The following is a 288,358-nucleotide window of genomic DNA, read 5'->3' as shown; positions in this document are numbered from 1 at the left end:
ATGTTACTTACTCGAGTAACATTTTGAACACAGGCCTTTTACTTATAACGTAACAGAGTATTTTTTATATTGTGGTATTGTGTGTGTGTGTGTGTGTGTGTGTGTGTGTGTGTGTGTGTGCGTGTGTGCGTGTGTGCGTGTGTGCGTGTGTGCGTGTGTGCGTGTGTGTGTGTGTGTGTGTGTGCGTGTGTGTGTGTGTGTGTGTGTGCGTGTGTGCGTGTGTGCGTGCGTGCGTGCGTGCGCGCGTGCGCGCGCGTGTGTGTGCGTGCATATAGGTGAAGATTTTCAAATTTAAAACAAATTTCCAAAAGAAGTGAAAACAGACATTTATAATATGTTTTCACTGTCATCCAGTAGAAGACAGGGCTTACTGTATAGTAAGTGTTTAACTTGATTGTCACATATAAGCATGTTTAGGGTTAACCCATTAATACCTGGAACGCGTCTGTGTCACGTTAGATTTCTTTGGCTATTCAAAAATAGCAGATATACAAGCTCATAGCGCGGCACCGAGTGCCGCGCTATGAGCTTGTAGATCTGCTATTTTTGAAAAAATCTTGAAAAATATTTTTTTTAGATTTTTTTTAAAAAACTTTAAAAAATTAAGAATCGCCTCAGGTCTTAATGGGTTTTAAGATAGATTAACCTAATTACCACAGTCTGGTTGAGTCAGGTCAAAGAAGGTCCTCTTTGCTCCGGTATCGTCTGTACATTTCAGCTCCTGACTCTCACTCTCATCCTGGGGTCTCAGTTTGATCCACAAGTTTTCACACACGCAGTCCAGAGGGTTACCGGACAGGAGAAGCCTAGAACATACACACACACACACACACACACACACACACACACACACACACACACACACACACACACACACACACACACACACACACACACACATATAATATATATATTATACAACAGGTAGTTCCGACCAGGCAATCTGATTGGTTGAAATCTAGCCGTGCTTCAAACCAGCATGATAGCACGGGCCTAATCACATTAATAAATCACTCCGCACTGCAGTCCGCAGCTGATTAGACCAGTGGTTCTCAAACTTTTTCATGTCAAGGACTCCCAAATTGACACTTATTAGCCCGCGGACCCCCATTTGAATAGATATGCCAGGGACCCCCATAAGAGAAGATTTTTACGGCTCTATAGCAGTGATTCTCAACCATTTTAATTTCAAGGACCCCCAGTTTGACATGCATTTAGGCTACGGACCCCCATTTAATGGCATTCATACCTCTGGGACCCCAATTCATATTGTAAAATCAATGTTAATTTAACTCTGAGATAGTTACAGACTCATAAGGGTCCATTTGGTCCCTGTCCATCATTTAGCTGGGGACCCCCTGGAACCCCCTCAGGTACCCCGGGGGTCCCCGGACCCCACTTTGAGAACCAACGGATCAGACCATATATGGCACAGCTGTGCTGTGACGTCACGCTGTCCCACGGTAGGAAAACAAACAGACAGTAGCCTGACCCACCGCCGCCAACGCCGCCAAAGCGACGCGTTGTCAGCTTGTAGATCAGTTATTTTGGCCACGTGACACGGTCGTACGACGGAGCATATAGCCTACTGGAATCAGCTGTGTTGATGAGACGGTGCCTCAGAGCGCTGCTACAGGGACTATTTAATGTCTCAGTCAAATAAACTCTTCTCTTTACAGGGAAACGGATAATAGCGAAACATTTTTATTATGAATTGCCCCACAATATGAATACATTTGGATGTGTTTTGTTGGTAACTGTTGTATAATCGCAATATTACACTCGAGGGTGTGCTTTACCTACATTATTGGCACTTCAGTGATGCTTGTGGAACTCGGCTCCGCCTCGTTCCTGACCGCATCACTGGCGTGCCAATAATGACGGTAAAGCTCGTGTAATATTGCTTAAATATTATATATAATATTATAATATCACAACGCCTCGCAATGCAAGGCGTTGTGAGCTTGTAGATCTGCTATTTTCACAATATTTGCTTTCTTATATTGTTTGACATTTTGGCCAATGTTTGACCAGTTTTCATATAGTTTGTTGATTACTTTTGATGTAGTAATGGTATTAAAAATGTCTTAAAAGTCCTTCAATTTGGGGTACCCCCCCCCCCCCCTAAAATATGACACTTACGAGTAAGTTGTGTCCAGGTTTTGAAATGTTCTCCAAGACAATGTCGACAGGTTATTGTCTCTGAGATTTCTGAAAGTTGAAACAAACACATTTATCTCCATGAACATTATTGTTAACGTGAACAATACTCCTCAATCTAAATACAAAAAATATTATTGTAATAATATTTATAATCTTTATAATACTGAAAGGATTACTAAGGCTGTCACGATCATTACATTCTTGTTGACGATTAATTGTCATACAAATAATTGCGATTGTGCTTTTGGCATTGAACATTGGAACATATCAATACAAATTAGATTTCTGATTGTAAATAAACATAGCACAGGGCAGACATGACAAATATCCTAACTGAAATATATAGGCCTACAAAGAAATGACTGACAATGACCGGTACCGTGTTGATTTTGACAGCAAATTTTTATTTAGTTTTAGTCATAGTCTTTTGAATAACATTCCATCTAGTTTTTTTTGTCATATTTTAGTCATCTGAAATGTTTTACTGTTAGTCTAGTTTTAGTCGACTAAATATCATAAGATTATAGTCGACTAAATCTACAGTTGATTTAGTCGACTAAAATGTATTTTGGCGGTGCCTTGATGGCGTCTTAATAATGGCTGATTTTACACTTGGTTGCATGCTGAAAATAGTAGATCGTTTTTATTTAGTTTTCATCAGTGGAAAAAAAGTAGTCGACGAACAGTTTCAGTCGACGAAATCAACACTGGACCGGTAACTAAAATCTAAATAAATCATGTATTTATTTTTTTAAATGTATGAACATCTTTCAAAAGATAACTGTGTACAGATGAATGGAACATTTGGCCTTACACGTATTGGAGTCTTGTGTTGTTGAAAAAGGCATCTGAGGATATTGACGTTAATCTTGTCTTTGTCACCGTGCTGTTGGATGTGGAGACAGTTTATCAGATCATTTTTCATGTTGGCATAATTCCACTATTACATGAATAACAGCAAATAAATTATACTTACAGGTTTCTGAGATTAATGTAGTACTTCAAGCTGGTGTCCTTTATGTCGACTAGTCTGTTCTGATTGGCAATGTATCTGTAAAATAAATATTGTAATATTAATAATACTCATCATAATTCATAGTTCTTATAGAAAGCATGCTACATACAGTCTTAAACTTTTTAACAAACAGTTTTGCAGCATGGCTGATGTTCTCAACAGATCAATGTGGTTTATTATGAAATGTCATTGTACTCTGAATTAATACTGTACCTCACAATCCCAATCAAATGAAAAACAAACAATAACCGATTAACCCAGGGGTCTTCAACAGGGGGTCCGGGACCCCTAGGGGGTCCTCAGAGCTACTATAGGCCGGGGGTCCGCCAAATCTTTGTGTGATAGGATTTAGTTTTTTTTACATTAACCACTTGAACCCTAGAATTCCTTTTCTGAGGGGAACATTAGCCGAAAATAGCAGATCTACAAGAGGCTATGGGTGTAGAGGGAAAAAAGAGCAGACTAAGTAAAAAAAAAACTTTAATCTGAAAGACAATTTTATACAATATAGAGTAGGGGGTCCCTGCTTCATCTCTCTCTCAGCTAGGGGGTCCTTGGCCTGAAAACGTTGAAGACCCCTGGATTAACCTATGTATACAGTATTTCAATGGAACACAAAATTAAGTAAAATCACACATTTGAAAGTATTTGAAATCAAGCATTGTTGTGGAATCTCATTTGCATGTTTTGTGTACGAAGCATAATTTCTCTTTGAATTCTTTGAATAATATAGACCGGGAACGCATCTGTGTCATTTTAAGATTTATTTGGCTATTAAAATAATTGCAGATCTGCTTTTTTTTTTTTTTTAACTCATGAAAATGTGTGTAAATCTTTGAATATATATTTTTTAAAGCAAACATTTGTAAAATATTTTGTTCCAGGGACCTCCAGAAGCAAAGATTTGAGTTACAAATGTTCGCTTGATTTGCGCACATTTTCACGTTCTTTCAAAAAATAGCAGATCTACAAGCTCATAGCTTGTAGATTTGCTATTTTTCATTAGCCAAAGAAATCTTAAAATGACACGCATGCGTTCCCGGATTAAATGGGTTAAATATATATATATATATATACATATATATCTTCATTTTCCCTGCAAATGAATGAGAAACATAAAGAACATAGAGGATTGAATGAGCATGCAATTCAATTCAGCCACTGTCTGCATTCTCATGTTTCTTTCTTCATAGACTTTAGGTCTCCAAGACATCTGGATGTCAAGCTAATGCAGAGTAACACAACATGATCTAGAAGAGCAGTTAACCACTTAAGACCTGTTTTATACTTCATCGTATGATGGTGTTGGGTGAAAATAGCCAATCTATGAGCTCACAACGCATTGTGAGCTTGTAGATCTACTATTTTTGCTCTCTCTCTCTCTCTCTCTCTCTCTCTCTCTCTCTCTCTCTCTCTCTATACAGTATAAGATATGAGGTTTGCATTACGTTACATCAGAGTCTGAGACTAGTTGTCACAGGACCAATAACTAAGACATAATAAATAACTAAGACATCTACACACAAATTCTGACCCCAAGATCACCTACACTCTCAAGAGGGTTTGAAAAATGTAGGATGACATTTCTTCCTTGGCCTAGTTGGAATGTGTGTGCAAAGTTTCACGGCAAACGGATTCATGTTTCGATTCAAGATTTGAGGTATTTTGAGGCATTACGTTCAAACCGGGCCATTCCTGCAAACCTTTGGCAGCCAATCTTAGCCAATCAGGATTGAATATGAAGAATGGGACAGATCAGTGTTGATCACATGACTATAGCGATAATGTGTACCGATTGGCGTGATGTTAGGACAAAATCTGAATGCGAAAACGGAAACATAGTCTCGACCTGGCGAAGACAATAATGATGTATTTAGCACATTTTTTAAAGTTGGATTATGTGATATATGAAGGGTTAACTATTGAGTGACACTAAACTTGGCAGTGGGTTCATGCGAGGACATGCCCCCCCCCTTTTCTAACTGGTGCATCTTTCCACATTGGGGATTTATTTTTCTTGTGGTATATTGTCTTGTATATACTGTAGGCCTACAGTACAATGGTGTGCGCGTGTGCGTGTTTACAAGGAAATGACACAACACAAGCCTTTTCTGAATATTATTTCTTGCTTTAGACACTGGACGCTTCCGATGGATATACTGTATCCAGTTCACTGGTACAGACGGCACAATGTAACTAAATTATAAGGTCATGGCCTTCTCTAATGGCACGCTGGATACTTTGTGACGAGATATTAACCCATTGATACCTGAAGCCGATTCTACATGTCTCTCTCAACAGTATTCTGAAAAACGTATGTTTCTGTATCAGTGGTGCTCTAACTTTTTCATGTCAAGGACCCCCAAAATGATATGTATTTGGCCACGGACCCCCATCAAAATATTTTGTTCCAGGGACCCCCCAGAAGCAAAGATTTGAGTTAAAAACGGTTCGCTTTAAAAATATATATATTCAAAGATTTGCACATATTTTCACGATTTTTCAAAAATAGCAGATCTACAAGCTCGTAGCGCGGCACTCGGTGCCGCGCTATGAGCTTGTAGATCTGCTATTTTTGAATAGCCAAAGTGTAAAATAATGCTTTTTAGCACAAATCTAAAAATGACACAGTTCCAGGTCTTAATGGGTTAATATCTATGAAGGTGCTGTGGTGTTGTGTGTGGCATGGCTTCTAAACATCATGTACGTACCTGCTACTATGCTCTGTATATCGTTACTGTCAGGTAGAAACCTCTTTTATCCATATTTTAACGTTTTATGTGTCACACAAAGGCAGCAGGAAGATAGTAACCGTTTTGGACATTACACCTGACAGCAATGATATTAGCCTAAGTATTTTAATTTCAAGGACCCCCAGTTTGACATGCATTAGGGCCACGGACCCCCATTTAATGGCATTTCTATCTCTGGGACCCCAATTCAGATTGTAAAATCAATGTTAATTTAACTCTGAGAGTGTACAAATGGAACCAAATGGACCCTAACGGGTTCATTTGGTTCCATTTTTACACTCTCAGAGTTACAGACACATAAGGGTCCATTTGGTTCCTATAACTATCCATCATTTAGCTGGGGACCCCCTCAAGGACCCCTGGGGGTCCCCGGACCCCACTTTCAGAACCAATGCTATAGGGGTCCATTCTGTTTTCACTATAGAAAAGCCATCTCAAAAGACAAGACAATACATATATATTTACATTATGAGCATGATGTGTGACAACAAGTCTGTCTCCTACTATGTTCTTTCCTTCCAATATACCCATGTGCTGCATATTATACTCCAATATGCCTACATAGTAGCTCACATAATGCTACAAATACACAGACAATGTTGCTTTAATTAATGTGTGATGCTGCTGCTATTTTGTTTGACGTGCACACTCTCATATTTCTGAGTTCCAGCATGTTATGGCATGTATTCTGTTGCTTAATAATGATCCCAGACAGTATATAGGCTATACCATGCATGATGGCGGAATCACAATACATAACATACATGCAGAAATCATTTTTACATCATCATCACTGCACTGGACATGCATGGTTTGTTAAAGGAGTATTGGTTCACCCATCCAGACAGACAGTCTAACGTGCACCAATACTTTTAGACTATACATACACAACACGCACGCACGCGCATGCGCGCACACACACACACACACACACACACACACACACACACACACACACACACACACACACACACACACACACACACACACACACACACACACACACACACACACACACACACACACACACACCAGACAATCGAACACACCTACAGCATGCATTATCTGACCAACGATCCCACGTCTGTGTTTTGACATCATAGCTTTATCTTATCTTTATGTGTTGAGACAGCTCTATAGGTGGCTTTGAATCAAATCATCATGCTGTTGTTGTTGATGTTGTTGTTATCATTAATTATCATGATCAACCACTTAAACCCCCATATGGGTAAACGGAGTTCCTCAGGGCTCAATACTAGTGTATTTTCTGTTTTTTGTTATTGTGGTCGAAAGCGTTCGCTGAAAATAGCAGATCGACAAGCTCACAACGCCACGCATCGCGTGGCGTTGTGAGCTTGTCGATCTGCTATTTTCAGCCAAAGCTTTCCCCCATGATACCAATGCTGGGGGGGGGGGGGGGGGGGGTTAAGTGATTAATATTATCATTATTATTACACATTGTTGACACTGTACAATAATTATGCAATAATAGGGCTGATATAGTAAGTTCACAAGCTTATTATTATTATTATATCTGCACACATCACATGCACATTGATTGCACACTTACATTTCGGTGATGTTTTCCATGTCATCCAACGAGAGCACGGGGAACTCCTCGATCCCGGGCATCAGCGGATCGATGCACGCGATCCTGGAGATGCTGCAGGCGCAGGACGCGGGGCACGCGTCGGCGGCGTCGCTCAGCCTCCTGCACAGCAGCCCCAGCATCAGCACCACCACCAGACCCAGGCGAGCGAGCAGCGTCGCTCCGTGGTGATGAAGATGATGATCCCCCGCGCTGGAGTCCATCGCAGCAGCGGCAGCAGCAGCCAGGTTCTTCCAAGGCTATATATTCCAAACCGACCACGACCCCCCCCCCCCCGGCCCCCTCCAACCACACACTCACACACACAGAAGCAAGAATTTTCCAGTCAAATTGAATTATTATACAAGATTCCCTCACTCGTCGTATATAGCCTGATCAGGCTTCTATATCTCGCCAAGTTATATCATTTGGACTCTTCTCCTCCACCAGGGAAAAAATAAAATAAAAAAAAATCCTCGGTCACGAATGCGCAGAGCCCCACACGTTTTTTTTTTAAATATCAAGATGCCATGGAATGGCCTTCCTCCCAGTCTGCGCAGAATTGGTACCAACCACACTATAACAGCACTATAAGGCTATACTGCATATCGATGCCCGTTGATGATGGAAGAAGCAAGCAGGCAGGCAGGCAGGGGCGTCAAGTGGTCCCTAGCTCGATCTTTCCTCCTGCCTGGCCCAAAGAGTCTGTCTCCTCTCTCTCTCTCTCCTCTGTACGATCCTCTCCTCGGTAATCCTGTGTTTAAAAAAAATAACACACAAATAAAGGGGAGCTGTTCACCAGATATAGTGCTGATCAATACAATACGGCTATGCTGGGCCCCTATGTGGCCGCTCCGTGCATGTGTGCAGTGTGTAGTGATGATGTGTGGTGAGAGAGAGAGAGAGAGAGAAAAATAAGACACGCACGCACGCACACACACACACGCACGCGCGCGTGCACACACACGCGCGCACACAGGCACTCGCGTGCATGCACAGTTGCACGCACGCACGCACGCATGCACGCGCGCGCACACGCACACACACACACACACACACACACACACACACACTTGCTCAGTGGAGTAAAGCTTCAGGTTCATACTTCGTCAACGCTGGGGTGTCGCTCGCTCGCCCCCCAGGCCCCCTAGAAGAACTGAACAGCAGATCTACAAGCTCACAGCGCCGTCGCTCCTTACGGGTCCGCTGTTTCACGCTTGTAGGTCTGCGATTATTATTTTTTTCGTCGTCGCGCGACACCGTCGTGCTAGGGAAGCATAAATCAGGCTTAAGAATGCGTGGTTGGTGGTGATGTTTGGGGGTTGCCATGTCTGCGTATTATAGGCGACTTCAATGTGGGCTTGTTTTTCTGTAAAAGTTGCTTGTAAATATTATTGGCAGTTGCGGGTTGCTTTTTTTTGTGGCTTGTTTCTAAATTGTAGTTGCTTATTTGGGCTCGTTTTATCCTATAATGTTGTTTAAACCAGCTGGTCCTTGACATGTCAAGGACCCCCTTTTGGGCTTGTTTTCAAAGACCTGGTGGCTTATTTCTCTCACAGGACCTGGCAACACTGGAGGCAGGGACCAGGGTACCTGCATTCGTCTATCGATTCTCGCTGAGGATGATGACTGATCAACACATATAATCTAACACATCATCATCACACATTATAATTTATTATTTCTGGAATTTGGTTTATAATAAGAGCCGAGAGGCGTCACTAAACATGTTAATAATGTCATTATTTTAAAGTAAATCCACTAATTAAACCATATATGTTTTAATGTTTTCCTTCTCTCTTTTTTTTCGTCCTGTAATTGTTCAACAAATAGCCTATTTGTTGAACAATATTTTTCAAAAATAGCAGATCTACAAGCTCATAGCGCGGCACCGAGTGCCGCGCTATGAGCTTGTAGATCTGCTATTTTTGAATAGCCAAAATATAAATGATATATGAAGGCATCCATTGGGTGAGAGCTCGAGACTGATAGCAATGCTTTTTCAACATCGCCGCTGTTCTACGGATGGCCATTAGGTCTATAGTATGACGTACGCTTGACGCACAAGACGGTTGCATCTATGAAAAATAATGACCTGTAGGCCACTATTTCTGCAAGCTTAATATGGACCCTATACTTACATTTTTTTACTTGAGTAAAAGTATCAACACCCTATTGTAGAAATAGTGTGTTACATGTTAAGTACAAGTTCGGAATTCAAAATCTACTTGAGTAAAAGCACAAAAGTAAAATGATGCAGAAGGTCCCATTTCACAAGTTTTAAAATGTATAAAAATCCTTTGAAAATAATAATAATCTACAAGCTCATAGATCGGCTATTTTCAAAGTAGCCTAAAGGTCTGAAGTGGTTTTGTAATTATACATCAAAAATCTACAAAGTAACTAATAACTACAGTTTTCAAATAATTATGGTGAAAAGTACAATACTAAACTGTTCTTGTGTGTGTGTGTGTGTGTGTGTGTGTGTGTGTGTGTGTGTGTGTGTGTGTGTGTGTGTGTGTGTGTGTGTGTGTGTGTGCGTGCGTGCGTGCGTGCGCGCGTGCGCGCGTGCGCGCGTGCGTGGGTTGCTATAGAAAATAGAAAGGGAACATTGTAAACCGACTCAGTAGCCACCTAAAATATCTAGTTTATTGCCTATAATAGGCAAATAATAATATGTTCTGAAGCTAGTCGGTATTAACTATTGGAGCACAGTTCTATATTATAGGCTACTGTAACTGTTTTCCAATAGTTAACACTGCTTCATAAGTGGACTAGAGTCTAGACTAGAGGGATTCAATAGAGCCATCTGGTGGATTTAACAGTGTAGTACAATCTTTACCCAATGTCATTGCACACCAGTTGCCAAAAGGCCCTTTAGGCCTTTGGTGGGAGGGGGTTACCAGGGGGTCCCCAGCAAAATTAGTTATAAAAGCTTCACAATCATTTTGACCCCTTTATCCTTGTTTTATGCTTTTATGCTTTGGCTATTAAAAAATAGCAGATCTACAAGCTCATAGCGCGGCACTCTGTGCCGCGCTATGAGCTTTTAGATCTGCTATTTTTGAAAAATCTGGAACATTTCTGCAAATCTTATACATATATTCTTTAAAGCGAACATTTGTAACTCAAATCTTTGCCTCTCGGGGTCCCTGGAACAAAATATTTTGAGATGGGGGGTCCGTGGCCAAATACACATCCTTTTGGGGGTCCAGGTCCTTGACATGAAAAAGTTTGAGAACCACTGCTTGCTTTAGGCTAAATTAAAGGGTTAGTTCAGAATTGAAAAAATACTAAAATTAAGTTGCCCACTCTTCTGGATGCCTAGAATTGACGTTTATAGGCGTATTCGTAAGACTCCACAATTATAGTTGATGAGTGAAAATAGTCAGCATACTTTCTCATCAATTCTCAAAAATTATTGGCTTAGGAATGGGTCCAAAAAAAAAAAAAATCGCTGTGAATTCAAGGTTTCATGGGGCGTGTAATTGATAGAAAATACGTTTTGTTTTTGGGTGAACTATTCCTTTAACTAAACAAATAACATTGTATAGCATACAATGATGTGCCAATTTGACTTGGAAGGATTTCTCAGCATGCTTCAGAGCGTGCTCACACTTATTGTTTTATTTCTGTTAATTGCGCTTCAGCATTGAGTTAGAGCGGTTTTGCATGTTTATTGTGTTTTCTGTCGAGTGTTTGTTTTCCATTCAGTCGTTTATTTTCACAATGTGTATTGGTTTGGTTGTGATTTGTGAAAAAAGTTTTAAACTTCACTCATTACATTTCCTATAATGAAGACAATGGATAATGATGTTATCTTGCTATAATAGACTAATATTAGAACACACTTTACAAACTCACTTCCAAAAAAAATTGAGGACATGTTTCTCTCACTCTCAAACATGTAAACATTGAATATTGACAATTTGGGGGGATTGAGCCACACTTCTCTGCCACAGTTGTCACTTATTTGTATAGAGACCATCAGAATGATCTAAAATGGTGGTAATTAATTTAGTTGCGTTAAAATAGCTGTTTCTGAGGATATCCTGAAGCCTTGTTCCAATAAAGAAATGAAAAGGGTACTTTTTACCTATTTAAAGGGCAAGACCACTTTGGTAGAGGTTTGGGTTGTGTAGTTACCTTGCCGTAGAAAACCTGGACTGGATCCGCGGATCCGGATCCAGATCTTCAAATAGTAAAATCAGCAGGAAGTTGACATTTTTATTAAAAAAACAAACAGTACTGGGTTTGGTGGTGCTCTATATTGTCTGAATCAGCTATGTTTGGGTTCATGTATGTGCTAAAAGAGTGACTTTGAGAGCTGTTTTATCGTACAATGTAAGTCAATGAGGAGCATATTTTGAATTAACAATTTCTAATCAATGGAGCAATTATTTTTGATTTCTTGCCCACCTTTGGGGTTACATCATGGCAAGGTAACTACACAACCCAAACCTCTACCAAAGTGGTCTTACCCTTTAAACTTGAAAACGGGTCGAAAACTCTCCTAACGCAATGGAAGGGTTAATGAACTGAAGGGGGCTCACTCGCAGGCCAATCACGGATCTGCCAATCTCCGTCACCTGTGTGACCCTGCAGACCTGACCTTTGTACCTAAGGCAGTAGCAGGCTCCTGACAGAGGGCACCTCTCTACGGGAGAACCACGGTACAGGGGGACAAACGAGGCAGCACACAGGTCAAATGGATTGTCGGGCTCATAGTTCAGCTGGTGGGCGTCCGTCGGGTTTTTCTCGCAGGCTGCCAAAAGCTTGCGCGTCTTCAACGCAACTTCTGGTTTAGGCCCGAGCTCAAGCAGGCGCCGGGCAAAGCCGGCAGCGGTCGTGAAGTTTCCGAGACTATAGAAGAGGGTGAGAGCAGTGTGCAGCACGATGACCATGTGCACCGGCTGGAGACCGCAGTGGGTGATGTAAGCGGCCATCTCACACAGCCTCTTCTTGTCACACTGATCTTTGGTCAGCTTCCTCCTCTCTGTCTCCATGGTCAGGCCCACGATGTACTCTCTGCAGATTGTGATCAGCTGCCGTGCCTCTGCAATCTCTTGTTTGTTGTCCAGCACTAGTAGAGGCACAGAGAGCAGGATGGCTCTGAAACACTCCACGGCTTCGCTGAAACGCGCCGCCGTGGTCATCTGGTAGCCCTGCTGCAGGCGGTCAATGAGGTCCGAGAGATGCAGACCCACTGCGGGCAGGCCCTGCATGGGTCCACACTCCTTCCAGTTTCTTTGCGGATGGCCTCGCAGACAGGGCATGGAGGGCAGGCCCAGGTAGCAGGTGTGACCTCGGGACAATGTCTGCATGAAGATGGACTTATAGGGGTCAAATTTAACCACTCCTACTTGGTCATGGAGCAATCTCATGGCGGTCTCAAAGGAGCCAGCCAAGATATGGTCCACTGGCAGCTGGGAGTTGTTGCACCACATCTGGGTTGGGCTCATGCCCTTGGTGGTGGGTGACACAAAGCCATCCTCAGCCCCGCCTCTGGCACTAGCTGGCATTTCCAGCTCTGCAGGAAGGTTCAGATCCTCCACCACCTCCCAGCCTCCTCCCTCCTCCTTCACCACTCCCACTTCACCTCCATCCTTGGCATCCGTGTAGTTATCTTCATCTTGAAGTTCTCCCCAGCCTTCTCCAGGAGCATCTATGTTCAGGTCAGCTGCCATTTGTCCTGCCTTGCCCTTGACTGTGATGTCTCCTCCAAAGAAGCCCTTGGAGACATTAAGAAGAGGCCAGTTGGTGTTCATAGGGTTGATGGGAGGAGGGGGCTGCAGCAGCTGAGCGTTAGGATCCACATCTGGCAGTGTCTCCTTCTCTAGGTCAAAGGTCTCTTTCAGGGCCTCGGCCTCTTCATCCATTCCATGAGTCGCTGCAGTCAGGTAGGCCAGAGACTTCTGTCCACAATCCTTGAGGATGCGGACTCTCTCACTGACATCTCCCAAATACAGAGCTGCCTGGTAGTGACCACTCATGTCCGTCCTGATGTTGCTGTCCTTCATAATCTTGCGCAACTTGGCCAGGTTGCCGGTGATGAGGTAGAGGAAGGTGAGCTTGTCGTAGTTCTTGGTCTTCTTGTAGCACTTTTCCACCACCTGGTAGTGTCCCTGGAGTAGAGCCGCCTCGCCCAGACGCTCCCAGCAGCCACACTCGCTCAGGGCCGTGGCTGCCTCCAGTGCCACCTCGATGTTGCCACACTCCAGAGCGAGGCTGAAGCGGGTCTTCTCGTCCTTGACAAAGTGAAGCGCCACCTCGGGGTAGCCCTTCTTCTGCAGATAGGATATGATGGACTGGCCCACCAGCTTGGCGTTACGCACCATGTGGAGCACCTCCTCGTATTTGTGGTTGACCAGGGCCAGTTTGAAGCGGTACTCTGTGGGATCAATTGTCAGGATGCATGGGCGGCAGTCCCGGTCCAGGCAGTGCACGCTGTTCCCCCTTACACGGGTCACATAGATGGTCAAGTCAAGAGTCTTGATGATGCCATGGTCACCAGAGGTGAGTGCGTATTTGATGTGGTTGGAGGTGTTGTAGATGAAGACTGCACTTTCATCCCAAGCTCCACTTTTCACCCGGATTTTCTCATGGATGTTACATAGACTCTCCAGTTTACTGTTACAGATCATGATGGTGTGTTCGGCCAGCAGGGCCACGTGGCTGGTGTCTGCACTCCACACCACGTACTTGACATTGGCAATCTTGACGCTGGCCAGCGAGCGTTTCTGTTGCACATCAAACAGCTTGATGCCATCTCCGTCACGCAGTAATAACAAAGAGCCCATGCCGGCGTAGAAAATCTCATCGCAGCCCGGAACCGGAACCTCCTTCACCGTCTCGTTTTTCAGGTTCTTAATCTGCAGTGAATGCGTGTGGTCCAGGACAGCAAATCTGTTCCCGGTGACCCAGACAGCTGTTAGACCAGAGGATTTCTGCCCTTGAGGGGTGTTGGGCTTCTGAGAGTCACTCTCTTTGGGAATGGAGTACAGATCATAGATGCTGCCCTCCCGGGTGGAGCACAGATCATAGATGCTGCCCTTCCGGGTGGTCGTCCTGGTGCAGAGCAGTACAGCGTTCTCAGCAGGGTTGTAAGACATGTTAAAGATGGGGAACTTCGATCCACTGCGTAACTGCATGATGGCCGTATCCTTGCTGCCGCTGAAGTTGAGCCGGCGGAGGAAGTGATCCTTGACATAATACAACATGTTATCGTGGACAGCATAGGCCGGCCGCTCCCGCTCCAGCTTAAACACCAGCATGCCATTGTCATGGCCAACAGCAAACAGGTTGAGGTTGGGGTGGGCCGCAATGACCCAGAAGCGGCCATGGTGGTCGTTGCGGAATGTCTTGACAGCCGCCCTCTTGGCCATGTCCCACACCCTAATACTCTTGTCTTCGGAGACAGACAGGATGAGCTCCTGGCGCGGGTAGAAGACTACAGAGGACACGTTGTTGTAGTGACCACGGCACGTGTCCAGCTCCCATGCCGTGGACCCGCTCATCCTCCAGATTTTTACCTGCCGGTCATCGGCTCCGGACACAATGAGAGGCAGGCTGGGATGGAAGGTTGCCCAGTTGACCCCACGGTCGTGACCCTCAAGAATATACTTGACGACTGGACCTGAGGGTACAAACAAATCAGTGCCAGAGTTGCCACGCACCTCGTACTCCGCTGCACTGGGAGACGGGTACCTCTTCCTCAGACTGGAGATATCCCACACGCGCACGGTCTGGTCCAGACTGGCGGATACCACCAGGTCCTCAGAAGGATGAAACTGGGCACACATCACATAGTGGTTATGGCCGTTCAGCAGGGAGACCTGGGTTCTGGATTGCCAATTCCAGATACGAATGGTCCAGTCATCTGAGGCACTCAGGATCCAGGGGCACTCGTGGTGAAAGAAGGTGGTTCTGATGTAGTCGAGGTGTCCCAGTAGAGTGAAGAGGCAACGTTTCAGGTTGTAGTTCCAAACCTTAATTTTGTAGTCATCTCCTCCAGACACAAAGAGAGGCTGCTGCTTGTGAAAATCAATTCCTCTGACAGGACCGTCATGCTCGTTTACAAACTTGTCAATCAATGTGCCCATCTGATAGTCCCACAGCTGGATGTCACCATTGTGCAAACTTGCAAGAATCCAAGGCCTCTTGGGGTGGAAACTTAATCCTTTGACCCGGGGCGACTTCTTTTCAAACTTGGTGAACATTGTGACTGATCAATGATACAGGTATTCTTAAATCGATTAATAAAAAGTCCACACACCCTTTGTGTCTCCGTCTATCTCTCTGTCTCTGTGTCTCAGTGCCTCTGCCTCTCGATCTCTCAGCATATCTATGGGCCTTTCTATCTCTGTAATTGTCTGCTACACCTTATACAGAGCTCTGTTCTGACACAACACAAACTGTTGCCATGCATGCTTAACCGCCGATTTGCATAGGCATTCTGATCTGCACATATTTATGGCACTGAATCCACTGAATCCCTGGAACAGTTCTAATGCTAAGGGCAAGCTAACCGTAATTGGTAACTGAAAACACGCAACCAACACAAAATTGAAAAAAAACAAACGTATAGGCTATTCATAAGGTGCAACGTGACTGCACTGACATGAGTTACAGCAGCCAATTTACATAAGGATACCAAAAGTTAAGTAAAGGTAAAGAAAAAAGACAGAATAATCGGTCTGTGTATGTCGTATTGTATGTTGTTGCGTTATAATTTGCGGGAGATTCATGTTTTTAGTTTTTTATGTAGCTACTAGTTGGGAACCGGTCGAATGATGCAAGTTGGGAAGATGCAAGTTGGAAATGCATGCCTGTTGTACCTGTCTGTGTCCCTTTTATGCCCATATATGGAGTTCCGTGTTAGGCATGCCCAAATATGCAGTCTAGGCCAGTCTATGATGTCATATTGATGACATCAGGGTACTCCATATATGGGGATGTGCTGTTTTCAATATTTACTATAGTCATTAAACGAAAAGGGAATATGAAAGCCTCAAATCATGAACACAGCGTGCAATTGCTGTGCATTTCTGTGAATTTCTGTGAAGCACTATGTAACATCGTTTTGAAAGGTGCTCTGGTCTACAAATAAAGCTTATTATTATTATTGTTTATTGACTGAGCTTTGACAGGCCATTAACATCAAAGGATGTTGCTCTTAACTGACTTCCAGTAGCATTGGTCTGAATGGTATTTGGTTTGATTGATTGATTGGTAGCCTTACATGACATTTCGACTTTACTCGACAGGCAATCTATCCAATAAAAACGACTTTCTCGGGTGCGTCCTCCCCGATCACCAAGCTAGGATCAATTCACTTTGAAATCAGCCTATCCGTTCGAGGACGGATACGGAAACGCCATGTGTGTGCGCTTGTTGCATGTATGAGTTGAAAACAAAAAAACGGATACAGTAGGCGGGCTCTGGACCGGATCTAAGCACGGAATAGCAAATAGAAACCAGGCTCTTTTTTTTTTAAACGTATCAACGGTATCAACCATTGAAGTAGGGTGGACGGTGTTTATGGTGTGTTCGTTTTTCACAACAACTCAACGCTGATACACACTGACATCATAGACCTGGGGGTCGGGACCCCCCCACATGATTTTTATTTATTAATGGGGGGGCAGATGGTAAAAAAAAATACCATTCCTGCATCTAATCAACACAATATACAATAAAAACTGGTCAAACTTGGCAAATATGATTATTTGGGGGGTCCCCAGTTCAAATATGGTTATTTTGGGGGGTGCCCAGTTCCAAATTTTATTATTCAAGGGGGTTCCCAGTTCAAGTATGATTATTTTAGGGGGTCCCCATTTCAAATATAATTATTTTAGGGGGTCCCCCAGTTCAAGTAGCCTATGATTAATTTAGGGGGTCCCCAGACTGGGCCGTGCTTAGGGATCAGGAGGCCCTAATAATCATATTTGAACTGGGGACCCCAGTTCAAATATGATTATTTAGGTTGAGAACCACGGTGTTTTTTTTTCATTGCACCGGCCGTCGGTGCTGTTTGTACAAACAAAACAAACAACCCGCCGGGTGATCGAACTGAACGACCCCCCTCCCACTCGCCCCCGCCCCCCACCACACACACACACAGCAGACCGTCCGTCTCGTCTAGTCTCTGAGCTGTGGTTGGTTTTAGGGTTTGTAGAACTTGTTAAGGTTTTCATAGTGGAGGAGAACGCGGTCTGGCTGCAGGTTTGTCTGGCATTATATATTATACTATAAACCATGTGTTGTGTTGTTCATAGTATGTGTGTTTCATTCCCCGCATGCATAATAAACGTGTAATGGTTTACATGTCTTTATATTATATCATGTTAACGCTGTGTATCTTTTCATGCGCCGTCGCAACGTGTACAGTAACAGTAGAACACACGCAGACAGACAGAGACACGCCTCGTGAAGACACAACTTCACGTATAACGCTGTCTGTCGTCCCCCTGGGCACGTCGTTACAAAAAACAAACACAATACATTTTCTAAAAAAAGAAAATAGCTAAAATATCAGAGCCACGACGCGCTGTGAGCTTGTGCATCGGCTAATTTCGCTGGCTAGCTAGCTGTGTGCATTAGCAAGTTGTTGCAGCTAGCATAGCATAGCATAGCATAGCTAACACAGTGTGAAGTCAGGCGTCACATTGGGGCTTGATTGTATGCACACAGTATGATTTATGTTTAATGATATGTATGTATATATATATATATATATATATATATATATATATATATATATATATATGCTGTAAATATTTATCAAACAGTATGATTTATGTTTAATGATGTTGTGTGTGTGTCTATCTATCTATCTATTAGTAGTAGATTAGTAGTAGTAGTAGTAGTAGATTTTATTTGGTGTGTAAGGCAGTTATATACATACACTCTTCTTTTCACTCTCTTTTTTTCCCCCATCAATAATAATTACAATAATAGTAGTAATACATAATAAATAATAATGATGGTAATACACAGACCAAAAGGTGTAGGCTGAAGCCTAAGCTTATTATGCCTACCCTTTGCACATGTTAATAAACATCATGCTAAAAGGAGATGCTAGCATACTGGAGTAATACAAACACAAAACAACCAAAACAAAACAAGGATCAAAACATACAAGATGTTTTGACAGAAACGAGTACAAAAAAATAAATAATCAAAGTACAATCACTTGAATTTGCAAACATCTATCTATCTATCTCACACACACACACACACACACACACACACACACACACACACACACACACACACATATATATTTATCTATTTATATGTGTTTTGATTGTATGCACACAGTAGGATTCATGCTTAATGATGTTAAACATCTTCCCTGGTATGCACTGTTGCTCCTGCTTTAACTTGCATGATGTACAGTAACAGTAGCACCTCCTGGACGAAGCCACCAAACGTGTTAAATGTCTGATATAAAATAAAATAAAATGACGTTAATCTGCACACCAGTCAGTGAGCGACGCCTGCGGTTGTTCTTTACTGCTGCTGGTCAGTTACAATAGGCGTGCACATGAATAGTAAACTCTTAAATGTTGAGGGAGTCATTTTGGAACATCTTGTGTGGTGCTGCTGTTAACACAGGGTGTAGCAGCTCAAATATTTGGCAACGCCATTGACCAAGCATCACACTGGAGGGCCTGCTCTTCAGATTGCTGCTTATTGTGACTGTGTGAGCCTGGAATTGTCAGAATGTCCACTTATAGGCAGTGGTGGAAAAAGTACTCAAATTCTTTACTCAAGTAAAAGTACCAATAATGCAATATAAAAATACTCTGTTACAGGTAAAAGTCCAGAATTCAAAATTTACTTGAGTAAAAGTACATAAGTATTGGCATAAAAATGTACTTAAAGTACCAAAAGTAAAAGTACTAAATATTTGAAAATAGCCGATCTACAAGCTCACAACGCGTCTTGTGAGCTTGTAGATCTGCTATTTTCAAATAGCCTATGTATAAAATAGTTTTAAAGTGGTTAATTAGTGGTACGTATGTTTCATTATATCATCATTTATATCTGAAAAGTAACTAGTGACTAAAGTTTTCAAGTAAATGTAGTGGAGTAAAAGTACAATATTTGCCTCTGAGATGCCTCTGAAATTTGCCTCTGAAAGTACAAATACCTCAAAATTGTACTTAAGTACAGTACTTAAGTAAATGTACTTAATTACTTTCCACCACTGCTTATAGGCCTGTGTTAGGCAAATCAGACTCTTACATCTGACTTGCCTAAACCTGCCAGAATCCTTGTATTATACCATTAGGTGGTGTGTTTGAACTTTAGTCCATTGCCCTCACCTACCAGCCAACATATCTAGTTTGCTTTGTGCATCATCAGGTGTGTTCTGTATGTATGCCAGTTGTACTCTTAAGTTAAACATTTCAAGGACCCACCCCTTAACTCTGACAGTGTACAAATGGAACATTTGTATACATTTTATACATTTCATTTGTATACCGTCAGAGTTACAGACATGTAAGGGTCAATTTAGACCCCTCTCAAGGAAGGTATGAGACTTGTCTGGGGGGACCCCACTTTGAGAACCACTGATGTATATGCTATATACCCTGTCCATGCTGACTCCCAAATGTTACCCCTCCTCATACACTACCACATCCAGGGAGAGGCGTGTGTTTGCATTCCATTGCTGGTGCAAGACGATGGAGACAGAACTTGAGCAGCAAGAAGAGGAGACCACATTCAGCAACACTGACGCTAATGGTAAGGTGACGATGATGATGATGAATTTATTTGTATAGAGTACCTGACTGACCGAAGTGTAACGTAATTAAAGCATCCTACCTGGGTCACGCCCCCCCCCCCCCCCCCCCCACCCCATTCTGAATTCCAGGGTCCCCACGGTCATGAAATTTCTGGAAATATTTTGAAATTATAAAAAACTTTTTCCAGTCCTGGAAAAGGTTTGGAATTCATCAAGGGTCCTGGAATATACTGGAAAAATATTTGGCTATGCATTGTTTTTGGCTATTGATTTTCTTTATCCAAAACATGTATATAACACAAAATATGTAACATTTTTCGCCGAACGGGCTGCGTGATTGCAGCCTAATGTATACCGGACGTGACAAAAAAGAACAGATCTACAAGCTTACAACATGCTGCAGAGTGTTGCGTAGTTAGTTAGTAAATTTGGTACGAAATTTGGAATGGAATTATACCATTCTATATTCTATGCTTTATTTTTGCTACACTGCCTGTCTTTAGGCATTGCACATAGGAGTAAGAGACTCCTTTATTGCGCTGAATGATTGTTATTTAGGCCTGGAAATTTGGTTAAATATTCTGGAAAAGTTTTGGAGAAGTTTTGGAAAATCATTTGGTAAAAATGTGTGAGAACCCTGGAATTCCCATAGATCGCATCATATAAGAACTGTGTTCCAAAAATAAACACCTGAGCACGGCGGTTTGACTCATATGGATATGACAGCGAGAAAACGCTAACGTTATCTGCCGCCGAATTAACAACATTTTCGCCAGAAACTGACTGCATCAAATATGAGTGTCTTAACTATCGTAAACGATACAGAGCCCACCTCCCTGACAATAGCGCCGGGGAAATTTGTTTATTTTTGGCCCACAGCTCTTATGTGAGACGATTCTAAGATGACCCAATAAAGAAATGACTTCCGTGGCCCAGAGGATGAACTAGCGCTTTTCCAAACATACCGTAGTTACAAAGTGCTTTACAGACATTTTAAAAACAACAAACCAACAGTCGGAAAAAAAATGAAATAAAAACAGAATTTGTAGTCTGCAGATAAAACAAGTTACGCAATCAGAGCTTACATAAGCACATACACTTAGGAAAAACACTCGACGTACAGATGTGTTTTCAGAAGTGATTTAAAAGACGACACTGACTCTGCTTGCCTAACCCATTAAGACCTGAGGCGATTCTTAAAAATGTTTTCTAAATCCTAACAGTTTTTTGAAAAAATAGCAGATCTACAAGCTCATAGCGCGGCACTCGGTGCCGCGCTATGAGCTTGTATATCTGCTATTTTTGAATAGTCAAAGAAATCTAAAGTGACACAGATGCGTTCCAGGTCTTAATGGGCTAAGATCCACGGGCAGGGCATTCCAAGGTTGGCGTTGTTATTATCCTCAGACCATTTCCATGAGATGACTTGAGACTTGATTGGCAATGTCAGCCGATCATGATAATTCGGTGGGAAGTCATGCATTTCTTTTTTTTTCAAGGTTTGATAATATAATTTGGGGCGTAAAAAATCGCCATGGAATCACATCAAGCAAACTCATCTATTCACATTGAATACCGCTAAAGGCCAATTACAGCAGTTCCACTTCCACCCATCTGGAGTGAATAGTGAGAAAAAGGTCCACTGGCAGCAGACAGAACGAATGGAGCTGCAAAGAAATCCAATGAAATCACTGAGACTAATAATAACTACAATATCTGGCAAAATAATTTGACCCAGAATCACGGAGCCCTAATCTCTCCTCTCTCTCTCCTATTTGACATTTATTCAAGTGTTAAAGAAATGTTGGAGCCTTGTTATCACAATGTATGAGGAGTTGGAATGGCATTCTTTTTGTCTTTTATAATTCAGTGCCATATAGATAGGCCTGTCACAATTATCACAAATATTTGAGATAATCGCAATTGTTTTTGCATAATAGTCATAATCGTTTTCACTTTTCAAATGCTAAAAAAAAGCAGAAATAGCAGATCTACAAGCTCACAACGCGTCACTTTGTGACGCGTTGTGAGCTTGTAGATCAGCCATTTCTGCTTCTTTTTTTACATGTATAAAAATTATGAAATACTAGACCATACCCGGTCGACGCATCCGTGGGGGGATATGCGCACATGATCTGGCAACCCGGGAGGCGGTTCGTCCCATAGCTAGGCAGCCCCGTAACCATGGCGACATTCTTTGACACAAAAGCGCTAATAAGAAGCTGAGATTTGATGAAATTGAAAAACGGGCTTCACAGTTAAGTTCAGATGGTAATGGTCAATGGCTGTGTGCAAAATCAGAGCAATTGGTCCAGCCACTGAGGAGAACCGGGTAGCTTCACCTACTCACTCACCACTACAAACGGACGGACAGAGGTTACTAGAATTATAGTAGGATGTCACTAATATTTCATATTTCAGTTATTTGTCATATCTGCCCTGTGCAAAAAGCCTAAAACGCTTCATATGTTCCAATGTTCAATGGCCAAACACACAATTAAATCTTTAATCTTAATTATTTGAGTGACAATAAGTCGTCAAGTTAAATTTGTAATCATGACAGCCCTACATATAGACTAATATCGCAGTACATTCTCTCTCAGACTAGAAATGCAGGTTAAAGTGAATATGCTCTTGTCATTACTGTACATGAAAATGACATGGAAATCTGTGTCTGGCGTCATGTGGCCATGTCAGATGGTCGTGCGTGTCTCGTGTCCAAGACACCGCTGTTCCGGGGTCTGTGACCAGATCTGCCCGTGTTATGTGGTAGGATAGCCTGGATACCGGCCCAGATAAAACTGGCTTCCGATTAAAACCGATCTGGGGGGGTGGGGAAGGGGGGCATAATCAGCTGTTGGGTGCCATTTGTTTTAGTTCATATTGTGAATTTACCTGCAGTATGTTTTTTACAAATTGAATTATAACCGTTTATAATACAGCAGCTTCCCTTGAAGCCCACTTAACTGACTTGATAGGGGCGATATAAATTTGGCTCGATGACATTTCTAAATGTCAATCTTCGTGCCGCCGTGAGGTCATATGGGGCGACACTCGTAAAAGCACTGACGGTTGACGTTTGTTAACGTGTTTTGGAAGGAGCTTGGTTTGCATAGTTGTATAGTTTTTTGCAACTTCTACATTTGTTTTTGTTTTCATTAAGGCATTGGTTCTCAAAGTGGGGTACGGGGACCCCCAGGGGTACTTGAGGCGGTTCCAGGGGGTCCCCAGCTAAATGATGGATAGGAACCAAATGGACCCTTATGGTTCTGTAACTCTGAGAGTGTGCAAATGGAACCAAATGGACCTGTTAGGGTCCATTTGGTTCTATTTGTACACTCTCAGAGTTAAATTAACATTGATTTTATAATATAAATTCGGGTCCCAGAGGTATAAATGCCTTTAAATGGGGGTCCGTAGCCTAATACATGTCAAAATGGGGGTCCTTGACATTAAAATGGTTGAGAATCACTGCTAGAAAGCTGTATAAACCTTCTCTTATTGGGGTCCCTGGCTTATCTTTTCAAATGGGGGTCCGCGGGCTAATAAGTGTCAATTTGGGGGTCCTTGACATGAAAAAGTTTGAGAACCACTGCATTAAGGAATGCTTATTTGTTGTACAGGGCTGCTGTTGTGGCCAGTCCGTCTTTGCAAGATGTTTGTCTGCTTTGTCTGATGGATATTATAAATGTTTTTTGTCTGTCAGGTAAAAGGCCAGCGGAGGACATGGACGAGGAGCAGGCCTTCAAGCGCTCTCGCAACACAGACGAGATGGTAGAGCTGCGGGTGCTGCTTCAGAGCAAAGTAAAGTTCCCGTCATTCAGTAGACCATGTAATTGCATCGACCTGACAATCTGGTACTTCTCCAGATCCCAGAAAAATCAGGGTCATGGATTTGCGCCCAAAAATGTAAACATTTTTTAAAACCTTCCAAAATAGTGACGATAGCTGCTATCGTCACTATTTTTGGAAGGTTTTGAAAAATAGCACATCTATGAATATATTAGATCTACTATTTTCGCTATTCATCGTACACAGGGACGTGCACAGATAGACTCTAGGTGGTGCTTGAGCACCTGCCCTCTTGACCAGACGTGCCCTTTTTTTCAGTTTACGGCAGGGGTCTTCAACAGGGGGTCCGGGACCCCTAGGGGGTCCTCAGAGTTACTACAGGGGGTCCGCCAAATCTTTATGTGATATGATTTTTCTTTTTACCGTAACCACTCGAAACCTAGCATCCCTTTTTCTGGGGAGAACTTTAGCCAAAAATAGCAGATCTACAAGCCCACAACGCCTCGCACTGTGAGGCGTTGTGGGCTTGTAGATCGGCTATTTTTGGCAAAGAGGTATAGGTGTAGAGGGAAAAAAGAGCAGACCAAGTAAACAAAAAAAGTATAATTTACTTGAGCACCTGCCCCTCAAAATGTCTGTGCACGCCACTGATCGTACAACAAAGTATAGAGTGGCCACTTAGGAATCGGAAGGCTCCCTGGGGTTAGTGTTGGATGTGTCCTTGAGCAAGACTCTGAACCCCAAACTGCTCTCGACGAGCAGGTTGGTGCCTTGCATGGTTTCCTTCCCTGTTTGTTGGTGTGTGATTGTGTGTGTGTGTGAATGGGTGAATGTAACGCACATTTGTAAAGCACTTTGGATAAAGGCGCTGTATAAATGGACCATTTTACCATTTTATATAGGGCTTTAGTGGCTAGGGCCTGTAAACTCACTGGATGCAGGGTGTTCAAAGAATGCACCCTGCCTAACTTTGGCATCCATGGTAACCCACGGAGAGTGAACGCGCCAGCTGCACGCACTGCGGACGCTCGCTAGAGTTTCGGTGTCCGTTCTATTTTCTCTGTGGGTGGAGAAAAGGGAATACAAGGACAATATGCCGCGGATGTTGTTAATAAATAAGACTTTTTGATATTACATTTTAACCCATTAAGACCTGAAGCCGATTCTACATGTCTCCTAAATCCCAACAGTTTTCTGAAAAACGTTTGTTTTTTTATATCAGTGGTGCTCAATCTTTTTCATGTCAAGGACCCCCACAATTATATGTATTTGGCCGCGGACCCCCATCAAAATATTTTGTTCCAGGGACGGACCCCCCAGAAGCAAAGAATAGAGTTAAAAATGTTCGCTTTAACAATATAAATATTCAAAGATTTGCACACATTTTCACGATTTTTCAAAAATAGCAGATCTACAACCTCGTAGAGCGGCACTCGGTGCCGCGCTATGAGCTTGTAGATCTGCTATTTTTGAATAGCCAAAGTGTAAAATAATGCTTTTTTAGCTCAAATCTAAAAATGACACAGTTCCAGGTCTTAATCGGTTAAAAGGAAGTGGGATATAAATATCATTGTTGTGTTCATTAGAAAGGATATCCTAGTGTCACAATATTGACTAGAGCAGGGGTCTTCAATGTTTTCAGGCCAAGGACCCCCTAGCTGAGGGAGGTCCCGAAGCAGGGACCCCCTCTATATTGTATAAAATTGTGTTTCAGATTATACTTCTTTTGTTTACTTGGTCTGCTCTTTTTTCCCCCTCTACACCTACACCTCTTTGCCAAAAATAGCCGATCTACAAGTCCACAACGCCTCGCAGCGCGAGGCGTTGTGAGCTTGTAGATCTGCTATTTTTGGCTAAAGTTCTCCTCAGAGAAGGGATGCTAGGGTTCAAGTGGTTAAGGTAAAAAAAAAATCATATCACACAAAGATTTTGCAGACCCCCTGTAGTAACTCTGAGGACCCCCTAGGGGGCCCGGACCCCATGTTGAAGACCCCTGGACTAGAGTTTGCTAAACACGCAATAAAAGGAATTGATAAAAAGTATTGGGGCATTTCAGAAGTAGGTCATAATGACATTACGTTCGTGGGTGGTGCTTTGAGCGTAATAGCCGATACTGTGTAAATTGTAAAATGTATTCCGACGTCAATAAATGTAATACAAATGCCCTTTTGTATTATGTTAAAATATTGTAACAAAAGCTCTGTTTTCTCCACAGAATGCAGGTGCTGTGATTGGAAAGGGTGGCAAGAACATAAAATCTCTACGCACAGACGTGAGTAAACGCATACCCATGCTTCTGGTACTCTGAAACCTGAAGGAAGGAAGGAGGTGGCTAAACCCCTCTCTGTTAACATAAGGGCTTAAACAAACCAAAACATTATTACTTTGTTTAATTTCCAAAAAATATGTGCCTTGAATTTCTTTAAACGTAGATATTTAATGTTCTTTCTAATGGTCTGATAAAGTACCCCAGACACATTTTGGAATGATGATGATTTCCAAGGGCCACTGATTTCATTACAGTGGAAATTGGGAGTTTTTGTTCCCAATTATTTCATTGTCCGACTAAAGAATTGCCACTTGTCAGTCTAATAATACATCACTTATACTTGGGCTCACATGAACAGACAACACTTTGTCTGTTCTTTGTTGTTATGTCTGTTTGTACAAGACCAAGGGCCACAATGGAAATGAGCCTCTGACTTTATTGTGTTTTCGTATCCTTGACGTGTTATTTCAGTGAATGCATTGCATTGTTCTCTCTTTTTTTTATATGCCGTTCAAATAAATCAATCACACATGGCTTAGGCTAGTTTGGACAGAAGTGGGTATGAAGGAAAGGAAAGGAGTGTTTCACAGAGAGTCTTGGTTTTTGTAGTTCATTTCAGTACCCTCAACCAGTATTGACGCTATAGTGCAGGGGTTCTCAACTCTTTAAATTCAAGGACCCCCATAACTCTGAGAGGGTACAAACGGAACCAAATGGAACCATTTGGTTCCATGTGTACACTCTCAGTGTTACAGACATGTAAGGGTCAAGGAACCCAGACAGTCCCTGGACTCTTCACTAACATTTCCATGCCAAGGACCCAAATAATCATAGCCTCTGGCTGTGGCCCCCATATTGCAAAATGGCCCAGCGTTGTGAGCTTGTAGATCTGCATTTTTTGGATTTTTTTGAATTTCCTTTTAGAATATTGATGTCCAAAATAGGCAAAACATGCCCAAAAACCTGGGTTGAAAGTGGTTGATCTGGCACAATAATATAAGGATTTGACTTGAAATATATGATTTTTTAAATATATATTAATGAATTATATTATTATTATTATTATTACATGTTCCTCTCCTTTCCGATTGGCCCCCCATGGCCCTCACTATGAAAACCTGTGCTATAGTGCAGTGGTTCTCAAACTTTTTCGTGCCAAGGACCCCCAATAGACACTTATTAGCCCGCGGACCCCCATTTGAGAAGATAAGCCAGTGAATTGCCACAGACACCCATAAGAGAAGGTTTTTTACGGCTCTCTAGCAGTGATTTTCAACCATTTTAATTTCAAGGACCCCCAGTTTGACATGCATTAGGCTACGGACCCCCATTTAATGGCATGTATGTGTCTGGGACCCCAATTCATATTGTAAAAATGTTAATTTAACTCTGAGAGTGTACAAATGTAACCAAATGGACCCGTTAGGGTCCATTTGGTTCCATTTGTACACTCTCAGAGTTACAGACCCATAAGGGTCCATTTGGTCCCTGTCCATCATTTAGCTGGGGACCCCCTGGAACACCCTCAAGTACCCCAGGGGGTCCCCGGACCCCACTTTGAGAACCAATGCTATAGCGGACCATTCAGAAGTGACAACCAAACCCCTCTACAGGTGTTTTAAAGACCTATTAGTCTGGTAGAGTCAGCACTGCTATTAACCTTTTTATCTCGACAGACTTCATTGGTGCTTGTTCTTAAAAGCGCTCAACCAACATTTTCAGTGCTTTTCTTTTTTTTTTTGGGAACAAAGTACAAGTGATGCAGTACACAGAGCGTTTGCATTCAATTAAAATGTATTCCTTCTCCCCCCTCTTCCCCTTCTCCTTTACTTTTGTTTTTACTTTTGGCCAACCTCTCCTCCGTTGCCCATCCATGTACCCGGATCGTCATGCCCCTCCTCCTCCTGCGTTGCCCACCTTGACGTTGGCCCACAACCATCCGACCCACCCCTGAACGCCCAACGCCCGCCCAACGCCCAACGCCCGACCCACCACCTGACACTACCCACGGTTGGCCCAACCCACGCCCATAATCTGTGCCCCACCGCGTCCTTAAACGGGCACCGTAACTTGATCATCTTGTGATTGAATGAATGCCCCTTCTGCCCAATGCCAACCTCCACCACCACCACCACCACCACGCCACCACCACCACCACCACCGCAGTACAATGCCAGTGTATCAGTCCCTGACAGCAGTGGCCCAGAGCGGTATGTCCCACCAAGTTATTGACCTCACTGCCTGATTAGATACAGTGAAAACAAACGTGTCTTTATGATATAACCTGCCTTCTGTTTTCATTTCAACTTTTTTTATATATATATATACATGATAATATAATACCCCAACCCCTCCCCCAGCCCCACCCCCCCAACCCCACCCCCACCCCCCCCCAACCCCCCCAACCACTTCTTAAGAGACATGTATTGTTCCATTTGATTTCTCTTGTCTTCTTTACTCCCCTCGTCGTCACATTGTGAAGCATTTCCATTAATTTGGACATGATGTTATTTCCGCTACGAATCCAGTCAATTATCCCATTCAGAGAATGATACAAATAATCAAAACCATGTTTTTTTTTTTTCATGGTTACAAATGGCACTAAAAATGGTTCTTTGGCTTGTAATCAGGGGAACCTCTTCTGATGCTATATAGCACCTATCTCAACTCTTTGACTGCCAGAAATAAAACATAATTTTGCCACGCCACTGCCAGCGATTTTTTTCACTCACCTTTTGAAAAATCATAGAATATTTATCTCCAGTATGATCGACCGCCGGATCGCTTTAAAAGAAGAAAAAGCGAGCCGCCGCGACCATCCGTTGCATAGTTGTTGCCAGTTGTTGCTTGCTTGTTTTCGCCAAAAGGCCACAGAAACCCCTGAAAAGCCATTCTTCCAGATCGAATTACAAGGGAGAGAACAGCTTTTTACATTTTTGCGACGACGTCACTCGCTCTCCTTCACAGAGAGCCAAACAGTGACCATTGGCCAGCGAACAGCGCCATCTAGTGGAAAAGCACTGAAATCACAAAATCTCGTCATTCAATATGACGAGAAATCTCGTTATTGTCAGCCAAAGAGTTAAAGGTGATCTATATTATATAGCACCTTTTGTCAAATGGTGCTATAGGGAACCATTTGAGGTGCCTAAACTAAGCTGAAGAACCAGTAGAGAACCATACCAGGGGCTTAACAAGGTTGTTTGTATGTCAGCAGTGCCACCCCAAAGAGCCCACTGAAGAACCAATCATGGTCTGTGTGCGTAGGAGCACAGCTGTTGGATGTTATTTTTGTTTTCCTTGCTGTGATGATATTTAATCTTAATGTAATCATCAAAGTTATGGGAAAGCAGATCTTTATTTTCTCTCTCGCTCTCTCCAATGTGCCAAGCCCCCCCCCCCCCCCCCCTCCATGCCCCCCCCCCCCCCCCCCACTGTTCTCCACATCTCCGCAATCGCTGGCTGAATGCTGGAGGCTCTGTCCTCTGCCCCCCCCCACTCTGTCACTCATTATACTGTTGTCGTCTTTATTTCCTTTATGTGCTGCATCTCTTCTGTTTAGTTCCTCTCAGCCCCCCCCCCCCCCCCCTCCCCCCACATCAGATAAGATCTGCCTGTTAAACCTTTCATGCCCCCCCCCCCCTTACCCCCACTGCTCCTGTCCTCTCCTGTGCCCACCAAGTAGTTGGCTACCACTCGCATTTCCTCTCAGTCTTTTCCGCCCCCCCCCCCCCTCTCCCCAAATCCCCTGCTCTGTTAACCACTTAAGCCCTATACGTATTATTTAGGCATATAGTGGAAATTGCCGCTATTTTTCTCACACATGTTTTTTTAAAGCTTGTGAAGGTCTTTACACACTGGGGGGGGGGGGGGGGCGTGGCGAATGAAACGATCCGAAACGTTTCATATAGTCGATGCATCATTCATACAGGTTTGATGCCTTTTATTTGCGGTTACGGAAGCTTCCCCCAAGAAAGGTACTGTTCCAATTAAAAACTGTGATTGCTTTATCGCGCATAATATTCACTTTCTGTGTGGATGTACTCAACACGAAAAACTGTCAGGAAATAATATGTACTTTTTTTTTGTATAAACGGCCCCCCTGGTGTGTAAGATTTAATGACCTTCCCAAAATAGGAAAGGCAGGTTGAAAGTGGTTAATTTGATCTCTTCTACCCCCTCACCCCCACCCCTGTCCCCCGTACCCCCCACCCCCAACCCCATCCCGACCCCACCCACCCCTTTGTCACAATGAGAAGGGGAAACCGGTGACGCGATTGTCATGGCAATATGTTTTGTTTTTAGTTTTCTCCCCTTTCCCCAATCAGTGCTGGTGGTGGGATGGTTTCTAGAATTCTCTCTCTCTCTCTCTCTCTGCACTCTGTGTCGGCCAGTCTTTGTGCAACACGTTAATTTTGAAGTCTTTTTCAAGTTGCCCATTCCTCCTGTCGTCAGGCCTCTCTCTCTTTTCTTTGTTGAGTGTTGAGATCAGATCAGATCAAAGTGCATGTCAGCTGCTCGTTTTTTTAAAATCAGCCCAGTATTGGGAAGACGTCCAGAAAGTTGTGTACTTATATGCTGCAGTCAAATCAGTGTTTTCTTTATAACTTCTGTTGTTTTTTGTTGAACTGCCTCTCACTCATGTTGTAGCCAAGCTTTTGTTTTTGTATGTGTTTTGTCCTTCCTTCTTTTTATGCCTTAATTCCTTTTTTGGCCCAAATATTCCCGACAGGATCCTTAGTGTGAGTGCCAACATTGACACTATCGGAGACATTCTGCTGAAGATCATCCCTACTCTGGAGGAGGTAGTGCACTTCACTACATTCATGCATGTGTGAACTAACTTAGCAATTAACACAAACCTACACCTCCTATAGTTGGGTTTATATCCAAATGTATCTAGGGCTGTCACCATTACAAATTTAAGTTGACGATTAATTTGTCACTCAAGTAATTGCGATTAACGATTTAATTGTGTGTTTGGCCATTGAACATTAGAACATATGAATAACATTTTTATGTCTGTTTGCCTTTTAGGCTTCGTAACAAAAAATGGCAAATAACTGGAAAAAAAAGAAATTATTGACATATTTAACAATTTCATACAAATAGCAGAAATAGCTGATCTACAAGCTCATGACGCGTTGTAAGCTTGTAGATCTGCTATTTTTGCTTTTTTTCATATTTGTCAACATGGAAACGATTACGATGATTATGCAAAGATAATTGCTATTATCTCAAATAATTGCGATAAGACGATTATGTTATAATTGTGACAGGCCTAAATATATCACAAATTTTAACAGAATTTCCGGAAATGTTAACGTGAATTTATGCATGTTTTCCATCCACGACTCACTTATTTCTCCAGTCAGGTGAGAGGTATATTATTAGACGCTCTTTTGTCCTAAAAATATTTTATACGGCCTGCCTGCCTGCTCGCTGATTGGGCTTCACACTGAATGAGGCTGGGAAACGTCTCTTTCAATAAGGCTGTCTGGAAATTGGACTATTCATGAACGACATTAACTTACAGACATGTTTTGAATCGGGTCGGTACTCACCGGTACAGAGTTCTAGTTCCGCTGCCTTTTGCCCACCTGCCTTTTTATAACTTCTAATTACACTTGTGGGTAAACTGTGTGCACTGTCGTTATGCTTTCCCTCGGCTGCCCACGGTCACCGTGAACGAGATTATCCCACATAATTATGGCTTTTTATTTGGACCAAATCAGCACCTGAGTACAACAGTACTACTACAGAATACAGGGGCAATGTTAATGAACGGAGCAGCAGTACACACACACACACACATTCAAACGCATTCATGTGTTATGATAAAAGTTTGGTTAATCTTAAAGTGTAGGCTATAGAACATAAACACACATTTTTTTTAAATAAACAAATGATGGCATTCATTATTTGTTTTATCATCCGAATTTATTCTTTAGTATAAACGTATTATACTGATGTGGCTAATACTTATAATTGTGCAGAATCAATAGCCATGTGATTTAAATGCTCAGAACATATTCGGCAAAGGTGTTAACATCTCTCATTTAGCCCATTTAACTCTTCTTCAAGAAAGGCAAAAACAACAGATTGATGGAAACCGAACTACTGTTTTATTGTTTATAATCCCAAAGCTTCCTATGACCTCACTAATTAACCACTCTTTGTGAAGTACCAGCATTACAATGGGATGGAGTTCGACTGCGAGCTGCGACTGCTGGTCCACCAGAGCTTGGCCGGGGGCATCATCGGGGTCAAAGGTGCCAAGATAAAGGAGCTGAGAGAGGTAAGACCACTCTGCTTCCAGGTCAAGTTGCTGTTCCCCACGAGTTGGCTTGTAATTGGGCGAATTAGCCCATTTTTTGACAATTACGGATAATAAATGCTTACCAATAGCTTTCTTCACTCAATTGTGTTCATAAAGGTGTCTACTATCACCTCTGAATTAGTTCCAACCCAACTCCCTTGGGGAAACTTTGTGGGAGCCAATCAAAGTTTGGGTACCCGGAGGGCCTCGGCAAACAACTGGAACATTTTTAATTGGCCAATATGAACTTGTGGAATGTCTAATTATGGGTTTTCGGGGGTGCTGAATCTATTCCAACCATTAGTTTTTAGTGAAAAATTACTCCTGGCCATAAAATCGGCCACGCCTACTTTTCAGGGGGCCTATCGATCTAATTGTGGTGGCCGTAATTGTCACTTATTTATCTTTGTTGAGTGGTATATTTTGATTCTTGGGGTTCTTAGAAAGTCAAATAAAGATATCTCCATTTTCTTCTGTTGCGTTTAGTTTGCATAATTTGCATATTTAGCTAAATATTGGCCAAAAACTGGAAATAGCTATAATTTAGATTCTAATTAACTTAGAAAGTTACGTCAAGAGTCTTAAGTCCATGTTTGTGTTGTCTAGAAATGTATCTATTACCAGGGGTGCACATAACTTTTTGGGTCTGGTACGCAGAAGAGCACCTGGACATGTGACTTGGTGCGCATGGCGCCCGTCCCGTTTTGTCAACGGGGGGGGGGGGGGGGGGGGGGTTCAGCACGGTGCCCACCGGACAGTTTTGTCAACGAGAAAAAAAGGACGCTCTGCTTCTAAATTCCGCCGATTTTCGCCGTTTTTTTCTCTCACGCTGTTAGGTAAAGCCCCCAAGGTTGGTGCCCTGTGCTGCTGCGCTGATTTTATCCGCCAGATTGGGACGTTCACGGCATATTTTGCACCATTACGGTGCGTTCATCATCGGTGACGAGTGCCTCTAACAGCCGCTGGCGCTGCTGGCTGCGTGCACGCAGCGAGGCAATGCGAGGCGATGCGAGGCGACGCGAGTCATATCTCTACCCCTGTGCCTAATGGCTGTACATGGGGCCGACGGGTGCTTTAGAGTGATTGTGTGAGTGTGGCTTCAGGAAGTAAATTCCTAGCCTCGATCTCCAGGCTTTTATTTTTTAGTTTTGCTAAAAAATAAAAGCTTGGAAATTCCTGTCCCAGCTGTTGGTGCGCAAAAGCGCCTCGCGTCGCCTGATGTGGTGCGCATTTTTTATTTTGGGTGCGCATGCGCACCTGCGCACCAGTTATGTGCACCCCTGTCTATTACCATAGATTCATTTCTATAAGCATTTTCTCCCTAACTAAATGCTGTGTTTTCTCCCTGTAGAACACCCAGACCACCATCAAGCTGTTCCAGGAGTGCTGTCCTCACTCCACAGACAGAGTGGTGTTGGTAGGAGGCAAACCAGAGCGAGTGGTCGAGTGTATTAAAGTCATCCTGGAGCTGGTGTCAGAGGTAACATTTCAACCCTTAGGTCTGCTGAAAACAAGAGCGTAACTGACACTGACCTATTGTTGACATTTACAACCAATATGCTGCCATATTGTTAACATTTGGAACCAATAACAGAACTTTCTTTCTTCTTAAATATCATTCTAATAGAATTTTTGGAATCGACTAAATCGATTTAGTCTGATTAACTACGTGACTCTGTATTGTACTTAGTGGTACAATTTTGGCCTACAAAAATAGTAAAAATAGCTGAAGTTCTCAACGCGTTGCATCGCGACGCATTGATAACTTATTGTGAAAACAAAAAAAAAAGTTTATTAACCCATTTAGACCGGGAAATAATCTGTGTCATTTTTAGATTTCTTTGGCTATTTTAGAAAAATCGTGAAGATGTGTGCAAATCTTTGAATATATATATATATATATATTTTTTAAAGCAAACATTTGTAACTCAAATCTTTCCTTTTGGAGATTCTACAAATGTCTTCTAAACAGTTTTCTGAAAATGTATTTTCCTTGACCCAGAAGAAAAGATTTGAGTTACAAATGTACAAATGTGTATATATATATATATATTTGCAAGTGCCACGCCATGAGCTTGTAGATCTGCTATTTTTGAATAGCCAAAGTATAAAATATGGATAAAGTGGTTACACAGACGCGTTCCCGGTTTGAATGGGTTAATCGTAATTGAAATAACCGTGTTATTGATTTGAAGTCGTATCGCCCAGCCCTACTATGTTGTTATTTTAGATGCCATTTTGTTCTGCTGTGTGTTTGCTGTGGATCAGTGCTTAACCCATTAAGACCTGGAACTGTGTCATTTTTAGATTTGAGCTAAAACGCTTTATTTTACACTTTGGGCTATTCAAAAACAGCAGATCTACAAGCTCATAGCGCGGCACCGAGTGCCGCGCTACGAGCTCGTAGATCTGCTATTTTTGAAAAATCGTGAAAATGTGTGCAAATCTATGAATATATATATTTTTAAAGTGAACATTTGTAACTCAAATCTTTGCTTCTGGGGGGGTCCCTGGAACAAAATATTTTGATGGGGGTCCGCGGCCAAATACATATCGTTTTGGGGGTCCTTGACATGAAAAAGATTGAGCACCACTGATACAGAAACTTTACGTTTTTGAGAATACTGTTGAGATTTAGGAGACATGTAGAATCGGCTTCAGGTCTCAATGGGTTAAAGACCTTCAACAAAGCTCGCACTTTTCTTTTGAAGTTGCATCATTTTTTTCCCTCTCTCTCCACAACCCCCTATAGGCTCCAATCAAAGGCCGCGCCCAGCCGTACGACCCCAACTTCTACGACGAGACGTACGACTACGGCGGCTTCACCATGATGTTCGAGGAGAGGGGCCGGCGGCCCATCGGGGGCTTCCCCATGCGCGGGGGGGGCCGCGGCGGCTTCGAGCGCCTGCCCCCCAGCCGCGGCGGCGGCAGACCCATGCCGCCCTCCAGGAGGGAGTACGACGACATGAGCCCCCGCCGCGGGCCCCCACCCCCGCCGCTGAGCAGAGGCGTCCGAGGGGGCAGCAGAGCACGCAACCTGCCTCTCCCCCCGCCGCCGCCACCTAGGGGAGGGTGAGCGGCACTGCACTGTCCTTTATGCTTCATTATTTTTTATACACTTTCATCATCATCATCATCATAACCTTTATTTCAACTCGGAATACAGTTGAGGCCCTCATTTTCAATGTAGCCGAGATACAACAATAAGATCAACAGAGATACATTTATATACATCAATATTAACCCATTGAGACCTGAAGCCGATTCTACATGTCTCCTAAATCTCAACAGAATTCTGAAAAACGTATGTTTCTATATCAGTGGTGCTCAATCTTTTTCATGTCAAGGACCCCCAAAATTATATGTATTTGGCTGCCGACCCCCATCAAAATATTTTGTTCCAGGGACCCCCAGAAGCAAAGATTTGAGTTAAAAATGTTCACTTTAAAAATATATATATTCAAAGATTTGCACATATTTCCACGATTTTTCAAAAATAGCAGATCTACAAGCTCATAGCGCGGCACTCGGTGCCGCGCTATGAGCTTGTATATCTGCTATTTTTGAATAGCCCAAAGTGTAAAATAATGCTTTTCAGCTCAAATCTAAAAATGACACAGTTCCAGGTCTTAAAGGGTTAACACATCCACCGCCAAGGGCTAATCTCAGAATGTACTCACCAGTGCCAAGGTTTTTTTGTTGTTGTTTTTTGTTTTTTTCACGTCGCCATAGACCTTGTTAAAATCCATAAAAGTGATCTCTGCTTTGTTTACATTCATCGCCGACATCTGCATGCGTCTCCCACTCCAAGACGGCGTGTCAAACGGGGCAGCCCTGTTTGAGTTCTGACCGTTTATGTTAACATGGGAAATGCCAGGAGAAAAAACTACAAGCCTAAAATGGAGTTTTGGTGTGCGCCTTAGAATGGAGGCCGACGGGAAACGAAAAACGGGATCGCAAATAGTCCCGACTTCCGGTGGTGTTACACTGAAAATGGTCCGTGTAGAAAATTGAAAAAAAATATTTTTTTGCGAAAAAAAGGAACAAGCACCCGGACCGTAGCACTACGGTCTCGGCGCTTAACAGTTGGATTTAACGGACCGTAGGACTACGTTCTTGGCGGTTAATGTGTTAATATATTAAATAATCAGAAGACAGGGAATACTCAAAAATGTTTTCGAGAACTAAAAAGATACATCAGAAAATGAATTGAAGCAGTTACAGTCTGGAACAAAAGTGTTGGAAACCATTGCCCTAAATTGGCCCAAGGAAGGCAGTGATCTAATTTTTAGGGACTTCTGGAGCTCATTCCAAGCAGATGGAGCACTAATAGAAAATGCTGCTTTGCCTAGCTCTGTATGAGCGAATGGAACCTTGAGCGTCAGGAAGTCACTAGAGCGGGTCTGGTAGGAGCTGGGGTTCTGATCCAACATAGCACAAATATAAAGGGGGAGTATACCTGAGATGGCTTTAAAAATGAGCGGATACCAGTGCTTATCCCGCCTCTCCGAGAGAGAGGATAAACCTGCGTTCCCATAAAGTGTACAGTGACAGTACAGTACTTTCAACCTGACATCCCTATTTTGGGCATATCATCATAGGCAAAATATTTCAAAACATTTCAGAAATGTTTAAAAAGTTGAAAATAATTGTGAAGAAGAACCAATACATTGTAACATTTTCACATGAATTAGTATTGGACATTTTCTGATTGTTGTCATTTTCCTTTTGTCTTTCAGAGGGGATCGCTTCTCCCACAGCAGTTATCATGGCAGCATGGATGACAGACCAAAGTGAGTACAGAGGATTATTATGCATAGAGATCTCTGAATAACCACACATGCACAAAACAAGAGTCACAGATGTGCAGTTGAAACTGAAAAATACATATTTGTGGGATTTCTTTGTGTGCAACACAATAATAATCACAAATATACAGTATGACCAGAATGGAACACAACCTTAATTAGCATCATTGGTAAAACCTTTTGAAGGAAGTAAGGCCCAATTTCTTAACAATAATGTGGCTGCTGTGGGTTTAGCCTATTGGTGGTGTAAGTGGGTGGGAAGCCGGGCGGAGACGGTGATCTCTGTCACTGTACCGGCACGTCTTACAGGTTGGTTGGTTGGTTGGTAGGGCCTGGTGAACTGGCTCCATGAGTGAAATGAAGTGACGGGTGACCGGTCACATGTATCGGAGGAGACGTGGTTGTCCGCCCAAGACGAGTCGGTGGGGGTCAGCAGAGTGACAGGGACAGGGGTTGACACTAACGGTTGCCCGACTGCCCGTGGCAAGTAAATAAAATGTTCGGGCAAGTGGAGTTTACTTTCAGGTTGCCCGACGGGCAAGTGTATTTAAGTGGGGAAGCAACAGTTTGCTACAAACACAACACGAGAAATGAACACTTGGCCAGAGCGCGCTCTCTCTCACACACACACACGCACACACAGCGTGCAATGGCTACTTGGGTTGAATATGTTAATTAATTTTATAATGGACAATTTATTTTTCGGGCAAGTGGGCATGACCTGTGGGCAAGTAGAACATGACCTGTACTTGCCCGATGGGCAAGTGCCTCTGAGACTTTAGTGTCAACCCCTGCAGGGATTATATCTGGGATTTAAAATGGGAATTGCCGTAACGACTAAATTGGGAGGAAAACGGAAAGGCACGATTAAAGACAAAAATAAAGTGTGTTCACCAGCGGTGGGAAAAGTACTCACATTTTTTACTTAAGTAAAAGTATCAGACAAAAGATTGTCAATTGGTTGGCTTACAGTATGTTGGTTGTTGCTGCTGCCATATTTAGTGTTTTCAAGTTTTCCCATTCATCCGTCTCCTCTCCTTTATTTTGTACTGTCATCTCTACATCTGTATTCTAGCCCTATGATTCTAGAACATCAGATGGCACCAAACCTGCACAGTGTTTTTCATGCAGCAGCATTTTTCGCAGCGTGCCAGTCACAAACCATAAGAGTTATATAACCATAAAGTTTTTTTATTTACCCAGGGGAGGCTCGCTGAGAACAAATTCTCTTTTTTTCAGGAACACCCTGCTTCACATTCACACAGACACACGCACGTTAAAAGCTGGGAGCTTGTCTAGACCATTGAGGCCTGAGCTTCCGATTCTGCAAAATGTCTTCTAAATCCTAAATGTTTTTTTCTGAAAAACGTCTGTTTCTATATCAGTTGGTTTTCAAACTTTTTCATGTCAAGGACCCCCAAAATGATATGAATTTGGCCGCGGAAATATCAAAATATTTTGTTCCAGGGACGCCCAGAAGCAAAGATTTGAGTTAATGTTTGCTTTAAAAGAATATATGTATTCAAAGATTTGAGTTAATGTTTGCTTAAAAAGAATATATGTATTCAAAGATTTGCACAAATTTTCACGATTTAAAAAAAATAGCAGATATACAAGCTCCTATGAGCTTGTATATCTGATATTTTTGAATAGCCCAAAGTGTAAAATAATGCTTTTTTAGCTCAAATGAAAAAGTGACACAGATGCCTTCCAGGTCTTAATGGGCTAGTATAGTACAACCACAGTCTTATACCGTTTGCCACTGAGCAGCGCCACTGGAGCAGTTTGGGGGGTTCAGTGCCTTGCTCAAGGGCACTTCAGCCGTGTTGGGGGGAGGGGTAAGTGCCGTGGTGGCCATTCACTTCCCCCACCCAGATTTTCCGGGGGAATCGAACTGGGAACCTTTTCGGGTTACAAACTCGCTCCTCTAACCTTTTTTTAGGCCACTGGGTGTGCCTCCCTGAGGGGGGCAACCAGGAAGCCCCCGAACCGCCTCAACTGGCTCCTTTCTAGGCAAAGAAGCAGTGGCTCTATACTCTGCTTCTCACCTTATCCCTATAAGGGAGATGTCAGCCACCCCTCTGAGAAAACCTGCTTGTAACTTCAATTCTTTTTGCTTAACTGCACTGATATGCTTGAAGGCCAAGTTGTTGCAGACAACATTTATGGTTATCAAGACTCTGATTAAGTACCCGAAAATCACTTGGTGGTAATTTACTTCCCCCATAAGCCTAATGTATGGTTTGGCAAAATAATGTTTTGCGACCCCCCCCCCTCCTGCAATAAAATATGTATATCTGAAAATGCATCTTTTTGTCTCATGACACCTTTTCTCTGAAGCATAAATGATCCTTTATCCTTCCATAGTGACAGAAGAGGCCGGCCAGGTGACCGTTATGACAGCATGGTGAGTGTATTCTGTATTCATCTACTGTATAATCTACTGTACTGTTTCCCAAACGGTGGGTCAGGAGTGGACCCATTTGTCGTTCGCGGATCCATTTTCGTGGGTCGCGAGTGAATATCCCTTTATTTTTCCTGTATTTTTTCATGAATATTATTTTAGAATGTTCTAAAGATTTCCACAAAAATAATATAATAATAATACAAAATAATACAATAAAAATAGCCAACGTATACAATATGGATAAAGAGGTGAAAATGTGTTAACACCTTTAGCTGGGGACCCCCTGGAACCCCCTCAAGGACCACTGGTGGTCCCCGGACCACTGATTGTGAACCACTGATATATATATATATCTTTTTTTTTAAATTGACAAACGTTCACAATTCCACTCCTATGGGGGTCCCTGGCACAAAATCTTTTCCGATGGGGGTCTGCAGCCCAAATACATGATCAATTTGGGCATCCTTGATTGAGAAACCACAGATCTACAACTGTATATTCTCCCAGGCATCAAAAACAACTCATTTGTAGCTTGATAGCCGTTCGTAACGTCACACGTCTCGCAAATAATGGCGTGGAATTATTTTGATGGCGTAGCAGCTGAAGCCCAGTGGCTTTGGACACTAGTCCTTTTCATCAGGCAAAACGTAGCGGTCTAGAGGCCTGTCGTTGCCTTGGCAACAGTTGTCTCCTTGGTTACCAAGGAGCAGCAGCGTACGCAGTCTGGAGAGCCGCTGGATTTGCAAATGAATTTGAGGTGAAACCAAAACAATCCCTGAATAGAGACCTTTCAGCTCCTCTGTCTACAAATGAGTGTTTGTCCAGGCCCCCCCCCCCCCCCCAACACCTATTGTAGTAACACACTGTCAAGTAGGGATGCATCTATTGATCATTGGTGATTGTTCTGTGGATTATTGTTCGAATAATCGAGAATCACTCGAGAATTCTTTATTGTCTCCGCCAGGCCGAAAGGAGAGAGTATGTTTTACCCCCTGTCCGTCCGTCTGTCTTTTTTTTAACTTTTCAGCTGTAATGATGGGGACTAATTATTAATTGATTATTTTATTATTGATTAGCAATATTCTTTTTATAATCAATTAACGATTAGTATGAGTCGCACCCCTATTCAAGTGAATGTTTAAAAGGACTTCTGTGGCGCATTGTCAAGTAAATTATACATCACTAGTCCCCGACGCATGCGCAGTTTGATCATTCATCCCATCGCTCGCGGGGCCATCCCACAGCTGGGCAGCCGTAACCATGGCGACAGTCTTTTATACATAAAAACGCTAATAAACAGCTGACGTTTGGTGAAATCGAAAAACGGGCTCCGCAGTTCCGTGGGCATGGTAATGGTGAATGTGTGTGTGTGTGCAAATGCAGAGCAATTGCTCCAGCCAGTGAGGAGAACCGGGCAGACGGTTTTGGCCTCACCCTCACCACCACCACAGAGGTTTCTGCAATTATAGGAGGATATAAGATTACTATTAATAGTTTGGTTTGACATATAATGTCATGTTTTGTTTTCTTTTGTCTCTCATGGCTTCTGAAATATAGAGCGGCGGCAGTGGATATGGTGAGTATTTATATTCTAAAGTAATTTAATATTTAGTTTTTTTGGAGGGAAGGCATTTTTATCCAAGGGCAGAGAAAGAGGCCACATTGTGAGCTTGTAGATCTACTATGTTCTCCAAATATTGGCCCCATAACAGGGATGCTAGGTTTCATTCAAGTGGTTTAAGATATGGACCTGAGGCCGATTCTAAAAATGCCTTCTAAAACCTAAACCTACGTTTTCTGAAAACGTTCAAATCCTTACAAAAAAATAAAAAAAAAATGATGTTGCTATATGTATAGCAACAACTATTTAGACACAAATGTGGCTCCCGGACTGAAAGGTATAGCAACGTATAGGTTACAACAGGTCTAAATGGGTAAAATAGAGGCACGGTGTATTCTTCTGGTTGTCTGGTACTGTATATGCTTGAAATTGTCTTATCTTTATTATTTTCTTGTTTGTCCCCTCTTGTTTTGAAAGACAACAACTCTTCCTGGGACCATTTTCAGTCTGGTGAGTATTATCAGGTTGATATGGTGTCCATTCGTTAATTCTTTATTTCTGTAATCATGTCTTTTAAAGGTCATATTGGTGTTATGTCACTTAACAGCCTCATGGATTTCTCTCCTTCCAGGTGGCAGAGGCTCATACAGTGACATAGGAGGCCCCGTCATTACAACACAAGTCACCATACCTAAAGATGTAAGTTGGGCTAATTAACATCTGTTCATATTTTTCTGAAAATTATTGCTTTTATGCACTGGTGTAACACATCGGAAATAGCCAATCTACAAGCTAGTGTTGATTTTTTTTTTTTACAGCAAATCTTTATTCAGTTTTAGTCATAGTCTTTTGAATCAAATTCCATTTAGTTTTAGTCATCTTTTAGTCATCTGAAATGTTTTCAACTAAATACCACAAGATTTTAGTCGACAAAATCTACAGTTGATTTAGTCGACTAAAATGTATTTTGGCGGTGCCTTGATGGCGTCACAATGTGAGCTTGTAGATCTGCTATTTTCAGAGTGCAACACAACATAAAATGACTTGTCTTTTAGTTCTACTGGATCTCTTCTCCACTAGTCCCTCACTAACATTTTAGTCTAGTTTTTATTTGTTGACGAAATTGTCAATATATTTAGTCTTAGTTTCAGTCATCAGAGCTTAGTTTTTATTTAGTTTTCATCAGTGAAAAAATGTAGTCGACGAATTTTTTTTATCATAGTTTTAGTCGACGAAATCAACACAAGCCGATCTACAAGGCTTGTAGATCGGCTATTTTCGATGTGCGATGTGACGTACAACCAAGTATATGAGGTACGGTCACACATGCATGTGTGAAGGGTAACATGTCAGTCACACAGATTATGTGTTTGTCTTGCTGAATGTGTGCAGCGACAGAAGTGACGCGCACGGAAATCGATTTGCTGGTATAGGCTTGTTCAATATAATGGCATTATGGTCACGGTACGAGTTACTGTGACACTTGGCGTTGTTATACTACTGAATACAAAAAAGTCAACAAAGCACACGCATCCAAAGACAACGTGCCAGGTGCTAGACAGAAGCGAAGACTAGAAGAGAACAATTGAGTCCACACCAGTGTTGATTTTGTGAACTAAAACTATGACGAAAAATACTAAATACAAACTAAGCTACGACGAGTAAAACTATATATTTATACTATATAAATATATTGACAATTTCGTCAACAAATAAAAACGACTAAAATGTTAGTGAGGGACTAGTGGAGAAGAGATTTTGTGTTTGGTTGCGCTCGGGTGCTGCACTCTGAAAATAGCAGATCTACAAGCTCACAACGCGTTGCAGCGCGACACGTTGTGAGCTATTCGAAAGTTATAGCTCACAGGCAATTCTGACAGCTCTATCCCTGTGTGCTTGGATCACCATCTTCTGCTGTTGGTTTGCGAGGCGCTGCGCCGCTGTGAATCTCTGCTTGTGTTGTTGACGGAAGCAGCTTAGGATCAGGCATGGGCTCAGGTTACAGTGTTATCTTATAGGGTGACTCTAGACCAGAGGTTGCTTATTTTTGCATAACCACAGACTAGTTTTTGAATAGTTTTAGTTTTTTGCATGGTGCACTATTGGAGCACACATTTCAGTGTTGTGGTATGTCCTTTTTTTCCCGATCAAGACTGCATTTATTTTCATAACGCTGCACACACACACACACACACACACACACACACACACACACACACACACACACTTAGGCCTGTTACAATTATTACATAATCGTCTAATCCATTGGTTCTCAAAGTGGGGTTCCGGGGACCCCCAGCGGTCCTTGAGGGAGTTCCAGGGGGTCCCCAGCTAAATGATAGATTAGGCACCAAATGGACCCTTATGGGTCTGTAACTCTGAGAGTGTACAAATGGAACCAAATGGACCCTAACAGGTCCATTTGGTTCCATTTGTACACTCTCAGAGTTACATTGACATAGATTTTACATTATAAATTGCGGTCCAAGTGATAGAAATGCCATTAAATGGGGGTCCGTAGCCCTAATGCATGTCAAACTGGGGGTCCTTGAAATTAAAATGGTTGAGAATCACTGGTCTAATCGCAATTATTTGAGATAATCGCGATTATTTTTGCATAATCGTTTCCACAATGAAAACTTTAGACACATTTTCAAATATAAAAAAAGCAGAAATGGCATAGTTTGTGTCCAGGATAGATACACTAGGGTTGATTTGGTTTAAAGCAACTCAAGTGCGCCACTCAGTGGCTGTGGTCTTTGTCATTATTCTTGGGATAACAAATCTCTTTATTAATTGCAGTGAAATTTGGAACGCTAATATCAACACAGTATACCTGTGTTTATGCTGTAAATAGATATGGAACACGCCTATTCACTGGTATGTCATTTGTTTGACTTCTGTGGTTGGTTCATTGAAAAAAAAAACTACAAGTGAAATGCCTGTTCAAAATTACACCAATTATGGCCTGGGCCACAGCGTGGCAGTCCAGGTACCCTAGGCCAGTGGTTCTCAAACTTTGTCATGTCAGGGACCCCCTAATTGACACTTATTACCCCGCGGACCCCCATTTGAAAAGATAAGCCAGGGACCCCAATAAGAGAAGGGTTTACGGCTCTCTAGCAGTGATTCTCAACCATTTTAATTTCAAGGACCCCCAGTTTGACATGCATTAGGCTACGGACCCCCATTTAATGGCATTTATACCTCTGGGACCCCAATTCGCATTGTAAAACCAATGTTAATTCAACTCTGAGAGTGTACAAATGGAACCAAATGGACCCTAACGGGTCCATTTGGTTCCATTTGTACACTCTCAGAGTTACAGACCCATAAGGGTCCATTTGGTTCCTGTCCATCATCTAGCTGGGGACCCCCTGGAACCCCCTCAAGTACCCCTGGGGGTCCCCGGACCCCACTTTGAGAACCAATGCCCTAGGCTGCAATGCCAGCCTGACAGCGTGTCGCGGGTTCGAATCCCGTTCCCGACGACTTTTGCTGCGTGTCACTCCCCAGCTCTCTCCAAATTTCCTGCCAGTCTATTGTCCTATCTATAATGGCAAAACATTTTTGAAAAATCACCAATTATGTTTAACTCCATGCATTAAATGGTGTATTTATATAGCGCTTTTATCCAATGCGCTTTACATAGATTGTGCATTACATTCACTCATTCTCACACACATTCTCACACACATTCACACACACACATTCTCACACACATTCTCACACACATTCACACACACATTCACACACACATTCACACACACATTCTCACATACATTCACACACACATTCTCACACACATTCACACACACATTCTCACACACATTCACACACACATTCTCACACACATTCTCACACACATTCACACACACATTCACACGCCGAGATGGCTGAGGAAACCATGCAAGGCACCAACCTGCTCATCGGGAGCAATTAAGGGGTTCAGCGTCTTGCTCAAGGACACTTCCCCACTAACTCTGGGGGAGCCCGGGATCGAACTGGGAACCTCACGGCTTCCATCCGGCCCGCTCTACCCCTGAGCCACTGCCACCCCTTGAGCGCAATGCCTCAGCGCTCTGCCTGCCGCGGGAAGCTCCACCCCTTTTGTTTCCATAGAGGCGGGGCGTGTATGTGTGACTGTGCCCTAACTCGGGCATTAACCCATTAAGACCTGGAACTGTGTCATTTTTTAGATTTGAGCTAAAAAACATTATTTTACACTTTTGGCTATTCAAAAATAGCAGATCTACAAGCTCATAGCGCGGCACCGAGTGCCGCGCTATGAGCTTGTAGATCTGCTATTTTTGAAAAATCGTGAAAATGTGTGCAAATCTTTGAAATTTAAAGCGAACATTTTTAACTCAAATCGTTGCTTCTGGGGGGTCCCTGGAATAAAATATTTTGATGGGGGTCCGCGGCCAAATACATATCATTTTGGGGGTCCTTGACATGAAAAAGATGGAACACCACTGATATAGAAACATACGTTTTTTCAGAAAACTGTTGAGATTTAGGAGACATGTAGAATCGGCTTCAGGTCTCAATGTGTTAAAGATGTCACTTGAATGTAATTGCAGCCTTTTCTTTCTAACTGTATTTTGTCCCTCTTCTCAGCTGGCAGGCTCTATCATCGGTAAGGGAGGACAGAGGATCAAGCAGATCCGCCACGAGTCCGGGGCGTCCATCAAGATCGACGAGCCACTAGAGGGCTCTGAGGACCGCATCATCACCATCACAGGAACACAGGACCAGATCCAGAACGCCCAGTATCTGCTACAGAACAGGTGTGTGTGCAGGGTTGGGGGAAAAGTATACTCAAATGTGTTACTTTAGGTAAAAGTATCAATACTGCTGTTAACTTAGGAAAAAACAGAAAAGTACGTTTTCAAAAAGGATTACCGTAAAAAGAAGTAACACGGAGTCGGTCTTAAATAATAATCAGGTTTACTGGATTATTTGCACAGGAGAGACAAGGTGGTACAGCAACAAAAATATTCTCTACTGGTAATACAAAATGTTAATCAATATAACAGACAGTTTATCTTTCATTAAGCCCACCCCACAATATAATATCAACATGAACAGGGGCGAAGGCTCAGTTTGGTGGCAAGGTTGTCTGTGCTAAGGCATCATGGATAAACTGTAGCCACAACTTTCATGGGTAAGAAAGAGCAAGGACATCTTATCTTAGCAATTACAGAACTGTCCCTTCTGAGCAAATACATCATACTTTATGCAATTATCCAAAGTGATACAATAATCATAATCTAATCTTTTTTACAAAATTACAAAAAAAAAATATGTTGCTATATACTCTACATAGCAACAACTACCCCACAAGGGGTTCCTGGATTGAAAGGTATAGTTACTTATAGGGCTCCCGTTCTAAATTAGTAAATTTTCAGTGCTGTGTTGTTACTACTCTCATATCTTTCTATATATTTTCGCCATTGCCAAAAAACATGCATGCGCTTATAATCAGTGACATGAAAACGGGCATCAAAATGAACTTCATGAATAATGATGTGACTTATCATGTGTGTGACTTATCACGTGACATTAGTAGAAAGAATACCATGTAAAGCCTGCATCGTGGTCATCCTGCTTGGTAATCAGGCCACAGACTTGTGTGCTATTGTTCATCTAACTGCAGGTCATGTTTCTAGTGAAGTACACTTAAGGTTGAGTTCACACTGTCCTCCTTTTGAAAGAAATAGCCTCTATCTTTTTACATTTAAACCTGTGAAAACTTACCACAGGGTGACTATCCGTATAGCGCAAAAGACGGCCTCTTTTTAAAAGGCGCTTGTCAGTGTGCTTTTTATTGGCCCAGCGGAGCACTCTCAAAAGTTGAGAATAGTTCGCATATTTGAAAGAATTGCATAAAATGACGTAAAATGCAGAGAATGTCGGCTCAAACCTCCACAAACAGGTCTTCAAATTGCCCCTGTGCTTATAGCCTGAAGTATACGCTTTAAAACGAGGATGAGGCTGTAATATGTCCCGTGCCGCTGTTGAGTCTTTCATTTTCAGCAGAAAAGGCAGAGCTTTATCTTAATAACGGGCGGACAGTGTGAACCAACATCGGTGGGCACGTAAATAATTCCTCCATCGACTAGAAATTGATCATTCAAAATATGCTCCTCATTGACTTACATTGTACCGCAAGACCATTTTACTTATCATTTGAAGATCCAGATCCACGGATCCAGTCTGGGGTTTTCTTCCTAATAAAAAATAGTGAAATCAACAGGAAGTTGACATTTTTTATGAAAAGAAAAAAAAAAACAGTACTACTGGGTTTGGTGATGTTTTATACTGTCAGAATCAGCTTTGTTTGCATTCGTTTACAGGCTGAAAAAGAGCCAGCAGAGTGGTCTTGCCGCACAATGTAAGTCAATGAGGAGCATATTTTTAATTATCCATTTCTAGTCAATGGAGAAATTCATTTTTTTTTTCTTTCTAGCCCACCTTTATTGTTACATCATGGCAAGGTTACTACACAACCCAGACCTCTATCAAAGTGGTCTTGCCATTTAACCTTCTAACAAAAAAAAACATTTTGTTTTAACCAAAACATATCACTTACCCTACCTTTTTTTAATATATCATTATTTTTTCAAAAATATCAGTAATCTGTGGACTCTCCAACATCAGGAACAGAATCGGACCCAAATATCTGTACTTGGATAGGCTCTAACCCATTGATTCCTGGAACGCATCTGTGTCACTTTAGATGTCTTTGGCTATTCAAAAATAGCAGATATACAAGCTCATAGCGCGGCACCGAGTGCCGCGCTATGAGCTTGTAGATCTGCTATTTTTGAACATTTTTGAAAAAATATTTCTTAGATTTTTTTCAAAAAACTGTTAGGATTTCGATTTTTTTTAAAGAATCGCCTCAGGTCTTAATGGGCTAATGTAAAGCATACTTGTTCTGACTTTTCGTTTTCAGTGTGAAGCAATACTCTGGTCGATTCTTCTAGAGGAGGAGGAGGAGAGTGAAGCCATACTGCCATACCTGTTTGCTCCTTCTATTCAGAGCCAACATTCCTCTGCTTTGGGTAGATGTGTCCCCACACACACACACACACACACACACACACACACACACACACACACACACACACACACACACACACACACACACACACACACACACACACACACACACGCACACACGAGCATAAACCTTCATGTAATACGTTATTTTATTTAGAGACGTTTTGGAAAATGAACAAAACCATGACTGAATAGCATTTTGTTTCTGTGCTGGTGATTATTTTTATGAATCCTTGTACTGTAATTAGAGTAAACAAATCTGTGTGATAACTTCAGTCTTGTGAGTTTTCCCCCTTTTCAGTACAGCATGCAGAATGTAATCATGTTTTGTAAGGAACATTTTATGAATTTTACAGTTTTCTCAAAATGCCTTTTGGCGCACTTCTCCAAAATGAGATGCATTCTCTAAAACAGTGGTTCTCAAACCTTTTTTCATGCCAAGGACCCCTAAATTGATATACATTTGAACATGTTTTGTGCCAGGGACCCCCCCAGAAGCAAAGATTTGAGTTAAAAATGCTCGCTGTAAAAATGATATATGTTGTAAGATATGCACACATTTTCAAGCTTTTAAAAAAAATTGCAGATCTACAAGCTCATAGCACGGCACTCGGTGCCGGGCTATGAGCTTGTATATCTGCTGTTTTTGAATAGCCAAAGCTAAGTGGTTAAAATGATAGTGACACTATGTTAACTAATTGTGCTGGGGACCCCCTGGTACCCGCCCAAGGACCACTGGTGGTCCCCGGACCACTGGTTGAAAGCCACTGCTCTAAAAAAAAAAAGGAAGCCATCGGAAGCCATCATAATTTAATTTAGCCAAACACCCTATACATCCACTGTTGCTGAAGACTGTTGTGCGAGGTTGGGCCTCACTTTGGAGAAATGCAGCGAAAAGGGATAAAAGGAGAAACTAAGAAATTAAGAATTTCTTGGGTGTTTTTGGTTTTTCTTTGAAAGACGAGCTGTCTAAAAATGTATATATACAGGTTGTCCATGGGCCAGAGCCGAAACATTTCACTTTTTTTGGTTCCATCCAAGGTGATCAAATCTAGTACGAACATTTTGAAAAGTTAAAACATCTGCAGATGGTATTTTTGTATGATGAGCCATTTGCCGAGTTATAGTTTTGTCTCATTAAGTTATCAATCCTCCATAATAAAGTACTATTTTAGACTCTGTGCTTATACATTTTGTACATCATTGTACGCACTTTTATTAACTTTTCAAAAGCAAGTCTTACCATCTAATGTTTAGATTCTTATCTTTACATTTAAGGCAAAATTTGAGTCCGTCAGACAAACGCGGTGGTGTCTAGAGCTATTCAAATGTACGAAAGCTAAGAAACAAAACCTTTAAAATGATACCAAATCTATGCGTTTCAGGTTTTAGTGACGATTCTGGAAATGTGCCTAAAAGAGCATAAAGCACCAGTATTTAAAATGACTTTGAGGGTAGGTAACTTCATGGGCTATAAACCAAAATATAACAAATAGAAATGTACTGTTAAAAAAGACCCTTAGGCTCCCCCATTAAACAAAAAGATACAATGGTATGTACTGTATTATTGATGTGGGTACATATTTCATTTACAATGTATTCGTGCATGTTTTCATTTGTTTCCACAATCTGTTTTGCCACTTATTTCTAAAATCTATGTATCTTTATTTATTAGGTTTTTCTTATTTTTTTATATGGATTGCCATCAATGAAATTTGGTCTCCTCTGGTGGTACTGTCTGGCCCATGGACTCAATTATTTTCTGAATTTTAACATTGGCTCAGATTGATTTTACTTTGGGGGGAAAAAGAGACGGACGGGGCCAAAAAAAAAAGTCGAGCTCTGTCAATATTTCTGTTCTCTGGATTTTTCTTGTTTCCACTCTTCCACTCAGTGAGATAGACTTGCTTTAATGTATGCATAATTAAATCATTTATATATTGAATCCATTATTGCAGAGATTTGTTTTTATTTTTGACACCTTTAAAAAAAAAAAGGTTTGATCAGTTAGATTTTTATGTATGCTGACCAGCGTTGCCAGATTCTGCGAGAGAAACAAGCAACCAGGTCTAGGAAAACCAACCCAAAAGAAGCTACTATGGGCCACATGAGCACTGTAACATATACATCAGCTATTTTAAAATAGATCTACAAGCTTGTAGATCGGCTATTTTCAAATAAAATCTTGCGGGGAAATTATAATAAGCAGATCTGGCAACCCGGATGCTGACCACACCAAGCGGAAGGGACGATGGTTGGACATGGCGGTGAGAAAGTACATTCATTGGTTGTCTTTGCCCCAGGGGTCTTCAACGTTTTCAGGTCAAGTACCCCCTAGCTGAGAGAGAGAGATGAAGCAGGGACCCCCTCCTCTATATTGTATAAAATTGTGTTTCAGATTCAACTTTTTTTGTTTGTACCTGGTCTGCTCTTTTTTCCCTCTACACCTTATACCTCTTTGCCAAAAATAGCCGATCTACAAGCTCACAACGCCTCGCAGCGCGAGGCGTTGTGAGCTTGTAGATCTGCCATTTTTGAAATGATCAAATGTCCCTCTAACCTGATAGCCAAGTGGTTAGGACATAAACCACATGGGAACAATGCTCTGATCAACCAGACCCCGGTTTGATCCTCAGGTAGCCGGAACATTATGTTGAATGACATCCCCCTACTCTCCACGTTTCCTGTCTCTCTCCACTGTTGCTGTTGATAAAGGCAAAAAAAATAAAATAAACGATCCTCCTGCTATCAGTAGCCCTATTAAGAAAATATAGCCTATTTCTATTCATTGTCTCCGCCAGGAGACTATGTTTTCGTTCTCGTCCTTCCGTGTGTCCACCAAGCTAACATTGGTCAAGCTTCACGTGACACGTGACAATATGTTGAAAAGGTGTGCTTTGATTGGCTAGCGAGACGCATGATGAAATAGAGGCCTATAAATAGGTGTGTCACTTCAAAAGATCATTTATATCTTTTGAAGTGAGGTAAGACAGGATTAATCAGGAACAGTACTGGCGGAGACCTGTGCTCCGAGGAGCACATTTTCTAGTTGCTTCTGTATTTGGGCCCTCTTGATATCTCTCCTCTCCATATCTCTATAATAATAATAAACCTTATTTATATAGCACCTTTCATGACATGAATGCAGCTCAAATTGCTTTACAGATCAAACAAATTATAATAAAAAGAATAAAGCAGAAATACTTTACAGAAAAGCAATAATAATTTAACAAAGTAAAAAAAAGAGCAAAAACATCATTAAAACCATTTAAAATGGCATTAAAATAATGGCAAAAAGTAATGGCATTCAAATAATGTCCAAAATCAAAAGGCAGTGAATCAAGCAAAAACAGTGAAGACATGAATAACAACAGATTTTGGAAAGAATCTACTAAAAGCAAGAGTGAAGAAGTAAGTCTTGAGCCGTGCTTTAGAGCTGATCACAGAGGCTGCCTGTCTTAGGTGTACTGGGAGTTTATTCCAAGCCGTCGGCCCGTAGAAGAAGAATGCTGCTTTACCGTGTTTTTTATGACATTTCAGGCATTTCTTGGAGCAGGTCAGCACTAGAAGACCTGAGGGGGCGGTTTGGAACATATCTAGGAAGGAGGTCATAGAGGTAGGAAGGTGCCAGACCCATTGAGAGCTTTATAAACAAGTAAAATCATTTTTTAAATCGATCCTAAAAACAACCGGGAGCCAATGTAGTGTTGCTAAAACTGGAGTAATATGTTCTCTCTTAAAATCTCTGTTAAAACTCTGGCTGCCGCATTTTGAACGAGTTGTAATCTGTCGGTTGTTTTCTTTGGTAGGCCAGAGAAAAGTGCATATAAGTGCAATAAAGGCAAAAAATACCTAAAAGTGTATTTAAATCTTTATATATATATTTTCTTAAAGCGAACATTCGTCAAAATATTTTTTTCCAGGGGACCCCCCCCCAGAAGCAAAGATTTGAGTTACAAATGTTCGCTTTAAAAACTAATATATTCAAAGATTTGCACAAACTTTCACGATTAAAAATAAATTGCAGATCTACAATCTCATAGTGCGGCACTCGGTGCCGCACTATGAGCTTGTATATCTGCTATTTTTGAATAGCAGATCTGATCAGATCATTATCTGGAGATCACAATGATTTCCAGAGCTTGTAGATCTGCTATTTTTGAATGGGCAAAGAAATCATAGAAATGCGTCCCCGGATTGAATGGTTTAACCCAGTGAGCTGCAATGGACTTGCCCATGATGATTATGCAACGTACTGCACGTTTTATCAAGATGATGGGGATCAGATAGTGGGGGAAAAAAGTACAAAGTATTTACTGTAAGTCCACACTTCCCTGATAAATGATAAACTATTGACCTCTAACAGACCTGTTGGAAAGTATGTCTGCTGTCATGCAGGCAGCCAGGCAGCCTTCCTCACTTAAAATGTATTCATTTATTACTTATTAATTAAAAATATATGAATGTTAAAGGTAGGGTACAGTAAGTGATTTACTTTGGTTAAATAGCTCTATATTCTGATAGTACTCATTGCTATAGAGTGTTTGTTCAGTAAAAGCAGTCTCCCATGTCTCTCCAGCTCTTTATTAAAGCTCTGTCCTGATTGGCTTAAATTTTGTCACCTACCTGAAAATGTACTATATTCTGTTTACTAAAGAGCTGGAGAGTAGCAATGATTACTACCAGAATATAGTACTAATATAGTACAGCGTCCCCGGCGGGAATCGAACCCAGGGCCTTCTAGCTGTGAGCCAACAGCGCTACCGACTGCGCCACCGTGCCCCCTAACGGTAACCCTTTTAACCAAGAAAAATTGTCAATATAATCGTTGTGTTTTGCCACTTATTTGGGGGCCCAGTTGCAATATCCTCACCGCCCACCAAGTGGGCCCCAGACCGCAGGTTGAGGATCACTGTTTTTTTTTTTTAAAGAGGGTTTTACAGTCAAAACGGTGCCATAAGCTATAATTAATTCAGGAACAATCTTTGATTGGATTAGCCTAAGTAAGTCACTCTCTGGATTAGTGCGTTTGACAAGGAGCTGGCACTTTGACAAACGGTTCAGTAATAATGTCCTCATACTCCTCTTCTCTACAGTAAGCACTACATCATCATGGTCCTGCAAATTGAATCATGAAGGCCCCCCCCCCCCCAACTGCTGAAAAGAAGAATCTTGTGCCTAATGACCTCTTGCCTATTTAACCCATTAAGACCTGAGTCCGATTCTTAAAAATGATTTCTAAATCATAACAGTTTTTTTTGAAAAAAAATCCCAATTTCTTTTTTTCAAAAATAGCAGATCTACAAGCTCATAGCGCGGCACCGAGTGCCGCGCTATGAGCTTGTATATCTGCTATTTTTGAATAGCCCAAAGAAATCTAAAATGACACAGATGCTTCTCCCCGGTCGTAAAGGGTTAATTAGCCAGGCCCTATCTTTCTCTCAGTGCTGAAATGAATGAATATAGGCTTGAGGTAATAATAAATGTTCTTGGCGCTAATGTTTTAATATCCATTAACACGCCGTGTTGTGTGTGTATGCTATTGTGTTTTAACCCATTAAGACCGGGAAAGCATCTCCGTGTCAGTTTTTAGATTTTTTTTTGGGCTATTCAGTTGCTAATTTAGAAAACATTTGAGCAAATCTTTGCGTATCTTTTTTTTAAAGCGAACATTCTTACCTCCAAGCTTTGCTTCTGGGGGATTCTACAAAATGTCCTCTAAATCCTATTTTTTTTTTTTTTTTTAACGTGTTATAATATTAGTGGTGCTCAAACTTTCTCATGTCAAGGACCCCCAAAATGATATGTATTTGGCCCCCATTTTGACCCCCATCTGAAAATATTTTGTTCCAGGGACCCCCCAGAAGCAAAGATTTGAATTAAAAATCTTCTCTTTAAAAATATATATATGTATTCAAAAGATTTTCACAAATTTTCACGATTTTTCCAAAATACACAAACTCATAACTGCTGCTATTTTTGAATGGCCAGAGTATAAGATAATGGTTAAAGTGGTTATACAGATGCGTTCCAGGTCTTCATGGGTTAAAGTAATTGCAGTCTGAGTGTTATTGTTCACTCGACTCAATAAATTGTCAGCATTATTTATTTTTTTACATTCATTCTGCTGTTGTTGCCAAGAGAGCGCCTGGATGAATTCCTTCCATATCCATTTGATCAGAGACCGCACGGCGACAAGCAAGTACAGTGCATACAGTGGTGGAAAAAAGTACTCAATATTGCTTTACTTGAGAAAAAGTATCAATACTGCAAAGTAGAAATACTCTATTGCAAGTAAAAGTCTGGAAATAAAACATTTACTTGAGTAAAAGTACAAAAGAATTGTCATAAAAATGTACCAACAGTAAAAGTACTCATTATGTAGAATGTCCCATTTCAAGTTTTCAAATGTGTAAAAATCTTTAGAAAATTGCCGATCTACAAGCTCAATGTGTCGCGATGCGACACATTGTGGGCTTGTAGATCGGCTATTTTCAAATTGCCAAAATGTATTCAAAGCTGAAGTGGTTTTGTAATAATAATCAAAATCTACAAAGTAACTAGAAACTAAAGTGTTAAAAAAAATTCAGTCGAGTAAAAGTACAATATTTGGATCCGATATGTAGTGGAGTAGAAGTAAAAGTACTGGAAATTGGAAATTCTTAAGTAAAAGTACAAATACCTCAAAAAGTACAGTACGTAGTTACTTTCCACCAATGAGTACATGGCTATCACACATTTACTGCACACACATGAACCTGCCTATACATCTAAAACCTCCCATGAATCAGCGTTTTTAATTTGATACACGCTGCTGCAGCATGTCAAGAAAGCAGGTTTCAAACCCGTTTTGGGAAAGTCACCATTGACCTCCCTATAGGTTTAAGTGACCTGCATTACTGTAGTGTGGGCCTGCAGCCAAAGCAGGTGACACATGCACAGAGAGGAATGTGAAATGCACCTAGACGGGTTCTGTTTGGGACCGGAGGAGGACTGTCCCTGACATGGTCAGAGAGCCGAGGCCGTCTATATCCATTCATTGGTCTGACAGGTCATCTATCTGGCAGCACTGTTAGTGTTGCTCTGAACGCGTCCAGCCATGGATCTGTGCTGGTGCTGCATGACTCCGCTAGAACAGGAGAGTCGCAGAATAAACCTGGAAATAGAGAAACAACTTCGTCGTGATAGGCACTCCACTCGAGAACTGAAGTTGCTTCTTTTAGGTGAGTCTAACCTGAATTCGTTCAACAACGATCGCTCCCACACTTTGCAGTGGTGGAAGAAGTACTCCACCACCACTCCACAGTAGATATTTTACTTACAGTAGGGTAGGGTAAGTGATTTTTTTGTTGTCATTCTTTTTTGTTTTGTTAAAAAGGTTAAAGTAGTATATTCTGATAGTAATCATTGCTACAGAGCGTTTGTTCGGTCACAGGGGTCTCTCCAGCTCTCTAGTGAACAGAATATAGTACTAATATTTCAGGTAGGTGACAACATTTAAGCCAATCAGGAGAGAGCACTGAAAATGCATTTTCTGTTTAATAACGAGCTGGAGAGACATGGGAGACTCCTTTTACTGAACAAACACTCTATAGCAATGAGTACTATCAGCATATAGAGCTATTTAACACTTATTTCAACCGAAGTAAATCACTTATACCCTACCTTTTAGAGCACAGTTTTTCTAGGAGGCGCTAATCACCTCACCTGAGTACACGCTCAGGTGAGTTTCAGTGACGTTTACAGTGTCTTTAAGTAAGATATCTGAGTACCATTTGTCCACCACTGCTTATTTTCCCAATTTCCCCACGCATGCAGGGACTGGTGAGAGTGGGAAGAGCACGTTCATCAAACAGATCCGTCACCTCCATGGTTCTGGGTACTCTGAAGCTGACAGGAAAGGCTACATCAAGCTGGTGCATCAAAACATCATCACGAACATTCAGGCACTAATCGATGCTATGAAGGACCTTCACATCGACTACAATGATGAAGAGAACCGCGTAAGACACTGAACCCTATATCTAAATATAAATGAACCCACACGTGCTATTTTGACATGTCAGTCTACTATTATTATCAGATGTGGAAAGTGGAAAGTAACTAAGTACATTTACTTAAGTACTGTAATTATAAGTACAATTTTGAGGTACTTTTACTTTACTGGAGTAATTCCAATTTTCAGTACTTGTACTCCACCACATCTCAGAGGCAAATGTTGTACTTTTGCTCCACTACAATTATTTGAAAACACTAGTTACTTTGTAGATTTTGATTATTATTACAAAACATACATTAACCACATACATTAACCACATACATTAGCCCCATATACATTTCGGCCATTTGAACATAGCCGAACTGCAAGCTCACAATGCGTCGCGATGCAACGCATTGTGAGCTTGTAGATGTGCTATTTTCAAGAGATTTGTATACATTAGAAAACCTGAAATTAGACATTCTGCATAATGAGTACTTTCTACTTTTGGTACTTTAAGTAACTTTTTCATACCAATACTCTTTGAGTAGTATGCAAATGCGTGGATTCATGGAAAAAATCCCCAAGACCATGAATCCACGCATTTGCATTGACAAAGCATTGGCAGATTCCGCCCCAGAGGTAAAATAAAAGTGCGGTGGGAGCGCACCCTAACGGAAGTATTTCTACATTGCAGAATTGATGCTTTTTAAGTAAAAGATGTGTACTTTTTCCTCCACTATATATATTTCAGAGCTATGCGGCCATGCTAAAACTGGTGGACGTGGTTCAGGTGACCTTTCTGAAACCGTTGGAGGTGGTTGCAATCAGACGGGTGTGGAACGACCAGGGGATTCAAACGTGTTACGACCGCAGAAGGGAATTCCAGTTGTCTGATTCAGCCAAATAGTAAGACTATTCATACATCTCAAATATAACCATGTGCATGAACTCACAACGTGTTCATCTGGCAAACACTTTTTTTTTTACATAAGATTAACCACCTATTTCTCATTTTTTTTAACCCATTAAGATCGGGAAAGCATTTAGATTTTTTACCACTTACAGTAAACCATACAAGCTCATAGCGCTGCCATTTTTTTATGTTAAAATGTTTGCAAATCTTTGAAAATATATATATATAATTTGTTAAAGCGAACACTTAACTTATATGTTGCCATTTATCAGTGGTTCTTAAACTTTTTCATGTCAAGGACCTCCCAAAATTATACGTATTTTGCCACGGACCCCCATCTGAAAATATTTTGTTCCAGGGACCCCCAGAAGCAAAGATTCGAGTTAAAAATATATATATATTCAAAGATTTGCACACATTTTCACGATTAAACAAAATAATTGCAGATCTACAAGCTCATAGCTATATCTGCAATTTTCGAATTGCAGATATAGCTTCAAACCAACTTCAAACTTCAAACTAACTTCAAACTCTTAACCGTGTTAGATTCATCGAAAACACCCGTCCTTGGTTCTGGTGACCCATACTGCCCCCCTAATATGTGAGGGGGCCGTGTTTTTTCGATTACTTTTTTCTTTTATTTAATTGTTTTTTAATTGTATTTTTATTTATTTTTTCATTTTCCAAAAATACTATTGAACTAGAAAAAGTGCTCCTCGGAGCACAGGTCTCCGCCAGGTCAGGTAGGTTATTGTGGCCTCCTGGTGGCGCTATAATAGGCCAATGTGAAAAGGGTGGCATTTCTTCTTAGGCCTTTCAATGGGATGACACTGCATTCATGATTTGAGGCATTTTGTTCCAAAAATGTGTTTTGCTAAATTAGACCTGCTGGTGGCGCTATAAAGGCCAATGTGAATGTGAAAAGGGGGGCATTTCTTCCTCGGCCTAGTGGGAATCTGCATGCAAACTTTCACGGAAATTGCACACTGCATTCATGTTTTGAGGCATTTTGTTTAAAACTGACCAATCCTGCAAACTTTGGAAGCCACTGTAAGCCAAATAGGATGGAATATGAAATATCGGACAGATCCATCAGAATCACATGACTGTGGAGATGCAGTGTACCAATTTGCGTGTTTTTTGGACATAATCTGAAGGAATAATCTCCAAAAATGTATTTTACATAAATCGGCCTCCTGGTGGCGCTGTAAAAAGCAGATGTGAAAAATGCAGTCCAATGTTTTTCCTTGGCCTCTAGGGAGTGTGCGTGCAAAGTTTCACGCAGATCGGTGCAGTTATAGTTAAAAATGCAAATCGGCCAGTTATAGCGCCACCATGAGGCTGATTTGAAAATGTTCAAGTGGCATTTCTTCCTCGGCCTAGTGGGAATGTGCGTGTGCAATTTTATGGAAATGGCAAGCTGCGTTCATGATTGGAGGCAGTTTGTTCAAAACGGACCAATCCTGCAAACTTTGGAAGCCAACCTTAGCCAATGAGGATGCAATATGGGAAATCGGACAGATCCGGGTTGATCACATGACTATAGAGATACTGTGTACCGATTTGCATGACGTTTGGTTAAAAGCTGTAGGTGTAATGAGAAAAAATGGGTTTTGCAGAAATTGGCCTCCTGGTGGCGCTATAACAGGCCCATGTGAAAAATGTGGGGCAGAGGTTCTGAATTGGCATCCAGGGAGTGGGTGTGCACAGTTTCGCAGCGACCGGGCCAACGGTGCCGGAGATTAGCTGTTAACACACAGAGAGGACACACACACACACACACACACACACGGACGGACGGACGGACGGAGGGTAAAACATACTCTCTCGCCATGCCTTTCGGCCTGGCGGAGACAATAACACATTTGGGATTGTGCTATCAGCTAGGTATTAAGATTGCTGTTTTTTGTTCTTAACTTTTCAGCTACTTGAGTGCCTTGGACAGAATCACGTCCGCATTCTACCTTCCCACCTTGCAGGACGTCCTGAGAGTTAGGGTTCCCACCACAGCCATCGTAGAGTACCCCTTTAACATGGATGGTGTCGTCTTTCAGTAAGCGGCGTCTCTATTCCAATCATTTTTTACACCTACCCTTTGTCTATGTTCCAAATTATCAACCAAAAAAAAGGTGCATCCGGCTTTGTCGAGCGTCTGCACGATCACAATTGGCCCGTGTTCGGGGCAGGGAAACCGGGCGGGGAAGTACATTTTAAATTCCAGACTCTTACTTGTAACAGAGTATTTCTACATAACAGTATCGTATTGATACTTTTACTTAAAGGTAGGGTAAGTGATATTTTTTGGTTAAAACAAAAAGTATTTTGTTAAAAGGTTAAAGCACTATATTCTGATAGTAATCATGGTTATAGAGTGTTTGTTCGGTAACAGGAGTCTCCATGTCTCTCCAGCTCTTTAATAAACAGAAAATACATTTTCCGGTAGGTGTCAAAATCTCAGCCAATGAGGAGAAAGTACCCATTTTTAAGCTTAATTTGTATAGTGTTCCAGTTCCAATTTTGTCTGCTAATTTCTTAGTGTCATCACTTCCAATTTCACTTGTTTAATCTGTATCCTGACTGAGTTCTCTATCCTGATTGGATAACATTGGAAATGGAACTGAAACTGAAACGAAAATGCATTTTCTGTTTTATAAAGAGGTGGAGAGACAAGGAGACTCCTTTTACTAGCAATGAGTACTATCAGAATATAGAGCTATTTAACACTTATTTTAACCATAGAAAATCACTTACCCTACCTTTAAGTAAAAACTGTGAGTACCCCTTTCAAAAAACAACACAGAACATGATGCTGGTGTGTGTTGGTTCATCCATGTGTTCATGTTGTTGGTTGGGTGCAGGATGGTGGATGTGGGTGGTCAGCGCAGTGAGAGAAGAAAGTGGATCAACTGCTTTGCGAACATCACCACCATCATCTTCCTGGTGGCCATCAGCGAGTATGACCAGGTCCTTTCTGAGGCCAGTGAGCACGTAAGTGAAGGTCACAACGTCTCTTTGACTTGATATAGGTTTCCGTCGATGTGTCACATCATCACATGACTGCAGTCATTGGTGGAAAGTAACTAAGTACATTTACTTAAGTACTGTACTTAAAGTAATACTAGGTATCAAAAAACAACTCTCAACTCAACTCAAATTTTATTTATGCAGCACACTCATACGTATTTGTCTGCGGACCCCCATCTCAAAATATTTTGTTCCAGTGTCTTAATAGATAATGGAGATCTTCAACTCTCTCTTAACAGAATCGACTGGATGAGAGCAAAGCCTTGTTCCAGGTCATCATCAACCACGAGGTTTTCGAGCAATCCTCCTTCATCCTCTTCCTCAACAAAACAGACTTGCTGGAAGAGAAGATCCTTAAGTCCCACTTGGCAGACTACTTTCCAGCATTTACTGGTAAAACACACGCTATGCTTTGTATTAAGGATGCAAATTATCCATTCATTCATTAGTTGATAACCTTGTCGGTCGATTAATTGATTAATTGCTGCGTTCTTTTTGGACCAAAAGGAAATTTCTCGTCCAAAACCGAAAATGAGAGCAGAAACATAATTGCCTTGATGTATAACATTAACGAGCATCAGCTGGACCTTTTTTTTTTTATTAATTGAAAATTGATACATTTAATCGAGTAAATTCTTATCGGCAATTAATCGATAATAGATTAATTGTTAACATCCCTACTTTGTATGTGTAAACACAGTATTTTTAACCACTTGAACCCCAGCATCCATATTCTGGGGGAGATCATTAGACAAAAATAGCATCTTTGAAATGCCTTGTTTGGGCATTTCCTGCTGAGAGCAGTTTTTTTTGAGAGGCGATAATCACCTCACCTGTGTACACGCACAGGTGAGTTTCAGTGATGTCATCAGAATCACTGATGGCAGAAGACTGGTGTAGTTAGGAATTATGCCATGGTACACCGAAGGTATACCAGTCTTCTGATGCTATACCCTGGAGTGCATCGCCATCTTCTGGCTAAAATAATCATTTCACTGCCTTCAGTATTTTTGAATAGCCCAAAGAAATCTTAAAATGACACAGATACTTTCCCAGACTTAACACATTGAGACCTGGAACTGTCTCAGTTTTAGATTTGAGCTAAAAAGCATTATTTTACACTTTGGGCTATTCAAAAATAGCAGATATACAAGCTCATAGCGAAAAATCGTGAAAATGTGTGCAAATCTTTGAATATATATATATTTTTAAAGTGAACATTTTTAACTCTATTTTTTGCTTCTGGGGGTCCCTGGGACAAAATATTTTGATGGGGGTCTGCGGCCAAATACATATAATTTTGGGGGTCCTTGACATGAAAAAGTTTGAGCACCACTGATATAACATACGTTTTTCAGAATACTGTTGGGATTTAGGAGACATGTAGAATCGGCTTCAGGTCTTAATGAAACACAGATACTTTCCCAGACTTAATGGGTCCACTGAAAACACTGTGATCAAACGTATTATTGTCTGATTCCGTTCATTTTACAGGACCCCCGAGAAACGCCGAAGCCGCAAAGAAGTTCATCTCGAAACTGTACGAAGACCTCCACCACGGACACCCCAAAGACCTTTACAGACACTACACCTGTGCCACGGACACTGAGAACATTCGCCTCGTCTTCAACGACGTCAAAAACACCATCTTAAAAGAGAACTATAGCAATTTCAACCTCATATAAGTGCTTTGTAAACGACGGACGTCTGCTTGTATATATAGGGTTAGGGTTACAGTGTTTTACGGGTCGTAGTTTGTTTTAACTTAATGACTTCCTGCTTTACGTGTGTTGTCGCCTGAGGCTTGTTCTAGAGGGAAACCAAAGCAGGTTATGATAGGTAGCAGTGGCAGGTTTGAGATTCCAGTCGATGCAGTACGTGCTCCATAGACACAGCTAACCAGTGGTGGAGAAAGTACTCAAATTGTTTACTTAAAGTAAAAGTATCAATACTGCAAAGTAGAAATGCTCTGTTACAAATAAAAGTCCGGAATTCAAAATGTTTCTCGAGTAAAAGTACAAAAGAATTGTCATAGAAATGTACTTAAAGTACCAAAAGTAAAAGTACTACTAAATTGTGTAGAATGTCCCACTTCACAAAAAAAATTGCAGAAAATAGCCGATCTACAAGCTCACAATGAGTCGCATCGCAACACATTTTGAGCTTGTAGATCGGCTATTTTCAAATGGCCGAAATGTATGTAGGGCTGAAGTGGTTAATGCATCTATTGTAATAATAATTAGTTTTTTTTTTTACTTATGTTGATATAATATCAGTGGTTCTCAAACTTTCTCATGTCAAGGACCCCCAAAATGATATGTATTTGGATATTTTAAATATTTAGTTACAGGGACCCCCAGAATCAAAGATTTGAATTAAAAATGTTCTCGTTAAAAAAAAAAATATATATATTCAAAGATTTGCACAAATGTTAAAGTTTTTTTCAAAATAGCAGATCAACAAGCTCATGCAAGCTATGAGCTTGTAGATCTGCTATTTTTGAAAGGCCAAAGTATAAGATAATGGTTACACAGATAAGGTAATTGTTTACACAGATGCGTTCCAGGTCTTCATGGGTTAAAGTAATTGCAGTCTGAGTGTTATTGTTCACTCGACTCAATACATTGTCAGCATTATTTATTTTTTTACATTCATTCTGCTGTTGTTGCCAAGAGAGCGCCTGGATGAATTCCTTCCATATCCATTTGATCAGAGACCGCACGGCGACAAGCTCTGGTGCGTGCACGTTCGTGCACGCTGCATACTGTAAGTACAGTGCCTACGGTGGTGGGAAAAGTACTCAATTGCTTTACTTAAGTAAAAGTATCAATACTGCAATCAATGTAGAAATACTCTGTTACAAGTAAAAGTCCGTAATAAAACGTTTACTTTAGTAAATGTACAAATGTATATTGGTATCAAAATGTACTTAAAGAACCAAAAGTAGAAGGTACTCATTGTGCAGAATGTCCCATTTCATCTTATCTCTTCTTATATCTTTTGAAAATAGCAGATCTACAAGCTCTTAAATGCGTCGCGTCGCGACGCATTGTGGGCTTGTAGGTATGCTATTTTCAAATTGCCGAAATGTATACAAAGCTGAAGTGGTTAATGTAGGTTTTGTAATAATAATCAAAATCTACAAAGTAACTAGTAACAAAAGTTTTCAAATAATTGTAGTGGAGTAAAAGTACAATATTTGCCTCTAAGATGTAGTGGAGTAAAAGTACTGAAAATTGGAAATAATCCAGTAAAGTAAAAGTATCTCAACATTGTACTTAAGTACAGTACTTAAGTAAATGTACTTAGTTACTTTCCACCACTGAGTACATACAGTAGGTATATAAAACCTCTCATGAATCAGCGTTTTTTTATTTGACATACGCTGCTGCAGCAGAGTCAAGAAAGCGTGTTTCAAACCCGTTTTGGGGAAAGTCACCATTGACCTCCCTGGGTTAACATAAAGTGGCCAGGCCTGCTTATTACCATGCCCATAGATACTGCATGCATTACTGTAGTGGCGTGGGCCTGCAGCCAAAGCAGCAGGCAGGGTGACACATGCACAGAGAAAGGAATGTGAAATGCACCTGGAGGACGGGTTCTATGAGGAAGGATGACTGCTCAAAGCTGCCAATCCACCTGTTCCTGTTTGGGACACGGCGGAGGACTGTCCCTGCGTGGTCCCAGCGGAGGAAGTCAAGAAGAAGAAGAAAACATTAGAGCCGAGGCCGTCTATATCCATTCATTGGTCTGACAGGTCAGTCATCTATCCGGCAGCACTGTTTAGTGTTGCTCTGAACGCGTCCAGCCATGGATCTGTGCTGCATGTCTAGTGACGACCGAGAGAGACACAGAATACACCTGGAAATAGAGAGACAACTTCGTCGCGATAAAAGAAGCTTAACTAAAGAATTGAAGTTGCTTCTTTTAGGTGAGTCTTAACCAGAATTAATTCAACAATGATTACTCCTACACCTTTGATAGAACGCGACTCGGGTATGAAGTGGAGATTTCCTTTTGTTGACGGGCTGAATTACTAGAATAAATTGGATTTCCAGCAGGATTCAGATTTTTTTGGCCACACAGAAATAGGCCTCTGACACTGTCAAGTTTTGGCCAGTAGTGGAAAAAGTACTTAAGTAAAAGTATCAATACTGCAATGCAAAAGTACTCTGTTACAAGTAAAAGGTCGGAAATCAGAATTCACTTGAGTAAAATTACAAAAGTGTTGGTATCAAAATGTACTTAAAGTACCAAAAGTAGAAAGTACTGCAAATGTATAAAATGTAAAAAAAAAATATTTTGAAAATAGCAGATCTACAAGCTCACAATGCGACGCATTGTGAGCTTGTAGATCTGCTATTTTCAAATGGCTGAAATGTATATAGGGCTATAAGTGGTTAATGTATGTTTGTAATAATAATCAAAATCTACAAAGTAACTAGTAACTAAAGTCTTCAAATCATTTTAGTGGAGTAAAAGTACAATATTTGCCTCTGAGATGTAGTGGAGTAGAAGCAAAAGTATTGGAAATTGGAAATACTCAAAGTAAAAATACCTAAAAATTGCACTTAAGTACGGTACTTGAGTAAATGTACCACCACTGGTTTTGGCTGTCAAAGACCATTGTCAAATGTTAAACAACCTAATTACAGTCATTTTAAAACCAGTGTTATTAGATGTATATGGCATTTAAAAGACCTTTCACGGTTCTATTTAAATGATTACACTTTAATGAATTATCATTGTTGACCTGTGTGTCACCACAAGACGAGTCGCTGCATTCTTCACATACCTGATAAAGACTTGCAAAACCTGCTGCCACTCGTAGCCTGTTGGTTTAAAAGGCTGTCCACACAGTCCATGCACTTTAAATCACAGTCTATAACAGGGGTCTTCAACAGGGGGTCCGGGACCGCTAGGGGGTCCTCAGAGTTACTGCGGGGGGGGGGGCCACCAAATATTTGTGTGATAGGATTTTTTTTTTTTTTTTTACATTAAAGGAGTAGTTCACTCAAAACATTACTTATTTTCTATCAATTGCTCACCCCATGAAGCCTTGAATTCATGGAGATTTCTTTGTTTTTGACGCATTCCTGAGCCAATAATTTGATGAACGGGTGTATTTCCGGTAGGAGACTCAAAGAGACTCTTTTGAGTCATCTACCGGATACATTAGCATCTTTCCACCGGTCATCATCAAATTATTGACTTAGGAATGCGAAACTAAAACATCTCCATGAATTCAAGGCTTCATGGGGTGTGTTGCACCCCATGAAGAGTGGTTACGGTAAAAAGAAAAATCATATCACATAAAGATTTGGCGGACCCCCTGTAGTAACTCTGAGGACCCCCTAGGGGTCCCGGACCCCCTGTTGAAGACCCCTGCTGTAAACTGAAAAAAAAAAAAATCAAAATTCAAAAGGGCACTTATGGTCAAGAGGGCAAAAAGGGCAGGTGCTCTAGCACCACCTAGAGTCTATCTGTGCACGTCCCTGCAGCTGATTGACGTTCAGATAATTTTCAGTTGCATGTCACAGATGTCCTATTTCTGCAGTTTGGCTTTGATCTCATTGGTCTATATATTTTCCCCAATTTCCCCACGCATGCAGGGACCGGTGAGAGTGGGAAGAGCACGTTCATCAAACAGATGAGGATCCTCCATGGCAACGGGTACACTGAAGCAGACAGGAGAGGATTCATCAAGCTGGTGCATCAAAACATCATCACGGCCATTCAGGCACTAATGGAGGCGATGAAGGACCTTCACATCGACTACGTAGACAAAGAGAACATCGTAAGACACTGAGCCATATTATCTAAATACAAATGAACCCACGTGACATTTTGACATGTCAGTCTGTTATTGTTATCAGTGGTGGAAAGTAACTAAGTACATTTACTTAAAGGACGACTTCACCGATTTTCAACCTATCTTCATATAATTGGTCCTCACTAATACTCATGATAAAATGGTACCATTTTTTTCAACTTGGTCTGTGTCCAAGTAGCTAGTAGTAGTAGGAGGGCTGTGGACAGTCCAGAAACCAGTGACATCATCGTTAAGCAGGATTTTTTTCCCAACAAGATTAAACATTTTTTATTTAGATTTTTATTAACACGATAACAATGGCTTCTTTTATTGCATTGCAACTTTCCAGGAATAGAAAGCCTGCAGTTTCTATTAGCTTGGATTCCCCATCGATGATGTCACTGGTAGACGGGACTCTGAACTGTCCACAGCCCTCCTCTGAGACAGACCGAGTAGAAAAAAATGGTACATTTTTATCATGAGTATTGGTGAGGATCAATTATATGAAGATCGGTTGAAAATCGGTGAAGTCGTCCTTTAAGTACTGAGGTACTTTTACTTTACTGGAGTATTTCCAATTTTCGGTACTTGTACTCCACTACATCTCAGAGGCAAATATTGTACTTTTACTCCACTGCAATTATTTGAAAACTTTGGTTACTAGTTACTTTGTAGATTTTGATTATTATTACAAAACATACATTAACCTCTTCAACCCTATACATTTCTATCTTTCTATCAATATTGAAAATATCGTTATTTGGTGTTCCAACATCATGATTAAAGGAGAACTTCGGACATTTTCAGCCTTATTATCTTCATTTGATTGGTCCTTACTTAATGCTCATTATAAGAAAGATAATGGCTACTCACTCTGTGTCTCATTGGTGGGCCATGGAAAGTTTAGAAACCTGCCTACCAATGACATCATCGATGGGGATTGCTACAGCGTTTCTCTTCCTGGAAAGTTTGAAATGACCAAACCTGCCTATACAGATGATGTCACTGGTAGACGGGTTTCTGAACCGTCCACAGCCCTCGACACAGACTGAGTTGACAGTAATGCAGTGTTTATTTTGACGGCAAATTTTGTTTTAGTCTAGTTTTAGTCGACTAAATATCATACGATTTTAGTCTACTAAATCTACTGTTTTAGTAGACTACTGTTGGTACTATTACTCGAGTACATTTTTGAATTCCGTGACTTTTACTTGTAACTTGGTGTATTAATACATTGCAGTATTGATGCTATTACTTAACCCATTGAGACCTGAAGCCGATTCTACATGTCTCCTAAATCTCAACAGTATTCTTAAAAAAATATGTTTCTATATCACTGGTGCTCAATCTTTTTCATGTCAAGGATCCCCAAAATTATATGTATTTGGCAGCGGACCCCCATCAAAATGTTTTGTTCCAGGGACCCCCAGAAGCAGAGATTTGAGTTAAAAATGTTCGCTTAAAAAATATATATATATTCAAAGATTTGCAGATATACAAGCTCATAGCGCTATGAGCTTGTATATCTGCTATTTTTGAATAGCCCAAAGTGTAAAAGAATGCTTTTTAGCTCAAATCTAAAAATGACACAGTTCCAGGTCTTAATGTATTAATATTGCAGTATTGATGTTATTACTTTAAGCAAAAGGTGTGAGTACTTTTTCCACCACTTGTATATGTTTCAGAGCTATGCAGAGACGCTAAAACGGGTGGATGAGGTGAAGGTGACCGTTCTGGAACCGCTGCAGGTCGACGCAGTCAGACGGGTGTGGAAAGACCAGGGGATTCAAAAGTGTTACGAGCGCAGAAGGGAATTCCAGTTGTCTGATTCAGCCAAATAGTAAGACTATTCATACATCTCAAATAAATCTAACCATTTGCATGAACTCACAGCGTGTTCATCTGGCAAACACATTTTTTTATATATAAAATTAACCACCAATTGCATTTTTTTCAAAATTTCATATGTTGTGAGCTTAAAGATATGCTTCTTCTTCTTTTTTGCTTTTCGTTGTTCGATAAAGTTTGTAGTCATTACAGTAATTCAGCTGTTTTCTAAAGTGGTTCTCAAACTTTTTCATGTCAAGGACCCCCAAATTGACACGTATTAGCCCGCGGACCCCCATTTGAAACGATATGCCAAGGACCCCCATAAGAGAAGATTTTTACGGCTCTATAGCACTGATTTTCAAGCATTTTAATTTCTTGGACCCCCAGTTTGACATGCATTAGGCTACGGACCCCCATCTAATGGCATTTCTATCTCTTGGACCCCAATTTATATCGTAAAATCAATGTTAATTTAACTCTTAGTTACAGACCCATAAGGGTCCATTTGGTTCCCAACTACCATTTAGCTGGGGACCCCCTGGAACTCCCTCAAGGACCCCCGGGGGTCCCCGGACCCCACTTTGAGAACCAACGTAAAGCACTGTACTGATATGACATTTAAACCCTTTCTTTGATTTAGATGTTTAGAAGTAAAATGGTTTCGATGGCACTCCCCTTTAAACCATAACAAATGTGGCATTGTGCTATCAGCCAGGTATTAAACCTGCTCTTTTTGTTCTTAACTTCTCAGCTACCTGAGTGACTTGGACAGAATCACGTCCGCGTTCTACCTTCCCACCTTGCAGGACGTCCTGAGAGTTAGGACTGCTACGTCAGGCATCATAGAGTACACCTTTGACATGAATGTTGTCCTCTTTCGGTAAGTGGCTTCTCCATAGAGCAGGGGTCTTCAACCTTTTCAGCCCACGGACCCCCTAACTGAGAGGGAGATGAAGCAGGGACCCCCACTATAAATTACATAAAATTGTGTTGCAGACTAAAGCTTTTTATAGATGTGGGATTCATGTTCATGTGTATTTTCAGACATTTAACGACTTAAACCGTCAATACTTACACTCTGTATTTGGTCTGCTCTTTTTTTCCCCCTCTTTGCCGAAAATAGCCGATCTACAAGCTCACAACGCCTCGCAGCGCGAGGCGTTGTGAGCTTGTAGATCTGCTATTTTCGGCTAAAGTTGTCCTTAGAATAGGGATGCTAGGGTTCAAGTGGTTAATGTAAAAAACAATGAGCTTATCACACAGAGATTTGGCGGACCCCCTGTAGCAACTCTGAGGACCCCCTGTTGAAGACCCCTGCCATAGAGTACAGAGGTCCTGACGTCAGTCGTTCATCCCCTGGGTCGCGGAAGTAATTTCTCTATGGAGAATAACATTGGGTCATCTTAGAATCGTCTCATATAAGAATTGTGTTACAAAAATAAACAAACCGTCTCGGCGATATTGTCAGGGAGGTGGCTCTGTATCGTTTATGATAGTCAGTCACTTATATTTGATAGGCCTACTTGTCTGTTTCTGGCGAAAATGTAACTAATTTGGCGGAAGTAACATTAGCGTTTTCTCGATGCTTCATATCCATAAGAGTCAAACCGCCGTGATCATTTGTTTATTTTTGGAAGACAGTTCTTATTTGACGTGATATTAAACATGTCTATGATAATTAAGAATGGGGAAAAAACGCGACCCAGGTAGGATGCGTAAAGTACGTCAGACTTCGGTGCTCTACTCCAATCATTTTTACACCTACCCTTCGTTTATGTTCCAAATTATCTTAAAAATGGGCTTGGCTGAGCTTGGGACAATGTGACCTACGCAACACAGCCATAGCTAATAAAATGAACAATGCATTTCGTCTAGATTTAGGTATGCAAATGTAGATCTACTATACACAAGTTTGTCAACAAATAAAAACTACACTAAAATGTTAGTGAGGGACTAGTGGAGAAGAGATCCAGTAGAACTAAAAGACAAGTCATTTTATGTTTGGTTGCGCTCGGGTGTCGCGCTCTGAAAATAGCAGATCTACAAGCTCACAACGCGACGCAGCACGGCACGTTGTGGGCTTGTAGATCTGCTATTTTCAGCATGCAACCAAGTGTAAAATCGGCCATTACGACGCCATCAAGGCACCGCCAAAATACATCGATTAAATCTTATGGTATTTAGTCGAATAAAACTAGACTAACAGTAAAACATTTCAAATGACTGAAATATGGCTAAAACTAAATGGGATTTTAGTCAAAATCAACACTGGTTTGTTCATCCATTTGTTCATGTTGTTGATGGGTTAGGGTCTGGGTTAGGGTATGGGTTAGGGTCTGGCTTAGGGTATGGGTTAGGGTATAGGTTAGGGCAGAACATGATGCTGGTGTGTGTTGGTTCATCCATGTGTTCATGTTGTTGGTTGGGTGCAGGATGGTGGATGTGGGTGGTCAGCGCGGTCAGAGGAAAAAGTGGATCCACAGCTTTGAGAACGTCACCACCATCATCTTCCTGGTGGCCATCAGCGAGTATGACCAGGTCCTGGCTGAGGCTAGTGAGAGCGTCGTAAGTGAAGGTCTTTTTCACTCGATATAGGTTTCCATCGATGTGTCGCATGACTGCAGTCAGTGGTGGAAAGTAACTGAGTACATTTACTTAAGTACTGTACTTAAGTACAATTTTACTTGAGTATTTCCAATTTCCAAGCTTTTAAAGCAAACAATTGTAAAAAAGTTTAGTTCCAGGGACCTCCTCAGAAGCAAAGATTTGAGTTACAAATGTTCGCTTTAAAAAATATAAATATTCAAAGATTTGCACAAATGTTCACGATTTTTCAAAAATAGCAGATCTACAAGCTCGTGCCACGCTATTAGCTTGTAGATCTGCTATTTTTGAATAGCCAAAGACATCTAAAAATGACACACGTGCTGCGTTCCCGGTCTTAATGGGTTAAGTAAGATCTTCACTCTCTCTCTTCAACAGAATCGAATGGAGGAGAGCAAAGCCTTGTTCAAGACCATCATCAGCAGCCAATGGTTCCAGACTTCCTCCCTCATCCTCTTCCTCAACAAAACAGACTTGCTGGAGGAGAAGATCCTAAAGTCCAACTTGGCGGACTACTTTCCAGCATTTACTGGTAAAACACACACTATGCTTTGTACTAGGGATGCAAATTGTCAATTAATGAATTGATAGTTGATAACCTTGTCGATCGATTAATTGATAAGCAGTTTTTTTTTTAGGACCAAAAGGAAAATTCTTGTCCTAAATCGAAAATGAGAGCAGAAACATAATTGCCTTGATGTATATAACATTAACTCATTCACTGCCAGATTTATATTCTGGCTCAAAAAAAAAAAAATCATTATGATCACATCGTTTGTAAACACACACGCTATCAACCGGGTCAGCCCCTTTTCATGCAGCTCCATGTAAACACGCCATTTCTCGTCAAAGATGCACGGTTTCCTTACTTTTTCAGCTCGCCACAGAAAATGTACATCCCTTATGACCGCGTGTCCGACTGTTGGTAAACACACGGCGTACGTGTGTGTCTCCCAGAGAAAACATATTCCATCGCCGATATTCCCTTCTCAGTGGCGTGCACAGACATTTTGAGGGGCAGTTGCTCAAGTAAAAAAAAAGGGCACCTTACGGCCTTAGTAGTGTGAGATTTATAGAAGAAAATTGCAACGCACATTTTGGGGAATTGTTAATATATTAGAAGCTTTTAATCCAGAATTGATCGTTGTCACCATGGGCTACATACTGTAAACCAGGGGTCTTCAACATTTTCAGGCCAAGGACCCCCTAGCTGATAGGGGGTGAGGGACCCCCTCTACTTTGTATAAAATTGTGTTTCAGATAAACTTTTGCTGCTCTTTTTCCCCTCTACACCTATAACTCTTTGCCAAAAATAGCCGATCTACAAGCCCACAACGCCTCGCAGCGCGAGGCGTTGTGAGCTTGTAGATCGGCTATTTTTGCCTAAAGTTCTCCTCAGAAAAGGGATGCTAGGTTTCGAGTGGTTATGGTAAAAAGAAAAATCATATCACATAAAGATTTGGCGGACCCCCTGTAGTAACTCTGAGGACCCCCTAGGGGTCCCGGACCCCCTGTTGAAGACCCCTGCTGTAAACTGAAAAAACAACAACTTTTTTCCCCTTTTTTTCAAAAGGGCACTTCTGGTCACGAGGGCAAAGGGCAGGTGCTCTAGCACCACCTAGAGTCTATCTTTGCACGTCCCTGTCCCTTCTCCCGTGGCAGCAGTTTCAAGACAGTGCATCTGGCGCAACAAAAAACTCCGTATTGATACTTGTAAAATGAAAAATGTTTCCACCACTGGAAATCACCATCTCTATTGTGCTCATCAGCTGTAGTTGGCTGGATGAATCAACGTGTCAGTCAGGCTCCTTGTATTCCCAGGGAAACGGAGATAACAACCTTGTATAATAACAATATTACACTCAAGGGTGTGCCATTTATTGGCACTGTTCAGTGATGCTTTTCGGAACTTGGCGCAAGCACCTTGTTCCTTACCGCATCGCTGTCATTTATTTAACGTTTTATTGGAAGTTAAACCCCTTGAGATGCATCATCTCGTACTTCCAGGGGGTCCTTAGGCACAACGCACAAACAATGACAAGAAACAATCACATTAAATACCAGTAAATCATACCATTAATGACGGTGAAGCATGCTGTCATATTTCTTAACACTTTAAGACCGGGAAAGCATCTGTGTCATTTTAGATTTCTTTAGCTATTCAAAAATAGCAGATAAGCTATGAGCTTGTAGATCTGCTATTTTTTTTTTAAATCCGTGAACATTTTGTCCAAATCTTTGAATGTATATATTTTTTAAAGTGAACAGTTGTAACTCAAATCTTTGCTTCATGGGATTATACAAATGTCTTCTAAATGTTGCTATAATATCAGTGGTTCTCAAACTTTTTTCATGTCAAAGACCCCCAAAATTATATGTATTTGGCCGCGGACCCCCATCTTAAAATATGATGTTCCAGGGACCCCCCAGAAGCAAATATTTGAGTAAAAAATGTTCGCTTTAAAATATATATATATTCAAAGATTTTCCCCAAAAATTTAATTTTTTCGAAAGTAGCAGATCTTCAAGCTCATAGCGCGGCACTCGGTGCCGCACTATGAGCTTGTAGATCTGCTATTTTTGAATAGCCCAAATGACATTTTCAAATGACACACAGATGCGTTCCCGGTCTTAATGTGTTCCACTGAAAACATGTGATTAAACGTATTATTGTGTGATTCCCGTCCATTTTACAGGGCCCCCGAGAGACGCAGAGGCCGCAAAGAAGTTCATCTTGAAAATGTACGAGGACCACCATGTCGGACACCCCAAAGACCTTTACAGACACTATACCTGTGCCACGGACACTGAGAACATTCGCGTCGTCTTCAAAGACGTCAAACACGCCATCTTAAAAGAGAACTTTGACAATTTCAACCTCGTATAAGTGCTTTCCCACTGAGCATTTTTCGGGCTATTAAACGTCTAAAATACGTCTAAGGGCTACGGGGTTATAATTGGTCTAACAGTGACATTTTTTAGCGGTCTAGGCTTAGCCTAGACGTTGATTAGCTGTTTTTTTAAGCGTCTATTTATAGACCGTCTATATTATACCCGTTGAAATGATTTCTATAATATAGACGTCTATATACAGACGCTTAAAAGACAGCTAATCAACATCTAGGCTAAGCCTAGACCGCTAAAAAACTTCCACTGTTAGACCAATTATAATCCGGTTTTAGACGGAGGTCTAATAGCCGACTATGGCTCAGTGGGGTTGCAACGACGGACGTCTGCTTGTATATATAGGCTATTACAGTGTTTTACGGGTCGTTGTTTGTTTTAACTTAATGACTTCCTGCTTTACGTTTATTGCTGCCTGAGGCTTGTTTCTGGGGGAAAGACCAAAGCAGGTTATGATAGGTAGCAGTGTCAGGTTTGAGATTCCAGTCGATGCAGTGCGTGCTCCTCTGTGACACAGCTAATACAACTCAGTGGTGTAAAGTAACTAGGTACATTTACTCAAGTACTGTACTTAAGCACAATGTTGAGGTACTTTTACTTTACTGGAGTATCTCCAATTTCCCAATACTTTTACTTCTACTCCACTACATCTCAGAGGCAAATATTGTACTTTTACAAAACATTTGAGTACTATTTTCCACCACTGATACAACTACATTTTCTACATGCTTGGAAAACAAACTAGTGAAATTACATTAATTTGCATAACTTCTTTCATAAATCTCTTCCTGTTAGGGAGAGTTAGGGAGTATAACTTCCCTTATGGGTTTGTTGTTGTGATATCAGCACATCAGTGTCAAACTGCTGAGACATGCCATGCTGGAGAATGTGATCCACCTCGTATTTCTGAAGAGGAAGTGAAAATGATAAGTTTTACAGTTTAAACATTCTTCCGGTTTGTGTGGTAATTATTTATGCAAGAGCCGAGCAGCACATTAAGCAATTAACCGTTTCTCCTTTTTGATTGTCTTCCTTTCCCCACCACCTCCACAATAAATTAATGTTACTTGACGTAATCGTGTCTGTATGAGCAACAATGGAACTATAAATCGTGCATAAATCAGTGGTGTAAAGTAACTAAGTACATTTACCCAAGTACTGTACTTAAGTCAAATGTTGAGGTATCGTTTACTTTAGTGGAGTATTGCCAATTTTCAATACTTTTACTTTTACTACTCCACTACATCTCTGAGGATAATGTTGTACTTTTACTCCACTACAATTATTTGAAAACTTTTGTTATTAGCTTTGCAGATATAAATGATTATATTATAAAACATGCATTAACCACTTTAGCCCTATTTTATACATTTGAAAATAGCCAATCTACAAGCTCACAACGCGTCATATCGCGACGCGCCGTGAGCTTGTAGATCTACTATTTAAAAAGTTTAGATTAAAAGTTTAGATTAAACGTTTTAGTACTTTTACTTATGGTACTTTAAGTAGGCCTATATTTTGATGCCACTACTTTTGTACTTTTACTCAAGTAACATTTTGAACACAGGCCTTTTAGTAGTAACATTGCGTATTTCTACATTGCGATATTGATACTTTTACTCAAGTAAAACATGTGAATACCTTTTCTACCACTGGCAAACATATGTGATCTGTAATCATTTTCTTGTGTTTAAATGCTAATTGTATAGGGGTCCTTGCAGGGGTTCGAGGGAGTCCACAGCTAAATGTTTGAAAGTTAGGAACCAAATGGACCTTTACGGAACTGTGACTCTGTCTGAGAGTGTTTACGATTGGAACCAAATAGACCCGTAATGGATTTGGTGTTATTTGTACACTCTCAGAGTTAAATTAACTCTGAGGATTTTATATTGTAGATTGGGGTCCCAGAGATTAGAAATATATCGGCCTGTATTCAAACGTGGGGTACATGGAGGGGGTCCTGAACTGAACAACTTTATGTTATGATACATGACAGATTAATGAGACCGTAGGCAGCAGGATCAGGTGTGGCCATGCAGGATGAATGATTGAGTTGCTATGGTAAAGAAAGACCTTTGTACCAAACAGTCTGTGTGTGTGTGTGTGTGTGTGTGTGTGTGTGTGCGTGTGCGTGTGCGTGTGCGTGCGTGCGCGTGTGTGTGTGTGTGTGTGTGTGTGTGTGTGTGTGTGTGTGTGTGTGTGTGTGTGTGTGTGTGTGTGTGTGTGTGTGTGTGAGAAAGTGAAGTGTGATACTCTGATACTCTTGTCCAACAGGGCGGACTTATAGGTAAGTGAGAACAACAAATGCTTTGGACACTCGTCCTCATCTCTGAAAGAATGCATCCTGTCAGAACATGACACTTATGTTTGGTTCTGTTGTAGTTGTGGAAAAAAGTACTACATTCTGTTTACTTGAGTAAAAGTATCAATACTGTGATACTGTGAGGGTAAAGTTGTTGCTTTTATTGTAGCCTCATATGCCTCATTGCCTTCTGTTGAAGGGGTTCGGGTTCCCAAACCTTTTCAGCATGAGACCCAAAAGATAGGCTACATTTGGTGTCTAAATACACACTAAATACACAAATCAAATGTTCTATGAGTTAATAACTTAAGTCTTAAGCCATTGCTGTAAAAAAACAAAGTGGAAATAGCCTACAAGCTCACAATGTTGCAATGCATGGTGAGGCATTGTGAACTTGTAGATCTGCTATTTTCACTATTTTTAAAACGTTTTATATGGATTTATTTTCCTAAAATTCTTTTGTAAATGGTTAGATATTTTAAATGTTATTTCTGAGATTAAAAATAGTCTTTTGACATGTTTTTTTTTTACGTAGAAAGGGGGGGAATTTACTCGCGACCCATAGAAATGGTTTTGTGACCAAAAATGGCTCCCGACCCACTGTTTGGGAAACACTCGTCTAGCCAACAGCGTGACGTCAGATGTGCCGGGGTGCGGTCGGGGAACATTTCCATGGTAACATCGATCTCCGCCAATCAGTGACATGATCGCTTCCACCTGTTAAACGCTCAGGATTGTGGGTAGTGTAGTGCATCTTCCATGGCATCGCGAATAAAAGCAAGTTGTTTTCACCCATTCAATCCATTATTTTATACTTTGGCTGTTAAAAAAAAGCAGATCTAAGCTCATATCTGCTATTTTTTGAAAAATCTTGGGAATTTGTGCAAATCTTAACTATATATATATTTTTAAAGCTAACATTTGTAACTCAAATCTTTGCTTCTGGGGGTCCCTGAAATATTTTAAAATGGGGTCCGCGGCCAAATAGATATAATTTTGGGGGGTCCTTGAGATGAAAAAGTTAAAACAGGCATAACGCTAGTCTTGGATCAAGACTATCATAGATGTATTTCATCGAGTCTTGACTTTTACTTTCGTATCTACGATAGTCTAGTCTAGCACCCCACATTGCGTCCTGCACTTTAACCAGTAAAGCCCGTACTTCTCCGTACATGTACACAAAAGCTATGTAAGGTGCTTTACCCGGTTGCCCCGAATGTTATCTGGCGCTGCGGAATCGTTTTGCAATGTATTAGTCCGTATTTTTCAATAAAGAAGTGTTTTAATCCCGTCTGTGTCGGATTCTGTCGGAAATTCCCTGTATTCCTCAATGGGCGGTAGTGACGGGGCGCATCCGGTGAAAGCCAGAATTACACTCAATACAAACGGGGAGTGAACGAGAGAGAAAAAATGGCGTTTGGCCACAGACGGGATTAAAACACTTATTTATTGAAAAATATGGACTAAAACATTGCAAAAAAGATTCCGCAGCGCTAGTTACCATTTGGGGCAACGGGGTAAGCACCATATATGTGTGTGTTTTGTACATGTACGGAGAAGTACGGGCTTCACTGGTGAAAGTGCAGGACAAGACTATCGTATAGATATAGACGAAAGTAAAAGTCATTCATTGAATACTTTATTAGCAGTTTGCAAAAAATATAAGCCGGGTCCATTTGGTTACCAATACCAACTCTCCATCATTTAGCAGTGGGGGACCACCTGGAACCGCCTCATGGACCACTAAGGTGGTCCCCTGGACCACTGGTTGAGAACCACTGTGACGTAGCAGATGACGATCGCCCCTTATTTGGTCACAACATTGGTCACGTGACCACAAAATGGTGGATGCTGTGTGAAGCTGTTTATAGCATCACTATCTTTATTCTGACCGGCCGGGGAGAGCAAAGACAAAAATAAGGCTTTATATTAGGGCAAAGGAGGCTGATAAATACATCCATGCTTTGAGAAACAGGAGGACAGATTCCTTGTGCCCCAGCCGTGGTGAGTAGATGGCTTTTATTCAGTGTGGAAATAGAAAAGAAAGTGTTTAATTTCTTTCCCAGGCAAAGGATGAGAGGGAAAGAGGGAGGAGCTGTTTCATCAGCACCACTGTGCTGTCTCCAGCTCACAGCTCAGCATCATCCATGGAGAGAGAGAGAGCACAGCTGATCGCTTTATCTCTCTCTCTCTCTCTTTTACACCATAATATGTAGGCCTGGCTGTCACAATTATTACACTATCGCCTATTAAACGCAATTGTTTTTTGATAATATTTTTTTGTCATTATAATCGTTATCATCATCGTTTCTGTGTTGTTGAAAAATGTTCTTACGTTTTCAAACATTTTCCAAAAATAGCAGAAACAGCTGATCTTCAAGCTTACAACGCGTCACTCAAGCTTGTTGATCAGCTATTTCTGCTAGTTTGCTATTTCTGCTATTTCTGCTATTTCTGCTATTTCTGCTATTTCTGCTATTTTTGCTATCAGATATTTTTACTATCAGCTATTTCTGTTATTTTCCAAAAATAGCAGAAACAGCTGATCTACACTGATTGTTGATCAGCTATTTCTGCAATGTTTTTGGATTTTTTGAAACTTTTGCATTTTTGGATTACGAAGCCTAAAAGGCAAACAGAAATTCTGTGTATATATATCTTCAGAGTATATATATATATATATATATATATATATATATATATATATATATATATATATATATATATATATATATATATATATTGCTGTACATAATTATGAGCTTGGTGTTCAGCTCACAATTAACAAGCCATTCAAATTCAAATGAGCAGCTTTCTATTGCAGGGGCTAAAAATAGCAGTCAGTCATATTTTCTTTTCTTTATCCACATGTGTGAGCTGAGCACACGTGACGTGACAGCCTGTGGATTTGTGTCAGTGTGCTCCGAGGCGAACGTCAGTGACAGCTATGCCTTTTTATAATTCATTCTCTGTCGTTCGTACGACAGCACAAAAACACCTGATCTGTAAGCTCACAGCGCGTCACGGATGCGGCCCGTTGTGAGCTTGTAGATCGGCTCTATTCTGCGAGTGACGTTGGTTTTATGGCCAAGTACAACATCAGGCTTTTGCAGAGGCAGAGAGGAGATGAATGCTCTCCTGTGCTGGTGGAAAGTAACTAAGTACATTTACTCAAGTACTGTACTTAGTAGTTTTACTTACTTGAGTATTTCCAATTTTCAGTACTTTTACTTCTACTCCACTACATCTCAGAGGCAAATATTGTACTTTTACTCCACTACAATTATTTGAAAACTTTAGTTACTAGTTACTTTGTAGATTTTGATTATTATTACAAAACATACATTAACCACTAATAGCCTATTTAAGCTTTGAAAATAGCCGATCTACAAGCTTGTAGATCACACCGCGAGGCGTTGTGGAGTAAAGTAGTAGAGCAAAGTAGAAGTAAGTGTTAACAAAGAATTTCTTGAGTAAGATTTAAAAAGTAGTGAAAAGTGAAAAGTACTGGGTTACTTCATACGATCTGATTTAATGTTAATCAGAATGTAAATTGAAATGTCTAAAATATAATACAATTGGAAATACTCCAGTAAAGTAAAAGTATCTCAATTGTACTACAGTACTTGTGTAAATGCACTCAGTTACTTAACACCACTGCCTACTGGCATGGAGTTATTGTGTGTGTGGTGATTGGCTATGATTTGATTGGTTAAACAGAGTCATGTGACAGAGCCAATGCAAATAGCAGTCAGTCTCTCTGGCTGAAGTCACTGAGGAGAGAATGAAACAAACAACATGTGCAATTCATAGTAAATGGGTAAGCAGAATGCAGCCAAATCATTAGAACTATTTTCCCTACTGTTACTCTTTTACACAAGGGAGTAAAGAAAAATATACTTGAGTAACAATGCAAAGTATGCTGCATTAAAACTAATCTTTAAGTATGTAAATGTAACTCTATTCTCTGATCTGTGCTCTGACTCTGGCACAAGCAGTTGGTGTTACTTCAGGTCACCTGCACACCTAGGACAACAAAAGAGCGCATAGGCATTAACTATACATGCCTTTTATATATAAACATACATGTAATATGTTTAGCGATCTGATCTGATCTGGGAGATGGCGGTGACACTGGCAATTGTGTTTCATCCAAATGTATGTGATGATGATACATCTGGAATAATGTGATTTATTGTGTGTGTTTGATCTTTTGTAAGGTCTACTGGGTGATGAGGGGATGGACCTGACATCTGAGAGGAAGATGAGCTCTGACGGGGCTGAAGGCAGACCAGGTGAGAACATGCGTACAGTCATTCAACCTAACTCTGTGGTTCTCAAACCGCTTTAATTTCAAAGCAGCCCCATAACTCTGAGAGTGTACAAATGGAACCAAATGGACCCTTACGGGTCCATTTGGTTCCATTTGTACACTCTCAGAGTTACAGACCTGCAAGAGTCCATTTGGAACCCTGTAAAAGAACACTGAGGGACCCCACTCTGAGAACCACTGACCAACGTTGTTCATATGTGCCACTTCACATTTATGTCTAATATTAGATGCAAACCATAACTTTCATGACCTACCCTGGAGTCGAACCCGGGGGCACCGGACGAGCGCTAAAACGTCTACTGTTGACCTACTGTGTAAGGGGCCATGTACACAGAGAACTACTGTTGACCTACTGTATAAGGGGCCATGTACACAGAGAACTACTGTTGACCTACTGTATAGAGTACAGAAGTCCTGACGTCACTCGTTCATCCCCTGGGTCGTAAAGTCATTTCTCTATGGAGAATAACATTGGGTCATCTTAGAATCGTCTCATATAAGAATTGTGGTCCAAAAATAAACAAACTGTCTCGGCGATATTGTCAGGGAGGAGGTTCTGTATCGTTTATGATAGTCAGTCACTCATATTTGATACAGTCTGTTTCTGCCGAAGATTTTACTAATTCGGCGGATGTAACATTATCGTTTTCTCATCGTCAAGTTGATGCTTCATATCCATAAGAGTCAAACCTCCGGGATTATTTGTTTATTTTTGGAACACAGTTCTTATTTGACGCAATATTAAACACGTCTATGGGAATTCAGAATGGGGGGGGGGGAAATGCGACCCAGGACGATGTAAATTACGTCAGACTTTGGTGCTCTATAAGGGGCCATGTACACAGAGAACGCCTTTTGAGTTGGTAGCGCCAGTCTTCCATGTATTTGGATTTGTAAAAACGCGCTGGTGGGCGCTTTCATGCCGTAAACAGTTCCACTTCTTGAAAGGAGCGCCTTGATGGCGTCGTAATGGCTGATTTTACACTTGGTTGCATGCTGAGAATAGCCGATCTACAAGCTCACAACGCGTTGTCCCTCACTAACATTTTAGTCTAGTTTTTATTTTGTTGACAAAATTGTCAATATATTTAGTCTTAGTTTTAGTCATCGTTTAATTTAGTTTTATTTAGTTTTAGTCGACAACATCAATACTGCATGATATCCAAAGCGCTCCTCAGCTCAAAAGGCGTTCTTTGTGGACACGGCCCCTAAGGGACAGCTCGTTTGAGCAGAGGATAAATTGCGTTTTGACTTTGATGCAATGTTTTATTATCATTTCATAATTTGTTTTGTTCTTTGTGCACACGGCCCCTAAGGGACAGCTCATTTGAGCAGAGGATAAATTGCGTTTTGACTTTGGGGGTTGCAATGTTTTATTATCATTTCAAAATGTTTTATTCAAGTCAAATTTTAATGTGCCGTTTTCGTAGCTCCTCCCACCTCTCTACCCCTGCAAGGAGGCCCCACCCAGAGGAAGAAACTCTCCGCCCCTCGCATCAGCCTGTCATTGGACCAAAGCGAGGACGACCTCGGGGAGACTCCGGATGACCTCGACATCAACGTGGATGACCTCGACACTCCGGACGAGGGAGATTACCTGGATTACACTGACCATGAAATGGACTGGGAAGGTTAGTCTGCCCGGAAACAAACCCATACGACCAGTGTTTCTCAAACATAGCCCCTCCTCCATACATTTCTGATCTGATAGAAGAGCCTCCTGCCACTAGGGCAGGGGTCTTCAACGTTTTCAGGCCAAGGACCCCCTAGCTGAGAGAGAGGCTGAGAGAGAGATGAAGCAGGGACCCCCTACTCTATATTGTATAAAATTGTCTTTCAGATTAAAGTTGTTTTTTTTTACTTAGTCTGCAATTTTTTCCCTCTACACCTATAGCCTCTTTACCAAAAATAGCCGATCTACAAGCTCTCAACGCCTCGCGCTGCGAGGCGTTGAGAGCTTGTAGATCGGCTATTTTCGGCTAATGTTCCCCTCAGAAAAGGAATTCTAGGGTTCAAGTGGTTAATGTAAAAATAGAAATCCTACCACACAAAGATTTGGCGGACCCCCTATAGTAGCTCTGAGGACCCCCTAGGGGTCCCGGTCTCCGGACCCCCTGTTGAAGACCCCTGCCACGAGGGTACTTAGATCATCCACTCAGAAACTCCTTTCAGTTCCCTCAACAAACCTCATTACCAAAGGTGACTGGGCTTTCTTCATGGCCGCACCTATACTCTGGAATAATCTCCTGTTTCACATTAAGATAAGCCCCAAACACTGAGATTTTCAAATCCAAACTGAAGACCCACCTTTATACTCTTGCTTTTAACACAGTTCGAGGTTATTGCTTTGTGTCTATTTGTTTGTTTTGTTGTTGTTGTTTGCGACTGCTTTTTTACATGCCTTTATTTTGCTTTGTGTATAAAAGTAAAGTACATTTTTTGCTCTTGTTCTGGAAAGCACTTTGGGTCAGCTGCTGTTTTTAAATGTGCTATATCAGGGGTCTTCAACAGGCGGTCAGGGACCCCAGAGGTACTACAGGTGGGGCCGCCAAATCCTTGTGTGATTTAGTTTTTACATTAAATTAAGAAAAAGAAGTAGAGCTGCACACTCGTAGCTGCCGATGCCAACTTTTTTAATAATAATAATCACAGGGAAACCAACGTTTCGGACCGACAAGCGGCCTTCTTCAGGGTATCTGAGATATTATTAAAAAAGTTGGCATCGGCAGCTACGAGTGTGCAGCTCTACTTCTTTTTCTTCATTCAGTGTTTTTGCCGTGAGCTGGCACCTCATGAGGACTGGTGTGCTGTGCACCCTCTGAAAAACGTATTAGTTTTTACATTAACCACTTCAATCCTAGAATCCATATTCTGAGAGGAACATTTGCCGAAAATAGCAGATCTACAAGCACACAACGTCTCGCGCTGCGAGGCGTTGTGTGCTTGTACATCTGCTATTTTCAGCAGCGTGTAGATCTGCTATTTTCAGCAAAGAGGTTTTGGTGTAGAAGGAAAAAAGAGCAGATCAAGTACAGAGCAAACGATCAAGATTACTAAGTATTGAGGGTTTGAAGTGAAATAATCAAAAAACATTAGTTCACACAACACTGATGAAATCTATGAAAAGGTTTAATCTGCAGCACAATTTTATACAATATATAGAGGGGGGTGCCCCTTTGCCGTAATAAATAATGATGAATTCAGTGAGGGAGGATTTCAGTCTCCCTGTGAAATCCCACAGTGATATATATAAAGGTGTTTGTGAAAACGTTCTTGTCAATCCAGAGCCACCGGCGGCAGCCAATAAGAGCGCGGCGAGGGAGCCCTGTGAACCAATCCCAACGTATTCCACCGAGGAGGAGCGCCAGGACAGCAAGCTGTGGAGGACGGTGGTCATTGGAGAGCAGGAGCACCGCATCAACATGAAGAGCATAGAGCCCTACCAGAAAGTCATCTCCCATGGAGGTAGAGCTAGCCTCCTATCTTATCTACCATCTGCTGCTGCTCTCTATCCAAGTACAAATCTGCCTTTTTAGCCCTGCATAGATTCCATTGAAGTAAACCTCTCTCTCATACGGAAATAACTACAAAAATAAAGCTCTTCTTTTTTTTTTGTTTGCATGGAAATCTGTTCTTTCAGCTAGGCGTAAAATCAGGAGACCAGTGGTTCTCAACCCATTCAATCCGGGGACGCATCTGTGTCATTTTTATGATTTCTTTGGTTATTCAAAAATAGCAGATAATTATACAAGCTCATATGAGCTTGTAGATCTGCTATTTTTTTTTTTTATCGTGAAAACCTTTGCAAATCTTTGAATATATATTTTTTAAAGTGAGCATTTGTAACTCAAATCTTTGCTTCTGGGGTCCCTGGAACAACATATTTTATAAATGTTGATACACTTTAAAAATATATATATTTAAAGATTTGCACAGATTTTCACGATCAAAATAAATAAATAGCACATATACAAGCTTATAGATATGAGCTTGTACATCTGCTATTTTTGAATAGCTCACATACGTGCGTATCAAGATTGGGGTATACTTGACATGAAAATGTTTGAGACACTCAACAAGGTCACATGATCAGACTGACTGTTTTGCATTCTTGTTTTACATAACCCAGGCTACTATGGAAACGGGGTCAACGCCATCATCGTGTTCGCTGCCTGTTTCCTGCCAGACAGTGACAGAGAGGACTACCATGAAGTGATGGAGAACCTCTTCCTGTAAGACACATACTGTACTGTACCACACATTCTGTAACACACTGGTTTGATTGATTGAATACTTTATTTAGAAAGTACATGGAAGTACAAATCACAATACAAGGTCCTCTAAACTGGATCGCTCATAAAAGCACTTGGCTTATTGTCTCCGCCAGGCCGAAGGCATGGCGAGAGAGTATGTTTTACCCTCCGTCCGTCCGTCCGTCCGTGTGTGTGTCCGTCCTTCTGTCTGTAAACAGCTAATCTCCGCCACCGTTGCCCCGGTCGCTGTGAAACTGCACACACACACTCCCTCGATGCCACAGCAGAACCTCTGCCCCAAATGTTTCACATGGGCCTGTTATAGCGCCACCAGGAGGCCGATTTGTGCAAAACACATTTTTGGATATTACTCCTACAGATTTTATCCAAACATCACGCAAATCGGTACACAGTATCTCTATAGTCATGTTTTCATATTCCATCCTGATTGGCTACGGTTGGCTTCCAAAGTTGGCAGGATTGGTCCGTTTTGAACAAAATGTCTCAAATCATGAACGCAGCGTGTGATTTCCGTGAAAATTTGCACGCACATTCCCACTAGGCCAAGGAAGAAATGCCACCCTTTTCACATTGGCCTGTTATAGCGCCACCAGTAGGTCTAATTTAGCAAAACACATTTTTGCAACAAAATGCCTCAAATCATGAATGCACGCTCATTCCCACTAGGCCGAGGAAGAAACAAAGGGCAGACCCAGGACCAGATGGGGGGATTTATATTATATCCACACTGGCCTTTGGAATGCCTCAGGATCCCCCCAGGATGAACTAATGCTAATGTAGCCTGGGACCAGACGAATCTGCCAGTGCAAAAAAAAAAAAATTGCCCTCTGCGATTTGGGTCTGGCACCGCTCCATTGTGTGAATTCATTCCCTGCTCCAGAAGTCTGGGGTGACCAATCAGGGCCCAGTATTCAAATATGGAAGACTGTGATTGGTAGTTGGTTGTAGGTCTAACCAATTGCATCCAGAGCCATTGTTTTGATCACGTAATCATAGAAGCACCAGACTCATATGCACGCAGTGATATAGTCTGGCTAGCTACGCGAGGCTAATGCTAATGTGGCCCCGGGGAAAAGGGATGTCTGGAACTATCTCTGCTGGAACTGTTGTTGGCCCCCTGTGACCCGACTCAGAATAAGCTGTTGAATATGGATGGACCTGAACATTTATTTTCTGTTTATTAAAGAGCTGGAGAGTTGGGGGAGGGGGAGACCCCTAATATTGAACAAACACTCTATTAGCAATGATTATTACTATCAGAATTTAGAGCTTTAACCTTTTTAACAAAAACATTTTTTGCATCATCAGTTTTAACCCGTTAAGACCTGGAACGCGTCTGTGTCACTTTTTGATTTGAGCTAAAAAAAAACATTATTTTACACTTTGGCTATTCAAAAATAGCAGATATACAAGCTCGTAGCGCGGCACCGAGTGCCGCGCTACGAGCTTGTAGATCAGCTATTTTTGAAAAATCGTGAAAATATGTGCAAATCTTTGAATATATATTGTTTTAAAGCGAACATTTTAACTCAAATCTTTGTATCTGGGGGTCCCTGGAACAATGTTTTTTCAGATGGGGGAGAACCACTGATATACCGTATATCAACTTTATTATCTGCTCTATATGTTACAATGTAGAATACGTGTGTGTGTGTGTGTGTGTGTGTGTGTGTGTGTGTGTGTGTGTGTGTGTGTGTGTGTGTGTGTGTGTGTGTGTGTGTGTGTGTGTGTGTGTGTGTGTGTGTGTGTGTGTGTGTGTGTGTGTGTGCGTAGCTTTGTGATCAGCACACTGGAGCTGATGGTAGCAGAAGACTACATGATCGTCTATCTGAACGGAGCCACGCCCCACAGGAGAATGCCTGGCCTCGGTTGGCTGAAAAAATGCTATCAGATGATTGACAGAAGGTTGGTCCTTTTGGTCAAGTCTTTCTAGTTATGATTATTATATTTGTTTTATTGATTTAGTGTAGATGAATGTTCAATGTGGAACGTTAAGAAAAACAAACAGCTTTTAACATAGACTCATGCATGAATGTAGTCCCAGATTTCCCATATACCCATTTCCTGTTCCTGTTTTCCATAGTAAATGGTGCATTTATATAGCGCTTTTATCCAAAGCGCTTTACATAGACTGTGCATTACATTCACCCACACATTCATACACCGATGGGATGGCGGATGAAACCATGCAAGGCACCAACCTGCAATTAGGGGTTCAGCGTCTTGCTCAAGGACACTTCCACACTAACTCTGGGGGAGCTCGGGATCGAACTGGAAACCTTGCGGATTCCAGTTCACTCTACCCGGCCACTCTACCCCTGAGCCACTTCCGCCCCCCATAGCTTTGTTTGATTGGCACAGCAGCAGATTTTAACAGAAAACACACATATGACACCTTTATGTGTTTCCTGTTGTGTAAAATGAATAGCCGCCAAAATAGCCAATCTACAAGTTCACAGCATAATGCATTCTGTGAGCTGAAGGTTGTAGATCTGCTATTTTCTCTTTTAAATTTATTTTGTAAAATTGTGTAATTATTTTTATTTTTAAGCCTGAACTGATAGTACCTCTGATAATAATAAAACAATACCTCTGATCTATTATTATTAATTACATCTAGGCTCAGGAAGAATTTGAAATCGTTCATCATCGTCCATCCATCATGGTTCATCAGGACCATCCTCGCCATCACCAGACCCTTCATCAGGTAAGAAGAACATTTACTATACTATAACACACGTTGTTTCTAAACTAATAACACCTGTGTGCATTCATTGTTAATACAAAATAATACAATAACAACAATATAAGGTTATTATATTTCATCTTGACTTTTAGTTTTAAAATGTCACTTTAGTTTCAATTTGTTTTGTTTTTTGTTGAGGTTTCTAATTTATTATTATTCTTTTTATTGAAAAGGCTTCATTTTAGTTTATGGTGGTAATAGCATGTTTATGTTTTCTGGGGCAAGATTCAAAAATAATCTTGAAGATAGATTTTGTTAGTTTTAGTTAGCTATGATAATAACCTTAGAAAGCAGGAACATGGAGGTAATTTCACCAGAGAGAAGTAAATATTAAAAACAGGAGAATGTGAACCCATTCTAGGGGGAGGTGGGGAAATAGTCTGTATAATTCTATATATCCCACAAACCAGCGATTCCCAACCAGTGTGTGCCGGGGCCCACTGGTGGTCTGTGAGGATATTGCAAGTTTTGCCCCTAATTATTGGAAAAACACTAAGCTTGCAATATATTGTGTGAGGATCGTACAGCGTAGAAGGGGGTGCCAGAGATACAAATCCTATCAAATGTGAGTCGTAGCGTAATGCAATGCATATCAAACCTTGACATTAACAAGGTTTAGGATCACTGCCGTACACTAGACAACTGTGTGTGTGTGTGTGTGTGTGTGTGTGTGTGTGTGTGTGTGTGTGTGTGTGTGTGTGTGTGTGTGTGTGTGTGTGTGTGTGTGTGTGTGTGTGTGTGTGTGTGTGTGTGTGTGTGTGTGTGTGTGTTACAGCACCAAGTTCAGCAATAAGATAAAATATGTGAACAGTCTGGACGAGCTGCAGGAACTCATCCCCATGGAGTTCATCCATATCCCAGAATGCATCATTAGGTGAGCTGCATCCTGTCTACTCTCTCACACACACACACACACACACACACACACACACACACACACACACACACACACACACACACTCCCAATGCCCGAGTCCCATATCGTTGCTGTCGGGTGGAAACCTTAGATGTCCAAAACCGTTACTTTTCAGGAGATGGAAAACAATGATCTGTGTTCCAATGGATCCATTGGAGTTCTTATTTAGTCACAAGCTATTGTTAATACTTTTAATTGGTTCAATATTCATAAAACCCACTGACAGACGTAACCGTTTTCGAACTGGCATCCCCTCCAAAAAAAATCACTTTCTTTCAAAATAGCGAAAACAAGCTTTTACATCGGCTATTTTAGCTGGTTTTGTGATCATAAGATGATAAAAAATAAAAAAAAGTTTCTGCCTGATACTGACAATATGTCGTATTTGTTTTCTATGTAGTACAGCACGTTTATATCTGCTCATGAGGCACCGGTAATTGTTTATCCACAAGATCATGAAGGATGATTTGACCTCAATGTCTCCAAAAACATAGTTACTGCACACTTTGGCTTTTTTAGGGCACTACAGGACTAAATAGAACACAAGTATGTACTGTACTACTACATTTTTTTTTATCAGTGTGATTCTTTGCGTAGCTACTGCACTCTGCAGGGACGTGCACAGATAGACTCTAGGTGGCGCTAGAGCACCTGCCCTTTGCCCTCTTGACCAGAAGTGCCCTTTTGAAAAAAAGGGAAAAAAAATGTTTGTTTTTTTTCAGTTTACAGCAGTGGTCTTCAACAGGGGGTCCGGGACCCCTAGGGGGTCCTCAGAGTTACTACAGGGGGTCCGCCAAATCTTTATGTGATATGATTTTTCTCTTTACCATAACCACTCGAAACCTAGCATCCCTTTTTCTGAGGAGAACTTTAGCCAAAAATAGCAGATCTACAAGCCCACAACGCCTCGCGCTGCGAGGCGTTGTGAGCTTGTAGATCGGCTATTTTTGGCAAAGAGGTATAGGTGTAGAGGGAAAAAAGATCAGACCAAGTAAAAAAAAAAAAAGTATAATTTACTTGAGCACCTGCCCCTCAAAATGTCTGTGCACGCCACTGGCACTGTACATGTGTTCTATGTAGAATCGTACATAATTAGTTTTCTCCCTGCACGTCGTAAGTCACTCTGACTGAGAGAGAGCATGATCTGCTAAATGCCTAAAGTAGTCAATTATGTATTCATCATGTTGCGTCACCTCTCTCTCTCTCTCCTATAGACTGGACGAGGAGCTGAAGGAAGCCGCGGAGAGCTCAAAGTAAGAGTCCACTCTTTCTCTTCATTACCGCTGTCTCTGGAGACACAACGCCCACCCCCCCCCCCCCTGCCCCAGTTTAATTCCTGTCCAGAGCCTCCATTTATCACCCACTGTTAGCCCACTTTAAGATCATAAGGTTACTTCTGTTGGATGGGGGCCAGTCGGATTTGGCTGTGTTACAATTACAGAGATAGGAGGGATAGCGTCTCTATTCTGGGGGGGGGGGGGGGGGGGGGGGGCGAACATTAATTTTGGTGAAAATAGCCGATCTGCAAGATCACAATGCGTCGCAGTGAGAAGCGTTGTTGTGAGCTTGTAGATCGGCTATTTTAGACTATGAGATATTTAGACCTTGTTCAGACTGGTAGCCCAAAATCCAGTCCAAATCTGATTTCCTTTACAGATTTGAGTCGGGTTGGTTTTCTGCAGTCTGAACAATGCTAAGAAATGTGATGAGATAATAATTGTAGCCTATACAGTTTAGGGCTGGTAACGTTACGCAGAAATGATATTCGAATATTGGTCTTAAAAATGTGCAGATATTCGAATATATTCGAATATTATTATAAAGATATATTTAAAAAAAGGTTTATTTGACAGGTACAATACAAAAAACAATGTATCAAGTGCTCGGATCCAATAAAACATATTGTGTTTGTTTCTATAACTTGATACATTGTTTTTTTGTATTGTTCCTGTCAAATACATATAAAAAAATATAATATATATATATATATATTTTTTTTTTTTCAAATAGAATGTTAATTTTCATATTCGAATGTACATATTTCCCCCATGTTCGAGGAATATTTGAATATCTAATATTAATTTACCAGCCCTACTACAGTTATTATCTTCATTGCTACTAGGGATGAAGATTTACACAGACGACACGTACTTCATCTTAAGTTGTCCGCTGCATATCTCTCTGCTTGTTTACTTGCTCTGTTTGGTCAGATTGGTCAGAATTGGTCGATCCCAAACCCTTCAAAAGTGAGTGATTATAATTTAACCGTCACAATTAAATTGCAAATGTGGTTTCAAGCTTCCAATAGAAAGTTTTGACAGATTCCTGGCTTGAATCTTACATGTGGCATGGCTTAAATGTCCTCTTTAACCTATTAAGACCGGGAACACATCTGTGTAACCACTTCAACCATTATTTTATACTTTGGCTATTCAAAAATAGCAGATGTACAAGCTCATAGCGCGGCACTCAGTGCCGCGCTATGAGCTTGTATATCTGCTATTTTTGAACAGCCAAAGTATAAAATAATGGTTTAAGTGGTTACACAGATGCGTTAAAAATAGAATAGCATCTTTGTAGCTTTGCTTGTAAATGGCCATTTGAAAGTATGTAGCAATAACGTGGCATTATAGTGCTTACAGTAAAGTAACTTTTGACGCTGGTACTGTACACTGAATGCACTCCTGAATCAATTGTCACTTTGGGTCAGTGGCAAAAATAATGCATTTTCTAAGTTGGGTTGAACTCTGGCAATTCATAGTGCATTAAAGTTACCGTATCTCAGTCTAACTAATAGATTCTTCACTGACACTAACCCCCCCATCTCTTTGTTTTAAAGAATCAATAGTTTCCTGCTGGGACCAGAGCCAACAGCGGCCAGGAAAGAGTAAGTATTTAAGCCATTTTCTTTAACCCATATAGACCGGGAACGAATCTGTGTCATTTTTAGATCATTTGTAACTCAAGTCTTTGCTTCATTCTACAAATGTCTTCTAAATCCTAACAGTGTTTTGAAAAAACATATGTTGCTATAATATCAGTGGCTCTCAAACTTTTTTTCATGTCAAGGAACCCAGAAATTATATGTATTTGGCCGTGGACCCCCATCTCAAAATATTTTGTTCCAGGGACCCCCGCCAGAAGCAAAGATTTGAGTAAAAAATGTATATATATTCGAAGATTTGCACACATTTTCACTATTCTTTCCCAAAAATAGCAGATCTACAAGCTCATAGCGCGGCACTCGGTGCCGCGCTATGAGCTTGTATATCTGCTATTTTTGAATAGATTTTAAAAAATGACACACACAGAGATGCGTTCCCGGTCTCAACGGGTTAAGTTCACACACATGGAAGAGGAATGGCTTTGTCTCGCTAGCCTGTCATCCATATAATTTATAAAACAGCCCTTTAAATGTCTGTTTTGTTTCTCCCTTTGTCCTCGTCCTCCCCACAGACCAGACCAAGCCAGCGCCAGCAGCTCTTGAAGACAAATGTCCCCCTAGAAAAGCAGTCGGTGTGAAGAAGAAGTACCCGGATTTCTTTTTTTACTTTAGGTAAAAACTAGCAATACCACCACCATGTAGAAATTACTCTGTTACAAGTAAATGTCCTGTATTAAAAAAAAACTTTACTTGAGTAAAAGTACAAAAGTGTTGTTGGCAATCAAAATATACTTATAAAGGACCAAAAAGTACTCGTTATGAGGAATGTTTTTACAAAAGTTTTCCAAATTTGTCGGTCTTTCAAAAATGGCAGATCTACAAGCCTGCAACGCTTGTAGATCTGCTATTTTTGAACAGACGTATATATAATGAAGTATGAAATAGGGCTTAATTGGTTAATGCAATGATAATCTAAGTCTACAAAGTAGCTCGTAACTAAAGTTTTTGAATAATTCTAGTGGGGTAAAAAGTAAAACATCTGCCTCTGAGATACTCCGGTAAAGTAAAAGTACCTCAAAGTTTTACTTAAAGTACACAGTACTTGAGTAAATGTCCTTAGTTACTTTCCACCACTGCCTAAACTAGTATAAATGTGTGGTTCATCTCGATGCTCTCAGTCTTGTTTCGGTACTTTATTGTTTTGTAAAGACGGGGATGGAAAGCTACTGTTAGCTGTTTTCTGTCATGTCACTGTTTAGCTGATGAGACACAGGCTGCTAATTAATTAGCACTAAGAATTAGCTCTTATACCAGTGGTTCCCAACCTAAATAATTGGTCAAAACAATACGATTTGAATGAAAATATACATGATATAGCATAAAAAGAATGTAAAAATAAAAAAGTACAATGTATTTTTTCTTTAACCGATTCATACTGGGAACGCATCTCTGTCATTTTAGATTTCTTTGGCTATTCAAAAATAGCAGATCTATAGTAGGCACTCGGTGCTACACTACAAGCTTGTATATCTGCTATTTTTGAAAAATCGTGAAAAGTTGTGCAAATCTTTGTACTACTGTCTTAGTTCCATTGATTGAAGCCGGAAAACACAATTGATTGTTTGGTCGATTTAAATTAAAAATGAACGCGGGGTTAAACGATCAGGTGGGTGGACGTCACCCAGCGAGAATGCTTTCCAGTTATAGGTTGGTTAAACCACTGGCTTAATTAGTTATTAAGAATTAGCTCTTATACTGTAAAGACTACTGCAGCATCTGCTGTTTTACAACTCTATCAGATCTTGTTTAGGTGAAGTTAGTACGACGCTTGTCCACACATCTACTATGTCTCATCCTTTTTCACCATAGAAATACTTACATATATAACATATACATATGTCACGATTATGACATTTTACTTGACGATTAATTGTCGAATTAAATCAAAGTTATATTATTTATAATGTGACGTTGAACACTGGAACATCATGAATACTAATTAACATTTCTGTTTGGCTTTTAGGGCTTCGTAAACAAAAGGTGCATGTGGGGGCAGACATGACAAATAACTGACTATAATTTAATAACTATACATAAGAAAAATCATGAATAATAGTGGGAATAGCCGATCTACTAGCTCAAAACGCGTCACGCGTTTTGAGCTAGTAGATCTGCTATTCCCACTATTTTTTTTAATCGTTCGAAAAGATATCAACATGTTTCAACATGGAAACGATTATGGCGATTATGCAAAAAAGAATTGTCTCAATTCTCAAATAATTGTCTCAAATAATTGCAATTATGTAATAATTGTGACAGCCCTAACCGTGGAGTACAGTGAGTGGAATACTGTATGCAAGTACACGCTTGCTACAAACTCACGTGTTGTGAGCTTGTAGATCTGCTATTTTCTCGTGCGTGACCCCGGTGCAGCACAACCAAACATAACAGGCCCTTTATAGAATCCAAGTTATAGTGTTGCATTTGTATGCATGAGTAGCAAGCAGTGCAAGCAGCAATAATATCACTCTATACTGTTAGGTAGCATTTTGCGGTATTTCAAATGAATCAGAGCTATTGTACCGTATGATAAATCGGTAACGAAGACAGAGATGATAGCTTACAGTATGGCCACGGAAAACCTGACCCTGAGACGATGAACCAGCTGTTTGTTTCTTCAATCCCCCATCTCATCATTTGTATGTTTTTGGAAGCATGAACACAGATCTACAACATAAACATTTTCACTTTGATTGAGTCAGTCTGAAACCCAAGGTGGAATAGGTCATCGCATATTACAGTCGTGCTCTCGAACGTTTGTGAACCTTTCAGAATTTGTCTTTATTTCTGCACCCAAAACATCAGAAGTCCTAAAAGTAGATAAAGGGATTTATTGAGTGAAATGATCCAATATTTCATATCTGTGAGGGGCCAAATGTATTTTGAACCTTGACGTGGAAATCCTTGCTTACAATTTATGGACTTCAAAGTCTAGCAGAACTCTCAAAAGATCAGATAAACCTTGACTCAAGATGCAATATCAAATGGTAATAGAAAGATTTATTTACAGCGCTGTAACATTCACACATCAGACAGTGTTGTTCCAGTTAAGGCACAAAGATAGACTGACTTGCTCTTCTCTGACGGTCAGCTCATAATTGGCTACAGGAAAACAATAATTCATTTGATTTCATCTTGAGCTTGTTTGTGCTAAAACATATCTCCCCTGCACAGCCATAAAACAAAGGGGCCACTGACTTACTGGCAGCTGTGACCTGTCGACCTGAACTCCCTTTTCCGGGCCTTATCTGTTTTAGGCCATGCATGTTCTCAGCTCTCAAACTCAAGCTAGCAATACAGACTAATAAATGCTAAGCAATGTAATATAATATGATGATATACATTTGCTTCATCAACCTCTAGGTTGGATTAGCAGTTAACTTGAAGGTGAAATTAAAAAGTGTTTTCAGACACATAAATAAACAACCCAGTTGGTTTGACAAATAGACTATACGGACCAACGAATGAGCTCAACGTTCAGAACTGATCAACAATTACCGGCAAACGTTTAGTTGCAGCTCGTGCTGCATAAGTGGGTCACACCACACACTGAAAGCAGAGATTCACATACTTTTGCCCCTCACAGATCTGTGTAATATTGTATCCTTTTTGACCCACTAAATAAATGACCCAAGTATAATAATCTTTGTCTCGTTTGTTTAATTAGTTTTGCTTTATCTACCATCCACACAGAAAGGGTTCACAAACCTTCACGCACTACTCTGTATGAGAGGCCTGTTCCTTCAGATGTCTGTTCTGTAAATGGAATAGTGTCTGTGTGTGTGTGTGTGAGTGCGTGTCTGTCTGCGTGCGTGTCTGTGTGTGTGCGTGCGTGACTGCATGCGTGTCTGTGTGTGTGTGTGTGTGTGTGTGCAGTATGTTTGTGTGTGTGTGTGCGTGTGTATACATGTATGTGTGTACGTGTACAGTATGTGTGCATGCATGTGTGTTGTGTATGTGGTTTTGTCAACCAGTCTAGACTTCCAACTCCTCAGCCTCCCCTAGTGGGGGCTTCTCTGTAAAGCACAATGTCTACTGTATTATCTGTGCCTGTATTTGGGTGTGTGTGTGTGTGTGTGTGTGTGTGTGCGTGCGTGCGCGTGTGCGTGTGCGTGTGCGTGTGTGTGTGTGTGTCTGTCAGTGTTGATTTTGTCGACTAAAACTATGACGAAAAATGTTCGTCGACTACCTTTTTTTACTGACGAAAACAAAATAAAAACTAAGTTTCGATGACTAAAACTACGACTAAATGTTAGTGAGTAGTGGTAGTGGAGAAGAGATCCAGTAGAACTAAAAGACAAGTCATTTTGTGTTTGGTTGCGCTCGGGTGTTGCACTCTGAAAATAGCCGATCTACAAGCTCACAACGCGTCGCAGGGCGACGCGTTGTGAGCTTGTAGATCGGCTATTTTCAGCATGCAACCAAGTGTAAAATCAGCCATTACGACGCCACCAAGGCACCGCCAACATACATTTTAGTCGACTAAATCAACTGTAGTGCGCGTGTGTGTGTGTGCGTGTGCGTGCGTGCGTGTGTGTGTATTTATGTGTTTGTGCAACGGTATATTTCCCCTCAGAAAATGAACGGTAGAACTGTCTACTACTGTGTATACTGTAGATGTGGAATGGAGTTATGGTTCACTATCAAATAAATAAATAAATAAATAACACTTCGGCTTTGAATATCGCTTTGTTTCAATCTCCACACATGTTTCTACAGCTATAGTTAATCCACTGATAAACACGGAGTGGTGCGGTTGTTTCTGGTAAAGTCATGAACTCACTGTTCCAGTAGTAAAATGTTATTATTACATTTTATTTTGATAGAAGAAACACATTCTCAAATTACATTAACATCTCAAATTACACTAACATCTCAAATTACATTAACATCTCAAATTACATTAACATCTCAAATACATTTGTCAAATCTAAGGGGGTTCAAATGCCAACAAACAAATGGACATGTTTTTTTTAGTTTTTTTTTTAGAAAAGCCAGGGAATTTAAAGTGCAACTTCAACACCACAACAATATAAGATGAGTAATATAACATAGGGCTTAAGGCAAATGACAGGAGGAGAGTTTTCATAATTGGTGGAAATTACAAAATACACCCTTTAGTGACCGTGACCAGTTTTTTTTTAAGCCATGTTGTTTAACCCATTAAGACCGGGAATGCATCTGTGTCATTTTAAGATTTATTTAGTTCTTTTTGAAAAATCGTGAAAATGTGTGCATTTTAAGCGAACATTTTTAACTCATATCTTTGCTTCTGGGGTCCCTGGAAAAACATATTTGAGATGGGGGTCTGCGGCCAAATACATATCATTTTGGGTGGTCCTTGACAGGAAAAAAGTTTGAGAACCACTGATATTATAGCAAAATAGTTTTTTTCAAAAAACTGTTAGGATTTAGAAGACATTTGTAGAATCCCCCAGAAGCAAAGGTTTGAGTAAAAAAAGAAATTGCTTTGAAAAATATACATTCAAAGATTTGCACATACAGTATTTTCATGATTTTTCAAAAAAATAGCAGATCTACAAGCTTGTATACTATTTTTGAATAGCCAAAGAAATCTAAAAATGACACACAGATACATTCCCGGTCTTAAGGGTTAAGAAGACTGTGGCTCAAAATGGAGACTTTCTCCAACAAATCCAGGATTTTGTCAATGAATAACTTTAGTAAAACACAAGTCATTATAAATAGCTTCTCATGTCACGTCTGATTCACCTCACAATCAGTGGAGGATAAATAATCACGGAGGCCTCGAGGCGAGGCACCGAGCCAGAGATGATAAGAAAGAGCACAGAGGAGGGATTGTGTGTGTGCGTGTGCGTGTGCGTGTGTGTGTGTGTGTGTGTGTGTGTGTGTGTGTGTGTGTGTGAGTGTGTGTGCGTGCGCGCGCGCTTGAGAGTGAGAGAGAGAGAGAGAGAAACAGAAATAGACGACAGAGAAAACAGAAAAGATAAATCTCACTTAATCCATTCAATCCGGTGACGCATCTTTGTCATTTTTAGATTTCTTTGGCTATTCAAAAATAGCAGATCTACAAGCTCATAGCGCGGCACCGAGTGACGCGCTATGAGCTTGTAGCTCAGCTATTATTTTTTTTTAATCGTGAAAATGTGTGCAAATCTTTAATTATATAAATTTTTTAAAGCCAACATTTGTAAAACATTTTGTTCCAGGGGCCCTCCAGCAAGCAAAGATTTGAGTTACAAATGTTCGCTTTAAAAAAAAATATATATATTCAAAGATTTCCACACATTATCTAGATTTTTTGAATAGCCCAAATAAATGTTAAAACGACAGAGAATGCGTTCCCCCGGATCGAATGCGTTAAAAGGATTACGTCGCGCTTCACCGGAACGTGTAGCTCTCGTCGTCGTACTCCAGCTCGTCCTCGTTCTCCTCCTGTCCGTAGCGGAACTTCCTGTACACGGTGCCGTCCTGGCCCATGTACACAATGTCCTCGTCTTCGTCGTCGTCCTCCTCCTCGTCCTTCCCGCCCTTGCCCTGCCTCGCCTTGTCGCCGAGCTCGACCAACTGCGACTCTCGGTAACCGCCGTGGCTGCTGCCGGACGCCGCTCCTCCGCCGCCGCCGCCGCCACGCCCCCCGTAAGAGGACGAAGAGGAGTTGAAGCCTCCTCCTCCTCCTCCGAAGCGCCCGCCCGAGCCCAGCTTCTCGTAGCCGCGGGGCGTGATGTCCGGCGGCTCACGCTTGGAGCGCGAGCGCTTGACGAGGACCACGCCGGCCCCCAGGCCCAGGACCAGCAGGATGGCGCTGGTGATGAAGATGGCTAGGTTGCCCCGCGGCACCAGCTCCTCGTTGATGAAGGCGAAGTTGGTGCTGAGGATGCACTCGCCTGTATGGGGGGGGGGTCAGAGATAGAGACGTTTTTACTAGACAACGTGGTAGTTTAGAGGCAGTGGTTCTCAAACGTTTTCATGTGAATGACCCCCAAAATGATACATATTTGGCTGCGGACCCCCATCTCATATTTTGTGACAGTGACCCCCAAGAAGCAAAGATTTGAGTTAAACATGTTCGCTTTAAAAAAAAAATATATATATTCAACATCGGTACACACACATCGGTGCGTGACACGTTGTGAGCTTGTAGATCTGCTATTTTCAGAGCGCAACACCCGAGCGCAACAAAACATAAAATGACTTGTCTTTTAGTTCTACTGGATCTCTTCTCCACTTGTCCCTCACTAACATTTTAGTCTAGTTTTTATTTGTTGACGAAATTGTCAATACATTTAGTCTAACTTTTAGTCATCATAGCTTCGTTTTTATTTAGTTTTGTCAGTGAAAAAAGGTAGTCGACAAACATTTTTCGTCATAGTTTCAGTCGACAAAATCTCAACACTAGATCCGAGTTTTTCAACGTTTTTGAAAGATTTCGCCTAGATACACTGTCAATGACATGTGTCCAAACTAGGGACGACAGGTTTGAACGCGCCGGTTTCTTCTTCTGCTTCATCAGAACAGGATGATGAAAACAAACGAAATGCCAGTCAGTGATGTAAAACATTGGCAATTGAATTGCAGACCAAGTGACTCAGTGCTTAGTATTCAAGCGTGTGAGCGTCGTACCCCTGGTCTCAGTGCAATTACAGCAGTCTTGTTGCTGCGCTGCATCCTCCGCATAAGACACAATCCTCTCTGCCGCTCCCTCCTCCTCCTCCTCCTCCCCCTCTTCCGCCGGGCCCCCCTGGTGGTGGTGGTGGGGGCAGCAGTGCAGACAGCGCCCCCCGGCTGCCAGGATGGCCTGGTCGGGACACATGGTGCAGTTGGCCGGGCCGAATCCTCGACACTCCAGACAGGAGCCGTCGCAGTGCTCACAGGCGTGTCCCGCACCCTGGTGGAGGGAGAGAGAACAGGCTGAGTCACTGAATCACTAAGTAAGTAAGTAAGTAAGTAAGTAAGTAAGTAGGTTCAGGTTGGAGTGGCGGCTTATTGTCGGGAACGCGGGTGTCTCCCCTGGGAGATGGATTGCTGATGTGGAGCGCAACACCTACCATCAGCTCCCAGTACCTACCGCCATATAGAAACCTAGATACCTCATTGGCCGCTGCAGTTCATTGGAGCGCCCTGTATCGTGGCCGCCATATCAGAGGGGGCACGCTTCCTGACCACTGGCCAATCACAGCGCGTCTTTTACGAGACTTGGCAGAATGTAGATGTATAAAGATATCCCATTGTATTTCTATACAACTACATTCTGCCAAGTCTCGTAAAAGACGCGCTGTGATTGGCCAGTGGTCAGGAAGCGTGCCTCCTCTAATATGGTGGCCGCGATACAGGCGCCCCCAGAGTCGGAGGAGGTGTCTACCTGTGTCTATGCTCACCGCACGCCTTAATAGGCTATTATGCATAGCAGCCATATTGGAAAGAAATCCTTACTTCCTTCACAGGTGTTACCAATGATGTTAATTAAGGCTCTGTTCCATTCTGGTCAAACAGAAACGAGTGCTGCTGATATTGTGCATGTTGGCACCCTGGAAACACTCTGCTACTGCACCAGTGTGTCTGCAAGGAGTCCTTCAGGGGGTTCCAAATGGCCCCTTACGGGTCCGTAACTCTGAGAGTGTACAAATGGAACCAAATGGACCCGTAATATTGCTGCAGAGGGCTGGATCTTTGCAACACTACAAAGAATCAGGTATGTCATTCACACTCAACACCTCTGCATGCACAGTATTCTGATGTTTTTTTTTTTTTATAGAAATGGAACCCTTAGAACAGCATTGGTGTGTTGTGTAGTTACCTTGGTCACAGGATACTGGCCCACATCACACACAGACTCACACATGCCGTCTGAGAGTGTGTATCCCGTGTGGCAGGAGTCACAGGCTGGGGAGGCTTCTCATCAACATGCATAGAAACAATAACTTACATTAGCTAATTACATTACACACACACACACACACACACACACACACACACACACACACACACACACACACACACACACACACACACACACACACACACAATGTGTGTGTGTGTGTGCGTGTGTGTGTGTGTGTGTGTGTGTGTGTGTTTGGGATTATGCATCACCTATTAGGCAATTTACACAACGCTATTTGGAAAGTATTACATCACTTTTACACCTGCAGGCAGCCCTTGACTAAGCATGCAGACTCAATATTTGGGCAACCTGCACAGGTGTTTGCCTGCAAATAACACAGCAGCACTAATAGGGCTGTCACAATTATTACATACTCGACTAATCGCAATTATTTGAGTGACAACTTGTCAACTCGTTAATTGTGACAGCCCTACATGAGTAATGCCAGTACAAATGCTTGTGCATTTGTACATGCATGCATGGACGGACATACTGTAGCAATGGTTCTCCGAGGGGAACCCCAGGGGTCCTTAAGGGGGTTCCCAGCAAAATGAATGATAGTTAGAGCCAAATGGACCCTTACGAGACTGAAACACTGAGAGTGTACAAATGGAACTAAATGGACCCGTTGAACACTCTCAGAGTTATGGGGGTCCAGTGGCCCTGATGCCTACCAAAGTGGGGGGTCATAAAAGAAAAAATGGTTTGAGAACCAGTGGTCTACATCAGTGGTTCTTAAACTTTTTCATGTCAAGGACCCCCAAAATTATATGTATTTGGCCGCAGACCCCCATCTCAAAATAATATGTTCCAGGGACCCCCCAGAAGCAAAGGTTTGAGTTACAAATGTTCCCTTTAAAAAATGTATATCCACAGATTTGCACAAAGTTTCACGATTTTACAAAAATAGCAGACGTACAAGCTCATGGCACGGGACTTGGTCCTAATAACTAATTTAGCTGGGGACCCCCTGGTACCCCCAAGGACCCCTGGGTGTCCCCGGACCCCACTTTTTGAGATTGCATCAAGCTATACTGCTGGAGAAGAAGACCTCGCGGGGCACCTTGGCATGTTTTGCAGCCGGTGTGGCAGGGCTCACAGGTCCGGTGCCCGGTGTCGCGGTAGTTCCCCGGCGGGCAGGTGGGCACACAGCGGCCCTGTCTCCTCAGGTAGAACAGTCCCAGGACACAGTTCAGACAGCTGTCCTCCGTTCCCCCGATGCACTCGTTGCAGCTGGGGTCGCACCGCTCGCACGTCCACGAGGCCGTGTTCCCATAGTGACTGTTGGCAAGCAATACAAAATTAAACAAGTAAACAACAGCATGCTGTCAGGGAGATGTTTTCGTGTGAAGCAGGTGTAAAAAAGAGCTTGACATGATAGATGTCTTGTTGGCCTGATTCATACTTGGTTGCTTGTTGAATCAACATAAGGGTTAGTTCACCCCCAAAATGACTTTTTTGGAGACTTGAATTCATGGATATTTTTTGATTTTGTCTCATTCCTAAGACAATGATTTGATGACCGGCAGCGGTTCCGGTAGGAGACACAAAGAGTCTCTTTTGTGTCTCAATGGGGTGACTAAACGATAGAAAAATGTGTTTTTTTGGGTGAACTATCACAATTATGGGTTTAATAGAAGTAGGTGGAATTAGTTTTTGCGCAAGTTCCATCATTTTGTTGTAAAAAAAGATTGTCACGCAACCATGTATAAATCAGGCTTTATTCTTATGTGCTGTTTGAATGAATTGTTTGTGTCTTCTAGTGTCTTAAAGATGTGGAGAGTGACACATCATGTTGACAAATTGGTTTCATTGACATTCATTATCCCTTACGTAGTCTCTCTGGGGTATTTAATTTAGTTACACACACATTTAACGGCAAATTAATTTAACTCCAGCACCGCAGCACAAATAAAATCAGCTCTAATTAGCATCTTACAGGCCACTTAAAGGACTATTTAAATGTCAAACACGGTGCAGGGTCTTAGCATGACTAACTTAAACGTGAGTTGGTAATGAGAGCATCAGGTGATCAAGAACAATGTTACCCATAGTGCGATATGATCAGCGTTTACTGGATACAACACTAATATTATTATTAAATGGATTCTCACTGTAGGAGGGGTCCTTGAGGGTTCCCCAGCTAAATGAGTGTTAGTTAGGAATAAAATGGACCCTTACAGGTCTGTAACTTAAAGAGGCCCTAGAGTCCGACGATCAGTGGCGTGCATAGACATTTTGAGGGGCGCCTCAAAGCCCTCAACGCCTCGCACTGCGAGGCGTTGTGGGCTTGTAGATCTGCTATTTTTGGCTAAAGTTCTCCTCAGAAAAGGGATGCTAGGTTTCGAGTGGTTATGGTAAAAAGAAAAATCATATCACACAAAGAATTGGCGGACCCCCTGTAGTAACTCTGAGGACCCCCTAGGGGTCCCGGACCCCGTGTTGAAGACCCCTGCTGTAAACTGAAAAAAGGGCACTTCTGGTCAAGAGGGCTCTAGCACCACCTAGAGTCTATCTGTGCACGTCCCTGCCGACGATGCAAAACTTTATTGGTCAATCAGTTATTTACCCATCCCCAAATAACCTAGCCTGGTAAACCCTTCCGGTGGCGGAATTCACATTTCATTTTCATACAGCAAACCGGTCTGCTGTATGAAAATGAAATGTGAATTCCGCCTCCGGGAGGGTTTACCAGGCTACAAAAATAAATGGCGTCTGTTTATTCCGTTCGAAAATATTGGACTCTACCTGCAAGTGCCTTTAAATAAAAATGTTTTTATAACAGGCTGCTTCACGTTTTGGCCTATAACTCTTGAACTCCCAACTTCCCATGGCCATTTGTGCCAGACTAGACTTTCTGCCATTTTGAAATGACTCAATAATTTGTGCAGGACGTCACGTTTGCATTTATTTGCCTACTGCTGTATAACCTACTGTACTGTGCTTCTTTGAGAAGTAATCATCTATATCTGCAATGTGGAAATACTCTCTTACAAGTGAAAGTCTGTTATTCAACATTTGCTTGAGTTCGTCATGTATAAAGAATCTTTTGAAAACAGCAGATCTACAAGCTCACAACGCATCGCTTTGCGACCTGTTGTGATCATCTTTGTAATATAAACCATACATTGATAAAAGTTGCATATTGTAGTTTCTTTTTCTTGTATTACAGAGCTATTTTCCAAAATAGCCCTATCGGCCGTGTCATCGTCCTTGGTTTTGAACTGATTTATCATTATGAATGATAACATATGAATGAATAGAACAGCTGTTACCTGGGCTGACAGGTGTCCACACACTCCTTGCCCTCCCTGAACAGGTGCTCCTTACAGGCCAGACACTCGTGGGTGTGTTTGCCCATACAGGACAGACAGGACGGGTGACAGGGCTCACACCTCTGCCCCGCCTCGTCCTGGTAATAGCCTGTAGGGCAGTCGTCCATGCAGGTCCCGTCTGTGTGGGAGCAGAGAGTACATCATGCAAATACTGTACATACTAAAACATTCACACAAAGGCAAAACAACTCATGAATAATGCACATGGAGCAGAATGAACAATGGGCTTTTGTTCAGACTGCAACTGCATGCAAATCCATGACTTGTTTCTACGTTTTGCTAGAGATCTGATTGGATTTGTGTATTCAGACATGGTCCACCTGTCTGCATTGGTTTGCTGTGGTATCAACTAAACCATTACATTCTTTTTCTATTATAGGACGCCCCACAGAAGACAAGTAAGCACAATATGAAGCACCATAGGAAGCACCATAGATGACGGTTAAGCACCATAGAAGACAGGTAAGCGCCATATTATTGTAAAATATTGTATACGAGGAACAATTAGATAATATTTAAGTGATTTATTCCATTCATATTTTATTTATTTTAACATGACTTAACTTTGGTTCATTTTGGTTATTTAGTCCTAAACGGTTAGTGACACACAGCCGTGCCATTCCTAACTGACCATGATTCTGACATGATGATACTGATTCTATTTAGTCTATGTTGAAGATAACATGACTTATTAATAGAGCACCGAAGTCTGACGTAAATTACTCATCCTGCCTGGGTTGCGGTTTATTTCCCCCATTCAGAAGTCCCATAGACTTGTTTAATATCGCGTCAAATAAGAACTGTGTTCCAAAAATAAACTAATGACCCCGGCGGTTTGACTCATATGGATATGAAGCATCAACTGACGGTGAGAAAACGCATGTTACTGCGGCCAAATTAGTTACATTTTCGCCAGAAATAGACTAGCCAGTCAAATATAAGTGACTGACTATCATAAACGATACAGAGCCTCCTCCCTGACAGTATCGCCGGGACAGTTTGTTTATTTTTGGACCACAATTCTTATATGAGACGATTCTAAGATGACCCAATGTTATTCTCCATAGAGAAATGACTTCCGCGACCCAGGGGATGAACGAGTGACGTCAGGACTTCAGTACTCTATTGGTGTTATGTGGTAAAAAGGCCATTAAAGAATGCTCTCGACTCACTGAGCAGTAAATGTTTCTGGTTGCAGCTCAGGCAGTGCGTCTTGCCCGGACCGGAGCATTGGTGGCAGTATTTGTGACACGGGTGGCATTCGCCGTCCAGCTCGGCGTAGTGGTGGGACGGGCACTTGTTGACCAGCGGCCTGCAGTGACCGTGACCGTCCAACGCCTGAGTCTCCCTGCAGGCGGTACAGGAACCCGCCAGCGGCCCCGAGCAGCTGAGGCAGGATGCATCACAGTCTGAAAATACATTTTGTTTTTTACAATGATAAACCCCTGTACTTTCACAGCGATGTCACGGAAATGTACGATGCGTCATGCGTCATTATTCATAGAATAATCACGTTAGCATACAGTAAAACGGTCTCTCTATGCCTTATTTCCACGGCAAGAGAGACGCATTTAGTACATCTGTTCTAGTACATCCAAAGGCAGAGATGCAGGGTTCAATGGGAGTACGTTTTCTTAACCACTTAAGCCCCTACGGCAGTGGTTTTCAACCTTTTTCATGCCAAGGACCCCTAAATTGATATGTATTTGGCCGCGGACCCCCATCTGAAAATGTTTTGTGCCAGGGACCCCCAAAAGCAAATATTTGAGTTAAAAATCTTCGCTTTAAAAAATATGTATCAAGATTTTTCAAAAAATAGCAGATCTACAAGCTCATGGCACTCGGTGCCGCGCTATGAGCTTGTAGATCTGCTATTTTTGAATAGCCAAAGCTAAGTGGTTAAAATGATTGTGACGCTATGTTAACTAATTACGCTGGGGACCCCCTGCTGTACAACAAATACTGAAAATAACTGATCTACTATCTCACAACGTGTCACATATTTTTTTATATGTACAAAAAAAATAGGGACGACAGGGATAACGTATGTTTTTAAGTTAAAAATTGTAATATATTATCAAACATAAATATCAGACAGTCTACATGCTTCAAAAGGAAATGCATGTATTTAATTCAGTCTGATCAGAAGCACGGATGAAACATATCAACCAGCAATAAAAATGAATGACCAGAGAGGGGATATCAAAACCAGCCCCCCCCCCCACCCCCCTGCACATTTAACCCTGCATAGACGGCTTAGAGATTTAGTGATTTAAAAAAAAAAGAGGAACCACTTAAATCATTATACTTAGTTGACCGGAGTCCACCAGGGCTCTATACTGGGGCCTCCTCCGGTTTTCCCTCTACACCAAAACTTTTCGACGAAAATAGGCGATGTATAAAATGTATAAAAATCATTTGAAAATAGCCGATCTGCAAGCTCACAATGCGTCGCATCGCGACGCATTGTGAGCTTGTAGATCTGCTATTTTCAAATGGCCGAAATGTATATAGGGCTGAAGTTGTTAATGTATGTTTTGTAATAATAATCAAAATCTACAAAGTAACTAGTAACTAAAGTTTGCATATAATTGTAGTGGAGTAAAAGTATAATATTTGCCTCTGAGGTGTAGTGGAGTAGAAGTAAAAGTACTCAAAATTAGAAACACTCCAGTAAAGTAAAAGATCCTAAAAATTGTACTTAAAAAGTACAGTACTTGAGTAAATGTACTTTAGTTACTTTACACCCCTGCTGATTTACCTTTACACTCTCCCGTCCTGCCGTCCCTATAGGTGTGGGCGGGGCAGTCTGGTAGGCACGCCCCGTTGTGCAGCGTAGCGTGCGGGTCGGAGCAGGAGTCACAGTCGTTGTAGTCAGGCCCGTCACACAGGGTGCAGTCACTGTGACAGCGCTGACACAGGCCCTGCTCCGTGTCCTCGAAGAAGCTCTCAGGACAGTCCAGCACGCAGAGGGCCTCGTGGATGAAGTGGTACTCCTCACACGCTGCGTATGGAAGAAATCATTTAGTACAGGGGTCTTCAACAGGGGGTCCGGGACCCCTAGGGCGAGTTGCTAGAGGGGGTCCGCCAAAATCTTTGTATTATGATTTTTATTTTTTTTACCTTAAACACTTGAACCCTAATAATCCCTTTTCTGAGGAGAACTTGAGCCAAAAATAGCAGATCTACAAGCTCACAACGCCTCGCGCTGCGAGGCATTGTCAGCTTGTAGATCGGCTATTTTTGACAAAGAGGTGTAGAGGGAAGAAAGAGCAGACCAAGAGAACAAAAAAAGTTTAACCTGAAACACAATTTTATACAATATAGAGGAGGGGGTCCCTGCTTCATCTCTCTCTCTCAGCTAGGGGGTCCTTGGCCTGAAAACGTGGAAGACCCCTGATTTAGTATATTATGACGTTATGTTATGTTGGGAAACGTAAAGGGGCTACAAAAGGGAGAATGAAAGATCCTGGCGTTAGAAAAAAAATTGTTTGCGAGATTGTGAAAGTTAAGAGACTTGAATTTGTCTTGTTGTTGTAGAACTGTTGTTCAGGTCTTAAAGTGACCCAAACTATAGCTTCACGCCACATTGTGAGCTTGTAGATCCGCTATTTTCACCACTTCTTAAACTCTCTTCCGATCTACTACTACTATTTGTTTAACCTTTTTAACAACTTTTAAAATCTTTTGAAAAATTGAGATTTTTACTTGCGACCCATAATAATTGGTCCGCGACCCAGCGATGGGTCCCGACCCACTGTTTGGGAAACAGTATTCTAACCCAGTGGTTCTCAAACTTTTTCATGTCAAGGACCCCCAAATTGATTTGATTTGTATTCGGCCACGGACCCCCGCCTCAAAATATGTTGTTCCAGAGCCCCCCCCCCAGAAGCAAAGATTTGAGTTACAAATGTTTGCTTTAGAAAATATATATTCTAAGATTTGCACAAAATGTTCACAATTTTTCAAAAATAGCAGATCTACAAGCTCATAGCGCGGCACTCGGTGCCGCGCTATGAGCTTGTAGATCTGCTATTTTTGAAAAGCAGATAAAAGGTTATAAAAGTGGTTAAAATTATTGTGATGTTATATTAACACATTTTGCCGGGGACCTCCTGGAACCCCCCCCCCCAAGGACCCTTGGGGGTCCCCGGACCCCACTTTGAGAACCAATATGTTCTAACCTGTGCACTGTCCCAGCTCGTTGCACTGCTGGCAGGCCGCGGGGCAGTGCTGGCACTCCCTGTCCCTCAGCGTGTGACCCGCGGGACACTCCTCTACACACTGGTGCTTGTGGAACAGCAGAGGTTCCTCACAGCTCAGGCAATACGTGGCGTTCTTCTCACAGGAGGCACAGCCCGGGGTGCAGCTACGACACACCTGACCCACAGGATACCCCCTATACGAACAAGTAACACACAATACATCATACTCAAATTCAAACAACTTTATTTTCCTTTCGGAACTTTGTTTGTGATTAAAACTAGGGTGACCATCCTCCTATAATTTGACAAACCTCTGTCTGTAGTGGTGTCATGGTGAAGCTGCCCGGTTCTCCTCAGTGGCTGGAGCGATTGCTCTGAATTTGCACACAGCCATTGACCATTGCCATCTGAACGCAACTGCGAAGCCCGTTTCTCAATTTCATCAAATCTCAGCCGTTTATTAGCGTTTGAAAAAACGTACGGTAGATCAACGGGTGATCAAACTGCGCATGCGTCGAATCCACACACCACTCCGTTAGTGTTGGTGCCGCCTGCCTCTCGCGCGCGTGCGCGAGCGCACACACACACACACACACACACACACACACACACACACACACACACACACACACACACACACACACACACACACACACACACAACGAGCTTAAACTTAAAGGACTTTCATTTACGCGCGTGTACACAGAAAACATTCTTACGGATGTGTGTGTGTGTGTGTGTGTGTGTGTGTGTTTGTGTGTGTGTGTGTGTGTGTGTGTGTGTGTGTGTGTGTGTGTGTGTCTTAATTCGGTTAATTCGGTTCCAAAAATGTACTCCAGAAGTGTAGATGTCGGAGTTTTTTTCAATGAATGACAGGCAGCGCGATGTCCGTGCTGTCCTGTGTGTGTGTGTGTGTGTGTGTGTGTGCCTTGTTGACACATGTGCTGGAGCCTGTCAGCAGTGTTGCCAAGTCTCGTGGGAGAAATAAGGAAACATCTCCAAAAACAAGCCAGAAAAACAAGCCAAATCTTGTACAGTTAGTGCTTCCATTGTTGCTAAGATACGTCCTCCCCCCCCTACTGATACACAGATACAGTACACACTACCCAAACGCTCAAAACCCCAGACATTTGAAGGATTTTATAAACCCCCCCCCGGACAGGCCGGACAGCCCCCCCAAAAAGAGGACATGTCCGGGTAAAAGAGGATGTATGGTCACCCTATTAAAACACAACATACAATCACAAGACATATATACCCAGGTCCCTATAAAAACACATTCAAAACTACTACTTACCCCATTAAGACATGGAACTTTCATTTTTTGATTTGAGCTCAAAAGCATTATTTTACACTTTTGGCTATTAAAAAATAGCAGATCTACAAGCTCATAGCGCGGCACCGAGTGCCGCGCTACGAGCTTGTAGATCTGCTATTTTTGAAAAATCGTGAAAACGTGTGCAAATCTTTGAATATATATATTTTTAAAGCAAACATTTTTAACTCAAATCTTTGCTTCTGGGGGGGGTCCCTCGAACAAAATATTTTGATGAGGGTCGGCGGCCAAATACATATCATTTTGGGGGTCCTTGACATGAAAAAGATTGAGCACCACTGACATAGAAACAAACGATTTTCAGATCAGTTGAGCTTTAGTAGACATGTAGAATCGGCTTCAGGTCGTAATGGGTTAAAAGCATGATAAAATAATATAAATGATATGCAACCTATGCGTTTACGTGTTGACTAGCGTCCAAGTGGGATAGTCCAACGGGGGGGGGGGGGGGGGGGGGGGGAACGAGGGCATCAGTCTGTAATGGGTGTGAAGGGTGTGTGTGTGTGTTGTCCTCAACTATTTGAGAGGCCTATTTCTTACCTAGGCTAATTTGAATGGCCAGAGGGGGTTTGTCAAAAAAAGGAGAAAAGCAGCAAATCTAACCATATACCATATATTCTTCATTTTTGCTGTTTTGCATGAACATCACGTTCATGCAAAACAGCAAAAATGAAGAATATCGTAGAAGAATTATTTTGGGTCTTTCCCCCGAATGAATTAACCCATTACGTCCTGGAACGCATCTTGTGTCACTTTTTGATTTGAGCTAAAAAAGCATTATTCTACACTTTGGCTATTCAAAAATAGCAGATATACAAGCTCATAGCGCGGCAAGCCCGAGTGCCGCTCTGTGCCGCATCGCGATGCGTTGTGAGCTTGTAGATCTGCTATTTTCAATCATTTTTGTACTTTTACTTTTTGGTACTTTAAGTACATTTTGATACCAATACTTTTGTACTTTTACTCAAGTCAATTTTTTTGATTCCACACTTTTACTTGTAACTTGTACATTGCAGTATTGATACTTGTACTTGAGTAAAACATGTGAATACTTTTTCCACTACTGACAAAAAAAAACAGTACCTTATACATTGATGGACACACTGTCCGTCCTGCAGGAACAGCGGAGCTCTGCGGACAGACTGACAGCGGGTGCAGCGCTGCCCGTCCACGCACTGGGAGCAGCCCTGTGGGCACGGCTCACACACGGCCGTCAGGCGGCTGGCGAACCAGCCGGTGGGACACTTTGTCACACACATCTGCTGTGCCGTCAGGAACCGTCCTGGGGGAGAACACACGGGATAGTAAGTAGCCATGATCGTTATAATTAAGCCATTAAGACCTGGAACGCATCTGTGTCATTTTTAGATTTCTTTGGCTATTCAAAAATAGCAGATATACAAGCTACGAGCTTGTAGATCTGCTATTTATTTGTGCACATTTTTTTGTGCAAATCTTTGAATATATATACGTTTTTTAAAAGCGAACATTTTAAACTCAAATCTTTGCTTCTGGGGGGATTCTACAAATGCCTTCTAAATCCTAACAGTTTAAAAAAAAAAAAAACTTTTTCATGTCAATGACCACCCAAAATTATACGTATTTGACCACGGACCCCCCATCTCAAAATATTTAGTTCCAGGGTCCCCCCCCATGCAGAAGCAAAGACTTCAGTTAAAAATGTATATATATATATTCAAAGATTTGCACAACTTTTCACGATTATTCAAAAATAGCAGATCTACAAGCTCATAGCGCGGCACTCGGTGCCGCGCTATGAGCTTGTATATCTGCTATTTTTGAATAGCCTTACCCTTACCGGTCTTAGTGGATTAAAAGACCCAGATGTACAGTATATATTTGGGCCATAGCCATAGCTGAATGGGGAGAGAGAGAGAGAGAGAGAGAGAGAGAGAGAGAGAGAGAGAGAGAGAGAGAGAGGCCAACCTGGGAAACAGAAGGTCCCCAGGCCTATGGCTATGTGCTGAGGTGTGCATGAGCAAGACAATTGACCCTTAACTGCCCCCCCCCCCCCATTTTAAGATTTCTTTGGCTATTCAAAAATAGCAGATCTACAAGCTCATAGTGCGGCACCGCGTGCTGCACTATGAGCTTGCATATCTGCTATTTTAAAAAAAAGAATCGTGACAATGTGTCAAATCTTTCAATATATATATTTTTATATAGTGAACATTTTTAACTTAAATCTTTGCATCTGGGGGGTCCCTGGAACAAAATATTTTTAAATGGGGGTCCGCGGCCAAATACATGGGGGTCCTTGACACGAAAAGGTTTGAGAACCTCTGATATTATAGCAACAAATGGTTCTCAGAAAACTGTTAGGATTTAGAAGACATTTGTAGATGTGTTTCCGGTCTTAATGGGTTAAGTGCTCAATATGAGCAGCAATTACCCCCACAGGATTAATATACATTGTGTTATTATTATTATACACAGTAGAATCCTCAGTGTGACATATTCCATGTGTTTTATTGTGCGAAACACACTCCGATGGTTATGAAAAACCTGAATACTACTGTATGTGGGCCTATAGTAAATAAAGACCCACCGCATACTGCATGCAGTAAAAAAAGACCCACCATACACTGTATACTGTAGATCAGTGGATCTCAAACTTTTTCATGTCAAGGACCCCCAAATTGACACTTATTATCCCGCGGAACCCCATTTGAAAAGATATGCCAGGGACCCCCATAAGAGGAGATTTTTACGTCTCTCTAGCAGTGATTCTCATCCATTTTAATTTCAAGGACCCCCAGTTTGACATGCATTAGGGCTACGGACCCCCATTTAATGGCATTTATATCTCTGGGACCCCAATTTATATTGTAAAATCAATGTTAATGTAACTCTGAGAGTGTACAAAATGGAACCAAATGGACCCGTTAGGGTCCATTTGGTTCCATTTGTACGCTCTCAGGGTTACAGACCCATAAGGGTCCATTTGGTTCCTATCCATCATTTAGCTGAGGACTCCCTGGAACCCCCTCAAGTACCACTGGGGGTCCCCGGACCCCACTTTGAGAACCAATGCTGTAGATAGATATAAATACTCTAAAGTCAAAGAAAAGGAAGTGATCAGGTATAGACACTCAGTGAGGTGATGGGTTAGAGTAGAGTAGACAGACCTCTGACGCAGGTCTTACACTGGTTCTTCTCCTTCCCAGAGCACGACTCACAGGACGGGTGGCAGTCCTCACACTCCTCATCAACTGCAATGCAAAAACACAGCGTTTAGTTTTTTTGTAAAGTGCATGAGCCAAGTGCCTTTAATTAATTCGGGGGAATGACCCAAAAATAATTCTTCTACCATATTCTTCATTTTTGCTGTTTTGCATGAACGTGATGTTCATGCAAAACAGCAAAAATGAAGAATATAATGGTATACGGTTAGATTTGCTGCTTTTCTCCTTTTGACAAACCCCCTCTGGCCATTCATTTCCTACCCGACAACGCCCAGGGTCTGAATGTCTCAATGGAAGAGTAGGGAGACCACATCCAAAAACTGCAGATGTGCCAGGTACAGTATATTGTATTAACATACTACTCTACCACACAGATTGGTTAAAAAAAATAATGTTTTATTCATTGAAAAAATAATTTCCGGATTGCAGCTTTAATCCCTATATCCAGCTAATTATTCCATGTCTTGACGAGGGGAAAGAGAGGAAGGATGCATAAGAGGCAAACAGTGAGCATATCCAATTGATTTTTTCCATGTCTATATTTGGCTGGCGTTTAATCCAATAAGACCGGGAACGCATTCGGGCTCTTCGGGCTATTCAAAAATATCAGATCTACAAGCTCATAGCGTGGCACCAAGTGTCGCGCTATGAGCTTGTAGATCTGCTATTTTCGATATCATTTTTATATCATAGTTTTTCGTGTTTTTTTTTCGAGAAATCATGAAATTCTTTGCCAATCTTTGAATATATATATATATTTTAAAAGCGAACATTTGAAACTCAAATCTTTGCTACTGGGGGATTCTACAAATGTCTTCTAAAACAGCTTTTTGAAAAAAATGTATGTTGCTATATCAGTGGCGCTCAAATCTTTTCATGGCAAGGACCCCCAAAATGATATGCATTTGGCAGCTGACCCCCATCTCAAAATATGTTGTTCCAGGGCCCCCCCCCCCCCACAAGTAGATGAACTTTGAGTTGCAAATGTTCGCTTAAAAATATATATATTCAAAGATTTGCACACATTTTCACGATTTTTCAAAAATAGCAGATCTACAAGCTCATAGCAGATCCTGCGCTATGAGCTCGTAGATCTGCCGTTTTCAAATAGCCAAAGTATAAAACAATGGTTAAAGTGGTTACACAGATGCGTTCGCGGTCTTAAAGGTTTAATCGTCTCTCTCTCTGCTTTGAGGACGCCAGTTGGTACGGTATATAGTTCAGGTAAACTTGGCAAATAGACCAATTACCCAAGAGGATTTATTTCTCTGTGCCGGTGACACTATGACAGTCCCCCAAATCCCTGTTTCATTATGTCTGAGGCAGAGGTGTGGATTAGTGAAATGCTGAAGTGTTATTTGTCTCAGCATCTGAGGAGTCATTTCAGAGAAAAAGACTAGACGGTGGCATAAAAGTCTCCCTTTAAGCCCTATTATTATGTTTTTAAATAGCTAAAATAGCCGATCTACAAGCTCACGACGCATTGCAGCGTGTTTGCGAGCTTCCACATTAGATTTTTGAGCTCGTTCACTTTCTGAAACTGTTACGTTCACTCGCAACGTAAAAAAACCCGCTCCCGCGATGGTGTTTTACACACATTATAAAACATACATTAACCACTTTCGCGACGCGTTGTGAGCATGTAGTTCGGCAATTTTCAAATATGTTAGTACTTTTACTTTTGATGCTTTAAGTATATTTCGATGCCAATACTTTTGTACTTTTACTCGAGTAAATTTCGAACACTAGAAAATAGCGCTACTGAACGAGAACGTGAACGAATCATTGCCGTGAACGCGAACGAAATCGTTCGTTCACTGAAATGAACTTTTTTTCCCACCACTAGTGTGTGTATATATGAGAAGATGTTGGTATCATTGCTGTAAGACACTCTTAATGAAGGTCCAGTGGGACCGAAATGTCTGTAAATTTGAATAAAAGAGGCTTGCTGAGCAATGATAGTGTGCGGGACTTTTTTGTAAGTGAGAATATTTTGTTCATGTTTGCTTCAGTGGTTTACAGACATTAAAACATGTGTCTGTAACATGTGTGTCACATGTACAGTACTGTCGCTACTCTCCCCGGGCGAGCGCTCAATATGACCACCTGAGCTGGGTGAAGTGAATTGTGAATTTTCCCCCGCAGGATTACTAAGGTCTACATTACACACATTAGATCAGAGGTGATGCAGCTTTGATGATGGCACTATATTTCCAAGCTCACTCCAGAGGGCCACATTGCATATACTGTCGGGCCATTCTATGTCACACAAAAGTAGCCAAAATAGCCGATCTGCAAGCTCAAAACGTTTTGAGCTTGTAGATCTGCTATTTTTGCTATTTTTGAATTAGAATCCAGATTTTTGTTTTTGCTATTTCTGAATTGGAATCCTGAAAAGTAACATTTTTATTCAATTTCAAATGCATTTAGTTATACTTAGTTAACTTTAGTTAAGTTATACTTTAGTTAACTCTTTGAACTTAAATACATTGGACATAAAAAAGAGAATAGAATTGTAATACTAGTCATTAAGCTACTAATATAGACTGAAGTAATTAAAGCGGGTCATATCTGCATGTTTGGAATTGTAACAGCTGAAATCAATAATATATCAGTATTCCGATATTAACCTGCGGGCCGCATTAATTGAAGGTGGGGGGGGGCGCATGTGGCCCCCGGGCCGCCAGTTGTCCATGTATGCATTAGATGGATGGGGGTTGGATTGATCCACACTCAAAACGTTCAGAGGTGGGGAGGAAAATACGCATTAAATAAGTGAATATAAGGTTAAAAGCAAACGCAAGGGGCGGGGGGGGGGGGGGTGACATCAACTGGCATTCCCATGGGACCCCACAGACGACGGCCCCTGCTGCATTGCATGCTGCTTGCTCACCACTGCGGAAGGTCTTGGCGGGACAGACGTCCTGGACGGACACGCACGCTCCGTCGTCCAGCTTCCTGCCCTCCCCGCAGGTCGCGCAGTCGTCGTCCTCCGGCCCGTCACACGTCACGCAGTCCGGGTGACACTCCTCACACTCCTGGTTGTCCTCGTCGCCGTAGAAAGCCGGCGGACACTCGGTGACACACCTCCCCTCTGGGACAACACGACAAAGAGACAAGGATAAGGATAATTCCTTTTAACAGGTCGTGCATGAAAGTCCTTGCGGTCTTGTTTACCAATGAGAACCTGTGAGCAATTAGGGGTTAAGAGAGTCTTGCTCAGGGACAAATTTCATTTCATCGACACATATGCTGGCCTGGCCTGGAACCGAACCTGGGGCAACCGGGGCCTCTGGCTCCCTAGGCGGGCTCTCAGAGGAGGATTACCCAACGCTGACTGGGCCCAGGCCCAGGGGCCCCTGAGCTAGGGGGGCCCGTGAGCTTGAGCCTTTTTTTTTTTTTATAAAAAAAAATGTTAACATGTTTTTTTTAACCATTTTAACATAAAAAAAACTAATAATTTCCCTTATTAACCGCAATATAACCGAACAATTTCTTTGTATTTAAGTTATAGGTAAAACATGCATTATATTAGCCTATCTTCCGCCGTGCACAGACGTTTTTAACCGAAAAAAACCCTATTAATTTCCATTATTAACCGAGATTTAACCGCAAAAATTTCGCGTGTCTCGGCCCAGGGGCCCGTTTCTTCCTAATCCGCCTATGGGCTCATTAACCACTCAGCTATGGCCGCCCCAACACATGGTGTTCAGCAGTCTGAGAATGAGCTGTTTGTTAGACCCACCAAAAAAATGCGTTTTATGCGATCGCAGAATTTACCGCAGAATCAGCAAAATGGCGCATAATTATGCGGGGGTAACGTTTTTTTCAAAAAGGCCGCATCGCATAATATGCGCTTCGCATCGCATATTTCCGCATATTTCGCAACCTTTCACATATTTCGAATTTTTCGCAACTGTTCGCATATTCCGCATATTCCCGCATATTTCACAACTTTCCGCATATTTCGCAACTTTCCCGCAATTTCACTGCATAAAATTGCAAAAAAAAAACAGCATATTTCATTGCATAATCAAGGATTTTTGCCCACGTTTTTTCTGGAGGGTCTATGTTGTACGGTATGAGCATACAAATGAAATCAGTGGTGTAAAAGTAACTAAGTACATTTACTTAAGTGCAATTTTGAGGTACTTTTATTACTGGAGCATTTACATCTCAGAGGCAAATATTGTAGGCCTACTTTTACTCCACTACATAGTTACTTTGTAGATTTTGATTATTATTACAAAACATACATTAACCACTTCAGCCCTATATACATTTCGGCCATTTGAAAATAGCAGATCTACAAGCTCACAATGCGTCGCGATGCGACGCATTGTGAGCTTGTAGATCTGCTATTTTCAAAATATTTTCTAGACATTTTCTACATTTGAAAATTTGCGAAATGAAACATTCTGCATAACTTAACATACTTTAACTTTTGTACTTTAAGTATGTTTTGATACCAATACTTTAGTACTTTTACTCAAGAAAATATTTTTAATTCCGGACTTTTACTAGTGTACACTTTTACTAGTGTACTTTTACTAGTGTATTTTAAAGTGTTTTTTTGAGGTCCCAAAGTATTCCATCGGCCTCCATTATAAATCTCTGAACATTTTAAAGTTTGGGGGTTCTAGGCATAAGTATGCAGGACTAGTAGCCTGCCAAAGTTTGTACCTTTTTCTCTTTAAATGTCCATTTTGCCATTGACCATCACTGCTTTTATAGATTTCAGGGTAAAAAGTACAAACTTTGGCAAGCTACTAGTCCTACATACTGTACTTACGCCTAGAAACCCCATTCAAACTTTAAAATGTTCATCTTACTGTGAACAATGTTTGCCTGAAAACAAATCTTTGAAATGTTTCATAGGTTTAGAAATGTACTCCTTTTAAAGTTTTGGCACGTCAAACAATGCTTTCACCTAGAAACTCCCTTCACACTTTTTATAATTCATCTTACTGTGGACACAAATGCTTGAACTTTTTACTTTGAAATGTTTTGTAGTTTTTGAGATATTTAACTTTAAGCGCCCAATGCATTGTCAATGGCAATGGATATAGAGCACCGAAGTCTGAAGTCACTGCCAGTAGAGGGCCAGTAGAGGGCGCTGTTCCAGGGTTCGTGGCTTTATTTTTTGTGTTGAAATCCCCATTTGGGAATGTTAGATCACGTCATATAAGAACTGTGTTCCAAACATAAACACACCACCCTGGCGTTTTTGTCAGGGGGGTGGCTCTGCATTGTTTATGATATTCATTCATATTTGATACAGCCTGTTTCTGGCGAAAATGGAATGAATTCTGCCTTAAAAGTCTTAAGAACTACTACTTCCGGGTCTGAAATCACTGTCCCCACAGCAGCCGCGTTCATGGGAAATGTAGTCTTTGGGTTGTTTGACTCGTTTCTAGTGTTTATATTGTGTTACTCTTTGGGTAAATGTGTACATTTACACCTTCAGTCGATGCTTCATATCCATATGGGTAAAAACGCCAGGGTGGTGTGTTTATTTTTGGAACACAGTTCTTATATGAAGCGATCTAAGATTCCCCAATGAGGATATTAATACAATAAGTAAAGCCATGAACCTGCGTAATGCGCCCTCTACTGGCAGTGACGTCAAGACTTCGGTGCTGTATTTAAAACAAAAAAAGTACAAACTTTAACAGGAAAAGTTAACAGAACAAGTGAGAACCTCTGTGGTGCATTGGTTTAGATACAGGACTTGCAACCAGAAGGTTTTCGGTTCAAATCCAACCAGGAGTGTGAATGGAGTTTCTACTGTACCAATCAACTTTAAATTGCCTGAAACGTACTCCTAACAGGTTTTTGGGGGAACAATTTTGGCCTCCACACTTAGTGATTCTTTCGGATTTAACTTCGTTTCGGTAGTGACACAATGGTGTCACTACCGAAACGAAAAAAAAAAAAACTAAGTCCAGAGCTCGATGAATGTTAGGGACCAAAAAAAAAGTCACTACAAAGTACTACCAATCAACTTTAAATTGCCTGAAACGTACTCCTAACAGGGTTTTGGGGGAACAATTTTGGCCTCCACACTTAGTGATTTTTCCGGATTTAACTTCATTTCGGTAGTGACACAATGGTGTCACAATGGTGTCACTACCGAAACGAATAAAAAAGGACTAAGTCCAGAGCTCGATGAATGTTAGGGACCAAAAAAAAAGTCACTACAAAGTACTACCAATCAACTTTAAATTGCCTGAAACGTACTCCTAACAGGGTTTTGGGGGAACAATTTTGGCCTCCACACTTAAGTGTTTTTTTTCGGATTTAACTTCGTTTCGGTAGTGACACAATGGTGTCACTACCGAAACGAGAAAAAAAAGACTAAGTCCAGAGCTCGATGAATGTTAGGGACCAAAACAAAAGTCACTACAAAGTACTACCAATCAACTTTAAATTGCCTGAAACGTACTCCTAGCAGGGTTTTGGGGGAACAATTTTGGCCTCCACACTTAAAGATATTTTCGGATTTAACTTCGTTTCGGTAGTGACACAATGGTGTCACTACCGAAACGAAAAAAAAAAGACTAAGTCCAGAGCTCGATGAATGTTATGGAACAAAAAAAAGTCACTAAAAGTACTACCAATCAACTTTAAATTGCCTGAAACGTACTCCTAACAGGGTTTTGGGGGAACAATTTTGGCCTCCACACTTAGTGATTTTTTCGGATTTAACTTCGTTTCGGTTGTGACACAATGGTGTCACTACCGAAACGAAAAAAAAATGACTTAAGTCCAGAGCTCGATGAATGTTAGGGACCAAAAAAAAAGTCACTACAAAGTACTACCAATCAACTTTAAATTGCCTGAAACGTACTCCTCACAGGGTTTTGGGGGAACAATTTTGGCCTCCACACTTAGTGATTTTTTCGGATTTAACTTCGTTTCGGTAGTGACACAATGGTGTCACTACCAATGGTGTCACTACCGAGGGACCAAAACAAAAGTCACTACCAATCAACTTTAAATTGCCTGAAACGTACTCCTAACAGGTTTTTGGGGGAACCATTTTTTTTTTGTTTCGGTAGTGACACCATTGTGTCACTACCGAAACGGAAAAAAAATTACTAAGTCCAGAGCTCGATGAATGTTAGGGACCAAAAAAAAGGTATTCTCTAAAATTCAAATGGTAGCCGATATGTCCTAAGTAGGCCGAACATTGTAGAGTTGGAATGAGTTCGATGAATGTTAGGGACCAAAAAAATTGTCACTACAAAGTACTACCAATCAACTCTAAATTGCCTGAAACGTACTCCTAACAGGTTTTTGGGGGGACAATTTTGGCCTCCACACTTAGTGATTTTTTCGGATTTAACTTTCGTTTCGGTAGTGACCAACTTTCGTTTCGGTAGTGACACAATGGTAGCCGATATGTCCTAAGTAGGCCGAACGTTGTAGAGTTGGAACGGAGTTTGTAGCTAAAAGTATGAAGGACTAGTTAGGGGTCAAAAAACGGGCCAAATACATAGTGACAATAATGTCAAGTGTGCTCGCTAAATATATACTGTTAGGCACATACGTGAAATGTGTCCTCTGCACTTTAACAACTAACAGCCTCAAATCACTCTAAGATTGCCACATTGTTGACCGGACCTGGAATCGTACCCAGGACATCCAGGACCTTTGGTTCACCAGGCAGGCCCACTAACCACTCAGCTATGGCACTCTGATTAACATCATGTCAGAAAATGAAAGGAAGCAAAAGTCTGACTATACTGAGTCAGAGTCAAGCTTTACAAAATGTAAGTTGTGTAAAAAAAAGTCTGACTATACTAAGTTGTTATTTGTTTGTTTAAGTCAGGCTATACTCTACTCAGAGTCATAAGTTTACAAAATGTACTAAAGTACAGTGAACGTCTGTGCGGTTTGTCTCCATCACTGAAAATCACGTACATTTAAACAGATATAAAACGGCTGTCCTGTGCAGTTGGGGTGAAAAAAACACAACCATTCCACTCCTAATAATACCTATTTGATTTGACAGCCTGACTTGCTGCTGTGGCTGAGCCTTGAACCTGTTACCTGCAGCTCACTAGTCAGTGACTCTATCCATTCACCTACAGCTGTTTCCTTGAAATCTGTGGTTCTAAAACCTTTTGTTGTCAACCCCCCAAATTGACATGTATTTGGGCAGTGGACCCCAATGTGAAAAGTAACACATTTATTTAAGTTATTTGTCTTGTTTGTTGTTCAAGTCAAAGCACCAGGAAGGCTGTATTTCTTGGCCAACAGTTAGCTCAATGGTTGAGATGCAGTATTCATGATCCAGAGGCCATGAGTTCAAATCCCACTGGTGTCTTTACTGTGATGCTTTCCTTTGCAGACTGGCTTCCAGAAGATCAAGTGAAAACCACCAGGAAGGCTGTATTTGTCATCCAACTGCTTAGCTCAATGGGTTGAGATGCAGTAGAGCGTCTGTCCAATAACATGACTTGACTTGACTGGGTTTGATTCCCACTCGAGTCAAGTGTCCCCGGTAACTTGGGGCAACGGATAAATTGACTGATATCCTTAGTGATGCTTCCCTTTGCAGACTAACTTCTAGAAAAACAAGTTAATTCTAGAAAAACAAGTTAAAACCACCAGGAAACCTGTAACTCTCAGCCAACAGCATAGCTCAACTGGTAGAGCGTCTGTCCAATAACATGACTTGACTTGACTTGACTAGGTTCGATTCCCACTCGAGTCAAGTGTCCCCGGTAACTTGGGGCAACGGATAAATTGACTGATATCCTTAGTGATGCTTCCCTTTGCAGACTAACTTCTAGAAAAACAAGTTAATCCTAGAAAAACAAGTTAAAACCACCAGGAAACCTGTAACTCTCAGCCAACAGCATAGCTAAACTGGTAGAGCGTCTGTCCGAAGAGACCGAATTGGCCAGATTCGGTTTCAGTTACTAAGGTGGTGACTGGATTTGAACCAGGACACTCCTACAAGTTATTCTACGGATATCAGTCAATTTATCCGTTGCCCCAAGTTACCGGGGACACTTGACTCGAGTGGGAATCGAACCCACTCAAGTCAAGTTAAGTCATGTTATTGGACAGACGCTCTACCAGTTGAGCTATGCTGTTGGCTGAGAGTTACAGGTTTCCTTGTGGTTTTAACTTTTTTTTCGAGAAGTTAGTCTGCAAAGGGAAGCATCACTAAGGATATCAGTCAATTTATCCGTTGCCCCAAGTTACCGGGGACACTTGACTCGAGTGGGAATCGAACCCACTCAAGTCAAGACAAATACATTTATTTTTTCACCATTGTGTCACTACCGAAACGAAAGTTTGTTCGTTTTTTAGAGTTGATTGGTAATTTTACCGGAACGAAAATTACCAATCAACTCTAAATTGCCTGAAACGTACTCCTAACAGGTTTTTGGGGGGACGATTTTGGCCTCCACACTTAGTGATTTTTTCGGATTTAACTTTCGTTTCGGTAAAATACATTTTACCGAAACGAAAATTACCAATCAACTCTAAATTGCCTGAAACGTACTCCTAACAGGTTTTTTGGGGGACGATTTTGGCCTCCACACTTAGTGATTTCTTCGGATTTAACTTTCGTTTCGGTAAAATAAATTTTACCGAAACGAAAATTACCAATCAACTCTAAATTGCCTGAAACGTACTCCTAATAGGTTTTTGGGGGAACGATTTTGGCCTCCACGCTTAGTGATTTTTTTCGGATTTAACTTTCGTTGTAGTTGTAAGGCAGGCTTACAACTACATACTTACGCCTAGTAACCTCATTCATACTTTAAAATGTTCGTCTTACTCTGGACATGTTTGCCTGAAAAGGAATCTTTGAAATGTTGCATAGTTTTAGAATTGTACTCCTTTAAAAGTTCAGAGATTTAGAATGGAGGCGGATGGAAGGTTAGGGTTAGGGTATAGGGACCTCAAAAAAACACTTTCACCTAGAAACTCCATTCACAGTTCAAAAATTCCACCTTACTGTGGACATGCATGCTTGAGATTTTTTCTTTTGAAATCATTTGTAGTTTTGGAGATATTTAACTTTAAGCGCCCCATGCATTGTCGATGCGGCAATGGACATTTAAAGGCAGGCTTACAACTACATACTTACGCCTAGTAACCTCATTCATACTTTAAAATGTTCGTCTTACTCTGGACATGTTTGCCTGAAAAGGAATCTTTGAAATGTTGCAGAGTTTTAGAATTGTACTCCTTTAAAAGTTCAGAGATTTAGAATGGAGGCGGATGGAAGGTTAGGGTTAGGCCATAGGGACCTCAAAAAAACACGTTCACCTAGAAACTCCATTCACAGTTCAAAAATTCCACCTTACTGTGGACATGCATGCTTGAGATTTTTTCTTTTGAAATCATTTGTAGTTTTGGAGATATTTAACTTTAAGCGCCCCATTCATTGTCGATGCGGCAATGGACATTTAAAGGCAGGCTTACAACTACATACTTACGCCTAGTAACCTCATTCATACTTTAAAATGTTCGTCTTACTCTGGACATGTTTGCCTGAAAAGGAATCTTTGAAATGTTGCATAGTTTTAGAATTGTACTCCTTTAAAAGTTCAGAGATTTAGAATGGAGGCGGATGGAAGGTTAGGGTTAGGGTATAGGGACCTCAAAAAAACACGTTCACCTAGAAACTCCATTCACAGTTCAAAAATTCCACCTTACTGTGGACATGCATGCTTGAGATTTTTTCTTTTGAAATCATTTGTAGTTTTGGAGATATTTAACTTTAAGCGCCCCATTCATTGTCGATGCGGCAATGGACATTTAAAGGCAGGCTTACAACTACATACTTACGCCTAGTAACCTCATTCATACTTTAAAATGTTCGTCTTACTCTGGACATGTTTGCCTGAAAAGGAATCTTTGAAATGTTGCATAGTTTTAGAATTGTACTCCTTTAAAAGTTCAAAGCTTTAGAATGGAGGCGGATGGAAGGTTAGGGTTAGGCTATAGGGACCTCAAAAAAACACGTTCACCTAGAAACTCCATTCACAGTTCAAAAATTCCACCTTACTGTGGACATGCATGCTTGAGATTTTTTCTTTTGAAATCATTTGTAGTTTTGGAGATATTTAACTTTAAGCGCCCCATTCATTGTCGATGCGGCAATGGACATTTAAAGGCAGGCTTACAACTACATACTTACGCCTAGTAACCTCATTCATACTTTAAAATGTTCGTCTTACTCTGGACATGTTTGCCTGAAAAGGAATCTTTGAAATGTTGCATAGTTTTAGAATTGTACTCCTTTAAAAGTTCAGAGATTTAGAATAGAGGCGGATGGAAGGTTAGGGTTAGGCTATAGGGACCTCAAAAAAACACGTTCACCTAGAAACTCAATTCACAGTTCAAAAATTCCACCTTACTGTGGACATGCATGCTTGAGATTTTTTCTTTTGAAATCATTTGTAGTTTTGGAGATATTTAACTTTAAGCGCCCCATTCATTGTCGATGCGGCAATGGACATTTAAAGGCAGGCTTACAACTACATACTTACGCCTAGTAACCTCATTCATACTTTAAAATGTTCGTCTTACTCTGGACATGTTTGCCTGAAAAGGAATCTTTGAAATGTTGCATAGTTTTAGAATTGTACTCCTTTAAAAGTTCAGAGATTTAGAATGGAGGCGGATGGAAGGTTAGGGTTAGGCTATAGGGACCTCAAAAAAACACGTTCACCTAGAAACTCCATTCACAGTTCAAAAATTCCACCTTACTGTGGACATGCATGCTTGAGATTTTTTCTTTTGAAATCATTTGTAGTTTTGGAGATATTTAACTTTAAGCGCCCCATTCATTGTCGATGCGGCAATGGACATTTAAAGGCAGGCTTACAACTACATACTTACGCCTAGTAACCTCATTCATACTTTAAAATGTTCGTCTTACTCTGGACATGTTTGCCTGAAAAGGAATCTTTGAAATGTTGCATAGTTTTAGAATTGTACTCCTTTAAAAGTTCAGAGATTTAGAATGGAGGCGGATGGAAGGTTAGGGTTAGGCTATAGGGACCTCAAAAAAACACGTTCACCTAGAAACTCCATTCACAGTTCAAAAATTCCACCTTACTGTGGACATGCATGCTTGAGATTTTTTCTTTTGAAATCATTTGTAGTTTTGGAGATATTTAACTTTAAGCGCCCCATTCATTGTCGATGCGGCAATGGACATTTAAAGGCAGGCTTACAACTACATACTTACGCCTAGTAACCTCATTCATACTTTAAAATGTTCGTCTTACTCTGGACATGTTTGCCTGAAAAGGAATCTTTGAAATGTTGCATAGTTTTAGAATTGTACTCCTTTAAAAGTTCAGAGATTTAGAATGGAGGCGGATGGAAGGTTAGGGTTAGGCTATAGGGACCTCAAAAAAACACGTTCACCTAGAAACTCCATTCACAGTTCAAAAATTCCACCTTACTGTGGACATGCATGCTTGAGATTTTTTCTTTTGAAATCATTTGTAGTTTTGGAGATATTTAACTTTAAGCGCCCCATTCATTGTCGATGCGGCAATGGACATTTAAAGGCAGGCTTACAACTACATACTTACGCCTAGTAACCTCATTCATACTTTAAAATGTTCGTCTTACTCTGGACATGTTTGCCTGAAAAGGAATCTTTGAAATGTTGCATAGTTTTAGAATTGTACTCCTTTAAAAGTTCAGAGATTTAGAATGGAGGCGGATGGAAGGTTAGGGTTAGGCTATAGGGACCTCAAAAAAACACGTTCACCTAGAAACTCCATTCACAGTTCAAACATTCCACCTTACTGTGGACATGCATGCTTGAGATTTTTTCTTTTGAAATCATTTGTAGTTTTGGAGATATTTAACTTTAAGCGCCCCATTCATTGTCGATGCGGCAATGGACATTTAAAGGCAGGCTTACAACTACATACTTACGCCTAGTAACCTCATTCATACTTTAAAATGTTCGTCTTACTCTGGACATGTTTGCCTGAAAAGGGATCTTTGAAATGTTGCATAGTTTTAGAATTGTACTCCTTTAAAAGTTCAGAGATTTAGAATGGAGGCGGATGGAAGGTTAGGGTTAGGCTATAGGGACCTCAAAAAAACACGTTCACCTAGAAACTCCATTCACAGTTCAAAAATTCCACCTTACTGTGGACATGCATGCTTGAGATTTTTTCTTTTGAAATCATTTGTAGTTTTGGAGATATTTAACTTTAAGCGCCCCATTCATTGTCGATGCGGCAATGGACATTTAAAGGCAGGCTTACAACTACATACTTACGCCTAGTAACCTCATTCATACTTTAAAATGTTCGTCTTACTCTGGACATGTTTGCCTGAAAAGGAATCTTTGAAATGTTGCATAGTTTTAGAATTGTACTCCTTTAAAAGTTCAGAGATTTAGAATGGAGGCGGATGGAAGGTTAGGGTTAGGCTATAGGGACCTCAAAAAAACACGTTCACCTAGAAACTCCATTCACAGTTCAAAAATTCCACCTTACTGTGGACATGCATGCTTGAGATTTTTTCTTTTGAAATCATTTGTAGTTTTGGAGATATTTAACTTTAAGCGCCCCATTCATTGTCGATGCGGCAATGGACATTTAAAGGCAGGCTTACAACTACATACTTACGCCTAGTAACCTCATTCATACTTTAAAATGTTCGTCTTACTCTGGACATGTTTGCCTGAAAAGGAATCTTTGAAATGTTGCATAGTTTTAGAATTGTACTCCTTTAAAAGTTCAGAGATTTAGAATGGAGGCGGATGGAAGGTTTTGGGACCTCAAAAAAACACTTTCACCTAGAAACTCCATTCACAGTTCAAAAATTCCCCCTTCTGTGGACATGCATCCTTGAGATGTTTTACTTTGAAATGATTTGTAGTTTTTGAAATATTTAACTTTAAGCGCCTAATGCATTGTCAATGGCAATGGATATTTAAAGGGAAAAGGGTACAAAGTTTTCAAGGCTAAGTTAACAGAACAAGTCAGAACCTCTGTGGTGCAGTGGTTTAGATACAGGACCTGCAACCAGAAGGTTACCGGTTCAAATCCAACCAGGACAGGTCTCCAACAAATACCTGACTCTTGCACCTTTATCTGATCTTTCACTGAACAGCGTGTAAGACACCATAGAAAGTATGTACCATGATGGAGCAGTGGTTAAGATTCAGGCCTTACACACTGAAGGTCTTGAGTTCAAATCTCGCAAGCACATCTTTCTAACTTTTACCTGGGGCTTTTACCTTTATATAATCTTTCAGACAAATTCCACGCAAGTCAATGGAACATGTAAGGACCTCTGTGGTGCAGTGGTTTAGATACAGGACTTGCAACCAGAAGATTCCTGGTTCAAATCCAACTGGCACACTTTTTTTTCTTTCCCAAGACTCAAGACCCAAAAGAGTCTTGAGTCGAACCAATTACTCCCGCGGAGACATCAAATTTCTCTTTTGGGCCATGAGTCCCAAGACTGAAGGCCCAAAAGAGAAATTTGATGTCTCCGCGGGAGTAATTGGTTCGACTCAAGACCCAAAAGAAGGTGAACTGACTGTAATGATTCAAAATGTCATATATAGAATAGAAACCCCATTCAAACTTTAAAATGTTCATCTTACTGTGGACATGTTTGCCTGAAAGGGAATCTTTGAAATGTTTAATAGTTTTAGAATTGTACTCCTTTAAAAGTTCAGAGATTTAGAATGGAGGTCGATGGACGAATTTGGGACCTCAAAAAAACACTTTCACCTAGAAACTCCATTCACAGTTCAAAAATTCCACCTTACTGTGGACATGCATGCTTGAGATTTTTTCTTTTGAAATCATTTGTAGTTTTGGAGATATTTAACTTTAAGCGCCCCATTCATTGTCGATGCGGCAATGGACATTTAAAGGCAGGCTTACAACTACATACTTACGCCTAGTAACCTCATTCATACTTTAAAATGTTCGTCTTACTCTGGACATGTTTGCCTTAAAAGGAATCTTTGAAATGTTGCATAGTTTTAGAATTGTACTCCTTTAAAAGTTCAGAGATTTAGAATGGAGGCGGATGGAAGGTTAGGGTTAGGCTATAGGGACCTCAAAAAAACACGTTCACCTAGAAACTCCATTCACAGTTCAAAAATTCCACCTTACTGTGGACATGCATTCTTGAGATTTTTTCTTTTGAAATCATTTGTAGTTTTGGAGATATTTAACTTTAAGCGCCCCATTCATTGTCGATGCGGCAATGGACATTTAAAGGCAGGCTTACAACTACATACTTACGCCTAGTAACCTCATTCATACTTTAAAATGTTCGTCTTACTCTGGACATGTTTGCCTGAAAAGGAATCTTTGAAATGTTGCATAGTTTTAGAATTGTACTCCTTTAAAAGTTCAGAGATTTAGAATGGAGGCGGATGGAAGGTTAGGGTTAGGCTATAGGGACCTCAAAAAACACGTTCACCTAGAAACTCCATTCACAGTTCAAAAATTCCACCTTACTGTGGACATGCATGCTTGAGATTTTTTCTTTTGAAATCATTTGTAGTTTTGGAGATATTTAACTTTAAGCGCCCCATTCATTGTCGATGCGGCAATGGACATTTAAAGGCAGGCTTACAACTACATACTTACGCCTAGTAACCTCATTCATACTTTAAAATGTTCGTCTTACTCTGGACATGTTTGCCTGAAAAGGAATCTTTGAAATGTTGCATAGTTTTAGAATTGTACTCCTTTAAAAGTTCAGAGCTTTAGAATGGAGGCGGATGGAAGGTTAGGGTTAGGCTATAGGGACCTCAAAAAAACACGTTCACCTAGAAACTCCATTCACAGTTCAAAAATTCCACCTTACTGTGGACATGCATGCTTGAGATTTTTTCTTTTGAAATCATTTGTAGTTTTGGAGATATTTAACTTTAAGCGCCCCATTCATTGTCGATGCGGCAATGGACATTTAAAGGCAGGCTTACAACTACATACTTACGCCTAGTAACCTCATTCATACTTTAAAATGTTCGTCTTACTCTGGACATGTTTGCCTGAAAAGGAATCTTTGAAATGTTGCATAGTTTTAGAATTGTACTCCTTTAAAAGTTCAGAGATTTAGAATGGAGGCGGATGGAAGGTTTTGGGACCTCAAAAAAACACTTTCACCTAGAAACTCCATTCACAGTTCAAAAATTCCCCCTTCTGTGGACATGCATCCTTGAGATGTTTTACTTTGAAATGATTTGTAGTTTTTGAAATATTTAACTTTAAGCGCCTAATGCATTGTCAATGGCAATGGATATTTAAAGGGAAAAGGGTACAAAGTTTTCAAGGCTAAGTTAACAGAACAAGTCAGAACCTCTGTGGTGCAGTGGTTTAGATACAGGACCTGCAACCAGAAGGTTACCGGTTCAAATCCAACCAGGACAGGTCTCCAACAAATACCTGACTCTTGCACCTTTATCTGATCTTTCACTGAACAGCGTGTAAGACACCATAGAAAGTATGTACCATGATGGAGCAGTGGTTAAGATTCAGGCCTTACACACTGAAGGTCCTGAGTTCAAATCTCGCAAGGACATCTTTCTAACTTTTACCTGGGGCTTTTAGCTTTATATAATCTTTCAGACAAATTCCACGCAAGTCAACAGAACATGTAAGGACCTCTGTGGTGCAGTGGTTTAGATACAGGACTTGCAACCAGAAGATTCCTGGTTCAAATCCAACTGGCACACTTTTTTTTCTTTCCCAAGACTCAAGACCCAAAAGAGTCTTGAGTCGAACCAATTACTCCCGCGGAGACATCAAATTTCTCTTTTGGGCCTTGAGTCTTGGGACTCATGGCCCAAAAGAGAAATTTGATGTCTCCGCGGGAGTAATTGGTTCGACTCAAGACCCAAAAGAAGGTGAACTGACTGTAATGATTCAAAATGTCATATATAGAATAGAAACCCCATTCAAACTTTAAAATGTTCATCTTACTGTGGACATGTTTGCCTGAAAGGGAATCTTTGAAATGTTTAATAGTTTTAGAATTGTACTCCTTTAAAAGTTCAGAGATTTAGAATGGAGGTCGATGGACGAATTTGGGACCTCAAAAAAACACTTTCACCTAGAAACTCCATTCACAGTTCAAAAATTCCACCTTACTGTGGACATGCATGCTTGAGATTTTTTCTTTTGAAATCATTTGTAGTTTTGGAGATATTTAACTTTAAGCGCCCCATTCATTGTCGATGCGGCAATGGACATTTAAAGGCAGGCTTACAACTACATACTTACGCCTAGTAACCTCATTCATACTTTAAAATGTTCGTCTTACTCTGGACATGTTTGCCTGAAAATGAATCTTTGAAATGTTGCATAGTTTTAGAATTGTACTCCTTTAAAAGTTCAGAGATTTAGAATGGAGGCGGATGGAAGGTTAGGGTTAGGCTATAGGGACCTCAAAAAAACACGTTCACCTAGAAACTCCATTCACAGTTCAAAAATTCCACCTTACTGTGGACATGCATGCTTGAGATTTTTTCTTTTGAAATCATTTGTAGTTTTGGATATATTTAACTTTAAGCGCCCCATTCATTGTCGATGCGGCAATGGACATTTAAAAGCAGGCTTACAACTACATACTTACGCCTAGTAACCTCATTCATACTTTAAAATGTTCGTCTTACTCTGGACATGTTTGCCTGAAAAGGAATCTTTGAAATGTTGCATAGTTTTAGAATTGTACTCCTTTAAAAGTTCAGAGATTTAGAATGGAGGCGGATGGAAGGTTAGGGTTAGGCTATAGGGACCTCAAAAAAACACGTTCACCTAGAAACTCCATTCACAGTTCAAAAATTCCACCTTACTGTGGACATGCATGCTTGAGATTTTTTCTTTTGAAATCATTTGTAGTTTTGGAGATATTTAACTTTAAGCGCCCCATTCATTGTCGATGCGGCAATGGACATTTAAAGGCAGGCTTACAACTACATACTTACGCCTAGTAACCTCATTCATACTTTAAAATGTTTGTCTTACTCTGGACATGTTTGCCTGAAAAGGAATCTTTGAAATGTTGCATAGTTTTAGAATTGTACTCCTTTAAAAGTTCAGAGATTTAGAATGGAGGCGGATGGAAGGTTAGGGTTAGGCTATAGGGACCTCAAAAAAACACGTTCACCTAGAAACTCCATTCACAGTTCAAAAATTCCACCTTACTGTGGACATGCATGCTTGAGATTTTTTCTTTTGAAATCATTTGTAGTTTTGGAGATATTTAACTTTAAGCGCCCCATTCATTGTCAATGCGGCAATGGACATTTAAAGGCAGGCTTACAACTACATACTTACGCCTAGTAACCTCATTCATACTTTAAAATGTTCGTCTTACTCTGGACATGTTTGCCTGAAAAGGAATCTTTGAAATGTTGCATAGTTTTAGAATTGTACTCCTTTAAAAGTTCAGAGATTTAGAATGGAGGCGGATGGAAGGTTAGGGTTAGGCTATAGGGACCTCAAAAAAACACGTTCACCTAGAAACTCCATTCACAGTTCAAAAATTCCACCTTACTGTGGACATGCATGCTTGAGATTTTTTCTTTTGAAATCATTTGTAGTTTTGGAGATATTTAACTTTAAGCGCCCCATTCATTGTCGATGCGGCAATGGACATTTAAAGGCAGGCTTACAACTACATACTTACGCCTAGTAACCTCATTCATACTTTAAAATGTTCGTCTTACTCTGGACATGTTTGCCTGAAAAGGAATCTTTGAAATGTTGCATAGTTTTAGAATTGTACTCCTTTAAAAGTTCAGAGATTTAGAATGGAGGCGGATGGAAGGTTAGGGTTAGGCTATAGGGACCTCAAAAAAACACGTTCACCTAGAAACTCCATTCACAGTTCAAAAATTCCACCTTACTGTGGACATGCATGCTTGAGATTTTTTCTTTTGAAATCATTTGTAGTTTTGGAGATATTTAACTTTAAGCGCCCCATTCATTGTCGATGCGGCAATGGACATTTAAAGGCAGGCTTACAACTACATACTTACGCCTAGTAACCTCATTCATACTTTAAAATGTTCGTCTTACTCTGGACATGTTTGCCTTAAAAGGAATCTTTGAAATGTTGCATAGTTTTAGAATTGTACTCCTTTAAAAGTTCAGAGATTTAGAATGGAGGCGGATGGAAGGTTAGGGTTAGGCTATAGGGACCTCAAAAAAACACGTTCACCTAGAAACTCCATTCACAGTTCAAACATTCCACCTTACTGTGGACATGCATGCTTGAGATTTTTTCTTTTGAAATCATTTGTAGTTTTGGAGATATTTAACTTTAAGCGCCCCATTCATTGTCGATGCGGCAATGGACATTTAAAGGCAGGCTTACAACTACATACTTACGCCTAGTAACCTCATTCATACTTTAAAATGTTCGTCTTACTCTGGACATGTTTGCCTGAAAAGGGATCTTTGAAATGTTGCATAGTTTTAGAATTGTACTCCTTTAAAAGTTCAGAGATTTAGAATGGAGGCGGATGGAAGGTTAGGGTTAGGCTATAGGGACCTCAAAAAAACACGTTCACCTAGAAACTCCATTCACAGTTCAAAAATTCCACCTTACTGTGGACATGCATGCTTGAGATTTTTTCTTTTGAAATCATTTGTAGTTTTGGAGATATTTAACTTTAAGCGCCCCATTCATTGTCGATGCGGCAATGGACATTTAAAGGCAGGCTTACAACTACATACTTACGCCTAGTAACCTCATTCATACTTTAAAATGTTCGTCTTACTCTGGACATGTTTGCCTGAAAAGGAATCTTTGAAATGTTGCATAGTTTTAGAATTGTACTCCTTTAAAAGTTCAGAGCTTTAGAATGGAGGCGGATGGAAGGTTAGGGTTAGGCTATAGGGACCTCAAAAAAACACGTTCACCTAGAAACTCCATTCACAGTTCAAAAATTCCACCTTACTGTGGACATGCATGCTTGAGATTTTTTCTTTTGAAATCATTTGTAGTTTTGGAGATATTTAACTTTAAGCGCCCCATTCATTGTCGATGCGGCAATGGACATTTAAAGGCAGGCTTACAACTACATACTTACGCCTAGTAACCTCATTCATACTTTAAAATGTTCGTCTTACTCTGGACATGTTTGCCTGAAAAGGAATCTTTGAAATGTTGCATAGTTTTAGAATTGTACTCCTTTAAAAGTTCAGAGATTTAGAATGGAGGCGGATGGAAGGTTTTGGGACCTCAAAAAAACACTTTCACCTAGAAACTCCATTCACAGTTCAAAAAATCCCCCTTCTGTGGACATGCATCCTTGAGATGTTTTACTTTGAAATGATTTGTAGTTTTTGAAATATTTAACTTTAAGCGCCTAATGCATTGTCAATGGCAATGGATATTTAAAGGGAAAAGGGTACAAAGTTTTCAAGGCTAAGTTAACAGAACAAGTCAGAACCTCTGTGGTGCAGTGGTTTAGATACAGGACCTGCAACCAGAAGGTTACCGGTTCAAATCCAACCAGGACAGGTCTCCAACAAATACCTGACTCTTGCACCTTTATCTGATCTTTCACTGAACAGCGTGTAAGACACCATAGAAAGTATGTACCATGATGGAGCAGTGGTTAAGATTCAGGCCTTACACACTGAAGGTCTTGAGTTCAAATCTCGCAAGGACATCTTTCTAACTTTTACCTGGGGCTTTTACCTTTATATAATCTTTCAGACAAATTCCACGCAAGTCAATGGAACATGTAAGGACCTCTGTGGTGCAGTGGTTTAGATACAGGACTTGCAACCAGAAGATTCCTGGTTCAAATCCAACTGGCACACTTTTTTTTCTTTCCCAAGACTCAAGACCCAAAAGAGTCTTGAGTCGAACCAATTACTCCCGCGGAGACATCAAATTTCTCTTTTGGGCCATGAGTCCCAAGACTCAAGGCCCAAAAGAGAAATTTGATGTCTCCGCGGGAGTAATTGGTTCGACTCAAGACCCAAAAGAAGGTGAACTGACTGTAATGATTCAAAATGTCATATATAGAATAGAAACCCCATTCAAACTTTAAAATGTTCATCTTACTGTGGACATGTTTGCCTGAAAGGGAATCTTTGAAATGTTTAATAGTTTTAGAATTGTACTCCTTTAAAAGTTCAGAGATTTAGAATGGAGGTCGATGGACGAATTTGGGACCTCAAAAAAACACTTTCACCTAGAAACTCCATTCACAGTTCAAAAATTCCACCTTACTGTGGACATGCATGCTTGAGATTTTTTCTTTTGAAATCATTTGTAGTTTTGGAGATATTTAACTTTAAGCGCCCCATTCATTGTCGATGCGGCAATGGACATTTAAAGGCAGGCTTACAACTACATACTTACGCCTAGTAACCTCATTCATACTTTAAAATGTTCGTCTTACTCTGGACATGTTTGCCTTAAAAGGAATCTTTGAAATGTTGCATAGTTTTAGAATTGTACTCCTTTAAAAGTTCAGAGATTTAGAATGGAGGCGGATGGAAGGTTAGGGTTAGGCTATAGGGACCTCAAAAAAACACGTTCACCTAGAAACTCCATTCACAGTTCAAAAATTCCACCTTACTGTGGACATGCATGCTTGAGATTTTTTCTTTTGAAATCATTTGTAGTTTTGGAGATATTTAACTTTAAGCGCCCCATTCATTGTCGATGCGGCAATGGACATTTAAAGGCAGGCTTACAACTACATACTTACGCCTAGTAACCTCATTCATACTTTAAAATGTTCGTCTTACTCTGGACATGTTTGCCTGAAAAGGAATCTTTGAAATGTTGCATAGTTTTAGAATTGTACTCCTTTAAAAGTTCAGAGATTTAGAATGGAGGCGGATGGAAGGTTAGGGTTAGGCTATAGGGACCTCAAAAAAACACGTTCACCTAGAAACTCCATTCACAGTTCAAAAATTCCACCTTACTGTGGACATGCATGCTTGAGATTTTTTCTTTTGAAATCATTTGTAGTTTTGGAGATATTTAACTTTAAGCGCCCCATTCATTGTCGATGCGGCAATGGACATTTAAAGGCAGGCTTACAACTACATACTTACGCCTAGTAACCTCATTCATACTTTAAAATGTTCGTCTTACTCTGGACATGTTTGCCTGAAAAGGAATCTTTGAAATGTTGCATAGTTTTAGAATTGTACTCCTTTAAAAGTTCAGAGATTTAGAATGGAGGCGGATGGAAGGTTAGGGTTAGGCTATAGGGACCTCAAAAAAACACGTTCACCTAGAAACTCCATTCACAGTTCAAAAATTCCACCTTACTGTGGACATGCATGCTTGAGATTTTTTCTTTTGAAATCATTTGTAGTTTTGGAGATATTTAACTTTAAGCGCCCCATTCATTGTCGATGCGGCAATGGACATTTAAAGGCAGGCTTACAACTACATACTTACGCCTAGTAACCTCATTCATACTTTAAAATGTTCGTCTTACTCTGGACATGTTTGCCTTAAAAGGAATCTTTGAAATGTTGCATAGTTTTAGAATTGTACTCCTTTAAAAGTTCAGAGATTTAGAATGGAGGCGGATGGAAGGTTAGGGTTAGGCTATAGGGACCTCAAAAAAACACGTTCACCTAGAAACTCCATTCACAGTTCAAACATTCCACCTTACTGTGGACATGCATGCTTGAGATTTTTTCTTTTGAAATCATTTGTAGTTTTGGAGATATTTAACTTTAAGCGCCCCATTCATTGTCGATGCGGCAATGGACATTTAAAGGCAGGCTTACAACTACATACTTACGCCTAGTAACCTCATTCATACTTTAAAATGTTCGTCTTACTCTGGACATGTTTGCCTGAAAAGGGATCTTTGAAATGTTGCATAGTTTTAGAATTGTACTCCTTTAAAAGTTCAGAGATTTAGAATGGAGGCGGATGGAAGGTTAGGGTTAGGCTATAGGGACCTCAAAAAAACACGTTCACCTAGAAACTCCATTCACAGTTCAAAAATTCCACCTTACTGTGGACATGCATGCTTGAGATTTTTTCTTTTGAAATCATTTGTAGTTTTGGAGATATTTAACTTTAAGCGCCCCATTCATTGTCGATGCGGCAATGGACATTTAAAGGCAGGCTTACAACTACATACTTACGCCTAGTAACCTCATTCATACTTTAAAATGTTCGTCTTACTCTGGACATGTTTGCCTGAAAAGGAATCTTTGAAATGTTGCATAGTTTTAGAATTGTACTCCTTTAAAAGTTCAGAGCTTTAGAATGGAGGCGGATGGAAGGTTAGGGTTAGGCTATAGGGACCTCAAAAAAACACGTTCACCTAGAAACTCCATTCACAGTTCAAAAATTCCACCTTACTGTGGACATGCATGCTTGAGATTTTTTCTTTTGAAATCATTTGTAGTTTTGGAGATATTTAACTTTAAGCGCCCCATTCATTGTCGATGCGGCAATGGACATTTAAAGGCAGGCTTACAACTACATACTTACGCCTAGTAACCTCATTCATACTTTAAAATGTTCGTCTTACTCTGGACATGTTTGCCTGAAAAGGAATCTTTGAAATGTTGCATAGTTTTAGAATTGTACTCCTTTAAAAGTTCAGAGATTTAGAATGGAGGCGGATGGAAGGTTAGGGTTAGGCTATAGGGACCTCAAAAAAACACGTTCACCTAGAAACTCCATTCACAGTTCAAAAATTCCACCTTACTGTGGACATGCATGCTTGAGATTTTTTCTTTTGAAATCATTTGTAGTTTTGGAGATATTTAACTTTAAGCGCCCCATTCATTGTCGATGCGGCAATGGACATTTAAAGGCAGGCTTACAACTACATACTTACGCCTAGTAACCTCATTCATACTTTAAAATGTTCGTCTTACTCTGGACATGTTTGCCTGAAAAGGAATCTTTGAAATGTTGCATAGTTTTAGAATTTTACTCCTTTAAAAGTTCAGAGATTTAGAATGGAGGCGGATGGAAGGTTAGGGTTAGGCTATAGGGACCTCAAAAAAACACGTTCACCTAGAAACTCCATTCACAGTTCAAAAATTCCACCTTACTGTGGACATGCATGCTTGAGATTTTTTCTTTTGAAATCATTTGTAGTTTTGGAGATATTTAACTTTAAGCGCCCCATTCATTGTCGATGCGGCAATGGACATTTAAAGGCAGGCTTACAACTACATACTTACGCCTAGTAACCTCATTCATACTTTAAAATGTTCGTCTTACTCTGGACATGTTTGCCTGAAAAGGAATCTTTGAAATGTTGCATAGTTTTAGAATTGTACTCCTTTAAAAGTTCCACCAGGAAACCTGTAACTCTCAGCCAACAGCATAGCTAAACTGGTAGAGCGTCTGTCCGAAGAGACCGAATTGGCCAGATTCGGTTTCAGTTACTAAGGTGGTGACTGGATTTGAACCAGGACACTCCTACAAGTTATTCTACGGATATCAGTCAATTTATCCGTTGCCCCAAGTACATACTTACGCCTAGTAACCTCATTCATACTTTAAAATGTTCATCTTACTCTGGACATGTTTGCCTGAAAAGGAATCTTTGAAATGTTGCATAGTTTTAGAATTGTACTCCTTTAAAAGTTCCACCAGGAAACCTGGTTTCATTCATTGTCGATGCGGCAATGGACATTTAAAGGCAGTCTTACAACTACATACTTACGCCTAGTAACCTCATTCATACTTTAAAATGTTCATCTTACTCTGGACATGTTTGCCTGAAAAGGAATCTTTGAAATGTTGCATATTTTTAGAATTGTACTCCTTTAAAAGTTCAGAGTTTTTGAATGTTGGCGGATGGAAGGTTTTGGGACCTCAAAAAAACACGTTCACCTAGAAACTCCATTCACAGTTCAAAAATTCCCCCTTCTGTGGACATGCATCCTTGAGATGTTTTACTTTGAAATGATTTGTAGTTTTTGAAATATTTAACTTTAAGCGCCTAATGCATTGTCAATGGCAATGGATATTTAAAGGGAAAAGGGTACAAAGTTTTCAAGGCTAAGTTAACAGAACAAGTCAGAACCTCTGTGGTGCAGTGGTTTAGATACAGGACCTGCAACCAGAAGGTTACCGGTTCAAATCCAACCAGGACAGGTCTCCAACAAATACCTGACTCTTGCACCTTTATCTGATCTTTCACTGAAAAGCGTGTAAGACACCATAGAAAGTATGTACCATGATGGAGCAGTGGTTAAGATTCAGGCCTTACACACTGAAGGTCCTGAGTTCAAATCTCGCAAGGACATCTTTCTAACTTTTACCTGGGGCTTTTAGCTTTATATAATCTTTCAGACAAATTCCACGCAAGTCAACAGAACATGTAAGGACCTCTGTGGTGCAGTGGTTTAGATACAGGACTTGCAACCAGAAGATTCCTGGTTCAAATCCAACTGGCACATTTTTTTTTCTTTCCCAAGACTCAAGACCCAAAAGAGTCTTGAGTCGAACCAATTACTCCCGCGGAGACATCAAATTTCTCTTTTGGGCCATGAGTCCCAAGACTCAAGGCCCAAAAGAGAAATTTGATGTCTCCGCGGGAGTAATTGGTTCGACTCAAGACCCAAAAGAAGGTGAACTGACTGTAATGATTCAAAATGTCATATATAGAATAGAAACCCCATTCAAACTTTAAAATGTTCATCTTACTGTGGACATGTTTGCCTGAAAGGGAATCTTTGAAATGTTTAATAGTTTTAGAATTGTACTCCTTTAAAAGTTCAGAGATTTAGAATGGAGGTCGATGGACGAATTTGGGACCTCAAAAAAACACTTTCACCTAGAAACTCCATTCACAGTTCAAAAATTCCACCTTACTGTGGACATGCATGCTTGAGATTTTTTCTTTTGAAATCATTTGTAGTTTTGGAGATATTTAACTTTAAGCGCCCCATTCATTGTCGATGCGGCAATGGACATTTAAAGGCAGGCTTACAACTACATACTTACGCCTAGTAACCTCATTCATACTTTAAAATGTTCGTCTTACTCTGGACATGTTTGCCTTAAAAGGAATCTTTGAAATGTTGCATAGTTTTAGAATTGTACTCCTTTAAAAGTTCAGAGATTTAGAATGGAGGCGGATGGAAGGTTAGGGTTAGGCTATAGGGACCTCAAAAAAACACGTTCACCTAGAAACTCCATTCACAGTTCAAAAATTCCACCTTACTGTGGACATGCATGCTTGAGATTTTTTCTTTTGAAATCATTTGTAGTTTTGGAGATATTTAACTTTAAGCGCCCCATTCATTGTCGATGCGGCAATGGACATTTAAAGGCAGGCTTACAACTACATACTTACGCCTAGTAACCTCATTCATACTTTAAAATGTTCGTCTTACTCTGGACATGTTTGCCTGAAAAGGAATCTTTGAAATGTTGCATAGTTTTAGAATTGTACTCCTTTAAAAGTTCAGAGATTTAGAATGGAGGCGGATGGAAGGTTAGGGTTAGGCTATAGGGACCTCAAAAAAACACGTTCACCTAGAAACTCCATTCACAGTTCAAAAATTCCACCTTACTGTGGACATGCATGCTTGAGATTTTTTCTTTTGAAATCATTTGTAGTTTTGGAGATATTTAACTTTAAGCGCCCCATTCATTGTCGATGCGGCAATGGACATTTAAAGGCAGGCTTACAACTACATACTTACGCCTAGTAACCTCATTCATACTTTAAAATGTTCGTCTTACTCTGGACATGTTTGCCTTAAAAGGAATCTTTGAAATGTTGCATAGTTTTAGAATTGTACTCCTTTAAAAGTTCAGAGATTTAGAATGGAGGCGGATGGAAGGTTAGGGTTAGGCTATAGGGACCTCAAAAAAACACGTTCACCTAGAAACTCCATTCACAGTTCAAAAATTCCACCTTACTGTGGACATGCATGCTTGAGATTTTTTCTTTTGAAATCATTTGTAGTTTTGGAGATATTTAACTTTAAGCGCCCCATTCATTGTCGATGCGGCAATGGACATTTAAAGGCAGGCTTACAACTACATACTTACGCCTAGTAACCTCATTCATACTTTAAAATGTTCGTCTTACTCTGGACATGTTTGCCTGAAAAGGAATCTTTGAAATGTTGCATAGTTTTAGAATTGTACTCCTTTAAAAGTTCAGAGATTTAGAATGGAGGCGGATGGAAGGTTAGGGTTAGGCTATAGGGACCTCAAAAAAACACGTTCACCTAGAAACTCCATTCACAGTTCAAAAATTCCACCTTACTGTGGACATGCATGCTTGAGATTTTTTCTTTTGAAATCATTTGTAGTTTTGGAGATATTTAACTTTAAGCGCCCCATTCATTGTCGATGCGGCAATGGACATTTAAAGGCAGGCTTACAACTACATACTTACGCCTAGTAACCTCATTCATACTTTAAAATGTTCGTCTTACTCTGGACATGTTTGCCTGAAAAGGAATCTTTGAAATGTTGCATAGTTTTAGAATTGTACTCCTTTAAAAGTTCAGAGATTTAGAATGGAGGCGGATGGAAGGTTAGGGTTAGGCTATAGGGACCTCAAAAAAACACGTTCACCTAGAAACTCCATTCACAGTTCAAAAATTCCACCTTACTGTGGACATGCATGCTTGAGATTTTTTCTTTTGAAATCATTTGTAGTTTTGGAGATATTTAACTTTAAGCGCCCCATTCATTGTCGATGCGGCAATGGACATTTAAAGGCAGGCTTACAACTACATACTTACGCCTAGTAACCTCATTCATACTTTAAAATGTTCGTCTTACTCTGGACATGTTTGCCTGAAAAGGAATCTTTGAAATGTTGCATAGTTTTAGAATTGTACTCCTTTAAAAGTTCAGAGATTTAGAATGGAGGCGGATGGAAGGTTAGGGTTAGGCTATAGGGACCTCAAAAAAACACGTTCACCTAGAAACTCCATTCACAGTTCAAAAATTCCACCTTACTGTGGACATGCATGCTTGAGATTTTTTCTTTTGAAATCATTTGTAGTTTTGGAGATATTTAACTTTAAGCGCCCCATTCATTGTCGATGCGGCAATGGACATTTAAAGGCAGGCTTACAACTACATACTTACGCCTAGTAACCTCATTCATACTTTAAAATGTTCGTCTTACTCTGGACATGTTTGCCTGAAAAGGAATCTTTGAAATGTTGCATAGTTTTAGAATTGTACTCCTTTAAAAGTTCAGAGATTTAGAATGGAGGCGGATGGAAGGTTAGGGTTAGGCTATAGGGACCTAAAAAAAACACGTTCACCTAGAAACTCCATTCACAGTTCAAAAATTCCACCTTACTGTGGACATGCATGCTTGAGATTTTTTCTTTTGAAATCATTTGTAGTTTTGGAGATATTTAACTTTAAGCGCCCCATTCATTGTCGATGCGGCAATGGACATTTAAAGGCAGGCTTACAACTACATACTTACGCCTAGTAACCTCATTCATACTTTAAAATGTTCGTCTTACTCTGGACATGTTTGCCTTAAAAGGAATCTTTGAAATGTTGCATAGTTTTAGAATTGTACTCCTTTAAAAGTTCAGAGATTTAGAATGGAGGCGGATGGAAGGTTAGGGTTAGGCTATAGGGACCTCAAAAAAACACGTTCACCTAGAAACTCCATTCACAGTTCAAAAATTCCACCTTACTGTGGACATGCATGCTTGAGATTTTTTCTTTTGAAATCATTTGTAGTTTTGGAGATATTTAACTTTAAGCGCCCCATTCATTGTCGATGCGGCAATGGACATTTAAAGGCAGGCTTACAACTACATACTTACGCCTAGTAACCTCATTCATACTTTAAAATGTTCGTCTTACTCTGGACATGTTTGCCTGAAAAGGAATCTTTGAAATGTTGCATAGTTTTAGAATTGTACTCCTTTAAAAGTTCAGAGATTTAGAATGGAGGCGGATGGAAGGTTAGGGTTAGGCTATAGGGACCTAAAAAAAACACGTTCACCTAGAAACTCCATTCACAGTTCAAAAATTCCACCTTACTGTGGACATGCATGCTTGAGATTTTTTCTTTTGAAATCATTTGTAGTTTTGGAGATATTTAACTTTAAGCGCCCCATTCATTGTCGATGCGGCAATGGACATTTAAAGGCAGGCTTACAACTACATACTTACGCCTAGTAACCTCATTCATACTTTAAAATGTTCGTCTTACTCTGGACATGTTTGCCTGAAAAGGAATCTTTGAAATGTTGCATAGTTTTAGAATTGTACTCCTTTAAAAGTTCAGAGATTTAGAATGGAGGCGGATGGAAGGTTAGGGTTAGGCTATAGGGACCTCAAAAAAACACGTTCACCTAGAAACTCCATTCACAGTTCAAACATTCCACCTTACTGTGGACATGCATGCTTGAGATTTTTTCTTTTGAAATCATTTGTAGTTTTGGAGATATTTAACTTTAAGCGCCCCATTCATTGTCGATGCGGCAATGGACATTTAAAGGCAGGCTTACAACTACATACTTACGCCTAGTAACCTCATTCATACTTTAAAATGTTCGTCTTACTCTGGACATGTTTGCCTGAAAAGGGATCTTTGAAATGTTGCATAGTTTTAGAATTGTACTCCTTTAAAAGTTCAGAGATTTAGAATGGAGGCGGATGGAAGGTTAGGGTTAGGCTATAGGGACCTCAAAAAAACACGTTCACCTAGAAACTCCATTCACAGTTCAAAAATTCCACCTTACTGTGGACATGCATGCTTGAGATTTTTTCTTTTGAAATCATTTGTAGTTTTGGACATATTTAACTTTAAGCGCCCCATTCATTGTCGATGCGGCAATGGACATTTAAAGGCAGGCTTACAACTACATACTTACGCCTAGTAACCTCATTCATACTTTAAAATGTTCGTCTTACTCTGGACATGTTTGCCTGAAAAGGAATCTTTGAAATGTTGCATAGTTTTAGAATTGTACTCCTTTAAAAGTTCAGAGATTTAGAATGGAGGCGGATGGAAGGTTAGGGTTAGGCTATAGGGACCTCAAAAAAACACGTTCACCTAGAAACTCCATTCACAGTTCAAAAATTCCACCTTACTGTGGACATGCATGCTTGAGATTTTTTCTTTTGAAATCATTTGTAGTTTTGGAGATATTTAACTTTAAGCGCCCCATTCATTGTCGATGCGGCAATGGACATTTAAAGGCAGGCTTACAACTACATACTTACGCCTAGTAACCTCATTCATACTTTAAAATGTTCGTCTTACTCTGGACATGTTTGCCTGAAAAGGAATCTTTGAAATGTTGCATAGTTTTAGAATTGTACTCCTTTAAAAGTTCAGAGATTTAGAATGGAGGCGGATGGAAGGTTTTGGGACCTCAAAAAAACACTTTCACCTAGAAACTCCATTCACAGTTCAAAAATTCCCCCTTCTGTGGACATGCATCCTTGAGATGTTTTACTTTGAAATGATTTGTAGTTTTTGAAATATTTAACTTTAAGCGCCTAATGCATTGTCAATGGCAATGGATATTTAAAGGGAAAAGGGTACAAAGTTTTCAAGGCTAAGTTAACAGAACAAGTCAGAACCTCTGTGGTGCAGTGGTTTAGATACAGGACCTGCAACCAGAAGGTTACCGGTTCAAATCCAACCAGGACAGGTCTCCAACAAATACCTGACTCTTGCACCTTTATCTGATCTTTCACTGAACAGCGTGTAAGACACCATAGAAAGTATGTACCATGATGGAGCAGTGGTTAAGATTCAGGCCTTACACACTGAAGGTCTTGAGTTCAAATCTCGCAAGGACATCTTTCTAACTTTTACCTGGGGCTTTTACCTTTATATAATCTTTCAGACAAATTCCACGCAAGTCAATGGAACATGTAAGGACCTCTGTGGTGCAGTGGTTTAGATACAGGACTTGCAACCAGAAGATTCCTGGTTCAAATCCAACTGGCACACTTTTTTTTCTTTCCCAAGACTCAAGACCCAAAAGAGTCTTGAGTCGAACCAATTACTCCCGCGGAGACATCAAATTTCTCTTTTGGGCCATGAGTCCCAAGACTCAAGGCCCAAAAGAGAAATTTGATGTCTCCGCGGGAGTAATTGGTTCGACTCAAGACCCAAAAGAAGGTGAACTGACTGTAATGATTCAAAATGTCATATATAGAATAGAAACCCCATTCAAACTTTAAAATGTTCATCTTACTGTGGACATGTTTGCCTGAAAGGGAATCTTTGAAATGTTTAATAGTTTTAGAATTGTACTTCTTTAAAAGTTCAGAGATTTAGAATGGAGGTCGATGGACGAATTTGGGACCTCAAAAAAACACTTTCACCTAGAAACTCCATTCACAGTTCAAAAATTCCACCTTACTGTGGACATGCATGCTTGAGATTTTTTCTTTTGAAATCATTTGTAGTTTTGGAGATATTTAACTTTAAGCGCCCCATTCATTGTCGATGCGGCAATGGACATTTAAAGGCAGGCTTACAACTACATACTTACGCCTAGTAACCTCATTCATACTTTAAAATGTTCGTCTTACTCTGGACATGTTTGCCTTAAAAGGAATCTTTGAAATGTTGCATAGTTTTAGAATTGTACTCCTTTAAAAGTTCAGAGATTTAGAATGGAGGCGGATGGAAGGTTAGGGTTAGGCTATAGGGACCTCAAAAAAACACGTTCACCTAGAAACTCCATTCACAGTTCAAAAATTCCACCTTACTGTGGACATGCATGCTTGAGATTTTTTCTTTTGAAATCATTTGTAGTTTTGGAGATATTTAACTTTAAGCGCCCCATTCATTGTCGATGCGGCAATGGACATTTAAAGGCAGGCTTACAACTACATACTTACGCCTAGTAACCTCATTCATACTTTAAAATGTTCGTCTTACTCTGGACATGTTTGCCTGAAAAGGAATCTTTGAAATGTTGCATAGTTTTAGAATTGTACTCCTTTAAAAGTTCAGAGATTTAGAATGGAGGCGGATGGAAGGTTAGGGTTAGGCTATAGGGACCTCAAAAAAACACGTTCACCTAGAAACTCCATTCACAGTTCAAAAATTCCACCTTACTGTGGACATGCATGCTTGAGATTTTTTCTTTTGAAATCATTTGTAGTTTTGGAGATATTTAACTTTAAGCGCCCCATTCATTGTCGATGCGGCAATGGACATTTAAAGGCAGGCTTACAACTACATACTTACGCCTAGTAACCTCATTCATACTTTAAAATGTTCGTCTTACTCTGGACATGTTTGCCTGAAAAGGAATCTTTGAAATGTTGCATAGTTTTAGAATTGTACTCCTTTAAAAGTTCCACCAGGAAACCTGTAACTCTCAGCCAACAGCATAGCTAAACTGGTAGAGCGTCTGTCCGAAGAGACCGAATTGGCCAGATTGGGTTTCAGTTACTAAGGTGGTGACTGGATTTGAACCAGGACACTCCTACAAGTTATTCTACAGATATCAGTCAATTTATCCGTTGCCCCAAGTACATACTTACGCCTAGTAACCTCATTCATACTTTAAAATGTTCATCTTACTCTGGACATGTTTGCCTGAAAAGGAATCTTTGAAATGTTGCATAGTTTTAGAATTGTACTCCTTTAAAAGTTCCACCAGGAAACCTGGTTTCATTCATTGTCGATGCGGCAATGGACATTTAAAGGCAGTCTTACAACTACATACTTACGCCTAGTAACCTCATTCATACTTTAAAATGTTCATCTTACTCTGGACATGTTTGCCTGAAAAGGAATCTTTGAAATGTTGCATATTTTTAGAATTGTACTCCTTTAAAAGTTCAGAGTTTTTGAATGTTGGCGGATGGAAGGTTTTGGGACCTCAAAAAAACACTTTCACCTAGAAACTCCATTCACAGTTCAAAAATTCCCCCTTCTGTGGACATGCATCCTTGAGATGTTTTACTTTGAAATGATTTGTAGTTTTTGAAATATTTAACTTTAAGCGCCTAATGCATTGTCAATGGCAATGGATATTTAAAGGGAAAAGGGTACAAAGTTTTCAAGGCTAAGTTAACAGAACAAGTCAGAACCTCTGTGGTGCAGTGGTTTAGATACAGGACCTGCAACCAGAAGGTTACCGGTTCAAATCCAACCAGGACAGGTCTCCAACAAATACCTGACTCTTGCACCTTTATCTGATCTTTCACTGAACAGCGTGTAAGACACCATAGAAAGTATGTACCATGATGGAGCAGTGGTTAAGATTCAGGCCTTACACACTGAAGGTCCTGAGTTCAAATCTCGCAAGGACATCTTTCTAACTTTTACCTGGGGCTTTTAGCTTTATATAATCTTTCAGACAAATTCCACGCAAGTCAACAGAACATGTAAGGACCTCTGTGGTGCAGTGGTTTAGATACAGGACTTGCAACCAGAAGATTCCTGGTTCAAATCCAACTGGCACATTTTTTTTTCTTTCCCAAGACTCAAGACCCAAAAGAGTCTTGAGTCGAACCAATTACTCCCGCGGAGACATCAAATTTCTCTTTTGGGCCATGAGTCCCAAGACTCAAGGCCCAAAAGAGAAATTTGATGTCTCCGCGGGAGTAATTGGTTCGACTCAAGACCCAAAAGAAGGTGAACTGACTGTAATGATTCAAAATGTCATATATAGAATAAAAACCCCATTCAAACTTTAAAATGTTCATCTTACTGTGGACATGTTTGCCTGAAAGGGAATCTTTGAAATGTTTAATAGTTTTAGAATTGTACTCCTTTAAAAGTTCAGAGATTTAGAATGGAGGTCGATGGACGAATTTGGGACCTCAAAAAAACACTTTCACCTAGAAACTCCATTCACAGTTCAAAAATTCCACCTTACTGTGGACATGCATGCTTGAGATTTTTTCTTTTGAAATCATTTGTAGTTTTGGAGATATTTAACTTTAAGCGCCCCATTCATTGTCGATGCGGCAATGGACATTTAAAGGCAGGCTTACAACTACATACTTACGCCTAGTAACCTCATTCATACTTTAAAATGTTCGTCTTACTCTGGACATGTTTGCCTTAAAAGGAATCTTTGAAATGTTGCATAGTTTTAGAATTGTACTCCTTTAAAAGTTCAGAGATTTAGAATGGAGGCGGATGGAAGGTTAGGGTTAGGCTATAGGGACCTCAAAAAAACACGTTCACCTAGAAACTCCATTCACAGTTCAAAAATTCCACCTTACTGTGGACATGCATGCTTGAGATTTTTTCTTTTGAAATCATTTGTAGTTTTGGAGATATTTAACTTTAAGCGCCCCATTCATTGTCGATGCGGCAATGGACATTTAAAGGCAGGCTTACAACTACATACTTACGCCTAGTAACCTCATTCATACTTTAAAATGTTCGTCTTACTCTGGACATGTTTGCCTGAAAAGGAATCTTTGAAATGTTGCATAGTTTTAGAATTGTACTCCTTTAAAAGTTCAGAGATTTAGAATGGATGCGGATGGAAGGTTAGGGTTAGGCTATAGGGACCTCAAAAAAACACGTTCACCTAGAAACTCCATTCACAGTTCAAAAATTCCACCTTACTGTGGACATGCATGCTTGAGATTTTTTCTTTTGAAATCATTTGTAGTTTGGAGATATTTAACTTTAAGCGCCCCATTCATTGTCGATGCGGCAATGGACATTTAAAGGCAGGCTTACAACTACATACTTACGCCTAGTAACCTCATTCATACTTTAAAATGTTCGTCTTACTCTGGACATGTTTGCCTGAAAAGGAATCTTTGAAATGTTGCATAGTTTTAGAATTGTACTCCTTTAAAAGTTCAGAGATTTAGAATGGAGGCGGATGGAAGGTTAGGGTTAGGCTATAGGGACCTCAAAAAAATACGTTCACCTAGAAACTCCATTCACAGTTCAAAAATTCCACCTTACTGTGGACATGCATGCTTGAGATTTTTTCTTTTGAAATCATTTGTAGTTTTGGAGATATTTAACTTTAAGCGCCCCATTCATTGTCGATACGGCAATGGACATTTAAAGGCAGGCTTACAACTACATACTTACGCCTAGTAACCTCATTCATACTTTAAAATGTTCGTCTTACTCTGGACATGTTTGCCTGAAAAGGAATCTTTGAAATGTTGCATAGTTTTAGAATTGTACTCCTTTAAAAGTTCCACCAGGAAACCTGTAACTCTCAGCCAACAGCATAGCTAAACTGGTAGAGCGTCTGTCCGAAGAGACCGAATTGGCCAGATTCGGTTTCAGTTACTAAGGTGGTGACTGGATTTGAACCAGGACACTCCTACAAGTTATTCTACGGATATCAGTCAATTTATCCGTTGCCCCAAGTACATACTTACGCCTAGTAACCTCATTCATACTTTAAAATGTTCATCTTACTCTGGACATGTTTGCCTGAAAAGGAATCTTTGAAATGTTGCATAGTTTTAGAATTGTACTCCTTTAAAAGTTCCACCAGGAAACCTGGTTTCATTCATTGTCGATGCGGCAATGGACATTTAAAGGCAGTCTTACAACTACATACTTACGCCTAGTAACCTCATTCATACTTTAAAATGTTCATCTTACTCTGGACATGTTTGCCTGAAAAGGAATCTTTGAAATGTTGCATATTTTTAGAATTGTACTCCTTTAAAAGTTCAGAGTTTTTGAATGTTGGCGGATGGAAGGTTTTGGGACCTCAAAAAAACACTTTCACCTAGAAACTCCATTCACAGTTCAAAAATTCCCCCTTCTGTGGACATGCATCCTTGAGATGTTTTACTTTGAAATGATTTGTAGTTTTTGAAATATTTAACTTTAAGTGCCTAATGCATTGTCAATGGCAATGGATATTTAAAGGGAAAAGGGTACAAAGTTTTCAAGGCTAAGTTAACAGAACAAGTCAGAACCTCTGTGGTGCAGTGGTTTAGATACAGGACCTGCAACCAGAAGGTTACCGGTTCAAATCCAACCAGGACAGGTCTCCAACAAATACCTGACTCTTGCACCTTTATCTGATCTTTCACTGAACAGCGTGTAAGACACCATAGAAAGTATGTACCATGATGGAGCAGTGGTTAAGATTCAGGCCTTACAAACTGAAGGTCCTGAGTTCAAATCTCGCAAGGACATCTTTCTAACTTTTACCTGGGGCTTTTAGCTTTATATAATCTTTCAGACAAATTCCACGCAAGTCAACAGAACATGTAAGGACCTCTGTGGTGCAGTGGTTTAGATACAGGACTTGCAACCAGAAGATTCCTGGTTCAAATCCAACTGGCACATTTTTTTTTCTTTCCCAAGACTCAAGACCCAAAAGAGTCTTGAGTCGAACCAATTACTCCCGCGGAGACATCAAATTTCTCTTTTGGGCCATGAGTCCCAAGACTCAAGGCCCAAAAGAGAAATTTGATGTCTCCGCGGGAGTAATTGGTTCGACTCAAGACCCAAAAGAAGGTGAACTGACTGTAATGATTCAAAATGTCATATATAGAATAAAAACCCCATTCAAACTTTAAAATGTTCATCTTACTGTGGACATGTTTGCCTGAAAGGGAATCTTTGAAATGTTTAATAGTTTTAGAATTGTACTCCTTTAAAAGTTCAGAGATTTAGAATGGAGGTCGATGGACGAATTTGGGACCTAAAAAAAACACTTTCACCTAGAAACTCCATTCACAGTTCAAAAATTCCACCTTACTGTGGACATGCATGCTTGAGATTTTTTCTTTTGAAATCATTTGTAGTTTTGGAGATATTTAACTCCAAAACTACATGTAAATGTCCATCGATGCGGCAATGGACATTTAAAGGCAGGCTTACAACTACATACTTACGCCTAGTAACCTCATTCATACTTTAAAATGTTCGTCTTACTCTGGACATGTTTGCCTGAAAAGGAATCTTTGAAATGTTGCATAGTTTTAGAATTGTACTCCTTTAAAAGTTCAGAGATTTAGAATGGAGGCGGATGGAAGGTTAGGGTTAGGCTATAGGGACCTCAAAAAAACACGTTCACCTAGAAACTCCATTCACAGTTCAAAAATTCCACCTTACTGTGGACATGCATGCTTGAGATTTTTTCTTTTGAAATCATTTGTAGTTTTGGAGATATTTAACTTTAAGCGCCCCATTCATTGTCGATGCGGCAATGGACATTTAAAGGCAGGCTTACAACTACATACTTACGCCTAGTAACCTCATTCATACTTTAAAATGTTCGTCTTACTCTGGACATGTTTGCCTGAAAAGGAATCTTTGAAATGTTGCATAGTTTTAGAATTGTACTCCTTTAAAAGTTCAGAGATTTAGAATGGAGGCGGATGGAAGGTTAGGGTTAGGCTATAGGGACCTCAAAAAAACACGTTCACCTAGAAACTCCATTCACAGTTCAAAAATTCCACCTTACTGTGGACATGCATGCTTGAGATTTTTTCTTTTGAAATCATGTGTAGTTTTGGAGATATTTAACTTTAAGCGCCCCATTCATTGTCGATGCGGCAATGGACATTTAAAGGCAGGCTTACAACTACATACTTACGCCTAGTAACCTCATTCATACTTTAAAATGTTCGTCTTACTCTGGACATGTTTGCCTGAAAAGGAATCTTTGAAATGTTGCATAGTTTTAGAATTGTACTCCTTTAAAAGTTCCACCAGGAAACCTGTAACTCTCAGCCAACAGCATAGCTAAACTGGTAGAGCGTCTGTCCGAAGAGACCGAATTGGCCAGATTCGGTTTCAGTTACTAAGGTGGTGACTGGATTTGAACCAGGACACTCCTACAAGTTATTCTACGGATATCAGTCAATTTATCCGTTGCCCCAAGTACATACTTACGCCTAGTAACCTCATTCATACTTTAAAATGTTCATCTTACTCTGGACATGTTTGCCTGAAAAGGAATCTTTGAAATGTTGCATAGTTTTAGAATTGTACTCCTTTAAAAGTTCCACCAGGAAACCTGGTTTCATTCATTGTCGATGCGGCAATGGACATTTAAAGGCAGGCTTACAACTACATACTTACGCCTAGTAACCTCATTCATACTTTAAAATGTTCATCTTACTCTGGACATGTTTGCCTGAAAAGGAATCTTTGAAATGTTGCATATTTTTAGAATTGTACTCCTTTAAAAGTTCAGAGTTTTTGAATGTTGGCGGATGGAAGGTTTTGGGACCTCAAAAAAACACTTTCACCTAGAAACTCCATTCACAGTTCAAAAATTCCCCCTTCTGTGGACATGCATCCTTGAGATGTTTTACTTTGAAATGATTTGTAGTTTTTGAAATATTTAACTTTAAGCGCCTAATGCATTGTCAATGGCAATGGATATTTAAAGGGAAAAGGGTACAAAGTTTTCAAGGCTAAGTTAACAGAATAAGTCAGAACCTCTGTGGTGCAGTGGTTTAGATACAGGACCTGCAACCAGAAGGTTACCGGTTCAAATCCAACCAGGACAGGTCTCCAACAAATACCTGACTCTTGCACCTTTATCTGATCTTTCACTGAACAGCGTGTAAGACACCATAGAAAGTATGTACCATGATGGAGCAGTGGTTAAGATTCAGGCCTTACACACTGAAGGTCCTGAGTTCAAATCTCGCAAGGACATCTTTCTAACTTTTACCTGGGGCTTTTACCTTTATATAATCTTTCAGACAAATTCCACGCAAGTCAACAGAACATGTAAGGACCTCTGTGGTGCAGTGGTTTAGATACAGGACTTGCAACCAGAAGATTCCTGGTTCAAATCCAACTGGCACACTTTTTTTTCTTTCCCAAGACTCAAGACCCAAAAGAGTCTTGAGTCGAACCAATTACTCCCGCGGAGACATCAAATTTCTCTTTTGGGCCATGAGTCCCAAGACTCAAGGCCCAAAAGAGAAATTTGATGTCTCCGCGGGAGTAATTGGTTCGACTCAAGACCCAAAAGAAGGTGAACTGACTGTAATGATTCAAAATGTCATATATAGAATAGAAACCCCATTCAAACTTTAAAATGTTCATCTTACTGTGGACATGTTTGCCTGAAAGGGAATCTTTGAAATGTTTAATAGTTTTAGAATTGTACTCCTTTAAAAGTTCAGAGATTTAGAATGGAGGTCGATGGACGAATTTGGGACCTCAAAAAAACACTTTCACCTAGAAACTCCATTCACAGTTCAAAAATTCCACCTTACTGTGGACATGCATGCTTGAGATTTTTTCTTTTGAAATCATTTGTAGTTTTGGAGATATTTAACTCCAAAACTACATGTAAATGTCCATCGATGCGGCAATGGACATTTAAAGGCAGGCTTACAACTACATACTTACGCCTAGTAACCTCATTCATACTTTAAAATGTTCGTCTTACTCTGGACATGTTTGCCTGAAAAGGAATCTTTGAAATGTTGCATAGTTTTAGAATTGTACTCCTTTAAAAGTTCAGAGATTTAGAATGGAGGCGGATGGAAGGTTAGGGTTAGGCTATAGGGACCTCAAAAAAACACGTTCACCTAGAAACTCCATTCACAGTTCAAAAATTCCACCTTACTGTGGACATGCATGCTTGAGATTTTTTCTTTTGAAATCATTTGTAGTTTTGGAGATATTTAACTTTAAGCGCCCCATTCATTGTCGATGCGGCAATGGACATTTAAAGGCAGGCTTACAACTACATACTTACGCCTAGTAACCTCATTCATACTTTAAAATGTTCGTCTTACTCTGGACATGTTTGCCTGAAAAGGAATCTTTGAAATGTTGCATAGTTTTAGAATTGTACTCCTTTAAAAGTTCAGAGATTTAGAATGGAGGCGGATGGAAGGTTAGGGTTAGGGTATAGGGACCTCAAAAAAACACGTTCACCTAGAAACTCCATTCAGAGTTCAAAAATTCCACCTTACTGTGGACATGCATGCTTGAGATTTTTTCTTTTGAAATCATTTGTAGTTTTGGAGATATTTAACTTTAAGCGCCCCATTCATTGTCGATGCGGCAATGGACATTTAAAGGCAGGCTTACAACTACATACTTACGCCTAGTAACCTCATTCATACTTTAAAATGTTCGTCTTACTCTGGACATGTTTGCCTGAAAAGGAATCTTTGAAATGTTGCATAGTTTTAGAATTGTACTCCTTTAAAAGTTCAGAGATTTAGAATGGAGGCGGATGGAAGGTTAGGGTTAGGCTATAGGGACCTAAAAAAAACACGTTCACCTAGAAACTCCATTCACAGTTCAAAAATTCCACCTTACTGTGGACATGCATGCTTGAGATTTTTTCTTTTGAAATCATTTGTAGTTTTGGAGATATTTAACTTTAAGCGCCCCATTCATTGTCGATGCGGCAATGGACATTTAAAGGCAGGCTTACAACTACATACTTACGCCTAGTAACCTCATTCATACTTTAAAATGTTCGTCTTACTCTGGACATGTTTGCCTGAAAAGGAATCTTTGAAATGTTGCATAGTTTTAGAATTGTACTCCTTTAAAAGTTCAGAGATTTAGAATGGAGGCGGATGGAAGGTTAGGGTTAGGGTATAGGGACCTCAAAAAAACACTTTCACCTAGAAACTCCATTCACAGTTCAAAAATTCCACCTTACTGTGGACATGCATGCTTGAGATTTTTTCTTTTGAAATCATTTGTAGTTTTGGAGATATTTACCTTTAAGCGCCCCATTCATTGTCGAAGCGGCAATGGACATTTAAAGGCAGGCTTACAACTACATACTTACGCCTAGTAACCTCATTCATACTTTAAAATGTTCGTCTTACTCTGGACATGTTTGCCTGAAAAGGAATCTTTGAAATGTTGCATAGTTTTAGAATTGTACTCCTTTAAAAGTTCAGAGATTTAGAATGGAGGCGGATGGAAGGTTAGGGTTAGGGTATAGGGACCTCAAAAAAACACGTTCACCTAGAAACTCCATTCAGAGTTCAAAAATTCCACCTTACTGTGGACATGCATGCTTGAGATTTTTTCTTTTGAAATCATTTGTAGTTTTGGAGATATTTAACTTTAAGCGCCCCATTCATTGTCGATGCGGCAATGGACATTTAAAGGCAGGCTTACAACTACATACTTACGCCTAGTAACCTCATTCATACTTTAAAATGTTCGTCTTACTCTGGACATGTTTGCCTGAAAAGGAATCTTTGAAATGTTGCATAGTTTTAGAATTGTACTCCTTTAAAAGTTCAGAGATTTAGAATGGAGGCGGATGGAAGGTTAGGGTTAGGGTATAGGGACCTCAAAAAAACACTTTCACCTAGAAACTCCATTCACAGTTCAAAAATTCCACCTTACTGTGGACATGCATGCTTGAGATTTTTTCTTTTGAAATCATTTGTAGTTTTTGAGATATTTAACTTTAAGCGCCCCATTCATTGTCGATGCGGCAATGGACATTTAAAGGCAGGCTTACAACTACATACTTACGCCTAGTAACCTCATTCATACTTTAAAATGTTCATCTTACTCTGGACATGTTTGCCTGAAAAGGAATCTTTGAAATGTTGCATAGTTTTAGAATTGTACTCTAAAAGTTCAGAGATTTAGAATGGAGAGGGATGGAAGGTTAGGGTTAGGGTATAGGGACCTCAAAAAAACACTTTCACCTAGAAACTCCATTCACAGTTCAAAAATTCCACCTTACTGTGGACATGCATGCTTGAGATTTTTTCTTTTGAAATCATTTGTAGTTTTTGAGATATTTAACTTTAAGCGCCCCATTCATTGTCGATGCGGCAATGGACATTTAAAGGCAGGCTTACAACTACATACTTACGCCTAGTAACCTCATTCATACTTTAAAATGTTCGTCTTACTCTGGACATGTTTGCCTGAAAAGGAATCTTTGAAATGTTGCATAGTTTTAGAATTGTACTCCTTTAAAAGTTCAGAGATTTAGAATGGAGGCGGATGGAAGGTTAGGGTTAGGGTATAGGGACCTCAAAAAAACACTTGCACCTAGAAACTCCATTCACAGTTCAAAAATTCCACCTTACTGTGGACATGCATGCTTGAGATTTTTTCTTTTGAAATCATTTGTAGTTTTGGAGATATTTAACTTTAAGCGCCCCATTCATTGTCGAAGCGGCAATGGACATTTAAAGGCAGGCTTACAACTACATACTTACGCCTAGTAACCTCATTCATACTTTAAAATGTTCGTCTTACTCTGGACATGTTTGCCTGAAAAGGAATCTTTGAAATGTTGCATAGTTTTAGAATTGTACTCCTTTAAAAGTTCAGAGATTTAGAATGGAGGCGGATGGAAGGTTAGGGTTAGGGTATAGGGACCTCAAAAAAACACTTTCACCTAGAAACTCCATTCACAGTTCAAAAATTCCACCTTACTGTGGACATGCATGCTTGAGATTTTTTCTTTTGAAATCATTTGTAGTTTTTGAGATATTTAACTTTAAGCGCCCCATTCATTGTCGATGCGGCAATGGACATTTAAAGGCAGGCTTACAACTACATACTTACGCCTAGTAACCTCATTCATACTTTAAAATGTTCATCTTACTCTGGACATGTTTGCCTGAAAAGGAATCTTTGAAATACTTTTTTGGGTGACTTTTTTTTTGGTCCCTAACATTCATCGAGCTCTGGACTTAGAATTTTCTTTTCCGTTTCGGTAGTGACACTACCGAAACGGAAAAAAATTTACTGGTGGAATTTTTGAACTGTGAATGGAGTTTCTAGGTGAAAGTGTTTTTTTGAGGTCCCTATACCCTAACCCTAACCTTCCATCCGCCTCCATTCTAAATCTCTGAACTTTTAAAGGAGTACAATTCTAAAACTATGCAACATTTCAAAGATTCCTTTTCAGGCAAACATGTCCAGAGTAAGATGAACATTTTAAATATCTCCTACCATTTGAATTTTAGAGAATACCTTAGACCTTTAGAAGATCTACAGCAACTCATAATGTAATAACGGCTCATAATGTAATAAACGAAATGTAATAAAAGCTCATAATGTAATAATCAGCCCATAATGTAATAATGTGTTACATTAAGAACCTTGCGTAGCCACTCATAATGTAATAACACTGCATAATGTAACCAGAAAAAGTGCTCCTCGGAGCACAGGTCTCCGCCAGGTCAGGTAGGTTATTGTGGCCTCCTGGTGGCGCTATAATAGGCCAATGTGAAAAGGGTGCTATTTCTTCTTAGGCCTTTCAATCGGACACTGCATTCATGATTTGAGGCATTTTGTTCCAAAAATGTGTTTTACTAAATTAGACCTGCTGGTGGCGCTATAACAGGCCAGTGTGAAAAGGGTGCCATTTCTTCCTCGGCCTAGTGGGAAGGTGTGCGCAAAATTTCACGGCAATCGCACGCTGCGTTGATGATTTGAGGCATTTTGTTCAAAACGAACCAATCCTGCAAACTTTGGAAGCCAATCTTAGCCAATCAGGATAGAATATAAAAAATCGGAGAGACCCATGTTGATCACATGACTATATAGATACTGTGTACGTTTCAGGCAATTTAGAGTTGATTGGTAGTACTTTGTAGTGACACTTTCTTTGGTCCCTAACATTCATCGAGCTCTGGACTTAGTAAATTTTCTTTTTTCACCATTGGGTCACTATCGAAACGAAAGTTTGGCACTACCGAAACGAAAGTTAAATCCGAAAAAATCACTAAGTGTGGAGGCCAAAATCGTCCCCCAAAAAACCTGTTAGGAGTACGTTTCAGGCAATTTAGAGTTGATTGGTAATTTTCGTTTCGGTAAAATTTATTTTACCGAAACGAAAGTTAAATCCGACATTTTTTCACCATTGGGTCACTACCGAAACGAAAGTTTGGCACTACCGAAACGAAAGTTAAATCCGAAAAAATCACTAAGTGTGGAGCCCAAAATCGTCCCCCCCCCAAAAAAAAGAGTGACTGACTTGTGAGCCGAAAGTTGCAGGTTCAAGGCCTATTTACAGCAGTATGTCAGGATGTCCCTGAGCAAGACAATTAAAACTGCTCCTTTGAAGGCAGACATCAGCTGGATAAAGCTGAGTGAAATGGTTGTGTTTTTTCACCCTAACTGCACAGGACAGCAGTTTTACGTCTGCCTACATGTATGTTATTTTCAGTGATGGAGACAAACCGCACAGACATTCCCTGTACTTTAGTGCATTTTGTAAACTTATGACTGAGTATAGTATAGTCTGACAAAAACATCACAGCCTTTCGGCCATCCGGCCTGGCGGATCGAGACAATCAATACTCACCATGGAGAGACCAGACGACAAAATGTACTTTTAAGATTTTTTTCTGTCCATGAAAGATAGAACATCAGCGAAACAACCCACAAAGAACAGATGAGGAGATTCCATCTCCTTAAAAATAGACCAAAATATAATGAAAGAGGACAGTCCCTTCTTCTAGCAATAGGTTGAAAAGGGCAAAGGAGGCAAGTTTCCAGGGTGATTACCGCTCCTCACCCTCACAATTTCACTCCGAAAATCAGGGTTTTCTCTCCCTGCCTTTTCAAATCAACTTTTTTCTTTTTCCACAAACGATGTGTACAACAGCCCACTGAAGGAAATGAGAATGAACAGAGTACATAAGCAAGGGATAAAATTAACTTTGTACAAAAATAGATCTTTTCCGAAGTTTTTTTTTGTCTTCTTTTTTTTCTCAGACAATTTACTGCCTATGCAACAAAGAAAGCAGTGATTGTGTCACAAGCTTAGCTTTTCCTGATTACATTTTAAACATACAATATAGCCAAGCAACAAATACATTTTGGAGGGCTTAAAGTCTATTAACCTTTACTCTTTTCTTCTTTTTTTGTTTGTTTTTGTTTTGTGTTTTATGTTTGCTACTTTTTTTTAGGTCCCATAAATTGCTCAGAGCTGGTTCTTTTCAGTTTAGAGATGCTGTGATTCTGCTGGTTGATTGAGTTTAGCTCCTTAGAAAGTCAAAATGCCAAAACAAAAAAAACTAAAGTAAACCAAAAATTTCCCTCATGACATTTCTTTGTAAAACACTGGAGTTGGATAAAACAATTTTGTCCCACCGGTTTGTTTAGAACAGTTTGGTCTGAAAGAGATATATAAAGCATTCATGTATTAATTCTATCTAGCTAATCTGGATCATTTTCATTAGTCAAAGAATACCATTCTCTGCCCATGTCCTGCATTAGAGATTTGCATTTGCTTACGGCTTAATTTTTTTTCCGTTTCGGTAGTGACACTACCGAAACAAGAAAAAAAAATGTTCCCCCAAAAACCTGTTAGGAGTAAGTTTCAGGCAATTTAAAGTTGATTGGTAGTGACTTTTTTTTTGGTCCCTAACATTCATCGAGCTCTGGACTTAGTAATTTCTTTTCCGTTTTGGTAGTGACACTACCGAAACGAAAAAAAAATTGTTCCCCCAAAAACCTGTTAGGAGTACGTTTCAGGCAATTTAAAGTTGATTGGTAGTGACTTTTTTTTTGGTCCCTAACATTCATCGAGCTCTGGACTTAGTAATTTTTTTTCCGTTTCGGTAGTGACACAATGGTGTCACTACCGAAACGAAAAAAAAATTGTTCCCCCAAAAACCTGTTAGGAGTACGTTTCAGGCAATTTAAAGTTGATTGGTAGTGACTTTTTTTTTGGTCCCTAACATTCATCGAGCTCTGGACTTAGTAATTTTTTTTCCGTTTCGGTAGTGACACAATGGTGTCACTACCGAAACGGAAAAAAAATTGTTCCCACTAAAACCTGTTAGGAGTACGTTTCAGGCAATTTAAAGTTGATTGGTAGTGACTTTTTTTTTGGTCCCTAACATTCATCGAGCTCTGGACGAAAAAAAAATTGTTCCCCTTATATTTATCTTAAAGGGAAGTTGAAATATTAAGATTGGTTTTGTGGATTTTTGTCTCCGCCAGGCCGAAGGCATGGCGAGAGAGTATGTTTTACCCTCCGTCCGTCCGTCTGTGTGTGTGTCCGTGTGTCCGTGTGTGTGTCCGTCCTGTCTGTGTGTTACCAGCTAATCTCCGGCACCGTTGGCCCGTTCGCTCCGAAACTGTGCACACACACTCCCTCGATGCCAATTCAGAACCTCTGCCCCAATTTTTTCACATGGGCCTGTTATAGCGCCACCAGGAGGCCGATTTGTTCAAAACCCATTTTTTTACATTAGTCCTACAGATTTTATCCAAACGTCATGCAAATCGGTACACAGTATCTCTATAGTCATGTGATCAACACGGATCTGTCCGATTTCCCTTATTCCATCCTCATTACCTATGGTTGGCTTCCAAAGTTTGCAGGATTGGTCCGTTTTGAACAAAAAGCCTCAAACTATGCACGCAGCTTGCGATTTCCGTGAAATTTCACACGCACATTCCCACTAGGCCGAGGAAGAAATGCCACCCTTTTCACATTGGCCTGTTATAGCGCCACCAGCAGGTCTAATTTAGCAAAACACATTTTTGGAACAAAATGCCTCAAATCATGAATGCAGTGTCTGATTGCCGTGAAAGACCTAAGAATAAATGGCACCCTTTTCACATTGGCCTATTATAGCGCCACCAGGAGGCCACAATAACGTACCTGACCTGGCCTCCGAGGAGCACTTTTTCTAGTCTTTAAATTAAAAAACATTATATAAAAAAAGCTGTCCCATGTTTTCATGTCACTACCGAAACACAACAAGTTTTAGTCCATAGGTGGAGCCTGGTTTTAGCCACACTCCCAAACTTTTCACCAAGAAATGACATAGACTTCCTGTTCATCATGGCCACCTGGTGAGTAGCTAGTTTACTTCAGTCAGAAGTAAATGTCTTCCAAAGTCTGAAAATCAGTGTGTATTTTTAAGGATTGTCACTACCGAACACATAATTTCTGCAATTATAAACTCCTTTTGGGTTTTACTTCAAATGTGATGTTTTTTATCCATGTACAACTGCTCTTTGCAAGCCACGTCTTGCCTAGCATTGTTGAGTTAAGCTAAAAACTAACTAAAATTGTCACTACCAAAACAGTAACTACCGAAACATTATGCTCAAGTTTCGGTAGTGACATCATTGTTTCGGTAGTGACAAAATTGGATGTTCATGCTTTTGAGACATTATTAAAGTAAGTTTTTCAAACATGTACATAATTGTAACATGTACATTCTATTTCATCATGTGGTTTTGCAGGGAGAGATAAAACACCTAAATGCCAAAACAAAATGTAAAAAGTGGGGCAGAGGGAGACAGGCAAAGGAGATGGAGAAGTTTTGTTGGGCTTCCACACGACGTAGCACCGAAGGTGATCAGACAGTAGTTATTAACTTGAAGAGCTTGAGCAAAGTTGCAGAAGACCTACGCTGTGACACACAGGCTAACGTCTCATAAATAGGAAGTCACTGCAACCATAAGTGCATCAAGGACTGGAGTCACATGGTGGTACCTGTGGCTCATGAAGACAGAGTACTATGAAAAAGGAATGCATGAGCAGTCTCATGTGTGTGTCTGTGCACACGACATATGGTACACTCACAATGTCTTATCGCCTTCCATGAAACATTGATTGATTGATTGATGTACTTTATTTAGTAAGACATGAGAACAGTACATGGCAGTACATAACAGTACATGGAAGTACAAATTCGCAATACAAGGTCTACTAAACTGGATAGCTCAGTTAAGCACGTAGCTTGTTTAAGATGAGATCCCCATGCACACAAATCATGTTGACATATAAGAGACAGACAGATATACACACTACTATACAGAATGTCATACAATCAGTTTACAGGTTACTGGTATGAAGTATGAAGGGTGAAAAATATGTACAAAAAAGAAAGAGAGGGGGGGGGGGTAGGTTAGGTTAGGACATGGGGTAGGTTAGGACTTGGACAGGGGCCATTTTTGAATTGCAGCCTCCTGAAGGTGTATCTTTAGGGCATTTTTGAAAGTAAGTAGGGTTTTACACTCCTTTATTTGTGTTCAACTCCGATATTGGCTTTTTTACCGATAACCAATATACCGATATTGTCCAACTCTTAATTACCGATACCGATATCAACCGATACCGATATATGCGGGGATTATTGTGATTAGGGTAAGCTCAAATTTCATATCACACACACCATATACAGTAAGAACTCCTGTAACTTATTTATAAAGCAAAAAATAAAAAATAAAAAAATGTTTTTTCAAAAAACGATACCGATATTTTCCCGATATCAATTTTTATGCTAATATCGGGAGGCCGATAATATCGGACATCCCTATCAACCAATGATTTAGTTCCTGAAGGACAACAATCCAAACACCCAAAAACGTCTTCATCAGTGATGGGCCGACCGTTCAATATCAAGGAAAGAACCTTCCAGATGGGATTCACTGCTGTAAATTGGAGTTACATGTAGGTACCTGGAAGCTGGTTACAGAAAAGGGCCTGCTTATGGAGTTGGAGCCACCATGAAGCTAACTGCAGAATCACAAGTAGCTAGGGGTACGAGTCCGACAAGCCCACAGCTAAAGCCCTTTATAACACACTCCTACAGATGTGCCACTTCAAAACTTCACATGTCCTGCCATCGCCAAGACAGTACATTTTCAGGGGATTCCCAGGGCAATAAGAGGGACAAAGAAGGGCATTTAAAATGCTGAATTATTTTGATGATCACTGCTTTTATGATGCTAATTAATTTGAGCAACTGGTCAAATCACCTTTCGCCTCATAATGAGTCTGACACCTTGTTCAACACACATTCTTTTGTTCTCATGTATATGGATGTCTGTTGAAGGGAAAAACGGGGGTGTGTAGTGACAACTTCTTTTCAGGGGCAAAACAGTGCATTTTAAGGGCAGAAAAGGGAGGAAAAAAATGCGTTTTCAGGGCACTATCAGGGAAAGAACAGTAACGTGTGAAGTTTTGAAGTGGCACATCTGTACCTCTTAAAGTCAAGCTCATCTACGTGGAAGAGGAACAGATATGCAGAATAAGCGCAATCCTTCCAAAAGAGCTGCCCACTAACAAAGGTACACTGAGCATTCATCAACTTATTTGTACTATCCACAATCCATCCACGCTTCTTTTACAGCTGCGAATGGAGGACAATATATGGTACTGTGCACCATGGACACAGTCATCATCTTAATCCATCCACCTGAGAAAGTCACTCAGAGGCATGTCAAAAGAAGCCCAGCAGTGTCTAAAGCATTGTTCGAAAAGCCAAATCTGTGAAAATATTGATGCATGCTCAAGTGACTTGTAAATGTTTTAGTCAAGTGTTTCAGTTACAAAATATTTAATTTCAATATTAATTGCAAATATTGTTTGTCCTTCCAAATACATTTATATGAAAGATGAGACCTATTGTTATCAAACATGTCAAACATATGCAGTCATAACATTGTTATGAGTGAATATTTAGCTAAAAGAGTTAAGTGACTATGGCACCGCCTTGTAAACAAAATACTATGGTCACTACCGTAACAATACAGTCACTACCGAAACACCAGTTATTTTGTCTAAAATCAAAGATAGTGAGTTATCAACCAATATTTTATGATAATGATTGGTTAGGTGTATGTGTTATGTCAACAATGAATGTTTAGCAAAAAGAGTTAAGTGACTATGGCACAGCCTTGTAAACAAAATACTATGGTCACTACCGTAACAATACAGTCACTACCGAAATAGTGCAGTCACAACCGAAACACCAGTTATTTTGTCAAAAATCAAAGATAGTGAGTTATCAACCAATATTTTATGATAATGATTGGTTAGTTGTATGTGTAATTTCAACTATCATTAATTCTGAAATCAATATAATCAACTTTATACATTTTACAAAGAAATATAGCATTTAATTTTGATAAATCTTAAGAATTCAATATTAAAAAATCTGTTAAAATATTCATTTTAATCTATTTAATTGTTGAAACCACCTACATTAACTTTTAGAAATAGTCTGTACAGGGGAGGATGAACAAATAAATGAATACATTCATATAAGTATCTTTATTCTAAGGTAAGTCTACATGTTTCGGTAGTGACACATTTTGGGAGAGGAAAGATATTCCAAAATATTATGAAAATACAATATGATAATTGGCTGTACTTTTACTAAATATGTGTCCCTTAGATCTGGTGCAACGTGAATATGGTCAAAGTCTTTCCAAAATAGAATAAAAATTTCACACAATTTCCAACTCTGAATTTGAACCAATTCGATAGAATGGCTCATATCTGCTATTTTTAAAAAAAGTGCACACTTGACAGGACCTGAACACATGTATGCTGAACCTGTGAAGCAGCATATATATTGGCCTGCAGGGCATAACGTTTGGGGCACTGTCTAGTGCCTAGAGATATGCCTCTATCATCATGGAGATTGTCATAGTTTTCAGTCTAACGAAATGAACACTGCTCATGAGTTCATGACAAAACTCGAAAAAGTGCTCCTCGGAGCACAGGTCTCCGCCAGGTCAGGTACGTTATTGTGGCCTCCTGGTGGCGCTATAATAGGCCAAAAAAGGGCCATGTGAAAAGGGTGCCATTTATTCTTAGGCCTTTCACTGCAATCAGACACTGCATTCATGATTTGAGGCATTTTGTTCCAAAAATGTGTTTTGCTAAATTAGACCTGCTGGTCTAATGTACACAAATGGGCCTCCTGGTGGCGCTATAACAAGCCCATGTGAAACATTTGGGGTAGAGGTTCTGATTTGGCATCCAGGGAGTGTGTGTGCACAGTTTCGCAGCGACCGGGCCAACGGTGCCGGAGATTAGCTGCTAACACACGGACAGGACACACAGACACGCGGACGGACAGGGGGTAAAAGGTACTCTCTCGCCATGCCTTTCGGCCTGGCGGAGACAACAATGACCACACTCACCTGATAAGAAGAGGTCCGACTCGCACCAGTAGCACTCGTGTCCGTCACAGCTGACACAGTTGTCGTCACACGGGACGCAGGTCATGTCGTCCTCCACGCTGTACGTCTTAGCCGGGCAGTGCTTGTAGCAGCCGTCCTGAAAGCTAACAAACAGCAACAAAGGGGAGGACACTCATTCATACAGTACTTAATCGTATTGGTGCAATGTGCCGATAACAGCCGATCTACAAGCTCGCAGCGAGTCGAGATCGGCTATTTTTTCGACGAAGTAAAAATTAAAGGGACATTAAACCCTAGTCCCTTTTTTTGTAGTTTTTTTTTTCCCTGTACAGGTTAAAAACTACAGAAGTGTAAAAACACGGCAGGCTGACCTGTTTTGACAGCAAATTTTGATTTGGTTTTAGTCATAGTCTTTTGAATAAAATTCCATTTAGTTTGAGTCATATTTTAGCCATCTGAAATGTTTTTTTTTAGTCTAGTTTTAGTTGACTAAATATCATCAGCCGATCTACAAGCTCACAACGCGTCGCAGCGCGACGCGTTGTGAGCTTGTAGATCTGCTATTTTTAGAGCGCAACACCCGAGCGCAACCAAACATAAAATTAATTGTCTTTTAGTTCTACTGGATCTCTTTTCCACTCCCTCACAAACATTTTAGTCTTGTTTTTTATTTGGAAAATGTCAATATATTTAGTCTTAGTTTTAGTCGTCGCAGCTTAGTTTTTATTTAGTTTTCGTCAGAGAAAAAAGGGTAATCGACAACATTTTTCGTCATAGTTTTAGTCGACGAAATCAACACTGGATGAAAGCAATGCAGTTGCAGCAGAATGAAATTCATAAGTGCCAATGTGCAAGCATTGACAGTCAACACACAGTATGCTTGGGATGGTGGGGAGGTCGGGGTTCAATCCCTGGCCGAGTCATACCAGACTAGACTATAAAAAAGGTACCCATGCATTGCCTCCCTGCTCGGCACTCGGCATCAAGGTTTGGATTGGGGTTAAGTTCCTTCGACATACTAGTGTCACGTCCAGGAGGTGCACTTGTACCTCAAGCTGTCTCGCGCTACAGAAACAGGAGATATATAGACTCTTGACCTAATGGCCACATGGCTGGTTGTCGGAAAAAGAGTGCCGGCAAGCGGGATTCAATCACGAGGGGGTTGAGGTCGGCAGTTCAATGCTCAGCGAGGCCAGTGTTGGCGAGGCACGACACCAGACCAGTTAAAACATTGTGGTTTTGGGTTGTATTATTTAGAATGTGACAAATGTGGAATTTGCATGTTCTCCCTGTGTCTCCTAGGGTAGTATAGGGAAGTATATCCTATCCTTACAAAAACATGCAGTAATCCTGGTCTCTATACTGCCTCCCCCTGGTCAGCCGGGGTGCCTGATGGAGGGGAAAGGAACTGGTTGGAATAAACGTGTTCCTTCCACGCACTACGTCTAACCAGGGAAACTACCCCCTATCAGGTGATAAGAAGGCTTGTTAGCTCTCATGCATTGAGGGAGGCACGAGCTTGGCTCTGAGCTCTCCCTAGGTTGGCAGAGGGAGTGTAGCGCCCAGGATTACTTAGACAATTGGCACACAAAATCGTGGGATAAAAACAATTTAAAAAAAAGAAGTCTGTTGTAGAAAAATATCACGCAGTTCCCAAGGCTACTTACTTACATACTTGCACATTGGCACAGCTAATTCTAACACATTATTAATTGTATTATCTGCAGCTGCGTTGCTGACATCAGGGCTCATCTATCATTTTCACCCTTCTAAAATTCAGGAAATGTACAGGAAAAATGAACTACAAAAATCGGCTTATAGGCTTTTAAGCCCCCTATGCACGAATCCCCCATCCACACACAAAACAAGCACTTTGTCACCGCACTAACAACCAATTCACCCCGGTGCCTGAAATAGCGATAACAAGCGTGTGAACAAGAGAGGTAATAAGAGTCAAACAACGCAGGGAAGGCAAAGATCACACGCGGCGGGAAAGTGAGGGGGGCACACGGTCTTACTTGTAAAAGCCCTCTTTGCAGGACAGGCAATGCCTGGGGTTATCTGTTGAACACAGACAGACAAACTCAGCTCTCTCCCTGCAGGGCACAACAACTTACCAGCAAGCCCTTCTCCCTTCAACACAGGGGTGGGAAACTTTTGATGATGGAGAGGGCCACTGTAATTTCCACACTCACTCCAGAGGGCCACATTATAGACCATATTCACACGGCGGCCATGTTTCTATTAACTCATTCCCTGCCTAGAACGACTAAAACGACTTTGTCCATAAGCCATGCCTGCCAAGAACGACTAAAACGACTTTTTTTTTTTTTTTTTTTACTTTTTTTTTTTTTTTTTTTACCCAAAGACCAAGGAGATATGATTTTTCGAAGATATAGACTCCCATCCACTTCCTTGTTAACTTAAAACTTAAAAATTCTGTATCTCGGCTCCTGAGTACTTTTTTATTTTCAATGAAAAATCTTGGCGGTGTTCAAACGGGCCAGAAATAATTCTGGCAGTGAATGAGTTAAGTCAATGAAGTGCCACGGCAACGGGGTGGCACTCTCAATGTTAAATTCCAAAATGGCCGCCGTGTGAATATGGTCTATTGCACATACTGTCGGGCAGAAACCTCTTATCTCCGTATTTTTCACTTTTTTCGTAAATGAATGCCGTACTTCGCCATTCTATGTCACACAAAAGTAGCAAAAATAGCCGATCTACAAGACTCAAAACGCGTCGCGGTGCGACGCGTTTTGAGTCTTGTAGATCGGCTATTTTTGCTATTTTTGAATTGGAATCCAGAATTTTATTTGAAATTTTCTATTGGAATCCTGAAAAGTAAATTTTTTACACATTTTATTTAATATCAAATGCATTTAGTTATACTCATGTTAAGTATGAACTCTAATACAAATACATTGGACATAAAAAAAGACAATAGAATTTTAATACAAGTTATTAAACTACTAATATAGACTGAAGTAATTAAAGCGGGTCATGTTTGCATGTTTGGAATTGTAACAGCTGAAATCAATAATATATCAGCATTCCGATATTAACCTGCGGGCCGCATTAAGTGAAGGTGGGGGCCGCATGTGGCCCCCATGTATGCTTCAACACCAGCCACGCACAATTTTTGCAGAGGAGGTTTGGGTCTATATAGAAGAGAGAGGCCTCGTTCAGGTGTGCGAAATAGTGTTATTATTAATATTTAACTGTCCGTGACTTACACAGCACGCATTTCATGCAGCCTTCCTCACAGGCCATGCAGTCGTCATACTCGGGGTCTTCCACTTCACCTGACAGAGAGAGAGAGAGAGAGAGAGAGAGAGAGAGAGAGAGAGAGAGAGAGAGAGAGAATATGGTGTCAGTTAAAGAGGAGGAGATGAGGACAGGAAAGGACAGTGTGCTTTGAGGATATTACATCCCAAAATTACACGTACTTAAAGCTCCAATACCATAACGAATTTGAATGAATAAAACGTTATTTTAACCTATCTGTGTGGTAGAGAATGTTAAGACCTGAGGCCGATTCTACGAATGTCTTCTAATTTTTCTCACAGTTTTCTGAAAAACGTCTATTGCTATATCAGTGGTTCTCAAACTTTTTCATGTCAAGGACCCCCAAAATTATATGTATTTGGCCAACCCCCCCATCTAAAAAGATATTTTGTTCCAGGGACCCCCAGAAAAAAAAATATCGCTTTAAAAGAATATACTGCTGTACATAATCAAATATTTGCACACATTTTCCTGATTTAAAAAAAAATAGCAGATCTACAAGCTCCTAGCGCGGCACGAAGTGACGCGCTAGGAGCTTGTAGATCTGCTGTTTTTGAATAGCCCGAAGTATAAAATAATGCTTTTTAGCTCACATCTAAAACAAAAAAAAATGTGTTATTCCTCACCTTCTCCACACTCCAGCTTGGCGCACGCTCCACTAGAGAGGTAGTAGGAGGAGTTACAGCGGAGGCAGCGCTCCGGGCCCGTGCAGAGCGTGCAGTGTTCTGAACACGCCTCACAGGTCATCTCCTTGGTGTGGTAGAGGGCTTCGGGACAGGCGTCCACACACATGCCTTTGTGCAGGTAACGCTCCATCCCAAACTTATCTGAGGGCAGAAAGAAGAATAAATGTTGGGAGTGGTACATCCAGCATTGTCGAGTTGTCTATGCCAGTGGTTCTCAACCAGTGGTCCGGGGACCACCAGTGGGGGTCCTTGAGGGGGTTGCAAGTGGTCCCCAGCTAAATGATGGAGAGTTGGTAACCAAATGGACCCTTATAGAGTACAGAAGTCCTGACGTCACTCGTTCATCCCCAGGTTCGTAAAGTCATTTCTCTATGGAGAATAACATTGGGTCATCATAGAATCGTCTCATATAAGAATTGTGGTCCAAAAAATAAACAAAACTGTCTCGCCGATATTGTCAGGGAGGAGGTTCTGTATCGTTTATGATAGTCAGTCACTCATATTTGATACAGTCTGTTTCTGGCTAAAATGTAACTAATTCGGCGGAAGTAACATTATCGTTTTCTCACCGTCAGTTGATGCTTCATATCCATAAGAGTCAAACCGCCGCGGTCATTTGTTTATTTTTGGAACACAGTTCTTATTTGACGCGATATTAAAGACGTCTATGGGGATTCAGAATGGGGGTGGAAAAACGCGAACCAGGTAGACAAACCTAGGATGTATAAATTACGTCAGACTTCGGTGCTCTATAGATCTATAACTCTTGAGAGTGTAAAATGTAACCAAATGGACCCTATACGGGTCCATTTGGTTACATTTTACGCTCTCAAGAGTTATATTATTGTTAAACATCTGCATTACTTAATTAAAGAATTGTTATTTTTGATCAACGTTTGCCTGTTATCTCTCCTATTTGTACCAACATCAATAGAGCATGGATGGAATTGTGGACATAATCTCATCCAACGAAAACAAAATATTCTAAGTCTTGGGTCTGAGAGTCTAAATCGCATCAAACGGTGGTTCCGTGGCTCAAATGTCCAATAAATAATGGACCTTGACATGAAAAGGGTTGAAAACCACTGGTCTATGCGAACACAATTTGGCCCGTGTTCGGGGGAGGGAAGGGGGGGTGATATTGATCGTTGCATGTACACTCCTACGGGCTGGGGGGGGGGGGGGAAGTGTTGCATCTATACTGACTCACAGGCAGGTGAGTCAGTAGGATGCAACAGCAGTGACAACACAGACATGTGTGGGGAGGAATTAATTGGAATCAGGGCCGGCCACTGCTATAAGCAATATAAGCGGTCGCTTAGGGCCACAACCACTAGGGGGCCACAAAAAAATGTATATATATATATATATTTTTTTTTACTTTCATATTGTAATTATGTCATGTATCTCCTATCCAAAAACTACCGTTATTATTTTAGTATTTAGGGCCACGGAAATCCGAGGGCCGGCCCTGATTGGAATAACGACTAAATCCGGGAGAAAAAGGGGGTAAAAAATAATTGGCTATACAAAAGAAAAAAGACAGAATAATGTTGATGAATCCATTGTAGAGCCTGAACCGTGCCAAATTTGGGTTAGGGTCAGATGCCGATCACTATTTTTGGAGAGTCCCTAAAACATTACCACAGAGTGCATCTTGCAAATCTTTCAAATCAATTTGAAGGGCTTTACATTTGATTAATTTATACATAAGTAAGTAAGCCTTGCCTAATCCACGGATATGTGGATGCCATCTCTCTACCTCCTCCCTACTGTATATATCCCTATTGCAGTGGTGGAAAAAGTACTCAAATGTTTTATTTAAGTAAAAGTATCAATACGGCCATGTAGAAATAAAAGTCTGGTGTTCAAAATGCATTCAGTAAAAGTACAAAAGTATCGGTGTCAAAAATGTACTTTAAGTACCAAAGGTAAAAGTACTGAGATGTTTGGAAAATAGCAGATCTACAAGCTCACAACGCGTCGCGACGCGACGCGTTGTGAGCTTGTAGATCGGCTATTTTCAAATAGCCGAGGTAATAAAATAGGACTAAAATGCTTAATGTATGTTTTATAATGTAATAATGTACATCTACAAAGTAACTAGTAACTAAAGTTTTCAAACAATTATAGTGGAGTAAAAAGTACAATATTTGCCTCTGAGATGTAGTGGAGTAGAAGTAAAAGTGTAGACAATTGGAAATACGCCAGTAAAGTAAAAAATACCTCACAATTGTACTTAAGTACAGTACTTGAGTACATGTACTTGCACTTTCCACCACCTCATCTTTCTGTCTTTCTGTCTCTCTCTCTCCATCGTTCACTATATATATGCACCTGCACCCATTACTACAAGTCGGTGATTATGTTTTTCATTTCAAGCACCCCCAGTTTGCTATGCATCAAGAGCTGGCTGAAATAGCAGCTGGACCTAATTATACCCATAAATAATTGAGTTGGTTCCACATACAGTATACCCATGTTGTCTTTGTTAGTTTAGTTGTCATTTACATTAGAAATTGCACTGTATGGATGTATTTATTCATGATTTAATTTTACACATGAATGCACGCACACGCACGCACGCATGCGCGCGCGCACGCACACGCACACACACACACACACACACACACACACACACACACACACACACACACACACACACACACACACACACACACACACACACACACACCAAGGACACTCCAAGGACAGGAACAGATGTTTTATCCCTTTGACAGATACAATTATGTTCATGTATACATCTTGTCAATAAAGATGTCAGTAAATCGATCTATAGGTCACAGACCCCCCATATTGATACAATTCTTTGTCTCTGGGACCCGAATCTACACTGTCAAACCCTCAGTGTTAATAATGTAACTCTGAGAGTGTACACATGCAACCAAATGGACCCGTAAGGGTCCATTTGGTTCCATTTGTACCAGTGTTGATTTTGACAGCAAATTTCGTCTTTTGAATACAATTCTGTTTCGTTTTAGTCATATGTTGGTCATCTGAAATGTTTAAGTTTCAGTCTAGTTTTAGTCGACTAAATATCGTAAGATTATAGTCGACTAAATCTACAGTTGATTTAGTCGACAAAAAGTTATTTTGGCGGTGCCTTGATGGCGTCGTAATGGCTGATTTTACACTTGGTTGCATGCTGAAAATAGCCGATCTACAAGCGCACAACGCGTCGCAGCGCGACGCGTTGTGAGCTTGTAGATCTGCTATTTTTAGAGCTCAACACCCGAGCTCAACCAAACATAAAATGACTTGTCTTTTAGTTCTACTGGATCTCTTCTCCACTAGTCCCTCACTAACATTTTAGTCTAGTTTTTATTTGTTGACGAAATTGTCAATATTTTTAGTCTTAGTTTTAGTCATCATAGCTTAGTTTTTATTTAGTTTTCGTCAGTGAAAAAAGGGTAGTCGACGAACATTTTTTCGTCATAGTTTTCGTCGACAAAATCAACACTGCTTTGTACACTCTCAGAGTTACAGACTCTTAGGGTCCACATCAGGGACGTGCACAGATAGACTCTAGGTGGTGCTAGAGCAACTGCCCTTTGCCCTCTTGACCAGAAGTGCCCTTTTGAAAAAAATATAAAAAAAGTTTTTTTTTTCAGTTTACAGCAGGGGTCTTCAACAGGGGGTCCGGGACCCCTAGGGGGTCCTCAGAGTTACTACAGGGGGGGGGGGGGTCGGCCAAATCTTTATGTGACATGATTTGTCTTTTTACCATAACCACTCGAAACCTAGCATCCCTTTTCTGAGGAGAACTTTAGCCAAAAATAGCAGATCTACAAGCCCACAACGCCTCGCGCTGCGAGGCGTTGTGAGCTTGTAGATCGGCTATTTTTGGCAAAGAGGTATAGGTGTAGAGGGAAAAAAGAGCTGACCAAGTAAACAAAAAAAAGTATAATTTATTTGAGCAACCTGACCCTCAAAATATCTGTGCACGCCACTGGTCCACACATGCTATCAGTAAAGAACCACATGCCAGTGTAATGCATTGCACCTCACCCGTGTCACAGCTGGTGCAGCTGGCAGCAGCTGCGTCCACGCAGGTGGCGCAGGTGTGGTCACACAGGTGGCACTGTCCACCTGACGGGTACTTCCCCTTGGCACACTCTGCCACACAGCGACCCTCATCCAGAGCTCTGGAGAGAGCACAGAGGAAAGCAGAATATTTATTTGGGGAGGGGGAATATTTTCAAGCCTTATATTTGATAGCGACAGTGGGGAGAGAGAGAGACAGGAAACGGCAGGAGGAAGAGAGAGAGAGAGATGAGGAATGATATGCAACCAACGGGGTCTGCAGGCTCCGTATAGTGGCCTGAAAATCATAAGTACAGTATCATAAAATGGAAACAATTAACCCATTACCTGGAACGCATCTGTGTCACTTTAGATTTCTTCGGCTATTCAAGAATAGCAGATCTACAAGCTCATAGCGCGGCACCGAGTGCCGCGCTATGAGCTTGTATATCTGCTATTTTTGAAAAATCTTGAAACATTTTTTTTTTTTTTTTTTTTTCCAAAAACTGTTAGGATTTAGAATTTTTTAAATAATCGCCTCAGGTCTTAATGGGTTAAAGGTAGGGTAAGTGATATTTCTTGGTTAAAACAAAACGTTTTGTATTAAAAGGTTAAAGCACTATATTCTGATAGGAAACACTGCTATAGAGTGTTTGTTCAGTAACAGGGGTCTCTAAACAACTTTCAGGTATAGGTGACAACATTTCAGCCAATCAGGAAAGAGTACGTGTATCAACTTCATTTTTATAATGTTCCAGTTCCAATTTGTTCAGCTCATTTGTGTCATCACTTCCAATTTCACTTGTTTAATCTGTATCCTGACTGAGTTCTCTATCCTGATTGGATCAAATTGGTGTCCTGACCTGAAAACGCATTTTCTGTTTAATAAAGAGCTGGAGAGACATGGAGACTCCTGTTACTGAGCAAACGCTCTATAGCAATGATTACTATCACAATATAGCGCTAGTTTTAACATTTATTTTTGCCAAAGAAAATCACTTACAGTACCTTACCTTTAAGTACAATACTGGATCATAAATGTACCGTACTTAGTTACTTTCCAGCACTACTGCCTCTGAGCCAGCAGGGGGCGTCACACACACCAGGGCCAACTCACCGTGAAGAAGCACAGCCGATGCAGTCGGCAGGGCGGGGCCCCGTGCACTTTGCACACGTCTTATCACACGGGTGACACATCCCACCGCTGTCCTGGTACTCTCCTGATGATGGGATGAACAACAACAGCAGCAGCATTGTTAGAGAGCTGCAAATCCATCACTTTTTCTATAGGGACTAAAACGTTATTTTGACCAATCTGTATGGTAGAACAGTGGTTCTCAAACTTTTTCATGTCAAGGACCCCCAAAATGATATGTATTTGTCCGCGGACCCCCATCTAAAAATATTTTGTTCCAGGGACCCCCAGAAGCAAAGATTTGAGTTACAAATGTTCGCTTGAAAAAAAACATATATTCAAAGATTTGCACAAATTTTCAAGATTTTTCAAAAATAGCAGATCTACAAGCTCATAGCTTGTAGATCTGCTATTTTTGAATAGCCAAAGTATAAAAGGTTAAAATGATTCTGATGCTATATTTACACATTTTGCTGGGTACCCCCTGGAACCCCCTGGAACCCCCTCAAGGACCCCTGGGGGTCCCCGGACCCCACTTTGAGAACCAATGTGGTAGAGTATGTTAACCCGATAAGCCAGGGGTCTTCAACAGGGGGTCCGGGACCCCTAGGGGGTCCTCAGAGCTACTATAGGGGGTACGCCCAATCTTTGTGTGATATGATTTCGTTTTTTTTTTACATTAACCACTTGAACCCTAGAATTCCTTTCCTGAGGGGAACATTAGCCGAAAATAACAGATCTACAAGCTTGTAGATCTGTTATTTTTGGCAAAGAGGTGTAGAGGGAAAAAAAGAGAAGACTAAGTAAAAAAAAAATCTTTAATCTGAAACACAATGTTATACAATATAGAGGGGGTCCCTGCTTCATCTCTCTCTCAGCTAGGGGGTCCTTGGCCTGAAAACGTTGAAGACCCCTAAGATAAGCACCTGTGTCATTTTAGATTTGAGCTATATATAAATAGCAAAGGAAAGTGGGTTAGAACAGTGGTTCTCAAAAAAATAGCAGATATACATGCAACAGCAATCACTGCAATCTTGTACATCTGCTATTTTTTGTACATTTTAGAAAAATCTTGAAAGTGTTTGTTTTTCTTTTACACAAATGGGAGTGTAATCGATAGAAAATAAGTAATTTTTGGGGTGAACTACTCCTTTAAGTTCCTATTCATCATAACGAAGGTTATGAGGCAGGCACACACACGCACGCACACACACACGCACGCACGCACGCACGCACACACGCACGCACGCACACGCACACACACACACACACACACACACACACACACACACACACACACACACACACACACACACACACACGGGGAGAAACCTAATATTCCCCTCTTGCCTTCGGTCTGGCGGAGATAAATATCAATAACCTGCTCCCTCTGCTCCCATCATAAACATCATCAATCTCTGTTTGTTTCTGTGTTTCTCCGATATAGATGTCATTCCATATTCTAAACAGGAACAGCAGAATGTCTCTATACCGTTATCATCTCTGTTGGGTGGAAACCTTGTATGTCCAAAACAGTTACTTTTAAGAAAATGGAAAAATGAACCCATGATTCCAACGGATCCAATGTTTATCATTTTAGTCACAATCATGTCATTTTTCCCATTGGTTAAATATATATAAAAACCCGCAGACCAGGGACGTGCACAGATAGACTCTAGGCGGTGCTAGAGCACCTGCCCTTTGCCCTCTTGACCAGTTTTTTGTTTTGTTTTTCAGTTTACAGCAGGGGTCTTCAACAGGGGGTCCGGGACCCCTATAGGGGGTCCTCAGAGTTACTACAGGGGGTCTGCCAAATCTTTATGTGATATGATTTTTCTTTTTACCATAACCACTCGAAACCTAGCATCCCTTTTCTGAGGAGAACTTTAGCCAAAAATAGCAGATCTACAAGCTCACAACGCCTCGCGCTGCGAGCTTGTAGATCTGCTATTTTTGGCAAAGAGGTATTAGGTGTAGAGGGAAAAAAGAGCAGACCAAGTAAACAAAAAAAAGTATAATTTACTTGAGCACCTGCCCCTCAAAATGTCTGTGCACGCCACTGCCACAGACACGCTCAACAGGAAAGCAGTGTTGATTTCGTCGACTAAAACTATGAGGAAGGATGTTCGTCGACTACCTTTTTTCACTGACGAAAACTAAATAAAAGCTAAGTTATGATGACTGAAACTAAGACTAAATATATTGACAATTTCCTCAACAAATAAAAACTAGACCAAAGTGTCAGGGAGGGACTAATGGAGAAAAGAACAAGAACTAAGTCTGTTGTCCCCGGACCCCACGTTGAGAAACACTGCCCTTACATCATCGTATAAAAGAGTGTGTTACTGAAAAGTAACTGTGTGGTGGACACATATACAAGGTTTTCACCAGTGGTGTAAAGTAACTAAGTACATTTAATTAAGTACTGTACTTAACTCTCTCACTGCCAGACTTATTTCTGGCTGCGTTTGGCAACTGGCAGAGATTTTTTCGATTTTCTTACCTTTTTCAAGTAGTCACAGAATATGTATCTCCAGTATGATCGATTCCCTGATGGTTACGAGGTCATCGCGACCTCGTTGACATTAATTGTCTGCCTTTGAAAATATCATGTCTGGGCCAAAAATACATAGTAAAAAAACAATCACACCCAGTGTGAAGTGGGCGGTGTGGTCACAGTGGTCATCACAGTGATGGAAGTGATTCACTTAAAAAAAAAACATAAAAGTGTTTTTTTTAAGTCCATACTGCTATTCATAGGGCTGCACATGTGTCATGTGTTTCGCTAGCCAATCACAGTCCTGAATTTGCAAAGTCAGCCAATCACATTACAGCTAGTGGTGATGACACTAGCTGTAATGTGATTGGCTGACTTTGCAAAAGTATAGATTTGCATTGACTGTGGAAGGGTTAGGGTTGTAGACTGCGTTGTAGACTATTGGCCAATCACGGTGCAGGATTGGTCAGTGTCCAAACCTCACTTATAGGGGGCGGTTACACCGCCCCAAAAAGTACACAGGAGCCGAGATACAGCCTTTTTAAGTAATACGTTAAACAAGAAGTGAATGAATGGAGCAGCAAATCTTCATATCATGATATCTTGGGTTCTCAACGTTTTTTTCCAAATATATATATATATATATATATATTTATTTATTTTCAAAAACTCATTAAAATTCGGTCTTGGCAGCCAGAGAGTTAAGTACAATTTTGAGGTATTTTTTACTGGAGTATTTCCAATTTTCAGTACTTTTACTTCTACTCCACTACATCTAAGAGGCAAATATTGTACTGGCAGAGATGTGCGCTCCACTGAGCATGTGAACCTTTCTAGTGGTTTTTAGTCATGGCTGCCAGTTCCCACCTGATGTTGTGAGGGAGTTCTGACTGCTCCACACCGTACTGAATAACTACTAGCTTGCATAATGTCTTCAGTGTTGGACTTAAATCTAAGATGTACAGACCATCAGAGACGTGGCCTCCAAAGTGGATGATACGATCTCCCACAATGCAACAGCACATATGCAACGTCTGAGGAGGGCCGTTTCCCTTGACTTCAACCTTATTCCAGGTGAAGGTCACTGGGTTGAATTTCCACACATCATTTAAGTATTTCCCGTTGTTGCCACCATATATGTACAGCTCTCCATTGTAGGCAAAGGCTGAATGACCCCGGCGTCTTTCTGGGAGAGGCTGTGCAGGAGGTGTGTTCAGCCAGTTGTTGGTCTCTGTGTCAAACACTCTGATGTTGTATATGACTCCCTGGTCCCCAAAGCCCCCAAATACAAACATCTTTGTCCCGATGATGGTGGCAGAGTGACTATATGAAACAGGTGGTGGAGTTCCTCTGGTGTTAATTAAAGCCCAGACTATTGTGGTGGTGTCAAACTTGTACATGTCATTCCTGTATCCTCCATAGTATCCTCCATAGATATACATGACCTTCTCCAAGACACAGGCTGTGTGGTAGTGCCTCGCCTCTGGAACGGTTCCAGAAATCTCGGGCTTGAACCATCTGTGGGAGTCGACATCAAATCCATAGAGCAGGTTGCAGTAAGGATATCCTCCCCAGATGTAGACGTAATCTTCTATAAGTACAGCTGTGTGACCCAGGCGCCTGGAGGGAACATCAGGGGGACCTTCTCCTCTTCCATGTGTCCATGGGGGCAACTTCCTCCAGCGCAGAGACACTGTATTAAAGATGTGGACATCAATCTGAACACAGTTGTTCTTGTGATAGTTTCCTTCAAATGAGTACACCTTGTGTCCGACTACCACAGCAGCTGGGCTGGAATTAACATGTCCTTTCAGATGTATCGTCCAGTGAAACATTTCATACACCAGCACCACTGTGAATCAGTGCAAATAATGAACAGAAAGGGTGTTAGAAGGCAGGGCAATTTATTCCCAGAAGTTGCTGAATGGTGTTGTGTTAGAAAATACAATAACAACATTTAAAAGGACAATTACATCTGATGTCATAATGATGTTGTGATATCATTGCGTGATGACATAATTATATGGAATAGCTAATGACGTTACTCAACCTGAATGTCTATTTGAGCTAAATCTATGATCAGATTTTTGTCAGTACTATGACATTTCCATATTTGGGCAAAAATGTGATATAGACGCGGCGGATTTCCCCTTTAACCGGGCACTGCTGATTATCAAGTCTGTAGATCTGCTTTCTTTTTTTTCATCATGAAAATTTGTGCAAATCTTTGCTTCTGGGGGTCCCTTTGAGAACCATTGATTATAGCAACATGAGTTTAAAAAAAAAAAGGATTTGAAGACATTTGTAGAATCCCCCAGAAGCAAATATTTGAGTAACAAATGTTCGCTTTAAAATATATATATAAAGATTTGCACACATTTTCAAGAGTAAAAAACAAATGCAGATCTACAAGCTTATATCGCGGAACTCGGTTTTGAATAGCCAAAGAAATCAAAAAATGACACACAGATGCGTTCCCGGTGTTAATGGGTTAAAGCCCTGGGTATTCACACCACAACAGTTTATTGTCCCTGTCGGACAGAAATCTATCTCCATATTTACACTTTGTGTTGTTTTTGTCCGTAAACGAATGCCCCTACATCAGTGTGTCTTGAACTGTTTCATGACAAGGACCCCCATATTAATACGTATTTTGCTGCGGACCCCCATCTGAAAATGTGCCAAGGACCCCTGTACTATATTTGTGTTATCTAATCATTTTTACAAGACCTTTTGGATAATAGCCGCTGCACACTTTTGATGGGGAACCCCCTAGAACCCTCCAAAGGACCACTGGGGGTCCCCGGACCCCACGTTGAGAAACACTGCCCTTACATCATCGCATAGAGTGTGTTACTGAAAAGTAACGGTGTGGTGGACATACGAGGTTTCCACCAGTGGTGTAAAGTAACTAAGTACATTTACTCAAGTACTGTACTTAAGTACAATTTTGAGGTATTTTTTACTCTACTGGAGTATTTACAATTTTCAGTACTTTTACTTCTACTCCACTACATCTCAGAGGCAAATATTGTACTGGCAGAGATGTGCGCTCCACTGAGCATGTGAACCTTTCTAGTGGTTTTTAGTCATGGCTGCCAGTTCCCACCTGATGTCGTGAGGGAGTTCTGACTGCTCCACACCGTACTGAATAACTACTAGCTTGCATAATGTCTTCAGTGTTGGAATTAAATCTAAGATGTACAGACCATCAGAGACGTGGCCTCCAAAGTGTATGATACGATCTCCCACCATGCAACAGCACATACAATACGTCTGAGAAGGGCCGTTTCCCTTGACTTCAACCTTATTCCAGGTGAAGGTCACTGGGTTGAATTTCCACACATCATTTAAGTATTCGTTGTTGTAGTTGTAGCCACCATATATGTACAGCTCTCCATTGTAGGCGAAGGCTGACTGACTCCAGCGTTTTTCTGGGAGAGGCTGTGCAGGAGGTGTGTTCAGCCAGTTGTTGGTCTCTGTGTCAAACACTCTGATGTTGTAGATGATTCCCTGGTCCCCACAGCCCCCAAATACAAACATCTTTGTACCGATGATGGTGGCAGAGTGACTATATGAAGCAGGTGTTGGAGTTCCTCTGGTGTTAATTAAAGCCCAGACCATTGTGGTGGTGTCCAACTTGTACATCTCGTTCCTGCGTCCTCCATAGTATCCTCCATAGATACACATGACCTTCTCCAAGACACAGGCTGTGTGGTTGTACCTCGCCTCTGGAACAGTTCCAGAGATCTCTGGCTTGAACCATCTGTGGGAGTCGACATCAAATCCATAGAGCAGGTTGCAGTAAGGATACCCTCCCCAGATGTAGATGCAATCTTCTATAAGTACAGCTGTGTGGCCCAGGCGCCTGGATGGAACATCAGGGGGACCTTCTCCTCTTCCATTTGTCCATGGGGACAACTTCCTCCAGCGCAGAGACACTGTGTTAAAGATGTGGACTTCCATCTGAACACTGTTGTTCTTGTGATAGTTTCCTTCAAATGAGTACACCTTGTGTCCGACTACCACAGCAGTTGGGTTGGAATTAACATGTCCTTTCAGATGTATCGTCCAGTGAAACATTTCATACACCAGCACCTCTGTGAATCAGTGCAAATAATGATCAGAAAGGGTGTTAGAAGGCAGGGAAATTTATTCCCATAAGTTGCTGAATGGTGTCGTGTTAGAAACTACAATAACGACATTTAAAAGGACAATTACATCTGATGTAATCATGATGTTGTGATATCACTGTGTGATGACATCATTATATGGAATAGCTAATGACGTTACTCAACCTGAATGTCTATTTGAGCTAAATCTATGATCTGAATTTTGTCAGTACTGACATTTCCATATTTGGGCAAAAACGTGATAAAGACGCGGAGGATTTCCCCTTTAACCGGGCACTGCTGATTATCAAGTCTGTAGATCTGCTTTCGTTTTTTTTATCATGAAAATTTGTGCAAATCTTTGCTTCTTGAGGTCCCTTTGAGAACCACTGATTATAGCAACATGAGTAAAAAAAAAAAAAGGATTTAGAAGACATTTGTAGAATCCCCCAGAAGCAAATATTTGAGTAACAAATGTTCGCTTTAAAAAAAATATATATATAAAGATTTGCACACATTTTCATGAGTAAAAAAAAAATCACACCTAGTGTGAAGTGGGCGGTGTGTGGTCATCACAACATGACTCACTTAAAAAAAAGGATACATGACTTTTTTTTAAGTCCATACTGCTATTCATAGGGCTGCACATGTGTCATGTGTTTCGCTAGCCAATCACAGACCTGAATTTGCAAAGTCAGCCAATCACATTACAGCTAGTGGTGATGACACTAGCTGTAATGTGATTGGCTGACTTTGCAAAAGTATATATTTGCATTGACTGTGGAAGGGTTAGGGGTGTAGACAGCGTTGTAGACTATTGGCCAATCACGGTGCAGGATTGGTCAGTGTCCAAAAGTCACTTATAGGGGGCGGTTACACCACCCCAAAAATGCAGATCTGCAAGCTTATAGCGCGGAACTCGGTTTTGAATAGCCAAAGAAATAAAAAAATGACACACAGATGCGTTCCCGGTGTTAATGGGTTAAAGCCCTGGGTATTCACACCACAACAGTTTATTGTCCCTGTCGGACAGAAATTCATCTCCATATTTACACTTTGTGTTGTTTTTGTCCGTAAACGAATGCCCCTACATCAGTGTGTCTTGAACTGTTTCATGTCAAGGACCCCCTCATTAATACGTATTTTGCTGCGGACCCCCATCTGAAAATGTGCCAAGGACCCCCATACTAGATTTGTGTTATCTAATCATTTTTTGGGGCGGTGTAGCCGCCCCCTATAAGTGAGCTTTGGACACCGACCAATCCTGCACCGTGATTGGCCAATAGTCTACAACGCATTGTATACCCCCTAACCCTTCCATTGTTAATGCAAATCGATAATTTTGCAAGGTCAGCCAATCATATTACAGCTAGTGTCATCACCACTAACTGTAATGTGATTGGCTGACTTTGCAAATTCAGGACTGTGATTGGCTAGCGAAACACATGACACATGTGCAGCCCTATGAATAGCAGTATGGACTTTAAAAAAAGTAATTTATCCTTTTTTTAAAGTGAGTGATGTTGTGATGACCAGACACCGCCCACTTCACACTGGGTGTGATTTTTCAAGACTTTTTGGATAATAGCCGCTGCACAATTTTGCTGGGGAACCCCCTAGAACCCTCCAAAGGACCCCTGGGGGTCCCCGGACCCCACGTTAAGAAACACTGCCCTTACATCATCGCATAGAGTGTGTTACTGAAAAGTAACGGTGTGGTGGACATACAAGGTTTCCACCAGTGGGGTAAAGTAACTAAGTACATTTACTCAAGTACTGTACTTAAGTACAATTTTGAGGTATTTTTTACTCTACTGGGTATTTACAATTTTCAGTACTTTTACTTCTACTCCACTACATCTAAGAGGAAAACATTGTACTGGCAGAGATGTGCGCTCCACTGAGCATGTGAACCTTTCTAGTGGTTTTTAGTCATGGCTGCCAGTTCCCACCTGATGTTGTGAGGGAGCTCTGACTGCTCCACACCGTACTGAATAATTACTAGCTTGCATAATGTCTTCAGTGTTGGAATTAAATCTAAGATGTACAGACCATCATAGAGTTGGCCTCCAAAGAGTATGATACGATCTCCCACCATGCAACATGCATCATAATACATCAGAGAAGGGCCGTTTCCCTTGACTTCAACCTTATTCCAGGTGAAGGTCACTGGGTTGAATTTCCACACATCATTTAAGTATTTCCCGTTGTTGCCACCATATATGTACAGCTCTCCATTGTAGGCAAAGGCTGAATGACCCCAGCGTCTTTCTGGGAGAGGCTGTGCAGGAGGTGTGTTCAGCCAGTTGTTGGTCTCTGTGTCAAACACTCTGATGTTGTAGACGACTCCCTGGTCCCCATAGCCCCCAAATACAAACATCTTTGTCCCGATGATGGTGCCAGAGTGACTACATGAAGCAGGTGGTGGAGTTCCTCTGGTGTTAATTAAAGCCCAGACCATTGTGGTGGTGTCCAACTTGTACATGTCGTTCCTGTATCCTCCATAGTATCCTCCATAGATATACATGACCTTCTCCAAGACACAGGCTGTGTGGCAGTGCCTCCCCTTTGGAACGGTTCCAGAAATCTCGGGCTTGAACCATCTGTGGGAGTCGACATCAAATCCATAGAGCAGGTTGCAGTTAGGATATCCTCCACAGATGTAGACGCACTCTGCTATAAGTACAGCTGTGTGGCCCCCGCGCCAGGAGGGAACTTCAGGAGGACCTTCTCCTCTTCCATTTTTCCATGGGGACAACTTCCTCCAGCTTAGGGACACTGTGTTAAAGATGTGGACTTCCATCTGACCACTCTTCTTGTGATAATTTCCTTCAAATGAGTACACCTTGTGTCCGACTACCACAGCAGCTGGGGAGTCATATTCATGTCCTTTCAGATGTATCGTCCAGTGAAACATTTCACACACCAGCACCACTGTGAATCAGTGGAACTAATTAACAGAAAGGGTGTTAGAAGGCAGGGCAATTTATTCCCATAAGTTGCTGAATGGTGTTGTGTTACGAAATACAATAACGACATTTAAAAGGACAATTACTTCTGATGTAATCATGATGTTGTGATATCATTGCGTGATGACATCATTAAATGGAATAGCTAATGACGTTACTCAACCTGAATGTCTATTTGAGCTAAATCTATGATCAGAATTTTGTCAGTACTATGACATTTCCATATTTGGGCAAAAATGTGATAAAGACGTGAAGGATTTCCCCTTTAACCGGGCACTGCTGATTATCAAGTCTGTAGATCTGCTTTCTTTTTTTTTATCGTGAAAATGTGTGCAAATCTTTGCTTCTGGGGGTCCCTTTGAGAACCACTGAGTATAGCAACATGAGTTTAAAAAAAAAAAAGGACTTAGAAGACATTTGTAGAATCCCCCGAAAGCAAATATTTGAGTAACAAATGTTCGCTTTAAAAAAAAATAAAAAAAATGCAGATCTACAAGCTTATATCGCGGAACTCGGTTTTGAATAGCCAAAGAACTAAAAACAATGACACCCAGATGCGTTCCCGGTGTTAATGGGTTAAAGCCCTGGGTATTCACACCACAACAGTTTATTGTCCCTGTCGGACAGAAATCTATCTCCATATTTACACTTTGTGTTGTTTTTGTCCGTAAACGAATGCCCCTACATCAGTGTGTCTTGAACTGTTTCATGTCAAGGACCGCCAAATGAATACGTATTTTGCTGCGGACCCCCATCTGAAAATGTGCCAAGGACCCCCGTACTAGATTTGTGTTATCTAATCATTTTTTCAAGACTTTTTGGATAATAGCCGCTGCACAATTTTGCTGGGGAACCCCCTAGAACCCTCCAAAGGACCCCTGGGGGTCCCCGGACCCCAAGTTGAGAAACACTGCCCTTACATCATCGCATAGAGTGTGTTACTGAAAAGTAACGGTGTGGTGGACATACAAGGTTTCCACCAGTGGTGTAAAGTAACTAAGTACATTTACTCAAGTACTGTACTGTACTTAAGTACAATTTTAAGGTATTTTTTACTCTACTGAATTAGTTACAATTTTCAGTACTTTTACTTCTACTCCACTACATCTCAAAGGCAAATATTGTACTGGCAGAGATGTGCACTCCACTGAGCATGAACCTTTCTAGTGGTTTTTAGTCATGGCTGCCAGTTCCCACCTGATGTCGTGAGGGAGTTCTGACTGCTCCACACCGTACTGAATAACTAGTAGCTTGCATAATGTCTTCAGTGTTGGAATTAAATCTAAGATGTACAGACCATCAGAGACTTGGCTTCCAAAGTGTATGATACGATCTCCCACCATGCAACAGCACATACAATACGTCTGAGAAGGGCCGTTTCCCTTGACTTCAACCTTATTCCAGGTGAAGGTCACTGGGTTGAATTTCCACACATCATTTAAGTATTTCCGGTTGTAGCCACCATATATGTACAGCTCTCCATTGTAGGCAAAGGCTGAATGACCCCAGCGTATTTCTGGGAGAGGCTGTGCAGGAGGTGTGTTCAGCCAGTTGTTGGTCTCTGTGTCAAACACTCTGATGTTGTAGTAGAACCCCTGGTCCCCATAGCCCCCAAATACAAACATCTTTGTCCCGATGATGGTGGCAGAGTGAATATATGAAACAGGTGTAGGAGTTCCTCTGGTTTTAATTAAAGCCCAGACCATTGTGGTGGTGTCCAACTTGTACATCTCATTCCTGTATCCTCCATAGTATCCTCCATAGATATACATGACCTTCTCCAAGACAGAGGCTGTGTGGTAGTGCCTCCCCTCTGGAACGGTTCCAGAAATCTCGGGCTTGAACCATCTGTATAGAGTCGACATCAAATCCATAGAGCAGGTTGCAGTTAGGATATCCTCCTCAGATGTAGATGCACTCTGCTATAAGTACAGCTGTGTGGCCCAAGCGCCCGGAGGGAACATCAGGGGGACCTTCTCCTCTTCCATTTGTCCATGGGGGCAACTTCCTCCAGCGCAGAGACACTGTGTTAAAGATGTGGACTTCCATCTAGATTTGTGTTATCTAATCATTTTTTCAAGACTTTTTGGATAATAGCCGCTGCACAATTTTGCTGGGGAACCCCCTAGAACCCTCCAAAGGACCCCTGGGGGTCCCCGGACCCCAAGTTGAGAAACACTGCCCTTACATCATCGCATAGAGTGTGTTACTGAAAAGTAACGGTGTGGTGGACATACAAGGTTTCCACCAGTGGTGTAAAGTAACTAAGTACATTTACTCAAGTACTGTACTTAAGTACAATTTTAAGGTATTTTTTACTCTACTGAATTATTTACAATTTTCAGTACTTTTACTTCAACTCCACTACATCTCAGAGGCAAACATTGTACTGGCAGAGATGTGCGCTCCACTGAGCATGTGAACCTTTCTAGTGGTTTTTAGTCATGGCTGCCAGTTCCCACCTGATGTTGTGAGGGAGTTCTGACTGCTCCACACCGTACTGAATAACTACTAGCTTGCATAATGTCTTCAGTGTTGGACTTAAATCTAAGATGTACAGACCATCAGAGACGTGGCTTCCAAAGTGTATGATACGATCTCCCACCATGCAACAGCACATACAATACGTCTGAGAAGGGCCGTTTCCCTTAACTTCAAACTTATTCCAGGTGAAGGTCACTGGGTTGAATTTCCACACATCATTTAAGTATTTGTTGTAGTTGTAGCCACCATATATGTACAGCTCTCCATTGTAGGCAAAGGCTGACTGACCCCAGCGTCTTTCTGGGAGAGTCTGTGCAAGAGGTGTGTTCAGCCAGTTGTTGGTCTCTGTGTCAAACACTCTGATGTTGTAGATGACTCCATGGCCCCCAAATACAAACATCTTTGTACCGATGATGGTGGCAGAGTGCCTATATGAAGTAGGTGTTGGAGTTCCTCTGGTGTTAATTAAAGCCCAGACCATTGTGGTGGTGTCCAACTTGTACATGTCATTCCTGTATCCTCCATAGTATCCTCCATAGATATACATGACCTTCTCCAAGACACAGGCTGTGTGGTGGCACCTCCCCTCTGGAACGGTTCCAGAGATCTCGGGCTTGAACCATCTGTGGGATTTGACATCAAATCCATAAAGCAGGTTGCAGTGAGGATACCCTCCCCAGATGTAGACGCACTCTGCTATAAGTACAGCTGTGTGGCCCACGCGCCTGGAGGGAACATCAGGGGGACCTTCTCCTCTTCCATTTGTCCATGGGGGCAACTTCCTCCAGCGCAGGGACACTGTATTAAAGATGTGGACTTCCATCTGAACACTGTTGTTCTTCTGATAGTTTCCTTCAAATGAGTACACCTTGTGTCCGACTACCACAGCAGCTGGGCTGGAATTAACATTCAGATGTATCGTCCAGTGAAACATTTCACACACCAACACCACTGTGAATCAGTGCAACTAATTTACAGAAAGGGTGTTGGAAGGCAGGGCAATTTATTCCCATAAGTTGCTGAATGGTGTTGTGTTAGAAAATACAATAACGACATTTAAAAGGACAATTACTTCTGATGTAATCATGATGTTGTGATATCATTGCGTGATGACATCATTAAATGGAATAGCTAATGACGTTACTCAACCTGAATGTCTATTTGAGCTAAATCTTTGATCAGATTTTTGTCAGTACTATGACATTTCCATATTTGGGCAAAAATGTGATAAAGACGCGGAGGATTTCCCCTTTAACCGGGCGCTGCTGATTATCAGGCCTGTAGATCTGCTTTCTGTTTTTTATCGTGAAAATTTGTGCCAATATTTGCTTCTGGGGGTTCTTTGAGAACCACTGATTATAGCGACATGAGTAAAAAAAAAAAAGGATTTAGAAGACATTTGTAGAATCCGCCAGAAGCAAATGTTACATTTCTGTCGGACAGAAATCTATCTCCATATTTACACTTTGTGTTGTTTTTGTCCGTAAACGAATGCCCCTACAGTACATCAGTGTCTCTTGAACTGTTTCATGTCAACCACTGATTATAGCAACATGAGTAAAAAAAAAAAGGATTTAGAAGACATTTGTAGAATCCCCCAGAAGCAAATATTTGAGTAACAAATGTTCGCTTTAAAAAATATATATAAAGACTTGCACACATTTTCAAGAGTAAAAAAAAAGGCAGATCTACAAGCTTATATCGCGGCACTCGGTTTTGAATAGCCAAAGAAATAAAAAAATGACACACAGATGCGTTCCCGGTGTTAATGGGTTAAAGCCCTGGGTATTCACACCACAACAGTTTATTGTCCCTGTCGGACACAAATCTATCTCCATATTTACACTTTGTGTTGTTTTTGTCCGTAAACGAATGCCCCTAGATCAGTGTCTCTTGAACTGTTTCATGTCAAGGACCCCCACATTAATACGTATTTTGCTGCGGACCCCCATCTGAAAATGTGCCAAGGACCCCCGTACTAAATTTGTGTTATCTAATCATTTTTTCAAGCCTTTTTGGATAATAGCCGCTGCACACTTTTGCTGGGGAACCCCCTAGAACCCTCCAAAGGACCAGCGATGATGTAAGGGCCTTACATCATCGCATAGAGTGTGTTACTGAAAAGTAACGGTGTGGTGGACATACAAGGTTTCCACCAGTGGTGTAAAGTAACTAAGTACATTTACTCAAGTACTGTACTTAAGTACAATTTTGAGGTATTTTTTTACTGTACTGGAGTATTTCCAATTTTCAGTACTTTTACTTCTACGCCACTACATCTCAGAGGCAAATATTGTACTGGCAGAGATGTGCGCTCCACTGAGCATGTGAACCTTTCTAGTGGTTTTTACTCATGGCTGCCAGTTCCCACCTGATGTCGTGAGGGAGTTCTGACTGCTCCACACCGTACTGAATAACTACTAGCTTGCATAATGTCTTCAGTGTTGGACTTAAATCTAAGATGTACAGACCATCAGAGACTTGGCTTCCAAAGATTATGATACGATCTCCCACCATGCAACAGCACATACAATACATCTGAGAAGGGCCGTTTCCCTTGACTTCAACCTTATTCCAGGTGAAGGTCTCTGGGCTGAATTTCCACACATCATTTAAGTATTTCCCGTTGTTGCCACCATATATGTACAGCTCTCCATTGTAGGCAAAGGCTGAATGACCGCAGCGTCCTTCTGGGAGAGGCTGTGCAGGAGGTGTGTTCAGCCAGTTGTTGGTCTCTGTGTCAAACACTCTGATGTTGCAGTAGAACTCCTGGTCCCCATGACCCCCAAATACAAACATCTTTGTACCGATGATGGTGGCAGAGTGACTATATGAAGCAGTTGGTGGAGTTCCTCTGGTGTTAATTAAAGCCCAGACCATTGTGGTGGTGTCCAACTTGTACATGTCATTCCTGTATCCTCCATAGTATCCTCCATAGATATACATGACCTTCTCCAAGACACAGGCTGTGTGGTCGTACCTCCCCTCTGGAACGGTTCCAGAAATCTCAGGCTTGAACCATCTGTGGGAGTCGACATCAAATCCATAGAGCAGGTTGCAGTGAGGATACCCTCCCCAGATGTAGACGCAATCTGCTATAAGTACAGCTGTGTGGCCCCAGCGCCTGGAGGGAACATCAGGGGGACCTTCTCCTCTTCCATTTGTCCATGGGGGAAACTTCCTCCGGCGCAGAGACACTGTGTTAAAGATGTGGACTTCCACCTGAACACTGTTCTTCTTGTGATTGTTTCCTTCAAATGAGTACACCTTGTGTCCGACTACCACAACAGCTGGGGAGTCATTATCATGTCCTTTCAGATGTATCGTCCAGTGAAACATTTCACACACCAGCACCACTGTGAATCAGTGCAACTAATTTACAGAAAGGGTGTTAGAAGGCAGGGCAACTTATTCCAAGAAGTTGCTGAATGGTGTTGTGTTAGAAAATACAATAACGACATTTAAAAGGACAATTACATCTGATGTCATAATTATGTTGTGATATCATTGCGTGATGACATCATTATATGGAATAGCTAATGACGTTACTCAAGCTGAATGTATTTGAGCTAAATCTATGATCCCAGTTCCCAGTCACATCTTTGATTCAGGACATTCATCTCTTCATGGGTACAGAACCATAATTAAAAGGTTGAGTGCTATATAAAAGGTTCTTTGATATTCATTTTCACTTTTTTTATGTTTTTTGAGGGGTTTTATGACCTCAATTGGACGCAAAAAAAACTGAACTTTAAACATTCAGTGGATTTTCTGTGGTCTGAGGTTTTCTGAATAATTAGGCTGAAAAGTAATCTGTGATTGGCCCCTGGACTCTGATGTCACAGTCCATTAGTCATCACATGATTGGCTTAGGAATGCGACAAAAAAAGTATCCGTGAATTGAAGTCTCCATGGGGTGACCGATCGATAGAAAGAAAGTCATTTTGGGGGTGAACTATCCCTTTAAGTACCGTTGATCCGAGCCGGAAACACAAATTGATTGACTGATCATCATCAAAATAAACATCCTCTGAAAATGCCCGCGGTGTTAGGCAGCCAGATCAGATGGGTGGGCCGCAAACGCTTTACAGATCTTCAAGTGGGCCCTCAGTGTTGATTTCGTCGACTAAAACTATGACTAAAAATGTTGGTCGACTTCCTTTTTTCACTGACAAAAACTCCATAAAAACTCCATAAAAACTCCATAAAAACTAGGCTATGACGACTAAAACTAAGACTAAATATAGTGACAATTTCGTCAACGAATAAAAACTAGACTAAAATGTAGTGGAGAAGAGATCCAGTAGAACTAAAAGACAAGTCATTTTATGTTTGGTTGCGCTCGGGTGTCGCGCTCTGAAAATAGCAGATCTACAAGCTCACAACGCGTCGCAGCGCGACGCGTTGTGAGCTTGTAGATCGGCTATTTTCAGCATGCAACCAAGTGTAAAATCAGCCATTACGACGCCATCAAGGCACCGCCAACATACATTTTAGTCGACTAAATCGACTGTAGATTTAGTCGACTGTAATCTTATGATATTTAGTCGACTAAAACTAGACTAAATCTAAAACATTTCATCGTTTTTTCATCATTGGAATAACGTGTTCCTTCCACGCGCTACAGTACGTCCAACAGGGGACGAGCTGTAGCTGTTTCCACACTGGAAAGTTTCCACACTGTGTGTGTGTGTGTGTGTGTGTGTGTGTGTGTGTGTGTGTGTGTGTGTGTGTGTGTGTGTGTGTGTGTGTGTGTGTGTGTGTGTGTGTGTGTGTGTGTGTGTGTGTGTGTGTGTGTGTTGTTATCTGACCGTTTCCACACACAGTGGTGACCACACACACTCCGTCCTGGAGGGTGTGGCCACCGGAGCAGCTGCTGCAGTTCCCCCTGCCCGCCCCCACACAGGTCACACAGCTGGCATCACATCTGAGGAGGAGAGCACGCACACACACACACACACACACACACACACACACACACACACACACACACACACACACACACACACACACACACACACACACACACACACACACACACACACACACACATTTTAAACATTTATTTATGTCCACACAAAGGAGAGCACCCAAGGACACAAATATTAAAGGAGCAGTAAGACTACATTCACAACATCATGGCATAATGTCTTCATGATACAATAAGCATGTCACTCAGTACGCTATGCCAATTATAGCAGAGACAGCACAATACTTTGCCAGCCTTTTTTCCCCCTCCTTTTTTGGGGCATCCCCAGTTGTTGAAACCCTCTAACAACCAGTCGGTGTGCATGTCCCAGGCTGCCAAATATAAAAACAAATAGTCTGCACCTATAACCCAGCCAGGGGCGCCACTACCGTGACGCAGACAACGCGGTTGCGTTGGGGCCCATGACGTTTGGGGCCCCTCCCCACCCCAAAAAAAAAAGAAAAAAAAGTGATATATAAAAAAAATAATATTGAATTAAAAAATAAACCTGGGTGGGCCCTTAACATTGTAAGTGCTAAGTAGTTGTTACAAAACCGTTGCTTATGTACCTGAAATCCATCACAAACCCGCGGAAAAAGTATCAGAAACCACTAATAACCGCAAAATTTTGGCGTGTACGCGCGAAGCGCAGTCCGGGCGCGCATGCACGCGCGCTGCGTGCGCGCTGCGTGCGCGTGCATGCGCGTTCATGAGGGCCCGCTGTGACCACCTCGCGTCGGGGCCTACTATTGCCTCGTTACGCGACTGAACCCCGCTCTGATAAGGTCAAAAAAGGTCTCTAATACAACAGACACTTCCCTGGACTCTTCATCAACCACAACAACATCTGGTGTATTAGCTGTCAAAGATGTAAATTATGTCTGGGTTATGACAGAGATAATCTCTCAAGAACAGATCCATAGCTGCGCTTGAATCTGTCGGGAGCCGTGTTGATAACCTATATCAGTGGTTCTCAAACTTTTTCGTGCCAAGGACCCCCAAATAGACACTTATTAGCCCGCGGACCCCCATTTGAAAAGATAAGCCAGGGACGCCCATAATAGAAGATTTGCTACGGCTCTCTAGCAGTGATTCTCAACCACTTTAGTTTCAAGGACCCCCAGTTTGACATGCATTAGGGCTACGGACCCCCATTTAATGGCATGTATGTCTCTGGGACCCCAATTCATATTGTAAAATCAATGTTAATTTAACTCTGAGAGTGTACAAATGGAACCAAATGGACCCGTTAGGGTCCATTTGGTTCCATGTGTACACTCTCAGAGTTACAGACCCATAAGGGTCCATTTGGTCCCTGTCCATCATTTAGCTGGGGACCCCCTGGGAACCCCCTCAAGTACCCCTTCGGGGTCCCCGGACCCCACTTTGAGAACCAATGACCTATATGCACATTGGCTACAAGTGGGCGGGCTTTCAGATCAGGGAAGCAGGCCGCGCTTTACCCAATCAAATGTAGTGGGCGGGATTTACTGTCACACGCGCTCGCCTCCCACTAAAAACAAACTGAAACTCATTTAACAATAGCGCCCTCGAAGCCGACAAAACCACGGAAAGATATTCACATTTTAACTCGCTCTTTCATCATAGAAACAAGTGGGCTCATAACCAAAACGATCCATGTTCTCTGGGAGAAGTGGTGTTAGTGTTCCGTGTAGAAATATTGTTAGTGAAATATTGTTAGTGGGAATGAAAACATAGGCGCACCACCGGAAGTGGTCGGCTGAGAGCAGACCAAAACCCCCGGGTTTCCTTGAGCACGGGTCCTCCATTCAGCTCCGCCCAGAGTCAAATGCAAAAGTGAAAAACAGCAGAGGGCGCTGTTTTTCCTTTTTTATTTGACGATGGGTTCCCAGATTGTGATAGAGATAAATCAGGTATAATTCCATCCCTGGGCAGTGGCTCAGGAAGTGGAGTGGCCGCTAGAGAACCGGAAGGTTGTTTCCTCTGCCATCGATGTATGTGTGTGAATGAAATACACCTTGGATAACGGCGCTATATAAATGCACCATTTACCTAACCCCAACTGAAGCTTTGTAAGCCTAACTCTAAGCATTCTTTTTCTCTTTTTTTCCCCTCTTCTCTTGTGAGGACAAGGATGAATGTTGTCTCTCAAATTCTGCTATACTTGTGGACACACGCACACGCACACACACACGCACACACACACACGCACACACACACACGCACACACACACGCACACGCACACAGTTAAGTCAACGATCCCAGTATGGCTGGCTGGCCATGGACAGATACACAGACCTGTGTACACACACACACACACACACACACACACACACACACACACACAGTGGGCTCACCTCCTACAAACCCGCTGCCCCTCCTCCTCTATCTCTGGGTCTGGCTCCACGGCGTAGAAACTGGCGCTGCAGGCCGGGACGCAGCGCCACTCTTCCATTAAGTATCCCTCTGCACACTGCTTACACGACTCCACGCCCTCCCCTGTTGTGTCACACAACAAGGCACACAAAGTACACATAGGCTACATAAGCAGTGGTTCTCAAACTTTTTCATGTCAAGGAGGACCCACCAAAATGATATGTATTTGGTCGCGGGACCCCGCATCTCAAAATGTTTTGTTCCAGGGACCCCCCCGAGAAGCAAAGATTTGAGTTACAAATGTTCGCTTTAAAACATATATATATCGTTCAAAGATTTGCAAAAATGTTCACGATTTGCCATGATTTTTGCCGCTCACTCTGTGACGCTCAATGAGCTTGTAGATCTGCTATTTTTGAATAGCCAAAGCAAGTACCGTAAATTTCGGACTATAAGCCGCGACTTTTTTCCCATTTTTCGACCCTGTGGCTTATATAACGGTGCGGCTTATCTATGGATTTTTATAGCTAACGGCCACTAGGGGACCTCCTAAATATAGTGATTTTACACCCGCGGCTTATAGTCCAGTGCGGCTTATATATGTACAAATCATTCAATTTAGCTGCTGCGGCTTATATTCAGGTGCGGCTTATAGTGCGAAAATTACGGTATAACATATGGTTAAAGTGGTTAATATGATTGTGACGCTAATTTAGTAACTAATTGTAACTAATTTAGCTGGGGACCCCCTGGTACCCCCCCAAGGACCCCTGGGGGTCTTTGAGAACCAGTGTTCTAGTCAATGGAGTCAACTATTTATTTTTGATATCTGACACCCACCTTTGGAGTTACATTGATCGATTGATTGATTGAACACTTTATTAACAAGTTACATTAACATGCTTAACTTTTTGTGTTCCGTAACACAAAAAGCTCCAGTGGGCTTGTTTCCATTGTGGTCCATTGTACTCAATTCATCAGTAATACAGAATTATAATACATACAATACATCATGGCACGGTGGCAAGGTAACCACTACTACCAAAGTGTCCTATTGCTTTAAATGCAAAGTGAGGATGTTGACAGTGTACTGTGTGGCTGTCAAACCCTTTTTTTTCTCCATTTGAGATGCCTGCCTGTGTGACCTCTTTGACCTCTCGACCGGCTCTCACCTGCACAGGAAGCGCAGGCCTGATGGCAGGGCTGACAGGTGTTGTCCAGCTTGCTGTGGTAGAAGCCCGCAGCACAGCTCCTCTGGCAGCGCGTGCCCTGCAGACTGCAGAGAGAGAGAGAGAGAGAGAGAGAGAGAGAGAGAGACAGAGGGAGAGAGAGAGAAAGAGAGAGAGAGAGAGAGAGAGAGAGAGAGAGAGAGAGAGAGACAGACAGAGGGAGAGAGACAGAGAGAGAGAGAGAGAGAGAGAGAGGGGGGGGGGGGGGGGGTCACACGTCACACGGTGACACACAGCCAGTCCTGTGACTCACTTCCATTAACCTATTTAAACCGGGAACGCATCTCTGTGTAACCACTTTAACCATTATTTCATACTTAGGATATTCAAAAATAGCAGATCTACAACAGATCGAGTGCCGCGCTATGAGCTTGTAGATCTGCTATTTTTGAAAAATCGTGAAAATGAGTGCAAATCTTTGAATATATATATATTTTTAAACATTTTTAACTCCAATCTTTGCTTCTGGGGGTCCCTGGCTGGAACAAGAGATGGGATGAGAGATGGGGGTCCGGGGCAAATACATTAATTCTGGGGGGTCCTTGACATGAAAAAGTTGGAGCACCACTGATATAGCGACATACTGTTAGGATTAAGAAAACATTGTTAGATATGTATCTGGCCACAGACCCCCATCTCAAAATATGTTGTTCCAGGGACCCCCAAGAAGCTAAGATTTGAGTAAAAAATGTTGCACTATATATGAGCTTGTAGAAATAGCCAACAAAATAAAAAAAAGGACACACAGATGCGTTCCCGGTCTTTAAGGGTTAAGACTGCATGGCTCAGGTTTCCAAACCCACTACGGTATAAATGAAAGTGTGCTGTGTACTGTTATTCATTAAATCTACTCGGTAAAACTTCGTCAGACCTGACATTTTATGAGGAATTACTTCATATAAATTACTAATTTACTAACGCTAATTTATGTGATGGCGCCGGCGCGGAGTATAGCATTGAATTTATAGTTTCCCCTTGTTGGAGCGCAAAGTATTTCTTTGACTTATTGCCGTGATGTGAACACAGAGCTACAGCATAACCACTTTCAACCTGCGGTGTCCCTATTTTGGGGATGTCATTATAGGTGTAAAGCAGTGGTTTTCAAACCTTTTTCACAGCAAGGTCCATTATTTATTCGGTATTTGAGCCACGGATTTACCATTTAATGAGATTTAAACTCTCAGACGTCCCAAGACTTAGAATATTTTTTTTGTCGTTGGATACGATTTTGTCCACAATTCCATGTTGTATTGATGTTGGTACCATAGGAGAAATAACAGGCAAACGTTGATCAAAAGAACAATTCTTTAATTAAGTAATACAGATGTTTAAATAATGAATAACTCTTGAGAGCGTAAAATGAAACCAAATGGACCCTTACGGGTCCATTTGGTTTCATTTTACGCTCTCAAGAGTTAAAGATCTAATAAGGGTACATTTGGTTTCCAACTCTCAATCATTTAGCTGGGGACCACCTGGAACCTCCTCAAGGACCACTTGGTGGTCCCCGGACCACTGGTTGAGAACCACCGGTGTAAAGAAAACAACTAAAAATAATAACGAATCAAATTCAAAACATTTCCAAAAATGTGTACATTATCCATATTTAAAGACATAACAGATGTACACAATGCGCTGTGACGCCATGTGAGCTGGTGGAACGGCTATTTTCACTATTCAACATACTATGTATGTAGGTCTTAACCACCAAAAGGAGTAGTTCAAAAATGACTTCAATTACACACCCTATGAAACCTTGCATGCATCGATATTTATTCGTTTTTGTTGCATTCCTGAGCCAATATTTTTTAATAAATAGTAGCCAAATAATTGTTACCCCCTTTTTTCTCCAAAATTTAGTCGTTATGCCAATTAATTCCTCCCCACACACATTTCTGTGTTGTATCCCACTGAGCTTTTATTTTATCTACAAAAGTATGTTCGCACAATGTTTGCCTACTTTTGCCTATTATACATTTACATGCCCAGAATAGTGATGCTAGCATTAACGTGGTTAACTGAAAACATAGCACATTTAACATAAACATAGCACCCCCCCCCCCCCCCCCAGAATATAGGGATGATATAGGGTTCCAGTAGGTTTATAAAGGTATCAGAGGTTTATCTCATGTTATTATGTATGCGCATGGCAGAGTGTGTGCACGGAATCTTGATAGCCGGAGGAGCTATATTTACCAAGCGTTTAACTCATTAAGACCGGGAACGCCATCTGTGTATGTGTCATTTTTAGATTCCCTTTTTGGCTATTCAAAAATATTTTTTGAAAAGTCGTGAAAATCTTTCAATATATACTTTTTTGTAACTCAAATCTTATTGCTTCTGGGGGATTCTACAAATGTCTTCTATCCTAACAGTTTTTTTTTTTTAACTTATGTTTACTGATTTATATATCAGTGGTTCTTAAACCTTTTCACGTCAAGGACCCGCTAAAATTATATGTATTTGGCCGCGGACCCCCATCTGAAAATATTTCGTTCCAGGGACCCCACAGAAGCAAAGATTTGTAAAAAAAAAAACGCATTCAAAGATTTGCACACAATTTCAAGATTTCTTTTCCGAAAAATAGCAGCTCTACAAGCTCATAGAAAATCTCTGAATATATACTTGTTAAAGCGAACGTTTGTAAAATGTTTTGTTCCAGGGACCCCCCAGAAGCAAAGATTTGAGTTTAAAATGTTCCTTTAAAAATATATATTCCCGATTTTTCAAAAATAGCAGATCTACAAGCTCATAGCGCGGCACTCTGTGCCGCGCTATGAGCTTGTAGATCTGCTATTTTTGAATAGCCAAAAGAAATCTTAAAACGACACACTGGATGCGTTCCAGGCTTGAATGGGTTAAGTACCAACACAGAAACGGGTCTTTTTTACCTTGTGCCTGTTCTGCATTCTGTGCAGATGCTGGGGGATGTGCACTTCAAGCAGTTTTCATTGCACCTCCTGCACGTATTCACATCTGTGGGGAAATCCCACAATACACACAGTGATTAATCTTTCTCACTCACACACATATGCAAGGCAGAGCCCCACACACACACGCACGCACACACACACACACAGGCACGCACGCACGCACGCACGCGCGCACACACACACACGCTGCAGTTACATAAACAAACCATTCAATAGCGAGAGCTCACGTTCAGCTGCATTCGAGGAGCCTCATACACTGTATTAGTGAGCGTTTAGGCATAAATATTGGACGGCTAAAATGTTAAATAAGTAAATAAATGATAAGCAAGTAATCTTCAATCAAATGTTTATAATTTAGGCATTTAGTTAGCAGACGCTCTTATACAGAGCGACTTAACAATAGCGAAATCAGAAGCCTATAAAACGACATGAACCCTATAGTCATCAAATGCCAGGATATACAGTCCCCTAACCCATTAAGACCGGGAACGCATCTGTGTAACCACTTTAACCGTTATTTTATACTTTGGCTATTCAAAAATATAAATATATCTACAAGCTCATAGCGTGCCGCGCTATGAGCTTGTAGATCTGCTATTTTTGAAAAATCGTGAACATTTGTGCAAATCTTGAATATATATATATTTTTAATGCAATTTATTTTACTCAAATCTTTGCTTCCGGGGGGGTCCCTGGAACAACACAATTTTAGATGGGGGTCCGCAGCCACATACATATAATTTTGGGGGTCCTTGACATGAAACAGTTTTAGAACCACTGATTCAATTTTTTTTTAAACTGTTAGGATTTAGAAGACATTTGTAGAATTCCCCCAGAAGCAAAGATTTGAGTTACAAATGTTCGCTTTGAAAAAATATATATTCAAAGATTTGCACAACTTTTTATGATTTTTCAAAAAATATCAGCGCTATGAGCTTGTAGATCTGGTATTTTTCAATAGCCAAAGTATGAGATAATGGTTAAAATCGAAAATGACAGATGCTTTCTCGGTCTTAATGGGATAAGTAAGTAAAATGCAAAGGATACCAGGTAAGCATCAAACCTAGCATCTATCTATACAACACGCTCTCTAAAAACTATTATTTACATTAAGTGGTCGAGCAAAAACATATTGTTGCTGTCAAGCAGGGAAAATCATTTTCCTACTATGCACCACGTGGGCATGGAATAAACTACAAAAAAAGAAAATCTAAAATAATCTGTATGATAATAATTATGTATGACAACTTAATACAACGTATTATAAGTGTTGGTCATAATGCATTACAAGCTCAGTGAAACAGCACATTATAACTACCTTAACTTAGTTAGTTATAAAGTGTCTTCATTCGAAGTTATTATACATAATTATAAACATTTATAACAAGTGTTATGAAGCCTTATAAGTGCATTGTATAATGCATTACAAATGTGATTATAATGCATTAAAGACGCAACCTTTAAGTCAAGTGTTGCCTCTAATACTCTTTGCATCTATTGTGTTTTCATATGGCTGCTACCATTGCCAGGTCTCTCTTGTAAAATAGATTTCTGGTATAGACTTCCTGGTAAAAAAATAAATAAAGGAAACAATAAAACAAATGCAGACGAATAGATCACTCGCCACACAGTGTATAAATGTAGAGGTATATTATCCAAACCCAAAACAATAGGTATCCAACCATGGTCCAGGTAGTAGCCGTCCCCACATTCGGCCACACAGGTGCTGCCGCCCTCCATCAGGTGCTGCCCGGGCTGGCAGGACGTGCACTGGTCACTGCGGCTGCCCGTGCAGCTCTTACAGGACGAGTAGCACCTCTTACAGCGCCGCCGGTCGCCCCAGAACCCCACGGGACACTCTGACACACACGTCCTGCGTTGGAGAGAGAGAGGAGAGGTCAGAGTGTAGAACGGTGTTGATTTCGTAGACTAAAATTATGACGAAAAATGTTCGTCGACTACCTTTTTTCACTGACGAAAACAAAATAAAAACCAAATAAAAACTAAGCTATGATGACTAAAACTAAGACTAAATATATTGACAATTTCGTCAACAATTAAAAACTAGACTGAAATGTTAGGGAGGGACTAGTGGAGAAGAGATCCAGTAGAACTAAAAGACAAGTCATTTTATGTTTGGTTGCGCTCTGAAAATAGCAGATCTACAAGCTCACAACGCGTTGCGTTGTGAGCTTGTAGATCGGCTATTTTCAGCACGCAACCAAGTGTAAGGCACCGCCAACATACATTTTAGTCGACTAAATCAACTGTAGATTTAGTCGACTATAATCTTATGATATTTAGTCGACGAAACTAGACAAAAACTAAAACATTTCAGGTGACTAAAATATGACTAAAACTAAATGGAATTTTATTCAAAAAACTATGACTAAAACGAAATCAAAAATTTCTGTCAAAATCAACACTGGTGTAGAAGAGGGAGTATAACTTCACACTTTGATCTCGCCGCAAAGCGGGCGGCTATGGGCTATATAGTTCCAAACATTGGAACTATCTCATTGGTATAGACAGGGAGCACTTCCGCATTCCATTATTCTTACAATGGGAGTCAACGCTAGTGTCATAACTCTCTTATAAGGCTCTGGGAGAGGTGACAGAATGGGATATAGTGGCAGTGATGGAAGAAGTATACTCAAGTTTTACTTAAGTATGAAAGTCTCAATACTGCAATGTAGATATACTCTCCCGTATTCCGTATTCAAAATGTACTTGAGTAAAAGTGCAAAAATGTCGGCTTCAAAATATACGCAAAGTACCAAAAGTAAAAGTACTCATTGTGCAGGATCAGGATGTACAATTTCGCAAGTTCAAAATGTAAAAAAAATCTATTGAAAATAGCCGATCTACAAGCTCACAATGCGTTGCATCGCGACGCATTGTGAGCTTGTAGATCAGCTATTTTCGAATGGCCGAAAAAATATGTAAGTGGTTAGTGTGTTTTGTAATAATAATCAAATTCTACAAAGTGATCTACAAATCTACACAATTTGTCGCAATGCATAATGAGTACTTTGTACTTTTGGTACATTTTCATACCAATACTTTTGTACTTTTACTCTTTTACACTTTTACAAGTAAACGTTGAATTCCGGACTTTTACTTGTAACAGAGTATTTCTACATTGCAGTATAGTAACATTTGAGTACTTTTTTCCACCACTGGGATTCTCTGCCCTATGGCAGTGAGAATGATATCAGTGGAAGTAGCTCCTGTGGATGAATCTTTCCTCCATGTTGATGAAATGTGATTCTAAGTGCTCATGAGAGACTGTCTGAGTGCTTCCATAACAAAGTGTTCTGTCATGTGCATTGATCAGTGAGCAGAGGGAGTCCCAGACGTGTGCTTCTTCATGTATGTAATCATTATTGAGGAATAAGGTTTAGTCCAAAGCAATGCCTCTCAAAGTGGTGTCCGGGGACCCCCAGGGGTCCTTGAGGGGGTTCCAGGAGGTCGCCATGCAGCGCCAGCAAAATGAGTAAATATATACAGTAGCATCAACATCGGTTTAACCACTTTAACCCCAGTTTATCCTTTAGGCGAAAATAACCGATCTACAAGCTCAAAGCCTGACGCAACGCCTTGTGAGATTGTAGCTCTGCTATTTGAGAAAAATCTTGCCAAATTGTAAAATAAATGTTCCAGTTTTTTTCCTGTTATGGTGGTCCCTGTCACAATTTATTTTTAAATGGGGGTCGGGTCCGTGGCCAAATACCTATCAATTCAGGGGTCCTTCACATGAAAATGTTTGAAAGCCACAGGTCTAAAGCATGTGCAGTAGCTATTTTAAGGGCTTGTCATTACAGGCGAAATCTTTCAAAGACGTTCACACATTTTCCAAAATAGTTTGTTCAGACGCAAGGCTTTATGAGCTTATGGATTGGGTATTTTCTCTATTAAAAGTATAAGTAAGCATGAATAATAAGTATACAAAAGGGACCGGGAACGCATCTGTGTAATTTTAAGATTTATTTGGCTATTCAAGCTTGTAGATCTGCTATTTTTAGAGGAAAGAAATCTTGAAAATGTGTGCAAATCTTTATGATAAAGCCCAAATATGGAAATGTCATAGTACTGACAAAATTCTGATCATAGATTTAGCTCAGACATTAGACATTCAGGTTGAGTAACGTCATTAGCTATTCCATATAATGATGTCATCACACAATGATATCACAACATCATTATGACATCAGATGTAATTGTCCTTTTAAATGTCGTTATTGTATTTTCTAACACAACACCATTCAGCCACTTCTGGGAGTATATTGCCCTGCCTTCTAACACCCTTTCTGCAAATTACTTGCACTGATTCACAGTGGTGCTGGTGTGTGAAATGTTTCACTGGACGATACATCTGAAAGGACATGTTGATTCCAGCCCAGCTGCTGTGGTAGTCGGACACAAGGTGTACTCATTTGAAGAATACAGTAAGAAGAAAAACAGAGTTCAGATGGCAGTCCACATCTTTAACACAGTGTCTCTGCGCTGGAGGAAGTTGCCCCCATGGACAAATGGAAGAGGAGAAGGTCCCCCTGATGTTCCCTCCAGGCGCTGGGGCCACACAGCTGTACTTATAGCAGATTGCATCTACATCTGGGGAGGATATCCTTACTGCAACCTGCTCTATGGATTTGATGTCGACTCCCACAGATGGTTCAAGCCTGAGATTTCTGGAACTGTTCCAGAGGCGAGGTATTACCACACAGCCTGTGTCTTGGAGAAGGTCATGTATATCTATGGAGGATCCACTCCAGGACTGACTAATGACATGTACAAGTTGGACACCACCACAATGGTCTGGGCTTTAATTAACACCAGAGGAACTCCACCACCTGCTTCAGATAGTCACTCTGCCACCATCATCGGGACAAAGATGTTTGTATTTGGGGGCTATGGGGACCAGGGAGTCATCTACAACATCAGAGTGTTTGACACAGAGACCAACAACTGGCTGAACACACCTCCTGCACAGCCTCTCCCAGAAGGACGCTTTGGTCATTCAGCCTTTGCCTACAATGGAGAGCTGTACATATATGGTGGCAACGACCGTAAATACTTAAATGATGTGTGGAAATTCAACCCAGTGACCTTCACCTGGAATAAGGTTGAACTCAAGGGAAACGGCCCTTCTCCGATGTATTGTGGTGCATGTTGCATGGTGGGAGATCGTATCATACTCTTAGGAGGCGAACTCTCTGATGATCTGTATATCTTAGATATAAGTCCAACACTGAAGACATTATGCAAGCTAGTAGTTATTCAGTACGGTGTGGAGCAGTCAGAACTCCCTCACAACATCAGGTGGGAACTGGCAGCCATGACTAAAAAAACCTAGAAAGGTTCACATGCTCAGTGGAGCGCACATCTCTGCCAGTACAATATTTGCCTCTGACATGTAGTGGAGTAGAAGTAAAAGTACTGAAAATTTGAAATACTGAGTAAATACTGAGTAAACTTTTAAGTCAAATATTTTCTTCTGGGGGTCCCTGGAACAAAATATGTTGAGATGGGGGTCCGCGGGCAAATACATATAATTTTGTGGGTCCTTGACATGAAAAGGTTTGAGCACCACTGATAAATATAACAATATACATTTTTTTTTTAATGGTTAGGATTTAGAAGACATTTGTAGAATCCCCCAGAAGCAAAGATTTGAGTTCAAAATGTTCACTTTAAAAAAAATATATATACAAAGATTTGCCCAAACTAAAAATAAATAAATAGCAGATATACAAGCTCATATCGCGGCACTCTGTGCCGCGCTATGAGCTTGTAGATCTGCTATTTTTGAAAAGCCAAAGTATAAAATAAAGGTTAAAGTGGTTACACAGATGCGTTTCCGTTCTTAAAGCGTTAATATTAAAGTAACATTTTTCATAAATGCATTTGTATGGAGGACAAGCACATTGGATGAATGGATGATTTATAATAGCTACAGAACATTTGCATGCTACTGTACAGTATGTGCTGTATAGCATTGGTTCTCAAAGTGGGGTCCGGGGACCCCCAGGGGTACTTGAGGGGGTTCCAGGGGGTCCCCAGCTAAATGATGGATAGGGACCAAATGGACCCTTATGGGTCTGTAACTCTGAGAGTGTACAAATTGAAGAATGAAGAGTGTTCCATTTGTACACTCTCAGAGTTAAATTAACATTGATTTTACGATATGAATTGGGGTCCCAGAGATAGAGATGCCATTAAATGGGGGTCCGTAGCCCTAATGCATGTCAAACTGGGGGTCCTTGAAATTAAAACGGTTGAGAATCACTGCTAAATCCTGTATAGTACGGTGTGTGTGATGGCTCTGACCTTGTGTTGTTCTTGAACTTGAGGAAGAAGTGTAGACATGTGACACACTGCTGGGCACCGGGCCCCTCGCAGCCATCATCACTGCATTCTGGGTCACAGGGTCCTGGAAGGGCAAAGCAACACGCATCATCAGCACACAAACATCCCTCCATCGTCATGGCAACAGCATGATAATGAAAGACCCCCCCAAACTCAGGTAAAAGAAATTCTAGTCTAAAATGTTCCAATAAGTCCAATGAATCATTGTCTTTGTTCAGCCGTGATATGACAAGACGTGATCATCGCATTGAGCTGGAAGCAGTGTTTATTTAGACAGCACATTTTTATTCAGTTTTAGTCATAGTCTTTTGAATAAAATTCCATTAGGTTTAGTCATATTTTAGTCATCTGAAATGTTTTACTGTTAGTCTAGTTTTAGTCGACTAAACATCATAAGATTTTAGTCGACTAAATCTACAGTTGATTTGGTCGACTAAAATGTATTTTGATGGTGCCTTGATGGCCTTGAGTGCCTACACTTGGTTGAATGCTGAAATTGAAAATAGCAGATCTACAAGCTCACAACGCGCCCCAGCGCCACGCGTTGTGAGCTTGTCGATCTGCTATTGTACCGCTGTTTTGCGGTACTGTGAAGTTGGAAAGGTTAGCCAACTATAACTTATTTCAAACATTTAAAAATGTTCCAAAAAATAAAAAATTCTAAAATAGCAGATCCACAACTTCACAATGCGTCGTGACGTGTTCTGAGCTTGTAGATCGGCTATTATCTCCGCTATTCAGCGTACAACAAAGTATATAGGGCTTAAAACACATCCCTATTCCGGGGGGCGAACATTCAGCGAAAATAGACAATCTATTTTTGACAAGCGGACACCATCATCATGCGACGAAGTACAGATCAGTGGTTCTCAAACTTTTTCATGTCAAGGACCCCCAAAATTATATGTATTTGTGCCAGGGATTTTTTTTTTTGTGCCAGGGATTTTTCAAAAATAGCAGATATACAAGCTCATAGTGCGGCACTCGGTGCCGGGCTATGAGCTTGTAGATCTGCTATTTTTGAATATAGCCAAAGTATAAAATCTGGTTAAAGTGGTTAAAATGACGCTATATTAACTAATTTTGCTGGGGACCCCCTGGTACCCCCCCAAAGGACCCCTGGGGGTCCCCGGACCCCACTTTGAGAACCAATGGTATATATATATATATATCAGGCTTTAGTACTCACCGCTGTATTCCTCAGCAGCGAGGTCAGTGCTGCCGTCCGGTGTGGTCTCCACTGACCGGGCCTGTTCGTGGCGCATGGAGGAGTACGGCTGCTCCACGGTGCCGTAGAGCACCAGCGTCCACCACTTCAGCCTGCCCGTCAGCTCCGTGGCGTTCCTGTCCTCGGAGGGCGTGTCCCGGATCTCCAGACTCCAGTCGCCCCGCGCCTCCTCGCCCCAGCAGTGTGTGGTCATGAACTCCCAGTCCTTGAAGCCCTCCGCTGAGTGGTCCAGAGGCCTGAACCGCAAAAACACATACACGTTTTACTCTGAGGCCCCGTAACAGTCTATTTCAGGGGTCTTCAACAGGGGGTCCGGGACCCCCTAGGGGGTCCTCAGAGTTACTACAGGAGGTCCGGGACCCCTAGGGAGTCCTCAGAGTTACTACATGGGGGCCGCCAAATCTTTGTGTGATATGATATTTTTCACATTAACACTAGCATCCCATTTCTGAGGAGAACTTTAGCCAAAAATAGCAGATCTACAAGCTCACAACGCCTCGCAGGCGTTGTGAGCTTGTAGATCTGGTATTTTTGGCAAAGAGGTATAGGTGTAGAGGGAAAAAAGAGCAGACCAAGTAAACAAAAAAAAGTATAATTTACTTGAGCACCTGCCCCTCAAAATGTCTGTGCACGCCACTGACAGTCAGCACTGTCACAAGTCACGACCATACACATTTTCCGTAATCATAGATATAGAAACCTAGATACCTCATTGGCCTCTGCAGTTCGTTGGAGCGACTGGTATCGCGGCCGGCATTTTAGAGGAGGCAAGGTACCATTCAAAGTGACTACTGGCCAACAGCGCGTTGACTATACTGGCCAATCACAGCTCGTCTAACTGACTTTTGCTGCGCGGCTGCCTCTTACGAAAAAAGACCCGCCCCCACCTGCCTCTGATTGGCCTACCGAACGCCCCCTTCTGTGACACACGCGGAAGCTTGCCTCCTCTAAAATGGCGCCCGAGATACAAATGCCTCAGAGCCGAAGGAGGCGTCTACCTTTATATGTCTATGCCCGTAATGGTCCATTTGGTTTGTGATTGATTGATTGATTGAATACTTTATTAGCAGTTTGCTAAAAAAAAAGCACAGAAAGTACAGTTAAATACAAGGTCTGCTGAGGATTTTAAACCCAAGAAAGCCTATGGCTTGTTTCCATTGGGGTCCTTTGTACTCAATTCATCGAAACATTTATTGACAGACAAATATACACTACTATGCAAACCATCATCATCAAAACAGTTAGAAAACTCAAATTAAAATATGTACAGTAAACAGTTTGAGGAGGGGGGGGGGCTAGGCTTTGACTTTTACAGGGTTCAGTTTGGAATTGCAGCCACCTGCAAGTGCTCTTTCAGAGCGGTTTTGAAGGAGAGTAGGGATTTACACTCCTTTACGACTGTTGGTAGGGCGTTCCCCATTTTTGTGGCATTACATAGCAGGAGAACGAATTACAATCCCTTGAGCCAAATCTGGGTTGAACGTGATTAGTGCAGCTCCCTCTGGTGTTGTGTCCTCACTAGCAACTGTAAGCCTCTCAAAGGATGCCCTGGGGGTCACTGGACCCCACGTTGAGAACCAACGTGTGGTCCCAAAGTTACATTTAGGCCTCATAACCTCAGATCCCCACCGTCCCTCCAGGGCAGGCTAATGGCAGCCAGTTCCCAAACATTTCATCTCAAGACCCAAAAGATGCATTTGGCGTCTCCCCAGGACCCACACTTATAGTATGAAATACAGTATGTATTCACCACTTAAGAATAGTGAAAATAGCTGATCTTTGTAGAGCTGTTATTTTCACTATTCCATACGTTTTTTTTAATATATGGGGGGAAAAATATTATTATGAAATTATTTTTAATTATTATTTTATTGTATTGTACAATTATTTGTAATCATTTAAATTTAATCATTTAAATTATTTTAAACGTATTGTGAGCTATATAGTCAGGGGATATTAAAAAAGTATTGGACTAAATTCCTTACCAAAAAAAATCTTCACCAATGTGTTTGTAAAGGTGTCTAGTAACACGTCTCACAAAGACTGAAATTCAGTATCCCTAGGAGAATTTTTTACAGCTCCTTAAAGTTGGGGTACCCACCATAACCTTGGTTAAAAAAAAATCCCCCCAAAAAATCCAAATTTAATTATGTTTTAAGTAGCATGTGAGGGGTCAAACTAGGGTGTTTTTATGATTCTGAATCCATTGCAATCATTTGTTTTGCACCAAAACCACTCCTTGGGCTAAAAACGGCCCAATCTAAATTTTTTACACAAAAAGTATACATGGCTATGGCCGTTTTTAGCCCAAGGTTACTAGACACCTTTACAAACACATTGGTGAAGATTGTTTTTGGTAAGGAATTTATTCCAAGATTGGAAAATATGCTGCTAATATCCCCTGACTATATAGGGCTTTAGTCGTATAATAATAAAATAATAAAAACAGAAAAGACATCAATAGGGCCTGTGTAGTGTCCTACCTGTTAGCGAGCAGCTGAGACACGGTGCCCGAGGGCGACGTGAGCGTGACGGAGAGGTCGCCGCGGTGGTGGTGGGCGATGGTGGCGCGCACGACCACGTGTTCCACATAGGCCACGTGCTGCAGGCCGTTAGCGGAGCAGCCTGTGCTCGTATACACTGACCTCACCACAGAGCCCGGGTGGATGGACCTGTCATCATTATAGCAACATGCAAACACACAGAGGAGGGAGAGGAGGACGAGATGAGAGAGAGACAGCGGAAAAAGGAGCGTAAAGTCTGATTTAATATTCTATTTTAAAAATAATTTTCAAAAATGCGTTTTTTGAAAAAAATATAAAAGATTTTTTTTCCCAAGATTTTTCAAAAATAGCAGATCTACAAGCTCATAGCGCGGCACTCGGTGCCGCGCTATGAGCTTGTAGATCTGCTATTTTTGAATAGCCAAAGAAATCTAAAGTGACACAGATGCGTTCCAGGTCTTAATGGGTTAAGACCGGGAACGCATCTGTGTAACCAGTTAAACCATTATTTTATGCTTTGGCTATTCAAAAATAGCAGATCTATACAAGCTCATATGAGCTTGTATAGATTTCCTATTTCTTTTGAAAAATCTTCACATTTTTGCAAATCTTTGAATATATATATTTTTTAAAGCGAACAATTGTAACTCAAGTCTTTGCTTCTGTGGGTTCCTGGAACAAAATATTTTGCGGATGTTTGCTTTACAAAATATATATTCAAAGATTTGCACAATTTCTTTCAGATTTTTCTAAAAGATAGCAGATCTACAAGCTCATAGCGCACAGCACTCAGTGCCGCACTATGAGCTTGTAGATCTGCTATTTCTGAATAGCCAAAGAAATCGAAAATGACAGAGATGCGTCCCTGGATTGAATAGGTTAAATTATCTTTTGTCCATTACAGAGATACTGTAGGCTATTATTGACATGTTCATGGTTGATATCTGATGCCTCTCAAAACACATCTTAAACACCTCAAAATCACGCCAAACGTACCACACTCTATCAAAATGCTATAGTCGGATCTTGGCGTTCTGACTAAGATTTCATAATTCAGGTCCATTGTGCCATAAGCTTATCCTCCCACCAAGTCCCATGTATAAATGCATGCATAATATGCGTGTATATAATAAGGGCCCGAGAGAGAGAGCCCCCCAGTGCCAAAGATCAATGACTCTGGTCATTTGCATAGCATGTCAATTTGACATGCTATGCAAATGACAAAGAAACTGGCCTCTTTTTAAACCATTCAACATGCTGATGCAAAATAGTAGAATAACATACCAACTGCTATTGCGTACTATATACAGAGTATACAAAAGGAAAAAAAACGTCTCTTTTTTAATATCTTGCTGTTTATCACAGTTTTTATGCTGCTGTAATGTCCAATTTGTACTCTTATGTAACTGTAGCCTGGTTCCAGCCGAATCTGCCTTTGCAAAATTGCATGCACTTTAGCCCTCGGCAGTGTGTCGTGTGATATTGTCTGGCCACGCGAGGCTTATGTAACTGTACACCAGACGCAACAATAAATAATCTTGAACCTTGGGACTTCCTTATGGCAGGGGTCTTCAACGTTTTCAGGCCAAGGACCCCCAGCTGAGAGAGAGATGAAGCAGGGACCCCCTCTATATTGTATAAAATTGTGTTTCAGATAAACTTTTGCTGCTCTTTTTTCCCTCTACACCTACATTATAGCTCTTTGCCAAAAATAGCCGATCTACAAGCTCACAACGCCTCGCAGCGCTTGTAGATCGGCTATTTTTGGCTAAAGTTCTCCTCAGAAAAGGGATGTTAGGGTTCAAGTGGTTAATGTAAAAAAAGAAAGAATCCTCTCACACAAAGATTTAGCGGACCCCTTGTAGTAACTCTGAGGACCCCCTAGTGGTCCCGGACCCCCTGTTGAAGACCCCTGCCTTATGGTTTATGACACAATCAACGAATGTAGCTACTGTAATTGAAAAAATATGAAATCTATTTCAGAATAGCATTTTGATCAAGTGTGGTAAGTTTCAGTACTTTTACTTTTACTCAAGTCAATTTTGATTACTGGACTTTTACTTGTAAACAGAGCATTTCTACCTTATGGTATTAATACTTTTACTTAAGTAAAAAACATTTGAGTACTTCTTCCACCACTGTGGATGTGGAAGAGTGCTCCAGCAGAGATAAATGTGACAGACAAGTTACACCACCTGCTCTGTTGTATGGGGGCCTCCTCTTCACACAGGCGATGGAGCGGGAGCTGTTTCCATCTCTCTGCCTCCTTCACCATCCTCTCTGCATCCAGCAGGCCGAAGCCATACAGGTGACTCACTGACACACACACACACACACGCACACGCACACGCACACAAGCACAAGCACGCAGACAGACAGACAGACAGACAGACAGACAGACAGACAGACAGACAGACAGACAGACAGACACAATTTAGGCATTTAGCTTAATCCAGAGCGATTTACAGTAAGCAAGGAAAACGCGAGGTAATACAAGAAATGCATAGAGATAGTAATAGTATTAGTTACTAATAGATAGTAAGGATCATAGGTAAGAAAAACAATAATCTGTACATTGAAACTATAGACACTATAGAATGCCAGGTCTACAAATGACCTGGCATCTGTCTACATAACATGCTACACACATACAAACACACGCACGCACGCGCACGCACGCACTCACAGTCGTTATAATTACATTTTTCTGATTATTTTAACTATTAAATGCAAATATTGAAAGAAGAAAATGGTTTTCAATTAATAATCTAGGGCTGCAACTATGGATTGTCTTCTCAGCGATAATTTCATCAATTCCTTTTGTGATTAATAATAATCAATAATGAAGAAGCAAGTTTTTTGGGCTATTTAAAAACTATATATCAACGAATCAGTGCAAAAAAAAAAAAATCATTTTTTTTATAATTGACTGAATCGATTACTCTGATTATCCTCTTAAGCCCTATTTTATACTTCGTCATACAACAGTTTCACACAAAATAGGGAAAATAGCCGATCTGCTAGCTCGTAGACCTGCTTACCGTCGCAATTTTTGAAAATTATTTTATTTAACAAATGCATTAAAGTGGATTATTAGATTATGTATTTATATAACGGATTAAACCGATTAGTTCAATTAATCCTTTAAGACCTGGAACGCATCTGTGTCACTTTAGATTTCTTTGGCTATTCAAAAATAGCAGATCTACAAGCTCATAGCGCGGCACCGAGTGCCGCGCCATGAGCTTGTAGATCTGCTATTTTTGAAAAATCTTGAAAACATTTTTTTTTTATTTTTTTTCCAAAAAAAACATTTTTAAGAATCGCCTCAGGTCTTAATGGGTTAAATGTTGCACCCCTATAATCTGGTATCATTTATTACCCTTGAATCCAGCTCCGTTAACGTGCCAGTCGGGAGCGTTGAGGTGAGCCGTCTGTGACGTTCTCACAATAATGTGCTGCACATCCCTCCATGTTAGCACCGGGCTGAGACAGGGTCAAACAGACAAAGACAAACGGATTGATCATACTTATTGATCGCTAATGTGGTTTATGTATTGATTTGCTGTGTGGGGGGGGGGGGGCGGCTGGTTACTTGGCATCCAAGGCGAGAGCGATGATCCCTGCAGCGATGGGGGAGGACACCGAGGTCCCAGAATGGTCCTTGTTACAGCCCTGTTTCAGATCCAACGTAACCTGGTGATACACATGTAGAATCAGGATTAGTTTCACTGTCACATATCACAGGTTTATAGCAGTGGTTTTCAACCCTTTTTCATGCCAAGGACCCCTAAATTGATATACATTTGGCCGCAGACCCCTATCTGAAAATGTTTTGTGCCAGGGACCCCCTCAGAAGGAAAGATTTGAGTTAAAAATGTTCGCTTTAAAAATATATATATATTCAAAGTCAAAGATATGCACACATTTTCAAGATCTACAAGCTACAAGCTACAAATAGCAGATCTACAAGCTCATAGCGCTATGAGCTTGTAGATCTGCTATTTTTGAATAGCCAAAGCTAAGTGGTTAAAATGATTGTGACGCTATGTTAACTCATTTCCCTGGGGACTCCCTGGTACCCCCCCCAAGGACCACTTGTGGTCCCCGGACCACCGGTTAAAAAACACTGCTTTATAGGGGTAAATCAGAGGGTTAAATTTGTTTTTGTGCAAGCTCCATCATATAGACATGTAGCCATATACTGTAGACAAACCTTCAAATTTGGAATGTTTATTAGGGGGCCAAACTAAAGGGTGCATAGGTACCCTTTAATATTTGTTAGTTTTGTTATTATTATTGTTCCGCCGTTTTTTGCAGTTCTGGCTTAACCCTGCAGTAGGTTTTTTTTAGGAAACTTGGCAGTATGGTGGTAGAGAGCTATACCAAACGTCCAGAAATGAAACTCAAAACCATTGGCCAAAGGGTGGCACTATAGCACACAATTGAAACATGCAAACTACACAGATGCGTCTCCTCAAGTGGAACAACTTTGACCTGTTGATTAACACCAACAATGTTGGTGTTAATCAGACATGGACTTTAACTGAACAGGGTCTGTCTCCCGTGTGTGTACACATGCGTGCAGTGCACGTCAGGTGCGTGGTCTCTATAGCAGTGGTTCTCAAACTTTTTCATGTCAAGGACCCCCAAATTGACACTTATTAGCCCGCGGACCCCCATTTCAAAAGATATGCCAGGGACCCCCATAAGAGAAGATTTTTTACGGCTCTAGCAGTGATTCTCAACCATTTTAATTTCAAGGACCCCCCAGTTTGACATGCATTAGGGCTACAGACCCCCATTTAATGGCATTTCTATCACTTGGACCGCAATTTATAATGTAAAATCTATGTCAATTTAACTCTGAGAGTGTACAAATGGAACCAAATGGACCCGTTAGGGTCCATTTGGTTCCATTTGTACACTCTCAGAGGTACAGACCCATAAGGGTCCATTTGGTGCCTAATCTATCATTTAGCTGGGGACCCCCTGGAACTCCCTCAAGGACCCCTGGGGATCCCCGGACCCCACTTTGAGAACCAATGCTCTATAGGGCACTTCACACCAAGCACTATTACTATATAGTTCACCATTGTCTTTGATATAGTTGTGGTGTGGACTCTGCCATCTACTTGAGTTAGAGAGCGATTTGTAAAACTATCTCTTTATAGTTATATTTCTTGGTGTGAAAGGCCTCTCTCCCTCCATGTCTGTGTCCAGTGTGTCGGATCGTGTGTTTGACAGCGTGGTGTCGGGTTAGCCATGCACACTCCTTCTCTCTCTCCATCTTTTTCTGTCCAAGAGTGTGTCAGTGTAGGAGCTGTGTGGAGGAGATAGATGAGAAGTGCCAGAAGGACTGAAGCGTTGCAACTAGGTGGCAGTGAGTCCCATGCAAATGGACAGCCCCGATTGGCTAGCCTAGTTGCGTGCCATAGCCTTGTGGACATGCATCCCATAACCCAGTGTTTCCCAAACAATGGGAACACGGAACCGTTTTTATGGGTCATGAGTATATATCCCTACAAAAAGTTCTTACCTCAAAAGAACAATGGTGGCGTGTCTGGAAACGATCTCTATTTCACCTTAGCTATACACAGTCCAACAAAAGCATGTGTGAATAATTGACGCCACAATCTGTTTGGCCTCCAACCTAGACTATAGCGGTTGAGTGTCACCACTTCCTGTATACGTTATTACAAATTAAAAGCTCTCCAGCATTGCATACACGCTCCAGCCATTATGCTAGGTGTTGACGTATAGTCTTGTTTTTGTCCTATAATCGTGAATGTCGTTGACTGACTGAGTCCTTGATGCAGTTAAAATGACTGACTGGGTTTGATACTGAGCTGAAGTTACACCATTGGCTTAACGAACTAGCCAATTGCAGAGCAATTCTCCCTCCAGCCTATGGAATGCTGCCGGTTGACATAACAACGGACTAGCCGATCGGAGAGAAATCATCCCTCCAGCCGGCTATGGGATGTCGTATCACTCACTGAACACCATCTAGCTTTCAAACTCCCAATCAAATAGTTCCCAAAGTCTTTTGGATGCAACGCCACACTAAGTAAAGTAAATGTAATCAAAAACAGCTATGCTGTTGCTTGTTGTGAATTCAGTGTGGCCGACGGCCGTGTATGGATTATGGATAACACGCCCAACCAAGCTTAAAGAAATGAAAACACTTGTTTCAAGCAACTAGTGCTTCCCTTGTTCTGTGGATATATGGATGGACATATAGGCCTGTCTGTCAGACAATATGCTTTATATCGCAACGTTCAAAAAAATGGACAAGCACAAATCGTTGCTGACAGACATTTCACATGTGCATGTTTTCGCGTAAATTAATGCCCTACTTCATCATGCAAAAGTGTCACACAAAAGTAGTGAAAATAGACGATCTACAAGCTCACAACGTGTCGCATCGCGACACGTTGTGAGCTTGTAGATCGGTTATTTTCACTATATAAATGTTGTTTTTTTAAATAATAATAAAAATCTGTTTTGGACGTAACAAAGCACAAAGGTTTCCATCCGACAGCAACGAGATGATACTTCCAATGAGAAATGGACCAGACTTAAGCCTTCTACAATGCTGTGGAAACTTTCTTCCTATACCATGTTTGTCACACTCCAACTTCAGGGGGATGTGTGCATCTTACTTGGCTGAGGTCCAGAATACACTGGGGTATACGATGACTTCACTGCTATGAACAGCACATTGCTCACCAATGAAGTCATCAGCTGACTCAATAAGTACAACGGCACTATAAGCTTGCCAAGCACTGCGCCACACTCTACATGCACGATGCGCACGGATTACCCCCTTCTTACATCTGACAAGAGCTGAGACCCTCCACATGTGTGCACGCACGCACACACGCACGCACGCACGCACGGACGGAAACAGACAAGGCCTCATACATCCCCTGTGATCTTTGGCACTACAGCAGGGTTGGGAAACACTGCAATAATCAACCTATTCCAAACACAAGATGACCCTGACTATCTTAGACCCCAAGCACCGTATAGTTTCAAATTTCTCCCAACAGTGAACCGTGCTCGTGTTGAATGGGATCCTCTGGTTAAACAAAATGAACTATCAGGTGGACATTTGGATATTCTAAGAGGTATTCCAACACTCTCAGAGGTACAGACCGATGAGGGTCCATTTGGTTCCTAATTATCGTTCAATCATTTAACTGGGAACGCCCTGGAACCCCCTCAAGGACCACCATTCCTGTATCCATTTCACATTGTTTCATACACGGTCCAGTTGCATTCTTTTGGCCCAGTCTTGTTACCTGTGGCCCAGCTTGAAATGGCATTACGCTGGGTGCTAGCTGTCAGCAAAGGTATCTCAGCTCCCACTATACGCTCAGATCATGGTAGCCAAACGCTCCAAAGTTAGTTGAGCCATCTGAAAGTGATTACCCCATTGAGACCTGGAACTGTGTCATTTTTAGATTTGAGCTAAAAAGCATTATTTTACACCTTGGGCTATTCAAAAATAGCAGATATACAAGCTCATAGCGCGGCACCGAGTGCCGCACTACGAGCTTGTAGATCTGCTATTTTTGAAAATGTGTGTAAATCTTTGAATATATATTTTTAAAGCGAACATTTTTAACTCAAATCTTTGCTTCTGGGGGGTCCCTGGAACAAAATTCCAGGGACCCCCTGGAATTTTGATGGGTGTCCGCAGTCAATTTTTTGATGGGGGTCCGCAGCCAAATACATATAAGTTTGGGGGTCCTTGACATGAAAAAGGTTTGAGCACCACTGATATAGAAACACACGTTTTTCAGAAAACTTGAGATTTAGGAGACATGTAGAATCGGCTTCAGGTCTCAATGGGTTAAGCCAAGTGGGTGCTTGAAACGAATCCCTCCCAGAACTGCTGAGCACATATCTTTATTAGGATGTTATGTTGGAAAATGTAAATTTTTACCCCAGTGCTTCAAAAATATTGACAGCAACGTAGCAATAAGCTTCTCCAGGGTAATTCTTATGCTCTTTCCTTTTGCATAAAACTAACGGCGGGCACAATAACCAATGACAATTTAGGCTAGATTTATAGCACACATTAGTCTGTAATGGATGCTGGCAAAACTGCATATTTACAGTTTGCATGCTCGGTTTTAGAGGCAAATAAGTCATCGGTGTCATGTCTTTATATCCGGATAAATTGACCTGTTTAAATGCAATTCATTTCATTGGGAGGCATTAGGGTCACACAAAGCAATTGGAATGTCATCGTACTATTATTTTAAAGAGGCACGAAACCCTAGGCTGATTTTGTAGTTTGTTTTCTTGTATAGGTTAAAAAGTACAGAAGGGTAAAAACATAGTGGGCTAGTACGCAACGCGGCTGCAGCTAATCAAATTAATAACGGGTGTGTTAGATTTAGGTGTTATAGCCATGTGTGCCTGTTTGCTAGGGTAGACAGTATAGTCCATTGGTTCTCAAAGTGGGGTCCGGGGACCCCCAGGGGTACTTGAGGGGGCTCCAGGGGGTCCCCAGCTAAATGATGGATAGGAACCAAATGGACCTTTATGGGTCTGTAACTCTGAGAGTGTCCAAATGGAACCAAATGGACCCTAACGGGTCCATTTGGTTCCATTTGGACACTCTCAGAGTTAAACTAACATTGATTTTACAATATAAATTGTGGTCCCAGAGATATAAATGCCATTAAATGGGGGTCCGTTGCCCTAATGCATGTCAAACTGGGGGTCCTTGAAATTAAAATGGTTGAGAATCACTGCTAGAGCCGTAAAAATCGTCTCTTATGGGGGTCCCTGGCATATCTTTTCAAATGGGGGTCCGCGGGCTAATAAGTGTCAATTTAGGGGTCCTTGACATGAAAAAGTTTGAGAACCACTGGTATAGTCAACGTTATTGTCGATGCTTGGACATGGGTATTAGCCTGGTAAAGCCCCTCCCTCCGGAAAATATAATTTCCATTTGATTTCAGGAAGGAGTCTGGCATGAAGGCTTGTTTGGCTTTTTGTCGTCGTCCACCAAGTGGACGAGCCTATCAGCGCTATGAGCTTGTAGATCTGCTATTTTTTTTTAATCTTGAAAATGTGTGCAAATCTTTGAATATATATATTTTTAAAGCGAACATTTTTGACTCTCTTACAACTTATGGGGGTCCCTGGAACAAAATATTTTGAGAAGGGGGCCCACGCCATATCATTTTTGAGAACCACTGATATTATAGCAAATATGTTTTTTCAAAAAACTGTTAGGATTTAGAAGACATTTGTAGAATCCCCCAGAAGAAAAGATTTGAGTTACAAATGTTCGCTTTAAAAATACATATATCCAAAGATTTGCACACATTTTTCAGGATTTTTCAAAAAATAGCAGATCTACAAGCTCATAGCGCATGCTATGAGCTTGTAGATCTGCTATTTTTGAATAGCCAAAGAAATCTTAAAATGACACAGATGCGTTACCAGTCTTAACGGGTTAAGTCATGGTGTACTATAAGGTTGCAGCCTCAGCCATGTCTTTTTTACACTGCTACAGTACCAGAGAGCCAGTTAACTAAATGATTGATAGTTAGGAATCAAATGGACTCTTACTAGTCTGTAACTCTCTGAGTTATGGGGGTCCGTGTGGCCCCTAATGCATACCAAAATCCATACAGTACACACACTCACCATTCTGGAGCTCTGGACCTCCCCGCCGCTGTAGGCCGTGGCCAGGGTGGAGGAGCACAGCTCCTGGTAGTCGGGCCTGCGTCCGCTCTGGGTGCTGCTGCTGATGGAGATGGTGTAGATGCTGTTGGTGTAGCCGTCACAGGAGCAGTGGTCGCCCCGCCGCCCGCCGTTACCCGACGCCCAGACGAAGATAGAGCCCCGACCGTGCCTGCCCTGCAGTGGAGGGAAAATAGTACTCACATTCTTCACTGAAGTAAAAGTATCAATCAGGCATTTTAGGGGCAAGGCCACTTGGCCTTTGGTGTTGTCCACGTTTTGAGGGCACAAAAGGCCAAATGCCAGGGCAGGAAGGCCATCAAATAAAACAAGATTTAGTCCATTAAAATAATTAATTGAATTTATGGGTTAAGGATGATTTTAAATTGAATATGTAGACTATCTACAGTGAAATAATGTAATTATGGTATTTACAATCTGATCCATGCTCAGCCCTATAGCTGCACCAATCAAAGTTACTGGATAGGTTTAAAGATGGGGACAACGGACACTGGAAAGAAAGAGACACTGGTGTCTACATATTGACAAGAAAAAAATTGACAAGAAAAAAAAAACATATCACAATTCAAACTTTACTTGAGTAAAAAGTGCAAAGGTATTGGTATCAAAATGTACTTAAAGTACCAAAAGTAGAAAGTACTCATTATGCATGAAGGTCCCATTTCACAAGTTTTCAAATGTATAAAATGTATTAAAAAAATAGTTTGAAAATAGCAGATCTACAAGCTCACAATGCGTCGCATCGCAACGCATTGTGAGCTTGTAGATCGGCTATTTTCAAATGGCCGAAATGTGTATATAGAGCTGAAGTGGGTAATGTATGTTTTGTAAAAAACATTCCTCAAAATTGTACTTAAGTACAGTACTTAAGTAAATGTACTTAGTTACTTTTCACCACTGCTGCCCTGAGATTGAGGGGAAAGCAGTGAGGCAGACAGGAGAGATTCATTTATCAATGATATTTACATATTGATAAGGAGATAAAGAAAAGCCCTTGGAGTAAATATACTTCTGGAGGTGAGAGACACTGTTGGGAACATGGGAACATGGGAACACCCCCCCCCCAGCACACACACACACACACACACACACACACACACGCACACACACACACACACGCACATGCACACACGCACATGCACACACGCACGCCCGCGTGCACGCATACACACACACACACACACACACAAAGTTCCCGACTTTCGGAGAGGCTACATACACAAACACATAAAACAAACAAGCCATCAGTTCTCTCTCTCTGTTTCTCATCTCGTTTGTATCTCCATATTCATTTCAATATTACATATTTATTTCAATCATTCTTTTCCAAAATTAATGTTCTACTTTGTTGCACAAGAGTGTCACGCATAAGTAGCAAAAATAACTATAAACACTTTGAAAGTGAAAGTGGTTAAAGGAGTAGTTCACCCCCCAAAAATGACTTATTTTCTATCAATTACACACCCCATGAAACACTGAATTCATGGAGATTCTTTTGTTTTTGTCGCATTCCTAAGACAAAAACTAAAAAGATGCTATCTGGTAGGAGACTCAAAGGAGTCTCTTTGAGTCTCCTACCGGAAATACAACCGGTCATCAAATTATTGGCTCAGGAATGTGTAAAAAAAAAAAAAAATCTCCATGAACTCAAGGCTTCATATGGTTTGTAATTGATAGAAAACAAGTCATTTTTTGGGTGAACTATTCCTTTAAGTCTGACTATGGGTTTTTACAAATATTACAAGAGCTTGTGACTAAAATAACTTTAGTCAAAAGTCTTTTTAACTTCCATTTCCTGAAAAGGAAAGGTTTCGGACACACAAGGGTTCTGCTCTACTCTGTCTGGGCACTCTGGTTCTCTCTCTCTCTCTCTCTCCTCTCCTCTTCATCACTCACTCTCTGTGCTCCGTGCTGTAAGGCGAGGCGAGCCAGCGGCCCCGGCCCCTCCACGGTGCTGCCATCGTCCACGGGCCCCCAGCTGGATACGTAGATATCAATGTGCTGAGGCCTGAAGCTCAGCGCCTGGGCCTCCACAATGTCTGTCACATCTCCATCCAGCATCCGGATGCCTGCAAATACATTTGTATATATTATTCTATATATATATATATCTATAGGTGTCCAAAAGTGTCCCTGAGCAAGACAGATGGCACTGTATATATAAATACAATACGTCTCTCTCTCTCTCTCTCTCTCTCTCTCTCTCTCTCTCTCTCTCTCTCTCTCTCTCTCTCTCTCTCTCTCTCGCTCTCTCCAATTTTATATACATTATCCCATTCAAATCGGGAACGCATCTGTGTAACAACTTTAACCATTATACTTTGGCTATTCAAAAATAGCAGATATACAAGCTCATAGCACGGCACAGAGTGCCACGCTACGAGCTTGTAGATCTGCGGTTTCTTTTTCTTCTTTTTACGTGAAAATTTGGGCAAATCTTTGAATATATATATTTTAAAGCGAACATTTTTTAACTCAAATCTTTGCTTCAGGGGAATTCTACAAAATATCTTCTAAATCCTAACAGTTAAAAAAAATAAAAATAACGTATGTTGCCATCAGTGGTTCTCAAACTTTTTCATGTCAAGGACCCCCAAAATGATATGTATTTAGCCACGGACCCCCATCTCAAAATATTTTGTTCCAGGGTTACCCCCGGAAGCAAAGATTTGAGTTAAAAGTGTATATATATATATATTCAAAGATCTGCACACATTTTCACGATTTCCCCCCCTCAAAAATAGCAGATCTACAAGCTCATAGCACGGCACTTGGTGCCGCGCTATGAGCTTGTATATCTGCTATTTTTGAATAGCCCAAAGAAATGTTAAAATGACACAGTATATGCGTTCCCGGGTTGAATGGGTTATGAATGGGCTCCATGCTTGAGTCATTATGTACTCACCGCCTATCCTGGCGTGAAAGGAAACTCCCACAGTGCACTGGGAGTTGTTGGCAGCGGCCGCGATGATTCCGGCACATTCGGTTCCATGACTTAATTCCCACAAAACACACAAGGCCCATATTATAACAACTGTGTGTACATGAGGTCATGATATCATTACTGTATATCGTCGTGGCCGTGGGCGTGTTGTTACATTATCCCCGAAATTGATATTTTTTCTACACATGTTTGGGAAAGCGCATAGTGGAATCTAAAACCACCCACAATGCTAAATTTGTTTGGTAGAGCGCGCCTGTAATGGACATGTCGGGCGTGGCGATGCGTTGTGAGCTTGCTATTTACATTATTTTAAAATGTTTTTAATTATAATAATGAAAACGTGAACAGTTTAGGATATACAAGGTTTCCAACCCACAGCAACGATATACATGAGATCATAATACATTACTATATACATATATAGTAATGTATCTTGTGCATGAGGTCATATTATTATTATTATATACACGAGGAGCACGCAGGCTATTTGCATGGCATCAGCAGTGATGGATGAGACATATTTACAGTGTGTTTATTGTTAATACAGTACTTGGAATAGGAGAATCATGCATCAAGTGAAGTTGCTATACGTCAAATAATATTAAAGGTACTGTATAGGAAGTAAGCGTTATTGTCGCTGTCGGGCAGAAACCTTGTAACTCCATATTTCACATCTTTTTAGGTTTTAAAGGTAGGGTAAGTACTATAATCTGATAGTAATCATTGCTACAGAGCGTTTGTTTGGTCACAGGGGTCTCTCCACTCTTTAGTAAACAGAATATAGTGCATTTTCAGGTGACAAAGTTTAAGCCAATCAGGAGAGAATACTGAAAATGCATTTCCTGTTTAATAAAGAGCTGGAGAGACATGGAGACTCCTTTTACTGAACAAACACTCTATACCAATGAGTAGCCTACTATCACAATATAGAGCTATTTAATACTTATTTTAACCAAAGTATATCACTTACCCTTCCTTTAAGTTTATGCCTTGTTACTTTATCGTATGACAGTGTCGCACATTAATGGCCAATCTAAAATCTCACAATGCGTCGCATCGTGACACGTCCTGAACTTGTAGATCTGCCATTTTCTATTTGTGTTTTGGAATTATTTTCTCCATTTCCTGAAAAGTCACAGTTTTGGACTTAGAAGGTTTCCACCCCACAGCGATGATGATGATCATGTGAATGAAATGAGAAGTATACTAACTAGTTAGCACCGCTGGTGGAATCACTGGGAGAAGGGTCTTGGTCGTTTCCATTCACATCGTAGCTGGCCAGGGGGTCCTGAAACAAGAGGGTCCGGTTTTGATATTGATTGATTGAATACTTTATTAGCAGTTTGCAAAAAAAAAGCACAGTAAAGCACAGTTCAATACAAGGTCTGCTAAGAGGATTTTACCCATTAAGACCTGAGGCCGATTCTTACAAATGTCTTCTAAATCCTAACAGTTTTCTGACAAACGTATGTTTCTATATCAGTGGTTCTCAAACTTTTTCATGTCAAGGACCCCCAAAATGATATGTATTTGGCCGCGGACACCCATCTCAAATATTTTGTTCCAGGGACCCCCCAGAAGCAAAGATTTGAGTTACAAATGTTCGCTTTAAAAATATATATTCAAAGATTTGCACAAATTTTCTCGATTTTTCTAAAATAGCAGATCTACAAGCTCATAGCGCGGCACTCGGTGCCGCGCTATGAGCTTGTAGATCTGCTATTTTTGAATAGCCAAAAGTGTAAAATATGGCTTTTTAGCTCAAATCAAAAAATCACACATGCGTTCCAGGTCTCAATGGGTTAAAACCCAAGAAAGCCTATGGCTTCTTTCCATTGGGGTCCTTTGTACTCAATTCATCAAAAACATTTAATAACAGACAGATATACACTACCATGCAGAACATCATAACAGTCTGAAAACAAAGCGGAAAACAGAAAGCGGTCCAAAGCAGCATTATAAAACAAAATGCCAATAAGGCCATCAAATAAATCACACACTGAGCATTCTCTCCTCCAGGCAGATACACAGTAAAGTGGATCGGACAGTTAATGTCCATTTCAATACTCCCCGTTGACCTTTATAAGCCTCGGCCCCAAAAGCTCTTGTTGGTAATATCAATGCTCTGCTATTGTTACAGTCAGAGCAGAAACCTCCTATCTCCATGCTTACAAAATGGTATGTTCTTTTGTAAATGTAATACCCTACTTCATCATATTACAGTGGCGTAAAGTAACTAAGTACGTTTACTCGACAAGTACTGTACTTAAGTACAATTTTGAGGTACTTTTACTTTACTGGAGTATTTCCAATTGTCTATACTTTTACTTCTACTCCATTATATCTCAGAGGAAAATATTGTACTTTTACTCCACTACAATTATTTGAAAACTTTAGTTACTAGTTACTTTGCTAATATAAATGATTATATTATAAAACATACTGTACATTTACCACTTTAGCCCTATTTTATACCTATAGGCTATTTGAAAATAGCAGATCTTCAAGCTCACAACGCGTCGCATCGCGACGCGTTGTGAGCTTGTAGATCTGCTATTTTCAATCATTTGAATACTTTTACTTTTGGTACTTTAAATGCATTTTGATACCAAAACCTTTGTACTATTACTCACGTCAATTTTGAATTCCGGACATTTACTTGTAACAGAGTACTACTGTACATTGCAGTATTGATACTTTTACTTAAGTAAAACATTTGAGTACTTTTTCCACCACGGAGTTGTTGAACATATGAGGTTTCCACCTGAACAGTGACGCCATGCACTCGTTGTACATCGAGAGAGAGAGAAGCTCTGCCAAATGTGCTTATGATTAATGTCTCCCTCTATAGAGAATGTCCCATCCTCCTCCTCCTCCTCCTCAAGGGCACTTACGTAATTGGCCTTGAGCTCGGGATGCGCTCTGTCCAGGCCGTCGTCCAGGACGGAGACCACCACTCCCTTCCCCGTGTGTCCCCTCCTCCAGGCCCCCTCGATGTTCATGTGGGAGTGGCAGACCCCCGACTCCTCACTGCAGTGCTACGGAGGAGGAGGAGGAGGAGAATGACAGTTAGGAAGGAAACCCATTAACACCTCCATGAGGCCGATTCTACAAATACCTCCTAAGGCAGGGGTCTTCAACCTTTTCAGGCCAAGGACCCCCTAGCTGAGAGAGAGATGAAGCAGGGACCCCTTCTATATTGTATAACATTTTGTTTCATCTTTTTTTTTGTTTACTTGGTCTGCTCTTTTTTCCCTCTACACCTGAACCTCTTTGCCAAAAATAGCAGATCTACAAGCTCACAACGCCTCGCAGCGCGAGGTGTTGTGAGCTTGTAGATCTGCTATTTTTGGCAGAAAAAGGGATGCTAGGGTTCAAGTGGTTAAGGTAAAAAAAAAAAAAATCATATCACACAAAGATTTGGCGGACCCCCTGTAGTAACTCTGAGGACCCCCTAGGGGTCCCGGACCCCCTGTTGAAGACCCCTGTCCTAAGGGCATGCATGTCCACAGTAAGGTGGAATTTTTTAATTGTGATTCAAGTTTATAGGTTAAAGTATGAAAAAATATTTTTTTTAGGTGCCAAAATCTTCCATTGGCCTCCATTATAAATGTATGAACTTTTAAAGGAGTATATTTCTAAAACTATGAAACATTTCAAAGATTCCTTTTCAGGCAAACGTGTCCACAGTAAGTAAGGGCACGGTCACACCACACTTTTATTTTACCTCTGGGGCGGAATCTGACAATGCTTTGTCAATGCAAATGCGTGGGTTCGCGAAGGGAACAAGGGATCTGTGTATCCATAGGAACGACAACGTTCCAACCGCCATCCGCCATTTTGGGGCTTCGGCCCGCTGAAAACTAGTGTTTTTCAATGCAAAAAAAATTAAACTGAGTTACCGCAGTTTTTCTGAAAATCCCTAACAGGAAGCGGATGGCTTCCTGTTTTTTTGGAACAACGTCACATCCACATTCTACTTCTCTTAGTGACGATCGATCATTCCAAAGCTGTGTTAGGTCGCCCCTTGTGGAATTTTCCCCAAAAAATGAAGGAACGCATCAATGCGATCTTGGCAATCAATGTGTTAAGCTATGTAACTTTCCTCTTCTACCCCGGATTTCAACCTGTTTTCCTGCGCAAGTGCTGGAATTTTGAATGGATGAATAGAATCTTGACCTTCAGTTCAAAAGTTGTGTCAGATCCTGTGTCCTAGACACGGGATCTGACCTGACCTGATCTAATCTGAGACATGACCTTTGACACGATCTAAAGGTCTCAATAGAAGAGCATAGAGACAAAATACAACCACCCCAATTATATATAATTTGTGTTTACATACTCATAACATACTAGACGCCGGTCATTGGAACAGTGAAACAACAACAAAGATATTAGATTAGAATTTGACTAGACGCTTTATTGTACTCGAGGTACCAATTATTTGTCGAGTAGCTGCAGACAAAAATAATGATTATACTGTAGGTGAAATGTAACGCACAATGTACCACAGGTTGTTCCACTCGGGATCATTGAAGTAGAGCTGTGTCTGTGTGTGGTTGGAGTTTGGCTGGGTGGCAGGAGGGTGTTTGGTCTTGATGTCGATGGAGTAGATGTGACTGGCTCTGGAGTTCCTCTTCACTCTCCTCAGGACCGTCTGCTGCTGAAGCCACTCCACCTTCATTTTAATACAAAATATAAACATTACGAATGAGAAAATAACAGGACAAACAGCAGTTACAATACTAGGAAAAAAATCTGACTTAAAATTGGAAAAATAAAATACAGAAAGAAAAGAAAAATAAACAAATAAGCTCGAGGTTATATAGACTTTAAGCAATATCATATTCTACACAGATTCTTCTGGTTTTCATAGCTTTAGTGTTTGTACAATGTTTCAAGTTGTCTAAGTATGACAATTTTAAAAACAATAAAATTTGGACGTTGGTTAGCAAATTTGTTAAAATTAATTATGAAATTTAGCAAGAATTAAGAGAAGATTGATAACACACATTTTGTCTACGCTTATTTTATCATTTTTTGAAAGTCCAAATAATACGTGCTGAATTCAGTGAAATAGAATAGTCAATAGTCAATAGTCAATTTTGGAATTTATGAAATTATTAAGATCAATCCAAAAGACATGACAGTAAGTAGTAAGTACAATCCCTGAAGCCACTCCCCCTACAAGATGATACGCAGCCTGACTTTGTCGTACAATTTTTGCAGTGGTGTGAAAAGTACTCACATTCTTTACTTAAGTAAAAGTATCAATATATGCAATGTAGAAGTAATAGTACGGAATTCAAGTGCAAAAGCATTGGTATCAAAATATACTTAAAAGTACCAAAAGTGGAAAGTGTTCATTATGTATTTTTCAAATGTATAAAATGTATAAAAATCTTATGAAAATAGCAGATCTACAAGCTCCACAAGGCTATTTTCAAATAGCTGAAATGTACAGTATATAGGGCAGAAGTGGTTAATGTATGTGTTGTTATAATAACACAAATCTACAAAGTAACGAGTAACTAAAGTTTTCAAATAATTGTGGTGGAGTAAAAGTATGATATTTGCCTCTGAGATGTAGTGGAGTAGAAGAGAAACATTTGAAATAATCTAGTAAAGTAAAAAGTACCTCAAAACTGTACTCGAGCAAATGTAGCCTACTTTACACAGTCACTTTATACAGTTACTTTACACCACTGGTGTCAAACGGGTGACACATGGTCAGATTCTGACCCAACTCCTGACTTTATAGTGTTACTTGGGAGTGAGAATACGGCATGGTGTTAAGCATTAGTTATTAACACACACACATTGTAGTATTGTGAGTGTGGTACAGATAAATTAATTAGAATTTACAATGACAATGACAAATTCGTGTTGTCTTGCATCTTTGCTTTCTTGCAAGGGGGGAGGGACAATATATCTCTTTCTGCGTGTGTGTGTGTGTGTGTGTGTGTGTGTGTGTGTGTGTGTGTGTGTGTGTGTGTGTGTGTGTGTGTGTGTGTGTGTGTGTGTGTGTGTGTGTGTGTGTGTGTGTGTGTGTGTGTGTGCGTGCGTGTTGGAGGGGCGGGGGTAATTGCTGTCATACAGCTGATTAATAATCCAGCAGAGAGTCTCACATGCACCTCAGTCTCCAGTGGTGTCTCATTACCTTGGCCTCCTTGATGATGCCATCCGTTGCGTTCTCGTTAGGAACAGCCGACCGTTCCCCCGTCTCACCGTGGCTGAAGCTGTAATAGTTCTTCAAGTCTCCGATCTGACAGAGAGAGACAAACGTCAAAAAACTTTCCTTAAAATGAGTTTGTCTTCAAAGTGAAGAAGTTTCTTTTCCTCCCATCCACTGCATGACAAGCTGTTAAATTATGAAGCCATTCCCTTTTTTATCTTTCATTAAGGTGCCGTAACCTTACACCGGTGATAGATTTTCAGACGAGGGCAACCTGAGCCATGGGCCTGGACAGCTCACCACAGCTAGACACTGCTAGTGTGTGTGTGTGTGTGTGTGTGTGTGTGTGTGTGTGTGTGTGTGTGTGTGTGTGTGTGTGTGTGTGTGTGTGTGTGTGTGTGTGTGTGTGTGTGTGTGTGTGTGTGTGTGTGTGTGTGTGTGTGTGTGTGTGTGTGTGTGCAGTGGTGGAAAAAGTACTCAATTTTTTCTCTTAAGTAAAAGTACCAATACTGCAATGTAGAAATACTCTGTTCCAAGTAAGAGTCCGGATTTCAAAATGTACTTGAATAAAGGTACATAAGTATTGGTATCAAAATGGACTTAAATACCAAAAGTTAAAATATACGTTAGGCAGAAGGTCCCATTTCACAAGTTATCAAATGTAAAAAAATCTATAAAAATCCTTTGACAATAGCAGATCTACAAGCTCACAATGCTGTGAAGTTGTTTTCAAATGGTCAAAATGTATATAGGGCTGAAGTGGTTAATGTATGTTTTGTGATAATAATACAAATCTGCAAAGTAGTAACTCAAGTTTTCAAATAATTGTAGTGGAGTGAAAAGTACAATATTTGCCTCTGAGATGTAGTGGAGTAGAAGTAAAACTATGGACAATTGGAAATACTCCAGTAAAGTAAGAATACCTCAAAATTGTACTTAAGTACAGTACGTGAGTAAATGTACTTAGTTACTTTACACCACTATGTGTGCGTGTGCGCGTGCGTGTGTGCGTGCACAGGCGTCTGAGTGAGTGGCTATTACATTCTAGCACCCAGCTTCATTATAATGCCATGATGTTAGCAGGGCTGCTGATGGAGAGCTTAATCCAAACAGTATATAGAAATGATTCTGCAACAATGAATTAGGCTGTATGATGAAACGATGCTATACGTACGCGTTCAGGATGACAAACTTGTTTATTGGGGCTAAAAAGGTGCAAAGGATGGCATCCTTCAGTAAATACAACTAATTAATCATAGTCCACGTCCTTAGTCAGTAAATAACCGTCATTAATCATAGTCACATCCTACTGTAATTCATGGCCATATAGTGTTGTTGTTTTTGTTTGTTTTTCAAGCGTGACTCCGGCATGAAATAATTGCATGTTTTTTTTTGTAATGTAAAATGTTGTCTTAGTCGAAGTGTGACTTGACTGGAGGGGAGACATGACAAAATGTCCACTCTGGCCAACCTTTAAAAACTCAATTTAACAACTTTAACCCTATACTTTGAGCTGTTCAAAAATAGCCAATCTACAAGCCCACACAACACATTATGCAATACGATGTGTTGTGAGCTTATAGTTCTGCTATATTTGAAAAGAATCTTGACAAATCTCCACAAGATGGACCACAGAAAAAAAGAAGGGTTTATAGTCATTTTGACAGTTGAACAGATGAATATGTTATACTTTGGCTATTCAAAAAATAGCAGATCTACAAGCTCATAGCGCGGCACCGAGTGCCGCGCTATGAGCTTGTAGATCTGCTATTTTTTGAAAAATCATGAAAATGTGTGCAAATCTTTGAAAACATATTTTTCAAGCAAACATTTTTAACTCAAATCTTTGCTTCTGGGGGGTGGGGGCTGATAGTAATTTGCCAGTAAACAGATGAATTATCCCAAAAACGTTTAGCCTACTATGGCATATAGACAGTGATGTGTATCATATCACTATAAGGGCATGTTAGAGCATGTGTTTCCACTCACCTGACCCATATTTGTAAATCCATATTTTTCCGCTATCCTGTTGGCAGACTCCTGGTCCCCGGAGATCCTTATCGCCCAGTCATTGGTGTACGTCATTGTTTGACAGAAGTGGAACAGAGCACCCATCCAAAGTGCACCGTAGATCACCATTCCTGCTGCGCTGCATAAACTCCCTGTGTTACTGTCAACCTGCACAGAGGTGCTCTTCTTTTGTGCTGTTATTTCTTACCGCGGGAAAGAAATCTCCCAATGCGATGAAACTGAAGTCTGATGTCAGAGTCTAGCCATATATAGGCCTATATAATGTCCCACACGTGCTTTTAACAGCTGCTCTACAAAGCAGTCGTTTGCCGAACTGAAGGCTTCCAAGACTCAGCTTCATTAAGAATGCCTACGAATAGGCCAGCTATCACATTACTACTTCAATATGGGACCTAGGGCTCAGATAGAATATCCTTTGTAAGGATCCAACACTTCAGCCATACAGGTGGAGTGGGCACCTAAACATTGTGGGCACGCGCCTCAGTGTTAAACTGGCTATTTTTTAACAAAATGCAAAAGAATAAATGTGTGCTCTGGAAAATGGTTTGTAAAGTAGGCTATACCTGATTTGAACATGTACGGTACATCATTATCAGACTTGCACTTTCCCTTCAACTTCTTGTTCATGCCCAAAATGAAAGGCTATTCCACAGGTTTTGAAGTCCGTTGGGCACTGGCCTACTTTGGATCTGGTCTAAAGATGGCGGTTCTCAATCGTTTCTGGATCAGGGCTCATTTGAAAATCACAAAGGCGCTCGCGGCACCAGCACCACCCATCTGACCTCTGAACACAGAGCATTTTGTATTTGAACGATCAATCAATCGATTGTGTTCCAGCTTGGATCGATGGAACTAATGTAGTATACTGCACTTTAAGTTCCTATTTATCGGTATCACAATGACAACATTTTTACATGATTGTTTTTTACATTTCGTTTTAACAACGCAAAATCTTGTATGGTGGTGTGATCCCTGCCACAAGATATGTCACAATGCTGCAGGTTTACAGCCAAATAGTCTACAGCAGGGGTCTTCAACAGGGGGTCCGGGTCCCCTAGAGGGAGTTATTACAGGGGGTCCGCCAAATCTTTGTGTGATAGGAACCACATGAACCACTTGAACCCTATATAGCATCACCTTTCTAAGGGGAACATTAGCCAAAAATAGCCGATCTATAAGCTCACACCGCCTCTCAGCGCGAGGTTTGGTGTAGGGGGGTAAAAAGAGCAGACGTTTTCTAAGTATTGAGGGTTCTAAGTTGTAAAACGGTCTGAAAATACACATTAACATGAATGCAACACAACGCTACACAAGTCTATGAAAAAGTTGAATCTGCAGCACAATTAATATTCATACAATATGAAGTGGGGGTCCCTGCTTCATCTCTCTCCCTCTCTCTCTCTCTCTGCTAAGGGGTCCTTGGGCTGAAAATAAAATACAATAACAATTATTAATAATAATAACAATGTTATTATTTTGTTATCATTATTATCCTTATATATTTCTAAAATAATGTGAACAAATGTCAGTCAGTCAGGCAGGTGTGTGCGTGTATTAAAATAAAATACTAAAATCATCAGTAGCTAAAGACATTACTATTCTGGTAATCTCCATCAGCATCTCAAATAACGTATTCTTATGAGAAACCAATGAAAGTAGAACTAAACCTAATATGTGAGCATTTGCAGGTAAGTGGGCTATGAATATAGGGGGTTTCCTTACTTAAAATATAGCCATGGTACCTCAGTTTAAACACAATGGATAAAATAAACACTAGCCTAAATAATCTTCAATGTGATTCATTAACACTTTCATAGCAATACCTACTCAGTTATACATAAATGATGTAAATAGATAAATATGGCGACTATAAAATAGGGTTATGGTGGTCAAACTCATGTTAATGCTATTTTAACTCATGTTGCTGGGGGCCCAATGACAGCCCTTTAAGCCCCCAGACCTTACTTTGAGAACCACCATAGTACTAGATAGCATTGGTTCTCAAAGTGGGGTCCGGGGACCCCCAGGGGTCCTTGAGGGAGTTCCAGGGGGTCCCCAGCTAAATGATAGATAGGAACCAAATGGACCTGGTTCCATTTGTACACTCTCAGAGAGTTTACAACATAACTTGGTGTCCCAGAGATAGAAATGCTATTAAATGGGGGTCCGTAGCCTATAATAATGCATGTCAAACTGGGGGCCCTTGAAATTAAAATGGTTGAGAATCACTGCTAGTAGCCATAAAATCATCTCTTATGGGGGTCATACCTGAAAAATGAGGGAAACATTGAAATATCTTTCAAATGGGGGTCCGCGGGCTAATAAGTGTCAATGTGGGGGAACCACTGCTATAGCTTATAGCAAAATAGATTATCTACAAGCTCAGGTGTCACTGTGCAACCGTTGTGAGCTTGTTGCAAATAGGGTATTTTCACTATTTTTACTTATAATGAAAAAATAGGGACGCCAGGTTGACAGTTGTTAAACACTGTTCAGAGCCACAAAATGGTTGTAATTATCATTTGGGCAACTGTACCTATCAAGAAGTCTGTGTTTTTGCCACATGGGAGGCTCATATTGTTAACATACTTAATATCCATAACAGCCATTATCACCGTCTTCAAAGCCACCAGAATACACAACAACAAGAAAGAATGACATAGATGTCATGATGGACAGCGCAGGACCCCCCCCCCCCCAAAAAAAAGAAAATAGTTTTGGGGGTACAAAAGCATGGGATGAAAAAAAAAAAAAAAAAAAAAAAAGGAGGTCCGCGGTCGTCCCCCCCCCTTAGGGGTCCCTGGAGACCCTTGGGGGTCCCTGGGGGTGACCTACAGACACGGCGAAGGAAAACTGTAAAGCCACAGCCATGCGATGTTGCACATGAACTCTGCAGCCGCACTGAGCAGAGATGCTCATAGGCCTGCGTCCTGCGTCGCTGACGCACAATATTGTGAAAGGACGCATTCATGACACCGTCGTGCCGTCGTGGCGTCGTACTAGAGTTGTCACCAACAACAGAGAAAAATATAAAAACCAGAAAAAGTGCTCCTCGGAGCACAGGTCTCCGCCAGGTCAGGTAGGTTATTGTGGGCCAGCAATTTTCGGAATTCGCCAATCAGGATGGAATATAAAAAATTTGACAGATCCATCTTGATCACTTGACTATAGAGATCATGTGTACTGATTTGCATGTTTGGACAAAATTAAAAGTAATATAAAAAAGAAACATCTGCCTCCTGGTGGCGCTATAATAGGGCAATGTTAAAAGGGTGGCGTTTGTTCTTCAACGTAGTGCAAATGTGCGTGCAAAGTTCCACCACAATTGGACGCTGTGTTCATGATTTGCGGCATTTTGTTCAAAGCGGGCCACTCCTGCAAACTTTAGATGTCAATGTTAGCCAATCACGATGGAATATGAAATATCAAACAGATGCATCTTGATCACATGACTATAGAGATCATGTGTACCGATTTGCGTGAAATTTGGAAAAAATGTGAAGGCTTAATCTAAAAAAAAAAAAGTTTTACATAAGTCGGCCTCCTGGTGGCGCTATAAAAGGCTAATGTGAAAAATGCAGGGCAGATATTTTTCCTTGGCCTCTAGGGAGTATGTGTGCAAAGTTTCACGCAGATCGGTGCAGATAGTTAAAAACACAAATCTGCCTTTTATAGCGCCACCATGAGGCTGATTTGAACATTTTCAAATGGCATTTCTTCCTCGGCCTAGTGGGAACATGCGTGTTAAATTTCACATAAATCACAAGCTGCGTTCATGATTTGAGGCATTTAGTTCAAAATGGACCAATCCTGCAAACTTTGGAAGCCAACCTTAGCCAATCAGGATGGAATATGGAAAATCAGGCAGATCTGTGTTGATCACATGACTATAGAGATACTGTGCACCGATTTGCGTGATGTTTGGATAAAATCTGTAGGAGTACTGTCCAAAAATGTCTTTTGCACAAATCAGCCTCCTGGTGGCGCTATAAAAGGCCCATGTGAAAAATTTGGGGCAGAGGTTCTGCTCTGGCATCCAGGGAGTGTGTGTGCACAGTTTCACTGCGATCAAGCCAACGGTGCCAGAGATTAGCTGTTCACAGACACACGGACACACACACACACAGACACACGGACGGACAGGGGGTAAAACATACTCTCTCGCCATGCCTTCGGCCTGGTGGAGACAATAATTTGCGATAAAATTATTAGTGCACGATAAGTATCGGCCCGATAATTATCGGTTCGATATCAGGAATTATGACGTCATCACGATAAAACCGATAACATTAATAATAGCTCCGATAATATATAATATTTGTCAACTGTGATCTGCATGGACTCTCAGTTAGACACCGTTGTACTGGAGAAGTATAACTCTCGGTTAGACACCGTTGTACTGGAGAAGTATAACTCTCGGTTAGACACCGTTGTACTGGAGAAGTATAACTCTCGGTTAGACACCGTTGTACTGGAGAAGTATAACTCTCGGTTAGACACCGTTGTACTGGAGAAGTATAACTCTCGGTTAGACACCGTTGTAGTGTTGTGCTAGTGGTGTGCTAGTTACTGAAAACCAGTGACTAGTTACCATTACTAGTTACTTGTCATGTAAAAGTAACTCAGTTACTTTACTAGTTACTTACACCAAAAAGTAATGCGTTACTGTGAAAAGTAACTTTGAAGTTACTTTAAAAAAGAAAGGGCTCCCATTATTGCCCTTATAGCCTTCATTTCAGTACTGTTATTGCATTGGAGAATAATACAATCTGTTGATCAACTTGACATGCATTTGCATCACTGAACTCTGCTAAGCAATGTGGTCAATACCAGGGGTTACGATATAGGATTGTAACCTGCTGGTCCCAATGTCCGGAATGAATCAAATGTATCAGACATCTGATAAAAAATACCGGTCATAACTATATTTAAGCATTAATTACAATTAAGCAGGTGCGTAAATACAGCCTAACACTTAGGCCTACAGCATTATATTTTGGATTGAGCTATTTGAACATGAACCATGATGAACGAGTAATATACACATTTTATATACAGTAGCAGGGTCATCTTGCACAAATACATTAATTACCTACACTTGTGCCTGGCAATGTCCTTCTCACCCATTGACTTGCATGTTAAATGATGGCGTTTCCCCTTAAAAAATAATCGATCATTTCAGGAGCAAGAGCTTAAAAATCTATTCTAAATCTAGTCAACAAGGCCTGCAGTAGGCTATGCACTGGACAAATATGCATGACATTATTTCAATACACTAAAAACCAGTGGTGGAAAGTAACTAAGTACATTTACTCAAGTACTGTACTTATAAGTACAATTTTGAGGTATCTGTACTTTACTTGAGTATTTCCAATTTCCAATACTTTTACTACTACTCCACTACATCTCAGAGGCAACTATTGTACTTTTACTCCACTACATGTATTTGAAAACTTTAGTTACTAGTTACTTTTCAGATATAAATTATGATATAATGAAACATACATTAACCACTTTAACCCTATTTTATACCTAGCCGGTCTACAAGCTCACAACGCGTCGCATCGCGACCCGTTGTGAGCTTGAAGATCTGCTATTTTCAAATATTTAGTACTTTTACTTTTGGTACTTTAAGTGCATTTTGATGCCAATACTTTTGTACTTTTACTCAAGTAAATTTTGAATTCTGGACTTTTACTTGTAACAAGAGTATTTCTATATTGCAGTATTGGTACTTTTACTTAAGTAAAGAATTTGAGTACTTTTCCCACCACTGCTAAAAACATGGGAAATGTTAGAGGGAGTAATAGCCACGGATACACGACGGTCGACTGTCACGACCGTCATGGATGAACTTCAACCTAGTGTTTGCACTTTCTCCATTTATGACCCGTACATCTACATAAACGTTCATATTTCAAAGATAAAGTGCTTATCCCATGGCGACGGAGGTTACATGTATATATGGGCTCTCAAAAGTACCTGTATCATCCGTATTGTTCAATAAAAAGCATTTTAATCTGATCGGTGGCCATATGCTTTTAACAGAGTGACCCTATCGGTTGGTAGGTGTATTGCACTCGAATACATTATGAAAAAATGGCCACTAATCGGATTACAATGCTTTTCATTGAACAATAGTATAGTTCAGCTTGGGAAAAGCAGCCTTTAACGGGTTTGGGTACGTGGTTCATAATCACCATTGCGTTATCGTGGTTATCTCTCTCTCTCTCTCTCTCTCTCTCTCTCTCTCTCTCTCTCTCTCTCTCTCTCTCTCTCTCTCTCTCTCTCTCTCTCTCTCTCTCTCTCTCTCTCTCTCTGGACCTCACTGTCCATGAAAAGAATGTCGGGGACTCGGGGCTCCCGAAAATTATCTCGCAGAATCGCTGCTGCGCTGAAAATAGCAGATCTACAAGCTCACAACGCGTAGTGATGGGACCTGTTGTGAGCTTGTAGATCTGCTATTTTCAAATAGCCAACGCAGCCATGCAGATCTGCAAGCCTAACCGAATGACTGTTAAAGCAGTTTGTTTAAATTACTTTATAAAATGTTATATTTTCACAGGGATTATTTATTAGTGTAGATATACATTTTGGAGTGGATATATGTGTCCAGATGCCTGTCAGACCGTCTGCTCCGCAGGTCTAGAATGGAATAAACGGGCGCAGCCAACGTCAACAATTGGTCTCGACCAGACGTGAGATCTCAGCGTAAAGTAGGATGAAGCCCACGTCAGGATATATTGATAAATGCCGAAAGGTGCGGTGATATCGCCGTACGTTCATTATTCGGGCTACACCGCGTTGATAAATGAGGGCCACTGTGCCTTAACTCCGCCAGACAGCTTTTTGTGTATTTACTATGAATATCGCCCCTATACTTAAGGCTGACAAATAACGTAATACACATCCATTCTCTCTCTACGTCCTGCGTGTCTGGAGGATGTTGGGTCTTTTGAGCAATTGAGCCAATGTGTATTCTCAGAATCCCATTTCACACTCGAGTGTGAAATGTGTCTGTCTGTGTCCCTCATTCACAGAACCGGTTTATTGACATAAGCGCACAATATAAACACCACACACATGTCCTGGCCTGAGTGGCCTCGTTCTCTTCATGTTTGATTCTTGAGACAGCAGAGAGGCAGCAATGGCACCAGCGTTAAAAAAAAAGTTTGTCCAGAGCAAACTCAGCGACGCGAGGACGCCTAAACGAACGGTCGCCTAAACCACTTTCAGGGCAAGCTGCTTCAGGCTGCAGCATCAGTCCTGCTTGGTAAAATAAAGGCTGAACTCAGTGGACATTGGACAATATTTTGCAATAGGCCTACTCGCGTATAAAGATTTCCCGCTTTCCAAACGGGAACTAGTTGCAGTTTGTATTCGATTCATGGAGGATGGAGGACTCATCAAAGAGCGGGCAGTGGAATTTATTGACACCGCGGATTTGACTGCACGGTGCATCACAAAGCGCTCCTAAAATAAACCTTTCCGAGCGCACTTTATGTACACTGCAATTCTCACTGGCTAAATGTAGTGCTTTGCACTCTGTAGCCTAACAAAGCATCCCTGGATATTAGCAATACATTGCCAGCTTTGTTTTTGTGTATCAAGTGGTCCCCCCCCCCTTTTTCTCTCTCATGTAGCCTACTGGTGCAGCGATATGCTTGTGGTTCAAGAAAGTACAAAATAAAAGTCTTTGAGTCGTTGTCATGGTTAATAATTTACCAATCATCTACCAACTATTGTAGGCTACCCGTGTCTAAGCTAAAACATAAACATGTAGGTCGCCTACATAGGCTACTTTGGTAAATAAATCTGGTTATTTGAAGAGGAGGTTATTCAACTCTCCAGCTGTCTATCTGCGACTCTCTCCCCCCCGCCGCCCCTTGCGCTTCAACTACATGCAAAAGAGCCGTTCGCAGCTCGCGATGCTTAAATGAAGAAATGTGCACAGAAAATCATCTAAAACTATGCTAAATAAACCCCAAATAAAAATCAAAAATAAAAGCGGGGCTTTATTGTGGCTTAAATAGATTCAAGTCAACACTTATTAATGTTTTGGTGCATTCTATAATTTAATACAAAATTCTGATGCCTCCATAGTCTATAGTCTACATGTCTACTCAGTGGTGGAAAGTAACTAAGTACATTTACTAAAGTACTGTACTTGAGTACAGTTTTGAGGTATTTGTACTTTACTTGAGTATTTCCAATTTACAATACTTTTACTTCTACTCCACTACATCTCGGCAAATATTGCACTTTTACTCTACATTTAGTTGAAAACTTTAGTTACTAGTTACTTTTCAGATATAAACTATGATATAATGAAATATACATTAACCACTTTAGCCCTATTTCATACCTATAGGCTATTTGAAAATAGCAGATCTACAAGCTCACAACGCGTTGCATCGCGACGCCTTGTGAGCTTGTAGATCGGCTATTTTCAAATATTTGTAGATCGGCTATTTTCAAATATTTAGTACTTTTACTTTTGGTACTTTAAGTACATTTTGATGCCAATACTTTTGTACTTTTACTCAAGTACATTTTTAATTCTGGACTTTTACTTGTAACTGAGTATTTTTATATTGCAGTATTGGTACTTTTACTTAAGTAAAGAATTTGAGTACTTTTTCCACCACTGTGTCTACTTCTCTGCAGTGCCTGAGTGCCTGTGACATAGTGATGTGTCGGTCATGATCGATCCGTTCTTAAGAACTAGTTCTTTGCCGTGAGCGTGAACGAATACGTTCATGACCCGAAACTGTTACGTTCATGATTTCGTTCATACCCCCTCCCCCCTCCCCAGCACACCGCACACACGACGGGCGGGCTGTTATTCCTCCCGCGACAGACAGACCATCAGAAAGCTGTGCTGTAGAGTTTTCCAGTATAGACATGCATGCGTATTGCAATTTGAATTGAAATAAAGGTAGCCTACTGTTGTTCCTGGACAAAAGACAGATAGTGTTAGCACGACATTTAAGTATCAAAAGAAATAAATATGCATGGTCCTAGACAAAGGACAGATAGGTCAATTAACACGTTTTAGTTTGAGTAGAAGATGCAAACAGTATGCTACACAGCTACTATTCATGAAGTTAATAGTAGGCTAAAGACATGGTTGGAAATCGATAGTCATGTGAGTGTACTGACTTGGGCTGCTTTGTATACAATTATTATTGTTATTATAAATAATTATCGACAAATAAAAATAACTTTACATTATATATTGCAGTAATGTATTACTTCTACACATTATATTACAAAGAAGATGGTGCAATTAGATTGTGAATGACAGTGCTGTGTTTCTGTGCAGACTGTGCAGTCATGTCAGTGGGATCAGATGCACAGTTTCATGCAGTTACCGTTTCGCATCGCATACGCTCCGCCGGGACCGCAAGCGCTACTGAACGAGAACGTGAACGAATCATTTGAACGAGTCTTTGCCGTGAACTGAACGAGACTCGTTCGTTCACCGAAATGAACTGTTTTTCCCATCACTACTGTGACAACAGGCAGCCGTTCCAAATTTTTCGGAGCAAAGAGGGGGCGTCTCCCTGCATGAATCCAAGTTGCAGCAACCAATCGGTGTTTGGAGCAAAGAGGGGGCGTCTCCCTGCATGAATCCAAGTTGCAGCAACCAATCGGTGGCAACCAGACCCTTTTTTAGCAAGCCGGCCCACTTTTTCCCACAAACAGAGAGTCCCTGACCAAATCACGCCCCGTTACGCCCCTTTTTCGCCTAAGCCACCTCCTCTCTTTATAAGCCTGCAGAGGTTACATCCCACATACCTCAGTTGCCTTTCATCTCTCTCCATAGAGGACAGCTCGCTTCGCTTGAGCTGTCCTAAAAACATGGTACAAAATAGCAAATTACCAAAATAAAGTTTCCCCAGTAACGTCAAGCCACATATTCTTTGCCATTATACACTCACCTAAAACAATTCCCACTTCTTTAAGCTGCTTTCTTCTATCTTCTTGATGAATCAACGATGACGCAGTTATATTATTTTATTCTCAGGAGGATTATCGTTCCGCTCGAGACCAATTTCAAAGCTCGCGCTGTGGTCCACCGTCTCTTCTGCTCTCAGCGTCACGTGTCAAAAAGGACAGATCTACAAGCTCGCAGCGTGTTGCCATGCTACGCTGTAGATCTGTTGTTTTGTAACATGACACCCTACATGGTGAACTTTGACTTGGCAGCCATTTGTAGTTTTCTTCAGTTTCCTGGAGGCTATTACCAGAGTAATAGCTACTTAATGATGATGAATTAAATTGGCTAATTTAAATATATATATATATATATATATATATATATATATATATATATATATATATATATATATATATATATATATATATATATATATATATATATATACACATACATACATATATACACATACATACATATATACACATACATACATACATACATACATACATACATACATACATACATACATATATATATATATATATATATATATATATATATATATATATATATATATAAATAAATAAAAACACACACACACACACACACACACACACACACACACACACACACACACACACACACACACACACACACACACACACACACACACACACACACACACAGGGCAAAAAAAGAACCACAAGATTTTTTTTTGTGATAGCATCACTTTTCTGAGGGGAACATTAGCCATGAATAGCCATCTAAAATGTGTAAGCTTGTAGATCGGCTATTTTTGGCAAAGAGGTTTGGTGTAGGGGGGTAAAAAGAGCAGATGTATTGAGGGTTTAAGTGGTAAAACTGTCTGAAATATTAATATTCATACAATATGAAGTGGGGGTCCCTGCTTCATCTCTCTCTCTCTGCTAAGGGGTCCTTCGGCTGAAAACGTTGAAGACCCCTGGCTGGCCTATACATTAATGTGAGGGTCCTTGAAATGAAAATGTTTGAGAGAACCACTGGGCTGGTTGACAATAAACCTCCAAAATGACAAGATTAGAATCCTGCACTCTTCACCTACAACAGGCAATGAGAGAGTGGGCGTAATATCATGCATAGTGAAACATAACCAACACCGCATTGCACCAGTGCTGATCACGCATAATGAACACCACTTAATTGAAGGCATTTAATTACACACCAATACCTCCCATTCAGCTCCCTCAGCTTTCTGTAGCATGAAATCTTCTAAAAGCTGACCATATAGGCCTACAGTACGACTATGACTGTGAGACATCAGAGTGGATATTCTGATAGGAAGCATGCTGCCCTGACTTCAAGTCATCACCGGGGAAGTCATTTTCACTATTCTCTTCTACTCCAGTGGTTCTCAACGTGTGGTCCGAGGACCCCCAGGGGGTCCTTGACGAGTTAAGCGTCTGACTGTACCTTTAACTTGTCATTGTACAGTCTCAGAGTTAAAAAAATAACACTGGGGGGGTCCTTGAAATGATGATGGAGATTGGTCAGAGCAGAGTCTGCCCTGCCAAATGGCTCACTGTACCCGTGTCCAGGTCTTTAACCACTTAAACCCTCTTAGTGAAACGGACCTGAGTTGCAACAGTATACTTGGACCTCTTTTTGCCGTCTATGCACAGCATTTCTTCACCAAAAGTAACAACACTGTTCCCCCCAGAATAAGGATGCTGGGGTTCAAGTGGTTAATGTCACGGTGCGAGGCAGAGAGGTGTAGGACCCAAGCGCAGACAGTGAAGCGGAGACAGAACGATTCAGATGCTGGCGGGGTTTATTAATTAAACAGGGAACACAAAGACAACACTAGGTAACTGACTGACCACAGTAACTACATTAACTAACCAACAGAATTAAGAACACAAGGGCATATAAATAGACAAGGACTAACTAGATGCAGGTGAACTCAACAGACAATCAACGCTGGGATAGGCTGGGTTAATAAGAGGACACAGGTGGAAACACTGGCAAAATCATAGGACAGGTAGACAAGACAGGTACAGATCAGCAACAGAGGAAACCAGCAGACACTAGATACTACAAAATAAAAGGTACACAGTGTAAAGTAAAAACACTGCACTACTATAACTAATAAACAATGAACACAAGAACCCACAACGGGGAGACAGAACAAGGCACAGATCGTGACAGCTAGTGGCCCAGTGGCCCTGTGTGCACCCGTCCCCAGGTCTTTAACCACCAGGCCCTGATGAGTGACTGAACACCAGGGTGATTAATCATTCACTGTAGCTGTACATGGGGGGGGGGGCAGACAGGAAACACAACACAACAGCTGTAACACCAACATTCAGTGACTGATATTAATTCGGACAGAGGCCGATTGCATACAGTGCCTGTTGTAACACCCAGGATTTGAACATGAATAGCTACTGGTCAACAAGAGGGAATCCCCGCCCCCGACTTACGGGCTTGTATGGGCTTGAGGCAGCGTTGCTCTGTTACATTCACCCACACCCTCCACTCAGAGATCCCATCCTGGTCACAGCACCAATTTAACACCCAGGATTCTTAACCTGGGTCTCCTGCGTGGGAAACCAAACATTTAGCGCTCATCCTTGGCCATGCAGGGGAGATTACGGTCCTTACACACCTGGGGCTTTTTTTTCATGTGATTAATTCACCTGGTTCACCGACACAGCGTTAAAGCAACACGCACATTTTCTTTCCGTGACAAGGTTGATTTTTCACAGCAAATAAAGGCATCAACCTGTATTAATGAGGCATCAACTGTATGATCAATCTAGTTTTGATGTGAAATACTCACCAGTGATAATCATAATATGGTTTAGTCTGAGTCGTCGTGCCCCTGATGTCTCAAGACCTTTGGTAGGGCTACTACTCTGTTACTGACCCTGACCTCTCCCCCAGCCAAACACCAACCTGGGTCTCCCGCGCAGGGGAAACCACACTATGTCATCAGTCATCTATGACGTCAGTGCTATGATGTCAGTGCTACTGTGATGTAGGTCATCTCCATATTTGGGCAAGGTTTCAGCCCCTTCATTCATGCACGCACGCACGCACGCTCTCTCTTCTCTCTCTCTCTCTCTCTCTCTCTCTCTCTCTCTCTCTCTCTCTCTCTCTCTCTCAGTTTTGTCAAACAGAACGTGTGTGAAAACAGCAGTGTGTGTGTATTTAATTACACACACGTATTTAATTGTGAAAGGAGAAATGTTGTGCTGCTTTTAAGGAAAAGTCCTAGAGCATTTTTTTTATTATTGTACTTTATGTGAGAATATTTGAATGAACATATTGTAAAGTGTGTGTAAACACAGGTCTTGTTAAAATAAAGGTTTTATAAAAGTAAAAAAAAAAGTCTCTCTCTCTCTCTCTTCCAGATGGGTTGGCCATTCCGTAGGGCAAAAAAAAAGTCAATTTGATCCATGCTACCACAGCACCCCATGACACTGTCAAAATACTCTGTCAAATGGGCGTGCAGCTGTGACATAACAAAGCTGTTCCCAACTCTGGGGGTTTGCATCCTTTCAAAGGGTGCATTTGAAGACTGATTGCATCACAGCAAGGTGACTATAGGGCAGCTGTACCATTTGGCCTTCTTTCCCCTGCTTGTGTGTTACGGACAGTTTACTGTTCAGCTGCTGGTATAGTCCACGATGAAACCTCCAGCTGTTGGCTTTCTTCCAGACTAAGAAGACTGGGGCCAATCAGGGTGTTCATTTGGTGCTGAACCATGAGGGTAGTTTGGGTGCAGTCCTCATCGCCGGGCCTCAAAGACATCAAAGGGACTGCATCCAAAGGGTCCCGTAGCACATTGGTTCTCAAAGTGGGGACCGGGGACCCCCAGGGGTCCTTGAGGGAGTTCCAGGGGGTCCCCAGCTAAATGATGGATAGTTAGGAACCAAATGGACCCTAACAGGTCCATTTGGTTCCATTTGTACACTCTCAGAGTTAAATTAGCATTGATTTTACAATATAAATTGGGGTTCCAGAGATAGAGATGCCATTAATGGGGGTTCGTTCATTTACCATTTACCATCTACCATCTACCATACCATTTACCATTTACCATTTACCATCTACCATCTACCATCTACCATTTACCATCTACCATTTACCATTTACCATTTACCATCTACCATACCATTTACCATCTACCATTCACCATTTACCATTTACCATCTACCATTCACCATTCACCATTTACCATTTACCATTTACCATTAACCATTTACCATTCACCATCTACCATTCACCATTTACCATTTACCATCTACCATTCACCATTCACCATTCACCATTTACCATTTACCATTAACCATTTACCATTCACCATCTACCATTCACCATTTACCATTTACCATCTACCATTCACCATTTACCATTTACCATCTACCATTCACCATTCACCATTTACCATTTACCATTAACCATTTACCATTCACCATCTACCATTCACCATTTACCATTTACCATTTACCATTTACCATCTACCATTTACCATTTACCATTTACCATTCACCATTCACCATTTACCATTTACCATTCACCATTCACCATCTACCATTCACCATTTACCATTTACCATTTACCATCTACCATTTACCATTTACCATTTACCATTCACCATTCACCATTTACCATTTACCATTTACCATCTACCATTCACCATTTACCATTTACCATTCACCATTCACCATTTACCATTTACCATTTACCATTCACCATTTACCATTTACCATTTACCATTTACCATTCACCATTTACCATTTACCATCTACCATTCACCATTTACCATTTACCATCTACCATTCACCATTCACCATCTACCATTCACCATTTACCATTTACCATTTACCATTTACCATCTACCATTTACCATTCACCATTCACCATTCACCATCTACCATCTACCATCTACCATTTACCATTTACCATTCACCATTCACCATTCACCATTTACCATTTACCATCTACCATCTACCATCTACCATTTACCATTTACCATTTACCATCTACCATTTACCATCTACCATTCACCATTCACCATTCACCATTCACCATTCACCATCTACCATCTACCATCTACCATTTACCATCTACCATTCACCATTTACCATTTACCATCTACCATTCACCATTCACCATCTACCATCTACCATCTACCATTTACCATTTACCATCTACCATCTACCATCTACCATTTACCATCTACCATTCACCATTTACCATTTACCATCTACCATCTACCATCTACCATTTACCATTTACCATCTACCATTCACCATTTACCATCTACCATCTACCATTTACCATTTACCATTTACCATTTACCATCTACCATTTACCATCTACCATTTACCATCTACCATTCACCATTTACCATTTACCATCTACCATCTACCATCTACCATTTACCATTTACCATCTACCATTCACCATTTACCATTTACCATTCACCATTCACCATCTACCATCTACCATCTACCATTTACCATTTACCATCTACCATTCACCATTCACCATCTACCATCTACCATCTACCATTTACCATTTACCATCTACCATTCACCATTTACCATTTACCATTTACCATTTACCATTTACCATCTACCATTCACCATTTACCATTTACCATTTACCATCTACCATCTACCATTTACCATTTACCATCTACCATCTACCATCTACCATTTACCATTTACCATCTACCATCTACCATTTACCATTTACCATCTACCATTTACCATCTACCATCTACCATTTACCATTTACCATCTACCATCTACCATCTACCATTTACCATCTACCATTCACCATTTACCATTTACCATCTACCATCTACCATCTACCATTTACCATTTACCATCTACCATTCACCATTTACCATCTACCATCTACCATTTACCATTTACCATTTACCATTTACCATCTACCATTTACCATCTACCATTTACCATCTACCATTCACCATTTACCATTTACCATCTACCATCTACCATCTACCATTTACCATTTACCATCTACCATTCACCATTTACCATTTACCATTCACCATTCACCATCTACCATCTACCATCTACCATTTACCATTTACCATCTACCATTCACCATTCACCATCTACCATCTACCATCTACCATTTACCATTTACCATCTACCATTCACCATTTACCATTTACCATTTACCATTTACCATTTACCATCTACCATTCACCATTTACCATTTACCATTTACCATCTACCATCTACCATTTACCATTTACCATCTACCATCTACCATCTACCATTTACCATTTACCATCTACCATTCACCATTTACCATCTACCATCTACCATCTACCATCTACCATTTACCATCTACCATTCACCATTTACCATTTACCATCTACCATCTACCATCTACCATTTACCATTTACCATTTACCATCTACCATCTACCATTCACCATTTACCATTTACCATCTACCATCTACCATTTACCATTTACCATCTACCATCTACCATTCACCATTTACCATTTACCATTTACCATTTACCATCTACCATTCACCATTTACCATCTACCATTTACCATTTACCATTTACCATCTACCATTTACCATTTACCATCTACCATTTACCATCTACCATCTACCATTTACCATTTACCATTTACCATCTACCATTTACCATTTACCATCTACCATTTACCATCTACCATCTACCATTCACCATTTACCATTTACCATCTACCATCTACCATTTACCATCTACCATCTACCATTCACCATTTACCATTTACCATTTACCATTCACCATTTACCATTTACCATCTACCATACCATTCACCATTTACCATCTACCATTTACCATCTACCATTTACCATTTACCATTTACCATCTACCATCTACCATTTACCATCTACCATTCACCATTTACCATTTACCATTTACCATCTACCATTCACCATTCACCATTTACCATTTACCATTTACCATTTACCATCTACCATTTACCATTTACCATTTACCATCTACCATTCACCATTCACCATTTACCATTTACCATTTACCATCTACCATCTACCATTCACCATTTACCATCTACCATCCACCATTCACCATTTACCATTTACCATTTACCATCTACCATCTACCATTCACCATTTACCATCTACCATTTACCATTTACCATTTACCATTTACCATTTACCATCTACCATCTACCATTCACCATTTACCATTCACCATTTACCATTTACCATTTACCATTCACCATTTACCATTCACCATTTACCATTTACCATTTACCATTTACCATTCACCATTTACCATTTACCATTTACCATCTACCATTCACCATTTACCATTTACCATTTACCATCTACCATTTACCATCTACCATCTACCATTTACCATCTACCATCTACCATACCATACCATCTACCATTTACCATCTACCATACCATCTACCATTTACCATCTACCATCTACCATCTACCATACCATACCATCTACCATTTACCATCAACCATACCATCTACCATTTACCATCAACCATACCATCTACCATCTACCATCTACCATCTACCATACCATTTACCATTTACCATCTACCATCTACCATCTACCATCGACTAACTACCATACCATCTACCATCTACCATCTACCATTCTACCATCTACCATCAACCATACCATCTACCATCTACCATTTACCATTTACCATCTACCATCTACCATTTACCATCTACCATTTACCATTTACCATCTACCATCTACCATTTACCATTTACCATCTACCATCTACCATTTACCATTTACCATCTACCATCTACCATACCATCTACCATCTACCATCAACCATACCATTTACCATTTACCATTTACCATCTACCATTTACCATCTACCATTTACCATCTACCATACCATTTACCATCTACCATTTACCAATTACCATCTACCATACCATCTACCATTTACCATCTACCATCTACCATCTACCATTTACCATTTACCATTTACCATTTACCATTTACCATCTACCATTTACCATTTACCATCTACCATTTACCATCTACCATCTACCATTTACCATTTACCATTTACCATTTACCATTTACCATCTACCATTTACCATTTACCATCTACCATTTACCATTTACCATCTACCATTTACCATTTACCATCTACCATCTACCATCTACCATCTACCATTTACCATTTACCATTTACCATCTACCATCTACCATCTACCATTTACCATTTACCATTTACCATCTACCATCTACCATTTACCATTTACCATCTACCATCTACCATTTACCATTTACCATCTACCATCTACCATTTACCATTTACCATTTACCATCTACCATTTACCATTTACCATTTACCATCTACCATCTACCATCTACCATCTACCATTTACCATTTACCATCTACCATCTACCATTTACCATTTACCATCTACCATTTACCATTTACCATCTACCATCTACCATTTACCATTTACCATCTACCATCTACCATTTACCATTTACCATTTACCATTTACCATCTACCATCTACCATTTACCATTTACCATCTACCATTTACCATTTACCATCTACCATCTACCATTTACCATTTACCATCTACCATTTACCATTTACCATCTACCATCTACCATCTACCATTTACCATTTACCATTTACCATCTACCATCTACCATTTACCATTTACCATTTACCATCTACCATCTACCATTTACCATTTACCATCTACCATTTACCATTTACCATCTACCATCTACCATCTACCATTTACCATTTACCATTTACCATTTACCATCTACCATCTACCATTTACCATTTACCATCTACCATTTACCATTTACCATTTACCATCTACCATCTACCATTTACCATTTACCATTTACCATTTACCATTTACCATTTACCATCTACCATTTACCATCTACCATTTACCATTTACCATTTACCATCTACCATTTACCATCTACCATTTACCATTTACCATTTACCATCTACCATTTACCATCTACCATTTACCATTTACCATTTACCATCTACCATCTACCATCTACCATTTACCATTTACCATCTACCATCTACCATTTACCATCTACCATCTACCATCTACCATTTACCATTTACCATCTACCATCTACCATTTACCATTTACCATCTACCATTTACCATTTACCATTTACCATCTACCATCTACCATTTACCATTTACCATCTACCATCTACCATCTACCATTTACCATTTACCATCTACCATCTACCATCTACCATTTACCATCTACCATCTACCATCTACCATTTACCATTTACCATCTACCATCTACCATTTACCATTTACCATCTACCATCTACCATCTACCATTTACCATCTACCATCTACCATCTACCATTTACCATTTACCATCTACCATCTACCATTTACCATTTACCATCTACCATTTACCATTTACCATTTACCATCTACCATCTACCATCTACCATTTACCATTTACCATCTACCATCTACCATTTACCATTTACCATCTACCATTTACCATTTACCATTTACCATCTACCATCTACCATTTACCATTTACCATTTACCATTTACCATTTACCATCTACCATCTACCATTTACCATCTACCATTTACCATTTACCATTTACCATCTACCATTTACCATCTACCATTTACCATTTACCATTTACCATCTACCATTTACCATCTACCATTTACCATTTACCATTTACCATCTACCATCTACCATCTACCATTTACCATTTACCATCTACCATCTACCATTTACCATCTACCATCTACCATTTACCATTTACCATCTACCATTTACCATTTACCATTTACCATCTACCATTTACCATCTACCATTTACCATTTACCATTTACCATCTACCATACCATTTACCATTTAGCATCTACCATCTACCATTTACCATTTACCATTTACCATCTACCATCTACCATTTACCATTTACCATTTACCATCTACCATCTACCATTTACCATTTACCATCTACCATTTACCATTTACCATTTACCATCTACCATCTACCATTTACCATTTACCATTTACCATTTACCATCTACCATTTACCATCTACCATTTACCATTTACCATTTACCATCTACCATTTACCATCTACCATCTACCATTTACCATTTACCATCTACCATCTACCATTTACCATTTACCATCTACCATCTACCATTTACCATTTACCATTTACCATCTACCATTTACCATTTACCATCTACCATTTACCATTTACCATTTACCATCTACCATTTACCATCTACCATTTACCATTTACCATCTACCATACCATTTACCATTTAGCATCTACCATCTACCATTTACCATTTACCATTTACCATCTACCATCTACCATTTACCATTTACCATTTACCATTTACCATCTACCATTTACCATCTACCATTTACCATTTACCATTTACCATCTACCATTTACCATCTACCATTTACCATTTACCATTTACCATCTACCATCTACCATTTACCATTTACCATCTACCATCTACCATTTACCATTTACCATTTACCATCTACCATTTACCATTTACCATTTACCATCTACCATCTACCATCTACCATCTACCATCTACCATCTACCATCTACCATCTACCATTTACCATTTACCATCTACCATCTACCATCTACCATTTACCATCTACCATTTACCATTTACCATCTACCATTTACCATTTACCATCTACCATTTACCATTTACCATTTACCATCTACCATTTACCATTTACCATCTACCATTTACCATTTACCATTTACCATCTACCATCTACCATCTACCATCTACCATTTACCATTTACCATCTACCATCTACCATCTACCATTTACCATTTACCATCTACCATCTACCATTTACCATTTACCATCTACCATTTACCATTTACCATTTACCATCTACCATCTACCATCTACCATCTACCATTTACCATTTACCATCTACCATTTACCATTTACCATTTACCATCTACCATCTACCATCTACCATCTACCATTTACCATTTACCATCTACCATCTACCATCTACCATCTACCATTTACCATTTACCATTTACCATCTACCATCTACCATCTACCATCTACCATTTACCATTTACCATTTACCATCTACCATTTACCATTTACCATCTACCATTTACCATTTACCATTTACCATCTACCATCTACCATCTACCATCTACCATTTACCATTTACCATCTACCATCTACCATCTACCATCTACCATCTACCATTTACCATCTACCATCTACCATTTACCATTTACCATCTACCATCTACCATTTACCATTTACCATCTACCATCTACCATTTACCATTTACCATCTACCATCTACCATCTACCATCTACCATTTACCATTTACCATCTACCATCTACCATCTACCATTTACCATTTACCATCTACCATCTACCATCTACCATTTACCATCTACCATCTACCATCTACCATTTACCATTTACCATTTACCATCTACCATCTACCATTTACCATTTACCATCTACCATCTACCATTTACCATTTACCATTTACCATCTACCATTTACCATTTACCATTTACCATTTACCATCTACCATCTACCATTTACCATTTACCATTTACCATCTACCATTTACCATTTACCATTTACCATCTACCATTTACCATTTACCATTTACCATTTACCATTTACCATCTACCATCTACCATTTACCATTTACCATCTACCATTTACCATTTACCATTTACCATTTACCATCTACCATTTACCATTTACCATTTACCATCTACCATCTACCATTTACCATTTACCATTTACCATTTACCATCTACCATCTACCATTTACCATTTACCATCTACCATTTACCATTTACCATTTACCATCTACCATCTACCATCTACCATCTACCATCTACCGTCTACCGTCTACCGTCTACCGTTTACCGTTTACCGTCTACCGTCTACCGTTTACCGTTTACCGTTTACCGTTTACCGTTTACCATTTACCATTTACCATCTACCATCTACCATTTACCATTTACCATTTACCGTCTACCGTCTACCGTCTACCGTTTACCGTTTACCGTTTACCGTTTACCGTCTACCGTCTACCATTTACCATTTACCATTTACCATCTACCATTTACCATTTACCATTTACCATTTACCATCTACCATCTACCATCTACCATCTACCATTTACCATCTACCATCTACCATCTACCATTTACCATTTACCATCTACCATCTACCATCTACCATTTACCATTTACCATTTACCATTTACCATCTACCATTTACCATTTACCATTTACCATCTACCATCTACCATTTACCATCTACCATTTACCATTTACCATTTACCATTTACCATTTACCATTTACCATCTACCATTTACCATTTACCATCTACCATTTACCATTTACCATTTACCATCTACCATTTACCATTTACCATCTACCATCTACCATCTACCATTTACCATCTACCATCTACCATCTACCATCTACCATCTACCATTTACCATTTACCATTTACCATCTACCATCTACCATCTACCATCTACCATTTACCATTTACCATTTACCATTTACCATCTACCATTTACCATTTACCATCTACCATCTACCATTTACCATTTACCATCTACCATCTACCATTTACCATCTACCATCTACCATCTACCATCTACCATTTACCATTTACCATTTACCATCTACCATCTACCATCTACCATCTACCATCTACCATTTACCATTTACCATTTACCATCTACCATTCTACCATCTACCATTTACCATTTACCATCTACCATCTACCATCTACCATCTACCATTTACCATTTACCATTTACCATCTACCATTCTACCATCTACCATTTACCATTTACCATCTACCATCTACCATTTACCATTTACCATTTACCATCTACCATTCTACCATCTACCATTTACCATTTACCATCTACCATCTACCATTTACCATTTACCATCTACCATTTACCATTTACCATTTACCATTTACCATCTACCATTTACCATTTACCATTTACCATTTACCATTTACCATCTACCATTTACCATTTACCATCTACCATTTACCATTTACCATTTACCATCTACCATTTACCATCTACCATTTACCATCTACCATCTACCATCTACCATCTACCATTTACCATTTACCATTTACCATCTACCATTTACCATCTACCATTTACCATCTACCATTTACCATCTACCATTTACCATCTACCATCTACCATCTACCATCTACCATTTACCATTTACCATCTACCATTTACCATCTACCATTTACCATCTACCATTTACCATCTACCATTTACCATCTACCATTTACCATCTACCATTTACCATCTACCATTTACCATCTACCATTTACCATCTACCATTTACCATCTACCATTTACCATCTACCATTTACCATCTACCATTTACCATTTACCATCTACCATTTACCATCTACCATTTACCATCTACCATTTACCATCTACCATCTACCATCTACCATCTACCATTTACCATTTACCATTTACCATCTACCATTTACCATCTACCATTTACCATCTACCATTTACCATCTACCATCTACCATCTACCATCTACCATTTACCATTTACCATTTACCATCTACCATTTACCATCTACCATTTACCATCTACCATCTACCATCTACCATCTACCATTTACCATTTACCATTTACCATCTACCATTTACCATCTACCATTTACCATCTACCATTTACCATCTACCATTTACCATCTACCATCTACCATCTACCATTTACCATTTACCATTTACCATTTACCATCTACCATTTACCATTTACCATTTACCATTTACCATTTACCATCTACCATTTACCATTTACCATTTACCATCTACCATTTACCATTTACCATCTACCATTTACCATTTACCATCTACCATTTACCATTTACCATTTACCATCTACCATTTACCATTTACCATTTACCATTTACCATTTACCATCTACCATTTACCATTTACCATTTACCATCTACCATTTACCATTTACCATTTACCATTTACCATCTACCATCTACCATTTACCATTTACCATCTACCATTTACCATTTACCTTTTACCATTTACCATCTACCATTTACCATTTACCATTTACCATCTACCATACCATCTACCATCTACCATCTACCATTCTACCATCTACCATCTACCATTTACCATCTACCATCTACCATTTACCATCTACCATTTACCATCTACCATTTACCATCTACCATCTACCATTTACCATCTACCATACCATTTACCATTTACCATCTACCATCTACCATTTACCATTTACCATACCATTTACCATTTACCATTTACCATTTACCATCTACCATCTACCATTTACCATTTACCATACCATTTACCATTTACCATACCATTTACCATTTACCATACCATTTACCATTTACCATTTACCATTTACCATCTACCATCTACCATTTACCATTTACCATACCATTTACCATTTACCATACCATTTACCATTTACTATACCATTTACCATTTACCATACCATCTACCATTTACCATCTACCATACCATTTACCATTTACCATCTACCATTTACCATTTACCATCTACCATTTACCATTTACCATACCATTTACCATCTACCATACCATTTACCATCTACCATTTACCATTTACCATACCATTTACCATCTACCATTTACCATTTACCATCTACCATTTACCATTTACCATACCATTTACCATCTACCATACCATTTACCATTTACCATTTACCATCTACCATTTACCATTTACCATTTACCATCTACCATCTACCATACCATCTACCATTTACCATTTTAATGATTTATGACTATCATGGTTCGTAGCCTAATGTCAAACTGGGGGTCCTTGAAATTAAAATGGTTGAGAATCACTGCTAAAGCCGTAAAAATCTGCTCTAATGGTTCCTATATGGCATATCCTTTCAAATGGGGGTCCGCGGGCTAATAAGTGTCAAGTTGGGGGTCCTTGACAGTTTGAGAACCACTGCCGTAGCAGATGTTATTGTGAAGGGGAGAGTCCTCATTGCTCCACTGGAAGAGCTTCCCCAGTACTGGGCCCATCTACTCTGATGGGCCCAGTACTGGAAGGGCCAGGTGCTGGCTGTTCACTGACTGTCCATGACGTCTACTTTGGCTTTGGCTTGTTCCTGTCGGTTGTCGTCACACTCTTGGATAGCTGGTTGGGGCTGGGGCAAACGGTACAGTCTCCTGGCTGGCTGTCATTGTTGGTTGGCCGCGCCAGCTGTGTTCCGAGGGTCTGAGGCTTACATTGGCTCCTTTGCTCTGGCACTGATAAAGAACAAATTGTCACGATGTCGCCCATATGGAGGTGTGCCCGGCCCGCAGAACATCACACCACTGCTCCCTGACATTCTAGTTAGATGTGATGCAGTCATATATACTGGATATCTGCCAGCCAAAACCTATATGGTGCAGTATTTTATCGTTCAGTTCATTTGGACCAATTCTTGACACTGCAGCTGTGCTCCCTCTGCTGTCACAGTCCGAATCCGCGTCACCATGGGTGACCACAGTAGATATGGCCTGGGATCAGGGTTGCCAGATCTGCTTATCATAATTTCCCCGCAATATTTTATTTGAAAATAGCCGATCTTCAAGCTCACAACGCGTCGCATCGCGTTGTGAGCTTGTAGGTCTGCTATTTTCAAATAGCTGATTTATATGTTATTTCAAATAGCTGATTTATATGTTAAAGTGCTCATGTGGCCCATACTCGCTTCTTTTGGGCTGGTTTTCCTAGACCTGGTTGCTTGTTTCTCTCACAGAATCTGGCAACACTGCCTGGGATGAATACCATTTTCGGGGTCTCTGATCCAGTCGGAGAGGAAATAACTTTACGTCATCATTTCGCCATCAGGTGGCCGGAACCAGCGAACGGAACCACTGGCTCCGTGCACCGCCAAGATGATTCCCCTAGTTTAAAAACTTTAGTTTGCTGTAATCGTTTAGTTTCTTTTGGTATAATAATGATTTGGTCCATTTTCTATTCTAACTCGTAGCGCGACTAAACTAATTGATTCGCATTATGTGGGGAACAAAAAACAATGCGACGCCAACCGAAACAAGTCTTTTTTTTGACAAGTCTTTTTTTTCCTTTTTTCTAAACCGCCTCACACTTCTAGTTTTAGAACGAATACCAGGCTTTCCTCCAAGGTGGGAAAATCTGGTGACACGAGGTTACAGTAGATATGGTACATATAGTGGCCATTGGACAGAATTCCTCTACGGACCAGGGAGGGTGAGAGAAGATCCTGTGTTGATTAAGTGCCTGCTGGCACTGCAAGTTTTGCAGCTTGCAGTCGAGATCTAGCACGGCCTATAGTCTCACGTGGCCAGACTGTTGCCTCCCACAAATTTCAAATGTTTCCGGCACATACAGTTTGGGAATCGGAAGCTCTGATCATGATTAACATACTGTATAAAGCGGATGTGAAGCCTCCTCCCCACTTCCGTTTTGTCTTTACAGTCGTGCAAATTTATCCTAATATAAATCAAAATCATCTAAGCATATACAGCCTGCGTTTGACCCTCGAGGTTTCAGCCTCCAGGAAGAAACTCAAAATAGTCAGAGAAGACATAAAACCCCATAAAAACACCACCAGGGGGCTTAATGAAGTTCTATCAACCTCATAGACACATGAAAAACAGAAAAGGTGCAAAACCATGACACCACCTCTTTAAAAATATATTTTCGTGAACGGAAGTGCCGGCTTCCTCTCTCGGATTTCGGGAGGTGTAGTTCCAGACACTGTATATATAGCATTCTGAGACTGTGGAATAGTTGTCTGGCTATACGCGAGACTAAGCACAGGCCTATCTGGCAGAGTCAATGTTCAGTGGGAGGGGAGGAGAGATATAGGAACTACAGTTCCCTCACTGTTGTTTAATGGCAGCAAAGCGGGGAGGGCTCAGGGATCGTGGAGCGGGACAGCATGGCCTGGCTTTTGTCGTTTCAGTGCTTTCCGTGACTGGTGGAGAGAGAGAGAGAGGGGCCAGCGACACCCTAGCTCTGCACTCTCTCCCTTTACTTATCTCTTGCCTCTACCCATTCTGCTTGTCTTACATGAGCTGGAAGGAACAGCCCCTGAAGTATTGCTTTGAAACGCATTGCCTCTTGTAGGGAAACTACAGAATCATTCATTGGCTGAACACACATATATGGTCTTGGAGTCGATCAGGACAGAGCCCTTGAACAAAGGGCTTGTAGCTCCAGTTCCTATTGGACATGATGCATAAAGTCAGCATAGCTGTAAAAAAATAAATAATAATAAAGGAGCCCGGCTACAGAGGCTAGTATAGCTGTGTCAGGAAGAATTCTTGACTCTCCGTGGCATTGGCCCCATGTGCTCTCTTTTAAATTGTTCCCTGGCTTCGTTCTCAAAGGCAAAGACTGGCCAAATGGCTGCTCCGGAGCGTTCCCATAAGAACGGTATTGATCATCCATTCCTCTGGGTCTCGGAGGCTCTCATCAATGCCTGTAGTGTTCGTCCTTCCAATGCCAACACAAGGTGGGCAGCCGTTTCGTTTGTCAGACCATCAGCCAATGAGTTGAGATGGCTCTTTCAACCTCCTGAATGCGATAGCTGTTGATAGAGTCACTGTTGGTGCGAGCCACCAACGGGGGAGTCGTGCATGGCTGTCGGGGACCCATGTAGTGTTGAGAGCACATTTTGATTAAGTTTTAGTCATAGTCTTTTGAATCAAATTCCGTTTAGTTTTAGTCATATTTTAGTCATCTGAAATGTTTGAGTTTTTGTCTAGTTTTAGTCAACTAAATATCATTTGATTGTAGTCGACTAAATCTACAGTTGATTTAGTCGACTAAAATGTATTGTGGCGGTGAAAACAGCAGATATACAAGCTCACAAAGCATTGCGCTGCGACGCGTTGTGAGCTTGTAGATCTGCTATTTTCAGAGCACAACACCCGAGCACTAACCAAACATCTAGTTTTTATTTGTTGACGAAATTGTCAGTATATTTAGTCATCGGTTTAGTCATCATAGCTTAGTCTTTATTTCGTTTTTATTTAGTTTTCGTCAGTGAAAAAAGGTAGTCGACAAACATTTTTCGTCATAGTTTTAGTCGACAAAATCGACACTCCTTTAGAGCAGGGGTCTTCAAAGTTTTTCAGGCCAAGGACCCCTTAGCTGAGAGAGAGATGAGGCATGGACCCCCATGTCATATTGTATTTTTTTCATAGATAGCTTCATAGACTTATTTGACCTAGTGTATACATTATCTTTTCTATTAATATGTTGGATTCATTTTAATGTGTATTTTCAGACACAGTTAACCTTCTAAACCCTCAATATTTAGTCAACTTGACCGTTGGCTCTGTGCTTGGTCGAAAATAGCAGATCTAAAAGTTTGCAACGCGAGGCGTTGTGTCCCTCCGGTTATACTGAGATAGAATGCATAGAAAATACACAGAATATAGAATGCATAGAAAATACACAGAATATAGAATAATCAGAGGGGGAAAAAATAGAATAAATTAGCAACCGAGGATATACAGAGTTTAGAATGGTCCCTTCCCTGGATTATGGAGATGGAGAAAATAATGTCTAGATAGGTTGGAGCCAAAAAAATAAAGGAAATGTACAGAATATAGAATATCCAAGGAATAAATTGACGAATACATTAGCGACCGAAGATGTACAGAATATACAATCATGCCGCAGAAGGATGAATAACTTAGCAAGTACCAAGTACATGTAGTACAGTGCAAATAGCAGTCAGTTTTATGGGGTGAACCATAACAGTTCTGACCCTGGGTATACATTCCAAAAACGTACAATTTGTACAAGGAGAGTTTGTACAATCGTCCCAAAATACTCAAAATGTGCTCTGTTTATGGAGAGCAGGTATGTACAGGTCAAAGGCAGTTGACCCCTGCAGAAATAGCTCTTTCTGTGTGTTTCTGTAGTGGCTTTGTGACAAGAGCTGATGTTTGCCTGACCACAGCTCAGCAGCACAAACAAACAGTCCATTGCTGGGAGGCCGTGGTCTTTCAAAAACAGTGATGATTTTGACAGCAAATTTAGATTTAGTCCTAGTCTTTTGAATAAAATTCCATTTAGTTTTTGTCATATTTTAGTCACCTGAAATGTTTTACTGTTTGTCTAGTTTTAGTCGACTAAATCTACAGTTGATTTAGTCGTCTAAAATGTATGTTGGCGGTGCCTTGATGGCGTCGTAATGGCTGATTTACACTTGGTTGCATGCTGAAAATAGCTGATCTACAAGCACAGTTGTCAAGAGAGTACAGTACTCTGTTTGGGGCAGTGGGTGGGTGGGGGCTATTAGGGTGGTTCTAGACATAATTATTTCGCTCTGGATTAGAGCATCTGCTAAATGCCTAAACTGGAAACTGTATTTCAGAAAAAACGAAATCCTTCTGAAACTCAACCGTATTTTTAGTACTTGTCAGGAACGGAAGGCGTTGTAGTACCCAAGCGCAGGAACTCAGACAAACGCAGGAGATGAGAATTACAGACTCAACAATATATCAACAAAGATAACTACAGTAACACTATGGTAACTAATACAATAAACTGAACTCATAACAAGACACTGCCAACATGACGGCAGACCTGACACATATTTTATTGAGAGCCAACACTAAACACATTGAAAAACACAGTCTTTATAGTCTCAGGAGCTTGTCACCCAACCAGGCTCAGCTGGTCCTCACAGGTGACAGCACTCAGGGCAATCAGAGTCTTGGCCTCAGGTAGAAGGGAGGGTAGGTGATTGGCTGAGGGGAAATAGGAGCAGGGCAAGGAAGGGGCAGAGGCATAAACAGTCACATCATGGACACAACAGGGGCTGTGATCGTGACAGTACTTGCATGGGGGAAATATATGAAAATATGAAAATATTTCTTAGCAAAATAGAATTCCTCTTTTTATTTCCCCTTGTCACTGTGTTTTCTGATTGGAGTCTAAATGATGCAGACTTAATTTGCATGATTTAATTGTAGATTGGACATATAATTAGAAAGCGGTGTTCTCTGTAGTACTGTAGTAACAGTCTTCCTCCTCTTCGTTATGCTTTAGTTTTAGCGAATGCTAAGTCCCCTGCTTCTCAAAGTGGGGACCCCTAGGGGTCCTTAAGGGGGTTCCAGGGGGTCCCCATGCAGCTAAATGATTCATAGTTCTGAACCAAATGGATCCTTGCGGGTCTGTAACTCAGAGAGTGTACAAATGGAACCAAATGGACCCGTAAGGCTCCATTTGGTTCCATTTGTACACACTCTGAGTTAAATGAACTTACAATTACAGTAGATAAGGGGTCCCGGATATTAAAAAAATACATACAAATCATATCAAATTGGGGGTCCTCAAAAAAAAAAAGAAAAATAGAAAAGGGTTTATGCAGTGAGCCAATTCTGTTTACAATATCTTCTTTGCCTCACAACATGGATTATTACTGTACTGACATTGTTCTTGGCGAGCAGCACTGGTGTCATAATTACGTCGCTATAGAGATCAGCTTCATATTTACGAGGTTAATAATAATTGTGATGCATAACGCAGAATGGTATAGAGGCTCCGCTAATTAACAGGAATGATACTGTACAGTAGCTATATCTACTGTATACAGTATGCCTCTCTTTCTTTCATTAAAGCCTCTGTGGTCTGCTGCTGCTCGGCTGCTGTGTGGGAAAACAGAGCCGACTCACCACTTTATCAATTTGGAGGTAAGGGAGCACCTGGTAATACGGTGTACATTTCTCACGAGGCCTCACAGATATTAAACTGTGTCAAAATAAAAGGATACACTGTACGATGTAAATACCTATGGAATTATATAGAACCTCACACTATACAGTTACTGTGACTATTGCAAGTCAGTTTCCTGTAAAATAAATAAATGATATAATGAATAAAATGTATCCAAAGCCCTTTACATAGATTGTGCATTACATTCACCCATTCACACACCGATGGCTGAGGAAACCATGCAAGGCACCAACCTGCTCATCGGGAGCAATTAGAGGTTCAGCGTCTTGCTCAAGGACACTTCGACACTAATCTCTCAAGAACAGATTCTGCACTGCGTTGGAATCTGTCTTGAAGGTTCGTCAGAACGTGTACACACTGTGTGGGAGTGGGCGTGGCTTCAGAGGCCGCGCTTTATCCAATCAAATGTAGTGGGCGGGATTCACGTGTCCGTCATCCTTCCCGACTCAAAACTTAAACCGAAATTAATTTAACAATAGCGTCCGCGGAGCAGACAACCACGGAAAGATATTCACATTTGAACTTACTCTTTCATCATAGAAACAAGTGGGCTTATAACCAAAACCATCCATGTTCTCTGGGAGAAGTGGTGTTAGTGTTCCGTGTAGAAATGTTATCTAGTCGGAATGAAAACGCAAGCTCACCACCGGAAGTGGAGCGGTGAAGGCAGACTTAAATCCCGTTTCCTTGCGCACATGTGCTGCGTCGCCATTGTCCCAGAGTCACACTCAGGAGGAAGAACAGCAGAGGTCGCTGTTTTTTGCTTTTTAGTGTGTCTCTGGGTTCCGAGATTGCTTCGACACTAACTCTAGGGGAACCCCGGGATCGAACTGGGAACCTCACGGTTACCATCCGGCATCTCTACCGGCCACTCTACCCCTGAGCTACTGCCAGTCTACAGTAAATGTACGACCGTGGGGGGTGGGGGGCGGGGGGGGCGTTTTTTTTAACACATATCTGGCTAACTTTCTAATCCTGCTTTGTGAAATACAAGTTTGACCGTTTCACTTCTACAAAGTATATGCTACCAACTTCCCTCCCAAGGTGGCATATCCTACATCCTATATACTGTAACTAATCTACCTCACAAAATTATGATTGTTTTCCCATAACACTGTGCTGTATATATAGTTATTTCAGGAATGTTTCAACCTTTGACAGAGCCTTGGGAAAGGCTGACATACAGAAACGCTGACATACAGTATGTTTTCTTTTCTATCACAATGTCATGAGACTTAATGACTTGACCTGGCATCACTATTTTATGGGCATGTCATTATACTGTAGGTGAAACTGTTCCAAAATTGTTTAATTTTGGAACCCCTACACTGAACCCCCTACACTGCACTGTGCTGCGCAACATCGTCATACGAAAAAGTATATACTGGTAAATACTTAAAGGGATAATTCACCCACAAAATGACTTTATTTCTATCCATTAGTCACCCCATGGAGACTTGACACTTGAATTCATGGATATTTTGGGGGTTTTGTTGCATTCCTAAGCCAATAATATGATGACCAGTGGACCGGTAAGCAGCGGTTCCGGCAGGAGACACAATCCGGAACCGCTGCCGGTCATCATATTATTGGATTAGGAATGCGACAAAAACAAAAAAAATATCCATGAATTCAAGTCTCCATGGGGTAATCGATAGGAGAAAAAAAAGTCATTTTGGCGGTGAACTATCCCTTTACGTGGTTAAGTATAATGTATACGTGTTAAATGCCCCAATTATTTCTTTTGGACTCGACTTGTAAGTTAAAGGTTCAATATGCTCACTCTTTATCATATACTGCACTTTGGAGGAGAAAATAAACTGGATGAAAGCCGAGCAGAACAAAGAAAAAAAGCACCTCTCGGCAAAGCAGTCAAACGACTTTGAAGTTATCCAACAGGTCCTCCAGAGACTGACTTTGATGTTCATACGTTTTTTTTTCCTCTCTCAAACGGCGTTAAATTCCCATGAAAATAATTGTCAAAAAGTGTTCTTTGGGCACCTTGTGTGGAGGAAGCACAGCCATATGAACCTTCCCTTTTGTTTATTTTCCCGTTCAAGTATTCGTACTGTTTTGCAAGCTGTCAATGTACACACACACACACACAGATACAGCTGCCATGGTGCTTTCCTATGCACCCTTAGGGCAGGGTGTTTAAATGTTCCATTTTGAAGTTTTTAATATTCTATAAACCTTACTTTGGTTTTGGACTATTTGCCCGATTTGTATTTGTATCTCAACAGCTTGAAAACACAGAATCTGATTAGCTATTTTACAGCAGTGGTTCTCAAAAACGTTTTAATGTCAAGGACCCCCAAAATGATATGTATCTCAAATTATTTTGTTCCAGGGACCCCCACCCTAAGCAAAGATTTGAGTTACAAATGTTCGCTTTCAAAAAATATAAAAAGATTTGCACAAGTTTTCATGGGTTTTTCAAAAATAGCAGATCTACAAGCTCATAGCGCGGCACTCTGTGCCGCGCTATGAGCTTGTATATCTGCTATTTTTGAATAGCCCAAAGTGCCAAACTATAAAATAATGGTCCCCTCCTCCAAGGGACCACTGGTGGTCCCCGGACCACTGGTTGAGAACCACTGATTTAGAGCGTTGTTCATAGTAAGTAAGTAATTAGGTGGAAGTGGCTCATTATCAGTAGCGAGGGCATATCTATCCCTTTGTCGATGCATGCTCTAGAACCCACATCGGAAATGGATTGCAGAGCGCTACTACACCTACCACCAGTCCCAGTACTATACTTACCGCACATCTAATGACTCTTTTCAACTACGAGAACCCACAGGCTTGACGGCCCACCACCCATCTGATCACTACAACACGTGTTAATTGGGATTTTCAGAGCATACTTATTTTAAAGGGTGACTTCACACCATTTTCAACCTGTCTTCATATATAGCTGGTCTTCACTAATGCTCATGATAATATAATGGCACCATTTTTGTCTCAGAGGAGGGCTGTGGACGGTTCAGAGACTCGCCTACCAGTGACATCCTCGATGGGGAATCCTAGCTAATAGAAACTACAGGCTAATCCTGGTCGCTATACCGCCTCCCCCATGTCAGCCGGGGGCGCCTGATGGAGGGGAAAGGAACTGGTTGGAATAACGTGTTCCTTCCACGCGCTATACGTCCTATCGGGGAAACTCCCCCCTGTCAGGTGATAAGAAGGTCAGTTGGCTCTCGTGCATTGAAGGATGCATGAGCTCGGCCCTGGGCTCCCTAGGCTGGTGGGGGGAGTGTAGCGCCCAGGATCACTTAGAAAATTGGCACCGGGTGAAAAAAGGGTTACAAAATAGTGCGATCATTTTTTTTAAAATGTTGATGTCACTGGTAGGCAGGTTTCTGAAGTGTCCACAGCCCTCCTAAGAGACACAGACTGAGTAGGAAAAAAATACACAATTTTATCAGGAGCATTAGTGAGGATCTATTATATGAAGATAGGTTGAAAATGGGTGTAGTCGTCCTTTAATGATCAATCAATCGATTGTGTTTTTTTGGCTTTGATCAATGGAACTAACGTAGTATACTTAAAGTTCCTATTTATCGGTATCACATTGAACGCTCATTTTTCAAGGTGTTAAAGAAAAAAGTTACCATTATTTTTTACTTATTTTATTTTTTTTACTTTTTTTAAATGAATATTCATGCAATAGTATAAATAAAATCTTTGTGTTTTGGCTGCAGGTTTTGTCACGTTGCAATTTGGGGTCGGCGGCTTTATAAAGCTGGTGTCTTTTACACCATTGGTTCTCAAAGTGGGGTCCGGGGACCCCCAGGGGTACTTGAGGGAGTTCCAGGGGGTCCCCAGCTAAATGATGGATAGTTAGGAACCAAATGGACCCTTATGAGTCTGTAATTAACATTGATTTTACAATATAAATTGGGGTCCCAGAGATGTAAATGTCATTAAATGGGGGTCTGTAGCCCTAATGCATGTCAAACTGGGGGTCCTTGAAATTAAAATGGTTGAGAATCACTGCTAGAGCCGTAAAAATCTTCTTTTATGGGGGTCCGTAGCTGGCATATGTTTTCAAATGGGGGTCCGCGAGCTAACAAGTGTCAATTTGGGGGTCCTTGACATGAAAAAGTTTGAGAACCACTGTTTTACACAATACTCAGTTGACCTCTCTGACCTGTCTGTCTGATTGACTGTGAAACATCCTCCTTTGTTGTTGTGGGTGTGAGGGGCTCAAGTGAAACATCTTTGTTGTGGTGAGTGTGAGGGGCTCAAGTGAAACATCTTTGTTGTGGTGAGTGTGAGGGGCTCAAGTGAAACATCGGCCACATAATAATAAAGTCAACTCAACATCGCAGCCCATAAGCTCAATGACTCATGCATCATTACTGTATGGGCTTTGGCTGGGTTTGCTCTCTCAGTATGCAGGGACAGTCCTATTTGCTTTCATATGCCTATTATCACACTCAATCCGGAGGGAACGCATCTGTGTCATTGTAAGATTTCTTTGCCTATACGAAAAATAGCAGATCTACGAGCTCGTAGAGAGCCGCGGTACAAGCTTGTAGATCTGCTATTTTTGAAAAATCTTGATATTTTTTGCAAATCTTTGAATATGTTTTTTTTAAAGAGAACATTTGTAATATATTTTGTTCCAGGGAATCCCCCAGAAGCAAAGCTTTGAGCTTTGTACACATTTTCTATATAGAAAATAGCAGATCTACAAGCTCATAGCGCCGTGCTATGAGCTTGTAGATCTGCTTTTTTCTAATAGCCAAAGTAATAACATAATGGTGGTAAAAAAAAGTGGTTACAATCTAAAATAACAAAATGCTTTCCCGGTCTTAATGGGTTATGCAAGCTTGTTGATGCCTCCAGACACAGTTATTTTTTCCCCTCTCTCTCTCTCTCTCTCTCTCTCTCTCTCTCTCTCTCTCTCTCTCTCTCTCTCTCTCTCTCTCTCTCTCTCTCTCTCTCTCTCTCTCTCCCTCTCTCTCTCTCTCCATTCTCTCGGCCGGGGCCCCGCCAGTGATGTTGCAGTGAATTGCGTGAACACATACTTTGACCCTTGATGTTTCTTCTTCCACAGGGGGCTTAAAATAGGCCCGTGTGTTCGTTCCTCCGCAGCCCTTTTTGCATAATTTATGCTTTGTCGTGTGGTGGCGGTGGTGTCAGGCGCCGAAAGACAGCCGATCTGCAAGCTCTGCAGCCACCAGCTGAACCTAGATTATTATACCCACTTTCACAATTGCCTGACTGACACCAACGTGTGAAAAATCGGACGAAAAAAAAAAAAAAAAAAAGGCTTTTTGTATTCCCCACGCCCACTCTCTGGCCTTGACAGCAGTGGTGGGAAAAGTACTCAAATGTTTTACTTAAGTAAAAGTATCAATACTGCAATGTAGAAGTACTGCGTTACAAGTATTGGCATCAAAATATGCGGTGCGGTGTGAGCTTGTAGATCGGCTATTTTCAAATAGCCCATGTATAAAATAGGGCTAAAGTGGTTAAGTGGTTATCATAATTTACATCTGAAAAGTAACTAGTAACTAAAGTTTTTAAAATAATTGTAGTGTAGTAAAAGTATAATATTTGCCTCTGAGATGTAATGGACTAGAAGTAAGAGTATTGGGAATTGTAAATGCTCAGTAAAGTACAGTACAAATACCTCGAAATTGGACTTAATTACAGTAATTGAGTAAATGTACAGTACTTAGTTACTTTACACTACTGCTTGACAGGGATAAGTCTGGATAACCAGTGGAGGAGGATGGATCCACAAGACCATCCACCTGCTACAGCAGGGGTCTTCAACGTTTTCAGGCCAAGGACCCCCTAGCTGAGAGAGAGATGAAGCAGGGACCCCCTACTCTATATTGTATACAATTGTGTTTCAGATTAAAGTTTTTTTTTTTTTTTACTTAGTCTGCTATTTTTCCCCTCTACACCTATAGCCTCTTTGCCAAAAATAGCCGATCTACAAGCTCTCAACGCCTCGCAGCGCGAGGCGTTGAGAGCTTGCAGATCTGCTATTTTCGGCTAATGTTCCCCTCAGAAACTAAATCATATCACACAAAGATTTGGCGGACCCCCTATAGTAGCTCTGAGGACCCCCTAGGGGTCCCGGACCCCCTGTTGAAGACCCCTGTGCTACAGTATGTCTAAAAAAAACACTTTTTTTGTTGTTGTTGCTTCGTCGCTTGACGTGTTGTTTTGACGTAACATCTGTTATTTTTCCGGTGATCATGATGCGACAAAAACCCTAAACGAGGCTTTACTGTGACAAAACTGCTGCCTCGCTTCCTCTCAATCTGAAGCTTTCGTCTCTCTTTTGTGCTCGAAGCCCTCTTGAATAGTGCTGCACCGTGCTGACTAAATACTTATACCTGCCTCAGCCCAACCTCCATCTCTCTCTCTCTCTCTCGCTCTCTCTCTCTCACTCTCTCTCTCTCTCTCACTCTCCCCTCTCTCTCTCTCTCACACACACACACACACACACACACACACACACACACACACACACACACACACACACACACACACACACACACACACACACACACACACACACACACCATCATTGTAAGCCTAACTCCCCAAATATTTTGTATTTAACCATAAAAACAACCATTTCGCCGTCTATTTACTATACTTGTAGGGACATCTGGCCCTCACAAGTATTGTAGTACACACTCACACACACTCACTCACTCACGCACGCACACACTCTTTCTCTCTCTGGATTCAGAGCCAGGCCTCTCTGGTTCTTTGTAGCTCCCTCCAGGCTGGGCTCAGATCCTCTGTGCGCTCGCGCGCGCTCTCTCTCTCTCTCTCTCTCTCTCTCTCTCTCTCTCTCTCTCTCTCTCTCTCTCTCTCTCTCTCTCTCTCTCTCTCTCTCTCTCTCTCTCTCTCTCTCTCTCTCTCTCTCTCTCTCTCTCTCTCTCTCTCTCTCTCTCTCTCTCTCTCTCTCTCTCTAGGCTGGGTAAACGTGCTCCAGTCTGTCATCAGGATTACAGGCCGTGCTGTAGCGGATTAATGACTGACAACTACACTCCTCACAGCAGTACGGAGGGAATATGTACCTCATTGTGTGGGAGAAGAAAGAACTGTGAGGGAGATAATACGTTGTATTGGTGAGAGAACAATTATGTTAGCCGCGCGCGTGTGAAGTGTTAATACGGTCTGTGCTCCCATTCCTGATGAAAGGGAGCACTTGCGGAAAAAATGTGCGAGCGAGAAGGTGCTTTCAACGGCGTGGCTATAGTCATCTGTAAGAGGGTCGGTCTGTGTATGTCTGTCTCTGTGTGTCCTCTGTTTGTGTGTTTGGAAGTCGATGGGGCTTGAAACCTTGCTCAAATTTGGAGTACTGTATGAGTGTAGCCTTCATGTGGCCCATAGGTCAGGACAGGAGCCACATCTCCTGTTTCTGTAGCATGAGGCGGCTTGATGTACAAGTGCACCCCCAGGACATGACACTAGTACAGTATGTCACATGATATATGAGTACAACCCCTAGACATGACACTAGTATGTCACATGATGTACAAGTACAACCCCTAGACATGACACTAGTATGTCACATGATGTACAAGTACAACCCCTAGACATGACACTAGTATGTCACATGATGTACAAGTACAACCCCTAGACATGACACTAGTATGTCACATTGTTTGTCACATGACGTACAAAGTATACCCCAAGATTGTTAATATAGGAAGATACACCATCCCAGTTGGAGCCACTAGAGGCGACATGGTACACAAATCCTACAAATGGTCTCCTAAGTGGCCGCCGGTGTCTGACGGCAAATCTCGTGAACGCCCTATAAGTTTACCAATAGCACTTGCTATAGATCCCGCGAGATTGTGTCGCTGGGACAGAGAAAGGTTGATAACAAAGTAGATTTTCTCCCGATTTGTCTCTCTGAAAAAAAGTCATTTTTAGTGTGAAAATCTTGGGAATATTGTGTGTGTCTTGTGACGATCGGGTCCAATATTTAGTTCAGTGACCATAGAGTCCAATATTTAGTTCAGTGACCACAGAGCTAAAGAATGGTTCAGAAGCTGTGTTTCACTGTTCACTCTTCCATTGGAATCAATAGACTCCAACCTGCTTCCTGTCTCCTAAAAAGCCGTCCGCCTACGTCACGCAGAAACGGGAGATTGCATGTCTTGCTATTTCTATATACCCCCTGGACATGACGTTACAGTATGTCACAGGGACTTAACCCCGATCCAACCCTTGATGCCGAGTGCCAAGCAGGGAGGCATGAGGTCCCATTCGTCTCCGGGCAGACTCTACCCACAAGGCCACTGAGCTGGTCTAAATCATACAATGTTAATACATTCATTTTAACCCCTTTATCCATATTTACACGTTGACTATTTAAAAATAGCAGCTTGAACATCTGCAATTTTTGATTAAATGTTCAAAAAATAAATAGAAAAATCTTGAAAGTGTTTTGAAATTTGACTTTTTCTTGTATTTTCGAGTATTTCTACATTGCAGTATTGATACTTTACATACTACGTACTTGTTCCTCCACTGCATGCACACACACCCACACCCACACACACACACACACACACACGCACAAAGTTGGCAGCGACAGTGCAGGCTGCCCAAATGCTCAGCCAAGTGCACTATCTATGGACACCCAGGCCAGGGGCATTTTTTTGTGAAAACGTGTTCAGAGAGAGATCACCCCTCCGGAACATTTGGGAGTGTGTGTACTGTTCAGCCTGATGGGACAGCCTGGAACATCAATACTCTGCACAAAGCTCCAATAACTGTTCCACAAACCGACGAAACAATCAGAGCTCCCCTTCCTCCCCGATGCTTTGTTTGATGCATCGCTTTTTGTGTGAAATGTAAACAAAGAGACACGACGGCCTATAGCTGAACAAAAACAAAGAATCTTCTCGCTAACCTGCTCCCGAGCATCAAATCCTCTAAAGTATTGGTTCTGAGAGTGGGGTCCGGGGACCCCCAGGGGACCGGGGACCCCCCGGGGAACCCCATGCTGAAAATAGCAGATCTACAAGCTCACAACGCGTCGCAGCGCGACGCGTTGTGAGCTTGTAGATCGGCTATTTCCAGCACGCAACCAAGTGTAAAATCAGCCATTACGACACCATCAAGGCACCGCCAGGATACGTTTTAGTCGACTAAATCAAATCAGTAGATTTAGTCAACTATAATCTTATGATACTTAATCAACTAAAACTAGACAAAAACATAAAACATTTCAGATGAGTAAAAAAAAAAACTAAACTACCCTAGGTGGGGTTGGCGAAAGGGCCTTCCTGTGTGGAGTTTGCATGTTCTCCCCGTGTACCCTCACACAAAAACATGCAGTAATCCTGGTCTGATGGAGGGGAAAGGGACTGGTTGGAATAACGTGTTACTTCCACGCTCTATGTCCAACCAGGGGAAACTCATCCTCCTGTCAGGTGATAAGAAGTGGCTTGCTAGGCTCCTCATGCATTGAAGGAGGCAATGAGCTCAGTTCTGGGCTCTCCCCAGGCTGGCAGAGGGAGAGTAGCGCCCGGGATTATTACATAAGTAATTGGCACTGGGTGAAAAAAAATGGGTTACACAATCATGGGATAAAAATGTTAAACTAAATGGAATTTTATTCAAAAGACTTTGACTAAAACTAAATCAACAGTGATGTGCGTGGAGCTTCTTAACGAGCAGCTGAGGCTTCGTTTCCACAGACTCGTCCACGTCCTCGAGTGTTCAGGAAAAGTGGGCTGTCTGAGCGGCCATACGAGAGCCAAGATGCTCTGACTGCATGCGTGCCCTCCTTGTGTCGCTTTGCATAATCTACACACACACACACACACACACACACACACACACACACACACACACACACACACACACACACACACACACACACACACACACACACACACACACACACACACACACAGGCTCTAAAAGCGGCGTGGCTTCCCTGTGGCTGTGGGACAGCATGTGACCAGTCTATGACGTCAGACATGTCAGTACTGTTATGTCAACCTCGCGTCGCCAGACTTTCCGCCTCGGAGGGAAGCCTGGTTAGCCTGAGATCCATCCTGCCTGATTCACAACGTTCGGCTGATTTATTTTTCTCTCACTTCGCTCAGTCTGTGGCCAGCCTCCTATTTGAGTCGTATTTCAATGACGTAGGCCAGTGGTTCTCAAACTTTTTCATGTCGAGGACCCCCAAAATGATATGTATTTGGCCGCGGACCCCCCCATCTAAAAATGTTTTGTTCCAGGGACCCCCCAGAAGCAAAGATTTGAGTTACAAATGTTCGCTTTAAAAATATATATATTCAAAGATTTGGACACATTTTCAAGATTTTTCAAAAATAGCAGATCTACAAGCTCATAGCGCGGCACTCGGAATATACAAGTCCGGTTGTTTGTGATATTAGCTGCAGACACACGCGGACGTGCGCACATGCGCATGCACACACCAACACATACACATACACATACTGTACACATACACATACACATACACATACACATACACGCACACGCGCACACCCTCTTCCAGACGGCTCGGCACCTATAGGAAAAAATGACATGCTTCCATCTTGTGTTACTGGAGGTTGTGGCGTGTCTCCACGTCTAAAAAGCATGTTTCCTATAAATGACTCATTCACCTTAGAATCATCTCTCACTGCATTAGTAGAGAGCCTGAGCCTGGAGCCACAATGACAGAATGACACAGAGCACTTCATGTGGTAAAATAATTTTATAGAGCAGTAATCTGAAATAAAGCATCCAAGCAGAATAGCTCTGGCATGTACAGAACTAAACTCTCTTTTATGTCTCATTTATTATAATATTCTTTTATGTTCTTTTATATCATCTCTCAGCTCGGGTGTATGTGTATGTGTGTGCGCTTGCGTGCGTGCGTGCGTGCGTGCGTGCGTGTATGTCTGTCTCTGTCTGTGTGTGTATGTGTGTGTGTGTGTGTGTGTGTGTGTGTGTGTGTGTGTGTGTGTGTGTGTGTGTGTATGCGTGCGTGTACTGTATGTGCAGTAGTAGCATTTTATCATCAATTATATTAAAAGTTTTGAATATGGGTCATAATAATTGATTTTTTAAATGTCTCTGGATATAAAAGCTGGTGTTCTGACCCTCATTCGTCCATTAGTGAAGAAGATGAATCCTCTCTCTCTCTTTCTCTCTCTCTCTCTGTATCTTTGTCTTCATACTCCGTGTATGCTCTGTTCCTTTCATCTTTTATATATATTGTCACTGTCGGGCAGAAACCTAGTATCTCCATATTTCCATAAATCAGTGCCCTACCTCGTCACATACTACAGTGTCACTGAAAAGTAGCAAAAATCGCAGATCTACAAGCTTGTAGATCAGCTTTTTTATTTTTCGCAATTTTTTTTTAAAGTGAAAGAAAAAGTGGTTAATCGTGTCTGTGGGTGTCATAAATATTGAACCAATAAAAAGCATTAACAAGAGAGCTAAATAACTACATTGAATCCATTGGAACACAGTTTTTCTTTTTTTCCCCCTACATTTTCTGAAAAGTAACAGTGTTGGACCAACCCGATCTCACACAACTTAGTATACATTGCACGTGAGTGTCATTCCGTGCATAGACAACTGGAAAACATGAAAAAATAGCCTCCTTGCATCTCCCCCATTCTTTTCTTTCCTTTTTCCTTTATTTATTCAGGGAAGCCCATTGAGAGCAAGCTCTCTTTTTCAAGGACGCCTGAAAAAGAGGCGTCCTCTTTGACTAAACCATTTCGGAGGCGCGTAGTCTCAAGCGAACTGGAGCCACGTGAGGGACCACCGAGTGAGCTAAAGCGAACGAGTTGCCGCCCCGAACGTTGCGACGTTCCCTTGAGCCTACTCAGCGAACCGTTTGAGTTATGTACCGATAGGCACAGAATGGTAAATCATGTTGTGGGGACTGCTCTGCTCCTGGGTTGCAACCGGTTACGCCCCACCGTGGGACTTGCCGTACATATGCACGGATTTTCGGGTTTTCTAGGCGACTATGCACGGAATGAGGTGCACTGGGTCCGTCCGTGCAATGTACACTACAGGGGTCTTCAACGTTTTCAGGCCAAGGACCCCCTAGCTGAGAGAGAGATGAAGTCTGCTCTTTTTTCCCCTCTACACCTATACCTCTTTGCCAAAAATAGCCGATCTACAAGCTCTCAACGCCTCGCAGCGCGAGGCGTTGAGAGCTTGTAGATCTGCTATTTTCGGCTAATGTTCCCCTCAGAAAAGGAATTCTAGGGTTCAAGTGGTTCATGTAAAAAAAATAAAAAAATCCTATCACACAAAGATTTGGCGGACCCCCTGTAGTAGCTCTAAGGACCCCCTAGGGGTCCCGGACCCCCTGTTGAAGACCCCTGGTATACTAAATTGTGTGAGATCAGGCTGGTTGGACATATAAGGTTTCCACCCCACAGCGATGTATATATATATATATATATATATATATATATATGCAGCTACCGCTCTTTCAGAGCCCCATCCCCCCCCACTATATTCTCTTCATCCGTTCCTAATTGCATCCTAACTGGGAGTAATATTGCGGACTAAACTTCTTGGGCTTTTATTTGACTTCAGCACTTTTCTCTTTTTTCCTTTCTCCTCCTCCCTGCACCAATATCAGACCTGTAGTTGCTGAAGATGCACTTTCCGCCCGGTAACAACACCTGTGAGTCCCCGTCATCAAACATCATCAACCAAAACACAGTCATATTATTGTCGCTATGTCGGGCACAGACCTTGTATTCCACGTATTTCATCTTCTTTAGATTATTTTATACTTATTATTTTATACCGCAAAAAAACAAATTGCAGACGTAGAAACCTCACAGTCGCAATGCGATGCATCGTGTGCTTGTAGATCTGCTATTCTCGCTATCCTTGGGGAAAATGTATATACATATATTAGGGATGAACGATATGGAAATTCTTGGCCGATACCGATGTTTAAAATAACAATTCAGCCGATAGCCGATACTGATACCGATATTTGTTTATTTAGTTGTTGGTGTTATTATTTCCCCCTTTTGTGCCAGGGAAAAAAATCTTCATCATAAGAAACACAACATAATTGCCTCCTAACTAAGCAAAAAATGATATATCGTTGCTGTCCGGCAGAAACCAGCTAACTCCATTTTTCCCGAGTTAATGTTGCACAGTGCAAATTTCAAAAAACGATTTTTAGCAGCCTCTGCTGGTCATTACCGTCACTGCAGGCCGTTCGTTTATTACTGCGTTACCCAGAATTCCATTTGTTTTCACCGGAAGACGGAAGCGTTTCAAAAAGCGTTCTTTTAATTGTTTTATACGATCTGTGGATCGTTTCTCTTAGCCAGTGGAGCTTTAGTTACCGTGAGCTGTGTTTTCTTTTGCTGTTGTTTTTCGTTCTTCAAATCATACAATCTGTTAAAATCAGCGTGAGTTTCCTTTTTGTTAATAGCGCGGTAGTTCCTGGCCAAACCGGCGCGGTAGTTCCTGGCCAAACAGGAAACCGGTGCATTTCCGCTTCCGGCCAGATGACGTCATTTTCGCGGGAAAGTCAACCTCGACAGCGTGCAATAGAAAATATATAAATAAAAGGCTTTCGGGGGTGAAATTCATGGAGTGGGTGTTGTGAAGCATTTGCCACTCACAAAAGATATACAATTTAACTTTAGTTTTATTGAAAAAGTGACCTAGTATTACTTTAAAAAGCGCTTCTGACAAAACCAGCTAACTTCACTGGATTCTCAAACGTTCTGCTAAACCAGCTAAGTCCAGCAAAGGGGGGTGGAGTTAGCTGGTTTTGCTGACTCCAGGCTCCACCCCCTTTTGACCTACAACCTCACTGTGAGCTTGGAGGTCCATTCAGCTGTTCTTATCAATGATGAACAAAACCTCCTAACTCCACTTTTTGTTTGGTTTTTTGATTTCCTGAAAAATGAACATTTTGGAGTTAGCTGGTTGCTGCTGGTTGCATTTTCTACTATATGACTCTGTGGGTTTTATACATGTTTAACCAATGAAATCAAGAGCTTGTGACTCAATTAGAACTACACTGAATCCACTGGAACACAGGATACTTTTTTTTCCATTTCCAGAAAAGTAACGGTTTTGGACATACAAGGTTTCCACCTGACCAGCGACGATAATATTAACCACTCGAACCCCAGCATCCGTATTCTGGGGAGAAAATAGCCGATCTACAAGCTCACAACAATGCATCGCAACTCGCCGCGTTGTGAGCTCGTAGATCTGCGAAGATTTTTCAGCGAAGATATTTAGTGTAGAGTGAAAACAGAAAAGTCACTAGTATAGAGCTCTGAGGGACTCCGCGCAACAACATATTGGGTTTAAGTGGAAACCCATTTAGACCTGTTTAACCCTATATGTCTTTATATACCTTTCTATCCGGGACAGCATCTGTGTCATTTTAGATGTTGCTATATATATATATATAGCAACATTATAACATTTTCTTTTTTCTTATTATAAAAATGTGACGTCTTTCAAAAAACTGTTTTTAGAATGGGCCTCAGGTCTAAATGGGTTAATTCAGTGGTTCTCAACCTTTTCAGGCCGCGACCCCCCCAAAATAATCATATTTGAACTGGGGACCCCCCACCCCGACAAGCACTTGGAATTGCAAGCATTACATTTAGTTTGACACGGTTCCACAGATAAATATTGTGAAAATAGCAGATCTACAAGCTCACAACGCCTCGCAACGCGAGGCGTTGTGAGCTTGTAGATCTGCTATTTTCACAATCTTTGCCTCTTTCTTATATTTTTGGACAATTTGGCCAATTTCTGACCAAGTTTTTGGTCTTTTTTCAATTCTTTATTTATTTGTAGGAATTACTAAAACGATCACTTACTATCACCTGGGGAACCCCCCCCCAAAAAAAATAATAATTTGGGGACCTCCCTGGGAGTACCGACCCACAGGTTGAGAACCACTGCGTTAATTCATTACCTTCTTGACACTCTAGGGTGTTTCACCTTCCCACAGTTTGTCATGCTTTGCTGTCCCATTGTCCACTGTGTCCACTGTGTCCACTGTGTCCACTGTGTCTAGCGTCCACTGTCCAGCGTCCACTGTCTTATGATCCAAGCGTCCAGGTCTGTCCTTTGTCAGAGGATGTATACAGTATAACAGCATCAAAGTGTCCTTTGCTTTGCCTCTATCCGTCCTCCCTCTCTTCTCTGTCTTTCTCCAGTCACTCTAGAGGAACCAGAAGCATTTCTTCCGGTTCTTCTTGGCGGCGGCGGAGGGGGGGGGCCGCACCGGCTGAGGGGAGTCCTGACGGTGGGGCGTGGCGGGCTGCAGGGGACTGGCGGCCCGAGACGAGCCTCCTTCCGGGAGAGGGTCGCCCACCTTCCACTTACGCACCACCTGGCCCTCCTGCAGACGGAAGTCATGCTCCACGCTGAGAGAGAGAGAGAGGGAGGGCGGGAGAGAGAGAGAGAGAGTTAAAGAGAGTGTAGGCGGCAGTGGCTCAGCGGACGGATGGGAACCGTTCCCAGTTCGATCCCGGGCTCCCCCATGCAGAGTTAGTGTGGAAGTGTCCTTGAGCAAGACGCTGAACCCCTAATTGCTCCCGATGAGCAGGTTGGTGCCTTGCATGGTTTCCTCCGCCATCGGTGTGTGAATGTGTGTGTGAATGGGTGAATGTAATGCACAATCTATGTAAAGCGATTTGGATGAAAGCGCTATATAAATGCACCATTTACCATTTAGAGTGTAGGGAGCCAGAAGGTTTCTGATTGATTTAAAGAGGGGGTACGTGATGTTTTCGTAAAAAAAAAAGCTGATTGATTTAAAGGGGGGGTAAGTGATGTGTTTGTAAAAAAGTTAAAGCTCTATATTCTGATAGTAATCATGGCTATTGTGTGTTTGTCCAGTAACGGGGTCTCCCTGTCTCTCCCGCTCTTTTAGTAAAGAGAAAATACATTTTCAGGTCGGGATACCAATTACATCTAATTTGGAGAAAGAACCCCACAAAGAACATTTAACAGCTTCAATTTTGTAATATTCCAAAATGAATAATTATATATATATATATGTGCACGCACGCACGCACGCACGCACACGCACACGCACACGCACACGCACACACACACACATATATATATATTGGAATCCCGACCATAAAAAAGGGCTGGAGAAACAGTCTTTAAGATGGTACTGTTTGTTCAGTAACAGTCTCCCGTTACTGAACGAAGCTATTGCAATAGAGCTATATTTAACACTTATTTCTTAACCAAAAAATATCACTTACACCCCCTTTAACATCAAGCTGTACTACAAACATAGAAACACTACAGATAGCAGGTTGAAAGTAGTTAATTAGGTGTTTGAACACTGAAGATTCAACTCCCGGGGGATTCTCCAGTCCTGTTCCAGTTGAAAGACAGCAGAGGAGAAAGTGTGTGAAGCTGAAGCTCCATCGTCGGTCACATGACAACATGGCTGTAGGGTCTCAGCACATGAAAGAGATGACTGAACTCTCATGCACCCCTCATATATAATTGTAGTGGAGTAAAAGTATACTATTTGCCTCTGAGATGTAGTGGAGTAGAAGTAAAAGTACTGAAAATGGGAAATACTCCAGTAAAGTAAAAATTCCTCAAAAGTGTACTTAAGTACAGTACTTGAGTAAATGTACTTATATTATATATAAACCATGTAGGTAAGCATTAACGCATTAAGACCGGGAAAGCATCTTTGGGTCATTTTTTTAAATTGCTTTGGCTATTCAAAAATAGCAGATCTACAAGCTTATAGATCTGCTGTTTTAGAAAAATCGTGCAAATCTTTGAATATATATATATTTGTTTTTTCAAAGCAAACATTTTTAACTCTCTCTAAATATCTTTGCTTCTGGGGGATTCTACAAAGGTCTTCTAAATCCTTACATTTATATTAAGGATTATAGCAGCGTACGTTGCTATAATATCAGTGGTTCTCAAAACTTTTCATGTCAAGGACCCCCCAAAATGATATGTATTTGGCCACGGACCCCCATCTGAAAATATCTTGTTCCAGGGACCCCCCCAGAAGCAAAGATTTGAGGTAAAAATGATACATACTGTATATTCAAAGATTTGCAAACATTTTCACAATTGTTCAAAAATAGCAGATCTACAAGCTCATATTGTATATCTGCTATTTTTGAATAGCCAAAGTATAGATAATGGTCAAAGCGGTTACACAAGATGCGTTCCCGGTCTCAATGGGTTAAAGAATATATTCGATAGATAGGGGACCCTAATAAGGACGGAATTTATTGACTGAGTAACTTCTGTCAGCAGTATAAAATTGTGCTTTCCCTTACAAACTCTTTCTTGGCAACCCCCCCCCCCCCCCTCTCTCTTCTTTCATTTTTTTTGTTTCTTAGCTGCTGTTCTTGCTGATTATGCAGTGGCCTAGTTAAGGCGGTGTTTCTCATCACAAGCACAGATGCTGGGATTTTTGAAGAGGAGGAGGAGAACTCCCTCGTTCGAGGAGGAGAAGAGAGGAAGGACTGTGTTGTGTAAGGAGGAGGAAGGAGTGAACTCGGCAGCAGTGGTAGAAAAAGTACTCAATTTTTTTTCCTTAATTAAAAGTATCGATACATGCAATGTAAAAATACTCCGTTACAAGTAAAAGTCCGGAATTAAAAATGTATTTGATTAAAAGTACAAAAGTATTGGCATCAAAATGTACTTAAAGTACCAAGAGTAGAAAGTACTCATTCCTTCAGTAACATAAATAAATGATTTCAAGGTCAGAGTTGATGACTCAGTAATCTATAGCAAAGAAGAGATTACCCATCTGTATTCTTGACAAAAACTTGACAGGTGAAAGCATGGCAACAAAGGTGATCAAAAACGTAAATCAAAGAGCAAGATTTTTGGGCAGAATTTCCTCTTTTGTCAACAAAAGTGCTCCCAGGACTCTTGCAGGATCCCTCATTCAATGCCACTTTGACAATGCTTGCACCTCCTTGTACTCCAACATCTCAATGTCACTAAAGGCTAAGCTTCAAACCTACAAACTGATTCGACTACTTCTCGGCCTGGGGCCCACGATGACCCACCTTTGTCCCACACATTTTGCTAGCCTAGGATGGCTCAGGGTAGAAGACAGGGGTTAAACAATAAAAAATGGGATTGGCTTTCAAAATAGTCAATGCAACTTTTGCCCTCAATGCTCTCAATACCCCTGAGTAAGTATATCTGAGTAAATACCTCCAAACACACCCACAATACTAGAGGGAGCGTAAACAATGATCTGGTAACACCCTACCTATAACAAACATGGGTAAATTCTCCTTCTACAGAACTGCCACCCAAGTGTGGAGTTTCCTGACCCCATCCCTTAATAAATGTGGTTCACTGGCTTCCTTTAAACCCATTAAGACCTGGAACGCATCTGTGTCACTTTAGATTTCTTTGGCTATTCAAAAATAGCAGATATACAAGATCATAGCATGGCACGAGTGCCGCGCTATGAGCTTTTAGATCTGCTATTTTTGAAAAATCGTTAGGATTTAGATTTTTTTTAATAATCGCCTCAGGTCTTAATGGGTTAAAACAGCACTGAAAATGCACCTTTCAGGAGGCCAAAGGGGGAGGTAATTATCACTTCTCAATTAGACAGGCAACCCCCCCCCCCCCCCCGCCCCTTTTCTACTCTGTACATATAGTGTTTTATATTTGTGATACTATTGAATTCTGGTGTTATTTTTTATGTGTTGATGAATTGAATACATAGGACCCCAATGGAAACAAGACCGGAAGGACTTTTGTGGTGTTATCCTTTTAGACAAAGTGTTTGACTGTACTCATGCTGTTTTGCATTTTTGTCTTAATAAAATATTCAATCAATCAAAAGTTATAGCTACAGTATGCTAAACCGATTGATGACAGCTAACTCAGTTATTTGGCAGAAGATAATATGAACCAACAGACAGCTGTAAGGCTATAGGCTAGTTATTCAGAACCTGAGAAGTCCTTTGATTATGTTTTGTTTATGTTTCAATCGTAACGTTCCCCTGAAGGGGGAGGTACTACGTCATAAAAGAAGCATTTTAGAAGCATTTTGAAAGTATAAGTTCTTCTCAGAGAACTCAAGAGTTAGCGCCGCCTCCTGAGCAGGGCCCAAGATTAGGTTCTGAGAACCTTATCTGCAGTGGTGTAAAGTAACTAAGTACATTTACTCAAGTACTGTACTTAAGTACAATTTTGAGGTACTTTTACTTTACTGGAGTATTTCCAGTTTTCAGTACTTTTCTACTCCACTACATCGCAAAGGGAAATATTGTACTTTTACTCCACTACAATTATTTGAAAACTTTAGTTGCTAGTTACTTTGCAGATATAAATCATTACATTATAAAACATATATTAGCCACTTCAGCCCTATTTTATACCTAGGCTATTTGAAAATAGCAGATCTACAAGCTCACAACGCGTCGGGATGCGACGCGTTGTGAGCTTGTAGATCGGCTATTTTCAAACATTTTAGTACTTTTACTTTTGGTGCTTTAAGTACATTTTAATACCAATACTTTTGTACACTTTTGTACAAGTACATTTTTAATTCCGGACTTTTACTTGTAGAGTACTTCTACATTGCAGTATTGACACTTTTACTTAAGTAAAACATGTGAGTACTTTTTCCACCACTGCTTATCTGAAACCGAGCCGTAAGTGTGTGGAAATAAATCCAGACTCCATGAAATACGTTTCACGACACATAAGCGCCGTTTGCTTAAATAGTTCTTGCAAACAGAGAGGTGCAAGCAAGGGCCACGAACAGAAGAAGACGAGGAGAGAAAGGAGAGAAAGAGTGCAGTGGCTGGGGGAGGGGGGAGGGGGGGCTGGCAGAGAGGAGTTTCACAGCGTTCTGCTTGCCGCTGTTTTTTGTGGCGAACAGCGTGCGGATAATTAGCGTGGAGGGCGGACAGCTCCCCCTCCAGCGCCTGTTCACCTTGATCACGGAGCGCTGTAGACCGGGGGAGGAGGGGGGGGGGATGGGGGGGGGAGGGTGGTGGTTCGTTCTCACAAAAGGGGGAGAACATACTGTAAGCTACTAGAACACCAGAAGAGTCTCTGTGGGAGCTGGGAGGGGGTCTGATCTGTAGGGTTAGCTGAGCTGAAGCGGAGGCTGTGAGAACATGAGGGACTGTGTGGAGCACTTTTTACTCTTTTCCATTTCAGAGAGGTTCAACCTTTACAGACTGGATTCCATCACCGGCACCTCTTATTTATGCAGCTGTGGAGGTTTGTTTGGAGCTGCCACAGTAACACTCTCTCTTTTCCATTTTCAAGCAAAGAGGTTTCCAAATTGAAGTAGCTTTATTCCCCTCATCCAACAAGCTATATACAATGCAACGTACCCACTCACTTTATTTGAATACTATTTACTCTGTGTGTACAGTGCTGTATATCAGCTGCTTTCGGTGCGTTCCTGCTTAAATGAACACTGAAGATTTTACAGTATAGATGAGATGGGGGCCTCAGAGATTAACATCGTATCATATGCATGTCACACTGGATTTGCAGATATAAATTATTCCATTATATAACATACATTAACCACTTCAGCCCTAGTTTATACATAGGCTATTTGAAAATAGCAGATCTACAAGCTGTGACGCGTTGTGAGCTTGTAGATCTGCTATTTTCAAACATTTTAGTACTTTTGGTACTTTTAAGTACATTTTGATACCAATACTTTTGTACTTTTGCTCAAGTGTATTTTTAATTCCGGATTTTTACTTGTGACAGAGTACTTCGACATTGCAGTATTGATACTTTCACTTACTAAAACATTTGATTACTTTTTCCACCACTGCTCCACGGACAGCTCACAATTCATGTGGTTCAGCACCATGGACAGAGCTCACCTGTCCACTGTACTACTCAGTACCATGGACAGCTCACAGTTCATGTTGCACACGTCTCAAAAAGTGAAAATCATAGCAGAGTTAGTCTACAGCAGTGGTTTTCAACCTTTTTTCATGTCAAGGACCCCCAAATTTACCCTTAGTAGCCTGCGGTCCCCCCATTTCAAAAGATATGCCAGGGACCCCCCATAAGAGAAGATTTTTACGGCTTTAACAGTGATTTCCAACCATTTTAATTTCAAGGACCCCCAGTTTGACATGCATTAGGGCTACGGACCCCCATTTAATAACATTTCTATCTCTGGGACCCCAATTTGTATTGTAAAATCAATGTTAATTTAACTCTGAGAGTGTACAAATGGAACCAAATGGACCCGTTAGGGTCCATTTGGTTCCATTTGTACACTCTCAGAGTTACAGACCCATAAGGGTCCCTTTGGTTCCTAACTATCCATCATTTAGCTGGGTGGGGACCACCTGGAATCCCTTCAAGGACCACTGGTGGTCCCCGGACCACTGGTTGAGAACCTCTGGTCTACAGGAAGCCCCCATAGGTACCATGTTAGACCCAGACATGTTTTTTATTGTGATTTGTTATGATTCAAATGTCATCCATAGGCTTAGCAGATGAGATTAAGCTTGGTTGCTAAAGGTTGCATTTTGAGCAATTTGAGTACTTAGCATAATGAGCTAATTAATAGCGAAAAATTGGAAATGCCTATAATTTAGCTTCCAGTTAACTTAGAAAGGTGTTCTAAGAGTCTATTTATTACCATGGTGAAGTCGTGCAACCTTTCATCATAGCATAATTTGCATCAATTATGAAAAAAATCAGGAAATGGCTTTATTTCTTTGCTTTTGCTCCATTTACAAATGTGATTTTAGAGTCTACATCCGTGTTGATGTCCATGAATGAATCTCTTGCCATAATTAAATCATGCAACCTTTCCTTATTTGCATAATCTGCATATAATATGTACCAATTAGGCCAAAACCAGGACATAGCTATATTCTAGCTTGTAGTAAATTAAGATAGATGATCATTAATCATTAATCTAGATCCACGTCCAATGTCCATTTTAAAAGTGTCACAATATGAATTATTTAAAAATCAAAATCATAACGCCGACCCTGTGTGTTGCGTAACACGTAAACATTGTTTTTAATGAGCATCTGCCAACATTCTCAATGGCAAATCCTGGACAAACGCACTGCGTGCTTATCGGATACTTGTGACTGTCGTCCTCCAAGATCTTCTGAAAGATAGACCGCAGATTGATGCTGCTTTATCAGAATATATCTGGACTCTACTGGCAGACTGCCTGATTCGTCCTATGCCTTTATTGCACTGTGTTTCCTTCGTGTTGTAGAGCACTGGTTTTCAACCTGTTTCATGCCAAGGACGCCTAAATTGATATACATTCGGCCCGCGGACCCCCATCTGGAAACGTTTTGTGCCAGGGACCCACCCAGAAGCAAAGATTTGAGTAAAAAATGTTCGCTTTAAAAAAAAATATATATATATTCAAAGTCAAAGATATGCACACATTTTTAAGATTCTTCAAAAAATAGCAGATATACAAGCTCAAAGCGCGGCACTCGGTGCCGCGCTTTGAGCTTGTAGATCTGCTATTTTTGAATAGCCAAAAGCTAAGTGGTTAAAATGATTGTGACGCTATGTTAACTAATTTAGCTCGGGACCCCCTGTTACCCCCCCCCCCCAAGGACCACTGGTGGTCCCCGGACCACTGGTTGAGAACCACTGGTGTAGAGAGAGAGAGAGAGAGGTAGACTTCCTCCTACGGCAGCGCTGCCTGAAGCAGATGGTCCTGTACGTCTTTGAATTATGGGCACCGTAATTATGCACGGTATACGTCACCTGGTACCTCAAGATGGTGCAAAAATACTCTGCATGCAGTGGTGGAAAAAGTACTCAAATGTTTTAAAAGTATCAATACCGCAATGTAGAAGTACTCTGTTACAAGTAAAAGTCCGGAATTCAAAATCTACTAAAAGTACAAAAGTATTGGTATCAAAATGTACTTAAAGTACCAAAAGTAAAAGTATTACAATTTTGAAAATAGCAGATCCACAAGCTCACAACGCGTCACGATGCGACGTGTCGTGAGCTTGTAGATCTGCTATTTTCAATGTCGTGTTTTATAATGTAATCATTTATATCTGCAAAGTAACTAGTTACTAAAGTGTTCAAATAATTGTAGTGGAGCAAAAGTACAACATTTGCCTCTGAGATGAAGTGGAGTAGAAGTAAAAGTATAGACATTTGGAAATACTCCAGTAAAGTAAAAGTACCTCGAAATTGTACTCAAGTACAGTACTTGAGTAAATGTACTTAGTTACTTTACACCACTGCGTGAGGCCAAGCATGATCTTGTTATGTTTCACTTTTGTCATTAAACACGGCGTCGTCATGAATCATTATGCTAATAATTAATTTGAATTTTCTCTTTTTATTTCACCTATAATTTGTATGTAATATGCTAATTATGCAAATTGCTCAAAGTGCAACTTTTAGCAACCGAGCTGAATTGCATTCACTAGGCCTGTAGAAAACATTTCTATCATAAAAGTAAAAAAATGATCACCATTCCTGGGTTCATGAAATTTCCAGTAGACTAAGTGTTTGAAAGTGATGTCCAATGTCTGTTTATAAAACACTAATGTTATTCTCTGTCCACGACTCAACACTTAAAAGCATGAAAGCTGGCATATTAAATGTCCCAGCCCAGCCCGTGACTTATATTTGTGCAAAGTTTGGAAACAATTGCACTACCGGTGTTTCTGTGAGAAGGCCAACGGATAAATAAAAGATGCGTCATGAATTATAAGTGTGTCAGGTTATGGAAGGTTCTTGTTTACCCTTAATAATAATTAAAAAAAAAAGAGCCATAGCTCTTCTCTGTTTGCAAATGAGCTTTATAAAAAGCTTCAGGACATAATTCAGAAGTTGTGAGTCAGAATTGTGTTTTGAGATCCAAATGAGTTGAATACCATCGACCAGTGTTTGGATGTATTCACTCCACAGACCAGTGGTTTTCAACCAGTGGTCCGGGGACCACCAGTGGTCCTTGAGGGAGTACCAGGGGGTCCCCAGCAAAATTAGTTAACATAACGTCAAAATCATTTTTAACCACTTAGCTTTGGCTATTCAAAAATAGCACATATACAAGCTCATAGCGCGGCACTCAGCAAAAACCTTGAAAAAGTGTGCATATCTTTGAATATTTATATATTTTTTTGAGCAAAAAATAACTGATATCTTTTCTTCTGGGGGTCCCTGGCACAAGACATTTTCAAATGGTGGTCCGCGGCCAAATGTATATCAATTTAGGGGTCCTTAGCATGAAAAAGGTTGAAAACCACTGCTATAGACCATATTCACACGGCGGCCATATTGCCATTAAGTCAATGAAATGCCACCCCAGTTGCCACAGCAACGCGATGTTAAATTCCAAAATGGCCGCCGTGTGAATATGGACTATAGCAGATTGGGAGAGATTTGGTGACAGGCATCATTGCTGAGTTATTGTAATGTGTTGTAATGTGTGTTTTGTCTACCATGTAAAGCATGGGACAGGCATTTACAGCAACAATTTATGGCATATGGCCTCAATCAAGATAGAAGTACAAGATAGTTATACAGTACAATACAGTATAACACCTATTATTGTAGCAAATGCTACTTGGTAATTCCATTCGTAATGAATAAAGTCTTCTTTTCTTTGCAAATAATATTTAGGCTATTGCTGCATAGCACATACCGATACCTGTACTGTTTGTTTTTTTTTGCCAAATGTCTGTATTGTGGATGCAATATACTGTACTTTTATTTACCCTCCTATTTAAAGCTTATTTTCTTTGGTACATTATATATTATATATTATATTGTACCCATTACATGGTAAATAAGGTTCAACTTAACCCATTAAGACCTGGAATTGTGTCAATTTTAGATTTGAGCTAAAAAGCATTATTTTACACTTTGGGCTATTCAAAAATAGCAGATATACAAGCTCATAGCGCGGCACCGAGTGCCGCGCTATGAGCTTGTAGATCTGCTATTTTTGAAAAATCGTGAAAATGTGTGCAAATCTTTGAATATATATATTTTTAAGCGAACATTTTTAACTCAAATCTTTTCTTCTGGGGGGTCCCTGGAACAAGATATTTTGATGGGGGACCGTGGCCGAATACATATAATTTTGGGGGTCCTTGACATGAAAAAGATTGAGCACCACTGATATAGAAACATACGTTTTTCAGAATACTGTTGAGATTTAGGAGACATGTAGAATCGGCTTCAGGTCTCAATGGGTTAAGCTTGTTCAATAGTGTGCTACTTCTGGAAGATATAAGTGTATTATTACAGGGTATATGGACCTACATGTCATGGTAGTTGGCCGACATTATAGACTTGTTTAGGAGATTAAAAGTCAATTTACAGTCAATTATAGATTATAGGTTATATTGCTAATGACATGTATGTACAGATGTGCCACTTCAAAACTTCACACGTTACTGTTCTTTCCCTGAAAGTGCCCTGAAAATGCATTTTTCCTCCCTTTTCTGCCCTTAAAAATGCACTGTTTTGCCCCTGAAAAGAAGTTGTCACTACACACCCCCGTTTTTCCCTTCAACAGACATCCATATACATGAGAACAAAAGAATGTGTGTTGAAGAAGGTGTCAGACTCATTATGAGGCGAAAGGTGATTTGAAGAGGTCCTTGACCAGTTGCTCAAATTAATTAGCATCATAAAAGCAGTGATCATCAAAATAATTCAGCATTTTAAATGCCCTTCTTTGTCCCTCTTATTGCCCTGGGAATCCCCTGAAAATGTACTGTCTTGGCGATGGCAGGACATTTGAAGTTTTGAAATGGCACATCTGTAATATCACAAGGTTAGCTTGTTTTCCAAACCCATAATACACTCTACAGTAAGTTTCCTTTCTCATTTTAATTCCATTTTGTCCACAGCTGGACACATGCGGAGTGCGAGCGGGACGGGGTGGAGACGACCTTGTCCAAGGACATGATGCCAGAACATTCCTGAACAGATTGAATCAGCACATTGTGGCCACCCATGCCTCTTGCCCTGATTACAAGGTTATTTATAACTGCTGCCTCGCATAGTAATGAATAATAATAATCGATTAATAATAATGAATAACAATAATGATAATAATTATTAATATTATTATGTATTTATGTTTATCTATAATCCACTCAGAATAGGTGGAAACGCAAATTAAAAGTCGATAATGAAGAAGAAATCTAGATTGAGTGCAGTGCAGAACAACAAATGAATGAAGAAAGTAAACGACACCAAAGACATTTTTGATAGGACCTACGGTTCAAGAGTTATGAGCCAAAACGTGAAGCGGCCTGCTATAGCGCCACCGTGAGGTCAATTTGAAAACTTGGGGCAGAGGTTCTTCCTATAGGCCTACTGGGAGTGTTACGTGCAAAGTTTCATGCCAACGGTGCCAGAGTGACGGACACACTGACGCACAGTGTTGGGGAATGGGCCTTCTATTTACCCTCACAAATAAATCTAAATATGCAAATACACATACATTAGCTGCTACTGTATGGTGAGAGTCTAAAGGCACAAGAAAGCAGTGTTGATTTCGTCGACTAGACCAGTGGTTCTCAACCTTTTCAGGCCGTGACCCCCAAAATAATCATATTTGAACTGGGGACCCCCATTTTGTTTGACTCCTTTCCACAGATAAATATTGTGAATATAGCAGATCTACAAGCTTCACAACGCCTCGCGTTGCGAGGCGTTGTGAGCTTGTAGATCGGCTATTTTCACAATGTTTGCCTCTTTCTTATATTATTTGACAATTTGTCCAATGTTTTATAGTATAGTTTGTTGATTACTTTTGATGCTGTAATGGTCTTTTTCTTTTTTTTAATTTATTTTTTTATTTTTTAGGTATTAAAAGGGTCTTAAAAGTCCATAAAATGTCACTTCACTGTCATCTGGGGCCCCCCCCAAAATCATGTGGGGACCCCCTTGGGGGTCCCGGCCCACAGGTTGAGAACCACTGGACTAGAACTATGACGAAGAATGTTCGTCGACTACCTTTTTTTCACGGACGAAAACGTAATAAAAAAAAAAAAAAGACTAAATATGTTGACAATTTCGTCAACAAATAAAAACTACACTAACATGTTATGGAGGGACTATATAAGTAGTAGATCGGCTATTTTCAGCACGCAACCAAGTGTAAAATCAGCCTTTAAGACGCCATCAAGGCACCGCCAAAATACATTTTAGTCTCATTTTAGACTAAAACTAGACAAAAACTAAAACATTTCAGATGACTAAAATATCACTAAAACTAAATGGAATTATATTCAAAAGACTATGACTAAAACTTAATAAAAATATGCTGTCAATTAATCAACACTGCAAGGAAGTGTCGTTCACACTGTCCAAACGACAGTAGGACGCTGAAAGAATGACCGCATCAAGCACTTATATAGACTGATATGTTCAATGCGAGAACGCATCTGTGTCAGTGCCACGCTATGAGCTTGTAGATCTGCTAATTATATATTTTGAAATAGCAAAAATGTGTGCAAATCTTTGACAATAGGTATATATGTTTTTTAAAGATAACATTTAAAACTCAAATCTTTGCTTCTGGGGGGCTTCTACAAATTACTTGAGTTTTTTTTTTTTAAACGTATGTTGCTATAATATCAGTGGTTCTCAAACTTTTTTCATGTCAAGAACCCCAAATTATGATTTTGTTCCAGGGACCCCCAGAAGCAAAGATCTGAGTTAAAAGTATATATACATTCAAAGATTTTCTTTTCTTTTGAAAAATAGCAGATCTAGCTGCTATTTTTGAATGTGTTAAAGGGTCTTGGACATTTTAGTCTTGGCAAGTAAGCCTGTATGAAACAAATTAGAACACTTTCTTATGGAACAAAAAGACCCATAGAACAGATTTAATTAGCCACGAGGCAAATTATTGCCAAAGAAGCTGCGAGATGCACCAAATGCATTTGCTCCATCAAGGACATTTGGCAGCTTAACGAAGTGTTGAATGGCCGTAAATGAGCAAAAAAAATCCAATCCTTTATTGAGTGGGCGAGAGAAGTCTATGCATCAAATTGATTTTGCACATAAACCCATAAAAAAATGTGCAAAGAAAGAATTATGAATTCATAGGCAGTTAGCTAGACAATGCTACGGATAAGAAAATATAACCACTCAGCAGACCAAGGTCAGTGACCTCCAAACACCTCCAAGAATATCAGTCGCAGCCTACGACCTGAAATAACATTATAGTACAGTATGTACATGCTATAGATACACTCTGTACAAATAGATAGGAGATGCAGACGATGCATATGAAAGGAAGAAACTTGAATACACGGCCCTCATCCAAGGTCACTTCCGACTATGCATGCACCTCATGGCACCACAACAACACCACCAAGGCCTTAAAAACAAGGCTCCAGACATCCCAAAACAAACTGGTAAGGCTACTGCTTGGCCTCACACCTACAACTCATCTAACCCCTGCTCACTTTGCTAGGGTTGGATGGCTCAGGGTAGAGGACAGAGTACAGCAACTTGCAATGGGCCTGGTCTAGAAGATACACCACAACGTTAACTCATTTCCCGCCATGGACGCATAAAGTCGTTCTATTAAATAGCGCACTTGCCCGCTAAGACGCATAAAGTCGTTCTATTAAAATAATCAGGCACCGTTTTAGGCACCGTAACACAGCCTTGTGATGATCCATCGTCACTCAGAGAAGAAGCATGTGGATGTGACATCATTCCAAAAAACGTCACTTCCATCTGGCACTAGCCAACACACAAGAGGGGGTTGGGGTGTGCTGAAACCAGCAGCACCCCGAAACAACAGGCTGAGAATTGATTGCATGAAACAATCACCTGTGCATCCAGTCTCAATGTTAGTAAACAAATAATTGCAGGGACGTGCACAGATAGACTCTAGGTGGTGCTGGAGCACCTGCCCTTTGCCCTCTTGACCAGAAGTGCCCTTTTGAAAAAAAGAAAGAAAAAAAACATTCGTTTTTTTTTTTCCAGTTTACAGCAGGGGTCTTCAACAGGGGGTCCGGGACCCCTAGGGGGTCCGGGGGTCCTCAGAGTTACTACAGGGGGTCCGCCAAATCTTTATGTGATATGATTTTTCTTTTTACCATAACCACTCGAAACCTAGCATCCCTTTTCTGAGGAGAACTTTAGCCAAAAATAGCAGATCTACAAGCCCACAACGCCTCGCAGCGCGAGGCGTTGTGGGCTTGTAGATCGGCTATTTTTGGCAAAGAGGTATAGGTGTAGAGGGAAAAAAGAGCAGACCAAGTAAACAAAAAAAAGTATAATTTACTTGAGCACCTGATGTCTGTGCACGCCACTGAATAATTGGTCTATTTAATCTTAGCCATGCCCATTGCACGATAGAGCTATATACCTCTGTTCCACTGGAACGATAAAGGTGAAGGCTGGCTGCATGTGGAAACTGTTTGTCCTCGGTCCTAAACACCCCGCTGAGGGTATTGAGTGATAGCTGCTAGAGCAGAAGGACCGGGTGATGAATGGGAGGCAATGGAGGAGATGTCACAGGAAGGAGGTGTGACAGCGATGTGACACTTTGTCTATTGCTTGTGCACACTGCCTTCTGTGGTATACTTCCACAGAAGTATACCTCCACATTTGTTTTGGGTCATACAATGTTTTTTTTTTCACATATTCAATTACATTTAACCCATTGAGACCTGAAGCCGATTCTACATGTCTCCTAAATCTCCACAGTTTTCTGAAAAAATGTATGTTTCTATATCAGTGGTGCTCAATCTTTTTCATGTCAAGGACCCCCATCAAATACAATATGTATTTGGCAGCGGACCCCCATCAAAATATGTTGTTCCAGGGACCCCCCAGAAGCAAAGATTTGAGTTAAAAATGTTCGCTTTAAAAATATATATATTCAAAGATTTGCACACGTATTCACGATTTTTCAAAAATAGCAGATCTACAAGCTCGTAGCGCGGCACTCGGTGCCGCGCTATGAGCTTGTATATCTGCTATTTTTGAATAGCCCAAAGTGTAAAATAATGCTTTTTAGCTCAAATCTAAAAATGACACAGTTCCAGGTCATAATGGGTTAATAATGGAAGTCAACAGGGCTCTGATAAGGGCTGAAGCCTTGATGACACTTGGGAGTCAAACCTCATAGATGGCTGTCACAGCCTGGGTTCACATGACGTCTGGATCAGTGTTGATTTCGACAGCAAATTTCTATTCAGTTTTAGTCATAGTCTTTTGAATAAAATTCCATTTAGTTTTAGTCATATTTTAGTCATCTGAGATGTTTTAGTTCTAGTCCAGTTTTAATTGACTAAATATCATAAGATTATAGTCGACTAAATCTACAGTTGATTTAGTCGACTAAAATGTATTTTGGCGGTGCCTTGATGGCGTATTTTACACTTGGTTGCATGCTGAAAATATTTTTGTATTTTTTTTAACACGAGAACAATAGCCTCCATTATAGCATGCTAACTTTCCAAGAATGGAAAGCCTGTGGTTTCTAATTAGCTTGGATTCCCCCATCAATGAGGTCACCGGTTTAGGCGAGTTTCTGAACTGTTCACAGCCCTCCTCTGAGACACAAAGTGGGTACAGACAATGATGTACTATATTATAATGCAGCATTAGTGAGGACCAATTACTATATGAAGATAGGTTGAAAATGGGTGAAGTCGTCCTTTAAATAGTTGTTTATTGTGTTGCATGTGTTTCTGTGGGTTGTGAAGGTTAAGACGACCCTCTGGGGGGGGGGGGGGAGCAGAAGTAGGTCCAAGGAGCGCCGGGCAGCGAGAGGTGCTGAAAATATGGGACGGCTCTTAACCCATTCAATCCGGGAACAGATTTGAGCCATTACCATTATTTCATACTTTGGGCTATTCAAAAATAGCAGATCTACAAGCTCATAGCGCGGCACCGAGTGCCGCGCTATGAGCTTGTAGATCTGCTATTTGTTTGGGAAATTTTGGAAAATTTGTGATCTCTTTCTGAAATCTTTGAATATACATTTTTTTACGGCGAACATTTGTAACTCAAATCTTTGCTTCTGGGG

General features: G+C 40.9%; 6 protein-coding genes and 1 long non-coding RNA gene across 10 annotated transcripts in view; 3 read left to right on the top strand and 4 right to left on the bottom strand.

Moving 5' to 3' along the window:
• Nucleotides 1–7,743, bottom strand: part of ntrk2b (neurotrophic tyrosine kinase, receptor, type 2b) — a gene marked incomplete at both ends in the record, with an annotated part of 36,548 nt that extends 28,805 nt beyond the window's left edge. Inside the window, 5 exon segments of the mRNA XM_084047069.1 lie at nucleotides 655–806; nucleotides 2,143–2,211; nucleotides 2,978–3,049; nucleotides 3,140–3,214; nucleotides 7,502–7,743. Coding sequence (XP_083903195.1) covers nucleotides 655–806; nucleotides 2,143–2,211; nucleotides 2,978–3,049; nucleotides 3,140–3,214; nucleotides 7,502–7,743 — 610 coding nt within the window.
• Nucleotides 7,744–12,003: 4,260 nt separating this feature from the next.
• Nucleotides 12,004–15,738, bottom strand: LOC311037778 (coatomer subunit alpha-like; the record flags this gene model as incomplete). The annotated part of the gene is made up of 1 exon (XM_084047068.1): nucleotides 12,004–15,738. One exon carries the CDS (start codon nucleotides 15,736–15,738, stop codon nucleotides 12,004–12,006), a length of 3,735 nt encoding a protein of 1,244 aa, XP_083903194.1.
• Nucleotides 15,739–17,621: 1,883 nt separating this feature from the next.
• Nucleotides 17,622–49,513, top strand: hnrpkl (heterogeneous nuclear ribonucleoprotein K, like). 3 transcript variants are annotated; one of them, XM_084047553.1, is made up of 17 exons: nucleotides 17,622–17,743; nucleotides 20,175–20,275; nucleotides 23,983–24,080; nucleotides 26,284–26,340; nucleotides 28,504–28,547; nucleotides 31,070–31,142; nucleotides 32,528–32,635; nucleotides 34,008–34,136; nucleotides 35,409–35,728; nucleotides 37,396–37,449; nucleotides 39,832–39,871; nucleotides 41,429–41,447; nucleotides 41,910–41,942; nucleotides 42,064–42,131; nucleotides 46,053–46,222; nucleotides 47,792–47,829; nucleotides 48,394–49,513. In XM_084047553.1, exons 2-17 carry the CDS (start codon nucleotides 20,215–20,217, stop codon nucleotides 48,396–48,398), a joined length of 1,317 nt encoding a protein of 438 aa, XP_083903679.1. In that variant the 5' UTR covers nucleotides 17,622–17,743; nucleotides 20,175–20,214; the 3' UTR covers nucleotides 48,399–49,513. The 3 variants fall into 3 exon arrangements, with proteins under 3 accessions (XP_083903679.1, XP_083903678.1, XP_083903680.1); XM_084047552.1 differs by having other exon boundaries at nucleotides 32,522–32,635; XM_084047554.1 differs by lacking the exon at nucleotides 47,792–47,829 and having other exon boundaries at nucleotides 32,522–32,635.
• LOC311038209 lies at nucleotides 26,511–28,493 on the bottom strand. The gene is made up of 2 exons (XR_014600032.1): nucleotides 27,903–28,493; nucleotides 26,511–27,455 (listed from the first exon to the last, which is right to left on the bottom strand). It is a non-coding gene; the product is annotated as an uncharacterized lncRNA (long non-coding RNA).
• Nucleotides 49,514–55,619: 6,106 nt separating the features above from the next.
• LOC311037067 (guanine nucleotide-binding protein subunit alpha-14-like) lies at nucleotides 55,620–74,639 on the top strand. 2 transcript variants are annotated; one of them, XM_084046132.1, is made up of 8 exons: nucleotides 55,620–55,723; nucleotides 66,031–66,215; nucleotides 67,916–68,070; nucleotides 68,812–68,940; nucleotides 70,493–70,625; nucleotides 71,043–71,196; nucleotides 73,361–73,551; nucleotides 73,877–74,639. In XM_084046132.1, exons 1-7 carry the CDS (start codon nucleotides 55,621–55,623, stop codon nucleotides 73,549–73,551), a joined length of 1,050 nt encoding a protein of 349 aa, XP_083902258.1. In that variant the 5' UTR covers nucleotide 55,620; the 3' UTR covers nucleotides 73,877–74,639. The 2 variants fall into 2 exon arrangements, with proteins under 2 accessions (XP_083902258.1, XP_083902257.1); XM_084046131.1 differs by lacking the exon at nucleotides 55,620–55,723 and adding an exon at nucleotides 64,105–64,349.
• A 3,053-nt stretch (nucleotides 74,640–77,692) lies between these two features.
• On the top strand, nucleotides 77,693–91,870 carry prune2 (prune homolog 2 with BCH domain). The gene is made up of 11 exons (XM_084047514.1): nucleotides 77,693–77,874; nucleotides 80,091–80,165; nucleotides 81,634–81,834; nucleotides 83,489–83,668; nucleotides 84,333–84,435; nucleotides 86,251–86,382; nucleotides 87,098–87,184; nucleotides 87,999–88,097; nucleotides 89,354–89,392; nucleotides 90,979–91,026; nucleotides 91,596–91,870. The coding sequence occupies exons 2-11, from the start codon at nucleotides 80,111–80,113 to the stop codon at nucleotides 91,624–91,626; spliced, it is 975 nt and encodes a 324-aa protein (XP_083903640.1). The 5' UTR covers nucleotides 77,693–77,874; nucleotides 80,091–80,110; the 3' UTR covers nucleotides 91,627–91,870.
• A 5,576-nt stretch (nucleotides 91,871–97,446) lies between these two features.
• Nucleotides 97,447–226,537, bottom strand: pcsk5a (proprotein convertase subtilisin/kexin type 5a; the record flags this gene model as incomplete). Its single annotated transcript, XM_084047067.1, has 43 exons — nucleotides 97,447–97,952; nucleotides 98,689–98,953; nucleotides 99,863–99,957; nucleotides 101,010–101,227; nucleotides 103,222–103,399; nucleotides 104,454–104,690; nucleotides 106,043–106,285; nucleotides 107,466–107,680; nucleotides 109,906–110,104; nucleotides 111,972–112,055; nucleotides 114,922–115,122; nucleotides 162,796–162,938; nucleotides 164,814–164,856; nucleotides 166,032–166,100; nucleotides 166,710–166,910; nucleotides 170,799–170,935; nucleotides 171,931–172,033; nucleotides 175,413–175,509; nucleotides 175,819–176,236; nucleotides 178,092–178,467; nucleotides 181,088–181,160; nucleotides 183,230–183,374; nucleotides 184,592–184,906; nucleotides 186,991–187,288; nucleotides 188,822–188,898; nucleotides 191,320–191,461; nucleotides 192,511–192,614; nucleotides 195,459–195,543; nucleotides 197,183–197,373; nucleotides 201,831–201,933; nucleotides 203,059–203,333; nucleotides 205,581–205,769; nucleotides 207,797–207,917; nucleotides 208,984–209,087; nucleotides 209,197–209,297; nucleotides 215,277–215,489; nucleotides 217,230–217,402; nucleotides 218,239–218,327; nucleotides 219,489–219,565; nucleotides 221,172–221,315; nucleotides 222,779–222,955; nucleotides 224,438–224,542; nucleotides 226,442–226,537. The coding sequence occupies 43 exons, from the start codon at nucleotides 226,535–226,537 to the stop codon at nucleotides 97,447–97,449; spliced, it is 7,425 nt and encodes a 2,474-aa protein (XP_083903193.1).
• Between the last annotated feature and the right edge of the window lie 61,821 nt (nucleotides 226,538–288,358).

This window comes from Gymnoscopelus microlampas (assembly GCF_963454915.1).
Source record: "Gymnoscopelus microlampas genome assembly, chromosome: 21".
Taxonomy (NCBI): Eukaryota; Metazoa; Chordata; class Actinopteri; order Myctophiformes; family Myctophidae; genus Gymnoscopelus; species Gymnoscopelus microlampas.
The sequence above is the reverse complement of the archived record's forward strand: the minus strand, read 5'-3'. Positions and strand labels throughout refer to the sequence as shown.

Excerpts from the sequence above, each read along its gene's own strand:
- hnrpkl (XM_084047552.1), top strand. The coding sequence starts at position 20,215 with ATGGAGACAGAACTTGAGCAGCAAGAAGAGGAGACCACATTCAGCAAC. Across the intron at positions 35,729-37,395 it reads CCGCCGCCACCTAGGGGAGG|AGGGGATCGCTTCTCCCACA; the intron begins GTGAGCGGCACT and ends TTTGTCTTTCAG. Across the intron at positions 46,223-47,791 it reads CAGTATCTGCTACAGAACAG|GCTGAAAAAGAGCCAGCAGA; the intron begins GTGTGTGTGCAG and ends ATTCGTTTACAG.
- LOC311037067 (XM_084046131.1), top strand. The coding sequence starts at position 64,229 with ATGGATCTGTGCTGCATGTCTAGTGACGACCGAGAGAGACACAGAATA. Across the intron at positions 66,216-67,915 it reads ACGTAGACAAAGAGAACATC|AGCTATGCAGAGACGCTAAA; the intron begins GTAAGACACTGA and ends TATATGTTTCAG. Across the intron at positions 68,941-70,492 it reads ATGAATGTTGTCCTCTTTCG|GATGGTGGATGTGGGTGGTC; the intron begins GTAAGTGGCTTC and ends GGTTGGGTGCAG.
- prune2 (XM_084047514.1), top strand. The coding sequence starts at position 80,111 with ATGGACCTGACATCTGAGAGGAAGATGAGCTCTGACGGGGCTGAAGGC. Across the intron at positions 88,098-89,353 it reads ATCCCAGAATGCATCATTAG|ACTGGACGAGGAGCTGAAGG; the intron begins GTGAGCTGCATC and ends TCTCTCCTATAG. Across the intron at positions 91,027-91,595 it reads CCAACAGCGGCCAGGAAAGA|ACCAGACCAAGCCAGCGCCA; the intron begins GTAAGTATTTAA and ends TCCTCCCCACAG.